Source organism: Bos mutus, chromosome 7 (genome assembly GCF_027580195.1).
Source record: "Bos mutus isolate GX-2022 chromosome 7, NWIPB_WYAK_1.1, whole genome shotgun sequence".
NCBI lineage: Eukaryota > Metazoa > Chordata > Mammalia > Artiodactyla > Bovidae > Bos > Bos mutus.
Genome location: NC_091623.1, coordinates 98,528,465 through 98,816,822, shown reverse-complemented (window position 1 = coordinate 98,816,822; position 288,358 = coordinate 98,528,465). Strand labels below are relative to the sequence as shown.

Sequence of the window (288,358 nt, the reverse complement as noted above, 5' to 3'; positions counted from 1 at the left end):
TGTTACAAATACTAAGATTTCTAAAATTATAGGAGTTCAAGATTTTGGTAGAGAATAAGAGAGAAAGAGAGCTAGTCAAGGATCAGATTTGATTTTCAAAAATTCATCATGTATACATGGTTTGGATATATGAATATATGTCTTATTTATCCTTTGAGCATTTATTTTTGTAATTAAGAGGAATATAAATAAACACTTTTATTACCTTTATTTCACACCCAAATGATGATATGCATCTCTTTTTCCCTCTACTTGTAGCAATATAACCTAGAAGTTTTTTCTAAATATGCAGCATTTCTCCATTATTCTTTTTTCAGTTGTATGTATTTCCAATATGATAATACATTGATGTTTAATTATTAAGGGCCAGATTTTGAATTTTGAATGTCTTAATAGGAAATTCACATAGTTTTCCTAGAGGAAATAAGGGGCAAGGATTTAGATGTAAATGGTATGATGAGAACCATGTTTGTAGAAAATTGACTCTAGCAACAATGTGACCTGCAGCGGGGTGGGGTGAATTTGTGCTGGTGGTTAGAGAAACCATAAGAATACACAGCACTATAGGAAAAATGTTCATGATTTCTATCTTAGTATTCCTCTGAGTCAGGAATTGGATGATTTGGGAATTGTGCACTCATGAGGCAGTCTGATGTAGAAAGAACTCAGGAAACAGGGCATATGCCTTTTAATCCCTACTCTGCTTCACAGTGGCTGGGTAAACTTTGCCAAGGCATTCTTTCTGAGCAGAGGGTTTTAAATGAAGTCTTCTGTGTTTGATGATCCCAAGTCTCCTTCCAGCTCTAACAGTCTACATATCTACAGTGGTACCTGCCTACCCTGACCCAGCACTCCTTCTGAATTGTTCCTTTGGGATCAAGAAGATTGGAGGTCTCTCAAAAGAGCGAGTGGTGTCTGAGAAGGCAGAGAGCCAAAAGCCACTGAAGCCTTGTGACAAGTAATTGCTGATTTCTAAGTTCCTATCAGCTTTTTTCTAGTTACTTCCTCCAAGATCAGCTGCCCTGCTCAAATCTTCCCCAGTGAGACTTGCTATTTCAGACAGCAAGGCTGACATGCCTATAGGATTTCTAGAAAAAAATTTTCCTAATTCAACAAGAGCAGCTAGGCTAGTCCCTAAACAATCACAGTTGCTCAGAATTCACCAACTACTCAAATTTCCTTGTGGCAATATATACATAACATAAAACTTATCATTTTTAAGTATATAGTTCAGTGGCATTAAGTACACATACACTGCTGGGTAAATATCATAACCATCTGCCGGGGACCAGCCCCGGCTGATCCAGGGTATTCGAAGGAGAGACGGCATAGGCGAGGATCAGGATACGATAGCTTCAATTAGATATTAATTAAAGATATAAAGAGTAATAGAATAAGGATAGCTCAGTAGGAAAATTCAGTGGAGAAAAGAGGCTGAGTAGCTTGGTTTACGCGGGAGACCAATAAAACTTCAAGACAAGAAGTTTGCACCACTTACGTAGGCCGCAGGCGTCCTTCCGTTCTCCCGAAGGAGAGGAGACACTGAGGCCTCCCCGGTCGGATCTTAGAAGCCCAGGCATAATTAGTAAGCATGGTGGGTTCCGCGGCCCAGATGGAGACTCAGCCAGAGTGAGAGAGAGAGCGACATGGGGAGACCAGTATTTCGAGAAACTGATCCCAATTCTTTATTTTCCATGGTCTACTTTTATACACTGAGATGTTATGCAAAAAGTCACGCTGGGGTCAGCAGTCCTGACTTTTATCAAAGTCAGGTGCTTCATACAAATGTATACAGAGGTCTTAGGGGTGTTACATCATCTTCTGGCCAGGGGGCCTGCTGACAATTCTGACCCTCTCCTTGTGACAGTGGTCAGTCAATCAGGACACTTATTTCTCCAGGGCTGATTATTCTCAAAACAGACGCCACCCAAATAAAGTTACATTCCTACAGGGTGAGGGTGTAGTGGGTTTTAGTTAAGGAAAGAATTTACTTAGCCTAAGGTCTAACGTGATTAATATCAAAGGTTAATTCTATATATTCATTAATGTGTGTAAGGGCAGGGGATATGGAGACTTAGCAACAAACATTGGCTCAACAAATGAAAAACCCTTCACCAACACAATTTCTAATTAGCCCATTATACTTATACTAATAGTTTTCTAACTTTTCTAAGGAACCTGTTTTTAGAAGGTTTAAAGCATCTTGTGCCTCTCACGGTTGGGAGGCTGTGAGCAATCACATGTGGCTGGACGAGCCTGTCAGGCAGGCTAGAGAACCTTCAGAGGAGTTTGTAGGTTAAAACACTCTTATCACGCCCAGGAATTATTATAAACTGGAGCTCTAAGTTAACTCCTTCTCCGAAAGAGGTGGTGGGGGACAGCCCCCCGTAAAGTCAGAGATGTAGGTGAGAGCACAAAGTAGTAAAGTAGGCAGGCTCTGGTTATGGGGGTAGACGCTCGAGGAGTTCCAGGGGGACTCCTGAGGCTCGATCCCGCCTTTGCGTATGTCGAGCCTCCTTCCTCATGACCTTTGTCACGGGCAGAGTACCTCACTCTGGCCCCCAACAACCATCCACTCCAGAACTTTTTAATCTTCCCAAATTGAAACTTGTTCCCACGAAGTAATTCCCCAATTGCTCGTCCCCCGACCCAGCCCATTGCAACCACTATGCTACTTCCTGACTCTATGAATTTGACTACTCTAAGTTCAGTTCACTTTAGTGACTCAGTCATGTTCAACTCTTTGCGACCCCATGGACTGCAGCACGCCAGGCTTCCCCGTCCATCACCACCCCCGGAATTTACTCAAACTCATGTTCAACAAGTCAGTAATGCCATCCAACCATCTCATCCTCTGTCAACCCCTTCTCCTCCTGCCTTCAATCTTTCCCAGCATCAGAGTCTTTTCAAATGAGTCAGTTCTTCACATCAGGTGACCAAAGCATTGGAGTTTCACATTCAGCTTCAGTCCTTCCAATGAATATTCAGGACTGATTTCCTTTGGGATGGACTGGCTAGATCTCCTTGCAGTCCAAGGGACTCTCAAGAGTCTTCTCCAGCACCACAGTTCAAAAGCCTCAATTGTTCAGTGCTCACCTTTCTTTATAGTCCAACTCTCACATCCATGCATGACTACTGGAAAAACCATAGCTTTGACTAGATGGATCTTTGTTGGCAAAGTAATACCTCGCTTCTTAATATGCTGTCTAGGTTGATCATGGCTTTTCTTCGAAGGAGCAAGCGTCTTTTAATTTCATGGCTGCAGTCACCATCTGCAGCGATTTTGGAGCCCCCCAAAATAAAGTTTCTCACTGTTTCTATTGTTTCCCCATCTACTTGTTATGAAGTGATGGGACCAGATGCCATGATCTTAGTTTTCTGAATGTTGAGTTTTAAGCCAAATTTTTAACTCTCCTCTTTCACTTTCATCAAGAGGCCCTTTAGTTCTTCTTTGCTTTCTGCCATAAGAGTGATGTCATCTGCGTATCTGAGTATCTGTGTATCTGACACTCTGCTGCTGCTGCTAAGTCACCTCAGTCGTGTCCGACTCTGTGTGACCCCATAGACAGCAGCCCACCAGGCTTCCCCGTCCCTGGGATTCTCCAGGCAAGAACACTGGAGTGGGTTGCCATTTCCTTCTCCAATGCATGAAAGTGAAAAGTGAAAGTAAAGTCGCTCAGTCGTGTCCGCCTCTTAGCGACCCCATGGACTGCAGCCCACCAGGCTCCTCCGTCCATGGGATTTTCCAGGGAAGACTACTGGAGTGGGGTGATCTGACACTCTAGGTTCATGCAAATGGAAAATCATATGCAAATGGCAAATCATATGCAAATCTGACACTCTAGGTTCATGCAAATGGCAAATTCTATGATTCTATGCAAATCATAGAATATCCTTTTGTGACTGGTTTATTTCACTTAGCATAATGCCTTCAAGGTTCATTCATATTTTATCTATGAATTCTAATACATTAGAATTATTAGAATTTCCTTCCTCTTTAAGGCCAAATAATATTCTATTGAATATACATACTACCTTCTGCTTATTCGTTCACTTTTCAATGGACATTTAGGTTCTTTTCATCTTTTTGCTACTGTAAATAATGCTGCTATGATTCACAATACAAATATGTATTAGGTGTATGTACATCTGAGCCCTCACTTTCAGTTCTTTTTCTTTTATTAGAGTATAATTGCTTTACAATGTTGTGTTAGTTTCTGCTGTACAATGAAGTGAAGCAGCCATATGTATACATAAACCAAGCTGGAATCAAGATAGCCAGGAGAAATATTAATAACATTAGGTGTGCAAATGACACCACCCTTATGGCAGAAAGGGAAGGGTAACTAAAGAGCTTCTTGATGAAGGTGAAAGAGGAGAGTGAAAAAGCTGGCTTAAAACTCAGCATTCAAAAAACTAAGATCATGGCATCCAGTCCCATCACTTCATGGCAAATAGATGGAAAAACAATGGAAACAGTGACACACTCTATTTTCTTGGGCTCTGAAATCATGGCAGACAGTGACCACCGACATAAAATTAAAAGATGCTTGCTCCTTGGAAGAAAAGCTATGACAAACCTAGAAAGCATATTAAAAAAGCAGAGACATTATTTTGCTGACCAAAGTCCATATAGTCCAAGCTATGATTTTTCTAGTAGTCATGTACAGATGTAAGAGTTGGACCATAAAGAAGTTTGAGGGCCAAAGAATTGATGCTTTTGAACTGTGGTGTTGGAGAAGACTTGTGAGAGTCCCTTGGACCACAAGGAGATCCTACCAGTAAATCCTAAAGGAAATCAATCCTGAATATTCACCAGAAAGACTGACACTGAAGCTGAAGCTCCAATACTTTGGCCATCTGATGCAGAGCCAACTCATTGGAAAATACTTTGATGCTGGAAAAGATTGAGGGCAGGTGGAGAAAGGGGCGCCAGAGGATGAAATGGTTGGATAGCATCATGGACTCAATGGACATGAGTTTGAGCAAACTCTGGGAGATAGTGAAGGACAAGGAAGCCTGGTGTGCTTCAACTCATGGGGTTCCAAAGAGTCAGACACAACTGAGTGATTAAACAACAATACATATATCCCCTCCCTCTTGAGCCTCTTTCCTACCCCTCATCCCACCCATCTAGGTTACCACAGAGCATTGAGCCGAGCTTCCTGTGCCTTCTTTTGAGTATTACCCAGAAGTAAAATTGTTGTATCATATAGTAATTCTAGGCTTAATTATTTTGAAGAGACTTCACACTGTCTTCCACAGAGCCTGCACCCTTTTACACTTCCATCAGTAATGAGCAAGGGTACCAATCCTTGCACATCCTGGCCAATACTTGTTATTTTATTCCTTTTTAAAAAAAAAAAAATAGCCCTCCCAGTAGGTGTGAAGTCTGAATTTCCTTTTTATCTCTAACTTGTATTCAACACCTCTATTAATAGAACAGAGTAGATGCTCTCAAAGGCCAACACCATCATCACCATCCTCATAATCAGTATCATGGATTAGGTTTTATAGATTACAAAGTACTTTTTGTAAACTATAAAGCATATATATTTGAAACAAATACATAATTTCATGTAAATCCACAAAATATAGGAATTTGGCAAGTATTAATATTTCTATTACACAGAAAAATTTACAGGTTTGAGTTTATTTGAAATGGTCCCAATGTCATGCCATGAGCTGTTAATTAGGATTAGAATCCAGATCATCTGCATCTTACTCTAAATCTTCCCCTGCTACCCACTGAGCCAAACTCAGGGCTCATCATGTGGCTGTTTGATCATCCTCAAATGTGTGAGCTACATAGCTGTAGGTGTTTGATCAGATCTGTCAAATCACAATGATATTCAAGGAGGTACCCACGGCCCTGATCCAGCCTTGTAAATGATTGGATTTATTCCCAACCTCTTCCAGGAAAATCAAAACATTATGAGGTTCCAGATAACTATGAAGATAAATACAATTACATTCTCCTGTCACCTGGTCCCTTGTATCAATAAGCATTGATACAACTGCTTATCAATGGGAGACTCAGATAAAGTCACTTGTATACAACAGCGATTCTGAAAGTATACCTCAGATTAATATCAAGGGCCTCTCCTAGAAACCTGTCAACCAATTCTCTGACTCGCTGTTAAACCCACTGCATTAGAAACTTTGGGGCTATAGCCCAACAACGTGCAGTTTAACAAGCCCTCCAAGGAATTCTGATGTATGTCAGACTTTGAGACAAAGTCTGATGTATGTCAAAATTCTGAGGTATGTCAAAGTTTGAGAACCTCTGATATAGAAGAGAGAACACTTGTCTTAAGATCAAATAGACCATAATGCTAGACAACTCTTGTTAATAATGATGGCTTGGGGCCTGATACTTCATTTTTGCTGCTTTTTATTCTCTAAAATGGGGAAAGTAGAGCCTTGCTGTATTGGTGAGTATTACACGAATAATGTGGGTTACATGAGGACATTTTGTACTTAAATATCTTTTTTTTTTTGCTAAGTCACGTCAGTCGTGTCCAACTCTGTGCGACCCCATGGACTGCAGCCTACCAGGCTCCTCCATCCATGGGATTCTCCAGGCAAGAGTACTGGAGTGGGGTGCCATTGCCTTCTCCGTAAATATCTTTAAGGCAATGTAAGGGTTGTGATTCCGCTGGATAGGCTGACTCTCAGGATGCCTTCCTTGCTGACAGAAGGAAGCTGCCTCTCCCATAGCCCCTATTTGCCAGATAGCCATGAAGTTTACCACAAGGCCCAAATACAGAGGCTCTAATGGGTTTTTCCAGGGACCAAGCACCTAGCTCCAAAGGAGAAAGCTACAAGCTGGATTGAGGATTATGAGCTATGGTATAGCCTGGTATGCTGTAGAAGGCAATGGCAACCCACTCCAGTACTCTTGCCTGGAGAATCCCATGGACAGAGGAGCCTGGTAGGCTGCAGTCCATGGGGTCGCAAAGAGTCGGACACGACTGAAGCGACTTAGCAGCAGCAGCAGCAGCATAGCCTGGTATGTACACAAACACATACACACACACACTGAGCTAGGTCAGAATTTGCATTTTAGAAACAAAAAGTGTTAATGCAAGAAAACGAAGTAGGAGATGGTAGACGCTGAAGCCTAAAGACTGCTTTGAGTCAAGAGGGGTCATGGCAAGGTGAAATCATAAGGAAGCAGAAACTTTGAGAAAGTAAAAGATAGAGAAGTTGCTATCGAGAGGGAATAGAGCAGAGAGGAAGCAAGAATTACCTTAAAGGATGGCAACCTGTGACCCACAAGAGGGGAAAGAGAATCTGACCCCTAAAGCAATTGCAGCTTCTGATAGCTTTCTAGCACCAATTTGAATCTCTTCTAATGAATGACCTTTTCTCTTGAGTGGGTCCCTGTTCCTTTAAAGCCAAAATGCTCAACTCAACACATTTTCTTTATTACCACACTTAGACTGTAGAAAGAAGATCCAGCCTGGCAGGAGGGTAGGAGAGCGTAACTGGATATGACAACCTAGTTACATGATGGGCTATCACAAAGAAAAATAGGGAAACTGGATCATATGTCTCCAAAAGCCTGTGTCAGAACAAATACATGGAAGCTATATGACCCACGACGGCTTAAGAAGGAGGTCTTTTCTAACAACAAAATTTCCTTTTATACTGCTTTTTTTCTTTTTTCTTTTTATTGCTTATTGATTATTTTCATTAACAACTGAGTATATATATTTGTATACTGTTCACTCTATTTCTTACTCTTTTCACTCCTGCTATGTATTTTATTGGAGTGTAATTGATTTACAATGTTGTGTTAGTTTCTGCTATACAAAGAAGTAAATCAGTCATATGTATACATATATCTCCTCCCTTTTGGACCCCCTCCCATCCCATCCCTCTAGGTCATCACAGAGCACCGAACTGAGCTCTCTGGGTTATACCGTAACTTCCTACTTGCTACCTATTTTACACATGGCAGTATATATGTCGACCCTAATCTCCCAGTTCATCCCACTGTCCCCTTTCCCCCACTTCCACACGTCCATTCTCTACATCTGCATCTCTATTCCTTCCCTGCAAATAGGTTCATCTTTACCATTTTTCTATACTCCACATATATGCATTAATATGCAATATTTATTCTTTTCTTTCTGACTTACTTTACTACCTATGACAGACTCCAGGTCCATCCACATCTCTACAAATGACCAAATTTCATTCCTTTTTGTGGCTGAGTAATTGTGTATGTGTACCACATCGTCTTTATCCACTTATCTGTCAACGGACATTTGGTTGCTTCCACGCCCTGGTTATTGTAAATAGTGCTGCAATGAACATTGGGGTACATGTGTCTTTTTGAATTATGGTTTTTCAGGGTATATGCTTTTCTTTTACCAAAGTTTATCATGAGCATGTTTCACAGTTTAAAATTAAAACCTATTTTTTTAAATGTTTTTAAACATTGGGTCTTTCCTGTGAACTTTAGAAAAAAAAAATGTCCTTTGGTAAACAATGTATTAGGGCTTTCCAAGTGGTGCAGTGGTAGAGAATCTGCCCACAGTGCAGGAGACATAGGAGAACTGGGTTCAATCCTTGAGTTAGAGAGGTTCCCTGGAGTAGGAAATGGCAACCCATTCCAGTATTCTTGCCTGGAAAATTCCATGGACAGAGGAGCCTGGTGGGCTACAGTCCATGGGGTCGCAAAGAGTCAGAAACAACTGAGTGATACACATTGTATTAGCAGTCAGTGTTTGTTAAAAGTCTTAATGTACAGTTCACCAGATGACTTACAGGATTTTAAGATTCTTAATTGCCACAATCTCTGTCTGAACTGAATGGACAATGTAGTGTTTCATAACTTCCTTGAGTGCTCAAATTCCAACCTGCAACTCAACATACTGTTCTTTGGCGATTTCCTCTTTGCTGCTGCTACTGCTGCTAAGTCACTTCAGTCGTGTCCAACTCTGTGTGACCCCATAGACAGCAGCCCATCAGGCTCCACCGTCCTTGGGATTCTCCAGGCAAGAACACTGGAGTGGGTTGCTATTTCCTTCTCCAATGCATGAAAGTGAAAAGTGAACGTGAAGCCACTCAGTCGTGTCCGACTCTTAGCGACCCCATGGACTGCAGCCTACCAGGCTCTTCCATCCATGGGATTTTCCAGGCAAGAGTACTGGAGTGGGGTGCCATTGCGTTCTCTGAATTTCCTCTTTAATCCCTTCTAATACAAAAAAGGAATGACTTGCTCACATGTTTAAGGCATAACCTACTTTCCAGAGGCACACAAATATTTCTTCTGCACCAGCTTCTTTAATGGAGTATGTAGGTGTAGAAGAGGGTTTCTAATGTGTGTAAAAACATGATGTGGATTCACTAGGATCTGCTTTTAGCTGCCACTCCTGACAGTGTGGCCTCTAGCATGGCAAGCAGGATTCTTAACCCACATAAACTTAGATTTCTTGTCTGTTAAATGTCTGTTAAACAGGCCCTAGTGTGTTTTAAAATATCAAAGGAGTTTAGCGAACATGGCATAGTTCTTGGTATGTAATGAGTTCTTTTCATTATGTATATCTTTTTATTATTTATCATAGATTTTTATTGCTACTGGTGCTTTCATTAATAATTATTGGTTTTGCTATTACTATTGACTAAAGAAGAGTTACTTTTGGCTTTGAAAGAATTGCCAGTAATGCAAGTTGCCTTTTCAGTCCTTCTACCTACCAAACACACCTATGGAGGCAGACATTTTTAAACTCATTACATGTGATGATTAAATTTTGATAATACCTGAGTCGGCACTTTACCAGCTTCAGAGACCACCAGTGCCTGAGCACCATTCTCCCCTCAACTCTGATAAAGCCCAAATTTAGGGGAGAAGCTAATTAAGAACCAAGGTTAAACACATATAAAGAAACTCCAAAACCTTTCAAGTCTTACATTTCAACAAGGATTTACTGTATAGCACAGGGAACTCTACTCAATACTCTATAATAACCTATATGGGAAAAGAATCTGAAAAAGAGTAGAGATGTGTATAAATAAGACACCTTGCTGTACACCTGAAACTAACACAATACTGTATATCAATTATACTCCAATATAAAATAATTTTTTAATGCAAAAATTTTTTTATTTTTACATTTCTAGGTACATCCTTTCCTCTGCATGTTTCCACAGTTCACAAGGGAAATATTCTGTTGGAAAGAGTCTAAAGCCCCAGAACTTCCCTGGTGGTACAGTGGTTAAGAATACATCTTCCAATTCAGGGGACATGGGTTCAATTCCTGGTTGGGGAACTAAAACCCCACATGATGCAGGGCAACTAAGGTCATATGCTACAATTAGAGAAAGCCTGTGCTTCTCAGTGAAGAGCCCGTGCACTGCAATGAAGATTATATGCAGCCAAAACAAAATAAACAAACAAAATCAGTGGTTAAGGAAACTTATGACTTAATCCGATGTCCCATTCCTCTGTAAAATTATTTTTGTCCTGTGGCCACCCATCCCCTCTCAATATCTCAGGCGGTTCACTATACGTTTGGACAATACTAACTAATGACAAGAAATTTTAAATATTTGCCTAATAATCTGTGTTCTTTTGGAGAAGGAAATGGCAACCCTCTCCAGTGTTCTTGCCTGGAGAATCCCAGGGACGGGGGAGCCTGGTGGGCTGCTGTCTCTGGGGTCTCACAGAGTCAGACACGACTGAAGCGACTTAGTAGCGGCAGCAGCAGCTGTGTTCTTTTACTTACTGCTTCTGTTTCTACCTTCGGGTGCCATAAAGAAAAATGGTTTCCCATTTTACTCAACAACACTTCAGATATATCTTATATCCTTTCATATCTTTCCTTCATATCATATATTTTAAATTCCTAGAGAAGGAAATGGCAACCCACTTCAGTATTCTTGCCTGGGAAATCCCATGGACAGAGGAGCCTGGTGAGCTACAGTCTTGGGATCACAAGAGTCAGACATGACTTAGAGACTAAACCACCATCAGCATCATGTCTTAAGTTATTACTTATTATTCAATTCATTCAGAAAAGAAATTTTACTTATTACCCTACCAGAAGCTGTACTTGGCACTAGGGGAATACAACAGGAAAGAAAATGATGCAGTCCTTAACCTTTTGATACTTATGTTACCATTAAGTGTTTTTTCCAGGTCAAAATTTCTCCTAACAGCTTTTTTTTCAACTGAATAGTGAAAAGCTAACAACGCAACTAAAAAATGAGCAAAGTATCTGAGTAGACATTGTTCCCAAGAAGACATCCAGATGATCAACAGTTGCATGAAAAGGTTCTCAACATTAATAATCATCAGGGAAATGCAAACAAAATCACAATGAGATATGACCTCATACTCGTTAGAATGGCTGTGATCAAAAGGACAAGAGATAACAAGTGTTGGCAAGGACAGGGAAATAAGAGAAGTCTGGTGACTGGTTGGTGGGAATGTAAATTGGTGCAGCCACTATGGAGAACAGTATGGAGATTTTTCAAAAATTGAAAAATAGAACCACCATATGATCCAGCAATCCCACTTCTGGATATATATCCAAAGGAAATGAAAAATTGAATCTTGAGGAGATGTCTATATACCCAAGTTAAATTCCATGTCATTCACAATAGCCAAGACATGGAAACAACCTAAGCACCCATCAATAATAAATGAATGGATATTATCCATGGATAAATAATGGATAGATATTATTCAGCCATGAGCAAGAAGGAAATTCTGCCATTTGTGACAACATAGACACAAATGATGGAAGTTTACTGAACATCTAGATCATTACCAAACAAAATAAGATACTGAAACATTACTGAAAATAGGCTTCTTTTGACAGGAAAACTAAAAATTTCTAGGACTATTAATAATAAATATGTTTGGTGCCACAATGAGACATTTTCTATAAAAAAGCACACGTTTGTAGAAACTATAGATAGTATTTATAAGATTGTCATTCTACAAAATGCTAATACAAAGGGTAGTTTATAGTTGTTTACTTCTTGGTTTTTATTAGAAGTTAAGATTTTTAAAGGTTAAGAATTCTAATTAAAATATGAAATTAAAACTACTAAAAATAGGGAAACATCATTGTATGCAAAAGAAAGAAGGTATAAGGAATAGAAGTGCATTTGTTAAGGGAAGATAATAATATTATACTAAAAAGAGGTTAAAAGAGAGAAAAGGAAGGACTCTGAAGGTGAAGAGAGAATCTGTAGAAGTTTTGTGGAAAAGAAACCCTGAGATAGGAGTTTTACATGTGATCAGAACTGGCATAGCTGGGAATGAATTTTAATATTAAAGGTAAGGTGGTACAAAATTAGAATTTGGTTTTCTCTCTGTTAAGAGGACAAAGTGTTCTTGGACTATTGGGTTTTGTTTTTTTTTTTTTACTTTTTATTGACGTATAGTTGATTTACAATGTTGTCTTAGTGATCCGCTTTTGAGAACAGGTTATAAAATCTGTTTATCTTTTAGGTAATCTTTTGCAACTCTCTGTATGTGCCTTTGAAATCTTTTATTGTCACTAGGCTGAATGAATACGTATTGTTTCACAGTGACCTATGATCCTGTTTGATCAAGTGTTTTATAACCATTTGATATCCGATAAATATCCTTAAATCAAATAAATTAAGTTCTTTTGACCTGTAGCTAACTTTGGCATGCTTCAGAAGGCCCTGGAACATCCCAGACAGATATTAACCTAATTAGGCTTATTTAATACGTTAAATTACATGGGAAACATTGTCAAATCAGTAATATAAATGTTCTAGAAACTATATGGAATTTCTAATAATTGAATATATACTGGTATAATGTTATCAATCATAATTCTAGTTAATATTTCAATAATGTATGTTACCAAAATAACCAAAAGTCTTTGACAATTACATTGTAATCAGGCCTTTAACTGTGACTTTTTGAGTCTCATATCAATTGTAGACAGTTATTCTTTCACTATGATGCTTTTACAAAAAAACCCTCATCTTCAAGAAGAACCATAGAAAGAACTTTTTGACAAGCACAGGTTTCTGATAACTTTCAGATCATACCAATGAACTGAGTAATAAAGAATTCTAATAGAAAACCTGATGACTTCATAAAACTGTTAACAGAAGATCAAGATCAACAAGAATTAGTTACATAGGGCCAAATGATAATTTTTATGACTTTTTTCTTAAAATATTACTGGCTTTAATATTTGTTTTCCAGATACAAGGAAATCTTTCTCCTTAAGCTAATTATGGTTTATAGCAATTTGATAAATTATACCTCTGTGAGCAGAACTAAAACATTTATCTTTTCTCTCTGATTCCTCCAGAATCTAGAAATTCTTAGTGACATTCTTATTTTCATGACAATATAATTATTTGCATAAGTTTAATGAGAATCTGTTTTTCTTGTAACAGGGCATAATTAGAAATTCTGGTCGTATTACCATGACTTTGACTGGAATATCATTTTTGACAATGCACATAGAATCAGATAAGACCAGAAAGCTTTAAAGAACCAAGGTGGACTTTATGTGTGTTAGTTGCTCAGTCGTGTCTGACTCTTTGTGACCCACCAGGCTCCTCTGACCATGAGATTCTCCAGGCAAGAATACTGGAATGGGTTGCCATTCCCTTCTTCAGGGGATCTTCCCTACCCAGGGCTCGAACCCAGGTCTCCTGCATTGCAGTTGTACTCTACTGCCTAACCTTTATGAAGCCATAAAGGCCCTTGGAAAAACAACCTGGTACCTTGCTTACAGGGTTCCCAGAACCTGAGTGATAAATTATGTAATGATTGAAGTAAATAATGAAGGTCACTTTCTGGCAAGTACAGAAACCTCATAATAGTTTGAGAACCCCAAGAAGAGATGAACTGATCACAAATCTGTGGATATTGTAGGTGAAATCTGATGACAAGTCCTTGATATGCTTCTCCATACCTTGAGAGATCTTTTAAATGTTCAGTCTGAAATATCTTATGAAAAGTTCCAGCAAAGTCAATTTAAAAGAGCCTATATTGAGACTTCCATCACAGTCCAGTGGTTAAGACTCTGTCAAAAACAAAACAAAAAGCAAAACACAAACAAAAATGAATAAAAGAGCCTATGTGATCACTTACATATATCATCAGGCCAAGTTTATTAAAAGCTAGAATTATTTTGCAAACAAATGAGTCTTTAATTGGCTATATTTGGTAGAAATGATGGTGGTAATTTAAGAGAGAAAAATTTTACATTTTGTATTTATTCTACGCTTCACTTTCTATTAATAGATGGGTCCTTGTTACTATGTTGCATTATTACAAAGCTTAATTAAAATTTTAAAAGATACCCTAAGCTTCTTCCTGAAGCTTATCACACTAATATATTTTTGAATGAAGATCAGATGCTCCATGACCTGAAACCAGGAGATTACGTGCACTGGAAAAAGCATCACTTAAAGGACTGTCTTCCAACTATTAACAGACAGTTGACTCCTTATCAGGTACTCTTAACTAGCTCATGAGTAACAAAACTGAAGGGAATTAACTCACAAATTCATATTCTTCACTTAAAAAGGACTCCTACATTGGACTGCTCTATGGAGAGAACTGCTGATCTTGAACTCATCTTAATACTCAGAGGAGAAATGACATCAACATCAGCATGAGAAGAAGATGATATTAGAAGGAGACAGCTATCCCAAGATGCCAGACATGACCAGTAATTATTCAGAATGTTTTCTTTATTTCATGGACTTCTGCATATGAATAAAAATGTTTTTCTATCATGAATATAATCCCATGCAAATTTGAGAAATCAATTCAAATGTCAGGTTTGTAGTTAATTACTTACATCCAGTACTTCTGGTTTACCCTGGTGGATTTTTTTTTATTGACAAAGCTCTGATTGGATGACCCTTAGAAAATTTATTTTAGAAGAAAGAAATTGTAGTTTTGTTCAGGCTGCTATTGATATTGCTAAATGGGATTCCCTCATTTGTCCAATCAACCATACTTGCTCTAACCCTGTCCATAAATAATAATTTTTTTTCAAGTTATTCAAGCTCAATCAGAGCAACCAGCTAATTTCAGTCAAAGAGTATAACTAACCAATTATCAGGAGGGACCCACCCTCAGTTATGGGATGGATTTATATGGCTAACATCAAGCTATAGTCAGTTAAGTTTAAGGTTCCCCTATGTTGGGAACAATTCAATCATACTGAGATACCCAGCATAATAAAACTAGAAAACTAGGCTATGTGCCTTATGAAAAATGCCAACATGTTTCCCCTAAAGAGAGAGACTGATATGGAACAAACTGGGTCTGGCAACCAGAAATATACTAGGTCACACCTAATGGAACTCACGGAGAAGGCAATGGCACCCCACTCCAGTACTCCTGCCTGGAAAATCCCAAGGACGGAGGAGCCTGGTAAGGCTGCAGTCCATGGGGTCGTTAAGAGTCGGACACAACTGAGCGACTTCACTTTCACTTTTCACTTTCATGCATTGGAGAAGGAAATGGCAACCCACTCCAGTGTTCTTGCCTGGAGAATCCCAGGGACGGGGGAACCTGGTGGGCTGCCGTCTCTGGGGTCGCACAGAGTCGGACACGACTGAAGCGACTTAGCAGCAGCAATAGCAGCAATGCAACTCAATGGCTTTCAGCATCAATCTGTGGCCCTAGCTTCCTCCAAGATGGAAAGTAAAATATACCCTAGGATTCCTTTTGTCTCAAGGCCACAAAAGTGCCAATTCAGATATAACTCTGGTGTAGTGGTAAAGAATCTGCTTGCCAGTGCAGAGGACACAGGAGATGTGGGTTAGATCCCTAGGTTGGGAAGATCCCCTGGAGAAGGGAATGGCTAACCACTCCAGTATTCTTGCCTGGAGAATGCCATGGACAGAGGAGACTGGTGGGCTACAGTCCATGGGGTCACAAAGAGTCAGACACGACTGAAGTGACTGAATTCATACTGGGAAATATACCATTAAGTCATACCATTGATATGGCCATTTAGCACCTGTTTTTGTGCCTTCGGTAAGATTGGAAGATGTAATTGCCCACGTTGAAGCCTTTACAAAATTCACCCAACAGGCCTTAAATAGTGATCAGGCTATCAGCCTACTGAATTCTGAGGTCACTTTGACAATAAAAGTGGTCTTACAAGATCATACAGCCCTCAATATCCTTCTAGCATCTCAATGAGACACCTGCACCATAATTCAAAGTGAATACTGTGTTTTTACATCAGATGAATCTTCTAATATAAAACATTTTATGACCCATATGAAAAATCAGATTTCTGCTTTAAGTGATCCACTTCCTAATATTGGTCATCTTTTAAAAAATTTGTTTAATTCTGGAAGCTCATGGCTTAAATCCCTACTTATGACCTTATTAATGCTATTAGATACATTACTCATAATCCTATCTATTTTATAAGATTGTCATTTTTTGCATATGTTAACTAAGACTCTGACAAAATTAATGATCACTAAATATCTTAAGGCAATTGATCACATATATAGCTCTGCTACTGCTACTGCTAAGTCGATTCAGTCGTGTCCGACTCTGTGCGACCCCATAGACGGCAGCCCACCAGGCCCCCCATCCCTGGGATTCTCCAGGCAAGAACACTGGAGTGGGTTGCCATTTCCTTCTCCAATGCATGAAAGTGAAAAGTGAAAGTGAAGTCTCTCAGTCGTGTCCGACTCTGTGCAACCCCATGGACTGCAGCCCTCCAGGTTCCTCCGTCCATGGGATTTTCCAGGCAAAAGTACTGGAGTGGGGTGCCATTGCCTTCTCTGATATATAGCTCTACATAAAATTAATTGTACTGGGGACTTCCCCGGGCAGTAGAGTGGTTAAGACTCTGTGTTCTACTGCAGAAAGAAGTTCAATCTCTGGTTAGGAAACTAAGATTCCACATGCCATGTAGTGCAGTGAAAAAGAAAAAGAAAATAAATTCTACGATGTAGCTCTAGATACAGGAAGAAGCAATAAGGAAAACATTTTCTGGATCATATAAACTAGTAAGACATATGATTTTTCCAGTGGTCATGTATGGATGTGAGAGTTGGACTATAAAGAAAACTGAGTGCCGAAGAATTGATGCTTTTGAACTGTGGTGTTGGAGAAGACTCTTGAGAGTCCCTTCGACTGCAAGGAGATCCAACCAGTCCATCCTAAAGGAGACCAGTCCTGGGTGTTCACTGAAAGGACTGATGCTGAAGCTGAAACTCCAGTACTTTGGACACCTGATGCAAAGAGCTGACTCATTGGAAAAGACTCTGATGCTGGGAAAGATTGAGGGCAGGAGGAGAAGGAACAACAGAGGATGAGATGATTGGATGGCATCACCAACTCAATGCATGGGTTTGGGTGGACTCTGGGAGTTGGTGATGGACAGGGAGGCCTGGTGTGCTGCGGTTCATGGGGTCACAAAGAGTCAGACATGACTGAGCGACTGAACTGAAGACATATGATCCAGAGAATTTACAAGTTATTAACAAAGCCTAATCTAGATATAGGGGCTTTCCCAATGGCTCAGCAGGTAAAGAACCTTCCTGCAATGCAGGAGGCACAGGAGATGCAGGTTTGATCCCTGGATCAGGAAGATCCCCTGGAGAAGGAAATGGCAACCTACTCCAGTATTCTTGCCTGAGAAATCCCATGAACAGAGAAGCATGGTAGGCTATGGTCCGTGGGGTCACAAAGAGTTGGATATGACTGAGCATCTGAACACATACACACAATCTAGATATAGTACATGAATAGCCTATTGACAAAATCATCACCTGAACTGGAATGAGCCTTCAGAGTGAAAGTTGTTCAGTTTGTCTGACTTTTTACGATCCCATGGACTGTAGCCTGCGAGTCTCCTCTGCTCATGGGATTCTCCAAGCAAGAATACTGGAGTGGGTAGCTGTTCCCTTCTCCAGGGGATCTTCCAGACCTAGGGATCGAACCCAGGTTTCCTGCAGGCAGATTCTTTATCATATTGTGGAACAAACCAATTATAAAATGTATACCAAACCTTAGTAGAATTTATGACCAAAAGATAACAAGCTCTAAACAAAAAGAACAAAGAATGTCCTCATCATCTCCTTATACAAAGGGGTTTTTCATAACCCACTGCACTCACCGACCAACACTGATTGCACTCTGAGGGGAATTCAGGATGAAAAAACAGGAAGCTTTCTGTGCTTTGGATACAGGGCCCCTAGATACTTAAGATGCATAGCTAAGAAAGAATTTCAATGACCTCAGATTGTTGCATCTTACTGGACATAGAAAGGCACTAAAATCATTAACTGGCGATGTCTGTTTTAATGATTAATAGTAATCCTTTGATGTTCAACTACATTTTTTCCAGCAAAAACTGCTATATTTCCTAGTTCCTCAGAGCTATCTAAGAGCCTGTCTTTCAGGCTATATTTCTCAGTAAGACCCCTGAATAAAACTGAAACTCACAGTCTCACATAGTGCTTTTTTATTTCAGTCAACACTCTCCTATTTAAATACCTTTAATATATCCACATTAAAACACAAACTTTTGACCAGATAGCCAAGTAATATCCTTTCCAATCTGGGCTCTAGGATTTTGTTTTAGTTTTTACTAAAGGATTGTATATGTTCCATTTAAGCAGCAAAACTTGGTGAAAGGTATGTCTCATTCATTTTCACATTCTCTCCATCCTCAGTAGATGTTCAAATGAGGGAAAAGCAAATGTTTGGTAAAGAAACACTTACTGGAACATGCAGAGACAAAGGGACACAAAGAAATTTTAACAAAGACTTTGCTAGGTTTCTCCTCATTTACACACATAATTCCTAGCATAGTTACCTATGGTGAGAGCTCCCTTGCTGAAACGGATCCTCCATCTATATCCTTTAGGCAGTTATCAGAGAGATCAAAGTGTCTTCCTGAGTCTTTTGAGCCTTGAAAATAATCAGCCTAAATTAACTCTCATGTTAAAGAGACACAGTTTGGGGGAGCATATTTTGCTCCCATCAGTTCAGTTCAGTTCAGTTCAGTCGCTCAGCCGTGTCCGACTCTTTGCAACCCCATGAATCGCAGCACGCCAGGCCTCCCTGTCCATCACAAACTCCCGGAGTTCACTCAGACTCACATCCATTGAGTCAGTGATGCCATCCAGCCATCTCATCCTCTGTTATCCCCTTCTCTTCCCCCCAATCCCTCCAAGTATCAGAGTCTTTTCCCATGAGTCAACTCTTCACATGAGGTGGCCAAAGTACTGGAATTTCAGCCTTAGCATCATTCCTTCCAAAGAAATCCCAGGGCTGATCTCCTTCAGAATGGACTGGTTGGATCTCCTTGCAGTCCAAGGGACTCTGCAGAGTCTTCTCCAACACCACAGTTCAAAAGCATCAATTCTTCGGCACTCAGTTTTCTTCACAGTCCAACTCTCACATCCATACATGACCACAGGAAAAACCATAGCTTTGACTAGACGGACCTTTGTTGGCAAAGTAATATCTCTGCTTTTGAATATGCTATCTAGGTTGGTCATAACTTTCCTTCCAAGGAATAAGTGTCTTTTAATTTCATGGCTGCAGTCACCATCTGCAGTGATTTTGGAGCCCCAAAAAATAAAGTCTGATACTGTTTCCACTGTTTCCCCATCTATTTCCCATGAAGTGATGGGACCGGATGCCATGATCTTCATTTTCTGAATGTTGAGCTTTAAGCCAACTTTTTCACTCTCCACTTTCACTTTCATCAAGAGGCTTTTTAGTTCCTCTTCACTTTCTGCCATAAGGGTGGCATCATCTGCATATCCGAGGTTATTGATATTTCTCTTGATTCCAGCTTATGCTTCTTCCAGCCCAGCATTTCTCATGATGTACTCTGCATATAAGTTAAATAAGCAGGTGACAATGTACAGCCTTGATGAACTCCTTTTCCTATTTGGAACCAGTCTGTTGTTCCATGTCCAGTTCTAACTGTTGCTTCCTGACCTGCATACAGGTTCTCAAGAGGCAGGTCAGGTGGTCTGGCATTCCCATCTCTTGAAGAATTTTCCACAGTTTATTGTGATCCACACACACACTATTAAATATTTGTTTGATTTTCTCCTGAAAATCTCTCCTACATGCTATTAAATATCTGTTCGATTTTCTCCTGTAACTTAATTCTCAGACCGGACAGAAGAATTCAAAAGGGCAGAAGTATACACAAACTTATTTACAAAGCAGAAATAGAGACACAGATGTAGAGAACAAATGTATGGAGACCAAGGGGGAAAGGAGGATATGGGATGAATTGGAAGATTGGAATTGACATATATACACTATTGATGCTGTGTATAAAATAAATAACGAATAAGAACCTACTGTATAGCACAGAGAACTCTACTCAATGCTTTGCATGACCTGAATAGGAAGGAAATCCAAACGAGGGGATATATGTGTACATATAGCTGATTGACTTTGCTATATGGTAAAAACTAGCACAACAGTGTAAAGCAACTATATTCCAATAAAAAATTTTTTAATAAAAAACAGAAGAGGAAAAATTTTTACCTCCTCCAACAAAAAGCTTTCTTTTGAATAAGATTAAGGACTCTCCACAGTTTCTATTAACCCATATCACACTCTGAATATGGATGTGCACTTTTCACAACAGTAAAAGAAGCTGTTTTTTTTGACAAGAGGCTAGTCAAGTTTTCCTGTGTAACCAGAGCCTGGTAATACAAGGCATTACTAATAAAAGTTTGAGAAAGGGTACGTGCAATACCTGTCAAGTTTTGTCAAACAACACACTCAAATGGTCACATCCCAGGCAGCCTTAATAATAAGATTGAACTGAAGTTTCCTCCTTCCTCTGTAATCCAAATCTTAAGTGCCTTTCAAGGCTTACCTCAAAAACTTTTTTAATGATGTCTCAAAAAAAAAAAAAAGAAACTCTGGCAAGCATTAATTTCTACACTGTGCTGATCATTCATACGAGCTAATAGCTATCTTATTCAACACAGTTCTTCATTTTCTTCTAACATATCATTTCTGGGTCTAAATCTTATATGACTTTATCTACCCTGAAGATCCATGAATATGGTTTCATAGCAAGTGATTTGTATGTTTTCCAACATAACGACTCAGTCCACGTTTGATTTCAATATGAACACTGCAACGACCAGTTTTGTGCACACTGACATCTCACCTTAGAACAATATTGTGCCTCTCGGTCTTTTGGCCTCAGAATCTTTTCCTTCCTCTAAGGAGCTTAAAAGCCAAGGCAGGAAAGTCCACTCTTCTGGAACCAACTCTTTAGCAATGGGAGTCAGAGTTCCATAGATAAATACTCTGGCTTCTGATTTTATATATGTTCTCCGAGACCTTTCAGTGGGGATTGAGCACCGATTGCCCTCTATGGTAATCAGGCCAATAATGTATCCCTTTTCTACTTTTTTTGTCTTACACATTCAGTTCCTTTCCTCCTGCTTCCACCAAGTAAACTTCTTGTCTTAGAATCTGTATTGTCAGGGGGAGGGGAGGGTTTCGAGGATAGAAGTTTCATTATTTAATTCTTTATCCCTATTTTCTAGCCTAATTCATATCTGTAAGTTGATTAAAACTCACATAAAATTTTCATAAACTTATTTCACTACATTCAAACTAATAATGAGAAGCCAGCCTGCCCATTTTTCAAATGAGAACACAGTGGTTTGTTGCTATTATAAAGATTACAGTATTACTCATTCAACACAGTTTATTCACAGCCTCTCACTATACAGTCAGAGCACTAAGAAAGCACACAGAAAAGTTTTCTAAATCCATGTTTGGGGAGAGGGGCACTGATGAAGAATGGTTTCCCAGAAGAAGCGAAATCTAAACTGAGATGTGGGTGAATTTGGTCCACAAAAGCAGGACAAGTCCTAAAGGACTGATTATGCCATGTTGAGGAATTTTCATTTTATCGTAATTGTGAAAATGGAGTCAATGAAAAATTTTAATTGAGGGAGTTACATTATCATTCTGCTTCCAAGCAAAGAATAGATTAGATGACTTAAAAACTGGCAGGAGAAAAATAATTGATTCTAGGACTGAGGCAGGAAAAATGCAAGGTAGGTTTCAAGCATTTTGTAGTGACTGAAATTAAGTAAATACTCAAAAAAAAGAAAAGAAAAAGAACATGCCCAGGTGGCTCAGTGGTAAAGACTCTGCCTGCCAATGCAGGAGATGCAGGAGATGCAGGTTTGATCCCTGGATAGGAAGATCTTCTGGAGAAGGAAATGGCAACCCACTCCAGTATTCTTGCCTGGGAAATCCCATGGACATAGGAGCCTGGCGGGCTCTAGTCCTGAGGTCGCAAAAAGGTGGACACGACTGAGCATGCAGGCATATACGTAGGGCTATAGGAACCAAGTGGAAATTACTCCCGATGGCAAAGCTGGAAGGGTTTTTGACCCACAAAATAAATTGCATAGTATTGGCTTATTTTAAACATAAATATTCATATTTAAATGAATATTCATTCATGTTCATTCATTAGACTTTGTACTTACTTATGTCAAAATCTAAACTGTTGGGGTTCAGGTGACCAATCACATTGCTTATTTTGAATTAAAGTGACTTAAGAAATGCCCAGTGTAGCAGGGATACGTTGATCCTCCTCTCTGTCTCCCTGAAAGTAGGAAATAAACCTCCCATGTGAAATTTCCCTCTCTGCATCTGAAAACGTAAGGACACCCATATGGCCTTATCACCGGAGACAGAGAATTGGCACCAAACTGCCTGTATAAATAAAACTTGTCACCTCTTTAATTTACTACCCAAAGCCCAGACTCTCTTTAGAAGATTCACTAATTGAGCACCCAAAACCTAAGTTTCTTTGTCTTGTCAATTGCTCATAAATTTATTGTTTCTTTGTTTAAAAAATATAAAAGTTTCTTGCTTTGGCCACATTTTAGGCTCCACTTCTATGAGAACTTCATGCACACAAATTAAACCTGTTTCCTTTTCTCCCGTCTATCAGTCTTCTGTTAAATTTATTACTGGTCCAATCAAAAGAACTCAAGAAGGGTAGAGGGGGAAATTTCTCCCTCCCTGAGAATACTGATATAAATTAATTATTGGACACAAAAACAAACAAATAAGGGAAAAGAGACAAGTATCTCTTGCTGCTGCTGCTGCTGCTAAGTCGCTTCAGTCGTGTCCGACTCTGTGCGACCCCATAGACGGCAGCCCACCAGGTTCCCCCATCCCTGGGATTCTCCAGGCAAGAACACTGGAGTGGGTTACCATTTCCTTCTACAATGCATGAAAGTGAAAGTGAAGTCTCTCAGTCGTGTCCGACTCAGCGACCCCATGGATAGCAGCCTACCAGGCTCCTCCATCCATGGGATTTTCCAGGCCAGAGTACTGGTGTGGGTTGCCATTGCCTTCTCTGTAATAGACTGTTAAAAGGGAGGTAAAACGTAACTTTGTAGTTGAGGAAACTGGCCTACACTACTTGAACCAGGTGACCAAGTTTAACATCATCAGTGGCAAGTCATGTTAACAGCATGTTTCCGTGACATCCGATGAAAAGAGTATCTCATCATCTCTGTGATGTTTTTCCCCAAATCCATAACCCCAGTCTGATCATGAGAAAAACAAAAAACACAAACAAACCTAAATTGAGGGACATGCTAAAAAACACGTGATTAGTACTTTACAAAACTCAGGTATAGGAACAAGGGATATCCCTGAGGAGCCATCTCAGGTCAGAGGAGACTAACGAAACATGACTACTAAATGTGATGTCATATCCTGGATGAGATTCTGGGACCAAAAAAAAACTCGGCAGCAGTGGGAAAAGTAGCAAAATCTGAATAAAATCTGAAGTTCAGTTAATAGAAATATTCCAGTGTTGGTTCCTTAGTTTTGACAAAGCTACCAAGATAATGTAACAATATGGAAAACGAGGTGGGGGGTATACACAGACTCTGTACTATCTTTTCAATATTTCTATAAATCTAAAACTATCCTAAAATAAGAAGTGCACTGGGACGACCCAGAGGGATGGTATGGGGAGGGAGGAGGGAGGAGGGTTCAGGATGGGGAACACATGTATACCTGTGGTGGATTCATTTTGATATTTGGCAAAACTAATACAATTATGTAAAGTTTAAAAATAAAATAAAATTAAAAAAAAAAAAAAGAAGCTCCCTTAAAGAAACAGCAGGATGTATTGAGAACAGTTTAGAGACTCTTTCAATGACTTGATAAGAGTCTGAATTAGAGAGACACTGTGTCAGCAGAGAAGAGAGTCAGGATTTTTAAAGCAGGTTGAACATGACTTGGTAACTGTGTTAGGGAAAAAAGGAATCTGGTGTATAGAGATAGAGGACAGAGAGAACCTTTTTGGTGAGTGGATGAGCCAAGTCATAAATCCAGGTCCTCTGCCCCTTTAAAACCATTAGAAAACCCTAAAGAATCCACCAGAAAATTACTAGAAATAATCAATGACTACAGTAAAGTTGCAGGATATAAAATCAACACACAGAAATCCCTTGCATTCCTATACACTAATAATGAGAAAACAGAAAGAGAAATTAAGGAAACAATTCCATTCACCATTGCAATGGAAAGAATAAAATACTTAGGAATATATCTACCTAAAGAAACTAAAGACCTATATATAGAAAACTATAAAACACTGGTGAAAGAAATCAAAGAGGACACTAATAGATGGAGAAATATACCATGTTCATGGATTGGAAGAATCAATATAGTGAAAATGAGTATACTACCCAAAGCAATTTATAGATTCAACGCAATCCCTATCAAGCTACCAACAGTATTCTTCACAGAGCTAGAACAAATAATTTCACAATTTGTATGGAAATACAAAAACCTCGAATAGCCAAAGCGATCTTGAGAAAGAAGAATGGAACTGGAGGAATCAACCTACCTGACTTCAGGCTCTACTACAAAGCCACAGTTATCAAGACAGTATGGTACTGGCACAAAGACAGAAATATTGATCAATGGAATAAAATAGAAAGCCCAGAGATAAATCCACGCACATATGGACACCTTATCTTCGACAAAGGAGGCAAGAATATACAATGGATTAAAGACAATCTCTTTAACAAATGGTGCTGGGAAATCTGGTCAACCACTTGTAAAAAGAATGAAACTGGACCACTTTCTAACACCATACACAAAAATAAACTCAAAATGGATTAAAGATCTAAACGTAAGACCAGAAACTATAAAACTCCTAGAGGAGAACATAGGCAAAACACTCTCCGACATACATCACAGCAGGATCCTCTATGACCCACCTCCCAGAATATTGGAAATAAAAGCAAAAATAAACAAATGGGACCTAATTAACCTTAAAAGCTTCTGCACATCAAAGGAAACTATTAGCAAGGTGAAAAGACAGCCTTCAGAATGGGAGAAAATAATAGCAAATGAAGCAACCGACAAACAACTAATCTCAAAAATATACAAGCAACTCCTACAGCTCAACTCCAGAAAAATAAACGACCCAATCAAAAAATGGGCCAAAGAACTAAATAGACATTTCTCCAAAAAGACATACAGATGGCTAACAAACACATGAAAAGATGCTCAACATCACTCATTATCAGAGAAATGCAAATCAAAACCACTATGAGGTACCATTTCACACCAGTCAGAATGGCTGCAATCCAAAAGTCTACAAATAATAAATGCTGGAGAGGGTGTGGAGAAAAGGGAACCCTCTTACACTGTTGGTGGGAATGCAAACTAGTACAGCCACTATGGAGAACAGTGTGGAGATTCCTTAAAAACTGGAAATAGAACTGCCTTATGATCCAGCAACCCCACTGCTGGGCATACACACTGAGGAAACCAGAAGGGAAAGAGACACGTGTACCCCAATGTTCATCGCAGCACTGTTTATAATAGCCAAGACATGGAAGCAACCTAGATGTCCATCAGCAGATGAATGGATAAGGAAGCTGTGGTACATATACACAATGGAGTATTACTCAGCCATTAAAAAGAATACATTTGAATCAGTTCTAATGAGGTGGATGAAACTGGAGCCTATTATACAGAGTGAAGTAAGCCAGAAGGAAAACATAAATACAGTATACTAACGCATATATATGGAATTTAGAAACATGGTAACAATAACCTGGTGTACGAGACAGCAAAAGAGACACCGATGTATAGAACAGTCTTATGGAGTCAGTGGGAGAGGGAGAGGGTGGGAAGATTTGGGAGAATGGCAATGAAACATGTAAAATATCATGTAGAAAACGAGTTGCCAGTCCAGGTTCGATGCATGATGCTGGATGCTTGGGGCTGGTGCACTGGGACGGCTCAGAGGGATGGTATGGGGGAGGGAGGAGGGAGGAGGGTTCTGGATGGGGAACACATGTATACCTGTGGCGGATTCATTTTGATATTTGGCAAAACTAATACAATTATGTAAAGTTTAAAAATAAAATAAAATTAGAGAAAAAAAATTAAATAGACTAAAAAAATAAAAAATAAAAAAAATAAAACCATTAGATGCATAGCATATAGTATATAGGAGAGCCCACCTGAACATAGGGCACTAATCCATGCATGGAGCAGAGTGATAGGATGAGACTAGAAAGAAGGATGTGGATAAAAGATGAACTAGGAACATTGCAGTTGATTAGACTGAGTACCATGGATAAATAAGGACCAAAGATGGCTTTCAGCCTAAGATCTGAAATGAGGATGACACTCTCAAGAGAATAAGAAAAGTTTAGAAAAGGAGGACTGACAAGAAAGATTATCATATTTGTTTGGTACAGTGTTTGGCAGAAAGCAAAGAGGAACTAAAAAGACTCTTAATGAAGGTGAAAGAGGAGAGTGAAAAAACTGACTTAAAACTCAATTTAAGAAACAAAGATCATAGCATCCAGTTCCATCACTTCATGGCAAATATATGGGGAAACAATGGAAACAGTGACAGACTTTTTCTTGGGCTCTGAAATCACTGTGGATGGTGACTGGAACCATGAAATTAAAAGACGCTTGCTCCTTGGAAGAAAAGTTATGACAAACCTAGACAGCATATTAAAAAGCAGAGACATCACTTTGCCAACAAAGATCCATATAGTCAAAGCTATGGCTTTTCCAGTAGTCATGCATGGACGTGAGAGTTGGACTATAAAGAAGACTGAGTGCCGAAGAATTGATGCTTTTGAACTGTGGTGCTAGAGAAGACTCTTGAGAGTCCCTTGGACTGCAAGGACATCAAACCAGTCAATCCTAAAGGAAATCAACACTGAATATTCATTGGAAAGACTGATGCTGAAGCTGAAACTCCAATACTTTGGCCACATGATGCAAAGAAGTGAGTCCCTGGAAAAGACTCTGATGCTGGGAAAGATTGAAGGGAGGAGGAGAAGGGGAAGATAGAGGATGAGATGGTTGGATGGTGTCATTGACTCAAAGAACATGAGTCTGAGCAAACTCTGGGAGATAGTGATGGACAGGAAAGCCTGGTGTGTTGCATTCCACGAGATCACAAAGAGTTGAACATGACTAAGTGACTGAACAACAACAAAAGTGTTTGAAAATGATGTCAGGGCATCAATGGAAATTCTCCAGAGTAGAATGAAGCCACATAGAGTCTGGAGACATAAACCATAAATCTAGAGATGTGAGAAAGACTAACAAAAGATCATTTGAATTGGCAAGAATTCATTATTAAAATGCAAGAGGTTAGTTTAACAGAAGTAGAACTAGAAGCCAGAATCTACTCCAATTGTTTTCATTTTCTTCACATTCTCTCTCTTGCTGTGCTTGTTCCACACCCATCTACATTTCCTTATTTGAAATATGGTTAGTCATCTATTGATCTTTCAACCTTAAATATACGCTTCTACCTTTAGCAATGGAATTTTTCTTGGTTTCCTTACACCATAAAACCATTTTGTTTTCTTCCAGTAAACATTTACATGTCTCAACTAGACTGTTTCCTTCTCCCCTATTTGAGCATTTAGTTAATCATTGCTGGAGAGGAATCACTGCCAGGTTGGGAAAGGAGCAAAGCTGCTGAAAATGAGGCTCAGGTCTCTGTCAACAAGGAAAGACAGAAGGGGTAATCTCCAACACTGATGGCTTGCCCCCTTTTTTATATATAATTTTTTATTTGGCTTGGGACACAAGAACCATCCCCCCCCCACCTTTAAAAAAAATTAATGCAAGAGCAGTTCAGAAGTTTCCTATTAATTAGATATACAGTGAAGAAAGATTTTACCAATCAGAGAAAAGAGAAAGGGCAGGAGGTTGATCCCAAATTTATCATAAGCTATAGTGTGTCAGTAGTAGTAATAGTAACCATGTACTAAGCCCTTAGTGCCATGGGCTGAGCCATGAGCTTTACGTGCATCATCTTCTTTATTTCTCATGACAACTCCATGAAGTAGGTGTAAGTCCACAGTCCCTAATTCATAATACCAAACCATGCAGACTTCTGAAAACCAGAAATTTCTGTTGTTTTATTTTGTAACTCATTAAACAGAAAAATCTGTCAAGAGATCATGTAAGGCTATTTATTTTCTTTACATGTTTTGCTGCAGAATTACTAGTGCAGAATTACTAGAATTACTAGTCTAGGAAGTTGCTAAGAGCATAAATCTTTTTTTTTAATTTAAATTTATTTATTTTAATTAGAGGCTAATTACTTTGCAATATTGTATTGGTTTTGCCATACATCAACATGAATCTGCCACGAGTGTACACGTGTTCCCCATCCTGAACCCCCCTCCCGCCTCCCTCGCCATACCATCCCTCTGGGTCATCCCAGTGCACCAGCCCCAAGCATGCTGTATCCTGCATTGAACCTGGACTAGCGATTCATTTCTTATATGATATTATACATGTTTCACTGCCATTCTCCCAAATCATCCCCCCACCTCCCTCTCCCACAGAGTCCAAAAGACTGTTCTCTATATCTGTGTCTCTTTTGCTGTCTCTCATACAGGGTTATCGTTACCATCTTTCTAAATTCCATATATATGCGTTAGTATACTGTATTGGTATTTTTCTTTCTGGCTTACTTCACTCTGTATAATTGGCTCCAGTTTCATCCACCTCATTAGAACTGATTCAAATGTATTCTTTTTAATGGCTGAGTAATACTCCATTGTGTATATGTACCACAGCTTTCTTATCCATTCATCTGCTGATGGACATCTAGGTTGCTTCCATGTCCTGGCTATTATAAACAGTGCTGTGATGAACATTGGGGTACACATGTCTCTTTCCCTTCTGGTTTCCTCAGTGTGTATGCCCAGCAGTGGGATTGCTGGATCATAAGGCAGTTCTATTTCCAGTTTTTTAAGGAATCTCCACACTGTTCTCCATAGTGGCTGTACTAGTTTGCATTCCCACCAACAGTGTAAGAGGGTTCCCTTTTCTCCACACCCTCTCCAGCATTTATTGCTTGTAGACTTTTGGATCTAAGAGCATAAATCTTTAAAAGTTCTATTACAAAGAAAAATATGTGCAACTTTGTCTGGTGACACATGGTAACCAGACTCACTGCAGTGATCATTTTGCAACATATAAAATGTCAAATCACTAAGTTCTACACCTGAAACCAATATAATGTTGTATGCCAATTATACTTCAGTAGAAAAAAATCATCTCGATTGATAACAATACAATAATTTTCCTTTATTACCCCAACGGCAAATACTTATCACTTGCCTTTCATGCATTGAATACAGAAAGGCTCTATAGAGGGTTTATGACATTATTTTCTTGCTACTCTGGTAAATGATTAAAAGAACTAGGAATTTTGAGTTTGCAGAAATTAGTATTTAAGAAATAGACTCACAGATATAGAAAACAAACTTAGGGTTACCAAAGAGGATAGCAGAGTGGAGAGGGGAGAAATAAATTAGGAGTTTGGGATTAAATATATACAAATATTTGCACACTACCATATATAAAATAAACAACAAACTACTGTATAGCACAGGGAACTATACTCAATATCTTGTAAAATGGAGAAGAATCTGAAAGAGAATAAACATTTAAATGTATAACTGAATCACTTTGCTGTCCACCTAAACCTCAGTACTGTAATTTAACTGTCCTTCAATTTAAAAAGAAAAGAGTGTGTAGATTGAGCCTGATAGTTGTCTTCAAAAGTCTATATTTGAAGCACATTATTTCCAATCTTAAGACCCTTTTTGAACTCATGTCTACTTTCAGGAACCTATTCCCTACTCTCTTTAGAGCAAAAGTTCTTCAAATGTATGTCATTCTCTTCATTTCCATTTTCTCACATTCTCTTCACTTTCTAACTTACTTTGAATGTAATTTATATAATCCCTTCTACCAGCACCTAACACATAATAAGTCTGCATAAGTATTTGGTGAATTAAAAAGTACATCAGTTGTAAAACTTCAATGTACTAAGGAAGTGGTGAGGTTGAGGCACTTCCCCATCTGGTTCACCCCACATGAACTGATACACTGAGTGTCAGCTAAAGGACAGGTACAGCAAACTGATCCGGTTTACATACAGTGACTTGCATGCTAAGTCACTTCAGTCATGTCTGACTCTTTGCAACTCTACAGACTGTAACCCACCAGGCTACGCTATCCATGGGGTTCTCCAGGCAAGAATACTGGAGTTGGTTGCCATGCCCTCCTCCAAGGGATCTTCCCGACCTAGGGATCAAACTTGGGTCTCTTAGGTCTCCTGCATTGGCAGGCAGGTTCTTTACCACTAGTGCTATCTGGGAAGCCCCAGTTATACATATACATGTATCTATTCTTTTTTCAGATTCTTTTTCCACATGGGTTATTATAGGACACTGAGTAGAATTCCTTGTGCTGTATAGCAGGTTCTCATGAGTTATCTCTTTTATATATAGTAGTATGTATCCATTAATCCCAAACTTCTAAGTTATCCCTCCCCCTACATTTCCTCTTCAGTAATAGGTTTGTTTTCTAAGTGTGTGAGTAAGTATGTGTGTGAGTGTGTAAGTGCGTGTGTAAGTTTTCTAAGTGTGTAAGTGTGAGGACAGAGTTTTTTTTTAAAGAAACTTTGGAATATCTCATGATGGGGGGTAAGACAGGTAAATTTTGTGTAGCAGAGTAAGTAAGAGTATAACTTTGAGTTGGAAGATAATTAACAAGATTTTAGACATGATTATTAGAATTTAACACATGGAGTGAGAGAAAGGTAACGATCCTCTAGTCCACTGAAGTGGTTAAACATCCTGCAGTAGCATTCCAGATAATTCCCTTTAAAAAGCACAAAGACAAAATGGAACCACCCTGAGGAAGAAAAACTTGAAGCAATATCAAGTGCGAATAGTTGACAGACTGGGTTGGCTCACAGAAGAGGACATTCAAAGTGAACAATAGTCATTATTAACAAACATTTGGAGGATCAGGATGTGGCAAAACAGAACTGACCTGAGGTCAAGCAGTAGGATAAATAGATGGAAATTCCAGAAAAGGTTTCAACTCCATAGAAGAAACTGCCAGTCCCTGTCACCTGAAGTGTTTAAACATTGGCACATGCCCACTGTCAGACAGATGAGATTTAAACATCAGATAAAGAGTTAGAACAGATGATTCGTGTCTTCCCCAATCCCGTGGAGAACATGATTATTCTAGAGAACAGTGACAAACCCTGGAAAGTCATGTTGCGATAGCTAGCTGACATTTAGTTTGCCCTACAACTGTACTGTTACAAAACAGCATTCAGGTTCCCTACTTTTAACTATGAGACTTTTATGATGTGGATCTGCTGATGATGTTAAAACAACCAGTTGATTGGAATTCTGAGGAATATGTGAGCTCAGTACCGTGTTGACACCTATAAAACAAGGGTGCAACCCCACTGCCTTCAACATTCTTTGACACAAAAAAAGAAACCCAAGAAAGAGAAGAATATTTTAACTCCAGTTATATTCTTAGTGGTAACAGATAAAGACCTATTTCAGTGAGACCAAAGTAATTGGAGAAATAGCTCAGGGTGGATTTTCCATGGCCACAGGATGGGCCTGTACAAAGTCACGAAACATTAGGCAATAGGAGAGATAAGAGGGGAAGGCTGCCATCTACTGCCCACCACAGTGGACAAAGGTGTGCATCTGTGAGGGGCAAGCAGGTATTGTAGAGAGAGAAGAACACATTAGATAAAAAATTCAGTATGGTATCTAAGCAAGAACAGACAGAAGATAATAGGGACCAGAAACTTAGCCACAGTGGTTTCTGGGCAATCGTTTGCAACATGGGTGATACGGCATGTGATAGGGGAAAGTGCTGGTTTCAGTAATTGAAAACGATTGATTATCCACAAATCTATGTTAAAAAAGACTGAATCTTGACATCTATCTACATCATCTATAAAAATTAATTACAGTAGACTGTAGAACTTCTAGAATTATATAGAGTATCTTCATAATTTTTCAGCAGGCAAAACTTTCTTAAACAGGAGACTCTCCCCCAAAAAAGAACACTAATGATAAAGGAAAAGATTGCTAAGTTGGAACCTGTTAAGATTAAGGACCTTTGTTCATCAAAAGATATCACTGAAAAGATGAAAATGTAAGCCACTCAATAGAAGAACATATTTGTAATACATGGATCAAAAGGAAACCGAAGCTGAAGGAGTAAAGAAACTTGAGCGGTTGTCAGTGGCAATATTAAATTAGGAACCCAGGCCTCCTAAAGTTTAAGCTAGTGCTAACCATGTCACTATACTCAAATGCTGAAGCAACTGTTTCAAAGTGAAAAGTGGTGGGACATAAAAAAGTGCATTAGGAAGAACAAACAGGAGATTTGAAGTCATTTGTCAGATATACACTGCGTGTGTGCTCAGTCGCTCAGTGTCCAACTCTTTGCAACCCCATGGACTGTAGCCTGCCAGACTCCTCTGTCCATAGAATACTGGAGTGGGTTGCCATTTGCTCCTCCAAGGGATCTTCCCAACCCAGGAATCAAACCCCATTTCCTGCATTGCAGGTGGATGCTTTACCACTGAACCACTGGGGAAGCTCCAGATATATATTATATAAATATACATATGTATACATACACACATAGATATATAAATGTATGTACACATACACACGTGTATATATATCAGTTCAGTCACTCAGTTGTGTCTGACTCTTTGTGACCCCGTGGACTGATGCGTGCCAGGCCTCCCTGTCCAGCACCAACTCCCAGAGCTTGCTCAAACCCATGTCCATCGAGTTGGTGATGCCATCCAGCCATCTCATCCTCTGTTACCCCCTTCTCCTCCTGCCTTCATTCTTTCCCAGCATCAGGGTCTTTCCCAAAGAGTCAGTTCTTTGCATCAGGTGGCCAAAGTATTGGAGCTTCAGCTGCAGCATCAGTCCTTCCAATGAATATTCAGGGTTGATTTCCTTTAGGGTTGACTGGTTTGATCGCCTTGCAGTCCAAGGAACTCTCAAGCGTCTTCAGAACCACAATTCAAAAGCATCAATTTTTTGGTGCTCAGCCTTCCTTATGGTCCAATTCTCACATCCATACATGACTACAGGAAATATGTGTATGTTAGTATTTGATCTCTGTGGTCAGAAACATGATAATTGAAATCTTTGTGCCTTAGTTTCCTTACTTGTAAAATGGAAATAATAATGCTATAGGGTCTTTAAATGATGGAAATAAAGTACCACAGTGCCTGGCATAAAGATTTGAAATTTTTTAGCCACAATGATTATAATTATAGTAATGATGATGATCTAATTTTTTTTAACTATTAAGTGATAGGTTTATGAACTTCTATGAGAGATTAAAGAGGAGGGGGAATCATAACTAATTGAATCAAGGACCATAGATATTTTAGCCAAGCTTTAGAGGATGGGTACAAAATCATTGGTACCTTTTAAGAGAGTAAGCAGTATAAAGAAAAGAAGAGATCATTTAAGAAAAATCAGAAAGGTCCATGAGTTGTGAAAAATGAGATTTAACAGTTAAGATGCAGCTAAGTCAAAGAAGTCTTCAAGTGTCAGGTTAAATATATGAAGCTGAGTCTCTCCAATTTCTGTAATTTTTATACCAGTCAAACCTTGAGAACAGGATGTGAAAATTAACAGGTGCTCAACCAACATCCCCATTCCAGCCAATACTCTCAGCACCCATTACAACAGTTCTTTTAAGGTTTGTCATCGTTCTTTATTCAGGTGCATAATTAGTCCTTGACACAAAGGACAGTAGGTCATAGTACATTTGATTGAGTTCCTGATAATATACTGATGGATATGTACACAGAGAAGTAAAGTGAAGGAGGGACTGACACAAGGCTAGGCCATGTAAACACATTAAATATGACTAACAGTCTAGAACAGTAGCAGAATTGTTCCAACCAGTGCTCATCCCATCCTTTAGGGCACATAGTATTTATTCTAACAGTATTTATTCTGTCAAAACATTGATCATAAGAAGCTTAAATGTTTTACCATTATTCCAATCCATGGAAAAAGAGTGATATTATTACCAGTTAGCAATTATTATTCCAAGGGAGATGAAAGAATATTTTTGCACAATATTTATTTTTCTAGGTTTATTTTTACTCAAACCAAATATCTTATGAAATATATTTTTGTAGTTAAAGAAAATAATTTCCCCAGAGTTCTATCACAGTTGAAACAGCAGTGTTGTAATTAGAGCCAGGTTTGTCTCTTCATGTCCTCTTCGATTTGTGCCTCCAAAGAACCATCTCCTATCATAATTTAGGGCAGTTTCTAACTAGAATTTGACCCAGGTTCTTTTTTTTTTTTTTAATTTAAATTTATTTATTTTAATTAGAGGCTAATTACTTTATAATATTGTATTGGTTTTGCCATACATCAACATGAATCCGCCACGTGAATTAGAAAACAAGATTGAATGGAGTCCATGGGATTTCATTGTAGTAAAATGTTTTTCAAATTGCAAGTCAGGACTGGTGAACTATGAGATAGGACAGAATAAAATGTACCAAGAACCATTGTGTATCATAAGATTATGTTTTATTTCTTAACAGTCTTACTTGTCTATGACATACATGTGTGTGTATGTATATACTAGGCCATAACACAAAATCTGTGTTTTACTTTGGGTCCAGAGTCAAAATGTCTATTAATCAGTGTTTTGGAAAGAGCCTGGGCTTTGGCATCAGATGGTTCTAAATCTGAATGTTTTACTACTGCTATTATTATCTAAAGAGTTTCTGTCCCAGGGCGATCAGGGTTGATGCACTGGATGACCCTGAGGGACGGGATGGGGAGGAAGGTGGGAGGGAGGGTCAAGATGAGGAACACATGTACACCCATGGTAATTCATATGAATGTATGGCAAAAAACACCACAACATTGTAAAGTAATTAGTCTCCAATTAAAATAAATTTTTAAAAAAGAAAAAAAGAGTTCCTGTCCCAAGTCAATCCTCTGTCCTCAGACTACTTGTGAAACCAAAGAAAAATTCCTTTTCTATTAAAATTCAAATATTAACAGCCCCAACCCTTTATGGTGGCTATTGGAAACTTCTTATTAACAATAAAACTAATGTTTAAATTATGATTTGAAATGAACAAAACTTTACTCATTCAGATGATATTTATAAATGCTTAGCCTAAACTCCATGAGAGCAGAAATCATATGGATTTCCTTTGCACTCAAGCCAGACTTTTTAAATAGCAAGGCTCTATGAATATTCAATTATAATAATGGCTGAGCAAATAAAAGACTAAAGAAGCCAGTGAAGGACTACTCTATTGCAGACACTGGAGTAAAAATGAACAAGGCATAAAACTGAGTCTTTAGGAAAATCAGATATATACATGTACTACTCAACTTACGTTTTCAGTAAATATTTATTTAGAACCTACTCTTTTCCAGGTACTTTGCTTGCTACTACAGTAAACAAAACAACAAAATTTGCTCCCTAAAGGTGAAGAGATACTACATAATAATCATAAAAACAGCTATAGAATGGAAGTTAAGTGCTATGCAGGGTATCAGGAAATAATAAAATAACAAAAGTTAATATAGACACAGAAGAGAATTAGGGAATGCTCAGAAAAGCAGCTCCATGAGAAAATGTAGCCTGAATCTGAAGCTTAAAAGCTAGATGCTCCCCCACGCCGCCCCCCTTCAAGAGAGAACAAAGAAAAGACCAATGTAGACTGAGAGACTGAACTAGCAGGAAACTGATGGGAATAAAGTAAGAGATGTAGACAGGAGCCAAGCCATTCACATCAACCTTTCCTAGGATGCTGAACCATGGGGAACTGGAGCACCGCATGATCACGCATACACTCTATAAAGATCACTGAATTATCCTATGGAGGGTAGCTTGGAAGATGAAATAACAGATGTTGTTGGGAAACTACCTGAAAGAAATTTCAGAATGTCAAGGTGGAAATGATTGCATCATCTTAGATAGGACCGTGTAAGGGAATGAGAAGTGTCCAGAATTGAGGTTATTTTGGACACAAAGTCAAGAAGAGACCTTGGAAATGAATTAAGAGTGGAAGATGGCACATCAGGTGAAGGTGGAGGAAGGCATCAAGAAGAACACTTAGGTCTTGACCAAACAACTGGAGGAAAGAGAAGCAATTGGGAGGCTGAAGAGACAAATATCTGTGGTAAATGATTAAAACAGTAGTATAACATTAAATTTGAAGTGTCTATAGGATGTTCAAAATTTTCAGGAAGGCACTTAATATCTGGTATGAAGATCAGAGGAGAGATCTAGCAAAGAGATACATATATGAGAAATATATACAATTTTACATATGCAATTTAAATAAGGTAGATAAATGTGCTCACCTCAGTTCAGTTCAGTTCAGTCACTCAGTCATGTCTGACTGACTGCAGCATGCCAGGCCTCCCTGTCCATCACCAACATCCAGAGCTTACTCAAACTCATGTCCATCAAGCTGGTGATGCCATCCAACCATCTCATCCTCTGTTGTCCCCTTCTCCTCCTGTCTTCAATCTTTTCCAGCATCAGGGTCTTTTCAAAGGAGTAAGTTCTTTGCATCAGGTGGCCAAAGTATTGGAGTTTCAGCTTCAGCATCAGTCTTTCCAATGAATATTCAGGACTGATTTCCTTTAGGATAGACTGATTGGATCTCCTTGTAGTTCAAAGGACTCTCAAGAGTGTTCTCCAACACCACAGTTCAAAAGCATCAATTCTTCAGTGTTCAGCTTTCTTTATAATCCAGCTCTCACATCCATACATGACTACTGAAAAAACTGTACCTTTGACTAGATGGATCTTTGTTGGCAAAGTAATGTGTCTGCTTTTTAATATGCTGTCTAGACTGATCATAGCTTTCCTTTCAAGGAGCAAGCATCTTTTAATTTAATGGCTGCAGTCACCATCTGCAGTGATTTTGGAGCCCCCCAAATAAAGTCTCTCACTGTTTCCTTTGTTTCCCCACGTATTTGCCATGAAATAATTGGACTGGATGCCATGATCTTCGTTTTCTGAATGTTGAGTTTTAAGCCAACTTTTTCACTCTCCTCTTTCACTTTCATCAAGAGGCTCTTTAGTTCTTCTTCACTTTCTGCCATAAGGGTGGTGTCATCTGCATATCTGAGGTTATTGATATTTCTCCTGGCAATCTTGATTCCAGCTTGTGCTTCTTCAAGCTCAGCATTTTTCATGATGTACTCTGTATACAAGTTAAATAAGCAGGGTGACAATATACAGCCTTGACGTACTCCTTTCCCGATTTGGAACCAGTCCATTGTTCCATGTCCAGTTCTAACTGTTGCTTCTTGACCTACATACAGATTCTCAGGAGGCAGGTCAGGTGGTCTGGTATTTCCATCTCTTGAAGCATTTTCCACAGTTTGTTGTGATCCACATAGTCAAAGGCTTTGGTGTAGTCGATAAAGTAGAAATAGATGTTTTTCTGGAACTCTCTTGCTTTTTCAATGATCCAGCGAATGTTGGCAATTTGATCTCTGGTTCCTCTGCCTTTTCTAAAACCAGCTTGAACATCTGGAAGTTCACGGTTCATGTACTGTTGGAGCCTCGCTTGGAGAATTTTGAGCATTACTTTACTAGCATGTGAGATGAGTGCAATTGTGCAGTAATTTGAACATTCTTTGGCATTGCCTTTCTTTGGGATTGGAATGAAAACTGACCTTTTCCATTCCTGTGGCCACTGCTGAGTTTTCCAAATTTGCTGGTATATTGAGTGCAGCACTTTCATAGCATTATCTTTTAGGATTTGAAATAGCTCAACTGGAATTCCCTCACCTCCACTAGCTTTGTTCATAGTGACGCTTCCTAAGGCCCACTTGACTTCACATTCCAGGATGTCTGGCTCTAGGTGAGTGATCACACCATCATGGTTATCTGGGTCATGAAGATCTTTTTTGTATAGTTCTTCTGTGTATTCTTGCCATCTCTTCTTAATATTTTCTGCTTCCTCATGCCACCTCTGCTTAATATCTTCTTTTTCTCCATAACGTTTAGTATAATCTGATATACTTTGTAATTATTTGATTACTTTTTTATTCCCTATCTCTCTCAAACTAAAATGTCATGGAAGCTTCATGAGAACAGTGATCCATCACCATAGATTAGTACAGTTCTTTTTTTTCTTTTGAATACAGTTAACATACATCATTACCTGGGAGGGTTTAAGATTTCACCCTGGTTGGAAGCTGACACGTTATTCTGCCACAGTTAAAGGCAGTCTGACAGAAGACACAGACTCCTGACTCAGAGAAAAGAGATGTAATTACTCAATAGCAATAGCCAGAGTCCCAGTGTTTGCTCTGGTTCCCCAGGCCCAGCCTCCATAGCGTGACACGAAGAGGGCCAAGGAAACATACAGAGAAAGCACAATGTGCTACAAGGGAAGGATGCCCAGCTTTTAAAAATCCCTAAATTTTTTCAAGGGCACTATGCCTGGAAATTCCCTGGTGGTCCAACAGTTAGGACTTGGTGCTCTCACTGCCATGGCCCAGGTTCAATCCCTGCTTGGGGAACTAAGATACCACAAACCATGTGATGCAGATACACAAAAAAAGCATTATACGTGCCTAAACTTTGCCCTAGTGAGAGATACTATCTTATACCCAATGGCAAACAAACCTGTCCTTTACACCAGAGAGAGAGACTATTCTACATTCCAAGGCTATTTCCTGTAGAAACACTCTTGAAAAGATTGTTTGAAACACACGCAGTCGATGTCTCTACCCATAAGACATGCAGAAAGATGAGAAAGAATTGAGAATTATCTCCCCAAACCACAAATCGTTCCAAAATATACACAAGGCATATTTTGGAATGAAAGATCAATTCTTTGAGGTAGGTACTGTTATTATTTCCATCCCCAGGTGAACTACTTGTCCAAGGACATAGAGCTGGTAAGAGTCTCTGGTGAGCCCACTCTACCTTGGAGTACACACACACCTTAGGAAAGAGAGTCCTCCTTACCTCTAACCTGGCCCTCTGTCAGCTACTTTAGGCTTTGTGAATGGGTGGCAGAAAAAGACAGAAAACAGAGAAAGAATTTTAAAAGCTGAAGAAAAAGAAGCAAGAATGGAATTTTTTTAGATATTCATACCTTTTATACACCTAGAATTACAGAGGACAAGAACTTTTGAGTTCACCTTACAGATGAGAAAACCAGAACTTGACCATGGGCTTTCTCTCCATAGTCAGAGGAAGTTAGGGCAAGAACCAAGTAACCACTAGTAATCTCTTCCTGACAGTCTTTACCTTGCACTTTTACCTAGGAAGGCCTAGGGCATTCCTCTCCTACACCTTTCTTACACTGGTGGTGTGCCCCAAACCTGGAGGACAGGCTATACTACGGAGTCAATCAATAACCAAGGAGATCTGTGACGCAGAGCAGGAGGTGGAGACTGGAAGCCCACGCACACTATATGACCCTTCCAGTCCCAGGGTTCCAGAGCGAAGTGTAAGTTCAGTGCAGTTTTCGACTGAGCTCTAGAACCAGCATTTCAGCCATGAAGGTGGCAAGCATCTTTCTCCTCACTGCCTTGGTTCTGATGAGTTTATCTGGTAGGTGTCGTTGCTTATTTTTCTGATTTGAGTAAAACCTTTTTGACTTGTTGCCTTATTGAGCACATTACTTTCAAGACTTAGAGTCTACTCTTGGACAGATCTTTTGGTTCTAGGGAGGTGAAATAAGATCAGTAGATGAGAATTATATATCGAAAGAGGGATTTTAACGTAACACAGGAAAACAATTTTACTAGTGCTCAGACATGAAATTTTTTTTTTCAGGTAATGAAGCTGACTCTTCAAGAGATATGGTAGAAAAATGAAGGGATCATTTCAACATCAAGTACCCTTCTAACTCTGTACATGTTTAAGGTCAATTTACAAATTTTATGTTCTCATGGAATTGTAGAAATAGGTTACAATGGTTTCCAGTTATTCAGTGTACAGGGCAGAGTTTAAGAATTTGACTTTTGACCTACAGAATAATTTTAGAAAAAATATTCTTTTTGAATAGATGGTATGTGTATATCTTCAAACTGTCTTGATAATGCTGAGAGATGATTTGAACCCCCAGAATCGGCATCAGCTTCCTTTTTGTCTTTGGAAATGGATAACGTGTTAAATTTTTTATCAGATCTAGCAAAGAAACTAAATCAACACTTTATGAAAAAAGGAACAATGCTGTTTGTTGTATTTGCTAAATATTTATGGGAGTGGTGGTCCCTTTTCCATTTCTCATGCATATCAATTAATACAGATAGATGCCTGTGTGGCGATCACCTGCTCATTAAATCTTAGACTCAACTAGATTCTAAAATCCAGTGGGATTCTCACCACATCAGGTTCTGACTATTCCAGGGACCTTCTTTTCCAGGCCTGTGAGTGTCTTATGCCTTTTCAAAACATTTAGCTCAGGAAAACTACCTCCTTACCTAGTTGACCTCAGAGATTGTTAATAACAAAATCAAATCTGACCAACATTTCTTCCTTTAGAAGAAGTGACTAATACTATCAAATTAGTCCATCTTCCCTACAATGAGCTCACCCAGAGTCACCAAATCCTACATAAACGTGATGTCATCAAGACCTGCTATTTTCTGGAAAATGCAGCATGACAATTTTAAGTATCTACCTGTAGATTCAAAAAATGTGAATTAAACTAATAGCACAATGCAGTGGACGAAAAGAGGTCTTTGGGAACCAAAGTTTGAGTTGTCAGAAGATTCCACTTTTTTTAGTATCACTTACAAAAGAAGACTTACGTATAAATATAAAAGTTAGTTTTGCATCATAAGACCTGGTAATTGCTAGTGTTAACTGTTTTACTGGTTATAGAAACTCTCCATATCTTTATCTATAAACTTAAGATAGATACTTACATTTCCTACATCAATAAACAAGTTGCTAACTAGAATGTCAGTGAGTATTCAGAAGGTATTTGCTCTGTGCCTGAGACATCTGAAGCAGTAAGTACATCGTTTTTATTTTCAAGGAAACAAGTCAACTTGTCTTAAATATACAAAACTTTTGTCCTAATCAAATTTTTGCTTAATTTTTTTGAGGTTTCAGAAGGCAGGCTGTGAGTGAACAGCAGTGAGATGTCCTTGAGGAAAAAAGATGGAAATAAGAAGGGCTAGGTGGTGAAAGAGGCCAGCAGAGAAGACATAGACTTAAGTGGAAGCAGAAATTTCTGAATGAGAATACATCTGTCCTCTCCCATTCAAGACTCAACTTCACATGTCTGATTTATGTTTTCCAGGTAACAGTGGAGCTAACATCCTGGGAAGAGAGGTAGAGACAATTTTGTAATTTTTTTTACCTCCGGGGCTAGAAGTGTTTGTTCCAACCAAAGCGTAGTCTAACTCACCTTTCAATTTAGCCTCAAGTTAATACAAGGAGTTTGAACACTGGCAAGGCTTAACCTACTAAACATGGGTAGTGATTGTAGTTCCCCACAGGTGCTTATGTTGAGGGATAAATTCTCAGATACACAGGCAATTTCTGTGTAGTCGTATTATGTTTGCTGTAAAGGGGTTTTTATATATAGTGGGGCTATCTTGTAGGACACGAATTTTAAGTGGAGACCAGCAGAAGAAGTGTCCTCTTTTCATTACATTTATACGTAGTGAGAAGGCCAATGACAAACCAAAAGTGCATGAGTAAATAAATTACTACATCTCTGATGTATTATAAAGAAGTTCTGATTCCATTAGCAACTTACCCTAGAGTTTCCGTGGTGGCTCAGTGATAAAGAATCCTCCTACCAGTGCAAGAGACCTGGGTTTGATCCACGGTTGGGGAGGATCCCACAAGCCGCGGAGCAAAAAACATGTTTGCCAAAACCATTGGCAAATGGGTTTCATGCTCTAGAGCCCAGCAACCGCAACTACTGAGCCCTCAAGCTGCCACTCCTGAAGCCCATGGGTCCCTAGACTCATGCTCCGCTACAGGAGAAGCCACTGCAATGAGAAGCCCACACCCGGTAACTAGAGAGTAGCCTGTGCTCACTGCAACTAGACAAAGTCTGTGCAGCAACAAAGACCCAGAGCAGCCAAAAATAAATAAATATTAGAGTCAAGTGGTGAAGAGCTAAAGTTCAGGACCTGGATTGACAGGGTTTAAATCCAGGAACCAGTAATTATTAGGTGTGTGACCTGGGATGATTTACTCCCTTTGTACTTCATTATCCTTACTAGAAGGAAAGTATGATAAAAAAAGTTCATAGGCTAGTTGTGAAGTTTAAATATAATAATACATAAAAAGCATTTTGGACAGTGTCTGCCCTGTGAAAGTCATTTCATAATTACTAGTTCTTACTGATGGTAGAGAAAACAGGCTGTGCAAAAACTCCAAAGGTGGAAGGCACTGCACGTCTTTAAGTGACTTGGATAAGACCAAGGGAATAGGACTACTGTGTGCAAGAAAGAACATGCTTCAAGGTATGGCTGACCTGAGAGAAGCTGGCACTTGTAGTGACTGTAAACTTGAACATTCTCTCACTCACCCTATTCAAACCTCACAACACCACGATGAGACAGGTAGGAAAAAGGACAACATCATTCTTGTTTGGCAAATGAAGTGACTGTGGTTCAGAGACACCAAGAGATTTCCCAATGTCACACAGCCTGTAAGTAGCAGAGGCATTACTTAAAACCAGGTTTTCTGAACACAAATTTTGGATTCTTCCCTTTAGAACACTTAGTATCAGCCTTCCAATCCATTTTTAAGGTGATCAACTCAGGGAGATTTTAGAGACTGTGCTATAAATTCAAAGAATGAAAAATGATGGGAAATGATTCTGTTTCATTCCATTTATAGGCCAAGTGCACAAATGAAGTGAACGGATGTCCCAGGATCTATAACCCTGTCTGTGGGACAGATGGAGTTACTTATTCTAATGAATGCTTGTTATGTATGGAAAATAAGTGAGTACAAGCTTGAATTTCTTTTAAAATATATATTTTAAGCTAGATGTCTTCAGATTTTTATATATCTAAGACTCAGTGAATATGCCAATAACATGAATTTCACCATGTGAAAAACAAAATACCTAGTTTTCCCTCAAATATTCTTGATCTTTTTCTCATTATATATCTGTAAAGATTATATAGAAGTGTGTGTGCATTATGATAGAAGAGTATACATTGTGTCAAGCATTGTGCAAGGTATTTAATATTCATAATGACTCTATGAGGTAAATAATACTAAGCTTATTATGTCCAGGAGAAAATTGAGATTTAGTTAGTTTAAATAATGCTTAGCAATGAGTGACAGATCTGGTACGAAATCCTTGCTCTTTCCATGATAAAGTCAGGTACCAGCCTAAGTACATGTGAGATACAGAAGAAAATCCTCCAGGTTTTGTCTCCCAGTTTGCTTACGCTCAATGCTAACACAGTGGGGTCAGTGGTCGTGTAAGCAAAGTGCTCTGAGAGCACAAAATCAAAAAGAATTAATTATGCCTGCTAGGATTTTGAGAAGTTTGGAGGCTTTCTCTAGGACATTCTAAAGAAAGAGAGAGAAGTATTCCAATATGAAGAAAAAACTGAACAAAAGCCAGAAAGTAAGTAATAATATGGTGCAGTATAAAAGGTGTTTAAGAAATTACCAAGCAATAGAGGAGGTGAATGGCACCCCACTCCAGTACTCTTGCCTGGAAACTCTCATGGATGGAGGAGCCTGGTGGGCTGCAGTCCATGGGGTCGCTGGGAGTTAGACACGACTGAGCGACTTCACTTTCAGTTTTCACTTTCATGCATTGGAGAAGGAAATGGCAACCCACTCCAGTGTTCTTGCCTGGAGAATCCCAGGGACCTGGGAGCCTGGTGGGCTGCCGGCTATGGGGTCGCACAGAGTCGGACACGACTGAAGCGACTTAGCAGCAGCAGCAGCAGCAGAGGAGGTGAAGTGTTTGAATGCTTCTTTCAATTATTTTTTTAAAAAGTCAGTTCTATGATAAAAAAACTCCAAGGTTTTTTAGCAAACGAGATAGTATGGATTTTTTAAAGCTCACAATGTACCCCAAATTCCCTTATACTTAAAAAAAAAACATTCTTTGCAATAGTAATCATCGTATTTACTAAAGTCCTAAAATATGCAAAGGTGAATTATATTGATTAGGTGACCAAAAACATATTTTGATAACACTTTTTTTAATGGATGTGAGAACCAGCCTCAGTGGAGTTTCTGAACTGACTGTAGGTGGCTAGTGATGGGAATCAGACTCACGAGCTCAGAGAAATAAATTTGCCACAGATATTCTGTCTTTGCTACTGAACACTTTCTGCCAAGCATTGTGCTAGTCTCCTCCACTTGTGAATATAACTAAGAGAAAATAGCACAAATAAGGTAATTTCTTGTAACTTGTGACAAATGCCGTTACATGGGTGTTAGCAATGTGCTATAGGAATGAAGGAGAGAGACAGATTGCTTCTTACTGAAAGGGTCAAGAAAGGATTCATGAAAAGGAAGTCATTTAAACAGTGGTCTGTTTTCATAGTATCACAAAAGCCTTCCAGGTTAAATAAAGATGTAGAATGGTCAAACAAAAGAGATTCCGCAAGGAACCTAGAAAATTCTGCTATTTTGGAACTGATGTGGTGTTAAGACTTTGATTTAGGCTCAAATGACTGCATGCACTTCCATCATTCCACTGCTCTAATTCACTGTATCATGAACCCTCTCTTTGATCTGCTTTAAATCATTTCAGAAAATTCTTGGTATTTAACAAGGATTGTGGAAATAGGTTCCCAGGGAGAAATATTTAATATCCTAAAGTTGTAGGCTGAAAACATTAGATTCTCTGCTTTTAAAAAAATCCCACGCTAAAAACTTATAAAAGAAAGTTGAAACCACCTGTTAATTTTCTCAAGGCCTATGCTATTGATGTTAAAGTCAAACATCATATTTCTGTCCAAGGGGAGGGGAAAGCAGTACAACAGCCTTGAGACTTGGGCGACTTCCAAGTGCCAAGATCAAACGGCCTAATATTTAGAGTGAAACACTGGAAAAATATGAGCATAGGGCTGGGACGCCCTGTTTCTTTAGATTTTAAAAATCTATCAGTCCTACCTGCTTTTTCTATTCTTTTAAAAATATGTAAATAAGGGGGCAATATTTGAATGCCCAAAAAAGTACTTTCTATTCCTATATTTCTCTAAGAAAGCAAGAGAGAGAAATGTGGCTTTTTGAAAAGTACCATTTTTTAAAAAATATTTTTAGCTGGAGGATAGTTGTTTCACAATGTTTATACAAGAGTGTGAATCAGCCGTAAGTATACATGTCTCCTCCCTCTTGAACTGCCCCCACCTAGTCCCACCCCTCCAGGCTGTCACAGAGGACTGCGTTGAACTCCCTGTGTTGTTTAGCAACTTTCTATTAGATATCTATTTTACATGTGGTAATATATATGCTTCAATGCTACTCATGTATCATTTTGCTTTTCTTTCTACTGCCCATCAAAACCGCCAAAAAAGTGTTAATATATTGTATGGTTAACTAGATCCAGGTTCTGACCCTAGTTGTTGAGTTTTGCAATGAGTAGAAGAACAAGGGCTTGCATCTCCTTGATCACTGTGCTCCTGGCAGATATATTCAGTAAGAACTTTTTTTCTAATTACTCTGTATCTTCTCAGGCAACCTACACTGGCAAATTCTTTTCTATAAACTAGCATTCTCCTGCAAGAACTTTTTGCAATGACGGAAATGCTGTCCAATATGGAGGCCTCTAGTCATGGCACCAGCACTTAAAACATGGCTACCATAACCAAAAAGCTGGACTTTTAACATTATTAAACTGATTTAAATTTAAGCAGCTATATGAGATCATGTCAGCTGTCATGGACAGCATAGCTATGGAAAATAAGTCCAACCATGGGCTCTGTCTAGATGCTAAATAAAGCAACTATCCTACGAGATAAGGATATGATTTCCCTTTGCAAAATCTCACAGATGGGAATCCCCAGAGTCCTAAGGCAAAGATCCGAAAGTAGCCTGGGCACCTGCTAAGCTGGAAATCTGGTGGCTAGGACAATGACGGCAGCAGGAAAAGCAACAATGGATTAAAGATTAATTCCAAGGCTTTTAATGATGCCCTGCTAGATCTGTCAACTCTATAAGGATGAACATTTTTCCCTTCTGTTGTATTCTCAATATAGGTAGTAGTTCTCAATCAGTATTTGATGACTTAATAAGTGAATGAATATATGAATAAGAGAAACAGAAATGGAAGGAAATCTCAAACCTCTCATTTTAAATAAAGCTGAATTTTTTCCTTGTTTTCCCCCCATAGTCACATTTTCTCAGCAAAGTTTAAACTAATTTTTTTTCCCCCAATCTCTTCTACAGGGAACGTCAGACTCCTGTCCTCATTCAAAAATCTGGGCCTTGCTGAGAACCAAAGTTCTGAAATCCCATAAGTACACTACAATGCATGGCTGGCCTGATTGCTGAATAAAATGCATCTAAATACGTCCTGTTGCTCCTATATGCTTTTTCCTCAAAGGCATGTTTGATTATACCAAGAACGGAGGCTGGAGGCAAACTCAAAATAAACCGAGTTTTACAAAATACAGCAATCCTATAATTTTGGACAGGGTTTCTTTCAGGATGCTTTTCCCTTCCCCATCCTCCTCACATTCTGAGGACTCTGTCTCAGGAAATGTGACTGCAGACATTAAATGACAGGATGCAGTCGATCACAAATATCGTAATCCCATGGGGATTAGACTAGCATTTTAAGAAACAATTGGAAAGCTCTCAGTCCAGAAACATGTTGCCTCACACCATTCACTGACTGAAATAATTTCTTTAGGGTTCCTTGGAATTTAACTGAGCATCTGTTGTACCTGGCACTGGTCTAGGCACAGAGGCATACGATTCTGAAATGCTGCCTGTCCAGTGGAATAGAGTTTAGTCTTAAGATTTTCCATATATCTCACAGTAGATTTGAGGTGAGGCACGACTTTCTCAAAGAGGCTCTAAATCATTGAGGAAACCAAAAGAGTTACATTTTCTCAGCTGTGTGATGGAGGAGCCTTTGCATTCAGCCTTAATTCTCCCCCAGCAGAGGCTATTCCCCACTAGTTACTGAGATGAGTGGCAGTGATGGAGACCTCCCCATTTTCTCTGGCAGCCCGAGGACTCTATCTCTGGCTTGACTTGGAGATTTGCTTTTTTGGGTCTCACGGGTTTGCGCTGAGATGAACAAAGAGGAACTAAGACCTGATTCTGATTTAACTTTTGCCACCAAAGCACTCCCAAGAGATGATCTGCTGTGAAAAATAGGGACTTCAGACCTACAAGACTACAGATGAAATGGTCATGAGGCCTCTGTGTGGTTCACTTTGCTTTACCTATGAGCCACAATAACCCTGTGTAGTTAACCTTATCTCGTGAGTAAACTTAGCAAAGTTAGATAACCTGACTAATATCACCACCAAATAAGGTGGCAAAATTGGGCTTGTAATTCAGGACAGACTCCAAATCTAATGCATTTTAGTCGAAACCACAATCACCCCAGGTAGACTATCCCTTCCTGATTTCTACAGGAACTTTAGGTAACATGCTCACATTAAATGGCATATGTAGAAATAAGAAGTGCCTCAAAAGGAAAAAGATATCTATAATCACAAAAATAGAGAAGGAAAAGCAGTTTGAATTCCTAAGCTCAGACAAAGAAGTAGCCCAGAATGGAGAAGTAGATAGAGGGTAAGATGACCCTGAGATGCATCAGGTTCCCTGATAAATAATGGAGAATTCATCACCCATTGAACCAAGAGTAGCCAATAAAATCTGTCCCACACTTGCAAAACACAGTTGCATGACACTTAAGGTTTAGGTTAATTTCTTGTGATATTCAGAATATACATGGCTTGAGGTTTAAATCTGACCACTAGGGGATGCTGTGGTCTACTAAGTGACTCAGGCAAACACACCTCACAGCTCACCAGGTTAAATTATGGATGCAAGATGGCTTCCAGCATCTTGTCTGTGATGCTAGAGGACATTTGAAGGGCAATGCTAAGCGTAAGGAACTTTGCTCTAGTAAACAGATTTAAACATTGAATGCTAGAAATTGTCACGGTCTGGAGAGAAGAGATTTGAAGATTACAGGCAGAGGCAATAAATAAACCTAGATTGTCTACATTTAATGGTTCTGCTCACTTTCTGACTTGTTAAAAAATAAATTTAGGCAACCCACCTTTCTGTCTGGCCATATTTTTGAGACCTCCAACCTAACTGTTGCTAGGCCAAATTCTTGGGACACAAGACACAGGAGGAAACAGCTGCCCCTGGAAAGAAAGGAAGGGCAACTAATGGCACCTGAAAGCAAATTTATGAGTCACATGATTCAAGGATCTGAAACAGAGGGATTCTGGAGGGCCCTCCTGGGTAGGAATCCTTTCCCTGTCCCATATTTCTCATTTGCAGAAAAAGGGCTTCAGCCTCCTAGGCCTTCCCTGAATTCCAAATAGCACATTCAATCAGGAAAGTAAGAGAATGCAGAAACAAAGGAAGAATGATCAAGAAACTATAATTCAGTGATTTAAGCCGAGTCCTGGTTCCTCCTCAAGGGGTGTTGTTGCTGTTCAGTTGCTAAGTCGTGTCTGTGACCCCGTGGACTGCAGCACGCCAGGCTTCCCTGTCCTTCACTATCTCCTGGAGCTTGCTCAAACTCATGTCCATTGACTTGTTGATGCTATCCAACCATCTCATCACCCACTTCTCCTCTTGCCCTCAATCTTTCCCAGCATCAGGGTCTTTTCCAAGGGATACACTTAATGATATCTTTGAGTTCTTCTGAAGGAACTAAGGCCCACATCGCGTGGAGGATGGTAACTTCAGGCTGAGCACAAAGTTCCCGGAACCACTCTGTTATCTCACCCACCAACCAATCAGAAGAGAATCACACACACTATAGCCCTCACCCCAAATTTTACCTATAAAAATTTCTCCCTAAATGGCATCAGAGAATTGGGGGTTTTGAGCATAAGCCACCTCATGCCTGTTGCTTGGTCCTCCAGTAAGTTTCTGCTCCACACTCTGATGTTTTGGTTGTTTGGCCTCACTGTGCAATGGGGACATGACCTTATCTTCAGTAACAGACTGATTTCTTACAAATGATTTTTTCCTGCCAATCTGGATTTGGAAAGGAAAGGACAAAATGAAACCTACCTTCCTATCTGGAGCAGCCACCACAGATAGAAACAGTGATGAGCCAGCTGACTTTGGTGTCAACTACAAATTGGCGCTTGCCATCTACCTATCTACTGCTGCAAGGATTAAGTTATATGCTGCTACGGGTGCTGACCTTCAACATCCCCTGAAAGGAATTCAGGGTGAAGATCAGAAATGAAGCACTCAATTGCAAGGGTGGGGGATGGCAGGACAGGTCTTTCAGATAGATGATTTCAGGAGCCCAGTTCTTGTATCTCCCCATACCTAGAAAAGCACTAAAATCCTTCATGGTAATGACTGTTCCCTGTAATTAGCAAAGGCTTCACGAGACTAGTAGAAACTTTCTGGAAAAATATGTGCTTGATTGCATGTATTCCCCCTTCACCAAAAATCATGTATATACTGACCATTCCCCCCACCAACTCTTTGGAACAGTTTCTCAGAGCTATCTGAGGTGCTGTTTCCTGGGCTGCAGTTTTCACTCTGCCCCAAATAAAACTGAATTAGCAATTCTCACATCATGCCTTTTTTTTTAAGTCCACGTAACTATTCTTACAGGTTTCCCATGCTGCTAGTGGTAAAAACAAACAAACAAACAAACAAAAACCCATCTGCCAATGCAGGAGACGGACAGGGGTTTGAGATCTGATTCAGGAAGATCCCCTGGGGGGAGGGCATGGCAACTCACTCCAGTATTCTTGCCTGGAGAATCCCATAGACAGAAGAGCCTGGTGGGCTATATAGTCCATAGGATTGCAAAGAGTTGGACATGACTGAAGCAACTTAGCACCACACAAGTATTCTCATCTTTGGCCGGCTCCTGCCAGATTTCCCTGGATCCTCTCTGCAGGTTCTGGAGAGAGTAGTGTGTCCCATTGGCCACCAGGAACTTTAAAGAAGGAAAAAGAATTTTGCTTCTATCCTTTATGGTGAGCGCTGGCTGAGAAAACCCCATTTTCTTCAGGACACATCTTCTCAAAGGCATGTCATACATGGATAAGCTTATCTAGCTTAAAAGTTCTCCACAGTGGCCATTGTAATTCATAATTATCTTTGGGAAGCTTAACTTGCTTGTTCAGCCTTCAAACAAAATTTTACTTGCTGGAGGCCTTACTCTGGACCTAATCCAGCGTAAATTGGACCTGGTCTGATCCTCCACCAGGTCTGGTTTAGGGGTTGGACCAGGTCTGTCACTGGAAACAGTTCTATATCTGTGTCCCATGCCACCCAACTCAGGCCAGTTTGGGGATCCAGGCAGTGGGAAAAAAAAAAATGCTCAAAACGCAAAAAATGCTCAAAGCAGTGAACACTCCTAACACACAATCTATGGATGGAGGATTAGAGGAAACTTACCCACCACCTCCAGAGGCAGTGAGGAAGCAGCAACTCAAGGGACTCCTCAGGTACCTTCGCTGCTGTTGCTCGCTGCCGCTGAGAGCCGTCAAATGTCTCCTTGTTTCTCTGTTCAGTCACCAAACCTGTGTTAAGATAAACTGAGGCATATTAAAAATCCTGTTTGAGCAAAAATGGATTCAAATTGTGCAGCATCCAAATTAGCAGTTAAGAAGGAGCCCCAAGGGTCAGTGCAAAGTGGTATTTGCATTCAGAAAGGACAAGAAGTTACTAGACAAAAAGCAGATTGAGTACTGTAGGGTCACTTTTCTTTAGGGGATGGTGGGGGGTCTATCAGGCAGATTACTTAACTGATGCTGATTAGGCAATTTCTGATCACTAGTTTAAGATTCTATTTCTGGGAATGGAAACTAAAATTAAGTTAATTCAGTTGATGACATGGGTCTTAGCCTAAGAAACTCCATTTGAGGCAGGTTGCCTTATTTTTAACAGACCCATCAGAAAGCATGTGGATTGCTATTTGATTTGCTGTTTCATGTCTGGTTGGTTCAGCAGCTCACGGGGGGAGACTCAAGAAGGAGGAGATATATGTATACATTTGGCTGATTCACAGTTGTCCTATAGCAGAAACTGACACAACATTGTAAAGCAATTATATGCTAATTAAAAAAAGAAATTTACAACTGAAATGTGTTTAGAGGAGAGAGGCTACCATGATAGGGAAGAATTTGCAACTTTGTGCTATGACAGATGGTTGAAAGAATAGGAAACTTTGGTCTGAGGAAAGGCAAACCTTTAGAAATCTGGTGGCTGTTTTCAAACAATTTAAGGGAGAGAGTGTTAACACCATGAAAGCAGAAACTCTCTTCTCAGTGCTGTATTACAGGCTGCAAGACAGTATCTATCATCTAGAAGGTGCCTGATTAATATTCTTTTTCTTACAAACAAATGAATGAAGAAGAGAAATTAACATGCTCTTTTTGGCCCCAAAGGGTAGAATTTAGACTAATTGAGTAGGGATTAAAGGGAGGTTGATTTGCATTCAGTAGAAAATCAAATAGTATAATGGTTAAAATCAAGGACTCTGGGTTAGAGTCCTGGGCTGGAATCTAGTTTTACCACTGTTTAACCATGTGTCCTGGAAAAAGGCAGAGAATTATGTCTCAATTCCTTAATCTCTTATATAGGGTTAAAAATAACAATAACAAGTACCTCTTAGGGCAGTCAGCACAATGCCTACCTTATAGTTAGGTGTTCAAGAAGGATTAACTATTGTTGTTGTTGTTGTTATTCATCTCATAACCCTTTGAGCTCACTAAAGAGGTCTCCTGGTACATGATAGGAGGAGAAACAATTCACTACATCATTAAATTGTTATCTTACAGAAGAGATTCTTTAACTGGATACAAGGTCAGACTAAAATCTCTCTGCTTTTAACTGTAGAAAAATTCCAGAACTATAAACCACACCCCCAAAACAAGAACTCTAGAGTAGTGGCTGGGAATAAGTGTTGCGGAAGGAGAAGGTTTTTTTGGCCCTCAGAAAAGATAAGGTAATAAACCCAACTTCCACTGTTATAACGTTCCCCTTCTCTGGAGAAATAAGGCATGCAGGACGGTTTCCCTTCGTATTTGAAATTTAAAGCTATCAGACAAAAACAGTATACAAAAAAAATTTTTGTCCATTGGAGAAGTAAACTTGTTTGAAATTAAACTTTTTTTGAGTATTTTTTTTATAGTCAATGATTTCTTATAGTTTATGGAGCCTCCTGAAGAATAGGAACATGAAAAACATTGAACATTTTATTTCCATTTCTCTTGCCCAGTTTAGCCCCTAAAAACCTTTGCTTATTCCAACTAAGTTAAAATAAAACGCATTTGCATAATAAAGGAGGCAATTACATAAAAATGTCCTAAGCTCTACACTGCCAACAATTTCCTTTGTTTTCATTCATTATGTAAGCAGTACCTAACTTTAAGCTAAAAATGTGAAAAATGGAGGTAATAAAATGATGTTCATGAAAAAGGAGTAATACAGATTTTTGCTTTTCAACAAATAGACACTCACTGGAAAGCCAACAAACATCAAAAATAAAAATGGCTATTTGGAGATCAGGTCAAAAAACAGTTTGGAGGAGCTCCATTTGTGGCCATGCATTTTTTAAAAAGATGATAATATTATATGTTGCAGGGACAGGGACCCCTTCCAGGGCCCAGAACTGGGCTCTTGTCTAACACTCGGAAATGAATTGTCCAAGGAGACACATGTGCTGACAAAGCAAGAGACTTTATTGGAAAAGGGCACCCGGGTGGAGAGCAGTAGGGGTAAGGGAACCCAGGAGAACAGCTCTGCCACGTGGCTTGCAGTCTTGGGTTTTATGGTGATGGGATTCGTTTCCGGGTTGTCTTTAGCCAATCATTCTGACTCAGTGGGCTGGAGAGAATAGCTGCTGCGCTGGATTCCCCTGTGGGACATCCCTGGTGGCTCAGACGGTAAGGAGTCTGCCTGTAACGCGGGAGACCCTGGTTCAATCCCTGGGTTGGGAAGATCCTCTGGAGAAGGAAATGGCAACCCATTCCAATATTCTCGCCTGGAAAATCCAATGGGTGGAGGAGCCTGGCAGGCTACTGTCCATGGGGGTTGCAGAGTCGGACATGACTGAGTGACTTCACTTCTTCTTTTGACTCAGAGTCCTTCCTGGTGGTACACGCCTTATTCAACCAAGATGGATGCCAGAGAGGATTCTGGGAGGTGGCTGGACATGTGGTGTCTCCTTTTGACGTTTCCTGAACTCTTCCGGTTGATGGTGGCTGATTAGTTCCGTGTTCCTTACTCGGACCGCCTGTCGTAAAACAACGCATGCAAATGGTTACTATGGTGCCTGGCCAGGATGGGAAGTTTCACTCAGTGTGTTTCCCCTAACATTATAGATGACTGTTCTACTTATTGCATGTGTAGTCATGAATAAGGCATGTAAAATAAATTTAATACTATTTGGGGGGCTTTTTATTGTTCCCTGTTGAAGGAAGAAAAAGACTAACAGAAAGTGGCAGATTAGGAATCTAGTTGTGTTGTCAAACAGTTGTGTTAGAAACAGAAAAATAAACACAAAGAAAACAAGCGGGAAAATAAGAAAAATGCATACCTGTGGAAATTAGAGGAGCAAAAAGCAGAGGAAACATGTGTAGTATAAAAACAATAATAATAATAATAAAGATAAGCACCTAAATAGAAAGAGAATGAGAAGCAGAGAGAAAGACAGTGAAAATTTAGGAAGTTTCATAGTGAATGTAATTCTTTAAAGCTATATTCAGAGTAAGTTATTATATTTTGAACTGCTTATGCTAAATATCAGGGCTTTTTAAAACTCTTATTTACTGAGATATATGTGTTTTTCTTTAAACTTACAGCTATATGTTTGAAATAAATTTTTTTGGTTTCTGAAGAACTTTAAAATACTCAAAAAATGGCTGAATAGAAATCAACTTTCAAATCTTAACAATGTAAATTAGCCCTTAATGTCTTGTAAAGTTAATGAAAATTAATAAAGATAACAGGAGCTAACTTGCACTGAGTAATAATCATATGTCCCAGACCCTATGTTAAATGCTTCCCTTGCATTGTCCCATTGAATTCTCACAAGAACCACCCCCAACCCCCCAACCCACCCCCAGAGCCTCATTTTAGGAATGAGAAAACTGAGATTCTCATTCACTCAGGGTTATAACTAGTAAAACTGCAGAGTTCCTTGGCTTATCTGTCATGTTACACTCTATCCATCTCTCACTTATAACTGCTACTGCCTTGATCTATATCAGCATTTATAGCCTTCCCTTCTTTAAAAGTAATTACTCCAGGTTCCCTGAACCTACCATGCTCTCTGGCCTCTGCATTACATCTCTGAATTATCATTATTGCTCAACTCCCCACCACCACCACCACCATTCTATTTCTCTCTCTCTCACACACACATATTATTCCCACACCTCCATCTGTCTCATTTTTTTCTTGGCTTATCAGATGAAGGTATGACCTCTGAGAATTCTTTCTTCATACAACTCTTCTTAAGTGTCCCCTCTTTTTGTTCCTTTTATGTGCTTGCCAATTTCTCAAACATTTTTTCAAGATCTCTGCCACTGCAGAAGCCCTGGTCTCTCCAAAGTCTTCTAACCTTTCCTCTTTTCTTGATTTTCTAGGCATCTAAAGCACTCTCAGGTATTTGAGTCAGGTCAGTAAATCCATTTCATAGCCAAACACACATCTCCTTCCCCAGTGCATGCTCACCAAGAAAATCAGTGGTATCTAGTAGAGGTAAAACGTGAGGACCAACAAAATTTTCCATAGAATTTGGACAATGGAATCCATCCCTAAAACACTCTCTCAAGTCTAACCCCTCTTCTCCATTTCCTCAAATACCACCCTCTCGAAGCCCAGCATTACTGCTGATATGACTGAATATAACTCACTAGGGGCTCTACCTGCCCAAGGTTATTCAGCCTGTCTTCCTTCCAATATATCCTCCTACTCTGTACACTTAATGCAAACATATGTGCTTAGTTGTTTCAGTCGTGTCCTACTCTTTACAATCTCATGGACTGTAGCCCACCAGGCTCCTCTGTCCATGGGATTTTCCTGGCAAGAATACCGGAGTGGGTTGCCATTTCCTCCTCCAGGGAATCTTCCCAACCAAGGGACTGACTGAACTTGTGTCTCCTGCATCTCCTTCATTGGCAGGCAGATTCTTTACCACTGCGCCACCCGGGAACCCTCGCTTCTACACCACAAAATAATTAAAGTAGTCCTTTAATGAAAAAGCTGTAATGGCTACACATTGTCTACTAAAGAAGGTCCCAATTTAGCCTGGTGGTTATAAGCCCTTAATGTCTTTCTGCATTCCTTTTTTATCTGTCACTTTTACCTATTTAATAAACATCACTTAAGATATTGGTTCTCAAATTTTAGACTCAATGAGAATCCCCTGGAGAGTTTCTTTACAATTTCAGTGGCCTAACCTCACCTTGCAGATATTTCAAATCAGTGGAGTTGGGGGTGGATCCCCCAAATTCCTCATTTACCTCAGTTTTTAAGCTTCCCATGAATTTTTTCCTGCTCTCCCAAACTGTTATCTTCCAATTTCCCATAAAAATATGTTGCTTCCTTTCTTATAACCACAGTCAATCTTGAATTATAAGAAAGTGTGCTAATCTTCATGTGTTTGTTGGAGTTTCCTAGGGGGAGTAATTGAGGCCTAAGTATTTCTGTATTCTGTATTACATAAACACAGCACTTTCTCTAATAAATGAAAGTTAATTTATATCAAGAATGTTGTGGTGGCCAACATTTTTAAAGAGTTGGGGTTCCTGCTTTCATATTATATGAAAATTGAGATTTAAAAATTGACGTGTGGAGAAAGACAACTTTTCTTTATCCAATTATGTTCAGTAACTGGAGTCTACAAATTAAACTGATCTATAATGGCACCCCACTCCAGCACTCTTAAGAGTCGGACACGACTTCACTTTCACTTTCACTTTTCACTTGCCTGCATTGGAGAAGGAAATGGCAACCCACTCCAGTGTTCTTGCCTGGAGAATCCCAGGGATGGGGGAGCCTGGTGGGCTGCCGTCTATGGGGTCGCACAGAGTCGGACACGACTGATGCGACTTAGCAGCAGCAGCAGCATAACAGATTGACAGGAGAAAAATGACTGATTCATATCCATATAAAAGCTAACAAAAAAGTCACAAGCTTATTAAATGGTTAAACTTAGAGGTGTATATGCTTAACTTAGTAGGGGAAAAGGAGGAAGAAGAAAAGGGATCTATGGGAAGAACAAAGAGATACAAATGGGTTTTTAGGAGAGCTGCTGTTGCTGCTAAGTCACTTCAGTCGTGTCCGACTCTGTGCGACCCCATAGACGGCAGCCCACCAGGCTCCCCCGTCCCTGGGATTCTCCAGGCAAGGATACTGGAGTGCAAAAGATGAAAAAGTGCGTGATGTTTGTTTATGCTGGTGGGAATGGTCCTTCTCTCTTCTTCAGTGACTTACTTTCATTTACTATAGGTTTACTCTTCTTTCTGTTCCCTGTAGAGCTGCCCCAGAGAGGGAATGACAGCAGTCTTATCTCCCAGAAGTTGCCTGAATCTCTGGATGAGCTGTTGCTTCTGTTCAGTAGATAAAATCCTGCACATTTAGGATGGGAGAAAGGGCCACTATCCATGGAAAAAAGAAAGCCAGACCTTCGGAAGGTAAGACTAAAGGACTGGGGGTTTTATGCCTGCTGCCCTCCTCTCTCTGCTTCCAGTGTAGGAAGCAGTGAGAACAAGGCTTCTTAGGGGTGAGAGGAAAGGAAATTGAAGCACAGGAAGATGGACCTAAGCATCAAGGAGGGTTATCTTCAAGGAAAAGATGATCACTGCTCTCGAGAGTGTCATCCCCAAGCTTGATTTGCCACTTGTTTCACACCAACATTCTCCCAAACCCCTGCCCAGTGTAAATGATGCTCTCATGTCTTGTTCCTGCCTTTACCTATCTTGACCACATTTAGTTCTAGTTCTATTGGAAGACAGTGAAGTGTATCATGCTTACAAATTGTGTCTATGGGAACAAAAGTGGGCATTTTGCACACCTAACTAGGAAGAAGGAGCTGTACTAATTGATAATTTTGGAAAGCGAGACAGAGTTTTCCTCTCAGACATTCAAAAACTCAAAGCCAAAAGTTACTTACCTGATAAAAAGTACTTTCAAGCAAACATCATTGAGAGAGACTGGTATCAATGATGTTAAGTTCTGAAAGAGAGAAGAGGGATAATTTGATTTGTTCTAAGGAATCTGGTGAAATACTCTATTTGAATGTTACTGGAGCAGAAAGAAAATGAAGCTGGGACAGAGCAAAGTCCCCTAACACCCTGCATCTGCTACCTCAAGACAGCATTGGCTGGAAGTCAGTTTCAAGTGGTAGGCAAGGAACTAAAACTTACCACTGTGAGAAAACTCACCACTGTAACAGGACCCTTTTAGCAGTGAGAGATCTGCGCTTTGGTCCCAGGAGAGGAAATTGTGAACTTCCCTAGAAGGGATAGAAGGAGAAAGCAGGAGCAGGTAGCTCTGCCCTCTGCACTCTGATCTGTGTGTCCTTGACAGTCCTGTACTGTCAACACATCTGCACTGAAGTGATGTTCCTCTTAGAACCCAGGATACTGAGGCGGGAAGACCTCGGCTAGGTATGATTCCCAGTGTGGCCCTGACACTTGCCAACGAAGTTGCTGTGTAGTTATCCACCCATCCTTTCAGAACAAAGGGAATTTCAGGGGTCACTTTCAGAGGTCATTCCTTAAAAAGGAAAACAGTGGGTTGTGCATCAGACGGAGACATCTGCCTCTGTATGCCTTGATTTCTGATTGCTACCATTAGTCATCAAATTCCCCACCTAAAATTCCCTTTTAAAAACACAGAGTAGAGATGGTGTATATGTCGGTATCCCCTCTATAATGCATCCATGCCACAGAAGCCACTGAAGTGTGCTCTACGACAACCATTTGAAATTAGTTGTGAGTGAGCAAGGTTTGCAAGAGTAAGTTGTTCCCCTGAGCTGGTAGAGCACATTAAATGTAAAAGAAGGGGGAAAACAGCTATAAGGGACATTGAGGACAAGATCGGTCAAATTGTATAAAGTAAGGAACAGAGTGAAACCAAATCAGGCATTAGAATAGGATTTCCCAGGGCTCAAATTATGCCTATATCATATTAATATTCAAATGATTTTTAGGGCTCCTTTCCCTTCATCCCTGGATTTCCCTGGTGGCTCAGAGGGTAAAGCATCTGCCTGCAATGCAGGAGACCCAGGTTCAATCCCTGGGTTGGGAAGATCCCCTGGAAAAGAAATGGCAACCCACTCCAGTATTCTTGCCTGGAGAGAGTTGGACACGACTGAGCAATTTCACTTCACTTCCCTTCATCCCAGCTAAGGTTTTCGGTTCTCTCTGCCAAGTCTCAGGTAGACCTAGGCCATCACCTGACCCAGCTTCTAAATCTTAATCTTCACCTGTTCATCCTACTGTTCTCGCCTGGTTGTATCTGCTGCCCAGGGCAGGCTCGGTGTAAGTCATGTCCATCAGTCTCCAGAGATCAACTTAATTTAAATGAGCATATCCTTGTTGTTGCAAACAAGAGGGGGTTTTGTTGATGTTTCTGGAAAACTGGGAAGGAGTCATTCTCCTACGAAAGAAGTACTGCCTTTATTTACTCAAAGCCACTGGAAAAAAAAGATTGATGGGCCAAGGTTTGCATTATACCATATGTGTAACACAAAGAGTCTGTATTCAGTGTTGCTATGTCTTGATGTGTTCAGTTCCGTTCAGTTCAGTCACTCAGTCATGTCCGACTCTTTGCGACCCCATGAATTGCAGCACACCAGGCCACCCTGTCCATCACCAACTCCCGGAGTTCACTCAAACTCACGTCCATCGAGTCGGTGATGCCATCCAGCCATCTCATCCTCTGTCGTCCCTTCTCCTCCTGCCCCTAATCCTTCCCAGCATCAGAGTCTTTTCCAATAAGTCAATTCTTCATATCAGGTGGCCAAAGTATTGGAGTTTCAGCTTTAGCATCAGTCCTTCCAAAGAACACCCAGGGCCGATCTCCTTTAGAATGGACTGGTTGGATCTCCTTGCAGTCCAAGGGACTCTCAAAAGTCTTCTCCAATACCACAGTTCAAAAGCATCAATTCTTTGGTGCTCAGCTTTCTTCATAGTCCAACTCTCACATCCATAAATGACCACTGGAAAAACCATAGCCTTGACTAGATGGACCTTTATTGGCAAAGTAATGTCTCTGCTTTTCAATATGCTATCTAGGTTGGTCATAACTTTTCTTCCAAGGAGTAAGCATATTTTAATTTCATGGCTGCAGTCACCATCTGCAGTGATTTTGGAGCACCCCCCCCCAAAAGTCTGACACTGTTTCCCCATCTATTTCCCATGAAGTGATGGGACCAGATGCCATGATCTTCATTTTCTGAATGTTGAGCTTTAAGCCAACTTTTTCACTCTCCTCTTTCAGTTTCATCAAGAGGCTTTTTAGTTCCTCTTCACTTTCAGAGAAGACAATGGCAACCCACTCCAGTACTCTTGCCTGGAAAATCCCATGGATGGAGGAGCCTGGTAGGCTGCAGTCCATGAGGTCACTAAGAGTTGGACACGACTGAGGGACTTCACTTTCACTTTTCACTTTCATGCACTGGAGAAGGAAATGGCAACCCACTCCAGTGTTCTTGCCTGGAGAATCCCAGGGACGGGGGAGTCTGGTGGGCTGCTGTCTATGGGGTCGCACAGAGTCAGACATGACTGAAGTGACTTAGCAGCAGCAGCAGCATACTGATTCGCTGGCCTATAAGACTATTATAAATGCTAATGGGAGATTCAAACTAAAGGGCTTCTTTCCAAAGATTCTTATGGCATTTGCGTATGATTACCCAGATTTTGCAACAAATGTACCCTCATGTTTAATTTGCTCTTGTCATCTCTGCTTACCTTTTCACCTGGGGTTCTCTTCCCAAATGCTTAACTGCAAGGAACCCTTTCCTATTCCAGAGAATATATTTCTAATGTGCTTTATTGCACCATACTTGGGGCATTTCCTTTTATTTTAGACTGGCAGAAAATTACATCAATGCCAATGCAGTGAGGTTTGGGGGCAAGGAGGCTGGAGTTTGGCTGTTTTTAAACTCTCTTACCTAAGTAGGTTCTGCAGAGTGTTTGAACTGTACTTCCTTGAAGAATAATTTTGTTTATTGTAAAATTGGTTAACAATGAAAATTGTTACTAGACCATGTACAGGCTAAGACCATCATTTAGCCATTCAAAATCTCAGGGAGCACTCCTGTCAAGGAGAGCCATAGAGCAAGACCTCAGGAGTCAGAGGGAGGTGACAGAAGGAAGGCTCTCTTTCATTTCCTACCTCTTCTAACTTCTGCTTTACTCATTTGCTATAAATGAAGTGTGCATTTCCTATATTCACTCACTTGTTCTTTGGCATCATTATCTTCACTTCAGTTCAGTCTCTCAGTCGTGTCTGACCCTTTTCGATCCCATGAACTGCAGCACACCAGGCCACCCTGTCCATCACCAACTTCCCAGAGTTCACTCAGACTCACGTCCATCGAGTCAGCGATGCCATCCAGCCATCTCATCCTCTGTCGTCCCCTTCTCCTCCTGCCCTCAATCCCTCCCAGCATCAGAGTCTTTTCCAATGAGTCAACTCTTCACATGAGGTGGCCAAAGTACTGGAGTTTCAGCTTTAGCATCATTCCTTCCAAAGAAATTCCAGGGCTGATCTCCTTCAGAATGGACTGGTTGGATCTCCTTGCAGTCCAAGGGACTCTCAAGAGTCTTCTCCAATACCACAGTTCAAAAGCATCAATTCTTCAGTGCTCAGCTTTCTTCACAGTCCAACTCTCACATCCATACATGACCACTGGAAAAACCATAGCCTTGACTAGATGGACCTTTGTTGGCAAAGTCATGTCTCTGCTTTTCAATATGCTATCTAGGTTGGTCATAACTTTCCTTCCAAGGAGTAAGCGTTTTTAATTTCATGGCTGCAATCACCATCTGCATTGATTTTGGAGCCCCAAAAAATAAAGTCTGACACTGTTTCCACTGTTTCCCCATCTATTTCCCATGAAGTGATGGGACCGGATGCCATGATTTTTGTTTTCTGAATGTTGAGTTTTAAGCCAACTTTTTCACTCTGCACTTTCACCTTCATCAAAAGGCTTTTTAGTTCCTCTTCACTTTCTGCCATAAGGGAGGTGTCATCTGCATATCTGAGGTTATTGATATTTCTCCCAGAAATCTTGATTCCAGCTTGTGCTTCCTCCAGTCCAGCATTTCTCATGATGTATTCTGCATATAAGTTAAATAAACAGGGTGACAATATACAGCCTTGACATACTCCTTTTCCTCTTTGGAACCAGTCTGTTGTTCCATGTCCAGTTCTAACTGTTGCTTCCTGACCTGCATACAAATTTCTCAAGAGGCAGGTCAGGTGGTCTGGTATTCCATCTCTTTCAGAATTTTCCACAGTTCATTGTGATCCACACAGTCAAAGGCTTTGGCATAGTCAATAAAGCAGAAATAGATGTTTTTCTGGAACTCTCTTGCTTTTTTGATGATCCAGCAGATGTTGGCAATTTGGTCTCTGGTTCCTCTGCCTTTTCTAAAACCAGCTTGAACATCTGGAAGTTCACGGTTCATGTATTGCTGAAGCCTGGCTTGGAGAATTTTGAGCATTACTTTACTAGCGTGTGAGATGAGTGCAATTGTGCAGTAGTTTGAGCATTCTTTGGCATTGCCTTTCTTTGGGATTGGAATGAAAACTGAACTTTTCCAGTCCTGTGGCCACTGCTGAGTTTTCCAAATTTGCTGGCATATTGAGTGCAGCACTTTCACAGCATCATCTCTCAGGATTTGAAATAGCTCAACTGGAATTCCGTCACCTCCACTAGCTTTGTTGGTAGTGATGCTTTCTAAGGCCCACTTGACTTCACATTCCAGGATGTCTGGCTCTAGGTCAGTGGTCACACCATCGTGATTATCTGCGTCGTGAAGATCTTTTTTGTACAGTTCTTCTGTGTATTCTTGCTATCTCTTCTTAATATCTTCTGCTTCTGTTAGGTCCATACCATTTCTGTCCTTTATCGAGCCCATCTTTGCATGAAATGTTCCCTTGGTTATCTCTAATTTTCTTGAAGAGATCTCTAGTCTTTCCCATTCTGTTGTTTTCCTCTATTTCTTTGCATTGATTGCTGAGGAAGGCTTTCTTATCTCTCCTTGCTATTCTTTGGAACTCTGCATTCAAATGGGTATCTTTCCTTTTCTCCTTTGCTTTTCGCTTCTCTTCTTTTCACAGCTATTTGTAAGGCCTCCCCAGACAGCTATTTTGCTTTTTTGCATTTCTTTTCCATGGGGTTGGTCTTGATCCCTGTCTCCTGTATAATGTCACGAACCTCAGTCCATAGTTCATCAGGCACTCTATGTATCAGATCTAGTCCCTTAAATCTATTTCTCACTTCCACTGTATAATCTTAAGATATTTGATTTGGGTCATACCTGAATGGTCAGGTGGTTTTCCCTACTTTCTTCAATTTATGTCTGAATTTGGCAATAAGGAGTTCACGATCTGAGCCACAGTCAGCTCCTGGTCTTGTTTTTGCTGACTCTATAGAGCTTCTCCATCTTTGGCTGCAAAGAATATAATCAATCTGATTTCAGTGTTGACCATCTGGTGATGTCCATGTGTAGAGTCTTCTCTTGTGCTGTTGGAAGACGGTGTTTGCTATGACCAGTGTATTTTCTTGGCAAAACTCTATTAGTCTTTGCCCTGCTTCATTCCGTATTCCAAGGCCAAATTTGCCTGTTACTCCAGGTGTTTCTTGACTTCCTACTTTTGCATTCCAGTCCCCTATAATGAAAAGGACATCTTTTTGGAGTGTTAGTTCTTAAAGGTCTTGTAGGTCTTCATAGAACTGTTCAACTTCAGCTTCTTCAGCGTTACTGGTTGGGGCATAGACTTGGATTACTGTGATATTGAATGGTTTGTCTTGGAAATGAACAGAGATCATTCTGTCGTTTTGAGATTGCATCCAAGTAGTGCATTTCAGACTCTTTTGTTGACCATGATGGCCATTCCATTTCTTCTGAGGGATTCCTGCCCACAGTAGTAAATATAATGGTCATCTGAGTTAAATTTACCCATTCCAGTCCATTTTAGTTCGCTGATTCCTAGAATGTTGATGTTCACTCTTGCCATCTCTTGTTTGACCACTTCCAATTTGCCTTGATTCATGGACCTGACATTCCAGGTTCCTATGCAATATTGCTCTTTACAGCATCAGACCTTGCTTCTATCACCAGTCACATCCACAACTGGGTATTGTTTTTGCTTTGGCTCCATCCCTTCATTCTTTCTGGAGTTATTTCTCCACTGATCTCCAGTAGCATGTTGGGCACCTACTGACCTGGGGAGTTCCTCTTTCAGTATCCTATCATTTTGCCTTTTCATACTGTTCATGGGGTTCTCAAGGCAAGAATACTGAAGTGGTTTGCCATTCCCTTCTCCAGTGGACCACATTCTGTCAGACCTCTCCACCATGACCCGCCCATCTTGGGTGGCCCCACCAGCATGGCTTAATTTCATTGAGTTAGACAAGGCTGTGGTCCTAGTGTGACTAGATTGACTAGTTTTCTGTGAGTATGGTTTCAGTGTGTCTGCCCTCTGATGCCCTCTTACAACACCTACAGTGTTACTTGGGTTTCTCTTACCTTGGACGTGGGCTATCTCTTCACGACTGCTCCAGCAAAGCGCAGCTGCTGCTCCTTACCTTGGACGAGGGGTATCTCTTCACTGCCACCCCTTCTGACCTGGAACATGGAATAGCTCCTGTGGGGCCTCCTGCGCCCGCACAGCCACGGCTCCTTGGAGGTGGGGTTGCTCCTCCCGGCTGCCGCCCCTGACCTCGGACATGGGGTAGTTCTTCTCGGCTGTTCCTGCACCGTTGCAGCCTGGCACTCTTGGCCGCTGCCCCTGAACTCGGACATAGGGTAACTCCTCTTGGCCGCCTCCTCTCGGGCATGGGGTCCTCCCGGCTTCTGCCCCTGACCTCAGACATGGGGTAGCCGCCTGTGCTAAATGTGCTGGTCACAGCCACCCGCGCTTAGGGAACTCAATCAATTAGAGGAAAGAAACACTGAAAGAAAAGGGACAGTTCATTGATATTTTGGAACCTCTTTAATCCAGAACCTTGAGAGGCAAAGAAAAGAGAGCAAGGCAGCTCTTTGAAAGGTGGATTTTGATTTACTTAAGAGGACTGGAGGCAGAGCCCAAGAACACTGTTGTAAACCTCTTGCTGGGACAGTCATTAACTCTGGACTTAAGTATAAAAGACACTTCGAGCAGTTCAGCTCTGAAGACTAAGGAGAAAAAGATAGTCAATAATTGCAACTGATTATAGGGACTCAGCTTGAATTTTAGGTGTACATTGTTTGGTTTGTTTTACATCTCAGTTACCTGACACACTATTACCCCCACCCGCCTCTGCACCCCCCCACCCCCCCACCCCCCCCACACACACAAATTAATGAAGAAATAACTGTAAGATGTGTTCCTTGAAGGAACACTAGAGACGTATCCAGAGAGGGACACAGAGTGAGTGTCTCATTGGACTCAAGTCCCACCATCAGCCTTGATTTCTCAGATAGGCTCTGGGCCCCAAAGACAATGCCTGGGCCATGTGGGGAACTCCAGAGAGGCTTCACAAAGTATCTCCTTTCACTGTCTTTCAATGCCCACCTACACCAAGTCCCTATAACAAAGAAAGGGTCTGAAATAAAACCCAGCCTTCTGGTATACCTGTCTGTGACTCCATACATGCTGGGACTGAGAGCTACAGGAGAAGAGAACAAGTACTGGAGGTGCCTAGGAGACCACATGCCTTCTGATTCTACTTGAGTTGACTTGTTGCCCTTGGGAGCCTGTGATCTACAGTCACTGTTCAGTAGCTGAGGTGCTTATGAGAGACAGTAGAGCAGAGACCATAGAGGGCTCACATACTTCTGGGTACAGGAAAATGAAGATCTCTCTTCAGAATTATTTTTTTTTTTCCTCTGGATCAAAAAGACTATTCTTAGACAATTCTTGGGGAATAAGAAAAGACTGCTTAAAATTGTCATTTGATGGCATCTTCTCATGCTTATCTATGGTCCTCTGCCATGAAACCAAAGAACAGGAAACTTTGAAAAGAGAGAATGCTCCTTCCTTTGGTTCTTTCTTTTTCACTGTGTCCCATGACTTGAACTTGAGTGAGTAGTCTGAAGAAGGTAGAATAGTTTAGGATATACATCTTGAATTTTCATTTCTCCTTATTTCAGCTAATCTTTTCCCATCATGCTGACTGTTAAAGCATCTCCAAGGTTTTCATTGAAAAGACCTTGCATTCATGCTAAGACGTTAGAACTAGCCCACCCAGGAGGAAAGGATAAAATTATTCATGCTCTAAGTGTCCATATGTAACTGAGGAGGCTCTGACTTGCCATGGCCACCCATACCACAGTGGTGACGTCTGAGTGAAAATTTGGCAGATAATGACAACCACAGTGATGGTGCCTGAGGCCCAGGGGTCTGACAGGACAATTTGCCTCCTTTAATTTAGCAGTGGGAAACTTGGATGCATATAGCTTCTTAAAGTATTCTTCACAAATGGTCTCTCGTGCTAAGAACTGATTCATGAAGACTCTCATAGATAGCTCTGATGGGCTTAGAGGAGCCTGTAAGAAGCAAGCCTTTCCCTGCCTCATGACTCTGCCTTTAAGCATGAGTGTAAAGTAGACAAGAATCTCAAGGAATGAGGACATTAGTTGAGGCACAGAATCCTGTTTTGTTTTGTTTTGTTTTGTTTTTCCCTTGAGGGTCTTCTCTATATGTCAGGGCTTAAAATAATGGAGAACAAAACCTGGGAATTCAGGAGGCATAATAGAAGATGCAGTTTAAAGTTTTACTCCTCCTAATTTTGCAACAATGAATTTGTCCCCAAACTCTAGCTATAAAAGCCCACTCCCAGAGTTCCTTTGTGGTCTGTCCAGTGGTTAGAACTCAGCACTTTCACTGCCATGGCCCAGGTTTGATTTCTGATTGGGGAACTAAGATCCCACAAGCTGCATGTGGTGTAGCCAAAAATAACTAAATAACTAATTTTTTTAAAAGCCCACCCCAGTTCTATGGTACTAAACATAAAGCATATCACACAGTTTACTGATCTAAAATTTGATGGTATTCTTCCAGAAGGCAGATTTTTAAAAATAAGTAAATAAACATAGCCTGAAGGTCAAATTTAGAGAGATCTGGTTATGCTCTTGGGTGGGAAAGATGCTCATTATGCAATGTAGGGATCTTACATCTCATTAAGGCTGGAAGAGAGAGGTAGATTGTCTATAAATGTTCTTTCCTGGAGAGGGAGCTCATAATAATTGATTCTCACTGAAGATCCTAACACTAGTGAAAAATTTGCTGAGAATTTTATAGAAACTTCTGACCACAAGAATAAAGCATATAGCTTACTTCCTATGGAATAAAAGTGCCCCCTTTAAGAAAATGACACCAGGAGACATGAACACTCATGAGTCAGCATCCTGCCCACCTAAGAGGCAACATGAAGTTTCCTCTCCAGTGCTGAGTCTCTTATCCTGAAGCATGTCATGAAAGCATCTCCTAGAAAGCTCTGAAGGGTTGAGAGACAAGGGAGCATTGTCTCTCAGCTTCCTTTTCACCCTTCACTACTTTGTTTTGTGTTATTAGGGCTGGGACTATGCAAACTCCACTGCTACTTGGCCAGTAAACTCTGCCAGTAGCCAGTGCCAAAGGGAGACTGGAAGATCGTCATAAGAAGGGACTGGTTCTCTCCCATTTGCACCCTGTGTACTTGAGGTTCCTGTGAGCATCATTGCAGCAATCTGGGAGGAGCAGGGAGGACAGGGGAGAAAGAAAGAAATGAGGGGAAAGATGGGAGGAAAAAGAGAACTTACAGAGAAAAACTTAGACATTATGTTTGTTCATCTAAGTACCATGTATATTTTCTAAAAGCAAGGATAATTTCTTTCACAAGGATTCAATTCTCAAAATCAAGAAATTAACAATGATAAATTCTAATCTATATACTTCATTCAAATATTGCTAATTATCTTCTTAATGTCCTTCATGGCAAGTTGCTTTATTTTGTTTTGATTCCCCAGGACCCAATCCAAGATTCCAAAGCATTTAGTAATCATGTTTTTAGTCTTCTCTAATCTAGAAGATTTTCTCAGTCTTTGTCTTTTATTACCTTGACATTTTTGAAGCATGTAAGCCTCATTTTACAGAAGATCCCTCAATTTGAGTTTTTTCACTTGTTTCCTCAAAGATTAAAATTGCTATAATCCCATGGACCGAGGAGCCTGGTAGGCTGCAGTCCATGACGTCGCTAAGAGTCGGACATGACTGAGCAACTTCACTTTCGCTTTTCACTTTCATGCATTGGAGAAGGAAATGGAAACCCACTCCAGTGTGCTTGCCTGGAGAATCCCAGGGATGGGAGAGCCTGGTGGGCTGCCGTCTATGGGGTCGCACAGAGTCGGACACGACTGAAGCGACTTAGTGGTGGCAGCAGCATCATGTGTCTGGCAGAGATTTCTTGGAAGAGATGTTGTGATCTTTTCAGTTCATCATGTTAAGGAGGCATGTGAGACCTATTTGTCCTGTTCTCAGTGCTGTAATCACTTGGTTAGAGTTATCTACCAACTTTCATCACTATAAAGTTATTATTTTTGTCTTTGTAATTAAAGAGGGACCTTGTGGTGAAACAGTTTGAGGTTCTGTAAATGTCCTCTTCCTCATCAAACTTTTACTCATTACTTTCAGCATCCATTGATGATTCACACCTAAAAATATTGCTATGATGTTGACTAAATGATGGTTTGCCAAGTGATAGGTGATTCCTTTTACAGTTATTAACTGGCATCCTACTATAGAAGGGAACTTTCCCTTCTCCCCTATTTATTCCATTTTATTTATTTGTTTATTCATGATGGCATGGACTCATGGGATTCTAATTTTATTCTGTATATTATATTCCATTACTACAATTATTCATTTTTATGCTGAAACTTTCCCAGATTTTGCTAGTGGGAGTTCTTTCAAGTTGGCTCCTTTGACTTTCTAAGTATCTCCATCATTCTTTGAATACTTCTTTATTCTCAATTAAGAGTAGAAAGGAGTATTGGGGAGATAAGTATAAGACAGGAAGCAAAGCATTCCATGACTGCTGTTTGGCCTGCTCTCAGTGCTAACATTCTTGGCCATGATAGAAGGTGACTGAAAACAGGAATAGGATAAAATAGTTAGCATGAATCTCTGTCCCAGTTGATTCTCCTATAGCAAATTTGTTCACCAAAGTATACATGTGAAAACCAGTCTCAGGCTGTTTAATAACATAAGACATAGGATATACCCATGACTGCCCTACAGTTTAGATGAGGTCCTGACAAAAGGCATAACTAGAAAGATCTTGATCTTGGTGATTAGACTCAACAATTTCTGGGGATGGTCCTGGGAGGAGTGAGAGTCAGTGTTCTTTTTTTTTTTTTTTTTAGGGTTTAGTTGTTTTCACTTTTTTTTTTGTTTGTTTGTTTATTAAATTTTTAAAAGAAAATCCATCCTGAACCCTTCTCCCTCCTCCCTCCCCATACCATCCCTCTGGGTCGTCCCAGTGCACTGGTCCCAAGCATCCAGCATCGTGCATTGAACCTGGACTGGCATCTCGTTTCATACATGACATTTCACATGTTTCAATGCCATTCTCCCAAATCTTGCCACCCTTTCCCTCTCCCACAGAGTCCATAAGCCTGTTCTATACATCAGTGTCTCTTTTGCTGTCTCCTATACAGGGTTATCGTTACCATCTTTCTAAATTCCATATATATGGCGTTAGTATACTGTATTGGTGTTTGTCCTTCTGGCTTACTTCACTCTGTATAATAGGCTCCAGTTTCATCCACCTCATTAGAACTGATTCAAATGTATTCTTTTTAATGGCTGAGTAATACTCCATTGTGTATATGTACCACAGCTTTCTTATCCATTCATCTGCTGATGGACATCTAGGTTGCTTCCATGTCCTGGCTATTATAAACAGTGCTGCGATGAACATTGGGGTACACGTGTCTCTTTCCCTTCCGGTTTCCTCAGTGTGTATGCCCAGCAGTGGGATTGCTGGATCATAAGGCAGTTCTATTTCCAGTTTTTTAAGGAATCTCCACACTGTTCTCCATAGTGGCTGTACTAGTTTGCATTCCCACCAACAGTGTAAGAGGGTTCCCTTTTCTCCACACCCTCTCCAGCATTTATTATTTGTAGACTTTTGGATCGCAGCCATTCTGACTGGTGTGAAATGGTATCTCATAGTGGTTTTGATTTGCATTTCTCTGATACTGAGTGATGTTGAGCATCTTTTCATGTGTTTGTTGGCCATCTGTATGTCTTCTTTGGAGAAATGTCTATTTAGATCTTTGGCCCATTTTTTGATTGGGTCATTTATTTTTCTGGAGTTGAGCTGGAGGAGTTGCTTGTATATTTTTGAGATTAGTTGTTTGTCGGTTGCTTCATTTGCTATTATTTTCTCCCATTCTGAAGGCTGTCTTTTCACCTTGCTAATAGTTTCCTTTGATGTGCAGAAGCTTTTAAGTTTAATTAGGTCCCATTTGTTTATTTTTGCTTTTATTTCCAATATTCTGGGAGGTGGGTCATAGAGGATCCTGCTGTGATGTATGTCAGAGAGTGTTTTGCCTATGTTCTCCTCTAGGAGTTTTATAGTTTCTGGTCTTACTTTGAGATCTTTAATCCATTTTGAGTTTATTTTTGTGTATGGTGTTAGAAAGTGTTCTAGTTTCATTCTTTTACAAGTGGTTGACCAGATTTCCCAGCACCACTTCTTAAAGAGATTGTCTTTAATCCATTGTATATTCTTGGCTCCTTTGTCAAAGATAAGTCCATATGTGCGTGGATTTATCTCTGGGCTTTCTATTTTGTTCCATTGATCTATATTTCTGTCTTTGTACCAGTACCATACTGTCTTGATAACTGTGGATTTGTAATAGAGCCTGAAGTCAGGTAGGTTGATTCCTCCAGTTCCATTCTTCTTTCTCAAGATTGCTTTGGCTATTCGAGGTTTTTGTATTTCCATACAAATTGTGAAATTATTTGTTCTAGCTCTGTGAAGAATACTCTTGGTAGCTTGATAGGGATTGCATTGAATCTATAAATTGCTTTGGGTAGTATACTCATTTTCACTATATTGATTCTTCCAATCCATGAACATGGTATATTTCTCCATCTATTAGTGTCCTCTTTGATTTCTTTCACCAGTGTTTTATAGTTTTCTATATATAGGTCTTTAGTTTCTTTAGGTAGATATATTCCTAAGTATTTTATTCTTTTCGTTGCAATGGTGAATGGAATTGTTTCCTTAATTTCTCTTTCTGTTTTCTCATTATTAGTGTATAGGAATGCAAGGGATTTCTGTGTGTTGATTGTATATCCTGCAACTTTACTATAATCATTGATTAATTCTAGTAATTTTCTGGTGGAGTCTTTAGGGTTTTCTATGTAGAGGATCATGTCATCTGCAAATAGTGAGAGTTTTACTTCTTCTTTTCCAATTTGATTCCTTTTATTTCTTTTTCTGCTCTGATTGCTGTGGCCAAAACTTCCAAAACTATGTTGAATAGTAATGGTGAAAGTGGGCACCCTTGTCTTGTTCCTGACTTTAGAGGAAATGCTTTCAATTTTCACCATTGAGGATAATGTTTGCTGTGGGTTTGTCATATATAGCTTTTATTATGTTGAGGTATGTTCCTTCTATTCCTGCTTTCTGGAGAGTTTTTATCATAAATGGGTGTTGAATTTTGTCAAAGGCTTTCTCTGCATCTATTGAGATAATCATATGGTTTTTGTTTTTCAATTTGTTAATGTGGTGTATTACATTGATTGATTTGTGGATATTGAAGAATCCTTGCATCCCTGGGATAAAGCCCACTTGGTCATGGTGTATGATCTTTTTAATATGTTGTTGGATTCTGATTGCTAGAATTTTGTTTAGGATATTTGCATCTATGTTCATCAGTGATATTGGCCTGTAGTTTTTTTTTTTTGTGGGATCTTTGTCAGGTTTTGGTATTAGGGTGATGGTGGTCTCAATGAATGAGTTTGGAAGTTTACCTTCCTCTGCAATTTTCTGGAAGAGTTTGAGCAGGATAGGTGTTAGCTCTTCTCTAAATTTTTGGTAGAATTCAGCTGTGAAGCTGTCTGGACCTGGGCTTTTGTTTGCTGGAAGATTTTTGATTACAGTTTCAATTTCCGTGCTTGTGATGGGTCTGTTAAGGTTTTCTATTTCTTCCCGGTCGAGTTTTGGAAAGTTGTACTTTTCTAAGAATTTGTCCATTTCTTCCTCGTTGTCCATTTTATTGGCATATAATTGTTGATAATAGTCTCTTATGATCCTTTGTATTTCTGTGTTGTCTGTTGTGATCTCTCCATTTTCGTTTCTAATTTTATTGATTTGATTTTTCTCCTTTGTTTCTTGATGAGTCTGGCTAATGGTTTATCAATTTTATTTATCCTTTCAAAGAACCAGCTTTTGGCTGTGTTGATTTTGCTATGGTCTCTTTTGTTTCTTTTGCATTTATTTCTGCTCTAATTTTTAAGATTTCTTTCCTTCTACTAACCCTGGGGTTCTTCATTTCTTCCTTTTCTAGTTGCTTTAGGTGTAGAGTTAGGTTATTTATTTGACTTTTTCTTGTTTCTTGAGGTGTGCCTGTATTGCTATGAACTTTCCCCTTAGGACTGCTTTTACTGTGTCCCACAGGTTTTGGGTTGTTGTGTTTTTTCATTTTCATTCGTTTCTATGCAAATTTTGATTTCTTTTTGATTTCTTCTGTGATTTGTTGGTTATTCAGCAGGGTGTTGTTCAGCCTCCATATGTTGGAATTTTTAATAGTTTTTCTCCTGTAATTGAGATCTAATCTTACTGCGTTGTGGTCAGAAAAGATGCTTGGGATGATTTCTATTTTTTGAATTTACCAAGGCTAGCTTTATGGCCCAGGATGTGATCTATCCTGGAGAAGGTTCCGTGTGCGCTTGAGAAAAAGGTGAAATTCATTGTTTTGGGATGAAATGTCCTATAGATATCAATTAGGTCTAACTGGTCTATTGTATCGTTTAAAGTTTGTGTTTCCTTGTTAATTTTCTGTTTAGTTGATCTATCCATAGGTGTGAGTGGGGTATTAAAGTCTCCCACTATTATTGTGTTATTGTTAATTTCTCCTTTCATACTTGTTAGCATTTGTCTTACATGCTGCGGTGCTCCCATGTTGGGTGCATATATATTTATAATTGTTATATCTTCTTCTTGGATTGATCCTTTGATCATTATGTAGTGACCTTCTTTGTCTCTTTTCACAGCCTTTGTTTTAAAGTCTATTTTATCTGATATGAGTATTGCTACTCCTGCTTTCTTTTGGTCCCTATTTGCATGGAAAATCTTTTTCCAGCCCTTCACTTTCAGTCTGTATGTGTCCCCTGTTTTGAGGTGGGTCTCCTGTAGACAACATATGTAGGGGTCTTGTTTTTGTATCCATTCAGCCAGTCTTTGTCTTTTGGTTGGGGCATTCAACCCATTTACATTTAAGGTAATTACTGATAAGTATGATCCCGTTGCCATTTACTTTATTGTTTGGGGTTCGAATTTATACACCATTTTTGTGTTTCCTGTCTAGAGAATATCCTTTAGTATTTGTTGAGAGCTGGTTTGGTGGTGCAGAATTCTCTCAGCTTTTGCTTGTCTGAGAAGCTTTTGATTTCTCCTTCATACTTGAATGAAATCCTTGCTGGGTACAATAATCTGGGCTGTAGGTTATTTTCTTTCATCATTTTAAGTATGTCTTGCCATTCCCTCCTGGCTTGAAGAGTTTCTATTGAAAGATCAGCTGTTATCCTTATGGGAATTCCCTTGTGTGTTATTTGTTGTTTTTCCCTTGCTGCTTTTAATATTTGTTCTTTGTGTTTGATCTTTGTTAATTTGATTAATATGTGTCTTGGGGTGTTTTGCCTTGGGTTTATCCTGTTTGGGATTCTCTGGGTTTCTTGGACTTGGGTGATTATTTCCTTCCCCAGTTTAGGGAAGTTTTCAACTATTATCTCCTCAAGTATTTTCTCATGGTCTTTCTTTTTGTCTTCTTCTTCTGGGACCCCTATGATTCGAATGTTGTAGCATTTAATATTGTCCTGGAGGTCTCTGAGATTGTCCTCATTTCTTTTAATTCGTTTTTTCTTTTATTCTCTCTGATTCATTTATTTCTACCATTCTATCTTCTAATTCACTAATCCTATCTTCTGCCTCTGTTATTCTACTGTTTATTTGCCTCCAGAGTGTTTTTAATTTCATTTATTGCATTATTCATTATATATTGACTCTTTTTATTTCTTCTAGGTCCTTGTTAAACCTTTCTTGCATCTTCTCAATCCTTGTCTCCAAGCTATTTATCTGTGATTCCATTTTAATTTCAAGATTTTGGATCAATTTCACTATCATTATTCGGAATTTTTTATCAGGTAGATTCCCTATCTCTTCCTCTTTTGTTTGGTTTGGTGGGCATTTATCCTGTTCCTTTATCTGCTGGCTATTCCTCTGTCTCTTCATCTTGTTTAAACTGCTGAGTTTGGGGTGTCCTTTCTGTATTCTGGCAGTTTGTGGAGTTCTCTTTATTGTGGCTTTTCCTCGCTGTGTGTGGGTTTGTACAGGTGGCTTGTCAAGGTTTCCTGGTTAGGGAAGCTTGTGTCGGTGTTCTGATGGGTGGAGCTGTATTTCTTCTCTTTGTTCAGTCGCGTTGTGGGGAGGGAGGGAGGGATGCTGCAAACAAATAACACTGGCGTGCGCTCGCAGCGCCTCAGCCACACTGGGTCTGCCCCCGCTCACGGCGCGTGTAGCCTCCCTGCCCACACTGCTCGGACTCTAGGTTGTTCTGCCGGGAACAATCTGAGGCTGGCCCTGGGTTGCATGTACCTCCCAGGTCCAAGCCGCTCAGGTTCAGGCACTCGGGTAGTCCTCAGAGGCGCAGACTCAGTTGGGCCTGAGTTTTGTGCTCTTCCCAGGTCCGAGCAGCTCAAGTGATGAGGTGTTTGGCGAGCGCCAATGCTGCAACTTATCGCCTCCCCGCCACTCGGTTATCTGGGTGTAAAACCGGCGCACCTTCTCAGGCAGATGTTAACCGTCCAGACCCCCAAAAAGTTTTAGTTAGCAAAGAAGCCTGCTTACAGTTTTATAGATAATGTCTCTCTGGGGCTGCGATTGCCCCCTTCCGGCTCTGGCTGCCTGTCACCGGAGGGGGAAGGTCTGCAGCCAGCTATCTCTGATCAATTCTTTGTTCCGTGCGCGGGCCTGGCGGTGTCTTAGGTTGGGGCTGACTTTTCGCGTGGTAGATATCCCACAGTCTGGTTTGCTATCCCAAATTATTTCGCTCAGATAGTGCTCAGGGTATTCAGGCCAGATTCTTACTCTAAGCGATGCAGCCCGCGCTGCGCCTCCCTACCCAGCCCCCGCTTGCTAATGGCGCGTGCAGGCATCTGCGCTGCGTCTCCGCTGGGGGAGTTACCGTAGGACTCGCAATGTTCGAGTTTTAATTGTTTATTTATTTTTTCTTCCTGTTATGTTGCCCTCTGTGCTTCCAAAGCTCGGCACAGATTCGGCAGTGAGAAGGTTTCCTGGTGTTTGGAAACTTCTCTCTTTTTAAGACTCCCTTCCCGGGACGGAACTCCGTCCCTCCCTCTTTTGTCTCTTTTTTTGTCTTTTATATTTTTTCCTACCTCCTTTTGAAGAGTTGGATTGCTTTTCTGTGTGCCTGATTTCCTCTTCCGGCATTCAGAAGTTGTTTTGTGGAATTTACTCGACGTTTAAATGCTCTTTTAATGAATTTGTGGGGGAGAAAGTGTTCTCCCCGTCCTACTCCTCCGCCATCTTGGCTCCTGCTCCGAGAGTCAGTGTTCTATTGATGAATTTTTAATCAAACCAAGACTGGAGGAAAAGTGAAGTGAGATGTATTCTAAAGGCCTTTCACTGGAGAACAAAAGTCCAGTGCTAGTTTCCAATTGTAGCTCCTATGCACAGTTACAAAGACTGAGGATTTTGCAGGGACAATCACGGAATCACTCCTCTACTAAGAGGTGAAGGTAGAGGGGAAATGTCCATATTAAAAGGACACTAGCAATGCTGGTGACATGTCACTCAAATATTTGTTAAAGGAAATGAAAAGAAACAATATCAGGATTCCTCTTCACATTTTGGTCTCTCAGACTAGACTCTGAACTAAGAAAAAACCATATCATGTACTTAGAACTGGGCTTTCCTGGTAGCTCAGTGGTAAAGAAACTGCCTGCAGTGCAGGAGACACAGGAGACCTGGCTTGGAATCCTGGGTTGAGAAGATCCCCTGGAGGAGGGCATAGCAACCCACTCCAATATTCTTACCTGCAGAATCCCTGGACAGCAAGCCTGGTGGGCTATAGTCCATAGGGTCGCCAAGAGTCAGAAATGACTGAAGCAACTTAGCATGCATGCATGTACTTAGAATTATTAGTTTCAATCCTCTTCATTTTTTCATCCTCTATTTTATACATGAATGTGTCTGACTTGAAAACAGGGTGCCAAATGGAGGAAAATATGAGGACTGAGGATATTGCTTCATTCAGTTTTGTGGTATATTAGCTAAAGTTTAGACTAAAGAAACCTGGAAATCCCAGGAGATGTTGGTAGCCAAAGTATAAAGCTCCTTTTTCTTTATCTCATACCATCTGCTTCTAAAATCCTATTTATAGAGCCTTACCCACATTGATCTGAGAAACTGAGGCTCAGAGACTAAATTTAATATCTGTTACAAGCTTTGGTTTAAGAGGTAAAAAGGATTGTCATTATCACCTATAAGAGACCAGGACTTTGATTTCGTCTGATTTAGGTCACAGAAGCCACCGTAAGGCCTAAGTGTTCTTTCTGGGCTTGATATCTCATCCTGAGGTTTGGTACATGAAATAAACCTACTCTTGTTCTGTAATATCTGCATTTACCAGTCTCTATATAATGTCAGACCCAGGACATTTTCCAGAGGAAATGAGGACATTGCATGATCCAAAGCACTTGGCTCTTCCTCCTTGACATCCTCACGCTGCCGTGTGTCATCCTTCAGTCACTTAGTTGTGTCCAACTCTTCATGGCACCATGGGCTGCAGCACGCCAGGCTCCACCGCCCTCCACTGTCTCCTAGAGATTGCTCACATTTATGTCTGGTGCTATTGTGTTTTAGAGCCAAAATAGAAATGATGGAGGAAATGGAGGAAATATTAGAGACTCCATCACCTCTGATTCACTTAGGCTCTTTAATCCTACTAATTTTCTTAAAATATGATAGTCAATAGTCACTCCATGTATCAAAAAAAAAAGATCTTCTCTCAATTATGAAAAAAGATCTTCTCTCAAAAATTCAGTTAGTAGGAATTATGAATTCCTACTAATTTTCTTAAAATCAGATAGTCAATAGACATTCCATGTAAAAAAAAAAAAAAAAAGAAAGAAAGAAATCTGAAGAATTACAGAGGAATGTGCATGAAGCACAATATGCAACTTCTCCTTTTGCATTTGTGTGTAAAAATTATTCCTGGTTACAGAGGCTGGGAATCTAGGGACATAATCACAAAGCAATGTGACCTACTCCTCCTGTCTGAGTGTCCAGTTATAGAGTGACTAAAGATTAAAAAAAAAAAAAAAGAAGGCTTGGAAGCTGAGATGTTTGGAGACAGAAAGAATGGACATTTTTTCTCAGTGTTTATTTGCTCCTGATGCAATGACTTGTAAAGCCTCCCCTAGGGCAATAGAGTAGCCTGAAAGTAGAGGTTAAGTTCCATACTCAAGGCATTCTTGTGTATCAGACCTTTCAGGAGATAAGAGGATGATCTAGTAAAAGAACAGTCTTGAATTCTACCACTGATACTCTGCTCTCATATTGAAGGCAAAACACCCCAAACTCTGGATAAGTTCCTGGCCCAGTTTCCCTTACTATAACATAAAATCTAAATCTGCCTGGGGTTGGCATGATGTAAGTGACCCCTAAGGAGACCTCTGTGGTGTAAAATTCATTGACTCTCTGCATTGCCCAGAAGCACAGCTATAACTCTATAGGGAATTGTGGCTACATGGTGTTAAGCTTTCTAAGAGGAGCTTTCTTTTGAAAGGGAGGCTAAAGAAGTAAGGTCCACAGAGTTTATACTTCTATTGAAAAGCAGAGGCATGAAGTCCTTCCCCCAGGCTGGATTTCTCATACTGACTCCGAGCCAGGAAGGCCTCTGCCAGACATTCTAAATAAATCAAGGGAAAGTAGTGAAACAAAATTTCCTCTCTTCTTGTGCCCTTCAGGAAACTCTCTTTTATGAAGACAAACAGTGAGATTAATGGGAATTTGGGGCATGAAAAAAATTACACAAGTCAAAATGTCTGTGTTTTCTACTGCTGCCCTACTCTAATGTGGAGACCGTGACGCATGAAAAGCCAGACAGATGACAGGGTGCAGCATGTGGCTGCACTGCATTTCTGCAGCTCACTCTCAGTTTACCCAACTGAAAAGGGATGTGAGAGATTGGAGAAGGAACCTAAAAATAACTATTTGTTGCATAACCAAATTATCCTGACCTCTGATTTGCCTGGGTGAGTGAATGAGCCCCAACCTACTCACCCTGAAAGGTCACATTCCTGCCAAAAGCTCTCAAAGAGATTATTATATGAGCTCAAGAATTGGTGCCGCAGCCTCTGGTCTTTGCTTCTCAGGACCAGGTCTTCATCAGAGCCCATGAAGATGGAGACCCTGCTGCTTCCAGATGTCCTGCACACATGGTCTGTTAGGCTTCTACCACCCTGCACAGGTCTCTTCTCCTCCACACATAGTGGTTGCCTAAAGATGCCCTGGATCCTTGTCAGGCAGAAATGTTTAGCACCTTTCAAGGTAAGGAAAATTCACTCTCACCTCTACCTTTTAGGGAAGGAAAAAGCTCTTTCCCTTTATACAAAGATTTTTTAGTGAGTTGAGAACAATTCTCTCTGCTTTTCACAAAAGTGTTGTTCAGGCAGGAATACCTGGGCCCCAGTGTGTGAAAGTGTGAGTAGGAGGGATCTTTCAGTTTCCACACAGAGCACATCACCCCCGTGATAGGTCAAGACCGGTTCAAGCACCTGTGCCACGTTCTACCTGGAAACATTGCTGTCATCCATTCTTCTTTTTCATTCTTTATTTCAGTTACTTACCTCTCTGCCATAAATAGAGTTGTAAAATGGGAGGATATTGTGAGAGACAAAGACATTGCATGAAGCGAGAACCCCCAGATTTAACTCTGGGTGTGTTGTGAGTCAGTGGATGAGGCTAAAAAATTATCTGGCAACACCAAGAAATGTTAGGAAGAAAGATATGAAATTCCATTTTTCCAAGTTCAGTTTCAGACCATTGCACCCTTATCCTGTGTGAGGTTTCTCCCATGAACAAGAGATTAATATTCATTCCATCTGTTGATTCGGGTGATACACGGGTTGGCTATTAAGACAGACAAAAAAACTAACCACTAGCTTAGTTTATTCAAGGTCATAAAAATCACTCCTGTGCATAAAATGTGCATCTCAACAGATGCTTCTGCTGACAGCATAATAAAAACTACTCTTTTCCTTTAATTTGTATATTCCCTATAAATATTTAGCTTCTCAAATGCTCTTTGGGCCAGTTTTAGCATATTACAGGGTCTCTGATTTAATAAATAATAAACACATGAAATCACTGATGTGTACATTTTGCATTTGCCTAAGGATCTTGATTTTACCATTATCAAAATTATACTTCAGTAAGAGATAAGAGTTTACAGATTTATTTTAGAGCTTGATTGGGATTTTGTTAAGATCTGAGTAATATATCAGAAGAGAAATAGATGCTGAGAAAAGAGAAGGAATTTGGACTTAGGGCAAAAGAAAAGAGGTTTTAGTAGAGTTAAATAGAGAAAAGCTGTTTTCTTGAACTTTAACTCCCCTCTCTGGGTTTGGTCCTGCCTTAGTTTTGCCATCTCCATTCAGAATCAAACCCATTTGGTTCCCAAAAGGAAAGACCCTTCAGCTTGTCACAGGTGCTAGAGCCAGGGACACATTAAAGAAGAGTACTACGTTGCCAGGGGGGCAGGGGTGCAGGGATCAGGTGTAAGCAATCTCAATGATTTCCTGCAAAATCTCATCCTTGGTGTGGGGAGGAAAAATCCCATGAAACTCAGATTTCTTCACTGTGCATTTCTCTAGCATGGAAGTGTTAGCAAGCTTCAAGTTTCCAATTTCACACTTCAGATCAGCTATAAGAAACAAATCAAAAAGTAATAAGATGTAAACACAAGGTGTAAATATTTAAAGAAAGTTGGCTCATAAATACGTGAGACAGAGCATGAATGCTATAAGTTTCATTTTTACAGACTTTTTCTCCTTTTGGTCCCTCTGCCCCCTGCCCTGTCAGTGGAAAATAAGTACTTGGCCATTTAAGGGATATAAGGAATAGTACGGGGGTCAGGAGGTGGGAAGCATTAGAGAAATTGTCCAAGAATTTGGGGGCTGGGAGGAAAAGATTGGGGCTTTAATAAGAAAGGTTCAGGTGTGGAGGAGGAGATAATATAATAGAACAACTGGGACTTGTAGAGATCTTTCTATCTGTCAGGCACGGGCTAAGGTTTTTACAAACATAATTCATATGACCTTCATTCAGTAAGTCAGTAGGTTCAGTCACTCAGTCATGTCTGACTCTTTGCAACCCCATGAACTGCAGCACTCCAGGCTTCCCTGTCCATTGCCAATTCCTGGAGCTTAGTCAAACTCATGTCCATTGAGTCAGTAATGCTATCCAACCATCTCATCCTCTTTCATCCTCCTTTCCACCTGCCTTCAATCTTTCCCAGCATAAGGGTCTGTTCCAATGAGTCTGTTCTTCCCATCAGGTGGCCCAAATATTGGAGCTTCAGCTTCAGCATCAATCTTTCCAATGAATATTCAGGACTGAGTTCCTTTAGGATTGACAGGTTTGATCTCCTTGCAGTCCAAGGGGCTCTCAAGAGTCTTCTCCAGCACCACAATTCAAAAGCATCAATTCTTTGGCAGTCAGCTTTCTTAATGGGCCAAGTCTCACATCCACACATGACTACTGGAAAAACTATAGCTTTGACTAGACGGACCTTTGTTGGGAAAGTAATGTCTCCGCTTTTTAATGTGCTGTCTGGGTTGGTCATAGTTTTTCTTCCAAGGAGCAAGCCATCTTTCATGGCTGCAGTCACCATCTGCAGTGATTTTGGAGCTGAAGAAACTATTTGAAATAGCTCAACTGGAATTTCATCACCTTCACTAGCTTTGTTCGTACTGATGCTTCCTAAGGCCCACTGGACTTTGCATTCCAGGATGTCTGGCTCTAGGTGAGTGATCACATCATCATGGTTATCTGGTTCTTTAAGATCTTTTTTGTATAGTTCTTCAGTGTATTCTTGCCACCTCTTCTTAATATCTTCTGCTCCTGTTAGATCCATACCATTTCTGTCCTTTATTGTGCCCATCTTCTCATGAAATATTCCCTTGGTATCTTTAATTTTCTTGAAGAGATCTCTAGTTTTTCCTATTCTGTTGTTTTCCTCTATTTCTTTGCATTCAGTAAGCAAGGGCGGTTTTCACCCTGGCTTTGTGTATGAGGCAATGGAACTAAGAGACGATATGATTTCCAGGTCTCATGATTAGAAGGTGTCAGGAAGGAGTCAGCTGTTGTGGAAGAGAATGTAGTTTGGGAGGCTCAGAGTAGAGGAAGGCCATTTCTTATTGGCAATCTGCTTCTCAAGGTTTGAGGATTATCTGAGTTAGAATCGTTGCTTCTTCCAGGCCTCATCTATCCTATTCCAGCTAGACTGCTTCCACTAGAGTTGTCTAAGCTCAGTGATGATTTACCCAACATACCACCTGGTCGTTAACGCCTAATTCTCAAGGACATCAAGCCTGAGGATGGAGGGAGGAGGGACCCCTGGCAGTCAGGCACTCAGAACCCCTTTAAGTTTCCCCACACTTTTTCAGAGCCAGAGCCTTGAGGCCTTTCCCCACCACAGAAGGTAAAAACCAAACCTCTTCCATTTCTTCAAAATGGGGACTTTGTTGTCTACTTAGATGTTATTTGATATTCACCTCTTCTTCAGCCTCAGCTTCCAGAGCATCTGCAAGTCTTTGCAATGCCATCTCTAAAATGTACTTGTTTGATATAGTCCAATTTTCTCCATATCCACTGTGCTGTGCTTGTGCTTGTGGTGTTCTCAGTCACTCAGTCGTGTCTGACTCTGCGACCTCATGGACTGTAGCCCTCCAGGCTCCTCTGCCCATGGGGATTCTCCAGGCAAGAATACTGGAGTGGGTTACCATGCCCTCCTTCAGGTGATCTTCCAAACCCAGGGGTTGAACCCAGGTATCCTGCACTGCAGGCAGATTCTTTACTGTCTGAACCACCAGGAAAGCCCATGAATACTGGATTGGGTAGCCTATTTCTTCTCCAGGGGATCTTTCATACCCAGAAATTGAATCAAGGTTTCCTGCATTGCAGGTGGATTCTTTTCCAGCTGAGTTACCAGGGAAACCCATATCTACTACCACCACTCTAATCTAACTGCTCTCATGTTCAGCCTAGATGACCACAGCATCATAACTACATCCTAACTACACTGTTGCCCAGAAAAATGTCACTTCCCACAGTGCTTCAAACCAAATTTAAAGTCTTCAATGATTCTTTCTTGCATTTAAGAAAAACTCCAATTGCCTGACAGGGGGTAACTGCTGTTACCCCCTGTCAGGCAATGACAGGGGATGCTGCATACATTGGTTCCTCTCTGCCTTTCCAACTTCCCCTCATGGCACATTCCCTCAGGGTCACCATATCCAGCTATGCATGCTTGTGAGTGCTCAGTCATATCCGACTCTTTGCAACCCCATGGACTACAGCCCATCAGACTCCTCTGTCCATGGGATTTCCCCAGCAAGGATACTATAGTAGATTGCCATTTCCTTCTCCATGGGATCTTCCTGGCCCAGGGATTGAACCTGTGTCTTCTGGGTCACCTGCATTGGCAGACAGATTCTTTACCACTGAGCCACCTGGGAAGCCCATCCAACTATGGTGACCATCAAACATATTTCTCCTCTGTGCTTTTCCTCTCGAAAAGAGCTCATCTTTCCATTGGAAACTCTCTTTTCTTAGCTTTTACTGGGCTGGTAGAATCCATACTTCATTTCTAAGTTTAAATGTCATCCCATAGTGAGTTATTCCCACTCTCTACTTCTCCATCCTTATCTTCCCCCAAGTCGTTCATTGCTTCATAGCACTTGTGAAATTTTGCTGTTTGTTTAGTGGTTGGTTTTCTTATTCTTTGGCTGCACCACCTATCGGACTCTTAAGTTCTACCAGAACAGGAACTAAGACTGTTTTGTTCACAGTGGGGTACAGGTACTTATTGTACTACTTGGCTAAAGTCCTCTCAGCGCAGTAAGTAATGACATTTTGAGTTCCTAAGCACTGTAGAAATTCTGACAATTATGGTGCCTCCCATAGTAAAAATTAAAATAAAACTGTACATATACTGAAATGAAACTTGTAAATTTTTTTTTTTATTTTTATTTTTATTGGGGTACTATGCTAGGTACTCACATAGAACAAAAACTGAGTAACATGCTGTGTTCTTTCACACCTCAGGACCAGCATGCACTTCCTTTTGTCTGAAGCCACCTGCCTCCAGTATACTCCACAATTCCTCCAGGAATGTCTTTTCAAGGCTCTCAAACACGTTTATGTTTGGTTATGTTCTCCCTTTATATGCCATCAGAGTTTCTTGTAGTTCTCTTGTTTTAGCCCTCAATATCATTTATTTTTTTAAAAATTTGTAGTCTTTTTTTCTTTTTGGAGCAGAGAAAGGCTTATTACAAGGCCATGCAAGGAGAGAGGTGGCTTAAGCCCTGAAAAGCCTCAATCTCCCTGAAGCATTTTGGCAAAGCATTTTTAATATGTTGGTTGGGGGCAGGGGTTTCAGGGTACTTGATCAGCTTATGCACATTCTTTGAATGACACTACACTTCATGACAAATAGATGGGGAAACAATGGAAACAGTGACAGACTTTATTTTCTTGGGTTCCAAAATCACTGCAAATGGTGACTGCAGCCATGACATTAAAAGATGCTTGCTTCTTAGAAGAAAAGCTATGACAAACCTAGACAGCATATTAAAAAGCAGAGACATTACTTTGCCAACAAAGGTCCATCTAGTCAAAGCTATGGTTTTTCCATGTAGTCATGTATGGATGTGAGAGTTGGACCATAAAGAAAGCTGAGTGCTGAAGAATTGATGCTTTTGAACTGTGGTGCTGGAGAAGACTCTTGAGAGCCCCTTGGACAGTAAGAGGATCCAACCAGTCAATCCTAAAGGAAATCAATCCTGAATATTCATTGGAAGGACTGATGCTGAAGCTGAAACTCCAATACTTTGGCCACCAGATGGGAAGAACTGACTTATTGGAAAAGACCCGGATGCTGGGAAAGACTGAAGGAGGGAGGAAAAGGGGACGACAGAGGGTGAGATGGTTGGATAGCATCACTGACTTGATGGACACAAGTTTGGGTAAGCTCCGGTATTGGTGATGGACAGGGAAGCCTGGCGTGCTGCAGTCCATGGGGTCGCAAAGAGTCAGACATGACTGAGAGACTGAACTGAACCGAACTGAACCCTGAGGCAGCAGAGTGGCATCACAGGGGGTTAACATTATCAGTCCTTAGTCTCCAGGAGGCCTGGGGCTATGTGCTCATGGTCATCAATTAGTTCTTTCATTTGTGTGCGGTTGTGGGGAGGATTCTCATCTGCTAAAACAACTCCTATGGCCAACCACCTTATGGGTGAGTCTACACTGCAGGTGGGTGGCCATAGGAAATTTGCATCCAATACTGTTGTTATTGTCTGCTCAAAATTCTCCAAGCCAGCCTTCAGCAATATGTGAACCGTGAACTTCCTGATGTTCAAGCTGGTTTTAGAAAAGGAAGAGGAACCAGAGATCAAATTGCCAACATCTGCTGGATCATGGAAAAAGCAAGAGAGTTCCAGAAAAACATCTATTTCTGCTTTATTGACTATGCCAAAGCCTTTGACTGTGTGGATCACAATCAACTGTGGGAAATTCTGAAAGAGATGGGAATACCAGACCACCTGACCTGCCTCTTGAGAAATTTGTATGCAGGTCAGGAAGCAACAGTTAGAACTGGACATGGAACAACAGACTGGTTCCAAATAGGAAAAGGAGTTCGTCAAGGCTGTATATTGTCACCCTGCTTATTTAACTTATATGCAGAGTACATCATGAGAAACGCTGGACTGGAAGAAACACAAGCTGGAATCAAGATTGCGGGGAGAAATATCAATAACCTCAGATATGCAGATGATACCACCCTTATGGCACGAAGTGAAGAGGAACTAAAAAGCCTCTTGATGAAAGTGAAAGTGGAGAGTGAAAAAGTTGGCTTAAAGCTCAACATTCAGAAAACGAAGATCATGGCATCCAGTCCCATCACTTCATGGGAAATAGATGGGGAAACAGTGGAAACAGTGTCCGACTTTATTTTTCTGGGCTCCAAAATCACTGCAGATGGTGACTGCAGCCATGACATTACAAGACACTTACTCCTTGGAAGGAAAGTTATGACCAACCTAGATAGCATATTCAAAAGCAGAGACATTACTTTGCCAACAAAGGTCCGTCTAGTCAAGGCTATGGTTTTTCCTGTGGTCATGTATGGATGTGAGAGTTGGACTGTGAAGAAGGCTGAGCGCCAAAGAATTGATGCTTTTGAACTGTGGTGTTGGAGAAGACTCTGGAGAGTCCCTTGGACTGCAAGGAGATCCAACCAGTCCATTCTGAAGGAGATCAGCCCTGGGATTTCTTTGGAAGGAATGATGCTAAAGCTGAAACTCCAGTACTTTGGCCACCTCATGCGACGAGTTGACTCATTGGAAAAGACTCTGATGCTGGGAGGGATTGGGGGCAGGAGGAGAAGGGGACGACAGAGGATGAGATGGCTGGATGGCATCACTGACTCGATGGACGTGAGTCTGAGTGAACTCCAGGAGTTGGTGATGGACAGGGAGGCCTGGCGTGCTGCGATTCATAGGGTCGCAAAGAGTCGGACACGACTGAGAGACTGATCTGATCTGATCTGACCCTGAGGCAGCAGAGTGGCGTCACAGGGGGTTAACATTATCAGTCCTTAGTCTCCAGGAGGCCTGTGGATATGTGCTCATGGTCATCAATTAGTTCTTTCATTTGTGTGTGTGTGTGTGTGTGTGTGGTTGTGGGGAGGATTCACATCTGCTAAACAACTCCTATGGTCTTACTCCTATGGCCATCCACCTTATGGGTGAGTCTACACTGCAGGTGGGTGGCCATAGGAAATTTGCATCCAATACTGTTGTTATTGTCGTTGTTCAGTCGCTTGGTCCTGTCCAGCTCTTCATGACCCCATGGACTGCAGCATGCCAGGTATCCCTGTCCTTCACCGTCTCATGGAATTGGCTCACACTCATGTCCATTGAGTCAGTGATGCCATCCAACCATCTCATCCTCTGTTGTCCCCTTCTCCTCCTTCTTTTAATCTTTCCCAGCATCAGAGTCTTCAGAGAGGAGCTAAAGCAGAGAACATAAAGTTCTTTGAAAAGTGTGCATAGCTGTGTTCTTGGTACGTAGTACATCATTAATGTATCAGTAAATGAATGAATGAGCAGTATTTCTGACCTCAAAATGCTTACAATCAAATAGAAAAGACTAAGAAATATTTGTGGTTCAACATCATTACCTCCCTGTGCACGCATGCTCAGTTGTGTTGGACTCTGTGACCCTTTGGACTACAGCCTACCAGGCTTCTCTGTCCATGGGATTTTTCAGTTAAGACTGAAGTGGGTTGCCATGCACTCCTCCAGGGGATCTTCTTGACCCAGGGATCAAACCCCTGTCTCCTGTGTTTCCTGCATTGCAGGTGGATCCTTTACCCAACATCATTAGCATATTAATAAAGATGTGACAAGGGACTGCAGGAATCTCATTTCTAATGCTAATCTCATGCTAATCCTAGTATCAGTGAAGAGTCCCTGAAGGAGGTGATGGATAAATCTTGAAGGCTGAAGAATTAGGGTAGAGAAGGGACTTTCAGAGGTTATAGGGTGAGCAAAGGCAGAGTGTAGAGTCATCCACAAGGTGGTTGGCCATAGGAGTGAGGAGTTCATGGGAGAGTGCTTCTGATATACTTGCTTGCTGGTGGTGTTGATAAAGGACATGCAGTGAGATCAGAATGATACCTTAATGACCTCAAGAAGATCCTGGATGCTTCTGTTAGGTAGGTAGAATAGGGAAAAGGAGTCCAAAATGGCGGTGGCTAAAAGACAAGGAAGGTCCGAGGACCAGAGTGAAGACTTCAGGCAGAACAAACAGAACAAACAGCACTCCTGGCTAAGCCCAATTTGTATAGGGCAGGCCCAGGTGGAGGAAAAACATATAAAAGGAGGAGCCAAAGCACTTTCTCACGGACTCTCTCCCGCGTGCGTGTGCGCGTGCTCTCTCTCCCTCTCTCTCTCTCTCTCTCCCCCCCCCGCCCCCACGCACTCCTCCACTCTCTTCTCTTTGAGTCTTGGATTCTCCTGCTATCTTCTAAATAAAACGGAGCTGTAACACTGATTTGCCTAAGAGCTGTAACACAGTTTGTCCAAGACCCGAGAGCTGTGATGTGCCGAGGGCTTTAATTTCCGTTGCTCCAAATCTTTGTTGTGACGAGACGAAGAACCGAGGAACATACACTCGCGTGACACTTCCATTTAATGTTCTCTGTAAACACACAATATGCTAAGAATCTCCTACAGAATAGACAGGGAATAAACAGCAGTCACATCTATGATCCCTAGCTTGTTGCCCCTTCTGCCGGGGCGGCGGGAGGGGGTGGAATCAGGACATTGGCCTGTCTCTGAGATAAACATCTCCAGAATGCCTCATAGTCTGCTGGCAGTTGATCTGCACTCATAACGGCAAGTTCTTAGAATAGCCTGGAGTGATCTGAGTGTTCTGTAAACACCTAGAAAAATGTGCTGTGTATAACCATAGTTATTAAAAATTATATTAATAATAATATTAGATAACATTACTTATTTATTACATGCCAAATACATGTTGGCTCTTGGCACACATGAACTTTGATTTTCAAAAGAAACTGAGGCACAGAGAAATTAAGCAAATTGCCCAAGGTCACTCAGAAAAGAATATAGTGAAGTGTGGACTCGGTCCAGGTAGTCTGTCTCCTGAGCTCAAACTTTGCAGCTTCCTCCCATAATGCTGTGGTTTCTCCTGAAAATTTAATGCTGCTTTTGGAGCCAAGACCCACACACGCCATCTACTTTTTCAGACATTCACACCATCTTTTTTCCAGACATAGAATTCAGAGTCAAACTTAGAGAGGTCTAAGGAGAGGTAGACAGTCTGGTCACCTTTAGTACTTCTGGAAAAGATGTTCTTAGAACAAAACAAGTGTTTCCCAAAGACCGCCAGCAATATGCTAGATGACTCTGAATTTGCGTGGGCCAACATTTCCATTTTAATAGATATATACTTTAAAAATATGCATTAGATACACATTATGCTGATATGCATGTATACTAAAAGGATAATTACTGTAATTACTTTTTAATTTTTAGAAATATCAAAAATATTTAACTGGACAAATAATGTTATAATAACTTATTTATCCATAATTCAATGCAGAATTTTGATAGTTCATTTATTTACTGGCTTGTTCATTCAACAAATATTTATTGAGCATATAATATGGGTCAGGTGCTATTCACAAATAAACTAACAAATATCACTGCTATTTCATAGCTAGCATTCTAGTGGGGAGAAACAGATGAAAATTTTAAAACCCAAATAAATAACATAGTATATTAAAAGATGATAGATACCATGGGATAGAACACGGTAACAGAGGAAATGCCAATAGAGAGAAGGAATGAAATTTAAAATTTTTTTGTTTTAACTAAAAATTCTTACAAATGAAGCTGAAATCTCTGTTTTATAAAAATATTGTTTTACATTACATGCCATTCTCTGGGAACATTCTCTTTACTATGCCTAATTTTATTAATGTTCTGCTGAAGCCAGAGACAAATTTTCTTTTAAAGTAAATAAATAACAAATAATTAAAGTTAACAAAAATAAATATCACATAAACATCTAAAGAAAACTATTATTAAATAATGGTAACACTATAGCATGGATACGGCAAAAAAAAAAAAAAAAAGAAGAATACTATTTGAGTGGGCTTCCCTGGTGGCTCAGTGGAAAAGAATCCATTTGCCAGTGCAGTACATGTGTGTTCCATCTCTGGTTTGGGAAGATCCCCTGGAAAATGAAATGGCAACTCACTCCAGTATTCTGGCCTGGGAAAAGTATTCTGGCCTGGGAAATCCATGGACAGAGGAGCCTGGCAGGCTACAGTCCAAGGGGTCTCAAAAGAGTTGGACACAACTAAACAAAAACTGCTTGAGTCATTAAATTACGGACTTATTCAAATAGGGAACACCAAACACGTTTCCCCTCCAATTGACTATATGTTGATAGGAAGAGAGAAAACTAGAGTTACTCACCACACCCAAGTCAGCTCTTGATACTCAAGATGAAATGCTTTCTCACAAGGCCTATGCGGAAGATTTCATCACCTAAACACATCTGAGCTTCTACAGTCTGCAGCTTTTTTCTCTGCTTACTTACATGATCATTTCTGTGGAGACAGCAGATAAAATACAGAGAAGAATAAAAAAGCTAGACTATAACAACCCATTATTTTATGCTATACAACTATACCTACGTGATGCTGATGTCCAAGTGTGTGTAGACTGTGCGATTGTCGAGGCTCTGATGGGAGCAGGATGCCAGCGTTCCCTCGAGGGGAAGGCAATGCCAAGTGTTGAGGATGAGTTGCAAGCCTTTCCTCAACCACCTAATTACCGTCAAGTCAGCTGTTAGAATAAGGCCCTGATATTAAGTGTGAACCCAAGCAGGAAAAAGTCCTCTCCTATTTTAACATTACTTAAGAATGAGCAACAAATCATCATAGCTAACATTTATTGAACATTTACTATGTGCTAGATATGTGCTAATGCTCCACATGCATCACCCTATTGGATTCCCATGACGAGGTTCTATGATGATTTCCATCTCACAGGTGAAGAAACATAGGTTCAGGGAGGTTAATTAACATGTTCCAAATTATATCAAAAGTCAGTCAAGCCCAGATTGTCTGACTGAAATTTGTGCTAATCCTATGTGAATCTGTAAATAACCCTACAGGTTAAGAACAAAGGGTATCTCCAGGGTTCCCTGGTAGCTCAGTGGTAAAGAACCGTTTGCCAGTGCAGGAGACACGGGTTCGATCCCTGATCCGGGAAGATCCCACATGCCATGGAGCAATTAAGCCTGTGTACCACAACTATTGAATCTGTGCTCTAGAGCCTGGGAGCTGCAACCACTGAACGAAGCCTGTGCACCCTAGAGCCCGTGCTCCACAACAAGAGAAGGCACAGCAGTGAGAAGCCCGTGCTTCCCAACTAGAGAGTAGCCCCCACTCACCACAACGAGAGAAAAGCCTACGCAGCCACGTAGATCCAGCACGGCCAAAAAATAAAAACAATTTAAAAAACTTAAAAAAGAGTACCTCTATTCCATGGAGAAGTGGCAGAAAACGTAATGGTTGAGAGAGCAAATGCTAGTGATAGAAGTGTCAGAGTTTTAATTCTGGCTCTGCTGTGCATTAGCCATGTGGATTTGGGAAATTTATTTAACTCTTTTAAGACTTACAACATCCTAACTTGTCACGTTTTAGAGAACTTTGAATCTCTCAGAGCCTTACTGTTTTTGCCCTCGTCGTCACCATAACCATCATCATCAACATCACAGTTATCACACATTGTTTTCTCGCCTTAATTTTTTCCCATTCTGAGATTGTCCTGCTATTCCTTCAATCTCTTGGATCAAGGAGTGGCTACAATGTTCTACCACCACTACTAATAATAGTAATAAGAGTAAACATTTATTGTACGCTTACTACATGCCCAGTGCTTTAGTGCATTATCTCATTCGATCTTTACAAGTACTGCCCGAGATAAATACTAGTGTCATTTATAATTTATAGTTAGAATTCATCTAGAACACAGCACTGCTGCTTTCACGTCCTTTCTACCAACCGACCACCCAGACCACCAGCTGGCGTGGGACCTCCAAAAGGGCATACTTGAAATAGCATGGAATTTCCTGCAGGAAATTGAACACTTCAGGAGTCTGACACTAAAAGGGTTTGGAACTATCCACTGACTGACAGCCGTGGTTGCTCAAGGAATTTCTGTTTCCTCTGTTCTAACTTCCTTTGCCACAGGGGCATGCCAAACACCTCCAGTTCCTCTTAAGAGAGGGAGTTGGAAAAATAGTAAGACCAGTGACTCACTAGAGAAGAACAAGCAGAGAGCAGTGACAAGGAATCAGACTCTTAAACACTGCAAATTCCAGTCACTCGTTTTCCTTGTTAACAATCTTGAGTGCCTTTGAGTAAAAGATGCTATAAAAGACAAACGTATTTGGAGTGATAATAATCTCCTATTACATAATATAACTTTCTCCATATTTGCTATTATTTATTCAATGGCAAATTTAATAACATTTATTGGAAAACCATAGAAAATGAAAAAAACAGTTAAGCTGTCTTGTATGATTCATTCTACATTTCGATTAAATTTAAATTATTCTCTTCCCATGGCTATACACCCTTGCCCCATTTTTAAAAACCTGAAGTCCACGGTAGGAGAGACCAAGAGCATCCCAGAGGGCAGCAGCACGAATTCACTCCCCTCCAGCCCCCGCAACTCCTTTCGCCCATCTCCCCTCCCCCTTAGCCTGGTCGCTTGCCATTGGTGGTTGCCATGACAACCGGCAGCTGCCAGGGCAGGCAGCCTCTACCGCAGCAGGGGTGGGGTTTCGGAGGAGGGGGCAGGAGAGGAGGAGCCAGAGGAGGTGTCTGCTGCAAGTTCCTGGCTGCTTCTGAGCTCACCCCATCCTCCGAGAGGGAGGAGGCCAAGTGGTGATGCTGCTGCTTCTGCCGCTTCGACTGCTGATACTCCAGTGAGGGCTGGAAGGGTGGTTCCTATTAGCACCGTCGCCAACCAGAGAGGGAGGGGAAGAAATCCCGGCAGCCGCTGCTGATGTTGGGTTCGGAGGCTGCATCCGACTCGGTCACAAGGAAAATGGATTCAGTTTGCATCTCTCCTTCCTTTCAACAGCTTCTCCGGATCTCAGCATGGTAAGTAGCAGGGAGCGAGGTTCGCTTCTTGATTTAGCTGACTATTAAATAACCTGTGTATACATTTGTGGCCTTCATTGAACAATGACTCCCTCAGTGATGGGGAGGAAGATGTGGAGACAGTGATGGGGCTGGGAAGAGAGGAAGGTTGCCAGGGAGAGAGAAGTGAGGAGGCATCTGCTTGTGTTTAAAAAAATGTATATATGGTGTTCTGATTTTATCTTGAACTGGCTCAGAATGCAGACTGAGCCACTTGGTTCCTTTCCTTCCAAGCTTAGCAACAGAATCAGGGGGTGGAAAAAGAGCTCCCAAGAAATAGATGTTATTGAAAGGAATCATTTCATTTGCAGCTCTCACATATAGGGTCGGGCCTTCCTTCAAAAACACATTTGGTGCCTCCTAAGCCTGCAGGCCCAATTATAAGGTGATTTTGTTTATTTCCTTCATTGCTAAGAAAAGGTAGCCCCAGAATTTAGCCTTTTATTTCATATTCTGGTGTGCTCTTGCTGAGAAACAATTTGCCAGATAGAATTTCATTTTTAATGTACAGATTTGATTGTGATCACACAAATGGATACCCTGTGGATATGCATATCATCTATACACATGTTACTTAGCATTTATGAAACATATTTATATGCAGAGTGTGCTTTGCAATGATTTTTATGGGTTTTAAATGCCCTTGCATGCTTGGAGATAATTGCATATTTTTGAAACTATGCTTCTGGTTTGTATTATTATTCATTGACTTCATTTGGATTAATGCAAGATTTATTCTTGTTATTGTCCCTTAGTTTCATTGTGACCACTTAGGACAATCTGTATTATAGGCTGCCTTTTTCCTTTATTTTTAATTGGGGTTTGTGGGGGGTGATTTGAGAGCCCCGAATTTACACTGATGGGAAAGGGAGGTGGCTTGTGGTATTATTTTGTGTCCAGCATCTTGCCAAGTGAATGTTGAAAGACATCAGTTTTCTTGAAATTCTACCCCAACCCTTTCATGTTTATGTGTTGTGTCCCAGGAAGCACAGATGAGCTGGAAGGTGAAATGCATTCATTTTATTTACTAGTGCTGCTATTTGCTGTTCATTCCTTCAGTATCCAGGCACCATTTTACAGTTCCCTCAAGTGTTGTATTATGGATCTACTTCTTTGGGTGGTCAAGTAAGAAAGTGGGATGGTTTTGAACATCTAGGTGTTCCCAAGTAACCTAGCCATTTCCAAATTAGCCTGCTTGTACAACGAAATGAAACAAGCGAATGAGCAAAGCTCAGCTTGAGAGTGTGTGGCTTGTAGGCAAAATGGGGGGCTATTGTAGTTTACAAATGCTTAGTGGGATCTGCTTGATATTTTACTGTATCACAGCTTTAAGGCAGCTCAGGATACTAAAGATGCCTGAGATGAGTAAAGTACAAAGCTCCATTACCACCCAGGATAATGGATTTTGTTGAATTAAAGCCAGAAAAATCCTTGCAGGTAAAACTACATTAGTAACATTACATTTAGCATGTGGCCTATTTTTTATCCATCTCCCTCTTCTCTAACAATATCATTGTCAGTGCAAACATTTTTTACAATGTAAAAAAACACTTGTTTTAACCCTGCATTTTATTTTACACACTGCTCGACTTCATTTACAATTTTTACATGCATTTGAATCAGGTTTATAGTTTAATTTCTCTGAGAATAAATGTCCTGTTTGGTTTATATAGTGGAAGGCTCTTCAGCAACTTAATGGGAAGAATAGATTTAATATGCTCATGGCATGTGATATATAGATTCACACCTGCATCAAGTCGTGCTACCGTGGGCCTTATCACAACTACATAAAGTAGAGCAGGGAAAGAGCGGCTGGACTTGTATGTCATAACAAAAATGGCATAACACGCTGCATCCTGAATCTTTAATGATAACTTTTGACTTGTAAGAAAATTTCAGCAAGCTTTAAAAAAAATTAAGACATGTTGTAGTTGACCCTGTTTCATGCAATGAAAACAGTTATCTTGGGCATTGTTTTATTTCCTTTGTTTTGAATTTTCATTGGGATGTGGTTTTATAGGTGAAGTTGGCACAGTTTGAGCAGAAGCAAATCACTGTAAGTCATGGACGGAGCTGTCAGCAGTGTTTCAGCTGTGTGGTCAGACCTCATGGGAACACATGTGTAGATTGGATCCTACAACCTTGGATGATTATATGACCTTTGCTGAGGGCCACAGAAAAGTGAACTATTTTTAGTTTAGTGGGGTCTAGATACAAAATAATTCAAGAATCAATTTGATGTCAGAAAATACAAAATATATGGAACATATATACATGTTATTATTTAAATGTGCTGTTTATTTAGCAAGCAAAGTTAATTACCTTTTTCTCAAATACTGTCTTGAAAATGCCATTCTTGTAATGTTAAATATCTTGACTGGTATTTAAACTTTCATAAAGCTTGCTTTGTTTGGGATAAACACATATTATCTAATTTCTCACTTTGGGATAGGATATTCCTTGTTTCTTCAAGTGGCCTCAGAACATATTTCAGTTTTACATGCATGCTTCAAGTTCCATCGGGGTACTTAGAAAATATCTGGAGAGTCAAAACTGTTTTCTACATTTCTCACGCATTCATAGAAAAATTATTACAATGTTTTTCATAGTGTTGGTACCTAAAATAAAACAGAATTTATCTTGGAAGTTTTAACATAAATCACTCAGTTGGTTTTTACTGGAATAAGTAAACTAGATGTATACTTGGGTGTTACTCTGAGAGGTCAGTTATAATTCCCTGTGTTTGCACATCCCAACTAATATCTTACCACGTGAAAATGTTCTTCCAAACATGATGAAGTAATCAATTGAAAAACAACTGTTTGTAGAGCTCTTATATGACTAGCACAATTTTCATATTCTAGCAATATAGAATTTCCTTACTGGCTATATAAGCTGTGCTGCTGCTAAGTCGCTTCAGTCGTGTCCGACTCTGTGCGACCCCATAGACGGCAGCCCACCAGGCTCCCCCCTCCCTGGGATTCTCCAGGCAAGAACACTGGGGTGGGTTGCCATTTCCTTCTCCAGTGCATGAAAGTGAAAAGTGAAAGTGAAGTCTCTCAGTCGTGTCCGACTCCCAGCAACCCCATGGACTGCAGCCTACCAGGCTCTCCTGTCCATGGGATTTTCCAGGCAAGAGGACTGGAGTGGGGTGCCATTGCCTTCTCCCATATAAGCTGTACACACATGAAATTAGTTAATGATGAAAACAATAGAGTTATAATTAACACCATCATTACACCTGTTCTTAATATACTCTTTTATAATTCTTAAAGACATTTTACATTCTTTATCTGTCATCTTATATCCCCCCAAATTCTATCATGTGAGTACAGGTAGTGCCATAATAATTATTTTACATAAGAGGAAAGAGGCTTGGGCGATTAGGCTTGTTCAGTTTTGGGTTTGGTAAACAGTCTAATTGGGCCCAAATTTTATTTGAATATTTGGGGGGCCATGATATGTTCTTTGGTCACATTGAATTTCCAGATAGACTAAGTGCATTCTTTAGACATCAGCCAAAAAAAAAAAGGGTCGAAACAGAAATTATTTTGGAGAAAACCTGGGAATCACGATATTTCATAAAACATAGAAACATCTGTCTGGGAAAAAATTAGAACTTTGTTGGACTGATGTGGACTTATTTTATGGCTGAGTATTGTTTTTATTTTTAATGACATGCAGTTGAGGGGAGTAACAATTTCTTGCTGTGCTGTGTGTGTGCTTAGTTGCTCAGTCACGTCTGACTCTTTGTGACCCCATGGACTGTAGCCCACCAGGTTCCTCTGTCCACAGGATTTTTCAGGCAAGGATACTGGAGTGTGTTGCCATCTTCCTCCTCCAGGGGATCTTCCTGACCCAGTGACTGAACCTATGTCTCCTGTGTCTCTTGCAGTGCAAGTGGAATGCGATGGCTTTCCCCACTGAGCCATCAAGGAAGTCTTTTTCTGTGCTTAGGACCAAATTAATTTCCTATAGAAATTAATCTGAAGAAACTTAGCTACACCTCCTACCTATATGTCCATGTATCTATGTTAAGCATCTCTCAACCTCCATGTTCTTAAAAATTAAAATGATATTAAATCATAAATAAGTGTACATAAGTTTAACAACCTTATGATATTTTCTGGACATTCATGTTTATGCTTTTCTGAGCCATCAAAAATTAAATACTTTTCTCCAGAATATTCTAATTATTTGCTATCTCCCTTTCTTTGCTACCATTGTAGGGGCGTACTTTGTCTGACTGTTTAGTAATTCAGTGCTGGCCAAAGAACAAAATATGCCATCTGAACTGTCATTCTACAATTGCGAAACATCCTTTATAATTAATTAGCTTGCAGTACAAGTGAGATCTATCATATTAAAGGCATTCTGCTTTAAATCAGTATTCACCAATACAGTTAAATGTCCTTTTAAAGACTTTTTTCCTTACATTTTAAACATAATATCCTCATTGTTAGAATAAAAAAAGATAAGGCAGAAATGTGTAAGAAAATCACCCATAATCTACTATCAAAAAGTAATTACTGTTAGTACTTTGAAATACTTCCTTCTAGATTTTTTTTCTATATGCCATTTCAGGTGGCATATAGATTTTTTTCTATAAACACACTCAGGTATATAATTTCGTAAATGGGGCCATATTCTGAGCACTGTTTTATAATTTTTTTTTTAATTTTAAGTGGCCATCTTTCCATGTTAATGAAATATGCCTCTAGTAAATTTTTAATCTCTGTGTGCATTTATCTTGATGACTCAAGTTATTTTCCTCCACTTTGGGGTCTTCATTCTTTGCTTTTAATACAGGCAGCTCCTACTTCATTTACAGCAGCTGTGCTTCAAGCATTGTTTTTCACGAAATATGAGATCTGTTATTCTGACTTGCCATTGCATCTCACAGTGGATATTAAATTGACCTTGGTCTTCTTTTGTCTGCTGCTAAAGAATAAGTTTTGGGCCCAAGTCAGAGAAATCCCGGTTTGAATTGCTAAGAATTTCACCAGGTGCATGCATTAGCAATAACTACAGAAACAAATATCTCTTCCAGATTTGTGTTACTTTTCCTCAGTATGGTAGGCGCACCCTATAGTCCTAACCTCTGTGACCAACTTAAATCCTTCATAAAAATCATTTAAACAACATACATAGCTATCACCTGACTTAGACTAAACTCAGATGTATTTTTGGCACCTGTATTTTTCTTAAACCTATATACAGTTTTTAAATGAAAGCCCAGTCTTCTGGCTCTTCCCCTTTTAAAATATGAATGGTGGTTGGATTATTATTATACTTTAAGTTTGAGCTTTAAATGTAACTATTGGGGACTTCCCTGGTGGTCCAATGGTTAAGACTTCGCCTTCAAATTCAGGGTGAGGGTTCAGTCTCTGGTCAGGGAGCTAAGATCTCACATGCCTCACAGCCAAAAAACCAACATAAAACAAAAGCAGTATTGAAACAAATTTGATAAAGACTTAAAAAAATGGTCCACATTAAAAAATTTTTTTCTTAAAAAAAGATTAAAAAAATGTAATTCCTTGGAGGGGTTTCCTTTAGTTTATCTTAAATCTCTGCTATTACTGTTGTACCCTCTCTGTTTCCTTTATAGCATTTATCAAAGTTGTAAAGATAGAGCTACAGTGAAACCTAAGTATGAGGAAAAAGTCTTTGTTCCCTTTCTTTGTTTGGCATCGAAATTAAGATCATTTACTTCAGTGCATTAATTCTGGAGTCAACTGCAATTAAAACAGAGATGGAAAACCAAATGTGACTAGGTTTATTTGACAGTGTCTGTTTAGAAAACTATTCACTGGTATTATTTTCAAGAAGGAAATTTTGCTGAGATCATTATGACTCTGAAAAAGCCTTGTGAGCTTGTGCTTCAGAAAAGAGGGTGATATTGTCATCATGCCTTCTGATCCAAACTGGAAATGTTCCCTTGGAAAATGCTACCCAGCATAACCACAGTGAAAATGTAAACCAAGCAAGTGTTTCTCACCCACATCCCTTATCTGGCTCTTCCTTGTGCAGCATTTCATGGAGAGAGATACCTTCTAAAAATAAACATTTCATGGAGAGGTACTTTCCATGAAAGTACTGACCCATATATTTAAGGCCTGTAAACTATTCACAGGTCAGATATACCTAACTTTAGTATATTTTCCAAAACAAAAACTGTTTTTTTTTAATGCAATAATACTAATGAAAACAGCTAGATGGAATATTTTAAACGAGTCCCGTTCTGTAAAATCTAGAGTATTGTGTCATTCTACCAATAAAAGAATAGCAAGCCAATAATTTTATATAAAAGACAATTGTTGTTCAGTCACTCAGTCTGTTGTTAAGTCGCTCAGTCGTGTCCAACTCTTTGCGACCCTATGGACTGCAGCACACCAGGTTTCCCTGTCCTTCACCATCTCCTGGAGCTTGCTCAAACTCATGTCCATTGAGCTGGTAATTTTATATAAAACAGTACCAATCTGGAGAGTTTGTATTAAAAACCAACATTCTGAATTCACATGAGAATCCACATGATGGTAATTCTGCTAGAGGAGACGGAGAGAGGAACTTAGGTGTTTTGAAGATGTTATAGATGCCAGACTTGTATTCTTATGAATTTCTTAGATAATTCAGTTTGTAAAAATGGGAACTCTGGAATTACTGGAGTTTCTTCTCCGTCATCTGCTCCCTCGGGTTACCTAGACCTGGAGGAAGAAATTCCTCCTATTCCACTGGTTAGTCTTTGTCTCCTGCATCTCTTAAGTAGGAATTTGAGTGGTTGTTAACTAACAACAAAGTGAGGACGAAATCTTAATTTCAGAGAGTGTATGATTTTTTTTTGTATTAATGAAGACATTTGAATTATGACTAAGTTTTATTTTAAAAGCACTTCATTTAATAAAGGTATCTATAAAGTTTAGAATTTACAGTATTTTGAGCCAGATGCCTGAGACATAATTAGCAGTCATTAAAAATAAACCATAGCTTTAAAAAAAATGAAGTAAAAAGGACTCCTTATTTGAACTGTGGTGTTGGAGAAGACTCTTGAGAGTCCCTTGGACTGCAAGGAGATCCAACCAGTCCATTCTGAAGGAGATCAGCCCTGGGATTTCTTTGGAAGGAATGATGCTAAAGCTGAAACTCCAGTACTTTGGCCACCTCATGCGACGAGTTGACTCATTGGAAAAGACTGTGATGCTGGGAAGGATTGGGGGCAGGAGGAGAAGGGGACAACAGAGGATGAGATGGCTGGATGGCATCACTGACTCAATGGACGTGAGTCTCAGTGAACTCCAGGAGTTGGTGATGGACAGGGAGGCCTGGTGTGCTGCGATTCATGGGGTTGCAAAGAGTCGGATATGACTGAGTGACTGAACTGAACTGAACTGACCCCTAGTTAATTTTGCATGGAAGGAGCATTTGAGCCAAGGCAATGGCACCCCACTCCAGTACTCTTGCCTGGAAAATCCCATGGACGGAGGAGCCTAGTAGGCTGCAGTCCATGGGGTGGCTAAGAGTCAGACACGACTGAACGACTTCACTTTCACTTTTCACTTTCATGCATTGGAGAAGGAAATGGCAACCCACTCCAGTGTTCTTGCCTGGAGAATCCCAGGGACGGGGGAGCCTGGTGGGCTGCCGTCTATGGGGTCGCACAGAGTCGGACACGACTGAAATGACTTAGCAGCAGTAGCTCTCTTCTTAGCTAGACTGTCCACATTTGAGGCTCCTCAGGGTGCAGTGCCACACTCTGAAACAAGAGAGGAAAATAGCCTGCTACAAGGGAAATTGATTCTTCCACCACTGTGCAACCTTCCGGTTTTTACTCTATGGATTGAAAAGAGCTCAGTCTCAAAAAGCATGCTTAAACATGCCTGATTCACATGAATGCTCTTATCTGGACGGGTGTAGCTACACACATTGTCCAATCTTCTTTTTTTTTAATTTTATTTATTTTTGGTGTGCAGGGTCTTTGCCAGGGGGACATTTTTTCCTAGTTATGAAGAGTAGGGGCTACTCTCTAGTTGCAGTGAGCAGGTTTCTCACTGTGGTGGCTTCTCTTGTGGATGACAGGGTCTAGGGATCGTGTGCTTACGTAGTTGTGGCATGTGGGCTCAGTAGCACAGGCTCAATAGTTGTGGTGCACTGGCTTAGCTGTTCCGTCGCACGTGGGATCTTACCTGACCAGGGATGGAACTTGTGTCTCCTACATTGGCAGGCAGGTTCTTTACCACTGAGCCACCAGAGAAGCCAGTGTCCAGTCTTTTTTAAGTATGGTGTGTGATTTTATATTTTAACATTTTTCACTCTGTTTACATTTTTTGAAATCAAACCTAAATGACTTAGCCAAGACCACCTAATGGTAGTAAAGAGACAAAATTAATATTTCTAGCTCAGTTCAGTTCAGTCACTCAGTCATGTCTGCCTTTTTGCGACCCCATGGACTGCAACACAGGCTTACTTGTCCATCACCAACTCCTGGAGCTTGCTCAAACTCATGTCCGTGGAGGTGGTGATGCCATCCAACCATCTCATTCTCTGTCATCCCCTTCTCCTCCTGCCTTCTATCATTCACAGCATCAGAGTATTTTCCAATGAGTTGGCTCTTCTCATCAGGTAGCCAAAGTATTGGAGTTTCAGCTTCAGCGTCAGTCCCTCCAGTGAATATTCAGGATTGATTTCCTTTAGAACTGACTGGTTTGATCTTCTTGCAGTCCAAGGGCCTCTCAAGAGTCTTCTCCAACATCACAGTTCAAAAGCATCAATTCTTCAGCACTCAGCTTTCTTTGTGGTTCAACTCTCGCAACCATACTAGACTACTGGAAAAACCAAAACTTTGACTATACAGACCTTTGTCAGCAAAGTAATGTCTCTGCTTTTTAATATGCTGTCTAGGTTGGTCATAGCTTTTCTTCCAAGGAGCAAGTGTCTTTTAATTTCATGGCTGAAGTCACCATTTGCAGTGATTTTGGAGCCTCCCAAAATAAAGTCTGTCATTGTTTCCATTGTTTCCCCATCTATTTGCCATGAAATGATGGGACCGGATACATTAATCTTCATTTTATGAATGTTGAGTTTTAACCTGACTTTTTCACTCTTCTCTTTCACTTTCATCAAGAGGCTCTTTACTTCTTTGCATTCTGCCATAAAGGTGGTGTCATCTTCATATCTGAGGTTATTGATATTTCTCCCAGCAATCTTGATTCCAGCTTGTGCTTCATCCAGCCCGGCATTTCGCATAATGCATTCTGCATATAAGTTAAAGAAGCAAGGTGACAATATACAGCCTTGACACACTCCTGTCCCAATTTGGAACCAGTCTGTTGTTACATGCCCAATTCTAACTGTTGCTTTTTGACCCTCATATACATGTCTCAGTAGGCAGGTAGGGTGGTCTGCTAGTCACTGGCCATTTGCTTACTGTACTTCCACGGACATTTGTATGGTTTGAAAACATTAACTGTCCAAATTTATTTTATATCATCCACTTGCTTTGAAACATTGATCTTTGACTGTATGGTCAACTGTAATGTAAGTGGCATTGATCCATTCCTGGTTCACATAGTGCCATCGCTAACCACATTCTTGATGTCCTCAAATGTTGTTTTCCTAACAAGAGGATCTTTATGACAGAGAATAGCTGATGAAATAGTAGAAAAGCATTTTGTTTAGGAGATAGTCATTTTGCAAAAGAGCACTTTCCGTTGGGTCAATCTGAATTTTTTTTCAGACTCGATGCTGACTCAGTTCTGTTCTTTAAAAGAATTGAGGACATCCGTCGTTATCGAGTTTCCTTTATAATTCAAGTAAACCAGTTTATTCCAGCAACAAATGGAATAGTCTTTACCCTCTTAAAACAAAAATATCTAAAATGGTCAGGATATAAAAGTATAAAAAGAAAACTTACTTTTACAACTTACTTTTCAAAATTATCCAGAAAAGAACTAAATTCTTTGAGTACCTACTATGTATTTATTATGGGCTTCCCTGGTATCTCAGATGGTAAAGAATCCACCTGCAATGCAGGAGACCCTGGTTCAATTCCTCAGATTGGAAGATCCCCTGGAGAAGGGATGGGGTACCCACTCAAATATTCTTGGGATTTCTTGGTGGCTCAGATGGCAAAGAATCTATCTGCAATGCGGGAGACCTGGGTTTGATACCTGGGTTGGAGAGATCCCCTGGAGGAGGGCATGGCAACCCATTCCAGTATTCTTGCCTGGAGAATCCCATGGACAGAGGAGCCTGGTGAGTTATAGTCCCTTTGTATAGGAGATGATAAGGACATTCTTTGTTCTTTTTGTTTCAGTTCAGTTCAGTGGCTCAGTCCTGTCTGACTCTTTGTGACCCCATGAACCGCAGCACGCCAGGCCTCCTTGTCCATCACCTACTCCTGAAGTTCACCCAAACCCATGTCCATGGGTCGGTGATGCCATCCAACTATCTCATCCTCTGTCATCCCCTTCTCCTCCTGCCCTCAATCTTTCCCAGCATCAGGGTCTTTTCAAATGAGTCAGCTCTTCTCATCAGGTGGCCAAAGTATTGGAGTTTCAGCTTCAACATCAGTCCTTCCAATGAACACCCAGGACTGATCTCCTTTAGGATGGACTGGTTGGATCTCCTTGTAGCCCAAAGGACTCTCAAGAGTCTTCCCCAACACCACAGTTCAAAAGCATCAGTTCTTCTGTGCTCAGCTTTCTTTATAGTCCAACTCTCACATCCATACATGACTACTGGAAAAACCATAAACTTGACTAGATGGGCCTTTGTTGGCAAAGTAATGACTCTGCTTTTGAATATGCTATCTAGGTTGGTCATAACTCTCCTTCCAAGGAGTAAGTGTCTTTTTATTTCATGGCTGCAGTCACCATCTGCAGTGATTTTGGAGCCCAGAAAAATAAAGTCTGACACTGTTTCCACTGTTTCCCCATCTATTTCCCATGAAGTGATGGGACCAGATGCCATGATCTTAGTTTTCTGAATGTTGGGCTTTAAGCCAACTTATTCACTCTCCTCTTTCACTTTCATCAAGAAGTTCTTTAGTTCTTCTTCACCTTCTGCCATAAGGGTGGTGTCATCTGCATATCTGAGGTTATTGATATTTCTCCCAGCAATCTTGATTCCAGCTTGTGCGTCCTCCAGCCCAGTGTTTCTCATGATGTATTCTGCATAGAAGTTAAATAAGCAGGGTGACAATATACACCCTTGATGTACTCCTTTTCCTGTTTGGAAGCAGTCTGTTGTTCCATGTCCAGTTCTAACTGTTGCTTCCTGACCTGCATACAGGTTTCTCAAGAGGCAGGTCAGGTGGTCTGGTATTCCATCTCTTTCAGAATTTTCCACAGTTGATTGTGATCCACACAGTCAAAGGGTTTGGCATAGTCAGTAAAGCAGAAATAAATGTTTTTCTGGAACTCTCTTGCTTTTTCCATGATCCAGGGGATGTTGACAATTTGATCTCTGATTCCTCTGCCTTTTCTACAACCAGCTTGAACATCTGGAAGTTCACAGTTCATGTATTGCTGAAGCCAGGCTTGGAGAATTTTAAGCATCACTTTACTAGCGTGTGAGATGAGTGCAATTGTGCAGTACTTTAAGCATTCTTTGTCATTGCCTTTCTTTGGGATTGGAATGAAAACTGACTTTTTCCAGTCCTATGGCCACTGCTGAGTTTTCCAAATTTGCTGGCATATTGAGTGCAACACTTTCATAGCATCATCTTTCAGGATTTGAAATAGCTCAACTGGAATTCTATCACCTCCACTAGCTTTGTTCATAGTGATGCTTCCTAAGGCCCACTTGACTTCACATTCCAGGATGTCTGGTTCTAGGTGAGAGATCATTGTGAGAGATAATCTAGGTGAGAGATAATCACCATCATGATTATATGGGTCATGAAGCTCTTTTTTGTACAATTCTTCTGTGTATTCTTGCCACCTCTTCTTAATATCTTCTGCTTCTGTTAGGTCCATACCATTTCTGTCCTTTATTGTTCCCACCTTTACATGAAATGTTCCCTTGGTATCTCTAATTTTCTTGAAGAGATCTCTAGTCTTTCCCATTCTATTGTTTTCCTCTATTTCTTTGCACTAATCTCTGAGGAAGGCTTTCTTATCTCTCCTTGCTATTCTTTGGAACTCTGCATTCAGATGCTTATATCTTTCCTTTTCTCCTTTGCTTTTCACTTCTCTTCTTTTCACAGCTATTTGTAAAGCCTCCTCAGACAGCCATTTTGCTTTTTTGCATATCTTTTTCTTGGGGATGGTCTTGATTCCTGTCTCCTGTACAATGTCACGAACTTCCATCCATAGTTCATCAGGCACTCTATGTATCAGATCTAGTCCCTTAAATCTATTTCTCACTTCCACTGTATAGTCATAAGGTATTTGATTTAGTTCATACCTGAATGGTCTAGTGGTTTTCTCCACTGTCTTCAATTTCAGTCTGAATTTGCTAATAAGAAGTTCATGATCCAAGCCACAGTCAACTCCTGGTCTTGTTTTTGCTGACTGTATAGAGCTTCTCCATCTTTGGCTGCAAAGAATATAATCAATCTGATTTCGGTGTTGACCATCTGGTGATGTCCATGTGTAGAGTCTTCTCTTGTGTTGTTGGAAGAGGGTGTTTGCTATGACCAGTGCGTTCTCTTGTCAGAACTCTGTTATCCTTTGCCCTGCTTCATTTTGTACTCCAAGGCCAAATTTGCCTCTTACTCCAGATGTTTCTTGACTACTTTTGCATTCCAGTCCACTGTAATGAAAAGAACATTTTTTTGGGGTGTAAGTTCTAGAAGGTTCTTGTAGATCTTCATAGAACTGTTCAACTTCAGCTTCTTCAGTGTTACTGGTCAGGGCATAGACTTGGATTACCGTGATATTGAATGGTTTGCCTTGGAAACAAACAGAGATCATTGTGTTGTTTTTGAGATTGCATCCAAGTACTGCATTTTGGACTCTTGTTGACTGTGATGGCTACTCCATTTCTTCTAAGGGATTCCTGCCCACAGTAGTAGATATAATGGTCATCTGAGTTAAATTCACCCATTCCAGTCCATCTTAGTTCACTGATTCCTAGAATGTCAATGTTCACTCTTGTCATCTCCTGTTTGACCACTTCCAATTTGTGTTGATTCATGAACCTATCATTCTAGGTTACTATGCAAAATTGCATAGTAATATATTACTATATTACTACATAATATTGCATAGTAACCTAGAATGATAGGTCCATGAATCAAGCACAATTGCACTCATCTCACACGCTAGTAAAGTAATGCTCAAAATTCTCCAAGCCAGCCTTCAGCAATATGTGAACCGTGAACTTCCTAATGTTCAAGATGGTTTTAGAAAAGGCAGAGGAACCAGAGATCAAATTGCCAACATCCGCTGGATCATGGAAAAAGCAAGAGAGTTCCAGAAAAACATCTATTTCTGCTTTATTGACTATGCCAAAGCCTTTGACTGTGTGGATCACAATCAACTGTGGAAAATTCTGAAAGGGATGGGAATACCAGACCACTTGATCTGCCTCTTGAGAAATTTGTATGCAGGTCAGGAAGCAACAGTTAGAACTGGACATGGAACAACAGACTGGTTCCAAATAGGAAAAGGAGTTCATCAAGGCTGTATATTGTCACCCTGTTTATTTAACTTATATGCAGAGTACATCATGAGAAATGCTGGGCTGGAAGAAACACAATGTGGAATCAAGATTGCTGGGAGAAATATCAATAACCTCAGATATGCAGATGACACCACCCTTATGGCAGAAAGTGAAGAGGAACTAAAAAGCCTCTTGATGAAAGTGAAAGTGGAGAGTGAAAAAGTTGGCTTAAAGCTCAACATTCAGAAAATGAAGATCATGGCATCTGGTCCCATCACTTCATGGGAAATAGATGGGGAAACAGTGGAAACAGTGTCAGACTTTACTTTTTGGGGCTCCAAAATCACTGCAGATGGTGACTGCAGCCATGACATTACAAGACACTTACTCCTTGGAAGGAAAGTTATGACCAACCTAGATAGCATATTCAAAAGCAGAGACATTACTTTGCCAACAAAGGTTCGTCTAGTCAAGGCTATGGTTTTTCCTGTGGTCATGTATGGATGTGAGAGTTGGACTGTGAAGAAGGCTGAGCTCCGAAGAATTGATGCATTTGAACTGTGGTGTTGGAGAAGACTCTTGAGAGTCCGTTGGACTGCAAGGAGATCCAACCAGTCCATTCTGAAGGAGATCAGTCCTTGTATTTCTTTGGAAGGAATGATGCTAAAGCTGAAACTCCAGTACTTTGGCCACCTCATGCGAAGAGTTGACTCATTGGAAAAGACTCTGATGCTGGGAGGGATTGGGGGCAGGAGGAGAAGGGAACGACAGAGGATGAGATGGCTGGATGGCATCACTGACTCAATGGACGTGAGTCTCAGTGAACTCCGGGAGTTGGTGATGGACAGGGTGGCCTGGCGTGCTGAGATTCATGGGGTCACAAAGAGTCAGACACAACTGAGCGACTGATCTGATCTGATGCAATATTGCTCTTTACAGCATCAAACCCTACTTCCATCACCAGTCCCATTCCCAGCTGGGTGTTGTTTTTCCTTTGGCTCCATCCCTTCATTCTTTCTGGAGTTATTTGTCCACTGATCTCTAGTAGCATGTTGGGCACCTACCGTCCTGGGGAGTTCATCTTTCAGTGTCCTATCTTTTTGCCTTTTCATACTGTTCATGGGGTTCTCAAGGCAAGAATACTGAAGTGATTTGCCATTCCCTTCTCCAGTGGACCACATTCTGTCAGATCTCATTGTTAGTTTCATTGAGTTAGACAAGGCTGTGGTCTGTCTTTTTGTTTAGATCTTGTTATCTTTTGGTCATAAATTCTACTAAGGTTTGGTAGACACATAGTGTTTGGTTTGTTCCACAATATGGTAAAAATTCTGCCTGCAATCTGCCTGCAGGAGACCTGGGTTCGATGCCTAGATTGGGAAGATCCCCTGGAGAAAGGAACAGCTACCCACTCCAGTATTCTTGCTTGGAGAATCCCATGAACAGAGGAGACTGGTAGGCTACAAACCATGGGGTCGCAAAGAGTCGGACACAACTGAGCCACTTTCCCTTTCACTATGAAGGCTCATTCCTACTTCAGGTGAGGATTATGTACTAAATCTAGATTGTGTGTGCATGCTCAGGTGCTCCGTCATGTCCAACTCTTTGTGACCCCGTGGACTGTAGCCTGCCAGGCTTCTCTGTCCATGGGATTTCTCAGGCCAAAATACTGGCGTGGGTTGCCACTCCCTTCTCCAGGGGATCTTCTTGACCCAGGAATCAAACCTGCGTCTCCTGCATTGGCAGGCAGATAGATTCTTTACCACTGTGCCAACTTGAGAAGCGGCTTTCATTCCACTACACTAGTTTCATTCCACTAGTTGTTTCCCAGTTAACTTTTGTTTTTGTTCTTTAGAGAAACATCCAGTTTTCATTAATATGGAAGCTGAAATGAGTTTAACCCAGTAGGTGAGCATTTGCTAAAAATGAACTATCTATATGAAATCTAATGCTGTTTATCTGGTTTGGGGGCAGTCACAGTGACATTTCAACCGGACAGTTTGTAGCTTAAAGTGTTTCCTCCCTGCTCCGTCAATTATTTGCTTTATCTCTTACATAATTAGTAAGCAAAGGCATTTTCACAATAACTAATATGTATTTAACACTTTATTTTATAAGTTACAAAGGACTTTTCATGCTTTAAATTTTCACAAGCATGTAAGATAGTAAGAGAAGATAGTATATATTATGTTACATTGTATTATATTATGTTACATTATTTTATGTTATATCATTTATAATCATTGTCAGGATAAAGTTCAGATTGTCTACCTGTGTCCAGCCTAACCTCACCACTGAGAGAAGCTATGAGATGCAAATCCAGATTTCCTTTCTTCAGAATTCTTTTGTTGTATGAGATGTGGCCCCACAGAACCAAAGGATCCATCAGTAATGTGAATCAGAGCCCAAGAACTATGACATGATCTGACCTGCACTCTAAGTCCTAACTCAGGTGCTAAGGAAATATAGGCCACTTGGTTATCCTCACTGGGTCCTTCCTTTCATATATAGTCAGTGGGTGTGTCTCTGTATATGGAAGGAACTTTGGGCAGGGTTTTTAGAGGGATGGGGGATGAAAAGTTTCCACATGTGTATCATTACCATCATCACCAATGCCACAAAAGCCTATTTGAAGGTCCCCAAAATAGAAAGCATTCATAGACTTCCAATTGTTATCCCTGGTCCCTGTCCAAAAGTAAAACTTCTGTTTTTTATAAGGAAAAGGGGCCAAATTTAATAGAATATTAGCACATGTAACACTTAGATGGAATTCATAAATAGCACTGCTGTTTTCAGCACAAGTCTTTGTTTTTGTGAAGTAACCACAGCGGCTTCTAGCTAATTGGCCTGAATTGTTAACACACATGTTGATGAGGATGGTTTTGAATCCTCATAGTATTCAATCCTATCTTTCTTCTCTGAAGATAAATGTTTCATTTGCTAAGCCAAATATAGTGTTTAGCTTAATAAATAGAGGTTATGAGGCACATTAATCTACTTTATGAACAAAATTCAGGTTAAAAAAAAACACTAAGAAATTGCTTTCCAAACACAATTGACTTTAATGTTAGTTGTTGTTGCCTTGTTGGTTTGTGTTTGTTTTATTGCACTTCCTAGATGCCAAGCATTGCCCCAAAGTTGTTGCATGCATACAAAAACACGCTTTGGAGAAGGTAATAGTATCCCTATTTTATTCATCCCTCAACTAAGGTTTATTGATGTAAAGTAATTTAATACTGAAGATTAACTAATAACAGATGGAGCTAGATTCTGAACTCAAGTCTTCCTGACTCCAATGTCATATTACCTAATGAGCTAAACCTCTTCCTTCTTGCAGTGGAAACTCGATTGTGCTCCTGAAAACTAAATAAAGAAAGGCCAAATATATTTTAATGTTATTATTATTGTTAAATATTAATCGAGACCCAATTCTTGCAAAGTAAGGATAGTAACACTCTGTTAAAATTGACACTCGAGAACAAAGTCCACATAACCATAGTTTCTTCAGTGAGGAATGAAAACAAAAGGTTGAATGAACACCAGTCCTAAAACCATTTGGAGTTTTTGTTTTAATAACTCTTAGGAGATCATTTGTGAGTTACGTGTATTTGACAACATAATCTGGGATTCTCTCTTTAAAACAAATACCTGAATAGGTATTAAATATATTTTAATAAAAGAATATTCTCTAGTTTTCCTTTCTACTTTTTTGGAGCAATAAAAACCCCAGAAAACCTTGTATGCTATGTTTTTCACAATTCTGTAAACTGTGAAATTTTCTTTTTCTCTAAAGAGATTCAGAGAGCAGTTTTACAAGAATTTCATTTCTGGAAAAAATCCTCAAATGTGAAAAGGACTGAGCAGTACAAATTCCAGAATTTAATACTATGAAGAGCATATTCCTGTGCTCTTATAGTTTCCACGGTTCTAAATTCATGCAACTTAAAACTTCTTTTGTTTCAGTTTTTTGCTTGTACTGAATAGTTGGAGTTTTGAAAAGAGTAAGTTTGGATGAAAAAAGGTTGAAACCTTGATTTGCCTGTCCCTGTATATAGATGAGATATATTTGATAAATTATTTGTGGCCTTTGCCAACTGTTGAATGTAATGAAACTCTCTAAGCAATATGTTGTAGGAAAAGGTTCAGTGACTTAGGAAAACATGTAAGATACCTCTTTTAAATTAGAAGAAAAAAAGAGTTCAAAAATCAAAAGATGGAATTTAACATCAGTTTTGTGAAAAGAAAAAAAATTCCATAAACATGTATATATTTTGTAAGTGCAAATCAAAATAGTAACAGGAATTAGATTTCGGTAGTAACTTTGGGGCTTCCCAGGAGGCGCTAGTGGTAAAGAGTCTGCCTGCGAATGCAAGAGACATAAAGAGGTGTGGGTTAGATCCCTGGGTTGGGAAGATCCCCTGGAGGTGGGCATGGCAACCCACTCCAGTATTCTTGCCTAGGAAATCTTCTGTGGACAGACGAGCTTAGCAGGCACAGCCCATAGACTTGCAAAAAGTCTGACCACCCAGCTGAATCAACTTAGCACACTAGTAACTGCAGATGGTGATTGCAGCCATGAAATTAAAAGACACTTGCTCCTTAGAAGAAAAGTTATAACCAACCTAGACAGCATATTAAAAAGCAGAGACATTACTTTGTGAACAAAGGTTCGTCTAGTCAAAGCTATGGTCTTTCCAGTAGTCATGTATAGATGTGAGAGTTGGACTATAAAGAAAGCTGAGCGCCGAAGAATTGATGCTTTTGAACTGTGATGTTGAAGACTCTTGAGAATCCCTTAGACTGCAAGGAAACCCAACCAGTCAATCCTAAAGGAAATCAGTCCTGAATATTCATTGGAAGGACTGATGGTGAAGCTGAAACACCAATACTTTGGCCACCTGATGTGAAGAACTGACTCATTTGAAAAGACCCTGATGCTGAGAAAGATTGAGGGCAGGAGGAGAAGGGGACAACAGAGGATGAAATGATTGGATGGCATTACCAACTCGATGGATATGAGTTTGAGTAAGCTCTGGCAGTTAGTGATGGACAGGGAGGCCTGGCGTGCTGCAGTCCATGTGGTCGCAAAGAGCCAGACACGACTGAGCAACTGAACTGAACTTTATGAGAAATTTCTTTGTTGGTTTTTTATGATTTCCAAATTTACTAAAATAAAATTTACTTATTTATCTAGTAAACTGTGGTGAATATTTTTAAAAGAAAAATTTGGTCATCCAAATTTCTAAATCATCCACAAATCCAAATAATTAACTGTCCAGAGTGACTTTACAGGGCTTCTGAAAGATAGAAGTTCTGCTCTCTCGGGATCAGAGGCTCCAAATTGGCTTCTATGGACAACCACAATGACCCTGGTGAGCCAGAGACATAAAGGAAAGGCTGGGAGGATGGGGTCGTTCTGGCTTTCTAAGCACACACTCATACACACACAAACACAGATACCCACTGAATGTCATCCTAAAGTTTTGAGAAAAAGATCCTTTCACAAAATTGTTTGAGAACCCAATGATCTAATTAATATTATGTGTGCCCAAATATCTAATTTCTTTAAAAATTAATTTTTTAAAATTTTCACTTGGATATTCATCATCTTACTTTCATCAGCCTCTAGTGGTTTTAGTTCACAGTGTTTATTTGAATTAGACAAAACTCCAAGCTTAACACCATGTGATTCATTTTCACTGAAGAGCTCAAATAAGGTTTATATGATGAGAGAGCATGCTGCTGCTGCTGCTAAGTCACTTCAGTCATGTCCGACTCTATGTGACCCCATAGAGGGCAGCCCACCAGGCTCCCCCGTCCCTGGGATTCTCCAGGCAAGAACACTGGAGTGGGTTGCCGTTTCCTTCTCCAGTGCATGAAAGTGGAAAGTGAAGTCGCTCAGTCGTGTCCGACTTTGAGTTGTGAAGGGGAGCAGTACTGAATGAGCACCTGTTGTGTGCCCTGTGAGGTTCTGAACACTTTGCAAATATAACACCTCGGCTGTGGGTACTGTTGTACCCCTTTCCTACTCCTGTAGTTGAGGAAACTAAGACAGAAAAATGTTCAACCAGCTAACAAATGATTTTCTGAATGGTTCCTAAGTATTTGTCTTTATACTAGGTATATGGGATAAAGATTGGGTTCTTATTCTCAAAAGGCTTATAAAGTACTTAAGGAGATAGATCTATAAACAAGAGTTATCAGTAAAATAAGAGTTAACAGTTGTAATGGGATGGCTTTCCTATTCAGCCACCAAAGGACATAGCCTCCAAAAAAAAGAAAGGAATACCTTAACCTTTGTCATCAAGATACAGAGTCTTATTTTAACTGAACTGTATTTGATCTTTACTAAAGAAATAAAAACAGAATTTCAAAGACTTTTTAGTGACTATTTCCTGTTGCTTTGTGTTACACCTAGTAATACTTACCTTTGATCATATATTTTAACACTACCTGACCAAACCCATCTAATTGATATCTTAAGCTAACTTAAGATCTTATTTCTTATGTAAGTTACTAACCAGAATTAAAGTTTTCTCTTCATGAAATCATCTGGTTAACCTGTGTAATTAGAAAGTAGGGATGTATTAGAACATTTTGAATTAAAACAGAACTTTAATATACTCTTCAAACCAAATGCAAATGAGTATTCTTTGAATTTACAGCCATAATTTTAATACAAAGGAAAATCATGTTTAAAAATAAATCTGACACCTACGATGTATTCTTCTAATGTATATTTGTGGAGGAGTAAAGAGTGGGGAACATAGAACGATAAGTAAGACTGAATCCCAAACGTACGCAGTAAGCATTTAGGCACTAAAATTATGCTGAGAGACTCAGAGCCTTTATCAGAACATAAGAACATTTGAAACTGGATATCAAACATGTGAAAATCTATACAAGGAAATTGAGAAACATCTGTCAAGGAACATAAATGAAGGAAATGAGTAAATTCATGATGATTAAAGATTGAATTTATTCATCTGAAAGTGGAGGAGAGGCATTGTAACCTGCCTTTTCAAAAGGAATGTCATAGTGACATGGAATATCACTATATATATGGTGACCCCTTTACATGGAATATCTATATATATAGTGATATAGTGCAGACTATGAATTTTTAAAATAAAGCAAAACAAAATCAAATAATCACTTTGCAGCATGAATAATTTGCTGTGTTTTGAATTTTAATATACTAACTTTATCACTTGGGATGTATTAGAAAACAGTGTAAGACTGAGGTAAGAATGACTGTTAAATCCTGAAGAGAAAATTATGAATGGCTTCCTACAGTTTTTTTTCCCCTTTGAACCTTTCCTGGCGTGTGAATATAATGAGGCCACATACATGCACAGTAAGTATTGGAAAACATGTTAGATACATTGATTTCAGCTACAGTCAAGGAACTCTTTCCTGATTATTCTTTCTGTATTTAATACAGAAAAACATCACTGAGAAAGTGAGGGAAAACATAAATCCAGAGGGGAAAGGTAACTGAGTATTTAATGAGAGTATTGATCCTGATCCACCTGTCTTTGGTGTTTTTCCTTCTTTGAGCTGTGATTATCAGTACTCCAACCTCTGTATTAAATAATCTGTAAACTCTCTCTCTCTCTCTATGTAGTCAAATGCCACTGAGGCAGAGACCTATAAGAGCCTAGCAAATCTCTTAAACTTTATTTCTTTTTAAGTAAAAGGAAAGTCTTGGTGCTAGTTTATCTATAAGAATGACCCTTCCAGTTGTAATATGTTTATGACCCTCTGAGTGTCCTTCACATTTGCCATCCATCCTGTGTCGTAATAAATGCTTCCCAAAGTAATAAAACAATATTGGCTTTTTGTTATTTTTCTATTTCACTGTGTATGTGTGTGTATGTGATGTTGCCATTCAGTTTAGCAAAAAGGTCATTAAATACAAGTCATACAAATAAAAAGGCATACAGCATAGTATATGCAGGACTAATTAGATAGTCCAATGAATAAAAGTATTGACTTTACTTTTTCTTGGCTTCAGCCCAGAGTCTGTATCCTCCATAAGTGCTGATGTTCAAGCACAAGGTGAGTAATTGACAGACAGAGGTATTATTAAGAGGTTTCCTAGGTTTTATAAGGGGCTGTATTAGATTATATTCAAGGATTCTTCCCACTCAACATTTTGAACCTATCGAAGTAGACCCTCAGGGCAGGAGCATTCTCTTTCCTACAGAATATTTACTCTTGTGCCTTCAGGAAGTCACTTTCTAGAGTTCCCCTTGGGGAAGCCAGTTTGCCATGTGTGTGATGTTTTAATCAAAGTATGAATGTAGCTGGGACTTCCCAGATGGCGCTAGTGGTAAAGAACATGCCTGCCAATGCAGGAGACATAAGAGACATGGGTTTGATCCCGGGTCGAGAAGATCCCCTGGAAGAGGACATGGCAGCCCACTCCAGTATTTTACCTGGAGTATCCCATGGACAGAGGAGCCTGGCGGACTACAGTCTATAGGGTCGAGAAGAGTCAGACACAACCGAAGCAACTATGACACATGCACACATGGACATAGCTCTGCTTGATCGAAAAACATTAAATGAATGGATGCAGGATTGTCCTTTTCATTCCCTCCCATTTCTCAGAACAGATTTTACTGTTGTATATCAGGTCAGTAGAATTCCTCACAAAATCAGAGAATTCTTTCACTTGAAAAGTACTCTCTTCTTACAGTCTTTGTCTTAATACAAAGTTCACATATCCCAGCTACAATTTTTTTTAGAGTAGGGCTGTGTGCCACAGTGTGAAAACACAAAACTGGGATTCAAAAATCCTGGGTTTAATCTTTGTTCAGCCACCAACCAGCTGTATGACATGAGCAGGCATCCTGTCCATTCTTGATTTTTGTTTTTTCAACTGTGAAAAGAGAAAAAAATATTGCCTCTTATTTTCAGAAGGGTCTTTGCCTTCAGATGTGTAGGCATATTTGCAAGCTGATGAAGGAATTCTCTTTTGAAATCCAGAGTCCTTTTATTTGCCTGTGGTAGTGATTACAGTTATTTATGGACCTGGCTTTTTTTCCCTTTAGCCTCCAAGGAGACAAAGGAAGACAAGGGAAGTGAAGTAAGAAGGGGAGAAAAAGAGGGAGAAATAAAATCTAAGAAAAGGAATAGAATTGCAGATGGCTCCAAAATGCATATTAACATAATATTTAAATTTATAACATACAGCTATAAAAAGTAAAGCTGCATAAAATTGCCTTGACTGGTTGGAATATAGTGAAAATACGGGGAAAGAAATTACAGAAGGCCTGTGCTATAAACATTTTCAACAACATTATAGATAAAAAATTTTAATGATGTGGAAATATATTTAGAGTGTATTTAGTGAAAATCTAGATTTAAAAACACTGTGTTGAAAATATATTCACATATGCATAGGAAAAGAGACATGAAGGAAATATAAAAATGCAAAATGTGTTTAGGTGGTAGAAGTGTAAATGAATTTTATTTGTGAATTTTTGTTGATAAGGTTTCCTAGGTTTTTTTCCAATGAATATGTATTGCTTGGCTAATAAGACAAGAAGCAAACAAAAATAACGTTTTTGTTTTTGTTTTGTGTTCTTTGGTTTTATTTGTTTTGCTTTTCCTAGTTTCCTAGTGTGAAAGCTCCAGTGACAGACTCAGGACCTTTCTCTTTTATTGAGATATGGTTGATTTATAATGTTGTGTTAGTTTCAGGTATACAGCCAAGTGATTCAGTTATGTATGTATATGTATCTGTGTGTGTGTGTGTGTGCATGCTCAGTCGCTCAGGGCCTAGCTATAGTAATGTGTGTGTGCGTGCCAAGTCGCTTCACTCATCTCCAACTCTTTGAGACCCCATGGACTGTAACCCACCAGGCTCCTCTGTCCACGGGATTCTCCAGGCAAGAATACTGGAGTGGGTTGCCATTTCCTCTTCCAGGGATCTTCCCCCTCAGGGATCGAATCTGTGTCTCTTACATCTCCTGCACTGGCAAGTGGGTTCTTTGCCACTAGAGAAGCCTCTTTTATATAGTAGTTTCTATCTGTTAATACGATACTCCTAGTTTATCCCTGCCTCCTGCCTTCCGCTTTTGGTAACCATAAGTTTGTTTTCTGTGTTTTTCAGTATGTTTTTATTTTGTGTATAAATTCATTTGTATTTTTTTGATTCCACATATAAGTGATATAATTATTTACCTTTCTCTGTCTTACTTCACTGAGAGTAATATTCTCTAGGTCCAGCCATGATGCTGCCAATGGCAGTGTTTCTTTTATGGCTAATATTCCATTGTGTGTGTGTGTGTGTATATATATACATATATGCAATATTTTCTTAAGTCAGTCATCTATCAGTGGGCACTTGGGTTGTTTCCATGTCTTGGGTATTGTAAATAGTGCTGCTGTAAACAATCAGATGTATGTATCTTTTTGAATTAGAGTTCATCTTTTCCAGATATAAACCCAGGAATGGGATTGTTATATCATATAATAGTTCTATTTTTAGATTTTTAAGGAACCTCCATAGAGTTCTCCATAGTGGTTGTACCAGTTAACATTCCTACCAACGATACAGGAAGCTTCCCTTTTTCCCACACCTTCTCCAGCATTTATTGTTCGTAGATTTTTTGATGATGGCCATTCTAACCGGCGTGAGGTAATAACTCATTGTAGTTTTGATTTTCGTTCCCAAATAATTCGTGATGTTGAGCATCTTTTCATGTGCCTGTCAGTCATCTGTGTCTTCTTTGGAAAAATGTCTATTAAATCTTCTGCATTGGGTTGTTTGTTTTCTGATATTGTGGCTGTATGAGTTGCACCCCTTGAGTTGCATCATTTCCAAATATTTATCCCGTTACATAGGCTGCTTTTTCATTTTATTTATGATTTCCTTTGCTGTGCAAAAGCTTTTAATTTTAGTTAGGTCCCATTTGTTTATTTTTGTTCTTATTTCTTTTGCCTTGGTGGACTGTTCTAGGAAAATTTGGCCACCTGATGTGAAGAGCTGACTCATTTGAAAAGACCTTGATGCTGGGAAAGATTGAGGGCAGGAGGAGAAAGGGACGACAGAGGATGAGATGGTTGGATGGCATCACCGACTCAATGGACATGGGTTTGGGTAGACTCCGGGAGTTGGTGATGGACAGGGAGGCCTGGCGTGCTGCGGTTCATGGGGTCGCAAACAGTCAGACACGACTGAGTGAGTGAACTGAACTGATGTCAGAGAATGTTTTGCCTGTGTTCTCTTCTAGGAGTTCTAGGGTGTCATGTCTTATATTTAGGTCTTTAAGCCATTTTGAGTTTATTTTTGTATATGATATGAGAGAGTGTTCTAACTTCATTGATTTACATATAACTATCTAGCTAGATGAAGAAACTGTCTTTTCTCCATTATATATTTATAGATTAATTGACCATAAATGTGTGGATTTATTTCTGGGCTCTCTATTCTGTTCCATTGCTCTATATGTCTCTTTTAATGCCAGTCTCACACTGTTTCGATTATTGTAGCTTTATAGTACAATCTGAAGTCTGTAAGGGTTATGCCTGTTATGCCTCCAGCTTTGTCTTCCAGAAAGGACTTTTTAAGTTGCCTCTACCTGAACATTTTAGAAAGTTTCTGATGGGTATTATAATATTATAATCTCATATTCTCATATTCTTTACCACTAAAATAAATTATTTCATTGTTTTCTTTCTTTAAAAAAATGAATTAAAATAATTATCAGTCATAAGTATAGGTAGGAAATGAAAGCCGTAGAATTTAGACAAGCCAAATGAAGACCAGCAATGCTCTCCTGCCAGTTGTTAGCTGTTGCAATACTGAAGGGAAAGTCATAAGATCAGGTTAAGCAAACCGGAGTGATTATAATACCATCACCTAATAGTTGTGCAAATTAATAATGGGGGTCATTTCTTTTTTGGAAAATAGGACCAATTGGTTTTTATTCATGGATCTTTTTCTTAATTTGCAAAATGAATTATAACAAACCAGTACTATTAACTATTAGTATTTATTCAGTAGATACTCATTGTATAATCCTTCTTAGTCATCCTAGCTATATTTTAATGTATCTATTATGAGAATGAATTGCTTTTTACATAAAATGTAGGTCAAGTGAAGGGTTTTATTTGTCACTTTTGCTTAAAAGTGAAAGTGTTAGTCTTTTAGTTGTGTCTGACTCTTTGCGGCCTCATGGACTGTAGCCTGCCAGGCTCCTCTGTTCATGGAATTCTCCAGGCAAGAATACTGGAGGGGTTAGCCATTCCATTCTCCAGGGGATCTTCCCAACCCAGGGATCGAACCCAGGTCTCCCACATTGCAAGCAGATTTTTTACTGTCTGAGCCACCAGAGAAGCCCACTTTTGCTTAATTTTATTCTGTACCCCTACCATTTTATTGTGTCTGCTCGAGCATCCCCTAACCCAGACACCCCCTTTCAACATCTTTCCTCAGTTAGCTTCTCTGTTACTTATCCCAGATACCTAGTATGTAAGACCCAGCAATTTGACGAATCTTTCACTGGCAGAGTAGTTTGGTACTCTCAATTCTCCCTTTGTCTGAATTTCTATCAGACTTGTGATTACTACCACACTGTTTAGTGCATAACTGTTCTCTTTGTTTAAATGTTCTCATTTTGTCTCCATATCTATATTGAAAAGCTCTTGAAGAATTTATAGTCCTCCTCCATTTTCCAGAAGTGGAAGGAAGCCTCTGTTTTATGAGTGCATTCTCTATGCTGTGTACTATGCTGAGTATTTTGCTTGTCATCTCACTTAAGCCTGTTAACTCTTCTGTTAACTTGGTATTAATATCCTCATAAGTCCTGGAAGGAGACTAAACTCCTAGAGGTTGCATACTTTCCTGAGACCACACAGCTGGTTAGTGTCCCAGCTGTCTTAATCTGGGTCTCTAAAGGTTTTCCATTCCACTTTATTGTCTTACTAGTTGATAATATGTCGCTTTCGCATGATAGCTCATTGATCATGTTATTTAATTTTCTACTTTTCCATATTCTTGCTGTGTGTCTGACTTAATTGAGGTAAAATGTCATGGTAGAAACACTAAATAATATCAACTCTTGGTGATTTGCTTTTAAATGCTCTCCCCCTATTCATGCCAAGTCTTTCTTCCTCTCTTGATGTCTTCCCCATTATGATGTTTCCACTCACCAAAACTGCATTAAAAACTTCAAGGTGCCTGATTTCATTGAACTGCTCCTCTAGTCCACAAACAATATTAGAGACATGAATACATGGATTGGCTCTATTCCCTGCAGGAAAGAAGCCACCTTCTCTGTATTTCAGTTTGAGATTCCTCCCCTCCTGTAAATTATTCTCCCAATAGTAGAGTCAGCACACTTGAGACAAAAGGCAATGAAGAGGAAGTAGTGATTCTGAACTTAATTCCCTGCAGTGTCTGTAGGATATTCAAAAGCCTGCAGTTACCTGACCTCTGCAGGAGACAGCAGAAGGGAATATTTACAGAGACAGTGCTGAGTAGGAAAAGGCTCCTTTCAAGTGTGTTAACTTACAGCAAGCTAGGAAAGACAGGCTCAGAGCCTTCCCCAAAGTAACCAGTATGTGCCTGCAGTCTTTTTGTCCCACCATTTTTCTGTTTGTCAGAGAGGCCTGGGTTTTATCTTCTCAATGCAATGTGTAGAACTAAAAAGAGTAGTTTAAAATAGAGCCAACAGAGATGCTATAGGAAACTCTTTGAATGTATCAACCCAGGCTCTTCTGACTCTTTGTCTTTCTAATGAAGTTCTCTCCAGATTTCAGATGGGACTGAAACTGTTATAATCTGGGGCCACACATCCCATATCATAGACAGTCAAGAGAATATTACACATGTATATTGTTCTTTAAAATGGCTGTGCTTTCATTCTCATTGTCTACTGGCAGAAGTTCGAAAGAAAAGAAGTTGTTTCCAGAAAACAGCTTGGCAATTCATACCAAAAGCCTTAAAATGACAGACTGTTTGACCTAGCAATTATGCTATTAGGATTATATCCTAGGGGAAGAATGATTGAATAAAAATCACTGTATCATTCGTCATCAATATGATTTGTACTACTAAAAAATTGGAAACAACCTGCAATGGTCTGCATTGTTTCCCCCACAAATTCATATGTTGAAACCCTAATCCCCATTGTGACTGTATTTGGAGATAGGGCCTTTAAGGAGGTAATTGAGGTTAAATGAGGTCATAAGAGTGTGTCCCCTAATTCGGTATGACTGGTGTCCTTAGAAGAAGAAGAAAAAGGTTATTCCAGGAATGTGCTGGGTCTTACATACTTGTCTGTAAAGCCTATTTTTTCCAATTAACATAGAAGAGAAAAGGCCTTCTAAGGACAAAATGAGAAGGCAGTTATCTGTAAGCCATGAGGAAAGGTCTCACCAGAAACCAGCTTTGCTAGCACCTTGATCTTGGACTGCCAGCCATCAGAACTATGAGAAAATAAAGTTGTGTTGTTTAAGCCACTCAGCCTCTGGTGTTTTGTTATGACACCCCTATCAAACTAATATATAACCTAATCATCCAGTAATAGAAGAAGACTACACAAATTAGAGTACAATCCCAACAATAGAATATGACACAATCATAAAAATAATAATTAATACCTGCTTATTAGGTGGTGCAGTGGTAAAGAATTTGCCTGTCAAGCAGGAGACACAAGAGACATGGGTTTGATCTCTAGGTTGGGAAGATCCCCTGAAGAAGGGAATGACAACCCATTCCAGTATTCTTGCCTGGAAAGTCACATGGACAGTGGAACCTGGTGGGCTATAGTCCAGGGAGTCACAAAGAGTCAGACACAACTGAGCAACTGAGTATACAGGCATATTGATAAAGACTGTTCTCCCAGTATGGTTTTAGTTAGAAAAGGAGGTAACAGGAAAAAAAACAAAAGACAAAAACATAGTATGATACCATTTATATAAAAATGTATTTATCTGTATATGTGTGTCTAGAATTACATGCAACAAACCCTCATATCCTTTCCAGATATGGTTTTCTTCCTCCTTCCCTCTCACCCTCTTTTCCCTCCCTTTTTTCCTCTTTTGCTTGTCTGTAAAGCCCATTTTTTCCAATTAACATGAATAATTTTTAACAATATGTATTCCTATGTACATTTCTATATATGTAACTTAGATATATGTTTTTTATCCCTGTCCATACCAAGTCTTAAAAATGGCTTTTATATGGAATAAATTATGTCCAAGTTGTACAGTTCTTGAGCTCAGCAACTGTCTTATAAATCAAGGCATATAATATCATTAAATAATTATCTTCATCATTCAATCTGTTCCATTATCTTGATTAAAAAATTTCCTTTCTATACCGCTTATCATATTTATTCAGCATTTTTGAGTGTTAAGACATGTAAACTTTTTACCTTTTCTGTTTCTAAAACCTGTATAGTATTAAGTGCTGAGAAAGAAAGATCCAGGTACAGCCACTTAAACAATATAATCCTGAGAAAGTTATCTAACTTTCAAAGTCTCACCTTTCTTCTCTGTTCAGTATATAATAATATATTTCTCTTAAAATTTGTTAAGATGAAGTGAGATAGCATTCAAAACACAGCAGAGAGGTTCAGGGCAAGGATTCTGGTATCAGAGTGCTGGAGTTTGAATCTCAGCTCCCCAACTTTTTAGCTCTATGATTCTGGACAAGAATCTCTCTGTACTGCAGACTCCTCCTATGGGAAAAATGATGCTACCTACATAATAAATATTGAGTATTAGATGTGTTGATATTTATAAAGTTCTTAAAACAGTATGACACATAGTAAAACTACATGGGCATTTATTAACTCTATGAAGAATTAATATAGGGTTATATATAGTATTTACCATCAAAAGCACTGCATTGTCAAAAATAATAGTCCAGGTGTCTTTAATGTATCAAAACAACTGTATATTTGTCAACTCTTTTCTTGCTGTATAACTTTGTGAGGACACCTTGAGTAAAGAGCCTTTTTGAGGATTTGTTACTTTTAAAAATTTCTGTTTATTATGAAAACAGGTATTAAAGGATATAAGAAGAGGAAAATCCACTTAGTATCCTCATTTAACTCTTCAAACACTCCTATTTCCTTCTAACCTGGCTAATATGTATATGAGATTGTAGTTATAATTAGAGTGTTTATTTTTGCCCATGGATCTCATGCATTTCTCAGTGGAAGAGACTCCCTAAACCTGTCAAGGTAAAAGAGGAGCGTGTTAGTTTTGGATCTTATCCCCTCTCACCTGGACACCTGGATATTTTCTTCTGCAGTCATACTCTTTCCTGAATCATCCATTTTTCCCTCTCAGTTCTATTTCTTGCATCTTCAGTTCAGTTCAGTTCAGTTGCTCAGTTGTGTCTGACTCTTTGCAACCCCATGAACTCAGAAAACTAAGATCATGGCATCTGGTCCCATCACTTCATGGGAAATAGGTGGGGAAATAGTGGAAACAATGTCAGACTTTATTTTTTTGGGCTCCAAAATCACTGCAGATGGTGATTGCAGCCATGAAATTAAATGACGCTTACTCCTTGGAAGGAGAGTTATGACCAACCTAGACAGCATATTCAAAAGCAGAGACATTACTTTGCCAACAAAGGTCCATCTAATCAAGGCTATGGTTTTTCCAGTAGTCATGTATGGATGTGAGAGTTGGACTGTGAAGAAAGCTGAGTGCCGAAGAATTAATGCTTTTGAACTGTGGTGTTGGAGAAGACTCTTGAGAGTCCCTTGGACTGCAAGGAGATCCAACCAGTCCATTCTGAAGGAGATCAGCCCTGGGATTTCTTTGGAAGGAATGATGCTAAAGCTGAAACTCCAGTACTTTGGCCACCTCATGCGAAGAGTTGACTCATTGGAAAAGACTCTGATGCTGGGAGGGATTGGGTGCAGGAGGAGAAGGGGACAACAGAGGATGAGATGGCTGGATGGCATCACTGACTCGATGGACGTGAGTCTGAGTGAACTCCGGGAGTTGATGATGGACAGGGAGGCCTGGCGTGCTGCGATTCATGGGGTTGCAAAGAGTCGGACACGACTGAGCGACTGAACTGAACTGAACTGAACTGAAGAGAGAGTAAGGGCTTCCCAGGTAGCTCAGCTGGTAAAGAATCCACCTGCAATTCAGGAGACCCTGTTCAATCCATAGGGAAGTTCCCCATGGAGAAAGGATATGCTACCCACTCCAGTATTCTTGGGTTTCCCCGGTGGCTCAGACAGTAAAGAATTGGCCTGCAATGTGGGATACCTGGGTTTGATCCCTGGGTTGAGAAGATCCCCTGAAGGAGGGCATGACAACCCACTCCAGAATTCTTGCCTAGAGAATCCCCATATACAGAGGAATCTGTATATGGGGCTACAGTCCATGGGGTTGAAATGAGTTGGACACGACTGAGCAACTAAACACACACACACACACACACAGAGTAAAAAAATGTCTCCCTAATGCCCCATCACAGTCTCTGATCTGTTAACAAAGTAAAACCTCAGGCAGAGACTTCATTTGTGAGGAGTTCTCTGCTAGAGAGAAGATGGTGGATAATTTGTATTCTTTGTCCCAATGGCGACTTCCATCCCTTGCTCCTTGGATTCTTCAATTTTGGTAGTAGTGTTATGTGTGAATGGAATGGGTCATACCTGGTGCAATCACTAAGCAGAGCATACAAGCTGACGTTGACCGAGCTCTGCACCAGTCCTTTCCTTCATGCTTCTGCACTGTGATACATAAATTGGCTTGTTTCATGACCGGCAGTTTTAATTCACAGGGATTCTTTTGTTTCCTTTAATCAGATAGCATAAATTATGTGAAAGGCAAGAAGCTAAATATTTATTGAGTGCTTACTGGAAATGTGACAGCATCTAACAGTTTCTTAAACACAAAAAGCACCTGGAATTGTTCATTTTTCTTGACTTCCTTCTTTTATCTCCTACCCTCTGGACTTCTGGTGTTTTGTTTGCTGTTGCTTACCTTGTGTTAACAGATGGCAAACTCTAGAAACAGCAGCTACCAGCTGGGAAGGGTAAAGCACTAACTGTTTAGCTAGACAAGGCCAGTCGGAGGACAAATGTATGCAACCCTGAACTTCTTTGGTGACTTTAGATGACAGAGGGTGTCTGTCTGCCCTTCTTTTCTCTCAGCCTCTCTTCTCCCCTTACCTGTCCCCAGTCTCCATTGAATGGGGAAGAGTTCCCACAAAACAGCTGTCTTCAAGAGATTCATTAGGTCTTATTCGTAAAGCTTTTTCAATTCCTCAAACAAAAAGAAATGTAATACAGCACAGCACAGAAGAACAAGTTTGTGTGTTTTTTTTTTGCTTAGTGTTTTATAACCGTGAGAACTTTTCATGAACAAAGCCTTTCTGAATAGCTGGGAAGGTGGAGTATGTAGTAATTCTAAGGCTAAATAGTTAGACTGTTCTAACCTCTGCATGTACCAGGGTAAGGAGAGAGGGCAAGAGCCTCCTTGTTGGATTCTGTTGACCTTCACTGATAAATTATTTCTCCTATAGAGACAAAATGAATGCAAATTGTCTTTGATAGAGTGCTTTGTTCTAACGCTTTCGTCCCTACCTAGAAATATAAAATGCTTTGAAAAGTAATTCTTTCAAAGCATTGTACTTTCTTTTAGTCCATTACAATTGGAACATTAGTAATCACAGTAACTTCTTTCTTAAAAAACGTTTAAATATTTATGTTGGACCTTTCTTTTTGCACTGATCTGTTTATGATACTTTTATATGAGTTACATGAATATAAGTAAGTTGTGTTCCTTTCTATTAAGGCCCTATAGGATATACACACCTATGTAGATTAAAGTAAATTATCTCAATTATCATTATGGATCCCCAACTGTAATATGTCCAGTTCTCTGATAGCCTGGTACTAGTGAATGCTCTGACCCACTAACCATTAAATACTTATATCTGTAAAAAGGAAAGAGAAGTTACTGTACCTTGGTTAATTTTAAACGATTAACTAAAATTGCAGAGGGACTGGAAAGATTTGTGCTTAGTATCAGGTTAAACCTTGTTCTTAACATTCTTGTGTAACTGTTACTGGTGTTGCTGTTGTGTCTCAGGTCTTCATTTCCTCTCATTTCCATACTTTGCCTGGGTGTAGATGATATCCCCCTTTTTTGTGGTTCCTAAATCTATATTTTCAAGACAAATTTCCATATTCCCAGTTATTTCTTAGAGTTATCAATTTGAACATCCCTAGACCTTTCTCTTATGCTCTACCTTTCACATCAACATCTACTCAATTATTCAAGCCAGAATCCCTAGCATCACCAGTGATACCTCTCCTCGTCCCTTCCATAAATTCATTCTGAAATCATGTTGATATTTCCCTCCACAACGTCATTTTATATCCTTATCTTTTTTGTCCTTACCGCCAGTCCCTGAGCTTGGACCATCATTGTCTTTTGTCTGCATTATTTCAATAATCTGTTAGCAGGTTTTCTAGCGTTTGATTTCTCCAGAGCTGCTTCAAAGCCCCTGAATTTATCTAATGAGCTCATTCTTGGTCATGAATTTTACAATCATCCAAAGAATCCTTGATGTCTATGAAGTAAAGCTTCAACTCTGCAGGCTTAAAATATGGATCCCATTTACAAGTCTTACATCAGAATATTCACAGTTGATCCCTACCTGTACCGTCTATTGCAGCACACATCAATGCAAGTTACCTTTATTCATAATAGACTAATCTCTAACCCTCAAACCAAAGTAGTATATATCTACATCCTTCTTATCCTACCTGGTGATATAGTGTTTAATAGCCCAAGCTTTGGAATAAAATACATATTTTGCTAATGACCAGCTATAAAGCCCTGGATAAATTACTTAACCTTTGTGGGCCTCTATTTCTTAATCTGGAAGATGGTCATTTTTAGATATGTTAGTTCACTAGATTGTTATGAAGAATGGAGTATAAGTCCTAAATACAGTATCTTACTCATAGTACATTTCTTATTCATAGATAATTGCTTGTGTTACCCAGAATGCACCTCGTCTTACACCTGAATTCTGAAACTCCAGCCATCCTTAAAGTTAGAGCTAAGTTGTAACCTTTCCTGTAGAGCATTCCTTGACCTAAACTTCTCCCAGCCCTGCCCACATGAAATCACTATTAGTCATCCTTTTATCTAAGTTCCCAGAGCCTTTTGTAATCCTTCTATTACAGCATGGATCTCAATCTATTATTATTTATTGATCTGTTTCCCCCACTGGAACTGGAGTGCAGGACAATGGCTTATTCATTTTGTATCCTGGGACCTAGCACAGATCCTGGGATATAATAGAACTCAGTAATTTTTTACCAAATTCAATTTATTAAATACTTTCAGCATCGTACTTCCCTCCTTATTACACTTTTTAGTGGTAGTTGTTGCTTAAAATGGAAAAGATAAGCCAGCGATAGCATTTCTAATCTTTTTTTACGAAATTAATTTAAGTTGAAACCACCAATATAATATCCAGTCTCTAAAAAACAGATTTAATAACAAGAAGTGAATATTTTTTTAAAAAGGAAGAATTTGAAATCTTTAAACATCTTACAATCCTAAAACTGTAGGAATTGTTGGCACAGTAAGGTCAGCATGTTGCATCATCGCATTAGAAGGACTACACGAATTCATTAGCCACTCAGACAGTATGATGGGGGGTTTCACTCTAGGCATCAGGCAGATGTTCAAACCTCAGAGAATGGTTACAGTGTTCTAGACACAAAAGGCAAGTGCCTAGCAAAACCCTTAGCCATTGTAAGAAGCATCTTTAACAAAAAGTACGTTTGACTGAACACACAGGGACAGTGTGTTACACCAGATTCACCAGTAACATTTACTAAGGATTAGCTTTTCTCCTCACTAGAAAGGCAGTTAGTACACAGAGAAAAGTATGAGAGGTGCCTGCCAGGATTGGAATCTCTACTGATTGCTCTAGGACAATGTCTTTTTTTTTAATTGAGAGTTTTCACATTTATTTAAAGATGGATTTTTAGCTTCGATTGGAAAGTCAGACCTAGTAATATTGCTTTTTCATAGGACAAGCTTCAGTAGCAGCCAAGAAGCAACTGCCCACTTAAGGAAGGCAGTTATCTTACAGTACTTTTGACTGCTACATCCCATTAGTTGATACCTGCCTCCTCTTTACCCATTTCTATCTGACTCAGATCTGTAGGGCAGGCAGTTGTGCTTTTGATCCCTTGCTCTAAACCTCATCTCCAAATCTGTACAATTGGTATAGCAGCAACTAGCTTGCAGGATTTTTCTAAGGACTAAATAATGTAATTTATGTACAATACCTCACTGAGTTCCTAATGTCATAATAAGTTCACTGTGAATGGTTACTATTTCTTCAGTTCCCTTTCAAACCTTTATTTATGGAGCTTATTCTCCATATCAGTGCTGGGCTGGCCGTGGAGATATAATGGGGTGCAGTGCAGGCATGGCTCCTGCCTTCAGCATGTTTATGGTTTAGTGTCCAGGGGAGTGTCAAGTACCATTCTACTGGCCACATGGGTTTTGTTGTGTTATGCACCAAAGAGGGAAAAGAAGTCATTGGGTTGCTTTGGGAATCACTGCACTGTGACCAAAAAAAAAAAACCAAAACAAAACAGAGAGGCTTTAGAAAAAGGCATTTCAAATTGAACATTTCTAACAGCTCTTCATTCTTACTGTTTCCACAAAGCTGCTCCTCTCTAAGAATTCCCTGTCTCAGTACAGAACTTTGTTTATCTACTCAGTTGCTCAAGGCAAAATGCTAGAAATATTTTGATTCCTCTTTACCTCTCCTCTCCCCCACCATATTGAAAAACTTCAAGATATTGTGCCAGCTCTTCTTGCAAAGCATGCTCTAGTTCACCTGCTGGCATCTGTACTGCTATCAAGCACTCTAGTCCAAGTCACCCTCATCTTTCCATTGGATGACCGCAGAGACTCATGATTAACCCCGCCCCCGCCACCCCCCACCCACCACTTCCCTTCCAGCAAACTCTTTCTACAAAGGGCCAGTTAGTCAGTATTTTAGGTCTTGTGGGCCATATAGTCTGTCACAAGTGCTCAGTTCTGCCCTTGTAGCACAAAAGGAGCCATAGACAATAAGAAGCTTCCCAGGTGGCTCAGAGGTAAAGAATCCACCTGCCAATGCAGGAGACACAGGAGACAAGACTTCAATCACAGGGTCAGGAAGATCCCCTGGAGGAGGAAATGGCAACCCATTCCAGTATTCCTTTGAGAATAATCCAGTGGACAGAGGAGCCTGGCGGGCTACAATCCATGGGGTTGCCAAGTTGGACATGACTAAAGTGACTGAGCACACACATATGCAGAGACAATAATTACATGACTGGGCTTGACTGTGCCCCAATCAAACTTTATTTACAAAACAGAGTGTAGGCTGGTTTGGCCTGTAGATCACTGTAGTTAGATTCACTTAGCTTAAACCCCTAACAGTTGGTCAAAGCTCAAAGAATCCCCAGCTCTCCTGATCATGTTCCACGTGGCCCTCTTGGCTTTCGTCTCCCTCTTTAGCCCAGTCATGCCATCCTTTATTCTGATTTTCAGACACCCTAAGTTGGTTCCTGCCACAGGGCCTTTACACTAATTGCCCTGATATCTGTCCCCGCCATGTTAGTGTGGTCTGACCATAGTTCAGACTCTATCCAAATTATAATGTAAAGTTATCCATTACTCTCTTTTATGATCTTTTCTGTACTTATTATGATCAGAAAATATTTTCTTTATTAATATGGTTAATTGCATATAGTGGTCTATACTTAACTACTCTTTTGAGGCTGAAGGCAGACACTCAGGCTGTTGATTCTCTGCGCTAACCACAGAGCCTCAAAAGTGTTAGCTGCTCAGTTGTGTCCGACTCTTTGCAACCCCATGGACTGTAGCCCATCAGGCCCCTCTGTCCATGGAATTCCCCAGGCAACAGAGCAGATCTCAAAAAATACTTCTGGAAGAAAAGTAAGAAAATGACCAGCCTTGATCAGTTTAAACAACAGTACCACTAAGCCTACAGAGCCTTATCAATCAGTGCTGGCCAAGGTTTTATTCTGCCCTCTTGACCAACAATCCATCAAGCATGGCTGGCCCCAAAAATGGAATTTTAGCATCCCTTTCAACCAGAAAGAATTTAAATTTCAGAAGGGCAATGAGTTAAGTCCATGTAACAAAGAACCCATATCATTGCTAAGTTTATGCTGTTCCTGCAGTGTGGCTGATCTTTGTCTTCCCATGGCCCTTTGCCCATGCTTGATGTTGGCAGGGAGGTACTTAGAGTAGACATCCCTAATAAAAAGATACTTTATAAAACAAGTGTTATGTGGGAGGATGTTAATATTTTTTTCTTTTTGTCTGAAGTATGAAAACCAGGAGATCCAAACTCCATTTCCCAATGGACTCCTTAACTTTACATTTTTGGACTCCAAAGTCCTTTGTCCAATAAGCCATCCTGATTCTTTGTTGGAAAAATATAACTGGATTGTTATGGGAAGGCAGGAAATAATTTAATACAAATATTAGTCAGTGTATTAGTCAGTTCCAGCTGTCCTATTGGAATACCACAGACTAAAAGGCTTAATAGAATGGGAGAGACTAGAGATCTCTTCAAGAAAATCAGAGATACCAAGGGAACATTTCATGCAAAGATGGGCTCAATAAAGGACAGAAATGGTATGGTCCTAACAGAAGCAGAAGCTATTAATAAGAGGTGGCAAGAATACACAGAAGAATAATACAAAAATGATCTTCATGATGGAGATAACCACAATGGTGTGATCACCCACCTAGAGCAAGACATCCTGAAAGAAAATATGAAGTCAAGTGGGCCTTAAGAAGCATCACTACGAACAAAGCTAGTGGAAGTGATGGAATTCCAGCTGAGCTATTTCAAATCCAAAAAAGATGATACTGTGAACTGCTGCACTCAATATGCCAGCAAATTTGGAAAACTCGGCTGTGGCCATAGGACTGAAAAAGGTCAGTTTTCATTCCAATTCCAAAGAAAGGCAATGCCAAAGAATGTTTAAACTACCACATAATCACAGTCATCTCACATGCTAGCAAAGTAATTGCTCAAAATTCTCCAAGCCAGGCTTCAACAGTACGTGAACCATGAACTTCCAGACGTTCAAGCTGGATTTAGAAAAGGCAGAGGAACCAGACATCAAATTGCCAACATCCATTGGATCATCAAAAAAGCAAGAGAGTTCCAGAAAAAAACATCTACTTCTGCTGTATTGACTGTGCCAAAGCCTTTGATCATGTGAATCACACAAACTGTGGAAAATTCTTCAAGAGATGGGAATTCCAGACCACCTGACCTTCCACTTGAGAAATCTGTATGCAGGCCAAAAAGCAACAGTTAGAACTGGACGTGAAACAAAGACTGGTTCCAAATCAGGAAAGGAGTATTGTCAAGGCTGCATATTGTCACCCTGTTTACTTAACTTATATGCAGAATACATCATGCGAAATGCCGGGCTGGATGAAGCACAAGCTGGAATCAAGATTGCCAGGAGAAATATCAATAACCTCAGATATGCAGTGAAGAGGAACTAAAGAGCCTCTTGATAAAAGTGAAAGAGGAAAGTGAAGAAGTTGGCTTAAAGCTCAACATTCAGAAAACAAATATCATAGCATCTGGTCCCATCGCTTCATGGGAAATAGGTGGGGAAACAGTGGAAACAGTGAAAGACTTTACATTTTGAACTCCAAAATCACTGCAGATAGTGACTGCAGTCATGAAATTAAAAGATGCTTGCTCCTTGGAAGATAAGCTATGACCAACCTAAACAGCATATTAAAAAGCAGAGACATTCCTTTGTCGACAAACGTCCATCTAGTCAAAGCTATGTTTTTTTCAGTAGTCATGTATGGATGTGAGAGTTTGATTATAAAGAAAGCTGAGCGCCAAAGAATTGTTGCTTTTGAACTGTGGTGTGGTGTGGACTCTAGAGAGTCCCTTGGACTGCAAAGAGATCTATCCATTCAATCCTAGAGGAAATCAGTCCTGAATATTCATTGGAAGGACTGATGCTGAAGCTGAAGCTCCAGTACTTTGGCTCCCTGACTCATTAGAAAAGACCCTGATGCTGGGAAAGATTGAAGGCAGGAGGAGAAGGGGGTGACAGAGGATGAGACAGTTGGATGGTGTCACCGACTCGATGGACATGAGTTTGAGTAAGCTCCAGGAGTTGCTGAATGACAGGTAATCCTGGCGTGCTGCAGTCCATGGGATTGCAAAGAGTCGGGCATGGCTGAGTGACTGAATTGAACTGAACTGAAGAGGCTTAAATAACAGAAAAATCACTTTCTCATGGTTCTGGAGGCTGGTAGTCCAAAATCAAGGTGCCGGCAGAGTTGAGAACTTTCTCTCTGGCCTGTAAAAGCGTACCTTCTCACTTTGGTCTCCCATCGTCTTTCCTCTGTGCATGTGCATCTGATGTGTCCTCTCCAGATAAGGCCATGAGTCCTATCAGACCAAGGCTCCATTTTTATAATCTAACTTATAATTAGCTGCTCAGTTGGTAAAGAATCCACCTGCAATGCCGGAGACCCCGATTCAACTGCTGGGTGGGGAAAATCCGCTGGAGAGAGGATAGGCTACCCACTCCAGTATTCTTGGGCTTCCCTTGTGGCTCAGCTGATAATCAGCCTGCAATGCAGGAGACCTGGGTTCGATCCCTGGATAGTAGAGATCCCCTGGAGAAGGGAAAGGCTGCCCACTCCAGTATTCTGTCCTGGAGAATTCCATGGACTGTATAGTCCATGGGGTCACAAAGAGCCACACTCGAGCAGCTTTCACAACTCCTTACAAGCTGTATCTCCAATATAGTCACGCTGGGCTTAGAGCTTCAACATATGAATTGAAGAGCACATAATTCAGTCTGTAATAGTCAGGAACCTTCAAGTGCTGCAATTTCATGGATGTAGATTTCTTTTTTGATTAATTGTTAAATATATATATATATATACACACAGTATTTGGTGGAAATCTGAGTAATATATTCCTTGGGACATTTATGTGCTCACTCTATTTTATCAACTGTAATATTTTACACCCAGTCTTAATTTTGCAACTCTTAATATATTAGGCATCCGAATTTCCTAATAAATGAGTTCTACATGTGAAATTCACTCTCTCAGTGAGACTGGAGAATAAAGGAAAACCTTCTCTGTAGGGCGTTTATCACACGTAACAGCACAAAGGCACCAGTGGGGACTTTGTCCCTTGGGTTAAGAATGGAGCTGTTAACCACAAAATGGTCCCCTTTCCTGCTAGTTCTCACATTCTTGGCCCTTTCAGGGCAGTTCTCCCTAAAGAGTTATTTATTTTTTGTTCATTCATCTTTGCTCAAATTTATTTCACAATAATTGGGGTCTTTCTGCAGAAAGATTGTAGATCTGGACAAAAGAAGTTGCTTGAATGATCAAGGAACTATTCTTTAATTTTTTTGACTTTTAAAAATATGGTAAGTTTTTATTTATGAAGCAAACTTTGCCGAGTGCTTACCATGTCTGAGTCACAATGCTAAGCAGCTTTATGAATATTTATATTGAATCCTATAAAAAAAAAACTCTAAGAGGCAGTATTATTCTTGTCTTTTATTTGTATCTGAAGAAACTGAGATTTAGAATGGATAAATAAAATTAACAAAAATGTCAGTAAGCTTGGGTCTTGATTCCAGATCAGCCCAATTTCCAGGATGAGCCTCTTAACTAATGTGAAAGATATTTCTTATTCATTAGCCATTCTTAGAAGAACTGGACTCAAGCCCTTTGTCGTTATAACTCAGTGTCAGTGTATATGCAAAACGTTTTCTATGCAACATTTGATTGTTCATGATCCAGCTTCCAATATGAAATTCAATTCAGTCCAAGATTTATTAGGCATCTACTACTTGGAAGACACTGGTAGGTAAGCAATATGAATGGGACAGAGTTCTGCTTTTCCAGTGATTGACAGGTTGGCAGTGGTGTCTGACAGAAGCACAGCTAACAAAGTGCCCAGTGACATAGAACTAGCTTTTGCTAAGAGAGCTGGAGGAACAGAAGAATAAGATAATAAATTTAGCTAAAAGTAAGGCAAGATACCACCATTTCAGATATGAATCTGGGTTTGAGTCCTAGTTCTGTCACTTATAAGTGGTGTGACTGAGTAAGTTTCTCTAAAGTAGTTTCCTCCTGTATAAAATGAGATAACGGTGGTCCTCAGTTATTACATCTGCTGTGCGGATTAATAAGATAATGCATGGATGGTGTTCAGTACCATACCTGGCACAGAGTAAGTATTCAACAAATATTAGCACATATGGTTGTTGTTGTTATTATTTACCCTCAGGAAAATCACTAAATTGGAAACAAAGACCACTAGTCTACCCTTATTACAGAAAATAAAATTATAGCTTTTAGTTCAGTTCAGTTCAGTTACTCAGTCGTGTCCGACTCTTTGTGACCCCATGAATCGCAGCACGCCAGGCCTCCCTGTCCATCACCAACTCCTGGAGTTCACTCAGACTCACGTCCATCGAGTCAGTGATGCCATCCAGCCATCTCATCCTCTGTTGTCCCCTTCTCCTCCTGCCCCCAATCCTTCCCAGCATCACAGTCTTTTCCAATGAATCAACTCTTCGCATCAGGTGGCCAAAGTACTGGAGTTTCAGCTTTAGCATCAGTCCTTCCAAAGAAATCCCAGGGCTGGTCTCCTTCAGAATGGACTGGTTGGATCTCCTTGCAGTCTAAGGGACTCTCAAGAGTCTTCTCCAACACCACAGTTCAAAAGCATCAATTCTTCGGCGCTCAGCCTTCCTCACAGTCCAACTCTCACATCCATACATGACTAGACGGACCTTTGTTGGCAAAGTAATGTCTCTACTTTTCAATATGCTATCTAGGTTAGAGTTGATAGATTTATGTGTTTGTTCTAGATCTGGCACATATTTGCCCCATAACTTTGGACGTATTTTCAACTTTTCTAAGTCTCAGTTTCTTCATCTCGTAAATGGGAATAATGAGGACATAAACCTTGTAGCATATAGGGAAGTATAATAGTAGCAGCAGCTGATACATTTATTGTAATTACAATGTGCCAGGAATTGTTCTAAGGGTTTTATGTATATTATTTCACATAATCCCTACAATAACTCTGTTAAGTCTTAGCTGTATTATAACTGTGCCCATTTTACATATAATGGTACTGAACACACAGAAGGTAAATATGCTGCTGCTGCTAAGTCACTTTAGTCGTGTCCGACTCTGTGTGACCCCATAGACAGCAGCCCACCAGGCTCCTCTGTCCCTGGGGTTCTCCAGGCAAGAATACTGGAGTGGGTTGCCATGCCCTCCTCCAGGGGATCTGCCCGACTCAGGGATCAAACCCAGGTCTCCCACATTGCAGGCAGATTCTTTACTTTCTGAGCCACCAGGGAAGCCTGTGAATACTGGAGTGGGTAGCCTATCCCTTCTCCAGAGGATCTTCCTGACCCAGGAATCAAGCTGGGGTCTCTTGCATTGCAGGCAGATTCTTTACCAGCTGATCTACCAGGGAATCCCTATACTTGTTCCTATTGTTGTTATTCAGTTGCTCAGTCATGTCTGACTCTTTGCAACCCCATGGAATGCAGTACACCAGGCTTCCCTGTTCTTCACCATCTCCCAGAGCTTGTTCAAATTTATGTCCATCAAGTTGGTGATGCCATTCAACCATCTCATCCTCTGTCGTCCCCTTCTCCTCCTGTCTTCAGTCTTTTCCAGCATCAGAGTCTTTTCTAATGAGTCAGCTCTTTGCATCAGGTGGCCAAAGTATTGGAGTTTCAGCTTCAGCATCAGTTCCCCCATAAATATTCAGGATTGACTTCCTTTAGGATTGACTGGCTTGATCTCCTTGCAGTCCAAGGGACTCTCAAGAGTCTTCTCTGGCACCACAGTTCAAAAGCATCAATCTTTTGGCATTCAGCCATCTTTGTGGTCCACATTTCATATCCATACATGACTACTGAAAAAACCATAGCTTTGACTAGATGGACCTTTTTTGACAAAGTAATGTTTCTGCTTTTTAACATGTTGTCTAGGTTGGTCATAGCTTTTCTTCCAAGGAGCAAACGTCTTTTAATTTCATGGCTGCAGTCACCATCTGCAGTGATTTTGGAGCCTAAAAAAAATAAAGTCTTTCACTGTTTCCATGTTTCCCTATCTATTTGCCATGAAGTGATGGATGCCATGATCTTTGTTTTTTGAATGTTGGGTTTTAAGGCAGCTTTTTCACTCTCCTCTTTCATTTTCATCAAGAGGCTCTTTAGTTCTTCTTCACTTTCTGCCATAAGGGTGGTGTCATCTGCATATCTGAGATCATTGATATTTCTCCCGGAAATCATGTTCTAAGATCTTGCTAAAACAAACCAGTGGACTACCAGGTTACCAGTTATTAAGTTTATGTGAATAGCAGTAGTGCTTAAAATGTATGTAACTGAGAATTTCTGAGTAAGCATCATTTTTAGTAAACCCCAAAGTGTATATTTTTAACTAATGGATGGACAAATCAAGATGTATGTATAAAAATAGAGAAATATATAGAGTTATATAATTGACTGGTTTTCTGGCAGGTATTTAATGCTGCAGTAATGGAATTAGGTAATTCTTGAGTACTTTACATGTTTTGGACTTCATGATAATACTTTGCATATATATATTAAAATTATATACAGTATAAATTTATAAATGATATGTTTATTTAATACATTTATCATATGTTTCCTATATTTATTTGACTTATACATATTTAAATATTTATTAATAGTTTATAAGGTATAAGCACACCTAAACTCTTAGGAGAGCAATGGACTCCAGAAAATTGTTCTGACAGACTAGAGATCTATCTTGTGTTAATTCTACTACTATTTATTTTATCCATGGATACAACTTAGGTCTTCAGGCTTTTTCTAGGGAGGATTAGATGAGGAAATACCTCTATGAAGGACTTGTGAATGGCAGGCTATTAAGCAGTGCTTGGAGCTTGGTGAAACCCTGCATGACTTGGACACTCCAGAGAATCCTGAGAAGGTTATCTCTTCCCTATGGCCGAGTGTGATGCATGCAAAAGTCCATGTCTTTCTAACCCTGTATTTACTTTGGATTTTCTCAGCTTGGATTCTATATTCTCTGAATTTAAAAATTTTATTTTATCTCCCCAGCATTCATCTTTCTATAACCCTCATTTGTCTTTGACACAATAATCAGAAACAATGACTATAAATGCTTGTCTATATTATAAGCACATAACATTTTTTATTACACTATAATTTTATGGATGATGAATCTGAGGCTTAGAAAGTCTCCAAACAAGCAAAAGAAGAAAAATAAATTCACAAAAGTTCAGGTACTAAAGTTTATGACTTGTATCTTGAATTCATAATAATATCACCCCAAGGCTGTTTGTGTTTTTATTTTGGTTTTAAACACAGACCACAGAGTTGGTTCTTTAAGCTCTTCGGAAAACAAAAAATATAGGTCAGAGGAGAGTTTATTGTTTGCAGGCTCAGTAGCAGATGACAAATATAATTATTACCAATAAAAGGGCCACAAAAATCAGACCTAAGAGACAAAACCTCGGTCTGGAGTGATGAGGCAAAAGTGTGTATTCTTGTCCTCCTGGGTGGATGCTAAGAGAATAACATGGCCACAGCAAAGACAGTCACTAATCATTGCAATGATAATGCAAAGACTACAAGCCAAGACTTTGTTAATCTTGGGAGTCTCTGTTAAATTAAGCAAGGGGTGGTTGATCAAGCAGAATCTAACAAAATCCAAAACTTTGGAATGCTAAGAAAGTAGGTCTTGGATTGTCCAAATCATTACAAAACAGTTTTAGTCTTCATTTTCCTGCACTAGTAAATATATCGCTGATGTGCAGCCCTCAGGTCACTGGTCAGTTTGTTAGTGTGCATCTATGTTTGACCCTCCAGGTTTGTCTGCCTGTGCTTTCCATAGACTAGGTTGTTCAGAGAGCACTCAGTGGGTCTATAGTAGGGGCTAAGGGTAGAACTCATTTCCAAAGGAGCCTCACATTTAAACTTTGATGCTGTGTCCTCTTGAGAATCTGTGTGCACAGAGCTACATTGACAGGTTTCAAAAGTGGCCCATCATAAAATCTAAAATTTTTGTCGAATTGCAAGACCTTACAGCCTTTAGTGAGCTATAATTTATTTTATATAATAAATGCTGTGATTATTTTTGTGAGGAACACAGTTATAATACTTTGTATATTTTGCTTTAAAACAGTATTGATAGGTTTAATATATGCAACAACTTTTGAAGAATTGTCTTGGACTTTTTTTTTTTTTTAATACAGCTGGCCTTTGAGAGTCTTTGGTAATTTATTTGTAATCATAGAATGTTTCTCTAGTACACTTTTTTAAAGAATTTTGAAAGTGAAAGTGTTAGTTGCCCAGACGTGTCTGGCTCTTTGTGACCCTGTGAACTATAGCCTATCAGGCTCCTCTGTCCCTGGAGTTCTCCAGGCACGATACTGGAATGGGTAGTCATTCCCTTCTTCAGGGGTCTTCCTGACCCAGGGGTTGAACCCAGGTCTCTTGCATTGCAGGAGGATTCTTTACTATCTGAGCCACCTTAGGTTCTTAATAATGTCATAGAAAAGGTCAAGTTGGAACCTGATGGCTCCTATTGTAGACATAATGTCATCACAAAATATGACTTGACAAGCTAGAGAAGACTTGTTTTCCTTTTCTAAGAGTAATTGGGAAAAATTTCATTAACCATTCTAGGTCCTTGATATCTCCAGCTATCTTTTGGAGACAGGCCAACTGCCTGTATTGGCTTATTTGTTTTTTTTTTTTTTTCTTCTAAAAACAAAAGAGGCAACTTGCAGAGAGAAAGAAAGGAAGAAAGGTGAAAGCAAGGAAGGAAAGAAAGGAAGGAAGAAAGAAAAAAGGAAGGAAGGAAGGAAGCAAGGGAAAAGGGCTAGGCAGTAGAGGGAAGGGATATTAAAGTCAGTCTTTGATTAATCTTTGAAAAAGAAGAGTATACACGTTTGTTCTCTTTTGCAAAGCCGAGTCTTTGGGGAAAAACATCACTATGAGGTTAAAGACTTCAAAGGCCTTCTGCTAACTCTGGAGAATTCGCAAGGAAATTGGAGCCAACTTAGAGGTTAGCTAGACCAAAAACAGAAGAAGGAAAGCACGTCCTATAGACAGCCTCTCTACATTCAGTACGATAATAGGTGCTATAGAACATTCTCAGATAAACACTGAGAGTAGCTTTGGACTGTCCAACGAGGTAGCTCATCCAAGAATTATTTTCTCAGATCATGGAATGACATTAAGGATAATCTACTAATTCTGGTTTGTTTTGCCCAGCTTCAACTCATAAGTGAATAGAAGAGACTTTTAAATTATCTGGGATGTAAGTTTGCTTTGAGATAAAGTCTGATGCCTACATTTTATTGTGAGGAATACACAGATTCCAGTTAGAAAGCTTTCCTCTTCCACATACATACCCACTCAAGTAGTAATATTTGATAAGTGATTTTTGTACTTTGATTAACCAACCTTCTACATGAAAGCTATTTTAAAATTAAGTGGATAATGTAAGTACATCATGCAAAATGCTGGACTGGATGAAGCACAGGCTAGAATCAAAATTGCCAGGAGAAATATCAATAACCTCAGATATGCAGAAGACACTACCCTTACGACAGAAAGCAAAGAGGAACTAAAGAGCTTCTTGGTGAATATGAAAGAGAGTGAAAAAGCTGACTTAAAAGTCAACATACAAAAAACAAAGATCATGGCATCCAGTCCCATCACTTCATGGCATATAGATGGGGAAACAATGGAAACAGTGACAGACTATTTTCTTGGGCTCCAAAACCACTGCAGATGGTGACTGCAACAATGAAATTAAAAGACACTTACTCCATGAAAGAAAAACTATGACAAACCTAGACAGCATATTAAACAGTAGAGACATTACTTTGTCGACAAAGGTCCATCTAGTCAAAGCTATAGTTTTTCCTGTAGTCATGTATGGATGTGAGAGCTGAACCATAAAGAAAGCTGAGTACCAAAGAATTGATGCTTTTAAACTGTGGTGTTGGAGAAGACTCTTGAGAGTCCCTTGGACTGCAAGGAGATTAAACCAGGCATTCCTAAATGAAATCAGTTCTGAGTATTCATTGGGGGGACTGATGCTGAAGATGAATCTCCAATATTTTGGTCACCTGATATGAAGAACTGACTCGTTAGAAAAAACCCTGATGCTGGGCAAGATTGAAGGCAGAAGGAGAAGAGGACAACAGAGGATGAGATGGTTGGATGGCATCACCGACTCAATGGACGTGAGTTTGAGCAAGCTCTCACAGTTGGTGATGGACAGGGAATACTGGTGTACTGCAGTCCATGGGGTTGCAAAGAGTCAAACACAACCGAGCAACTGAACTGAGCTATATTATCTATGTGTGTGAGAGTAATGACAAACACTGATCAGCTCAAATCAGATAACCTTGGCTCCAAGCATGTCCTACCTCCTATAAGCTGTGTGATGCAGAGCAGTCATGTAACCTCTCTGAGCATGTTTCCTTTCATTGCAGGAAGGCTTAATGAGTACTTTCCTTTTAGTGTGGGTATAGAGATTTACAAAATAATCATCCAGTCAGTTAACACAGCAACACATTTATTTGTCACAGCAAGCACTCAATAAAGTGGATTATGATTTTGGTTATTAATTGAAAGTTTTCTCACAAAGGGAAAGCCAAACACTGAGGACCAGGATAATGTGTGGAACTCTAAGAGGGTCAAAACTAGTTCTGTTTAAGGTTTTCAGTGCTGTAAGTCAACAAGCTTTGTAATACACCAACTCTGTGCCAAGTATTGTGCTAAACATTTTTCTAAGCCATTAATATCCGTTGTTGTTGTTCAGTTGCTAAGTCTTGGTGACCCTGTGGACTGCAGCACACCAGCTTCCCCTGTCCTTCACTGTCTCCTGGAGTTTGCTCAGATTCATGTTCATAGAATTGATGATGCTATCTAACCATCTCATCCTCTGCCACCCCCTTCTCCTTCTGCCTTCAGTCTTTCTCAGCATCAGAATCTTTTCCAAGGAGTCAGCTACTTGCATCAGGTTGGCCAAAGTATTGGAGCTTCAGCTTCAGTGTCAGTCCTTCCAGTGAATATTCAGTGTTGGTTTCCTTTAGGATGGACTGGTTGGATCTCCTTGTAGTCTAAGGGACTCTGAAGAGTCTTCTCCAGCACCACAGTTCAAAAGTATCAATTCTTCTCACTCAGTTTTCTTTATGGTCCAACTCTGACATCTATACATGACTACTGGAAAAACCATAGCTTTGACTCAAGGGACCTTTGTCTACAAAGTAATGTCTCTGCTTTTTAATATGCTCTCTAGGTTAGTCATAGCTTTTCTTCCAAGGAGCAAGATTCTTTTAATTTCATGGCTGCAGTCACCATCTGCAGTGATTTTGGAGTCCAAGAAAATAAAGTCTGTCACTGTTTCCAATGTTTGCCCATTTACTTGCCATGAAATAATGGGATCGAATGCCATGATCTTAGTTTTCTGAATGTTGAGTTTTAAGCCAACTCTTTCATTCTCCTCTTTCACTTTCATCAAGAGGCTCTTTAGTTCTTCTTTGCTTTCTGCCATAAGGGTGGTGTCTTCTGCATATCTGAGGTTGTTGATATTTCTGGCAATCTTGATTCCAGCTTGTGCTTCATCCAGCCCAGCATTTTGCATGATGTACTATTAATATAAGTTAAATAAGCAGGGTGACAATATACAGCCTTGATGTACTCCTTTCCCGATTTGGAACCAGTCTGTTGTTCCATGTCCAGTTCTCACTGTTTCTTCTTGACCTGCATATAGTTTTCTCAAGAGACAGGTAAGGTTCTTTGGTATTCCCATCTCTAAAAATTCTCCAAAGTTTGTTGTGATTCATACAGTCTAAGGCTTTAGCATAGTCAAAAGCAGAAGTAGATGTTTTTCTGAAATTCCCTTGCTTTCTTTATGATCCAACAAATGTCAGCTGATCTTTGGTCTTTTTGCCTTTTCGAAACCCACCTTGTACATTTGGAAGTACTCGGTTCAAGTAGTGCTGAAGCCTAGCTTGAAGAATTTTGAGCATTACCTTGCTAGTATGTGAAATGAGTGCAATTGTATGGTAGTTTGAACATTCTTTGGCATTGCCCTTCTTTGGGATTGGAATGAAAACTGACATTTTTCCAGTCCTGTGGCCACTGCTGAGTTTTCCAAATTTGCTGACATACTGAGTTCAACACTTCAACAATGTCATCTTTTAGGATTTGAAATAGCTCAGTTGGAATTCTGTCACTTCCACTAGCTTTGTTTGTAGTAATGCTTCCTACGGCCCACTTGACTTCACACTCCAGGATATCTGACTCTAGGTGAGTGACCACACTATCATGGTTACCCAGGCTGTACTTTAGTAATTAATTTGCTCCTAACACAAAAACAGGGTAGGGATGATTATCAACTCAATAAATTAAAAAGGAAATGCATGGGGTATGGATGGGTAACAGAGTTAAGTACAGGCCATTATTTCTTGATGACCAGCTGGCTGAGCAAACGTAGGGTTGTGCATAGCTGTGTTCCTCACCTGCTGAAAAAGCATTTCCTGAGTGCCACCAATGCACTTTCCTGATAATGCGATGTGAGCAAACCCCATCTCTCCCTCACTTACCCTTCTTTATTTTGTCCTCTTAGTGCTTATCATCACCTGCCATACGGCATACTTGTTTTTGTTTGGTTATTGTCTGTCTTCCGTTTTAAGGCTATAAGTTCCATAAAAGTCAAACTTCAGTGGTTGTTTCCCCTACCCCTGGCACATAGTAAGTTCTCAATCAGTATTTCTTGAATAAATGAAGGAACAAATGAATGAAAACAAACTTGCTGCTCGACACAGAGTAGCTCAAGAATGAGCTGACTTATGAAGACAGCAAGATCTCAAAGGGCATAAGTGCAGGAGGCTAGAGTTCACAAGGGGCTTCTTATTGTGTTTGCCAAAAAGTTTGTTCAGGAGAAAACCTAAATGAAATTTTTGTCAAACTCAATACATACTGCTGAGATAGTAGTTCAGCACTTACTAGCCCTGCTTTTGAGACAGCTTAGGATGTTTCTAATTACCTTAAGGAACATGTTGCAATCCTACCAGAGTCTTGCAAAAAATCCACTAAAATATACAATAGTGTAAAAATACGCATGATACACTTGGCTTGTGGGGAACCAAGAAACAGTTACAGATAAGGCAATATTAAAGTCACAGGCTACAGTTTGATATTGCAGTTTGATAGTGGAAGAGCTGTAGTCTTTTAATATTCTGTGCCTGTGTATGTGTGCGTTCAAATGAAACCTTAATCTGAGCCTTATAATTTGATCATCATTCATGGAATTGTCACCTTGATTGTTATAGTTAGGTGACCTGGAACCACAGCAGAAGTTCATCTTGAGTGTTGTTTCTTTTCAACAGTTTTGCTGATGCTGTCATTCAGGCTCAGGTGTTGATTGTACTGACCATTGATTCTACACCAGTAACGTTAATTCAATACTTAATTACAGCTCACAGGCTTTCCCTGAAGGTAGGAAGAAAACACTTGCATGTGCATTGCTGAAATTATTTTCCTACAGTTAAAATCTAGAGTGAGTACTGCCCACCTCTATCAGTTTTCCATATATGTATTTTCTTTCATGGAGTAACATGTATTATCAAACTCTACAGACGATTGTCAAGTAAAACAAAGATTTCTTAATCTTCTGGTGAAAGAAGTGAGCAAAAGTCCTTGCTTCTAGAAAAAAGGTATATATGTATATTTATAACTTTTACTTTCTTATGTATTAAATTATATGTGTTCATTTTAGAAAATTTATAAAACTAAATAATAAAATTCAGAGGACTAGACACATAATAAGTGCCACTCACAGTTATATTTCCTAAGAAATAGCATTTTGGCAGTCACATGCTGAAGCCGGAAAATGTGTATATATATATATATATATATATATATATATATATATATATGTAATTTTGGCTGCACTGGGTCTTCATTGCCTTCTCTAGTTGTGAGTGTGGCTACACTTCCTTGCAGTGCATGGGCTACTCACTCAATCAATTTACGATTTTATTCCAGTGCTTCTCTTATGAGAAGGAGTCACAGCTCATTCTGGAGACAGTGTTCCTGTTCACCAGCCTTATATGTGACATTTGCTCTTCAGGATGGATTGCAGTCATGCTAACAAGCACTTTATTTTCCACCTGTCATTTATCGAGCACATCCTGAGTTTCATTCACTGAGCTAAGCTCTGGTTGTGGAGACAAAGCCTACTATCACAGCTTTGACTCTAGCCTGTTCATTATGCCATGTGATTCCTGGAAGGTGAGAGAAGACTCTGCAAGACAAGATTTCAAGATTATTATTACCACCCCATACTGCTTCTGAATTGTCCAAAAGTTTTTGGAAATGCAGATGTGTTGAGCATTGGTGGGGAAAGAGTTGGCATTGAAGGGAAGGGTCATTGAAACAAAGCCTGGGTTCTTGCCTGGGAAAGGCTTTCAGTCAACTGAGAGTGGCTTATCCTTTAGGAACAAGACTATGACCAGACCTATTTGTCCCAGCTGCCACGATTAGCTCTGTAACCCCCAGCAAGGTGCAGTCTGGCTTCAGAGCGCTCTGACTATACGTTTACATATGTCATGGTGATCAGTCTTTAATTTCCTCTCTATATCTGAGTGATTAATATGTGTCTTCCATTCTGATTCTATAATTAGGCATTGGATCTTAGTGATACCTTACATTTTATTTGCCCTTATGTGATCTTGTGTAGGAGTATGTGTAAGAACACCTTCTGCATGGCGGCCTTTGGCCAAAGCCAGTATAGCCAGTTAAGAGTGTGACTAAAGAGAAAGCGCCATGTGATTGCATGGATAAGGGTCTAGTGTTCAGGAAATAAGGTTTTCCAGTTGTTTAAAAGAGAGAGAGAGCTATTTATACCCTTAATCAGTTGTACTTTGAACAAGCATGGCTCATGGAACACATTCAAAACACTATATTCTTATTTTCCATTGCGCCCTTTAAAACTTACATTCTAGGCTCTATCTTTCTGTGACTGTGAGTGGAAAATGGGCAGGGCTGTGATTTTTCTGCTCACTGTTATGTAACAGAAAGTCCTGTGATCTCTTTAAATCACACATTCTTATTTTAGAAATTAGACTGTCTAGTCCCAGAGGGTGATCACAACTCTGAACTTGATATGATGGTAGATTTTCTCTGACCAATATTGGAAGCAAGCGTCTTGCAGTGTGTGTGTATGTGTGTGAGATGTGTGGTGGGGTATCTCTGTGGTGGGCTGGGTGTGTGTGTGTGTGTGTGTGTGTGTGTGTGTGTGTGTGTGTGTGTGTGTGTGGTGGGCTGTGTGTATATGTGGTGGGATGTGTGTGGTGGGGTTTAGGTGTATGTGGTGGGGTGAACGTGTGTGTGTGTGGTGGGGGTGTGTGTGCCTGTGTGTGTGGTGGTGTTGGGGATATGTGTGGAGGGAGGTGTCCTTGTCTTTTTCTCGCTCTCCAGGGTGTTTGGAACATTGAGGAAAGGAAGGGCAAGGGAGCATGTGGAAGCTTAAGTTAGTACTGTTTCAAGATGTTTCTCTTTCACTGTGGACTTTCTTTTTTCTTTTTCCTCCACAAGAGAAGAGTTCAAAGCTGTTTCTTGTGGACATTTTATTTTATTTTATTTTTAATTTATTTTATTTTAAAGCGTTCTTCAGAGGCTATTCTGTGGTCCCTGGAGCTGTTACTGTCATGAACCAGGCAGTGTTGCCCCTCTGGCTGGCTACCCATTCATTGCACTGCCAGTTCTCTGGAGGACACTCCAAATGGACTCTCATGGATAAAATCCCATTGCCCCTTCCAGGTGGCACTCTTGGGCATAATGAAACACTCCAAGGCCAGCTTCTTCTCTAATGTGGCTTAAATTTGAGGGTAAACTTACATATTCTTTTATCTACTATTGGAAGGAATACAGTTGCAGGAGGAACTCTTTTTTTCTGTCCCAGTAAAGCAACTTACCAGCCTCTCTGCTGCCTTCCAAATTTCCTTGGAAAGTCAATTTCCAAACTTGACTCCATTGCCTTTGAGAGTCCTGGAGAGCCATATCAGGCCTTCTAGTGGGCACATGAAAGCCCCTCACTAGGTTTCAGTGGTGGGGATGGGTACTCACATCCTTTCCCGTTCGGGAAGGTTAACGAGCAGATGTGACATACCATCCTCTGAAGCCTCTTTTCCAAAATCAGTAAACAAAGCCCTCCTCTTTCCTACCCTCCAACATTTTATATCCTACATTTTGTTTTAAGATACTTGGGTGAAGACCCAAGGACCATGGAACTGGTTCTCAGGACATAACACTGAAAGTGTACTGTATTTTGAACTGTAGCTTTCTTTGGCTTGCAACACCTATTATATCTTCAGCCTTTGTCAATATGTTAACGTTAATGTTCTTCTCCTCATGGTCATCTCGTGATGTTATTAAATCCCAGTAACAGTCATGTGAGGTGGCTGGTATTCTTTTTCTTTTTTTCCATTTTAAAGATTAAAACTTATTAATAGAAAAGTACCTGCCTCAAGGTCACACACCTGGTAAGTGGCAGAACCAGTAATTGATCCGAAGTTTTTCTCACTACAAAGCCAAGCTGTTAATCATCAACTTCATGTTGATTAACACACTTATTATAAATCTAATGGTTCTGTAAAGGAAGTGCTAAAATAGTGTTTTCAGTGCTAAATAATCACCTGACCTATACATTGATTTTCCATACAATGAATTTTCTTATAAAACACTTAACCTAAAATTCTCATCTTCAAGGCATTGCTATTTAAGCCCATCATATTAACATTTTAAAAATTGAGTATGTATGTGTATATATGTATATACATTCCATCACTTGTGTTAACTGAGACGTTTAAGTCACTCAGCTTAATCAAGGAGAATCTTGACTGCCTTTAATGAGAATGTTATTTTCCAGTGGAAGAATGAGCATATTTCATGAGTGGAATCTTAAAACCAAGCAGCAGCTGTTGGAATCAATTCCTGTATAATCTTTAGAAAGCTAAAATTGGAGATCTATCACAGCTTAAATATATTCTTGGTCAGAATGTTTGCCCTAAAGATGACTTACTTTACTTTTGTAAAAGTAGGAGAATTGTGGAAAGAGCTTGTTCAGAGTGACATTTCTCACCTCCGATGGCTTCACTTCTAAATTTGTATCATTACCATCTCCGTTAAGGGAAATTAAAATCTCAGTGCTGTTTATTATTAATAGTAAGTACTTTCTTCTTTATTTCTCCCTATCTCCAGAAAAGAATACTTGAATGTCTTGATCTAAAAATGAAAAGATAAAATGTTACAACCTTCTTTATTTATAGTCCTGATTTATAACACCAGAAGAGCAAACAGCACAAGGAAAAGACTTGGTGATAATCATATGCCTTCTGCTCTATAATTAATTTTATTAGGAGATGTTTTGACATTAAAGTGGGAAGTATTTTTATTTTGCAAAATCAGACAATACTTAAATCTAAGAAATTAAAGTTAAACACAGCATTCCAAATGTCTGTTATTATAATACGTATTTCTGGAAATATTCTGGCTTTTCCCCTAAATCTGTGTTCTTTAGCAGAGATTACTGGGCCTGCCTTCAGGTAATTGGCAAATCTTACCTAAAAGGGCAAATGCTCATCCCAGTAGTAAGAAAGGCAAATTAACACCTGTAAGGTCTTAGAAATCATGTATCTTGTCAATGGGGAAAAAAATGCACGACCTGAAAGTTGAGAATTATGTTTTATTTAATACAGCAGACGAAAGTGCGGATTTAAGGCCAGGGCACAGCATCTCAGATAACTCTGAGAAGCTGCTCCAAAGAGACAAGGGAGGAGCCAGGATATACAGGAGTTTTTATAACAAAGGCAAGGTGGTCCAAACATCAAAATATTATTGTTTACTAAAGAAAGCCAGACACCTCAGTTAAGGCATTTAGCGCTTTTCTGTCTATGGGAAGACCCAGAAGTCTGGGCTCACTGAAGTCACTTCTTTGATATGTGCCTCAGCTGTCTGGGGCCAGTATACAGTGCTTCTCATCTGGAGTCTCCTCAGGGGGCTTCATTGAGGGGTGACTGCTGAGGCTGATGACAAGGGCAGGCAGACTTTTTCTATCCTGCGTTCCCTCAGGGCTCACTGTTGGGGCAGCCATAATGTGACGGCTTGATGGCTGCAACATCCTTTTTTTTACTGATATGGCATGATAGGATGTGATATTTCATTCACAATCTCGTGTGATAATAGTAACTATGGACACCTCAAATCTCCCTCGGGCTCAGTGTCTCTTCTAGTCAACTTCTTTCTTCCCTTGGAACTCAGCTGAGGAATAGTAATTCTCAGCAGATGTATGTGAAGACTTGACCTTGAATGTTTTAAATTGTTGACAGTTACCAGAATCTCTTCAAAATTTTAACACTGAAACAATAGAGGGCTTACATGGATCTCTGTAAAAGATCCATATAAAGACTCAATATCAAAAACCTTTAAAATCTAGGGTTTTGATGAAATGAACTTTAAGATACGCCTTAATAGCTAAATGCTCTTTAAATCAAATGGATTAATCTTCCTAGAATGTTCTTGGTGATAACTGAAACAAAATTTTAATTTTAATTAATCAGGAAATTAAATGAACTAGAAGATCACATCTGTTAAAAATGGTAGATGAGAAGCAGTTTACTATGTTTCTTTCTTAAATCAAGATAAGGAATAGGAGGTGGAAAAAAGCATTAGTTTATAGGAACTGCCTCATTTAATCTGCCCTGAGGCTCAGAGAGAATGACTTGCCCAGAGCGGTAATACGCTGGACTGCAAACTGAGACCAGAACCATCAGACTCTTTACTTCTTAACCAGTGCTCATTCTAGTTCACTGTTGTGACTTTATTTCACACAAGTGGTACCCGAGTTACCAACAACAGTGTTTCCTAGAAAGTATGATAGCTAGAAACATTTAGTACCATGCTTAACGAATGGAATTTTGAGATAGCCAGTTATTATCTAATGCTTATCATTAACAAATATAAGCATTCAATTTGTGAAAATACTTGGGAGATGATTCCTGAAATAATAACAAGCAACACTCGAAGTGGGCTTTAGTGTTTGAAAATTACTTTCATATTCTGTAATCATATGTTATGATTTGAGTTTCTTATTATCCATTTTTTTCAGACAATGGAACTAAGACACTCTTGGTAATTTGACCGTGGTGACATTGTTGGCAGAGCTAGCCTTCAAACTGAGGTCTGGCAGGTGAAAAACACATCGAAATAGATACACCTGAATAGCAAGGATCTCCCGAGAGCCAACACCAGCATATGCAGATCCACGAGAGTCCATTTTCAGAGGACTTCCACTCTGACCCTCTGCACTGAACCTTGAAAAACTGGTAGGAAGTCCGCCTGGGAGAAGGCTGTTTGCTGTTTCTTGTAATAGAGCATTGCCGTCTTGTACAGACGTCTGCAAGGGCCCTCGGGGTACCCCCCAACACCTCATCCTCTTACACAGAGGATAAATCAGACTCTGTTCACGCTCATTAGGAACAGAAAGCAGTTTATTAGCAGTTTGTTATGATCTGCATGTAGTTTGTAAATCTTAACCCCAAATCAATTTCTGTTGTTCTTCTTGGAAAGCAATCTGTTTTGTCAATAACCTTACTTACAAAGATGCTGAAACAGCAACAGCAAATGGAAGGATGGAAAGCATATCAAGAATAAATAGGAAAACAAAAGGGCATGGAGATCAAAATGGAAAATACCAACACAAAAGGATAGTAATTAGAAAAGGCAAGAATAAGGTTGTACGGTAACAGCATAAACATAGAGACAGACTTTCTCCTTTGTTTCTTCCTCCCCTTGTCAGACAGAGTCTAGCATGGACTGCAACAGCAAATTAGTTTTTCTATACAGAGATGCTCTTACAGTCACAGTGAGTGATATTATCATGAGTAAGGTTTTTTCTTTATAATTCACATTTATTCAATAAGCATTACCTGGTAACAACTACCTGTCAAGTACTATGCTCCTCAGTGGGGATGAAGTGATTGATAGCATCTCTCCCCTTAAGAACCTCAGTTTAATGGATTAAAACAAATTCTCGCCTCAACCATGGTTTAATTATGAGTAATCTCTTATCAATTTTAAATTCTGTAAGCATCATAAAGATTTTAATTTTAGATATTTCCTTGAAGGTGCTGGGAAGACAGAAGAATTCAAATGTAATATTGTAAGATCAAATGACAGGATGGTGTTAGGTGTGTCAGAAGTTCATATTATAAAAGAAATATCCTAGCATGAGATTAAGAGCAAATTCAAAGCTCAGGCAGATCTGAGTTTAAATCCCCAGCTTATGAAAAAAAACCAGCTGTGTGACACTGGCGAGCTACTTAACCTATCTAAGCCTTAGTTTCCTTACTCAATAGGACTAGACGGGTGAACACAGTGGGGGAAGGAGAGGGGGCAAATTGAGGGAGCAGCACTGAAACACGAAAATTTACACTGAAAATGTAAAATTTGACATATTTACCATATGTTAAATAGATAGCTAGTGGAAAGTTGTTGTATAACACTGGGAGCTCAACTCTGTACTCTGTGACAACCTAGAGTGGTGGGATGGAGGCGGTAGGAAAGAGGTGCAAGAGAGAGGGGATACATGTGTACTTACGGCTGATTCACGTTGATGTACAGCAAAAACCAAGACAACATTGTAAAGCAATTATCCTTCAATTAAAAAAAAAACACAAGACTGATAGTGTTTACCTCTTCAGCTTTTTGTGAGGATCACTGACACGATGCAAGTAAGATCGTTGGCACCTAGTATATGTTCAATACACAGTTGCTAGTAGCAGTGGTAGCAGCAGTAATAACAGTATCACTCATTATTTTTGAAAAATAACATTAAACCCTATGTTTTCTCCTATATCCACCGTGGAGGCAGATAGGGAGAAACAGCCATATTTAAATTCTAACACACTCTACTTTTTATAAGAAATGGAGCCATCTCTTTTTTCTGTGATGATAATAGCAGCTTAGAATAGAACTCTGGAAGCCCCACAAACACATGGTAAAAGAGAAGGATGTTAAGAACTACACCAGCAAAATAGGGAAGGACATAAAAATGGCAATGATTCCAAATGAAGCCACTAATCTTTTTTATAGTTCTGTTGGGTGTTATGGGAACTACATGGAGTCACATGACCTATTCTCTTAGCTGCATTTAATCAAGCTGTATACAGAGTCAATTAAATGTGCTGAAAATAACATACTAAATATGGACTAGAAAGCTAAGGTGATTGGAATTTGGAGATGCAAATCAAGAGTCTATATTAATCACCTTTCTTAGAACAGCTCAGGGACAAGGAAGGAGGTTGTCCATGCAGAATATCACCTAACTTGCAGCTGCGCAGCAGCATTTAGGTTTTAAAACTCACATATTCCAACATGTTCCAAGATTTTCTGTAGTGATGCTTTGTCTGCACGACACACTGATCCTAATTGAAATGCTGAGTAGTTTGTTTCTCCGAGGTTCAAATTCTTGATACATCTTCTGAATATCAAATACCCAGAATGATATTGCAACACTGGCAGATGTGCAGACAAATGTGTCATGTCAGGTTTCAGCCATGATACCAAGAATGGCTCATTTCAAAACCATCCCAGATGGCTCGAAACAAAGTAGTTTTAAAATTTAGGTGACCTATTTTTCAAAACTATTGTTGTGATTATCTTGAAGCAAAATAATCTAGATAAAAGGATGAGGGAAGCACTGCTGTGTTCTCTGAGGCTTTAACTAGTTAGTTAGTTAACTAGTTAGTTAATTCTAACTCAGAGACTCTTTTTCCTGGGTAAGCATGAGCATAAATTTAAGAGATGATACAAAACCTCTAACATACAGCATGCTATTCAAGGATCTGCTGTTTTCCCAACTCCTGTGAAAACCTCACCCAGAATCCTTCTAAATAAGCCCCAGTAATGTCAGGCCTCAGAAGTGTGTCAGGCCTTCAGAAGGGGAAAGCGGGTATAATTCCTTGTCCAGACCTGGATGCTTTTAGAGTGCTGTTAATAGTTACACCAGAGAGCAGCTATGAAGCAGGTCTGTCTCAGGCAAACTGGAATATTATCATTGCTTCACTCAGAAGTTAAAATTATCTCACATACCCAAAGGACTTCTTTTATCTTTAATGATTTCTTTCCCCCTAAAAATTTCAAGCAATGCCCTTTGCTGCCAAACTAGATCTTTGTGGCTTTATTGACATCTCTCCCCCAGATCATTCAGAATGAAACTGATACAGTTCTTGTTTCTGCATCACATTGCCCTGTGCATCTGGTCTGAAACCTTTACCTTCCTTTCCTGTTCATTCACTTTGTTCCAGTCTAACAAACGCGCCTCTGTTCTTCCCAGCATCTCTCTCTGCTTGCGTTTTCTATTAACTTAAAATGACCTGAAATCACTCAGGCTTGGCCCACAGTTAGGAAAATAAACACAAGCGTATTGGTAGGAAATCACCCAAGCTACCACTCTGCAGAGACCATTTATTGAGCATTTTCTATGTGCCAGGCTCACTGCCAAACACAATGCCATATGTTATACATACATTACTTGTATTAATTTTTGCAACCATATTTTCAGGCAGCTGTTATTATGTTATTATGGCTATTTAATTAATTTATTTTAATATTTATTTATGTATTTGTATGAGGTCTTAGTTGTGGCATGCAGGATGTTTCCTTGCGGCATGTGAGAACTAGTTCCCTGACCAGGGAGCAAACCTGGGCCCCCTGCATTGGGAGAACGGAGTCTTAGCCAGTGGACTACCAGGGAAGCCCCTAAAATGGCTATTTTATAGACAAGAAAGTGAGGCTTAGGGAAGTTAAACAACTTCGACAGTCTTGTAGATGATAAAATGGCCAAACCCATTTCAAACCACATATGTGCATGTGTGCTCAGTCAGTAAATCATGTCCAACTCTTTTGTGACCCCATGGACTGTAGCCTACCAGGTTCCTCTGTTCATGGGATCCTCCAGGCAAGAATACTAGAGTGGGTTGCCATTTCCTCCTTCAGGAGATATTCTCTACCCAGGGATCAAACGCGTGTCTCCATTGTCAGGTGGATTCTTTACCACTAAGCCACCTGGGAAGCCCCCAGCCATGTACAGCTGACCCAAATTCCCCTTCCCTAACCCTTGAAATTGCTGCTTCCTCACTAAGGAAAAATTCTTGTGTTTCTGTCTCTGCTGGGAAGGTTTTTCAGGGAATAAACATTCCACAGAACAAAGCTTTTTATTTGACAGCATCCAGCCCTGCCTTAGCCTTTTGACATTATAACACTTTAGAGGGGTAAACCTTGCTGATTTGGGCGGGGTGGGGGGCGGTTATTGATGATACTTGAGCATATCCTTTTGGTTTCCAAAGTGCTGTCTCAAAACATTCTCTCACTTTATCTTCCTGAAAGTGAGGAGGTAAGCTAGGCAGGATGGAATTAAGACATTATAGATGAGCAAGCAAATGTAGACCTGCTAAATACCTTGTCAAGGTCATGCATCTGTGAGTAAAACTTATGTTGACCAACTCTTAATTCAGGGATACCCTTTGTTATCACGTAGGAGTGCAATTATCTATCTAGACAGTGATTTAAAAAGAAAAACTGCTGATCCAGCTCTTTTACAAATCAGTTTAAAATGCTTCAGTTTGTGAAAACATCATGAAGATAGAGTGGCACCAGAAAATCTTCCTTCTTTATCACTATTTCATGTAGCAGAGCTGAGTTTGAGTTTGAGCTGAGCTTCTTATTACCTGGTTAACTCAAGGGATTTAGGAAATCACCCTGAATCTCATTTCTTCTCATTAAATTCAAATGATGAACCTAATAAGAGTTTTCCAGATGGATTTAAAGCAATGATGCCTATACAGCATATACGCAGTACCAGGCACACAGTAAGGACACAGTACATTAGATAATTTTCTTTTTATTGTTGTTATTGTCACTGAAAAGCAAGAAGGACATTAAAAATACTTGTCTGTAACACCTTGTCTCATTATATTAAGCAGCAGGTGTGGTAACAAATAAGAGGAAGACGGCAAAAATAACATTGCTAGAAAATACATATCTGACATGTTTACAGTGGGCCTTCATTTATGAGCATATGGTACATTAGATGGTAAAAGGAAACTGCCTTGCATTGTAAGTATTCTAGAATTTGTAAAACATGCAAATTGAGGTCAAGTGTCTTGTATTCTCAGGACTTAGCTCAATGCTTGACAAATAGTGTTTTTTAAAAATGTAGAATTATGAATAAAGGGATAGTTTGTTTAATTAACTTCTCATTTGTTTTTTAACCCTATTATCTTCCAACAAGCCTGCTACAAAATCAGGTTTTAATTAAGTATCGTAAAATGGATTGTTCTTTATAATAAATAACATCTTCTATTATTATATGTCAGATCAAATTTGATTGAAGCCCCTTTGGAAAAATGAAAATACCTTCCCACAGGTAGTGGGAAATTATATGATCATTTTAACACAGCATCTCCCAGGTATGTTATGCATCTTCTTTGGGATTTAGACCATTCATCACATGTTTTAAAGAGTTAATGTGAGACAGCCATAGCTCGTGGATAAGATAGAATGAGCACGTTTTAAGCCATGTGCTCTTCTTTTCTGTAATGTCTAATGATGGTTTATACAGACTGCATAATGAATGAGACACAGGCAGAGCTGTAATTGCTAAAAATAACTACAGCAAAGGGTGTAGAAGAGTAATAGAGAATCATCTTGTGAATATTAAGGAGTATCAACTTTTTACTATATTTGAATTAATAATTACCTATTTTATAAAAATTCTCTATGATTGAATACCCAACATTGAGAGAAAACAAATTTTGTTTTATTTTGAAAGCAGTGGCCAAACTTCATCCCATGACACTGCCCAAAATTAATATTAATAATCCAAAGGGGTAGTTTGTAAGAGACCATACTACCTAGAATATATAAAGTCATTGTGTTAAATTCTTCCCCTATTCGGTTGATAATTTTTTTTTTTAAAAATCACACCCATGTTTCCTACTTTTGGAAGAGCTATTTTACATGGTCTCTATATTCCAGTTAGCATATGTGAGAGTCTGCTAATTTGTTCAATTTAATTGTATTTTATTCCCTAAAATGAGATCTTCTGTCGCAAATTAAGTACAGATATGGAACTGTTTTATTTCTTCAAGATTTATGTAAGCTAGAAAGTGGGTATTAAAATCACAGTATTATATGCTGGCTTATAGAATGTTTAGTTAGGATACTCAGTGTCATATAATTCAGTGTATAAAATACACATATTTCTGTATGTGATTATGTGATATGTATATTTTTCTCTATGTATAATATTAAAGTGGCAGTAACATAATGCTGGAGAGGGTTTGGAGAAAAGGGAACCCTTCTACATTGGTGGGAATGTAAACTGGTGCAGCCACTGTGGAAAACAATATGGACATTCTTTAAAAAACTAAAAATAGAGTTGCCATATGATCGAGCAGTCCACTCCTGGGCATGTATCTGGATAAAACTAATTCAAAAAGATACACGTACCCCAGTGTTCATAGCAGCAATACTTAATAATAGCCAAGATGTGGAAGCAACCTAAATGTCCATCAATAGATGAATGGATAAAGAAGTTGAGGTATATACATATATAATGGGATACCACTCAACCATGAAGAACAATGAAATAATGCCATTTGCAGTCACATGGATGGTCCTAGAGATTCCTATACTAAGTGAAATAAGTCAAAACAGAGAAAGGTACTACATGATATCACTTGTATGGAGAATCTAAAATATAATACAAATGAACTGATTTACAAAACAGAGACAGACTGATAGACATAGAAAACAAACTTAGGGATACCAAGGGGGAAGGGAGGTCAGGGAGGGACAAATTAGGAGTTTGGGATTAGCAGATACAAACATCTGTATATAAAAATAAACAGGGTCCACTTTATAGCACAGGGAAGTATAGTCAGGACTTTGTAATAAACCATAATGGAAAAAAGAATATATATATATATATATATATATATGTATTAAATACATCCGAGACACTTTGCTGTACAAAAGAAACTAACACAACATTATAAATCAACTACTTCAGTCAAAAAAAAAACCAAAATGGAAGTAACAAGGCATAAAACCTGAGTAGCTTAGAAAAGTCAACCCTATTGAATTATAAAATTTGTGGAGTGTAAATTCCCACTATTTTCTGTAGATTCAATACTATGCTAGTGATGCATGATTAAATTTTTCAAAATTCAAAATTAGTCACATAATATTCATATTTTTCCTCTCCCAGAAATGCTTTGCTGATGCTGTGTAACTAAGTATGCTAGCACTGTGAAAGTAATGCATTCTCTCCTACAATAACAACATGAAATGAGATTGCAGGGTAAAGAAGAGTACAAATGGAAATGAACCATATTTTCTACTTTTAATATTTCAAAGTAGATAATTCTTTGAGAAAATTAGCTATTGTGGCATTAAAGAACCATAAGTTACAGCTAGATTTATCAGACAAAATGACAAACTTGGTATCTTCAGCATCAGATGATTTTGTTTCTTATTTATTTCACTTCTAATCTAGCCTAAATATTGTCACCATTCTCCTATTACTAAGATGTTACCCTTTCATTAGCTATACTTTGCTGGGGCTGGTAACATACTTAAAAAAAAAAACACCTCAGATCAAATTCTCTTTATTCTATGAGATAAAAAAGAAATAAGAAATTTCCTTCTGTGATATTCTGGAGCTTACTGGTGTAAATCCTCAAGGATTTAGAAATTTGGGAAATCATAAAGAGGAATGTTCCAGGAGCAGCCTCTCCTTACTCAAAGAACCTGCCATATGCAAAGCACATAATCAAAAACAAAGAAAAAAATAAATGAGGGAGAGGTAGGAGAAAAAGGGAGAGAGAAGAGAAGAAAGAGAAAGAAAAAGGTGAGAGAGACAACTAAAGAGAGCAAGGAGGCAACCCCGAAATATGTGGCAGCAAGTTATAACAGCATCCTTGAAAGATTGCACAGATATATTCAGTTCAGTGTGATAACGTCAACAAACAGCAAAATACTAAGATTAGTCATTTGCAGCAAAGTTGGATAGAGAGTAAAAGTAGCAGTTAGCAATAAAATGTTAAGCAATGGAGGACCCTTTAGAAGTCATTTAGTTCATTGGCTTTAAACTATTGCACCTTTACATGATGTTGATTGGGTGGCGCTAGTGATAGGAGAAGGCAATGGCACCCCACTCCAGTACTCTTGCCTGGAAAATCCCATGGACAGAGGAGCCTGGTAGGCCGCAGTCCATGGGGTCGCAAAGAGTCAGACACGACTGAGCGACTTCACTTTCACTTTTCACTTTCATGCATTGGAGAAGGAAATGGCAACCCACTCCAGTGTTCTTGCCTGGAGAATCCCAGGGACGGGGGAGCCTGGTGGGCTGCCATCTATGGGGTTGCACAGAGTCGGACATGACTGAAGCAACTTACCAGTGATAAAGAACTCCCTGCCAATGCAGGAGACGTAAGAGACCTGGATTCTATTCCTGGGTCCGCAAGATCCCCTGGAGGAGGGCATGGTAACCCACTGCAGTATTCTTGCTTGGAGAATCCCATGGACAGAGGAGCCTGGCGGGCTACAGTTCATAGGGTCACAACGAATCAGACACCACAGAAGTGACTTAGCACAGCACATTCTTCAATTTTAAAAAAGAAAGATCTAAAAAAAGGTAGCTTTGAGAGACTTGGCAATCTATGATCATTCTAAATCTGATTTTGTTGATTTGCATATTCAAATAAATGCAGATACTTTCAACGTTTTTTTTAAAAATGATGCACTCTCATATATTTTGGTATTGTAAACTATTTATGAATACCTAGGATAAATAGGACCCATTGAAAGTATGGTAAAACATGATGTTACATAATGACAAATACCTATCATTTGTCATAATACCTCTAGGGGAGGTATTAATCATTTGACAAATACCTCTATGGGAACTCCTTCCTAGAGGTACGAGCCATGGGGAAAAATAAGCAAAGTGACATCCATTTCCTCCCACACTTTAGTATGGAAGAAATAGGATTTAAAAATTGTATCACTATTATTTTTGCCTTGAAGGGGCTATCTTTTACTTGGAGAGGAATATTTTAAAAAGGGAAAAAAAGACTGCCAGTGTGATTTGGTATTTTCCATTTCTCTTTATACTTTAGTCAAATTTTGCTTTGTGCTTTTTTGAGGCTATGTAGATACATACACACAAATGTAGGGTTGTTAAATCTTCCTGGGGAATTTGAATTTTATCATTAAAAATGTACCCTACTCATCTCTAGTAAAATGTATTTTTCTAGTGTGAATATAGCCACCACAACTTTTTCTATTTTGTTTTTATCTTACATAAAATAAATTCACATAAATATACAATTTTTAAAGACTATTTTACTTTCTTATAGATAGGAATCTTTAAATTCACATATGATTTTGGATTTTTTGTTTGTTTGTTTTTCCCAGTGTGCTAATTTTATCTTTTAATTGACATATTTTATTCGTCCAAATTTAATGTTTACTGATATTTGGATTTATATCTCTTCCTTCATTAAATCTTTTGTGTTTGCACCAGGAATTCTGTATTATTTTTTTCCTGCTCTATTTTTAACTTCTTTTGTATTGATAGGAAGTTTTGTGATCATTGACTTTCTTCTTATTAATTTAGAAGTTACAGATTGTTTATTCTGTTCTTTTAGTTCTAATCCTAGTAATTATAACATATTTTTGACTTACCAAAGTCTAATTTTAATCTGTATATCTTATCCTCCTTCTCATCCTTAAAACTGTACTTACTGTTCTTGAATTATAGAATTATATGCTTTTTTGTGAATTATAATTATATAGATTTATCATAAACATATTCATATTTTAAAGTAATCAGTGTTCATTTAGAATTTGCCTAGGCTTTTATCAGTTTTTCTGTTCCTTATTCCTTCTTGTGTCATTTTCATTTTGCCTGTAGAAAACTCTTTGAAATTTTCTTTGGTGGTGGTAGTGGTGTAGTTGCTAAGTGGTGTCCAACTTTTTTTTGCCACTTTATTTTTTTAATTGAAGGATACTTGCTTTACAGAATTTTGTGGTTTTCTCTCATACATCAATAAGAATTAGCCGTAGGTACACCCATGTCCACTCCCTCTCAAACCTCCCTCCCATCTCCTTCCCCATCCCACCCTTCTAGATGATCACAGAGTCCCTGTTTGAGTTCCCTGACTCATACAACAAATTCCCATTGGCTATCTATTTTATATATGGTATTATAAATTTCTATGTTACTTTCTCCATCCATCTCACCCTCTCCCTTCTCCTCTTCCCCTGTGTCCTTAGATCTGCTCTCTATGCCTGTTTCTCCATTGCTGCCCTGAAAATAAATTCATCATGACCATTTTTCTAGATTCCTCACATATGCACCAGTAGATATTTTGAAATCTGGTCCCATCACTTCACAGCAAATAGATGGGGAAACAGTGACAGACTTTATATTTTTGGGCTCCAGAATCACTGCAGATGGTGACTGCAGCCATGAAATTAAAAGACACTTGCTCCTTGGAAGAAAAGTTATGACCAACCTAGACAGCATATTAAAAAGCAGAGACATTACCTTGCCTACAAAGGTCCCATCTAGTCAAAGCTATGATTTTTCCGGTAATCATGTATGGATGTACGAGTTGGACTATAAAGAAAGCTGAGCACCAAAGAATTGATGCTTTTGAACTGTGGTTTTGGAGAAGACTCTTGAGAGTCCCTTGGACTGCAAGGAGATCCAACCAGTGCATCCTAAAGGAAACCGGTCCTGAATATTCATTGGAAGGACTGATGCTGAAGCTGAAACTCCAATACTTTGGCCACCTGATGCGAAGAGCTGACTCATTTGAAAAGACCCTGGTGCTGGGAAAAATTGAAGGCAGGAGGAGAAGGGGATGACAGAGGATGAGATGGCTGGATGGCATCACTGACTCAATGGGCATGAGTTTGAGTAAACTCCTGGAGTTGGTGATAGATAGGGAGGCCTGGCATGCTGTAGTTCATGGGATCACAGAGTCGGACATGACTGAGCGACTGAACTGAACTGATATGATATTTATATTTCTCTTTCTGACTTGCTTCACTCTGTATAATAGGCTTTAGGTTCATTCATGTCCAACTCTTTGCGACCCCATGGCCTGCAGCCCTCCAGGCTCCTCCCTCCATGGGATTTCCCAGGCAAGAATACTGGAGTGGGTTGCCATTTCTTTTTCCAGGAGATCTTCTGGACCTGGGCATCGAACCCATGTCTCCTACATTGCAGGCAGATTCTTTACCATTGAGCCTCCATGGAAGTCTTGAAATTTTTTTTAGTATGCACCAAAAATGTCTTTATTTTACCTTTATTCTTAAAGGATATTTTCAGTGGATACAGTGTTCTCATTTGGCACTCTGCTTCACCTTATTGAAAATATCATTCTACTGTCTTCTGCTTTCCATGCTACTGTTGAGAAGTTAGCTGTCTGGACCACTGTTCCTCCATTTCTCTTTTTTTCCAACAGCTTTTAAGATTTCCTCTTTATCTTTGATTTTTGTTGGTAATTATTGAGTCTGTGGATTGGTATGTTTCAACAGTTCTGGAAAAAACTTAGCCATCATCTCTTTTAATGTTACCTCTGTCCCATTCTGTCTTTTGGATCTTTCCACGACTCTGTTGAATGTGCCCAGACTTTTGCTCAAAATCCTGTGTCTTCTTTTATCTCTTGAGTCATTTTCCATCTTTCGATCTCTCAGTGCTTTTGACCTACCTTTCATTTACTCATTCTCTCTTCTGTTGTACCTAAAATGTTAGTGGGCTTATCCACTGGTTTCTTAATTTTGATTGTTCTTTTTTCAGTTTTAATGCTTTCTAGTTTATTCTTCCCCAGATCTCCTATATCACTTTTTATAATTTCAGGTTGCCTTTCAAAATTTTTAAAATCGATTTTTATCTCCTTGAATTAAGTATGCATAGTTGTTTTACAGCGCCTTTCTAATAATATCACCATATTTGAAGTCTTCATGTGTTTCTGTTGTCTCTTACATATGCTATTTTGTCTCCTAATATGTTTGGTCACCTATGATCGTATGTTGAGCATGGTATTTCAATAATTGTTAATAGAAATTATTTGAGCTTTTGAAGTCAGTTTCCCTTTGCCTTTCCCAAATTCCTGAGGATAATGGCAATTTGGGCTTACCAAATCTGTATTTGGGGTTTGAGATTTTCTAGATCATCCAGATGACTCACAGCCAGCCTGGAGTCTTTGTGAGTACTCAATTGCTTGCATTTCATCTTTTCTTTTAGTGTGCAGCACTCTGAGGTCTCAACCCAAAGCACAGACGGTTTACCTGGACTCCAGATTTTTCCCTCTAGACTTGATAGTATATCAAAAACTCAGTTCAGCCTCTTAGCCATTCTCTCCTGAATCAACAAATATAGTCAGACCAAAAGCCCCAGGGTACTGTATGTTCTTTTCTCTGAGTGCTATTTCTCCTCAGATTTCAGACCACTAATTCTTTTAACTCTTACTTGTTTTTTAATGCTTTTTAAAAATTGGGATTTTCCCCAGCCTTTTAAATTGTGTTTATTGGTTGAGAGTTGGTCAGAATTATCCAGTCTGGCATTAATTAAGTAGAATCTAAAAGGTACTTATAAATTTACCATTTTTCCTATGATTAATTTCCTCAGACACTTCCCATTCTCCCTCTTAAGTCAAAGCTTAAGCAGTAACTCCTTTGAGAAAACAAAGGATTGAAATAGTCTTTGTTATGCTGAGTTCATAAATCCAAGTAATTCTAGTTAGGCAGGACTCCTTTAAGGAATGTGGCTAACAATTTAGGTATGTGTACAAGGAGGGGAGAATAGTGAGAGGAAAGGAAACTGTCAAAACTGGCAATCAAAATACAAAAGGAGTTCCCTGCTCCTTTAAAGCGTTTTAAGTGAATTGATGCATGTAATGCCCCCAGAATAATATATGGTACTCAGTGAACATTCAGTAAAATTTAGCTTATATTGTTTTCCCTAACATTATTGCTGTTTGTTAAAAATATCTCATGTGAAAAATGAAAACCTGATATTAAGGAAGGCTCACATTTGCAAAAAGACATAGTCAACTGTCAAAAAATTAAATGAATGTTAAGCAGTTTTTATTAGTATAATAAAGACATACTAATTCTACAATCTACAGTCCTTGAAGTGAAAACAAATCTGAAATACATAGCCAGGGATATAAAATGCAATAAATTAAATTTATACAGTGGATTGTTAATCTTTAGGATGTGGTTTATCTTTGGGGATTGCCAGTTTTGACAGTTTCCTTTACTCTAACTCTTCTCCCCTTCTTGTTCACATATCTAAATTGTTAGCCACATTCCTGGAAGGAGCCCTGCCTAACTAGAATTACTCAGACTTATGAACTCAGCATAGTAAAGACTATTTATTTCAACCCTTCGCTTTCTCAAAGGAGTTACTGCTTAAGCTTTGACTTAAGAAGGCGAATGGAAAGTGTCTGTGTTTGAAGCTGAAATGTGTGCCCTTCCATTCTTGCTCTTAAACATTCATAGGCATGGCCACTATTGCCATCAGAGGGGAAGCAGTGGGTGCTGGGTGCTGTGTGGTCATGATGTCTAAATTAAGATGGATGAGGGAGCAACTGCGTGAAACACCCAATTCCTAGCTTTCGAATGTCCCATCACCCCCTCCACTAACTGATATTGGCAGAGCAATTTTATAATGTGAGAAAGCCACACAAAGAGAGGAGAAGAAAGCCCTGTGTAAGCATTATTAGTGGAAAGACACTCCAAAATTTTCCTCCCTGCTTGTGTGTTCCTACTGTTTCAGTAGATTTCATAGGATTTTACAAAGGACTCTATGCAAAATATGATCATTTTCACAACAAAATAAAAAAAAAGAAACAGAAATTTATAAAATGATGGATACAAAGGCATTTTCTAGTCAAATCTTGTCATTTAACAACATGTACAAAATGAGACCTAGGGAGCATAATTTTCTTTATTACAAATAAAATTGGCTAAATACCTTTGTCAGGATGGGGCAAACCCGGTGGGACTCTTGATCTGATGAGTAGGTGGAAAACATGGCTTCTGTAGCTGAGTGTGGATTATGGCCAAGAAGGAAAGCCCAGAATAGGAAGAGCAGTTTCAAACATAGGTCTCAAGGTAGGTGTGACGTTAGAGACCTAAAACAAAGCCAAAGGTCAGAACTCAGAAAATTGGATCAGAAAACTGAGTTGCAAGTGCAACATGGCATACATTTTAGAGATCTGAATTATAGATGAAACAAGATTCTTTGTAGGTTCTAACATGGCATAAATAAAGAATGTTCAACTGGTCTACCGTGTAGTAAGAATTTACTGTGTATTACACACTATGATTTATCTCCATTGTTCCAATTAATCTTCTAAAATATTTATGACATCAGTGATAGCACTATTCCATTTTTATCCATGAGGATACTAAGACTTACCAAAAACTAATGTTGTTGTTCAGTTGCTAAGTCATGTCTGACTCTGTGACCCCACTGACTTTAGCACACCAGGCTTCCCTGTCCTTCACTATCTCCAGGAGTTTGCTCAAATTCCTGTCCATTGAGTCAGTGCTGCCATCCAACCACCTCCTCCTTTGTAGCCCCCTTCTCCTCCTGCCCTCAATCTTTCTCAGCATTAGAGTCTTTTCTGATAAGTTGGCTCTTCACATCAGGTGGCCCAAATACTGGAGTTTCAGCTTCAGCATCAGTTCTTCCAATGAACATTTGAGGTTAATTTCCTTTAGGATTGACTGGTTGACTGCCATAAGTATCTCTCTCTTTAAGCTGTCTGCCTTCTCACCAACATGCTGCCCTGGTCCATGTTCTTTAAACATTTGTTTACTCTGCCTGATTGAAAAGTCTGGGAAGGAAAGAAACCTATCCTTTTTATTTACTACTGAGTCTCTACATCTAAGCTCAGTACTCAGAGCAAAATAAATACTTGTTGAGTGAACTAATAAGTGAGTAAATGATAGAATATATATCATTTTATCATCACTCTAGGAACTACATCAGACTAGGAACTACCTCATTATGATTCTAGGAAACTGCAGCTCTGGGTTTGATGTATGCTTCTCCTTATAATAGGCACAGACATCTGTTTCTTAGCAGTAATAGTCATATTCTCTTTTGCCATGAAGCCCGTGTTCTCAAAGTCTCTCTGAAAATAAAAGTAAAAAAAAGATATTTTTAAAGGTAGACCCATGTATGTCTCTGCTGTCACAGCATGTCATTTAATATGTTATCTTTTCAACATTAGGGACTAATTTTCAGAAAGACTTAAGAACATGATTAAGAGTTTTTAAGAAAGAGTATAAAGATTTCTATTCCTCTCTGTTCAGATACATTAATTTGTTACTTAGACATTTACTACTTGAAATGTATCCCTCTAACTGATTCAGAAATCTGCATCAAGATGTAAGATAATAATATTACCTTACATTTGCATAATGTAATTAAGCTTTCAGAGCTGCTTCCCATCACATCTGTCATTTTATTTTATGTTTCTCTTTAGCAGAGCCTTGGTGCATTTTGAATTATTGTGCCATAATAATATATAGCTGAATACCATTAAAACATTGGTATTGAGGGATGAAACAACAGCGTTCGTTTGTACAGCACTTTATAAACTGCTATCACTTATGTTATCTTAATGGACCTCACAACAACCCTAAGAACGAGATAACGTTGGCATCATAATCTTTATTTTACCAGGAAATGGAGCCTCAGAAGTCAATTGACTTGTTTCTGAAGGTCACCCAACTAGTAAATAACAAAACCCAGACTAGATTCTAGGATTTTTGACTTTTAAATGAAATAAACTATTCACAAAATAACACAAATTGTATTTTCTACTTTTCCTTGACACTTCACTGTATGTATAATGCATACCTGTTAGTTTTAGATATTTTCTTTCAATTTTCTTTTGTTGATAGCTAATATATTTAATTGCCAACAAAGGTCTGTCTAGTCAAAGCTATGATTTTTCCAGTAGTCATGTATGGATGTGAGAGTTGGACTATAAAGAAAGTTGAATGCCAAAGAATTGATTCTTTTGAACTGTGGTGTTGGAGAGGACTCTTGAGAGTCTCTTGGACTGCAAGGAGATCAAACCAGTCAATCCTAAATGAAATGAGTCCTGAATATTCACTGGAAGGACTGATGCTGAAGCTGAAACTCCAAAACTTTGGCCACCTGATTGTGAAGAACTGACTCATTTGAAAAGACCCCGATGCCGGGAAAGACTGAAGGCAGGAGGAGAAGGGGATGACAGAGGATGAGATGGTTGGATAGCATTACCCACTCGATGGACATGAGTTTGAGCAAGTTCCAGGAGTTGCTGATGGACAGGGAGGCCTGGCGTGCTGCAGTCAATGGGGTTGCAAAGAGTCAGACATGACTGAGTGACTGAACTGATTTGAAATGAATATATATAATGGAACAAATGATAGTGTGTCACAGCAGAATCTATATATCTCCATAGTGTTTTGGAACACTATTTTTAAAGTAAATATAAATATTTATTTATATTTTTGAAAACTACAAATATGCCAAACAAAAAATCTCTAAGATCCCTTGGAGGCTAACTAAGCCAATTCTGTAACTTAAGGGTGAATAAACTAGGTTCCAAGGAAATTAAATGACTTGCTCAAGATTAAGGAGGTAATTAATAAAAGAGCTCAGAATGGCGCTCGTGTTTCCTGACTCATCTATTCATTTAGTACTTCTTCTGATTTTATTAAGCCTCTGTTATATGCAGTTCACTCTATTAGCTCCTGGAGTATTCAAAGATTTGTAGAATTTAGATTATTTGCAGTCCAATGGAGAGCAGAGGCAGGCATGTTGATAAAGTGCAAAGCAGAGTATGATTTGTTCTTAAGAAAAAAATGCAAACAGGAGAATAAGAAATGAAAGACTAGAATAATATTTTCACCTCCTATTTACTTTTATTGATTTCAGAGTAAGTCATTAATAGGTGACTTGCTCATTTAAGATAGACTACAGAAAATATTTAATTGCATTTTTAAAATATCTTATAATGTGTACTGTATACATCAGTATATAGAACATATTTATGTAGAGATACTTATATAGATCCATGTGCATATGTATAGAAATATTTATATATGTGTAATTGGGCTTCTCTGGTGGCTCAGATGGTAAAGAATCTGCCTGCAATGCAGGAGACCTGGGTTCAGTCCCTGGGTTGGGAAGACCCCCTGGGAGAGGAGGGCATGGCAACCCTCTCTAGTATTCTTTCCTCGAGAATCCCTGTGAAATCCCTGTGAACAGAGGAGCCTGGCGGGCTACAGTCCATGGAGTTGCAAAGAGTCGGACACAACTGAGCAACTAAGCACACCACAGCACAGCAATTGCAGGCGTGTTTGTATATATAATCAAAGCTGTGTACATAAACATTTGAGGGGTTGTTTACATGTACATTTTCTTCTGTGTACAATTTAAATTTTCCTGTCTTATAGAGATAGAATTGACATGTAACATTATATAAGTTTAAGGTGAACAACGTGATTTGATATGTGCATGTATTGCAAAATAATTATCACATTAACTTTAGTCAGATTCCATCACCTCACAGAGTTACAAGTTTTTTCCTTGTGATGAGAACTTTTACGATCTATTCTCTTGGCAGCATCCAAATATGCATTACAGTCTTGTTAACTATAGTCAACACGCTGTATATTGTATTTTATATCTGAAGATCTGTTCCTTTTGGCCACCGTCACCTGTTCTGTCCACCCTCCATCCTCCACGCCCCTCACCACACGCCCCTCATTGTGATCTCTGTTTCTGTGAGTTTGGGTTTTATAGAGTTCCGAAAAGTAAGGTCATAACAGTATTTGTCTTTCTTTTGTCTCTTGTATTTTCAGAGACAAATGTATTTTCGTACACAAATATATACATGCAAGTACATATAACAGTTTCATTATGTATGTCCTTAACATTCTCAGAGAAAAGCTAAAATCATCTCAATGCTCCTAAGATAATTAAATTTTCATAACACAGTCTTAAAATGTCATTTAAACATTGAACAACTCCATGAGTCTAAACTATTTATATCATTCAGTTGGTAGATCTTATTTGCTGCCACAGTTAAGCTCCTCAATTTTTTCAAAATACCTCTTTTTAGATTCAAATATTATTCTTGGACCTTTCTGCATCCATCACCAATACCAACCATTGGCAGTATTTGGAGGCTGATTTTCATAAGGAAGCAAAGTGGGCTATTTTTGGAGTGCTCATGGGCTTCATCACTTTAGAAGAAGCACTGCGTTGCTAAAGAATGCAGTTGTGATCTTAGGCAGTTGCCTGGGTCACCAATCACCAGTCACCTTGGCTACACTCTGCTTTCAAGATACTCACAGTTCAAATCCAGAATCCACAACACCGCGGATGGCCTCTGATGTGGACCTTTGAGGTCACTGCAAATGTTTAATCAGATGTTTCATCGAATGTCCTTTGATTAAGATACAGTTCACTGTATTATGTGACATTGATCTTTTTATGAAAAAAATGTCAGTTGTAAGAAGTATCTGAGTTTCAGCAACATAGTAATGTGAGAGTAGGGGGAGTTCATATTAGAATGGAAGGAACAGGAGTTAAAAGTTTGAATGACAATAAGTTTCAAGAGCAATTTATTCTGCAGATTGGTTACTAAACTGATGATAATTAATCTGTGTGTTGGTAATCATAATTCTGGCTTGTCCCACCTCGCACGTAACTAGCTCTTGGTTAAGTCAGAGTTTTGGAATGAACTGCATATCTGAACCACCTGAGAGCTCACTGAAGATAAGACTCCCCGATCTCACCGGAGAGCTCCTACTTCAGAATTTATAGTGATGGAACCTAACTTCTGAATGTTCAGCCACCCCCAAGAAGACACTCATTCTTTTCAAGTTTTGAGAATCAGTGTCTAAAACCAAGCGTTGAGAGAAATGTGACTCTTTCTTTGGTCCACATTCCTTATTTTATGTTTTATTTATTTATGTTTGTTTCTTTGTTTTATTGTTTTCAAATTGACAGCATCCTTCCATTGTCACTTGAACCCTCGTTTGTTGCTGGGCTCCACTTGCTATTATAGACACACATTTCACCATGTGTACTTAAATGTGTAAAATATTTTCATATTTTTGACTCAATAATTACACACTCCCAAAAATGTCTCCTAAAGGAAATATTTCTTGATATGTGTATAATAATATATGGGCTTCCCAGGTAGCGCCAGGTAAAGAACCTGCCTGCCAATGCGGGAGATATAAGAGATGCAGGGTGGATCTCTGTGTCAGGGAGATCTCCTGGAGGAGGTCATGGTAACCCACTCCAGTATTCTTGCTTGGAAAATCCCATGGACAGAGGAGCCTGTTGGGCTACAGTCCATAGGATCACAAAGAGTTCAACACAACTGATGAGACTTAGCACACATTCATAAAATATATATTTAAATCTCCCTTCTCTCTGACTTAGTGTCTTAGGAAACCTTACTCGGAAATCATCCATAAAAAGCTTAAGCTTTGTTCTGACTTTCCTCAGACCAGTCAATGTAGCCTACATCAGAACAGCCAAAGTTCTGTTCTGTGGGAGCATTTGGTGCAGATAACAGCTCCTTGCCAGCAACATCTTGATCCAATTCCATTTTTCTAAAGCAGACTCTTACTATTTCTCACCTGATTTTCATATCAAACATTGACTCACCACAGATTCAGTATCACAAACCCACTGTTACATATCACATCAACAGGCTGAGTCGAACATTTAAAGGAGAGTGCGTGATGGAGCATGTAAATGTCTGTCTATTTTGGAGTGGAATATGTCACCAGGGAATATGCACCATTGCTAGCCAAACCCTAATAGCTACATATTGCATTTCTATGAGCAACAGCATCATGAAATTGACTGAGAGAATTTCATGGAGCAAAGGAGGGACCCTGTCACTCTGCCTTAATCTAGCATTAATCCAGTCATTCCCAAAGTGTATGGTTAGATGAGACATGCATTGATTTTTTTTTTTTTGTAAGCAATGTATTTACTGTTGTTGTTGTTATTGCTGTTTAGTTGCTAAGTTGTGTTCCATTCTTTTGTGAATCCATGGAATGTAGGCCACCAGGCATGTCTGTCCATGGGGTTTTCCCTGAAAAAATATGGGAGTGGGTTGCCACTTCCTTTTCCAGGGGATCTTCCTGACTCAGAGATCAAACACATATCTGCATTGGTAGGTGGGTTCTTTACTACTGAGCCACCTGAGAAAGCCTGTAGTTATTGTTCAGTTCAGCACAGTTCAGTTGCTCAGTCGTGTTGAACTCTTTGCAACCCCATGGACTGCAGCACGCCTGGCCTCCCTATCCATCAGCAACTCCCAGAGTTTACCCAAACTCATGTCCATTGAATTGGTTATACCATCCAACCATCTCATCCTCTGTTGTTCCCTTCTCCTCCTGCCCTCAATCTTTCCCAGCATCAGGGTCTTTTCCAATGAGTCAGCTCTTCACAACAGGTGGCTAAAGTACTGGACTTTCAGCTTTAGCATCATTCCTTCCAAAGAAATCCCAGGGCTGATCTCCTTCAGAATGGACTGGTTGGATCTCCTTGCAGTCCAAGGGACTCTCAAGAGTCTTCTCCAACACCACAGTTCAAAAGCATCAATTCTTCAGCACTCAGCCTTCTTCACAGTCCAACTCTCACATCCATACATGAACACAGGAAAAATCATAGCCTTGACTAGATGAACCTTTGTTGGCAAAGTAATGTCTCTGCTTTTGAATATGCTATCTAGGTTGGTCATAACTTTCCTTCCAAGGAGTAAGCATATTTTAATTTCATGGCTGCAGTCACCATCTGCAGTGATTTTGGAGCCCAGAAAAATAAAAGTCTGACACTGTTTCCACTGTTTCCCCATCTATTTCCCATGAAGTGATGGGACCGGATGCCATGATCTTCATTTTCTGAATGTTGAGCTTTAAGCCAACTTTTTCACTCTCCACTTTCACTTTCATCAAGAGGTTTTTGAGTTCCTCTTCACTTTCTGCCATAAGGGTGGTGTCATCTGCATATCTGAGATTATTGATATTTCTCCCGGCAATCTTGATTCCAGCTTGTGTTTCTTCCAATCCAGCATTTCTCATGATGTACTCTGCATATAAGTTAAATAAACAGGATGACAATATACAGCCTTGATGTACTCCTTTTCCTATTTGGAAGCAGTCTGTTGTTCCATGTCCAGTTCTAACTGTTGCTTCCTGACCTGCATACAAATTTCTCAAGAGGCAGATCAAGTGGTCTGGTATTCCCATCTCTTTCAGAATTTTTCACAGTTTATTGTGATCCACACAGTCAAAGGCTTTGGCATAGTCAATAAAGCAGAAATAGATGTTTTTCTGGAATGCTCTTGCTTTTTTGATGATCCAGGGGATGTTGGCAGTTTGATCTCTGGTTCCTCTGCCTTTTCTAAAACCGGCTTGAACATCTGGAAGTTCACGGTTCACGTATTACTGAAGCCTGGCTTGGAGAATTTTGAGCATTACTTTACTAGCGTGTGAGATGAGTGCAACTGTGCAGTAGTTTGAGCATTCTTTGGCATTGCCTTTCTTTGGGATTGGAATGAAAACTGAACTTTTCCAGTCCTGTGGCCACTGCTGAGTTTTTCAAATTTGCTGGCATATTGAGTGCAGCACTTTCACAGCGTCATCTTTCAGGATTTGAAATAGCTCAACTGGAAATCCATCACCTCCACTAGCTTTGTTTGTAGTGATGCTTTCTAAGGCCCACTTGACTTCACATTCCAGGATGTCTGGCTCTAGGTCAGTGATCACACCATTGTGATTATCTGGGCCATGAAGATCTTTTTTGTATAGTTCTTCTGTATATTCTTGCCACCTCTTCTTAATATCTTCTGCTTCTGTTAGGTCCCTACCATTTCTGTCCTTTATTGAGCCCATCTTTGCATGAAATATTCCCTTGGTATCTCTAATTTTCTTGAAGAGATCTCTAGTCTTTCCCATTCTGTTGTTTTCCTCTATTTCTTTGCATTGATTGCTGAGGAAGGCTTTCTTATCTCTCTTTGCTATTCTTTGGAACTCTGCATTCAAATGGGTATATCTTTCCTTTTCTCCTTTGCTTTTTGCTTCTCTTCTTTTCACAGCTATTTGTAAGGCCTCCCCAGACAGCCATTTTGCTCTTTTGCATTTCGTCTTCTTGGGGATGGCCTTGATCCCTGTCTCCTGTACAATGTCACGAACCTCCATCCATAGTTCATCAGGCACTCTGGCTATCAGATCTAGTCCCTTAAGTCTATTTCTCACTTCCACTGTATAATCATAAGGGATTTGATTTAGATCATACCTGAATGGTCTAGTGTTTTTCCCCATTTTCTTCAATTTCAGTCTGAATTTGGCAATAAGGAGTTCATGATCTGAGCCACAGTTAGCTTCTGGTCTTGTTTTTGCTGACTGTATATTGTAGCATACACTAAAAACTATTACCAGCATACTACAACTTGGTTTTACTTGGATTGAGGCTAAAATTGTTAGAATTTAAGGGAAAAATGAATTTATTTAAAGAAAAATAATGAAATAATATCATAGTATCCGTGTAGATATAGTGAAAATCATGAGAGAAGAAGAAAATACCTGACATTGGGGAAGCACTGCATTTGTCAATACTAATTTCTTATCTATCAAGGTCAGCCAGCATCGTTTAGAGAATGTGTCCCATTGTGTCGTAAGACTCTATAGCTGGACTGTACTTTCCTGGGACTTAGCACTGTTCATGGGACAGAGGATTAATATAAATTAAATCAGAATGCTTTGTATAAGGACTTTCTAGGTGGTGCTAGTGGTAAAGAACCTGCCTGCCAACGCAGGAGACATAAGAGATGCGGGTTCAATCTCTGGATGAGGAAGATCCCCTAGAGGACAGCATGGCTACCCACTCCCTCCAGTGTTCTTGCCTGGAGAATCTCATGGACGGAGGAGCCAGGCAGGCCACAGTTCATAGGATCACAAAGAGCTGGACATGACTGAAGCAGCTTAGCACTCACACAAGCACACACGCTTTGTATAAACTGTTTCACTTCTTGTATGAAAAACATACACAGGCCCCCAAAGAAGGCCTAGGGGTACAACATATAGGTGAACACGTACATGTAAGCATTCGCAGCAGAATGGATGAAGCACTAATTTCAACCCCTCGCTAACTCATTCTCTGAGTAAATTATTTAAGTAATTGAAGGCTGACTTTTCTCATATGATAAATGAAGAAAAACATTTAGGTAGATTACAGTTTTTTTGATAAATGGTAGGATCTATATAAATTTCCAGTCATACTGCATGGCACATTGTAGGTACTCAATATTATAATTGTTATTATGTTTTTTAAAGAGATTTTATGAAAAAGTTTTATAAATTTTTATTATTTATCAGGTGACTAGAACGTGTTAGGAAAAAATTTGCAAGTATTTCTGATAGAAAATATTAACAGAGACAACACTGGTAGGGGAACAACTGTAAGAAGAGGGGTAACATGGGGGTGACATCATGACTGGATACCTCAGTCAGAGTCCCCAGGTTCCATCCTTGCCAATGCTGACCAAAGAGTTTGCTGCTCAGTTCTTCATTGAAATGTGTTAATGCTTGCCGGCCTTAGAATGATTCCTGATACTCAAGTTTTAAGGAAAATTTAAAAAGCTAGCATCAATTTTGATCTTTTCTTAAATCAGTCAGCTAAGGTCATTCACTTCTGCAAGTCTTTGCTTATTAACATATTTTAAGATTTTTCTTCCAGAGTTACCTTTTATTTGTAAAAGTTGCATGATATTTCACTGTAGATTTTTTCTCATAGATTCTGATATTTAGGTTGTTTCTAGCGTTTTGCTTCTACAAACAAAGCTATAATGATTACCTTCATACAAACATAATTTCACATATGTAAGTACATGTATAGCATAAATTCCTAGAAACAGAATGTCTAAATCAAATGGTGTGTATATTTTCAGTTATTAATTATGTTGCCCTATTGCTCTTCAGAAGGTGCTGGTTTACACCCCTAATACAAACTAGGAGTGTTTCCCCACAGCTGTGTCCAAACAGTACCTTTTAAAAATGTTATCTTCTGACAGGTAAAAAGTGGAATTGTCTTTTTAAATTGCAAGTCCTTAATCATGCGTAAGGTTGAGCTTCTGCTCTCTTCCAGTGCTTTATATCTATCTAACCTAATGACCAACCTCCCAACCACACACTATCCTGAGGTTAGAGTCACATCGTTTCTGCTCTGGAATTGACCGTAGGTTTCACTTAGTCCAGCTCCCTCATTCTACATACCTGAGAGTTGAGGCCCAAAGTGAAGAGGAATCTGCCAAATGTCACATAGTACCTCAAACATGTTCTTACTTACCAAGCGACCACTCATTGTCTCTGAGTCCAATCCTCTCTGAATTCCCTTCTAGATCCAACAATCTACTGTTTACAGTGCAGAAAAGATGTCACATATAGCGAACTCATATAAAACTCTGAGGTTTAAACACAGCTTGAGTAAGACAACCAGTCCATCCTAAAGGAAAGCAGTCCTGAATATTCATTGGAAGGACTGATGCTGAAGCTGAAGCTCCAATACTTTGGCCACCTGATGTAAAGAACTGACTCATTTGAAAAGACCCTGATGCTGAGAAAGATTGAGGGCAGGAGGAGAAGGGGATGACAGAGGATGAGATGGTTGGATGGCATCACCGACTCAATGGACATGAGTTTGAGTAAACTCTGGGAGTTGGTGATGGGCAGGGAGGCCTGGCTTGCTGCAGTCCATGGGGTCGCAAAGAGTCGGACACGACTGAGCAACTGAACTGAACTGAGCAAGATATGTTTTTCTATACATTCACAATGGACTTAGACATTCCAAGGAATCAAGAAATCAGAGGACAATTATCTTTCAGAGCAAAGCATATTTTCTCTTGCAGCACCAATGAGCCAATTTTAAAGAAATTTCACTCTTTCATCTTGGGCATAGCAGATGATGAGATAAAATTATCCCAGCTGATTTGTGTGTATGCAGATGTTTGATGTTTGCCTGTACCTTGCTTTTCACACTCTGTTATGTTGTTAGTGCTATTTTCTCTCTCTGGTTCTGTCCAATAAATGCTGTGTCTTTTGGAGAAGTGAACAAACAGTTCCGGCGGGCCTCTGACTGCCTGCACACACTATACAGTGAGATGATGATGTTTCTTCAGGGAAGCTTCCTAACTCCACCCCAGAACCTTTCTCCAAAGTCAGGGTCATCAGCAATATCAAGCACAGATGATTATTGATAGCCAAAGATGTTTTGAAGTTAAGGAAGCTAAACCTCTGCCAGGCTGCTTTATTGAGAAATGGCCTTGTTAGTTATCATGGAGAATCCAGTTCATTTTCCATGGAGAAGCTAATGAATTATTAACAGATAATTTAATCCCCAGGGAAGAGTGACTCCTTCCTCCCTGCTTGCCTTTCCTCTTTGTTCCACCGCTGATGTTGGAGACTCTTCCTCTTGTCCTCTCTAGCACCAAAAGCTTGAGTAGAGGGGAGGCAAGGAGAGAGGGGGAAAGTACAACCCCATCTCTTATCTGTTTATGGATTTTGGGTCCTCAGTGCTGTACTCGGGGTTTCTCTAGTTGCAGTGATGGGAGTACCACCCTTCATTGCAGTGCTGGGGCTTCTCATTGTGGTGGCTTCTCTTGTGGAGCATGGACTCTATAATGAGGGCTTCAATAGTAGTGGCACACGGGCCCAGTTGACTGCTGGCATGTGGGATCCTCCCAGACAGGGATCAAATCAGTGTTTCTCATTGCTGTGGCTACTTTGTGGAGCAGAGGCTCTAAGGCACCCAGGCTTAGTTGCCCCACAGTATGTGGAATCTTCCATGTCCAGGGATCAAACCGTGTCCCCAGCATTGGCAGGTGGATTCTTAACCACTGGACCACCAGGGAAGCCCCCATCTCTTCTTAAAAGAAGACAATATGGGAGACATGGATTTTAGTAGTAGATATACCATGAACTGACTACAGAACTTAGAGCAAGGCAAAACATTTTCCTAGGTATCTTCTTTATCTCTGAGGTTCTATACTAGCTTGAGATTCTAAGATTGGCTTTTTTTTAATGCCTTGTAAAGCTCCTATTTTATTGCAAATAAGTTCCATTCATTTCAGATTTCGCCAAGTGCAATGGCACCCCACTCCAGTACTCTTGCTTGGAAAATCCCATGGTCGGAGGAACCTGGTAGGCTGCAGTCCATGGGGTCGCTAAGAGTCGGACACGACTGAGCGACTTCACTTTGACTTTTCACTTTCATGCATTGGAAAAGGAAATGGCAACCCACTCCAGTGTTCTTGCCTGAGAATCCCAGGGACGGGGGAGCCTGGTGGGCTGCTGTCTATGGGGTCACACAGAGTTGGACATGACTGAAGTGACTTAGCATAGCATAGCATGCTTTGACAAGCACCAGAAACACAGGTCAGACTGATGTAAGCAGTAAAGGTGATTCATTATGTCGTGCAAATGGAGAATCTGGAGAGAATTCTACACAGGCATGTTGTTGGTGCTGTTTTCTCTGTGTTCTGTCTTGCTGATTCCCAGTATTCTTCCTCTTGAGTTCTACTGCACTCTGATAACTCTTGTGTTGGCAAGGTAGCCACTACCTGACCCAGACCAACATTCCATCAATTCAAGCAAAATAATTCCATCAAAAGTCCTGGAACTGAGTTTTTGTGTTTATCCTAGAATCAGTTGCTGTGGTCAGTTCTGGGTCATGTACCAATATTTTGCCAGGCAAGTAGAACAGTAGAAGGGAAAAGCAATTGACTCTACTGAAATCACATTAACTGGGGCTGAAAGAGGGATGTTTCCTTCAAGGAGATTCCTGTTATCAGAAGACTGTAGAGATGATGAACAAACAAAATGAGTAGGAGTAGGTTTTAGAATCACTAAAGTTTAACTTTTGCTAACAAGAGGATTCTCTCCTTACTTTTCCAGTAGACTGCTTTTCATCTTACTTGGACTAATCATGAGGCTAACAATAAAGAACTGGTATTCTCTTTATCTTTAAAATACTCTGCCTTTATCACTCAACAAGAAAACAGTGTCTGATGGCAAAGTGAATTAACTTGTTCCTCTGCCTTTGGATCCAAGCTTTCTTGTTCAATATAATCCCAGGATATACTTTCCTTACACCCAGGATCATATTCCTTCTCTGTTTTGGCTCTGTTCTTAGAATTGTTTTCATTCATGATGTTGGTCCTTAACATATTTTGTCCCTATGGTTCTTGTAAAACTGCATCCTTACTATAGCCTACAAGGTTCTACATATTCTCACTCCCAGCACCAACTTCTTTCTCTATTTCTTTAGCTACAGTGGGCCCTTCATAATGCCCTAACCAGCTGAATATGTGTAACTGTGCAAGAAGCCTCCATAATTCTGCCTTCCTGCTAGAATGAAGTAGTTCATGACAGGTTCATACTCCCACTGAAAATAACTGGGAAAGCTGGATATGTTACAGAAGTCACATTTTAAAGGCTCTAGAGAGCTGCATAAACAAGGAAGACTAGAGGAACTAAATTCCACAGAGGTGATCTGAAGATCTGCAGCTGCTTTTTGCCCTTGGAAAATTGCTGATTCTTGATTTTGGCTATAGGCTAAGAATCTCGGTTTGGTCCTGATTAGAGCTTTTAGCAGTGACTCAATGAGGAAACACAAGCACACAGCTAAATTTCCTTCTGGCTAAATTCTCAAATGACCATTGTTTCTTCAAATATTACTTCTCCCCAGATTTGTCTATTTTCTCCTCCTAGAGATATCATGTCTCAGACGGTAAAGCATCTGCCTACAATGTGGGAGACCCAGATTCAATCCCTGGGTTGGGAAGATCTCCTGGAGAAGGAAATGACAACCCACTCTAGTATTCTTGTCTAGAAAATCCCATGGACGGAGAAACCTGGTAGGCTAAAGTCCATGGGGTCGCAAAGAGTCGGACACGACTGAGCGACTTCACTTTGCTTTGGAGATACCATGTAATATATACTAGACTTCCTTACTATAGATTCCATATGTCTTAATCTCATATATGTTTTTTCAATCACTTTTTGTTCATACTACTGAGAACTTTCTTCAATTCTACCTTTCAATTTGCTAAATGTTTCTTCATTTGTATTTAACCTGATATTCACCACCAACTTAGTTTTCAGCTATATTCTTTTCTATGGAAAGGTTTGAGTTATTTTTATTTATAAAAGTTCAATTTTGGAACTTCCCTGGTGGTCCAATGGTTAGGAATCAACCTGCCACTGCAGAGGACATGGGTTTGATCGCTGGTCTGGGAAGTTTCCACATGCTGCTGGGCAGCGAAGCCCCTGTGCCACAGCTACTGAGCCCACGCTCTAGAGCGGCTAGCCACAACTACTGAGCCTATGCGCTGCAAGTATTGAAGCCTGTGCCCCCTGGAGCCTATGCTCTCCAACAACGGGAAGCTTGTGAACTGCAACTAGAGAGTAGCTCCCACTTACTGCAACTAGAGAAAGCCTGTGCACAGCAACAAAGACCCAGCACAGCCAATAAAATATTTTTTTTAATAATTTTTTAAGTTAAATTTTGGTTATTTTATAAATCTTATTTATATGGTTATTTTCATTATTTTACAAAAATTTTGTGTTTTTATAACTAGCACTTCATATTCTTAATCCCTTACCTTATTTTAAAGTATTTTTAGCATACATAATTTATGTAATATGCCTGAGAATTTCATCACTTGAATCTTTGTTCTTCTGATTTTGTTGTCTGTGCCTTCTCAGTAAACTTGGAACTTTATTTGGGGTAATTCTTTGAAGTTTATGTTAAAGGTATGTTTCTCCAAAGTGTTTTTGAGTTTGCTTCTCTCTGCTCACTTCTGGTTTTTCACCCAACATGTTTTTATCTAACACAGGTAGTTAAACAGAGATAGTATACATTCAGGCCACACATCCCCATGGAGGATGACATCTGATTCCATCTCAGGGAATTGTTAAGTTGGAAACAGGTGTGTTTGCCTTTGTGTTCTTCTGATAGAACAGGTTGATTTTTAGTTTTCTTTGGAAATTTTACACAGGCACCTTCATAAAGAGTAAGACCTTACTCGTGGCAAACACTAGGGTTTATTTCTGGTCCCCAGTGCCCACATTTTGGCAGATGTTCCTAGGATAAAGCCATCTGTGGTATTTATTTACATTTCTGGCGTCGCATTTTTATTCTATTGTTGGCTGCTGCTATGGTTGATCTGTAAATTTTAGGTAATTTTTATGTGGGTAAAACTTCCAAGAAAACTAGCTCACTGTATGGATGGAAAAGAAATTCTCCTTAATTTCTGTCTATTACCCAAGCCCCTCAGCCCTATTCCCGCCTCATTGTCTTTCTACCTACTCTCTTTAATCATAGTTTTATTCTTAAAAGACTCTTTCTCTAATTGTCTTTTTACCAATGTAGACATCTTCCTAGAATGTGTCTGTCAATTACCTTTCCTTACCCTGGAAATCTCACTACATCTATTGTTCTCCATATCCAGTGTAACTAGATCCTGATTGTGTCTTATTTAACAATTATAATAATTTTCTTAGCAAACCCATTTGTCTTACTAATATACAACTCTGCTCATATCATGCACCTAATCAAACCGTTAGCAAATCCTACTAAATAAGGCCTTTGGCCTAAATTACCTTTCCAGCTTTATTCTCTTTTAATTTCTTTCACCAATACCCAAACTTGATGTGCCTTAGTGTTTTTCCTACCATATGTCTTAGTTGGGTATGTATGTATTATCCGCTGTATTAGATGGGCATCACACCACCATGAACAAAGACAAGAGGGGCAGGCTAGTTACAGCAAAAGATGAGATGAGTAGCAAATAGGTCTTTTACAGCCACATGTTAGATTACACAGATGGTTATAAATGAGGTTTGGGCTAGTTTGCAAAGAGCTTTTAATGCTGAAATGTAGTCATTATTTTGTGGACCACAATGCACCAATGAAAGACCACACTGCATACATTTTTGTATCACCACTTTGCACAGCGCTGTGCAGATGTCACTGGATGTCACACACCAGTGACATCCCCTGAAGCTATGCAGCATGTCAATCTCAATAAACCTCATTTCATGTAGAAACAAGTCTTAAGTATGGCTGGCATTCATTATCTGCTTACTAAGTTTTGTCCAACTTCCACAGGGATTTGTCTTAACATTGTTTTTGTAATTAACTAACCTTTATTGAGATAAGAATAGTTAAGACAGGTAACAGGCTGTATATTGGGAAGATCGCCATACAATAGTGTTTCACAAAAAAAAAAAAAAAAAAATAGTGTTTCACTTTTGTCTCTCCTTTAAAATGGAAGCAAATTAACATAATATTATATTCAGATTTTAGATACTGGATCCATTGTGGCTTTAAACTGTACAGTATAATTATGTATTATTCAGCATAACTTTTCCAGAGAAATAGTTTTGATTTTATATAATTTATGTCTCAAAGTCTAGTAAGTCCTCAATTCCTATAAATTAGTGTGCATTATATGAGTATAAATGAAGAAAAAAATCCCCTGCACTTTCTCTCTCTTTCTTTCCCCTCCCTCTCCCTCTACCCCTACAAAAATAGACCTTCCACTTCTATAACATAGGGGAAGAGAGAAACAAGCCTTGCTTTGCAGGTCAGAAGCTAGGGAGGAGCATACATACCTGGGCCCAGGCCACAGGCGAGGGCTGCTGCATTTGCTGGTGCTGTTTCCATTCGATGATGCATAGGAGGGGTTCCAGTGCCTCTAGCACTCTAGTCTGGAGAGGAAATACAGGAACTGTTGTAGCCAAACTGCAGACTGTAAGAAACCATCATAAATTTCACCCACCTTGAATCTAAGGGAAAAAGCCTGCATCCTTGAGAGTCTTCTTCCTTGTGGAGTCTTATCAAGTGGGCATCCTGCTGCTCACTGCTTACAAAATCAATTATTAATACATACTCAAAATGTCAATAGAAAGGAAAGGCACTTTAATCAGAATGTCGGCAATCTGGAGAGATGGTGGATTCAGCGTACCCTAAAAATGCTGAAGATCCTGCTCAGCCATGAAACTTTTAAAGGGAAACAGGGAAATAATCTCAGTTAACCGTTGAGATAGTGTGTCACAGTCATCAGCATCCCTCCATTGCCTGCAGGCTTGTCGACATCTTGTGATATTCCCCTAGGTGTTATCTTGCTCACACAGGTTGCTCACACAGTTTGTTCCAGAGATCACTGAAAGGGAAGCTAAGAAAGACATCTGGTCATCTGTTAATTACTTATTCTTCATACCTACTTCTTTGATCTATGGAAAGAACTGACAAGTTAGGCAGATATTGTGTGATTAAAAGATTTGAGAAGTGTGCTTGGCTGGAGATGAGTAGAGCATGGGAGTGCCTGGTTAAAAGTTAGTTACAATATAGCTTTGCTAAGGTGACAAGCAAAGGAGCTTGTTGCTTAACGTAGTTTCCTGCAAAGTGCTGTGTAGAAATCCCCACTTGTCAGAACATCAATCCATTTACATGGAATTAGTGGCAAGGTCCATCTTCTGTAAATTCTTTACACTGACATAGGGCTCTTTATTTTTGGCTGCGCTGGATCTTTAATGCTGTATGCGGGCTTTCTGTAGTTGCAATGAGTGGCAGCTACTTTCAAGTTGAGGTGTTCAGGCCACTAATTGCGATAGCTGCTCTTGTTGCCAGAGAAGGCAATGGCACCCCACTCCAGTGCTCTTGCCTAGAAAATCCCATGGACAGAGGAGCCTGGTGGGCTGCAGTCCATGGGGTCGCTAAGAGTCGGACACAACTGAGCGACTTCACTTTCACTTTTCATTTTCATGCATTGGAGAAGGAAATGGCAACCCACTCCAGTGTTCTTGCCTGGAGAATCCCGGGGATGGGGGAGCCTGGTGGGCTGCCGTCTGTGGGGTCGCACAGAGTCGGACACGACTGAAGCGACTTAGCAGCAGCAGCAGCAGCTCTTGTTGAGGAGCGTGAGTTCTAGGGCCTGCAGACTTCAGTAGTTGCAGCATGCAGGCTTAGTTACCCTGTGGCATGTGGAGTCTTCCTGGACTGGGGATTGAACTTGTTACCTACATTGGCAGGTGGATTCTTAACCACTGGATCACCAGGGAAGCTCAGAGTGGAAGGTGCTGACATGGGTCTGTGACATCTCTTTACTGACCTTTAGTTGCCCACTTACATTATGGGCAGAGCAAGCTGCAATTATTTTGATACCCACAAAGATATAGATTACTGTGAGCAGTGATCTTAATCCTACTCTCTTGAGGCCAGTTCTTAGAATTGTACTAAGGCAATGGCACCCCACTCCAGGACTCTTGCCTGGAAAATCCCATGGACAGAGGAGCCTGGTGGGCTATATAGTCCGTGGGGTCGCTAAGAGTCAGACAGGACTGAGCGACTTCACTTTCACTTTTCACTTTCATGCATTGGAGAAGGAAATGGCAACCCACTCCAGTGTTCTTGCCTGGAGAATCCCAGGGACGGGGGAGCCTGGTGGCCTGCCGTCTATGGGGTCGCACAGAGTCGGACATGACTGCCGCGACTTCACAGCAGCAGCAGCAGCCATAGAATCAGTACTGCACAAGATGGAGCAGCTTATGTCATGGCAGCATCTGGTCATCATGCAGTTAGCTTTTTGTCTGGCAGTAATTATAGTATTTGTAAAACAACTCAAGAGTGTGCACCAGACGCTGAGTGTCTGTCTCTCTTGTCCTAATCATTAACTGCTTGGTGGGGGCCCTGCAGTGTTCTGCTCATTCCATAAATATTGAGAAAACTTGGCAATTGGTGCCATTTTGCTTTTCTTTATTATTCTCTAAAGCAATTGTATAGGCTTTTCTTTGTTTGAAAGTGAAAGTGAAGTTGCTCAGTCATGTCCGACTCTTTGCAACCCCGTGGACTGTAACCCACCAGGCTCCTCCGTCCATGGGATTCTCCAGGCAAGAATACTGGAGTGGGTTGCCATTTCCTTCTGCACGGGATCTTCCCAACCCAGGGATTGAACCCAGGTCTCCCGCATTGCAGGCAGACACTTTAACCTCTGAGCCACCAGGGAAGCTTTCTTTGTTTAAAGCTTGTGTTAGCATTTGATTTAATTGCATTAGTAGCTGTCTATAAACTGGCAAATTTAGTATAAAAATTATATGTGAGTCCAGAGTGCTGATGTGGAGAAAAGAGAACCCTCGTACACTGTTGATGGGAATGCAAATTGGTGCAGCCACAATGGAGAACAGTATGGAAGTTCTTCAGAAAAACTAAATGTAAAGTTACCATATGATCCTGCAATCTTACTCCTGGGCATATACGCAGACAAAACTATAATTTGAAAAACTACATGCACCTCAGTGTTCATAGCAGCATTATTTTTTTAATTTATTTATTTTTAATTGAAGGATAATTGCTTTTCAGTATTGTATTGGTTTCTACCAAACGTCAACATGAATCAGCCATAGGTTTATCCATGTCCCCTCCCACTTGAACATCCCTCCCACCTCCCTCCTTTTTCCCACCCCTCTAGGTTGTCACCACGCCCCAGTTTGAGTTCCCTGAATCATACAGCAAATTCCCATTGGCTAACTATTTTACATGTCATAATGTATGTTTCCATGTTACTCTCTCCATACATCCCACCCTCTCCTTCCTCCCTGCCAAGGCATGTCCATAAGTCTCTTCTCTATGTCTGTGTCTCCATTGCTGCTCTGCAAATAGGTTCATCAGTACTATCCTTCTGGATTCCACATATATATGTTTGGTTCAGTTCAGTTTAGTCACTCAGTCATGTCCAGCTCTTTGCGACCCCATGGACTGCGGCATGCCAGGCCTCCCTGTCCATCACCAACTCCTGGAGTTTACCCAAACTCATGTCCATTGAGTTGGTGATGCCATCCATCCATCTCATCCTCTGTTGTCTCCTTCTGCTCCTGACCTCAATCTTTCCCAGCATCAGAATCTTTTCAAATGAGTCAGCTCTTTGCATCAGGTGGCCAAAGTATTGGAGTTGCAGCTTCAACATCAGTCCTTCCAATGAACACTCAGGACTGATCTCCTTTAGGATGGACTGGTTGGATCTCCTTGCAGTCCAAGGGACTCTCAAGAGTCTTCTCCAACACCACAGTTCAAAAGCATCAATTCTTCGGTGCTCAGCTTTCTTTATAGTCTAACTCTCATATCCATACATGACCACTGGAAAAACCATAGCCTTGACTAGACGGACCTTTATTGACAAAGTAATGTCTCTGCTTTTTAAATATGCTGTCTAGGTTGGTCATAACTTTCCTTCCAAGGAGTAAGCATATTTTAATTTCATGGCTGCAGTCACCATCTGCAGTGATTTTGGAGCCCCAAAAAACAAAGTCAGCCACTATTTCCACATCTGTTTGCCATGAAGTGATGGGACCAGATGCTGCCTTCTTAGTTTTCTGAATGTTGAGCTTTAAGCCAACTTTGTCACTCTCATCTTTCACTTTCATCAAGAGGCTCTTTAGTTCTTCTTCACTTTCTGCCATAAGCGTGGTGTCATCTGCATATCTGAGATTGTTGATATTTTTCCCGGCAATCTTGATTCCAGCTTGTGCTTCATCCAGCCCAGCGTTTCTCATGGTGTACTCTGCATACAAGTTAAATAAGCAGGGTGACAATATACAGCCTTGACGGAATCCTTTTCCTATTTGGAACCAGTCTGTTGTTCCATGTCCAGTTCTAACTGTTGCTTCCTGACCTGCATACAGGTTTCTCAAGAGGCAGGTCAGGTGGCCTGGTATTCCCATCTCTTTCAGAATTTTCCACAGTTGATTGTGATCCACACAGTCAAAGGCTTTGTCATAGTCAATAAAGCAGAAATAGATGTTTTTCTGGAACTCTCTTGCTTTTTTGATCATCCAGCAGATATTGGCAATTTGATCTCTGGTTCCTCTGCCTTTTCTAAAACCAGCTTGAACATCTGGAAGTTCACGGTTCACATATTGCTGAAGCCTGGCTTGGAGAATTTTGAGTTAGTATACAAATATTTTATTCTATGCCTTCAAGTTAGCCTCTGTTGTAGAACCTTAAAAAATACAACATTTGTCATAATTCAATAAGCTCTGAATATATACTTTTCTCCTCTGACTTACTTCACTCTGTATAATAGGCTCTAGGTTCATCTACCTCATTAGCGCTGACTCAAATGCATTCCTTTTTATCGCTGAGTCATATTCCATTGTCTCCTGCATTGTATATATGTACCTCAGCTTCTTTATCCATTCATCTGTCGATGGACATTTAGATTGCTTTCATGTCCTAGCTATTGTAAATAGAGCTCATGACAGCATTTTTTTACAATAGTCAAGATGTGGAAATAATCTATTAACAGATTAATGAATAAAGATGTGATATATATATGTATATACTGATATATATAGCACATATATACATATATTGATATATATAATACATATATATATATATATATATATACACATGCACACATAATGGAATACTGCTCAACCATAAAAAATTAAATAATGCCATTTGCAGCAGCATGAATGGACCTAGAGATTACTGTACTAAGTGAAATAAACCACATACAGACAAATATCATATGATATTACTTACATGTGGAATCTAAAATATAATAGAAATGAATTTATTTATAAAACAGAAACATACAGATAAAAACTAGTGGTTACCAGTGGAGGGAGGAAAGGGGGGGAGCCAGATAGGGTAGGGGATTAAGATGTATAAACTACTATGTGTAAAATAAATTGTACAGCACGGGGAAATATAACCATTATTTTGCAATAACTTGGCATCTAATCTATAAAAATACTGAATCACTATGTTGTACACCTGAAACTAATATTATTTTGTAATGCAACTATAATTTTTAAAAAGAGTTCTGAGTTAATACTGAACATCAGCTTGGTATGATTCTAAACTTGATCGTGAATACTCATCTTTAGTCTGAATTTGAGAATGAGGGGAGAAAATCCTTCTGGTCCTGTATCTAAGAATGGTCACCTAGTGAAACAAATTGGCTTGCTTGCATATACTTCTGTTTTATTCTGTTAGGCCTTCAAGTTAGCCTCTGTGGTAGAACCTTAAACAAACACAAGCTTTGTCATAATTCAATAAGCTCTGAGTCACATATTCATGTATTATTCCAGTCAGAAGGCCAAAAGGACATAAAATTTGACTTCTATGCCTGTCAAAAGAGTTTAGTTCTCTATATTTTATTTTCTTTTATGTATCAGTTGTTTCCATCTTTACTGTATTTTTTCAAAGTTGAACTCTGACTCTCAGCAACAAAGAAGGATGAATCTGAACAATTTCTAAGAGATAAGAAAGGCTTGAGAAAGATGCAGTCTCAAAAGGAGGTGTAACATGAAGGCACATTCAGGGAGGCAGGAGAGACTAAATTACATGTCAGACTGCAAAAGCTGCAGATAGAAGTCGTCAGCCACAAAGAGGGAGGGGGGAGGATGGCAAACAGTGGCTTTGACAAGCGTGGCGTATCCGTTTTCCAGGCAGTGGTGGGATCTGTAGGAATCTTGTTGAGGTGGCTCCTTTTCCTGTGTGGTCTCTCCTTCCCTCAGGAACTTCTGGCCTGAGGTAATGACTACATGTGATGTAGGCAGCCCACCAAGGAGTTGTTTCTATTTCAGTTGCCCATAATCTGAATGTGATCCCCAAATTAACCACAAAGTCAAGATAGGAAGCACCCTAAAAGAAAGCAAGCTGCTGGCATCCCTCTCAAATGAACTTCATCTTCTCTAGCCAAAATGGAACTTTAAAGGAATTTTTTAAAGCTCAGTATTTTTCCAGTATGGTTTTAGCAACTGCCAGCAGACAACTCAACATTAAATCTGAGATCAAATGAGAGTGATCCTAATTTGACACCAGGAGAAAAGCTAAGTTCTAATGTGGCTATTCTGATTATCAGTTTAAATATATTAAATAATTGGCCATAAAATCCTTTAATAAACTAGTTATTGAAAATGTTGTTAGAAGACAGTATTTCTTTGAGAAGGAATGAACACCACAGATACGCTTGATGGACTTGATTTTGTACTGAAATCTGATTTGTGTGAAATTAATTATAATTCTGAGTCTTTAAACCATTTAAATCATTCTGCTAACCTGAGTTTTTAACAGTCCTTTGAAATTTTGCCTTGACAGGCTAAGACTAAAGTGCAAAAATTTGAACTTAAAAATTACCGTCAAAATAAATTAATGTCTTTAAAAGAATGCAAATAGGGCATATTAATTTTAGTTCCATTTCTTTGACGTTTTATGTCCCTAACCCCCTCACCAAAATAAAAAGATTAATTAAGCTTTCAGCGCTTCTTATTACAAAGAAATGTGTTTGCAAAATCTCTTTGCCATCCCTAACCCCACGCATCATTCACCAGTCTATTTTATTCATTGCTTTTTAATTCTGGAAGATGAATAAGAAAAATGATTTGTAATTTGTAGCTATGACATAAATAGATGAGATTATTTCAGTGACTACTTTCCATGGTCTCATCAACTGTCAGATGTCTAATAGTAATAATAATGCTAAAATGTATTGAGTTTTACTATATGCCAATTACTATTTTATGTTTTTGCATATATTAGCTTATTTCATCTATGCAACAGCCCTTTGAGACAGAAATTAAAAGCTGGGAAGTAGAGGAGTTATGTAATGTGTCCTAGGTCACCCACTAAGTGGTTAGAGCTGGTTATCAAGCTTGGAATCTAACTGCAGAGTTCTTGCCCTTAACCATTATGCAGCATCATTTTCCTGTACTATTTAAGATATATGAGTATGTGATGATGTTTATAAATAGCTAACACTATTTATTCACTAGCTAGGAAAAAATATATATGACTTCTATTTTCATTAAACAAAAATCATCTACCATTTTCAATTGTATACAAAGTTGATGGTACAAATAATTGTTATTGTACTGTTTCATAAGATGGTGAAAGAAAAGCATCCACTCTCTCTAACTTAAAAGAAATCGTTTGTTTTCATTTTTTCACAGTTTTACTGTATTTATCATCAGCGTTGGTGTTGACAGTTTTTCCTGTTATCGTGAACTATTTTGTCAGTCTTATCAGTTCCCACAGACTTTTAAAAAGACAAATGTTGTGAAGCTAACTTGACAAAAGCAAGAAATCAGACCAAGATTGAGAGAGAGAGCAAAATAAGAGAAAGTTAGAGCTTCATTTTGTTTTCAGATGGATGCTTTTTCCGTAGTCCCAGGCCAAAAAACTGCAAGTGCCGTTCTCTCTTCTAGTCGACCCTCAATCCATTCAGCCTTTCATTTAAAAAATATTCATTGTATACTGTGCTGTTTTTATGCTAGTCACTACTGGCTTTTTTTTTTTTCTCACTAGTGATCAAAACCCAACACTATCCATTTTCATAAGGCTTCCATTTTAGTGAGGTATAAATATTGATCAAAAAACAAACAAATATATAACCACAGGCTGTGATATTATTCTGTTTAGAAGAAAATAGCTGATGCTGTGAAAACCTGTACTGGATGAGCCTGGCCTGTTCCAGAAAACCCAAGACTGCTTCTGTTGTAATTTCCTAAGGCAGCCGTGATGACCACAAACTTGGTGGCAAAGATGACAGACATGTATCCCCCTACAGTTCTAGAGGCCAGCAATCGGAAATCAAATTATTAGTAGAGCTGGTTCTTTCTGGAAGCTCTGTCTCTTCCAGCTTCGGGGGGTTTGCTGCCAATACTTGGTGTTCCTTAGCTTGTAGAGGACTCACGCCAGTCTCAGCTTCCATTGTCCAGGCCTTCTCTCCTTTGTATGCATGTGTGTGTTTGTGGGTAAATTTTTCTTTTCTTGAAAAGGACATTAGTCCTTGAATTGGGCTCACCCTAATCCAGCATGACCTCATTGATTACATCTGCAGTGACGCTATTTCATAAGAAAGGTCACAGTCATAGGTACTGGACATTTGGACTTGACCATATCTTTCTTAGGGAGCACAGTTCAACCTACAGCAGCATCCTTGAGTCACATTTGACTTGATATCATTAGACTCTAAAGAATTAGAGAGGACCTTAACAGAGGGAATGGGGGTGTAAGGGCCCTGAGGCAGGAAGGGGCATTGTATTTGGGGAAAAAGAATTCTACTTGAAAGAAGGACACAGAAACAGATACATGTACAGGGGGTTTGAGGGTGACCAGAGCCTCCTTCTGGCCTCTTTTTCTCTCCCTCCTTTGTCACCATCTTCCAGCCCAGTGTCTCACTTAAGAGGCACAGGTGCACACAGGCTCCCACGTGGAGTCCCCTCCCGCAGGTGTGAACAGTACAAGCAGTTCCAGGGCTCCTTCCCCTGCTCCCTCTTGTTCAATCAGTGCTTCTAGTACCCTTGAGCAGAAAGAGGGAAACACTCCCCTCTTCTGGGAGAGGCTGTAGGAGAGAAAGTCTAGGCTTGGGTTGTGATACATGAACACAGAGTTCAGAAGAGGACAACTTAGGTTACATCCCAGCTCTGTAGCACCAACTTCATGCTTCCTAGCCTCAGTGTTGTCATCTGTAAAGTGGGGAGCGTAGTATCTATCTCAGAGTCTCATTGTGAAGTTAAATGAAATAAAGCATGTTCAAGCACTTTGTAAGCTTATAAACTTGTTTAAAAAATGAGGAAGAAGAAGAAGAGACAGAGAGAGAAAGAATGCTTGGCGGTGCCAGGAACAAGGATGATTAAAAATCCTTGGCCTTTTAAGCCTAGCGCAGTTCATGCAAATATCTTCCCAGTGACAGAATGAGCAGGGCTGGAAAAGGGGGGTTTATTAATAGAATTTCCTAATCTGTATACCTTGGAGGAGGTGAGAAGGTTAATAATAACAGTAACATTTAATCTGTGTACAGTGGAGAAAGTGGAGTTTTTTTTTTAAGTTGAAGGATAATTGCTTTACAGAATTTTGTTGTTTTCTGTCAAACCTCAACATGAATCAACCATAGGTATACATATATCCCCTCCCTTGTGAACCTCCCTACCATCTCCCTCCCCATCCCACCCCTCTAGGTTGATACAGAGCCTCATTTGAGTTTCCTGAGCCATACAGCAAATTCCCATTGGCTATTTTACATATGGTAATATAAGTTTCCATGTTACTCTTTCCATACATCTCACCCTCTCCCCATGTCCACAAGTCTGTTCTGTATGTCTGTTTCTCCATTGCTGCCCTGTCAATAAGTTCTTCAGTACCATTCTTCTTGATTCCATGTATATGTGTTAGAATACGATGTTTATCTTTCTCTTTCTGACTCACTTCACTCTGTATTATAGGTCCTAGGTTCATCCATCTCATCAGAACAGACTCAAGTGCGTTCCTTTTTATGGCTGAGTAATGTTCCATTGTGTATATGTACCACAACTTCTTTATCTATTCATCTGTCAATGGACATCTAGGTTGCTTCCATGTTCCAGCTACTGTAAATAGTGCTGCAGTGAATAATGGGATACGTGTGTCTTTTTCAGTTTTGGTTTCCTCAGGGTATATACCTAGGAGGGGGATTGCTGGGTCATGCTGCTGCTGCTAAGTCATTTCAGTCATGTCCTACTCTGTGCGACCCCATAGACGGCAGCCCACCAGGCTCTGGTGGTTTTATTCCTAGTTTTTTAAGGAATCTCCATACCATCTTCCATAGTGGCTATATAGATTTGCCTTCCCTCCAACAGGAAGAATGTTCCCTTTTCCCCACATCCTCTCCAGCATTTATTGTTTGTAGACGTCTTGACGATGGCCATTCTGACCAGTGTGAGGTGATATCTCATTATAGTTTTGACTTGCATTTCTCTAATAATGAGCAATATTGAGCACCTTTTCATGCGTTTGTTAGCCATCTGTATGTCTTCTTTGGAGAAATGTCTGTTTAGATCTTTTTCCCACTTTCTGATTGGGTTGTTTGTTTTCCTGGCATTGAGTTGTATGAGCTGCTTGTATATTTTGGAAATTAATCCTTTGTCAGTTGTTTCATTTGCTATTATTTTCTCCTATTCTGAGGGTTGTCTTTTCACCTTGCTTATAGTTTCCTTTGCTGTGCAAAAGCTTTTAAGTTTAATCAGGTCCCACTTGTTTACTTTTGTTTTTATTTCCATTACTCTAGAAGGTGGGTCATAGAGGATCTTACTTTGATTTAAGTCATCGAGTGTTCTGCCTATGTTTTCCTCTAGGAGTTTTATAGTTTCTGGTCTTATATTTAGGTCTTTAATCCATTTTGAGTTTATCTTTGTGTATGGTGTTAGGGAGTGTTCTAATTTCATTCTTTTACATGTATCTATCCAGTTTTCCCAGCACCACTTATTGAAGAGGCTGTCTTTGCCCCATTGTATATTCTTGCCTCCTTTGTCAAAAATAAAGTAGCCATAGGTGCATGGGTTTATTTTGGGGCTCTCTATCTTGTTCTCCTGGTCTATATTTCTGTTTTTGTGCCAGTGCCATACTGTCTTGATGACTGTAGCTTTGTAGTATAATCTGAAATCAGGAAGGTTGATTCCTCCAGCTCTATTCTTCTTTCTCAAGACTACTTTGGCTGTCGGGGTCTTTTGTGTTTCCATATGAATTGTGAAAACTTTTGTTCTAGTACTGTGAAAAATGCCATTGGTGATTTGATAGGGATCACATTGAATCTGCAGATTATGTTTAGTAGTAGAGTCATTTTCACAATATTGATTCTTTCTACCCAGGAACATAGAATATCTCTCCATGAGTTTATGTCATCTTTTATTTCTTTCATTACTGTCTTGTAATTTTCTATGTATGGTTCTTTTGTCTCCTTAGGTAGGTTTATTCCTAGATATTTAATTCTTTTGGTTGCAATGGCAAATGGGATTGATTCTTTAATTTCTCTTTCTGATTTTTCATTGTTATTGTATAGAAATGCAAGTGATTTCTGTGTATTGATTTTGTATCCTGCAACTTTGCTAAATTCACTGATTAGTTCTAGTAATTTTCTGATACTATCTTTAGAGTTTTCTATGTACAGTATCATGTCATTTGCAAACAGTCAGAGCTTTACTTCTTTTTTTCCATCTGGATTCCTTTTATTTCTTTTTCTTCTCTGAATGCTGTAGGTAGGACTTCCAGAACTATGTTGACTAATAGTGGTTAAAGTGGACACCCTGTCTTGTTTCTGACCTTAGAGGGAATGCTTTCAGTTTTTCATTATTGAGAATAATGTTTGCTGTAGGCTTATCATATATGGCCTTTACTGTGTTGAGATAGGTTCCTTCTATGCCCGTTTTTTTGAAGAGTTTTAATCATAAATGGCTGCTGAATTTTGTCAAAGGCTTTTTCTGCATCTATTGAGATTATCACATGGTTTTTATCTTTCAATGTGTTAATATGGTGTATCACATTGATTGATTTGCATATATTAAAGAAGCCTTGCATCCCTGGAATAAACCCAACTTGATCATGGTGTATGAGCTTTTTGATGTGTTGCTGAATTCTGTTTGCTAAAATTTTGTTGAGGATTTTTGCATCCAGGTTCATCAGTGATATTGGCCTGTAGTTGTCTTTTTGTGTGTTGTCTTTGTCTGGTTTTGGTATCAGGGTGATGGTAGCTTTATAGAATGAGTTTGGAAATATTCCTTCTTCTGCAGTTTTTTTAAAGAGTTTTAGAAGGATAGGCATTAGCTTTTTTCTAGATGTTTGACAGAAGTCTCCTGTGACGCTATTTGGTCCTGGGCTTTTGTTTTTTGGGAGATTCTTGATCACAGCTTCAATTTCAGTACTTGTAATTGGGTTCTTCATAATTTCTATTTCTTCTTGGTTCAGTCTTGGAAGATTAAACTTTTCTAAGAATCTGTCCATTTCTTCCAGGTTATCCATTTTATTGCCATATAGTTGTTCATAATAGTCTCTTATAATCCTTTGTATTTCTGCATTGTCTGTTGTAACCTCTCGTTTTTCATTTCTAATTTTGTTGATTTGATTCTTCTTTTTTTCTTGATGAGTCTAGCTCAAGGTTTGTCAATTCTTTTTATCTTCTCAAAGAACCAGCTTTTAGTTTTATTAATCTCTACTATTGTTTCTTTCATTTCTTTTTCATTTATTTCTTTATGATTTATTTCCTTCTACTAATTTTGGGGGGTTGTTCTTCCTTTTCCAGTTTTTTTAGGTGTAAAGTTAGGTTGTCTATTCGATGCTTTTCTTGTTTCTTGAGGTAGGATTGTATTGCTATAAATTTCCCTCTTAGAACTGCTTTTGCTGCATCCCATAGGTTTTGAGTTGTCATGTTTTCATTGTCATTTGTTTCTAGAAAAGTTTTGATTTCCCTTTTGATTTCTTCAGTAACCTGTTGGTTATTTATAAGTGTGTTGTTTAATCTCCATGTGTTTGTATTTCTTACAGTTTTTTCTTGTAATTGATAACTGGTCTCATGGTGTTGTGGTTGAAGAAGATGCTTGATATGATTTCAATTTTCTTAAATTTACTGAGGTTTGATTTGTGGCACAAGACGTGGTCTATCCTGGAGAATGTTCCATGTGCACTTGAGAAGAAGGTACCTTCTTCTGCATTTGGATGCAATGTCCTGAAGATATCAATGAGATCCATCTCATCTGGTGTATCATTTAAGACTTGTGTTTCCTTATTAATTTTCTGTTTTGATGATCTGTCCATTGGTGTGAGTGGGATATTAAAGTGTCCTACTATTACTGTATTACTGTCAATTTCTCCTTTTATGTCTGTTAGTGTTTGTCTTATGTATTGAGGTGCTCCTCTGTTGGGTGCATAAATATTTACAATTATTATGTCTTCCTCTTGGATTGATCCCTTGATCATGATGTAGTGTCCTCCCTTATCTCTTATAATTTTCTTTAAGATCTATTTTGTCTGATATAAGGATTGCTACTCCAGCTTTCTTTTGCTTCCCAGTTGCATGGAATATATTTTTCCATTCTCTCACTTTTAGCCTATATGTGTTGAGGTCTGAGGTGGGTTTCTTGTAGACAGCATATGTATGGGTCTTGTTTTTGTATCTATTCAGCTAGTCTGTGTCTTTTGGTTGGAGCATTTAATCCATTTACATTTAAATTAATTATTGATATGTATGTTACTATTGCCCTTTTCTTAATTGTTTGGGGTTGATTTTGTAGCTCTTTTTCCTTCTCTTGTATTTCTTGACTATATAAGTCCCTTTAACATTTGTTGTAAAGCTGGTTTGGTGGTACTCACTTCTCTTAACTTTTGCTTTTCTGAAAAGCTTTTGATTTCTCCATCAATTTTGAATGAGATGCTTGCCAGGTATAATGATCTTGGTTATAGATTTTCCCCTTTCAGTACTTTAAATATATCCTGCCATTCCCTTCTGGCCTGCAGAGTTTCTGCTGAACAATCAGCTCTTATGCATATGGGGTTTCCCTTATATGTTACTTGTTGTTTTTCCCTTGCTGCTTTTAATATTTTTCTTTGTGTTTAGTCTTTGTTAGTTTGATTAGTATGTGTCTTGGTGTGTTTCTCCTTGGGTCTATCCTGTATGCGACTCTTTGTGCCTCTTGGACTTGATTGATTATTTCCTTTTCCATGTTGGGGAAATTTTCAGCTATTATCTCTTCAAAAATTTTCTCATACCCTTTCTTTTTCTCTTTTTCTTCTTCTGCTGCTGCTGCTAAATCACTTCAGTCATTTCCGACTCTGTGCAACCCCATAGATGGCAGCCCACCAGGCTCCCCCGTCCCAGGCAAGAACACTGGAGTGGGTTGCTATTTCCTTCTCCAATGCATGAAACTGAAGTCGCTCCATCGTGTCCTTCTCTTAGCGACCCCATGGACTGGGATCCCTATAATATGAATGTTAGTGCATTTGGTATTGTCCCAGAAGTCTCTGAGACTATCCTCAGTTCTTTTCATGCTTTTTACTTTATTCTGCTCTTCAGAATGCCACCATTTTATCTTCCAGCTCACTGATTCATTCTTCTGCTTCAGATATTCTGCTATTGATTCCTTCTAGAGTATTTTTAATTTCAGTAATCGTGTTGTTTGTCTCTTTATGTTTATTCTTTAATTCCTCTAGGTCTTTGTTAACTGATTCTTGCATTTTCTCCATTCTGTTTTCAAGGGTTTTGATCATCTTTACTATCATTATTCTGAATTCTTTTTCAGGTAGTTTGCCTATTTCCTCTTCATTTATTTGGACTTCTGTGTTTCTAGTTTGTTCCTTCATTTGTGTAGTATTTCTCTGCCTTTTCATTTTTTTTTTTTTAACTTATCGTGTTTGAGGTCTCTTTCTCCCAGGCTTCAAGGTTGAATTCTTTCTTTCTTTTGGTTTCTGCCCTCCTAAGATTGGTCCAGTGGTTTGTGTAAGCATCATATAGGGTGAGATTTGTGCTGAGTTTTTGTTTGTTTTTCCTCTGATGGGCAAGGCTGAGTGAGGTGGTAATCCTGTCTGCTGATGATTGAGTTTGTATTTTTGTTTTGTTTATTACTTATATGAGGCATCCTGCACAGGGTGCTACTGGTGGTTGGGTGATGTGGAGTCTTCTCTTGAAGTGTTTTCCTTTGTGTGAGTTCTCACTATTTGATACTCCCTAGGGTTAGTTCTCTGGTGGTCTAGGGTCTTGGAGTCAGTGCTCCCACTCCAAAGGTTCAAGGCTTGATCTCTAGTCAGGAATGAAGATTCAACAAGTAGTTTGTTATGGCATTAAGTGAGATTAAAACAAATATCCAAAAATGAGAAACCAAAGATGAACCCCAAACAAATGGCAGTTACATCAGGCAAATAATAATAAAAATAATAGAATGTACACATATACATATACACCCATAAGCAAAATCAGAACAGTGCAACAAAAATAAAGTACAGTAGATCGACCTGGTGTACAAAGGAAACCAAAAATTACATCTATCAGAACAAAACTAACTAAAGCACAAACTGGAAAACAAAACTAAGCAAGGTGCCAATTGGGGAATAAAGCAATGAAAATAAAACTAACAAATATGTTAAGGGGAAAGGAAAGAAAGAATAGATATGCAAAGTTAAATAAAGATAGATAAAGACTTATATACATTAAAGATTAACTGCAAGGGGGAAAGAACAGTAGGAAAAGCAAACAAAGGAATAAACAAGAGTTAATACTAATCATTTTGATAACTGAGTTTATGTACAGGGGTTTATGGGTAATACTAGTTTTCTCCTATAAAATCTCCCTCAATGCTTACATCTCCTAAACCCCTTTTCAAAATAAAACTCATGTATCAGGGGGTGGGAGCACCTGTAAACACAAACTATCTGCTAGCATGTTGGCAGGAGTGATTTATCATGTTTACGCTTCTTTGGAAGGCTGAGTGGAGTGAAGCACTGGGCCAGAAGATGGTGACAAAGGAGTATGAGAAAAGAGGCCAGAAGGAGGCTTCAGTCACCCTCAACCCCCCAGGAAAATCCTAGGAGACAGGAAAGAAACAGAAGAGATTTTTTTTCACCCAGGATTGACCTGTCCACTCTGAGGGTCTCAGCTTTCCCAGAGACAGATTAAAGCATGTCACTGTCGGAGCTGTCGTCAGGGTGGGGCTTATCACACAGAGGATGACACAGTGTTTCTTGCAATGGCCACACTGCCACACAGCTCTGGAGAATGGCCTGCAGACTAACCCACATTTGAGAGGGGAGGGGTTGAGTGATCTTCCCCAGAGGGTTTGGAGTAAATAATAGGAAGCATGTAGGACACCTTTTTGTTTTTGTTTGTTGTTTTTGTGGGGGTTGGCCAGACCATGTGGCTTGTGGGATTTTAGTTCCCCAACCAGGGATTAAACCCAGGCTCTCAGCAGTGAGAGCACACAGTCCTAAACATTGGATTGCCAAGGAATTCTGTAGGAAGCCCTTTTGATTCCTGAACAAGGTGGAACCCTTCACCCATATCTTTCCAAAATGTATTGTGATTTCATATACATACATGTCCACATAAAGTATGTGTGTGTTTATTAAAAATTACACTTTGTGTTTCCTTCATCTTGCTTTTTTGACTCAATGATACATCTTGAAGTGCAGCTAGTCTCATTGGTCATTATATCTAGGTATGTGTGTTATAACTATTGCATGCATACGAGCTTATAGACTGGATACATTGTTGTTGTTTAGTCACTGAGTCATGTCTGTCTCTTGTGACCCCATAGACTGCAGCACGCCAGTCTCCTCCGTCCTTCACTATCTCCCAGAGTTTGCTCAAATTCATATCCATTGAGTTGGTGATGCTGTCTAACCATCTCACACTCTGCTGCCTTCTTCTCCCGCCTGCAATCTTTCCCAGCATCAGGGTCTTTTCCAATGAGTCAGCTCTTCCCATCAGGTGGCCAAAGTATTAGAGCTTCGATTTAAGCATCAGTCCTTCCAGTGAACATTCAGGGTTGATTTTCTTTAGGATTGACTGGTTTGATCTACTTGCAGTCCAAGGACTCTCAAGAGTCTTTTCCAGCACCACAATTTGAAAGCATTAATTCTTCGGCACTCAGCCTTCTTTGTGATCCAGTCCTTACATCCGTACATGACTACTGGAAGAACCATAGCTTTGACTATGTGGACCTTTGTCAGCCAAGCGAGATCTCTGCTTTTTTATTATGCTATCTAGGTTTGTCATAACTTCCTTTCCAAAGAGCAAGCACCTTTTAATTTCATGGCTGCAGTCACTGTCCACAGTGATTTGGAGCTCAAGAAAATAAAATCTGTCCCTGCTTCCACTTTATAGCTGTGGTGTACTGTCCTCTTAGATTTAAGCTCTCCAAGTGGTGGGGATAGCTGCAGTGCCTAGCACAATGCCTTTCTTAGGGTGTTTTCTCAGTCACTTCAGATTCCTTGCAACCCCATGGACTATAGCTCACCAGGCTCCTCTGTCCATGGAATTTTCCAGGCAAGAATACTGGAGTGAGTTACCATTTCCTTCTCCAGGGGATCTTCCCAGTCCAGTGGGAGCTTAATAAATTTCACAGACAAATAGTATAGTGAACTCTTTAATACTTGAGTCAACCTTATGTGACTTTGCATCTCAGCTTAGCAACTGATTGGTTGTAATTTTGACCAAACACCAATTTAGAAAGGATTAACAGCAGTTTACATCTGGTCCCTCTTACTAACTCTACATTTCCCACCCTGACCTAAATCACCACCATCTTTAAGCTGGATTTTTGCAGAGGCTTCCAAGGCAGTCTCCTTACTATCCCTCTTATGCAAATTCTTCTACTCTAACCACTGGAGTCAGTGAGATGCTAAAACTGAAGCCAGATGAGGGCACCCCTCCCGTCAAATCCTACAGTGGGACCTCACTCTGAGTAAAAGCCCAAGTCGATGTAAAACGGCCTAAAAAGTGCAGTGTGGTTTGCACACACTGCCCTCCCATCAATGCCTGCCCTCAGCTTGGCTGCTGTCCTAATTTGCTTATTCCCTCCAGCCTGGCTGGCCTCCTGCCGTTCCTGGAACTTGGATGTCTGTACCCACTGCAGAGCTCCTGTACTTGCCCAGCACTCCTGGAACACTTCTGCCCAGGCGTCTGAGTGGCTCACCCCGTCCAGTCTTCAGCCAGATAGCACATGCTTGTCTAGGCTTTCTGTTATCTAAAATCAGAACCCGCATGAACACTTCCCATCACCTTCCGTGCTTTTATTGTTTCCCATAAAACTTTGTCATAATCTAGCAGAGTACTTACTTATTATGCTTATTGTGTGCCTCTCCCAACTAATACATTATCTCCATGAGCTGGAGACATATGTCTGTTTTCATTTATTTACTCAGTGCCAAGACCAGTGTTCAGCAGCTATTACGTGTTCAATAGACATTTGTTGAATAAACCAACATTTTAAAAAAGCTCTTACTTGATGCATACATTGCTAAACACTTCACCTGCATTATTCTGTGGACTTTTCACTACCACCCTCCAAGGGAGGCCTGAATGACAGAATGAAGACATGGGCTCTACAGTCAAACATCTTGGAATAAATCTTCCCCCATCAGTACTTGCCAGCTCAGAGCCGAATAAAGGTCAGTCATTCATCTTCACTAAGTCACCGATAGTCCATCTGAATGAATACAAAGGAAATATTACTGATTACTTATCATTGGTTGTTTTTTGTCAGACTGTCTGAAGCAATCAGATCAACATTATAAGAAGTTTTTCAACCACAGCCCCAGATTCAGGCTTCCAGTACCATCTTATTTAATTATCTATCTCATGTGATCATTTAAGACTTAATAGCTATTTTGTGTGCACTGTTTTGCAGGAGTAAAGCACTCCCTTGTCTTACCCTATTTCACACAGGAAAAACGTTAACTGCTAGGTTATAAGCACCCTGAAAAATGGGATTTATCTGTGAAATGCCCTAAGTGACTACTTCAGTCAGGGCTCAGTGCGTTGCTACAATAATGATACACAACCTTGTGTTAAATCTTTTAAATGCTCTGGATAAGAAATGTGTTTGCAACCTTATGCTTTGATTTCTATAGAGCAGGACTTGTTTTTGATTCATCTGAGAATTTTAAAGCTAATAATAGTTATAGAACAGGAAAAAAAAAAAAGATATTCCCTTTCTGATTCTAAAGGAAAGACAAGTGCTGTGTATTAGTTAAAATGAATGTTGTTGAATCAGGCTGACCTGATGTTAAATTCTGTCAGACACATTGTAGGTTCTAGAGAAACAACTGAGTCAATGAATGGCATAGACATACACTTTGTACAGTTGCACAAATTTTCAGTTTTTAATTTCTTCTCTTGTGCAATGGGAAAATTATATCAACATCATGAGTGTGTTTTAGAGAGAGACTATATGTGCAGTGGTTAATACTGTGCTTGACCTGTAGAAAAATTTCAATAGAATTATTGTTAAACAGGTTTTCAGTCTATAGCTTAGCATGTGGAACCCTTCTCCCCAAAATTTAGTGTTTTAATGAGGTGTAAGAATAGAGACAAGCTCAGTAAAGATACAAAAATGAGCCCTTTCAAAATTCTCTTTCTCCTCCATCCTCCCCCTAACTCCAGTTAAGCAATATTCTTGGCATATCTGTAATTCTTACTAAATCTTCTCATATGACATTTATTCAGCTCTTCCTCATTTCTTCAACCACATGACAAATCCTCTGTCATCTTTCCAGACTCTGCTCAGCCATCCCTTCTGTTAGCAGTGCTGGCCCTCCCCAGGGAATTAGATCTCCTTCTCTGTGCTCTGGTAGTGTGTGGCTTGCTTTCTTCCTACAGCACTCATTACATTTTCAAGCCTGCAGTTCATTATCCACATGGCAGTCCCTCCAGTGGGGAGAGTTGTAAGGAGGATTCATAAGTCACAGGTTTGAGGCTGGGCTAGATGACTTGTACACCCACCTCAGAGCATTAAAAATAAAATGCATGTAAATAGCTTAGCACAGTGGCCAGCCTAGTTAAACGGTCAGCAATAATGAGGAGAAAGATAGTTAGTAGTCTTAGTAGTACTCATCTGTCACAGTATGAGGTGAGTAGGTGGATGAACTATAATAATTATCTGTACAAAATCTATGATGACCTAGAATATTATAGGCCAGCACTCCAAGGATTTAAAATATCACAGATTGCTTACCATACAGAGAGGAATACTGTATCTCAGAACCTTCCTTGTGGGTCTGTGTGCAGAAAAACAATTTGCACATTTGAGCTTGCTTTTCCTAACAAAGTTGTATATTGAAATACTTTGAAATGTTAAGTGAGAAATTGTAGCTCCTTTCTGTGCCATGGGGTAGGTAGTAAGCCAAAGAAAATACTGGGAAAAAGTGTGTTTCTCAGATGTAAATTGCTTACACGTGAAATTATCTTGCTTAAATTTCTAAGTACTTAGATACTGTTAATATATGTTGCAGAGTTTAATATGGGGTAAAAATAACATTGTTATTAAGTCAATGATAAATTACACTTCCTCCAATAGTAGTTCATATTTTGGAAGAATAACATTAAGACTTTGTGAGTTTAAAGAGTTCTTCACAAGAAGGGACCCTACATACAGTTTTTTCCCCTTCTGTTTGATTACCATTGTCAGGATTTGCGGAGTGGAAAATTGTGCTGTGACTCTCAGTGCCCAATGGCTGGTTCTCTCTTCAGTGGAGAGGAGAGGCGTTTGAGTCTGAAGCATTTCAGATTTAGAAATGAGATCTCTATGCTTGAATTAATTCCAGCTTTTCATGATGTGTGTTGAAAGCATGACAATGGATTCCAGCTTCACCCCTAGCTTCAGCTGGTTATTTACCCTTGATTTCTCTTTGCTCCACTTTCCTCACTGAATTCTTCTTTTTTTTCCTCAGGAATATTATTTCATTTGGATTATATTAAGTATGCAATAAATATTATATTGTGTAATTTAACATACAACTGATTGTATATTAAAGCAAATAATAATAATAAGAAGAAAAGCCATACTTAAGTTTAAATTAAGACCTCTTACCATGTACCACACAAAGAGAACTATTGCTATTTGAACATCAGTCTCTATGTATGTGTACATCATTACTATTTACTTAAACTATTGCCTTTTGAGCACCTATCTTTATGTATGCGTATGCAAGTGGCTCAGATAGTAAAGAGTCCGCCTGCAATGCAGGAGACCCTGTTCAATCTCTGGGTCAGGAAGATCCCTTGGAGAAGGGAATGGCCACCCACTCCAGTCTTCTTGCCTAGAGAATCCCATGGACAGAGGAGCCTGGCAGGCTACAGTCCATGGGATCGCAAGGAGTCTGATACCACTAAGTGACTAACACTTTCACACAAGTACTATTCACTTAATTTTAAATGTCTTAAATCTTATTTTGTTGAAGTCTATTATTTCTATAAAGTGCTTAGAAATTGTTTTCAAAGAGGTTGTGTAGTAAATTTTAAAGATAGATAAACCAATCAGTAATGAAAAGACGGTACTGCTGTCCTTCAAGTGTGATTTCTCTAAAAACAAACTGGAGTGTTTCTGCTACAGAATCATTACTGGATTTATAGACTTTGGGATATGACTGTCTGTGTTATGTCCTAACTTGCCTTTTTACTACTTATATAATATTATACAATTCATAGTTCTTTTCTGAGACTCTTTTTCCTTTTCTGTAATACTTATAATGTTGTGGTTTAAACAAGAAAATGAGAATCATTAAGCATAATTCCTGGGTTATACCAAGGACCTGAAAATATTAGCTCTTGTTATATTTAAGCACAGGGCTTACCAGGTGGCACTAGTGGTAAAGAGCCCACCTGTCGATGCAGGAAGCATAAGAGATGCGGGTTCAATCCTTGAGTCAGGAAGATCCCCTGGAAGAGGGCATGGCAATCCATTCCAGTATTCTTGCCTGGAGGATCCCATGGACAGAGGAGATTGACAGGCTACTTACTGTCCAGGGGGCTGCAAAGAGTTGGACACAACTGACACGACTTAGCACAGCACACCTGTGTGTCTGGGTGCACATATGATTCCTTTCATTCCAATGAGTTTGTTGATACTGACATTCTTCCAACATCCCATGCACCCAAGGATTGGGTGTCATCTTCAACCTTCCCTTCTCTCTCTCACTGCTTCCCAACAATCAGCACTTGTGGGGACTCTTCAAACATCACAGATCAGCTGGAGAGAAGTGTAGTGGTTTCAGTCCATAAGAAACTTCAGGCTCAAATACATCTTGACCATGTCACCTACCTAGCTCTGTGACTTTGAGTGAGAAGCTTGACCTCCTATCACCTCAATTCTCTCATCTATAAAAAGGAATAATAAACACGTATATCTCATAGTCTTGTTTTAAGTCTGAAATGGAAGGATGCATGTAAAACGCTGCATTGTAAACCACTTTAAAAAGTGAAAGTGTTAGTCACTCAGTTGTGTCCAACTCTTTGCAACCCTATGGACTGTAGCCCTCCAGGCTCCTCTGTCCATGGGATTCTCCAGGCAAGAATATTGGAGTGGGTTGCTGTTCTCTTCTCCAGGGGATCTACCTGACCCAGGGATTGAACTTGGGTGATGATGATGAAAATGATGATGGGGAAGAATTTTTCCCATCTTTCCTTTCTTTGACTAGGAGAGAAAAAGGCACTTCTATTTTTCCATCCTAATCCAAACTTCTTCTCTTTGTATCTGAACATTGATAATGGATCCATATCTGGACCTCTAACCTCTAGTTTCTTTACTTCATTCTGCTTTACATATAATGACAAGATTAATCTTTTTTTAAAAAAAATTGCATCATGCCTCTTCTCTTAAAAATATTTCTCAGATTCTCAGTAAGTTTTTAACAAAATGTAAAATCAGTATCTAGGCAGTCAAGACATCATAATTTACCATCCCTTTGCATTGGTTTGTTCCCCAGGATAAACCTTCCACACCAGATATTGTAGTCTGCAATTTATTCCTTCGCTTGTCCTACCTTTCTGCCTTTTCTTAATCCCTTCTAGTCATCCTTCATGTTCCAGCCTTATCATAAAGCCTTTTCTTCTGGTGAAGTCATTTATTTAATTAGAAATATTTATTCAGAGTCTATTTTGTGCCTGGCCCCACTGTACTAGGCACTGAGATTCAACAAGGAGCCAGACAGACATAGTCCTTGCCCTCGTGCTACCGTCCCTTTGATTCTCCTGCATGTGTGTGTGTGTGTTTCCTCCTTTGGCACATGGCATATGCAGCCTTGTTTGACAGATACATGTTGTACTATCTTCAATGTTAACACAATAGCTTGCACATGATTATGGTTCAAGAAGTAGTTGCTGATCTGTGATTTTACAGTGATTTACCTATAGCATATGGCTACACATTGGGGCTAGATTGACTAATTTCCATTAGCCAACCTCACTATCTTGCTTCCAAGATCTTACCAATTTTAAAAATATAGTTAAATATTGACCTCAGGAACAGAACTCAAAATAGGAATCTAAATGATAAAAAAAAATCATTTCTATATTCTGTAATTTATTATACTATTGGTACATGATACCATATTATAACATAGGGAAGATATTATAATAGAACTGTACTGTATATCCAATATTTATTATATGCAAACTTTACATGCTTTTACTCAAGTAATATTAGTCTGTATAAATCTTTATACAGAAATTGTCCTCTTTTTAAATAGCAGGTTATTCATTTCTTATCCTATATACAGAAATTTCTGCTCATGTTTGACACTTTGCACATGTGCTTTTATGATAGTTTTTTTAAAATGTGTGGCCTTTGAGAGCAGTCACCAAGGAAACGATAGCATAAGGTATATGTGTTTCACATATGCCTAAAATAGAAAGGCTTGCTCTCAGTTATAAATACATTTTCTCTGAAGCTCACTCCCTCTAGTGATCTGGGTATTTTTCTTTAATTTTACATACCAGTTTTTTTTTTTTTTTTTTAATACTGTACAGATGAAGCAAGTGCCTACTTTAGGCAGAGGTTTCTCTGTCTGACCTTGAAAACTCAGTGATTTCCTGCTAGTTTGATATTTCTCCCCCATGTCCAATGACATTGGTACTCCTCATTCTACAGTAGCTGTAAAATACTTTCAATCCAGAAAGAAAGAACACTGCATTTAAGACTGTATAGCACTGAGTAACTTACTTTGCTGAACTCATCCTTCAAAGTCCTCTAAATCCAGTCATAGTAGTACAATGCAAGATAACTTACTCAGTGCCGAATGAAATTAAACTCGATTTTATTTGAATATGATGAATAGCAGCAAGGGTCATGAAATCTCAGAACACGGCTTAAATGAAAACTTACTTAACTTTATTGTTTACTTAACTGTTACACCAAACTTTTACTTTTGCCTGAAATCAAAACAGTCATTCAGGCGCTTTCACAAAGCAAAATAAATTTTCCATAAGAACTCTTATTATAAATCATCTTCGTTGAAATTGTGAAATATGTTCCTCGTTCTCAGTGTTTTCCTTGGATCTGGGCCAGTGTTAATGAAACTGAGCTTCGTGGTGGTCCTTGTGACAGGTACTGTGAGTGCAAAGATGAATGAGACAGTTTTACCCTCACGTGGGCTCAGTCACCTGAAGAATAACTACGCTATAAATGGATCATGGCCATCGCCTGCTGAATGTTCTTGCACTGTCTGTGTTTACCCCTCTAGTCCGTTTCATTCTCAATTGCCAAAGGACTGTTTGCTGCTCAATCGCTCAGTCGTATCTGACTCTTCGCAACCCCCTGGACTGCAAGCAGGCCAGACTTCCCTGTCCTTCACTATCTCTCAGAGTTTTCTCAAACTCATGTCCACTGAGTCGATGATGCCATCCAAGCATCTCATCCTCTGTCGCTAAAACCAAAATGTGATAAGTCACTCCCTTGTATGAAACTCTGGTGACTACACATTACTGTGGGGATGAAGTCCGAACCCTTTAACATAATCTATACTGTTTTCTACTAACTGTTCCCTGTCAACCTCTCTAAGTTCATCTTTGAAGTTTTCCCATATTTTTCACCAAGATCTTGTCTATGTTTTTCTCCAGAGCATCATTTATATTCTTTTTTACCCCTGGACCTTCCTATTCAGTACTCCCTCTACCTAGAACATGGTTTTTCTTGTACTCTCTTAGCTAGCTGATTCTTTCACATCTTACAGATCTTTGTTACAGATCACTTTTCCTAAATCTTTCCTGATTCCCATCTCTTATTATGTGTGCCGTTATCAGACTGCATGAAATTGCTGATTCCTCCTCTGGGAAGAACAGGGACCCTGTCTCTGCATCCTCCCTCCAGATGTTTCATAAATACTTGTGAATTGATGAATCATTAAATTAAGGGAAGAGTGATGAATGCTATAAGAAGTGTCTTTAAAGTGCAAATAGAAACCCGAGAGGGAGTAATTTATGCCACCCAGGGAATGGTGCAGAGGTGTGAGGGAAAGTGATATGTGATGATCCTGGATCTGACCCCTAAAAGATGAGTAGGATGGAGTTCACCAGAGAGTTGAGGAGGAGAAAGGAAGCCAAACAAGGAACTGTATTAGTGGAGTTTGCAGAGTAGTTTAGTTCTGGAAGGATCCTCCCACCTGCTTTGCCTTAATTTTAGACGTCACTTCTACCAAGCCTTCCTGACAACCCCTCTGAAAGAGGTTACACATCTATTGTATGTGTGCTGAGAATGATTTTACTGCGTTTCAGGGGGTATATTTCTAATATGAAGATTTAAACCTGAGATATAAACAACAAATGCATCAGGAACAATAGGTTTTTGGTTGTATTCAGGTCCGTTCAGTCACTCAGTTGTGTCCGACTCTTTGCTACCCCATGAACTGCAGCACTGCAGGCCTCCCTGTCCATCACCAGCTGCTGGAGTCCACCCAAACCATGTCCATTGAGTCAATGATGCCATCCAACCATCTCATCCTCTGTCGTCCCCTTCTCCTCCTGCCCTCAATCTTTCCCAGCATCAGGGTCTTTTCAAATGAGTCAGCTCTTCGCATCAGATGGCCAAAGTATTGGTTGTATTACATTCTTTCATATGAAAAATTTATGTGTTAACTAAATAATTTGTAGTAATAAAATAATTGCTATTATTATATGCGATAAAGAGGAAGAACAGGAGAGAGAAAAAATAACACAAAGAACCATACAAGCCTGACACCTTGCAGTCCTAAAGATGCTTAGCTGATACTATGTTGAATGCTAGCATTTTAGATTCATTTTCTTCTAATAGATGTATAAAGGGTTAAAATCTTTGGACCCAATAGCCACACCACCACATTCCCTTTATATAGGAAACTAGAACTCCAGGTTTGGACTAACTTAAATAGCAGTCCCCCTTCTTTTAAAAAAACTGTTTATTTTATATTGGACATAGCCAATAAACAATGTTGTGATAGTTTTCAGGTGGAGAGCAAAGGGACTCAGCCATTCATGTACCTCCTCCCATCCAGGCTGCCACATAACAACATTGAGCAGAGTTACCTGTGTGGTACAGTCGGTCCTTGTTGATTATCGTTTTAACTATAGCAGTTCCCCTCCTTTATATTAAATTTCTGTGTTAGGTTCATGAGTGCACAGTTCACGAATGTATTTTCCTACATAAACAAGGGATTGGAGAAGGCAATGGCACCCCAATCCAGTACTCTTGCCTGGAAAATCCCATGGGTGGAGGAGCCTGGTAGGCTGCAGTCCATGGGGTCCTTAAGAGTCAGACACGACTGAGCGACTTCACTTTCACTTTTCATTTTCATGCATTGGATAAGGAAATGGCAACCCACTCCAATGTTCTTGCCTGGAGAATCCCAGGGACGGGGGAGCCTGGTGGGCTGCCGTCTATGGGGTCACACAGAGTCGGACACAACTGAAGCGACTTAGCAGCAGCAGCAGCAGCATGTCTCTGCAGGTCACTGGGAATAGAATCTGTTAGTTTAATTCATCCGTTTTAAACACTAACAACATCTAATTCTAAAACATCATCTTTGGAAAAGAAGTGGGGGAAGGGCTTAGCCAAACCAGCAAGGCTTTGGTGCAGTGGATGTATCAAAGTGTTAATTATGGAGAAGTGTTGCATACACATGAACTCTAGTTAATTTTATATTACAGTTGCTTTTCAAATCATAACTCAGAGGCAACAGCCTTATTGGAAACTCTTAAGATTAATAACAACCTTATTCAGTTTATAGCTTAGGGCAGAACCATCTGCAAAGCCGAGACTCCTGGGAATACTGACCTTGCCAGTGCAGATCTTATTTTGCCAAAAGCATAAGCAAGAATTGCTTTAGTCTTTTCAGGGATCTCTGTGCCTTTCCTGGTCTGTCTCTTTTAGCACAAAGGAATGATAAATTGTTTCTTCTTCCCTTGAAATCTAAGCTGGCTTTTCTTGGATAGTTCAGTCCTGGAAAAAAATGATAACAATGATAATAATTTCTAATCATTTTACACACTTTAGTTTATTTATCCTTGCAAGAGCTCAGTGAGGTAGATATATTTGTGTCCTCATTTTACAGTAACAGAAGTTTAGAGAGTTTAATTTCTCAAGAATAGACATCCAGGAAGTGTGGCTCAAAACCAGTTTGTGTGATTTCAGATCCCAAGCTCCTAACCACCACATCCCACAGTTCTGTTTTGTAAGTGCCCACTGATATGTTCATGCCTTTGCCGTCTCTTGAGCCTACTCACGACCAGAGCGGAAGAATCCAGCCCTTTCTTCAAGTATGTATTATAATAGCTAAGAGGCTCTGGAGACTGACAGATGTGTGTTTGACTTGCAGCTCTGGCATTTCATTAGGTGTGTTAATTTTTCTCAAGTTAATTAACTTCTCTGAGCCTCAGTTTTCTTACCTAAAAAACATAATAAGAATAAATATCTGAAGGGGTTGACTGGGATAAATTCCTGTACCTAAGATGAATGTACCTTAGCCCAGCGCCCGGCCCAGAGGCAGAACTCAGGAAATTAGGTAGCACATTCAGCATCAGCATCATTCAGGCTCAGCTCACCTCCTCTGTTGTCTTCATGCATTTGCAGTCTGCTCTTAGCTACTCCCATAGCATTTGCCAACTGTATCATTCACTGCTTTCTAGAATTTGTTTCCTCTTGACAGATGTTTGCCTCCCCTTACCATCCAGAAGCCACTGGCAGGTGGGAATGAATGATGCTTGCAATTGTTTGCATCTATGAAAAACCAAGAACAGTGCTCCATAAATAGTGGCCATGCCTTCTTGACCACATTTCTGATAAAGACTTTTAGGTATTTTAGGATGTGAGAGAAAATAGAAAATGTAGTTGGACATCATATTGGGATTTCTAGGATATTTTTACTTTCCTGGACAGACTGTGTAACCAGAATTATAACCAAAGAGCAATAGCACAGATTCAACATATTTAAATATCAATGAACTGATTTAATATCAATAAATGTTTCCAATTTCTTGATTTTAATCTTGAAATGTGTGTTTTTAAAATCAACGATGCTCCAAATAGAAATTTTTAAAAATCCATTTTTATTGAAATATAGTTGATTTACAATGTTGTGTTAATTTCTGTTGTACAGCAGAGGGATTCAGTTATACATTATTATTTTCCATTATGGTTTATCACAGGATATTGAATATATTTCCCTGTGCTATAAAGTGGGACCTTGTCATTTATGCATTTTATATACGTGCTCAGTTGCTCAGTCATGTCCGACTCTTTGAGACCTCATGGACTGTAGCCCACCAGGCTCCTCTGTCCATGGAATTTTCCAGGCCAGAATACTGGAGTGGGTTGCCATTTCCTCCTCCATCCATTTTATATATAATAGCTTGCATATGCTAATTCCAAACTCTCAATCCATCTCTCCCTACCCCTCCCCTTGGCAATTACAAATCTGTTCTCTATGTCTGTGAGTCTGTTTTTGTCATTTTAGATCTGATATACAAGTGGTATCATAATGGTATTGGCCTTTCTCTTTCTGACTTACTTTACTTGTGATAATCTCCAGGTCCATCCATGTTGCTGTAATGGCATCATTTCATTCTCTTTATGGCTGAGTAGTATTCCATTGTTTATATGTACTACATCTTCCCTATTCAGCTGAATGGACATTTTAAAATCTGGACATCTTGTTATAAAAAATAGATATTGAGGTTCCCTAGTGGAGAGTGCAGTCCACGGGGTCGCTGAGAGTTGGACACGACTGAACCACTTCACTTTCACTTTTCACTTTCATGCATTGGAGAAGGAAATGGCAACCCACTCCAGTGTTCTTGCCTGGAGAATCCCAGGGACAGGGGAGCCTGGTGGGCTGCCGTCTATGGGGTCGCACAGAGTCGGACACGACTGAAGTGACTTAGCAGCAGCAGCCGCAGCAGTGGAGAGTGAAAAAGTTGGCTTAAAGCTCAACATTCAGAAAACGAAGATCATGGCATCTGGTCCCATCACTTCATGGGAAATAGATGGGGAAACAGTGGAAACAATGTCAGACTTTATTTTTTTAGGCTCCAAAATCACTGCAGATGGTGACTGCAGCCATGAAATTAAAAGTTGCTTACTCCTTGGAAGGAAAGTTATGACCAACCTAGATAGCATAATCAAAAGCAGAGACATTACTTTGCCAACAAAGGTCCGTCTAGTCAAGGCTATGGTTTTTCCAGTGGTCATGTATGGATGTGAGACTTGGACTATAAAAAAGCTGAGTGCTGAAGAATTGATGCTTTTGAACTGTGGTGTTGGAGAAGACTCTTGAGAGTCCCTTGGACTGCAAGGAGATCCAACCAGTCCATTCTGAAGGAGATCAGCCCTGGGATTTCTTTGGAAGGAATGATGCTAAAGCTGAAAGTCCAGTACTTTGGCCACCTCATGCGAAGAGTTGACTCCTTGGAAAAGACTCTGATGCTGGGAGGGATTGGGGGCAAGAGGAGAAGGGGACGACAGAGGATGAGACGGCTGGATGGCATCACTGACTCGATGGACGTGAGTCTGAGTGAACTCCGGGAGTTGGTGATGGACAGAGAGGCCTGGCGTGCTGCGATTCATGGGGTCGCAAAGAGTCGGACACGACTGAGCGACTGAACTGAACTGAACTGAACTGAAACTCTAAAAGACATAAAAAGGCTAAAGCTGGGAGCAGATGATCCCAAGATTATTTCAAATGCAGCACCCCACTTTTACTCTCCAGAAGTGGTACCTGAGGGAAAACCATGGTGAGGGAAGAAAAAGTGTCATCTACTCATATTATTGTCACTCTCCCCCTCTCTGTGGTTTCTCTCTCAGGGGTTTGTACCAATGCCTAAATAAGTCTGTAGAGGATCAAGAATAAGAATGGCTTTTTAATATTTGAGGCCTTCCATAAGTGTGGCACTTGAATTATCATTATTTGTAATATCCCCTGTCATTTTAATTCAAATTAAGCATCTTGAGAAAAGCACCTATTGCCTAGTTTGTTTCCACCACCTTAGCCAGTAGTTGAAAATGAAAACACTCAATAAATGTTACCTCTCCTGCATCATGAGCTGTGTGAGAGCATCTTTTACATTCTTTCATGTAACTGTCAAACAATCCAGTGCCATAGTTATACGTATTCCTGCACCTCTCGCCCCCATTTTGGAGATGAAGGGTATTGAGAACCCGAGAACTAATGATTTATCCAAGATCCACATCTACTAAACACACAGGTGAAATTGAAAATTAAGTCTGTCTGACTCCATAGTCCATACTCTTCCCCAGGAGTTCTCAAAGATGCCTGTGCATCAGAATCACCCAGCAACTACTCTATCAGTATCTCCAGAGTGGAGGTCCAATCACTAAAGCTGTCTTACAGATTTTAATAAAACCAGACCAAAAATTGGGGAAGCTTTACTCTCAAACACTACACTGTATTTCCTCCTCAATAAATGTCTATGGAGTGAATGAATGAATGATGGCCGAAACTCTTCCACTGATAATATATTCCTTCATTAAGATTTGCTCTCAAGCAGTGATCCGTATTTTAAAATGCAACTGCTCATAAGAGCCTGTCTCTAAATTTTCTGATATCTTTATCTAAAACTTGGTTGCAAGGAAACTCAGCCTTGGTGGCTGTGGGAGGTGCCTGATTAATGACAGGATAGGACCAGAGGATAAGCTAAAATTCTCACCTTTAATACCTCCCAGTGATCCCTGGGGTCAGCACTGCCATCAGCAGCTGAAAGCTGGAAACCTAGGGCTCATTTAAAATGCCTTCACATAGTTTGAAGTGGAGAAGCCATCACGCCCTCCTTCCTGATAGATTGGCCCATTGTTGAAAGATACTTCTGTCCCTCCTCCAGGTCTTCTGTTGCATCAGGTGTTATCAATGACAGAGGCTCTGAGGGTGGTCCAGAAACATCCCATGCATCTGCAGAGATGTCTTAGAGCTCTCCCTTATGCTCTGGAGCACACTCCTTTGAGGGGCCGTGTCTCTCTGCATGTGGCAGCCTCTCTAGAAGGTTGACCTCAAACTGCTTAAGCAAAGGCAGCACAAGTCCCCATCAACTGACAGAGGAATAAATAAAATCTAGTTTTAGTTATGCAATGGAATATTATTCAGCAATAAGAAGAAATAAAATATTGATACAGGCTATATTATGGATGACTCTTTTAAAGTAGAAGAAGCCAGTTACTAAAAATAAATCCACATATTTTATGATTCTGCTTACACAAATATCCAGAATAGACAAATCTATAGAGACAAAAAGTAGGTTAATGATTGCCTGGGCTGGGAGAGTTTGGTGGAAATGGGAAATGACTGCTAATAAGTATGGGCTTTCTCTTTGGTATGATAAAAAGTTCTAAAATCAGTTGTAGTATTGGTTGTACAGCCTTGTGAATATGCTAAAAAACAGATGAATTTTATGATATGTGAATTATATCTCATAAAACTGTCCAAAAAGGGGAAGGGAGAGCACAAAGCAACAGAAACATTTTAGTGAAATTACATATGAGAATCACAAGATTTCTAGGCACCCATCACAACTGGAAAAGACTTTGGAAAATTGCCCTCCAATAGAGGGTTATATGGGCTTCCCTGGTAGCTCAGACGGTAAAACGTCTACCTGCAGTGCAGGAGACCTGGATTCGATCCCTGGGCAGGAAGATCCCCTGGAGAAGGAAATGCACCCCACTCCAGTATTCGTGCCTGGAAAATCCCATGGACCGAGGAGCCTGGTGGGCTACAGTCCATGGGGTGGCAAAGAGTCGGACACGACTGAGCGACTTCACTTCACTTCAGAGGGTTATATAGGGCCATACTTATATGAGCTGTTTACAGTAAGGTAGGTGTCTATAAGTTGATCCCATCCTCAACTTCCTTTCATATTTTTTTCTCTCTGAACATGTCTAATTTATTAATCCTATTCTTTTATCTGGCTCTTATGGGACTTAAGTTCACAATAATTTCCAGACTAAAAATGTGTTAAGTCAGGCACATATGTTATATTTTGGGGAAAGGATTGTAAATTAAAATGTAAAATATGGCTGTCGCTTCTCACATTTTTGCTGCAAGCAGTGACAGAGTGCTGGTCCTCGTTATTTACAACAGGAGAGAAGAATGTAATGTTTAAAGGTAGGATGTGGTTCCATCAACATCTCCAGTGTCAGAGTTGCCGCTTCCTTTTTCATCCCCATGGCTGGCCCCATTTAGAACTGCATTATCTGTCGCCTGGACCACTGAAGCAGACTCACTGATTTCCTGCTTCCAGTCTCTCCCTCCTTAGTAACTCATCCTCCATCACACTGCCAGAGTTACCTCTCTAAAATGCAAACATGAGGCAGAGTAGCCCAGGGTAGACACCTTGAGTCTCAGTTTCAAACTGCCTGGATTTGAATTTCAGCCCCACCGGCTATCCACTCAGTCATCCTAGGCAAGTTACTTAATCTTTCTGTGAATAGTTTTATTCCCCACTGCATCTTTAGTGCACATTAGATTTGAGCAGTATTTTAAGTGCTGAATTCAATGATGGGCTTATAGCGATTGGTCAGTATAACTTATTATTATTATTACATTTACATTCACATACTGCCATGTTTCTCTGTTTCTGCATAATGAAATCATTTTAAATTAAATTTAATCATCGATTGTGCAAGAGCCTGTGCAATCTAACCCTGGAGTTTTTCCTCCTAGTTTTATAACCTTCTCTACATACATCAATTGTGTGACTCCAGAGTTTCTCTCAAGCTTCTGCCTCTGTCATTTGAGTATGTTGTTATTGTTTTTTTAGTCGCTTAGTCGTGTCCAACTCTTTGTGACCCCGTGGGCCGTAGCCTGCCAGGCTCCTCTATCCATGGAGTTTTCCAGGCAAGAATACTGGAGTGAGTTGTCACTTCCCCCTCCAGGGGATCTTCCTGACCCAGGAATTGAACCCACATCTCCTGAGGCTCCTGTGTTGTCAGGTGGATTCTTTACAACTGAGCCACCTGGGTAGCCCCCATTTGAGTATCTCCAATTGGAAAAGCCCATTCTTGGCTCAGGGAATCTGGAGGGGTGATCATCTGGCTTCCAAAAGTTGGGACATCTACTGGGCTAAGGCATAGCTGAAGAGGGCTAGCTCTAAAGAGAAGAGTCCCAAGCCCACACAATATACATTCACTCCAACACATACCATGGAGTCGACCACGGTGGAAAGTACTGGAAGACCCATCGCAGTGATGTCTGCAGGTAGCACAATAGTGAGAGGAAATTAAGGATCATTGAGGTCAGAATTCTTGAGGTTATGTTGAAAAGGTTAACAGAGTATGATTTCATTCAGGCACAAGGGAGAGACCCCTCCAACTGATGATGGTAAACAAACTAACCGATAAATCTCAATCACTTTAAGCTTCAAGACAAGACATGTTTGTGGGACGTACCTGTATTTCACTTACCCTTTTAACCTACATAAAGCCATTTTGAAATGGCTCATTCCTTTTAAAGTTGATATATACCTCCACAGCCCTTATAGGCTTCCTTAGCTTTGCTCATCCTTTGGTAGATAGTCCCATTATTAAATTCTCAGTTGAACAGGACTACCTTTTTCTGCTGCAGCTCTAACTAATGGAGCCAATCAACTGTGAGCTCCTCCAGGGCTATATGATATATCTCTGAGCCCTCAGGACTGTTTACTGTAGCAGGTAAATTGTAGATGCTAATAAAGGTTTGTTTGCATTGGGGAAAAAAGAGAAAATGAAAAGCCTATTCTTCATTCAAGACAACAATATGGTTAGGAAGCTTTTCCCAAATGGCTTTTCCCTGTGTTGTGACAGCACTATAAAGGTCTGATAGAAGTTGACTATAAAGTGAGTCATATTTTATAGGTAAAACAAACCAGACTTCCTAGTGGACTGGATAGGGTATATAGAGGATAAAAAAAGAAAGGATGACTTCTAAGCTAAGATCTGTAACAACTGGGCATGTGATTGTGCCATTTATTGATATGGGAAAACTTGGGGAGGATAAGGTTTTTGAGGGACTAGTTAAAAAAAGACATCTGTATTTGTTTGGTTAGGTTTGAGATACCAATAGGATATCCAGGTGGATTTGGTAGAAGGAGTTGAATATATAAGTCTGGGGTTTGGGGAATGGTCAGGGCTATGAATATAACACAGGGGGTCATAAAACCTATAGGTGGGACCAGTAGAGATAACCTGGACAAAGCCTGGGGGACCAGCAACATCTAGAGAACAAACTAGAGGAGATACCTGTTAACTGTATATATGGGAGTTTTCTCACCCAAAACCTGCTTGGAGTTAAGTACTATCTTACTTATCTTTGTGCCTAGTGGTATTTGTCATACAAATTTTCAATAAATGCTTGTTGAATTCATTTCAATTCTAGAAACAAAGAATTGTAACCACTTAGAAGTCTCTCAGCCATAAACTTTAATGATTTTGCAACATTTGCAAAATAAGCATGAAGGAGCACTCCAACATCTAGCCTAGATGTTGGAGTGGTGGACAATATGGTGGACAGTTCCATGACTGCTGGCAACAGACTGATCTAACTTCCTAACCTTTCCCTATCCCCTTTCCCTAGAGACAGTCTCTAAAAGACATGGCCCCAGTGGTCATGGGTGGATGGCAGAAAGCCCAGGATCCCAGCACGGTCCTCAAGGCTGAATAGCAGGGGTCTCAACAGAGCAGCAGCTACTGGAACATATGGATCATCAGTAGGAATTCCGCTTAGTTCTAGAGATACAAAACTCTCAATTTTCTGAAAGGTTGCATGGGAAACTCTCTATCATCTTCTTTATCTAGTCATGATTTTTGCACTGACTTTAACAGTTTAGGATTTATATTTTTCTTACCTCCTTGTTCCTATGACACATTTAAAGATTTGTAAATCAAGAGACATCTTTTTTTTTTTTTTTTTTTTTTTTTGTCTTCTCACTGCTGTTCTGATTGGGTCTACATCATCCTTCACCTTGGAAGTTTAGTGGCCTCCCTTCCTCATTCTCTCCCTACTATGCCACCAGAACAACCACACCAAAGCACTGCTCTGTTAGGGCACCTACCTGCCAAGAGCTTCAATAGCCAGCTTCCTTGTTACCTACTGAGGGAAAAATAATTCCAAAATTCTAAGGATGGCATCCCAGATCATCACATAGGGGACTTCCTTTCACAAAACTGAATTAAATAGCTAATATGTCCAGTCCCTGAGATGCATTCTGAGAAGCAAGTTGTAAATATGAACAACACATTCCTGCCCTCACAAAGCTTACAGACTCATGGAGGTGACCACACTTAAAAAACAGGGATCTGTATTTACCTGGAGTGGGGTGGGTTGGGGTGGGGGCTTCCAGGAGGAACTGACTTACCAGCTAAGACCTGAGGGTTGGTCAGACTAAACTGTGTGGCAGCATGTGAGGCTGAGGACCGTGTGAGGAGGCAGGGCAGAGATGGGGGGAAATGAAAAGTCCTTATGGGAAGAGAGAAAGAATCAGAAAATTAAAAGACACTCTCTATGCCCAGGATATGTGAGTGATGTGGAGGAAGTAAGGCTAGGAGAATGGGCAGGTTCGGGTGTAAAGAGCGCTCTGAGATGTGAAAGATACACTTGTGTATGGACTCATAGGTCTTTGAAGGATTTTAAGCAGGGCACTGACATGACCAGACTAGCCCATTGGGAAGACAGCCCTAAATTCATGTGCCAAGTGGTCGGCAGCCCTTAGGAGGGGGCTCTCGCAGGCAGCTCAGGCTGAGTGCCTGACGGGTACGCGGCCAGGTCTCGGTCGTGGCAGTAACTACTGTCTCTGCCTCCCCAGGGCTTCCAGGGCAGTGGCTGAGGAGACCTTCCCGAGGGGCAACACGCAGTAGCTGCTGAGCCATCGCACCCAGGAGAAGCCGCAGGAACATGGCAGCCCCTGCTTGAGAGGAATTCAACACCAACAGACTCCATTCAGAAAGGAATAATGTCCAAGAAAGGGCGAAATAAGGGCGAGAAGCCCGAGGCGCTCATTGTCGCCCTTCAAGCTGCCAACGAAGACCTCAGGACCAAGCTCACAGACATCCAGATAGAGCTGCATCAGGAGAAGTCCAAGGTGAGTGGGGTTTCCTGAGGCCCGCCTGCCGCCCTGCCTCAGTGGGCTCTTGTCTGCTGGTTGCCAGAGGGGGCAACAACCCCTGCACTTGGGGAGATTCCCTGTGTGTGGCAGAAGGGATTGAGCACAGGATACACACAAAATGAGAAAACCCTGCTCATGAGCTCTGCCTGCCCAGGAAGCCAGATGTAAAAATTGAGAGCATACTCCCCACCACCACCACCTCTGGACAAATGAATAAGCATGTGGCCTTGATGGGTCCCACCCTTGCCTTCTGTAGTCATTCCCCCGAGGCATTTAGAGATATCTTTGTAAAGCATGTCCATCATGTCATTCCACTGCTCAGAACCCTGCAAGGCTGCCCACCTCTCTCAGTCACAGGACTTCCCCCACCACGTCAGGACCTCCCCGCTCCAGCTCTCCATCATCTGACTCATCTCCCACCACTGCTGTCCCCAGATCACTCTGCTCCAGCCTCTTCACTGAACCAGGGGACACACGCCCATCACATTTGGGCCTTTGCCCTTCTTCTTCTCCAGCCAGCGGCATGCTCCTTCCACACTTCCTGCAAGTGTCTTCTCTAGTCAAGCATCTGACTACAATCTCCAAAACAGAGCACTTCCTGGGTCCACACACTCCCTAAAGCCTGCCTTTTCCTGGTTCATCTCAGCGCAGTTTTTGTATTTATATGTTGACTTGTTTAATGCTTCTCTCCCCCAAGTCAAGTGTAATCTCTGTGACAGCAGTCTCACTTACCTCTCTATCAGTGGAGCTTAAATAAATGTCCAGGACTGAAAAGCTCAACATATATTTGTTGAATGAGTAGATGAATGACTGAAATGTGATTTCTATCCTTATACCTTACTATTATCCTGTAGAGCTGGGAGGAGGTTTAAATTAGACACGTACATAAAGGAGTGATGAGGAGTATATGAGAAAATTCATGTCAGATGCTCAGAGAGCTGCCTGGTACATAATAAATTATGAAAAAAAATTCATAGTAATATCCCTTCCATATCTGGTATGCTTGAGTCAGTTGCTAATTAGACTTAGGGAAGTTTCTTTGCTTCTGAGTCTCATCCATTAAGTGAATATGCTAATGCTTCTCTTATTAGAGCGGTATTGATATCAAACAGAGTCATGGACAGGAAATCATTTTGAAATACGTGACAGGCGTAAGACATTTTGCAAAGTAGAGACAATCATGTCAGTGTAAAATTGCCTTAAAGAGATAACTGTGTGCAGTAAGGAAATGTTCTTAATCAAGTCACAAACAACATATATCCTTACTCTTTTTTACTGCCTCTTCTTCCTTGACTTTACCATTACATTTTAATTAGTTCTTTTCTCCCAGATGTATTTCTCCTGGTTTGAACAATAATAAAGCTTGGATTGGCCAAAGCTCCTGGCCCCCTGTCTCAGTTAAGCCTTGACCTTGGATAAGCAGGCCCCAGTGTAAAGTTTATGAAGGGTATTTTTCACTTTCCATAAAGTTAACAAGAAGGTGGTGTCATAAAACAAAACAAAAACAAAGTCAAAAATGTTTGTGTAAGAGTCAGAAAAGCAGAATATTGCCTTTCTGTCTCCCCAGGGACAAATTTTAATTTCTCAGTGTGTCGATCTGTAATTCAGATGACTGAGTCTGTTTCTCCATATCCTTGTCTCTCAAGCATCACTGGAAATTAGAATAACCGGAGGGAACTTATTAAAAATTGAGATCCCTGGGCCCAGAGTCCAAAGATTCTGATAAAGTAGGAGTGATGAGGCTCAGGACTGCAATTCCAGCACACGGTCCAGACAGTCCCCGTGGAGGTGGTTCTTTGACTTTGTGTTAACGAACACTCCACCCCGCAATTCCTTCCAGGTCGACAAGCTATGAACATTTCATTGGTTTTAACTTTCCCTGGGGCAACGTAGCATTTCAAGGGAGGCAGGCTGCTTCAATTGTAGTAACAGCAGGATGACAAACTACCTTCATGGGAAGAAGGCTCTCCGTCTGGGTACTGGGAACCATAACCTGCCCCTGGTTTGCAGAGAGCAAGCTCATGAGATTTTAAAGAGGCGGAGGCCCTGCAGATCCCAACCCTGCCATTTCCCATATGTGCTAGCCTTTTAAAAGGGGTAACTCTTGACTGTGGACAGAGCTGTTTATCTTGCCTGTTTATCCAGGGCTGGGCACTGGTGTCTAAGCCAGCAGTCAGGGGTCATCTCTCTTTCTGACAAGAGACCAGAAGCCAGGCTCTGAAATGAAAGCACTGCCCTTGTCGTCCACCCTCTGCCCCTCCCCCAGACTCCCTCTCCATGACAGTTAATTAGAATCCTAGCACAGGGGCGACAGCAAAGCCTCACCGCCTGTCAGCAGCATTCCCCAAAGAGCAAAGGGAATTTAGAGGGCAAACAAGTCATAAAGCAGTTTTATTAAAATAAATACCAAAGATTGTGTTACCAAAGGCCCAGGCTCTGAGAGAGAGAACATGAACAATGCCGACATGTGAATTCACAGTCTCAGTTTGACTGCAAGGCTAGGATAACAATTTAACCTCAGGGGAAAGGACTAGTTAAAGAGTGGAAACCTTTGGAGTGATGGGATATTATTCATTTTTCCAGAAAGACAAATCATCCCATTGATATTTGCAGAGAATATTGCAGATAGAGCAGGGTCACAAATGCTGGACTCTATTGACTGTTTACCACCTGTCACACATGGTAAAAACTGCGTTTCCTCCTCACATAATCCCAGCTCTTTCCCTTAGCACCTGAGTGACCCTGTGCAGGTTATGAAATACCTGTGTATTCCTTTGTCACATGGGGTAATAGTCGTGTTTACTTCCTAAGTTATGTGTGTGTGTTTTTTGAGCAGATATTATCAGATACGTTGTGTTATAATTCACTTATCACATTTCACCCTCACTACCATTCTCTGAGGTGGGCACCGTCATTATCCACATTTTACAAATGCAGAAACCGAGGCTCAGTGAGATAAAGCAGGTCACTCAGAGCCACATGCTTGTTGGTGACGGGGCTGGGTCTTCAACTCCCCTCCCCTCTCCTCCCACGTCTGTGCTCTTTTTCCAAATGTTTTCCCCAGTCTTACTGAGATGTAATTGATGTACAATATTGTGTTCATTTTATGTTTGCAACATAATGATTTGATATATGTATAAATTGTGAAATGATTGTCACAATAAGTTTAGTCAATAGCCATCACCTCACAGAGTTGCAAAGTTTTTGTTCTTGTGATGGAAGTGAAAGTGACAGACTCTCAGTCGTGTCCGACTCTTTGTGACCCCGTGGACTACACAGTCCATGGAATTCTCCAGGCCAGAATACTGGAGTGGGTAGCCTTTCCCTTCACCAGGGGATCTTCCCAAGCCAGGGATTGAACCCAGGTCTCCCGCTTTGCGGGCAGATTCTTTACCAGCTGAGCCATAAGGGAAGCCCTGAAGATGGAGATACTGGGGATTGAACCCAGGGTCTCGTGCATGGTAAGCATGTGCTCTGCCACTGAGCTATACCCCCAGCTGCTGTGATGAGAACTGTTAAGATATACTCTTTTTGCAATCTTCAAATATTGTTAAGAGGACTGTTAACTGTAATCATCATGCTGTATATTACATCCTCAGAACTTACCGTGTAACTGGAAGTTTGTACCTTTTAACTGCCTTAACCATCTCCTAACCATTCTGCCTCTGGTAACCACCAATCCATTCCCTATATCTATGAGCTCTACTTTTTTTTTTTTTTAATTCCGCATATAAGTGTGATCATACAGTGTTTGTCTTTATCTGGCTTATTTCACTTGGCATAATGTTGCAAATGACAGAATTTCCTTCCTTTCTATGGCTGAATATTTCACTGTGTGTGCATAGGAGGTGATAGATCACATTTTCTGTATCCATTTATTCATCAGTGGGCATTTAGGTTGTTTACATGTTTTGCAGAGCCAGTGCTATACTTAAAACATGTGAATGTCTGGAAAATACTGAAAACCATAGGCAGAGGAAGAGACAATGTCAGAACTTTTCTTTATACTATTATGCAAATTTCAAATGGAGAAATGAAGTGTGTGTGTGTGTGTTGGGGGAGGGGGCGGATATGCCCCTCTCCTTCTCCCATAGATGCCTGCATTTCCACTGCAGGGAAATGAAACTAAAATATTAGACACGGCCAACTTCTGGTGAGTAGAAATTATCTGAAAGATTTGTAATGCACTGATAGGAAAAAACATGGAGATATGTAGGTCATTTTGACTGGACTCTGATCATAGGGGCCAAAAGGATGTAACTATGGGGCCTGTGGTGGAGAGGAAAGAACACAGGTGGGGTCTCTCTGCTGGATGACCCTTCTTGGCCTGCATTTGTGCATCTGTAAAATGAGCAGATTATGGATAACATAAAAGAGCTAAGGTCCTTTCAAAATAGTCGAGATTAGTCAGGAAAGGAATCTGCTCTAGCTCTTCAGGGCCCTTCCCTGATCACCAAGTTACATGACACTGTCCCTTCATTCCATGTACTCTATCTAGCACATCGCCCTGTGGCGCTTTAATCACAGGACTCTGTACTTATGAAGAAAGTGAAAGTCTGAAACTTACGTCTGCAGTTACTTTATTTGCTTGTTTCTTGCCTGCTATGCGTGCTCTAATGAAATCTATGCTTCCATGTCTGCTTCAGGGACCCCTAAGTAAGGGATCCCCAGTGTTCACAGTGCTGCCCGACATGTAGGAGACATGTCCTACTTGTTGAGTGAATTATCATGATTGTTTTTAAAACATTCCCCAAAACCCCATGGCATAAGTACAATATAGTATTGATTGAGGCGGGCCACCCCAGGCTTGGGTGGAGGAAATATTTCCACCAGGTCTGTCTTTCTTGGACCAGCACTGAGCCATTAAGCCATGGTATTTTCCTGTGTGTCTCCTCCGTGGACACTGATCTGCTGCCCGGGGTGTGTAAGCACACCAGGGATTGCTGTGAGATGTGAAATCCACCCACCCAGTTCCCCAGGGTTTCATTCTGTCCCGCAGAGGCAGACTACAGCTACAGTGAAGCCCACAGGCACAGAGGGGATGAAGCAGGAGCAGAGGATAGGCCTCTAAGGGTCAAGTCTGCAGGGTGGCAGGCCTGGGATGCTTGCTTTGGGCAGAGTCAGCTCCAGAAAGGAGTTTCCACCCTTAGAACAGCCCTTTAGACTGCAAAGCAGTCCTCACTGAGAGCCTGGGACAAAGGCAGCATCTGATTACTTTCTGATTTCACTGAGAAAGAACACAAGTTCTATGTAATTCCTTTGCTCCCAGTGACACAGCTAGAGGAGGAGCCAAAACGGGAATTCCCATCTTCTCTAAGGCTGTGGTCAAGGTGGTGCTTTCTTACTCCACTGCCCTCTGTTGCCTCCAGGGTGCTCTCCAAAAACCAGCCAACCTTCTCTCTCCTCAGGCTAGTACTCTAGAGTTTGCAGGTTCAGGGCCCACACTGGGCATCCAGTACTTCTTGCTTTCTGCAAATTTAGTTTTGTTTTCAGGAAACCTAAGTAACTAAAAGCAGCAAATGAAAAGAGAGAAGCTTTTATTACTTCCCCAGGTTGTATAAAATCTCCCTTATGCTGTGTTGTGCTTAGTTGCTCGGTTGTATCCAACTCTTTGCGATCCCATGGATTGCAGCCCGCCAGGCTCCTCTGTCCTTCAGGATTCTCCAGGCAAGAATACTGGAATAGGTTGCCATGCACTCCTACAGGGGATCTTCCCAACCCAGGGATCGAACCCAGGTCTCCCACATTGCATGCGGATCCTACCAACTGAGCCACCATAGAGCCCAAGGATACTGGTGTGGGTAGCCTATCCCTTCTCCAGGGGATCTTCCCAACCCAGGAATCAAACTGGGAACTCCTGCATTGCAGGAGGATTCTTTACCAGCTGAGCTACCAGAGAAGCCCTTATGAGCCCCATTCCTATGGAGGCAGCCTTTCCCTCTTCCCATCTCCTTTTGGAGAATTACTTAGTGCCCATGAAAACCCCTGCCAGCCCTGTGCGTTTAGATCTCTGGCTACATCTGATGCAGATAATCCAAGCTGAACCTTTTCCTGGCTTGTCTTTTCTTGATAACCTCTCAACCCTCCTTACCCTTAATAGGCAAGTCCAATGTTTAATCCTAGATTTCTAAGATCACATTAAAGCTCAAACATCACCCTCTTAACAGAATTTACAGTGGCATTTTTCAAAGGCAAAACTAGAATTAGGACAAAAGAAGAAAATATTATGGGAAGCCTGGGAAGCTAGTCATGAATTTTCTTCCTTCTATCATAGCAGAAGCAGGATTAAATTGTCCTAATGATTTTTTTTTTTTTAACCTCTGGGGTAAAAGGGATATAGGAAGTCTTTTATTCAAATCTCTGTTCAGTGCTCACCCTCTGGCCCTGTCCCACCCTACCCCCTATAACTTCTTTGTATACATTAAGCAGTGTCTTCCAAGTTAAGATGAGATGTCACCAAGAAACTCAGGACATCTTGAGGAAACCCAATTTTATCTTTGAACATCTCTATTAGGAACATAGTTACTAAGGTCTTATAATGTAATAATAGTAGCGCTCATCTTACCACCATAATATGGGTATTTAGGTTTATGTTCTTCCTGGTATTAGTATACATTGCATGATAAAATATTAATGTGCAATAATGCTCATCAAATTAATATTTAATATCTACCATGTATTCAGTTCAGTTCAGTTCAGTCACTCAGTCGTGCCCAACTCTTTGCGACCCCATGAATCGCAGCACGCCTGGCCTCCATGTCCATCACCAACTCCCTGAGTTCACTGAGACTCATGTCCATTGAGTCAGTGATGCCAGCCAGCCATCTTATCCTCTGTCGTCCCCTTCTCGTCCTGCCCCCAATCCCTCCCAGCATCAGAGTCTTTTCCAATGAGTCAACTCTTTGCATGAGGTGGCCAAAGTACTGGACTTTCAGCTTTAGCATCATTCCTTCCAAAGAAATCCCAGGGCTGATCTCCTTCAGAATGGACTGGTTGGATCTCCTTGCAGTCCAAGGGACTCTCAAGAGTCTTCTCCAACACTACAGTTCAAAAGCATCAATTCTTCAGCTCTCAGCTTTCTTCACAGTCCAACTCTCACATCCATACATGACCACTGGAAAAACCATAGCCTTGACTAGACGGACCTTTGTTGGCAAAGTAATTTCTCTGCTTTTGAATATGCTATCTAGGTTGGTCATAATTTTTCTTCCAAGGAGTAAGCATATTAATAATTATTAATTGCCCATGTGTTCTAGCCTATCCAAAGGACTTTGCTGGATTATGGAAGTCAGTCCTTTCAACAATCAAATGAGAAAGATATCGCCAATCCTAGTTAACACATGAGTAAACAGAGGCTGAGTCTGGGGCCCCAGCTTGCCAAAGCTTTCAGAGCAAACTAGGAGATCTGAGATCTACCCTGACCTGGCTCCTGGCCCACCTGGACCCTGATCAGCCTTCTTTATGTTGTGTGTTGATAGGTGTAAAGCCTTTAAAAAAGTGCCTAATTAATACATAGTAAGTTAAGCCCCCGATAAATGCCTACTATTTTTTGTGATGGAGCTGAAATTTTTGTCCATATAACATTTCCACAAGTAAAAATTCATTATCCCTTCAATCAACTAATTAATTTTTACCTTTCAAAATATTATCTTCACATTTTTTCATATTACTCAGAGGTAGTTCTTCATTTTTTAGTATACTCATTTTCATAATTTACATTAAGTTTTTTTTTACATTAAAATATTAAAATCTATTTCTTAGTGGTACAATCTAAGCTATAAATAATTTTCAGAAAATGTTTTTACTACAAAATTTTTATTGGCTCTTTTTTCCTTCCAGATGTCAGTCACATTCTTTGTATCTCCTTCATAGTGAAACTCTTTTCAAGTTAAAAAAAAAAACAAAACACCATACCTAGAAATACTGCCAAAAACGACAGTTTCCATGACAACCAAATAAATAGACATTAAAAAGTGCCAAAAATAATTCAATATCTTTTCTTTTTTTCGAATTCTGTGCTTTCCTTTAAGTGATGGACGAAAATGCCAGTGTGTGTTCCTATTTGTTTTGTCTTCATGCTGGAGTATATTTTCCATACACCTGTATTTTCACTTTTTTTTTTTCTTTTTCATTCATCTCTTCTCCAGTCTACACATAAAAGATTAGTGTTATAACTTGAGAGAAATTACAGAATCACAAACTTGTACAATCTAATACACCTGCAGAGAACTTCACATAAATAATTTCAGATCATGAGTATTTCCTCTTATATCCAATATAATATTACCTTACAGTTTACAGTACTTTACAATTTAAGCTACTTTCCCATTCATTATCTAATTTAATCCTAAAAATATCTCTTTTACAGGTATTTTTTAAAGTGTAATCAAAGATCCTCAGGATAAAGCAACTTTCTTAAAGACAGTTGATGGTGAAATCAAAATACAAACCCAGAATTCATCACCCTTTATCCATTTTTACTACAGCTTTTCATTGTTTTAGGAAGAGCTGCTAAAATTCCCCTAGTAACTCATTACCTATCTGCTCTTATGGTCATGATACTGTTCCAAATGCCTAAGGAACGTAAATACATCCTGCTGAAATTGAAGATGATCAATTTCATCTTCAATTGAAGATGATAATTTCCTATCACTTGAGTTAATTTCCCCAAGGTAAATTAGATGGAAGGTAAATTATCAGAGATTCTAACTCAGTGAAAAATAAGGCCCCTCTTTTCAAAAATTACATTATATAAAAGAAGAATCAGCAAACATTTCTGTGAAGTACAGAATAGTAAATGTTTTAGGTTTTGTGGGCCAGAGAGGTTCTGTGAAACTACTCAGCTTCATTATAGCATGAAAGCAGCCATAGGCAACATGGAAATGGATGGGCCTGGCTGTGTGCCAATAAAACTTTATTCACAAAGGGGGAGGGGGCGGGAAAGATTTGGCTCATGGGGTACTGTTTGCTCACTCATAGTCTAGAAAGTCCTTCAGTTCATGTAAAAAAAAAAATGGAAGTAAGATTTAGGCTGCCATTACTGAACATTGGGAGAAATATCAAACAGAACACAGGCAGACATTATATGTTGGGGGTATTTTTCTTTTATTGTTTTATACAGGGAAGGGATGGATGAGGGCTACCCTGGGTAACAGTGCAAGCCCATGTTCTCTAAAATGTGTGACAGGATATATTATTCCTGCCTCTGGTTACGAGGCCAGCCAGGGAAACATACCGGCTTACATTCTTTAATTTCACACATGTTCTTTGTCTTCTGTGTTGTGCTGACAACCACTGGGTAGACAGATGAACAAGGCTCACTGGCAGCCTTCTAGGAGTTTCCAATTGAGGTGGGGTAGGAGAGGAGATGGTGAGGACAGACAAGTGCGCAAAAAAAAAAAACCAGCATAAAGAAAAATGTGGAAGAGACTGGCAAGGAGGTGTCAGCAAACTGCACTGAGAAGACAAATGCAGGAGAGATGAGCTTGGTCCTGGGTGATCAGGGTGATATGACCAGAGAGGGTAGCATCTAGCTGGGTCAGGAGGAATGAGAGGACCCCAAAAGGAACTGAGTGAAGGGCAGATCAGGAAGAAGAAACTTAGGCAGGCACAGAGGTGTAGAGATTCAGGGTGTGTGCAGAAAATAGAATACTGCCCTATGCCTGAGATGGCGAATGAGGAGTTCAAATGGGGCTGAAAGTCCAACCAAGTCATCTGAGAGCTGAAAGGGGCAGCTGAAGTGTTGGGATTCTATTCCCCAACAGGAAGAAGCCCTGGCACATAGATCATAACAGGATTTTGCTAAGACAATGTCAGCAGCAGTGTGACGAAAGCTCTATTCGTTAAATGAACCTCCAAGAACTCTGAAGTAATGCTATCCAAAAGAAATATAATGCAAGCCACAAATCCAAGCCACATATGTGATTTTAAAACTTCTTGTAACTACAATTTTAAAAAGTAAAAATAAGCCAAATTAATTGTAATAGTATACTTTATTTTACCTAATTTATCCAAAATACTATATATAGTTTTGGACTTTCCTGGCAGTCCATTGTTTAAGACTCCACACTTCCAATGCAGGGAGCATGGGTTTGATCCCTGCTTGAGGAAGATCCCACATGCCACAAGGCCAAAAAACTTCAAAATATTATAGTTTCAACCAATATAAAAATTATTAATGATATATTATTATTTACCTCATACTAAGTCTTAGAAATGGGATGAGTATTTTATACCTGGGGCCAGGCTCAGTTTAGACTTTGCAGTATCACAAGTGCTCGCTGTGGCTAGTGGCCACCATGTGGGATAGCGCTGCTCTAGAATGTATCCGCTAACAGACACTTGGGAGGGGACCTGGGCTGGGCTGGAGGCAAGACCCGAGAATAGTTGTTTGGGGGTGCTTGGCTGTTTATTTCGCCAAATCTCCTTGTGTCCTGAGTCCTTTTAGAATAACCTACATGGGAATAATTGTTGTACCTTTAAAATCAAATATTCATAGAATGCCATGTGGACTTAGAAAATCCTGTTCTAGCTAAAGGTAGGTAAACCATTAAGGTAAGTAAAATCTCAGACACTTTACGTCATAATTACAATTGTTTCAATAAAGAATTTGGATCTTACAATTTTTCAGCTGGAAAGGCTCAGCAATTATTTTACAAAATGGTCTAATTTTACAAATGGCAAAGACTCAGTATCACTCACCTAGATATTACTCCTGGGGCTGCCCAATTTTTCCCTTTTTCTAGGTTACTGCCTGTGTGTATATGTGTGCAAAAGACTGAGACAGAGGAACAAAGACAGGCAGCAGCAATGACAGTAGGAGGAGGACAGTACAGGAGCCTAGTGAGGTTTTTTTAAGTTACAGATACCAGGCCACACTCTTATCTACTAAATCAGGGACAAACTCACAGCCAAATTAAGGCAGTGCTATTGCTTATCTATAAAGACCTGTATTACCATTGGAAATAGTACAAAACACAGGAGAATTTTTTTTTCTCCTTGCAAGTAAAATGATTAGAAGCAATACTTTATTAAATTCCTCAGAGTGTTGACACAGATGGGGGAGAGAGGGAGATAAGAGTGCAGGTAGTGAAGAATGCAGACAGACACCCATGTAGCCGAAATAACAGCCACTGACCTCCTGTAGCAGAGAGGTCCTTGTACTGCAGGGGTTTTTGCTGGTGTGTGTGTATCTGTAAAAATTTGGGGTGGGGGGGTGAAACCAAGTTGCTGTAGTAAGGAAGGTGAAGTTGAGGACATATCAACCATCTTCATTCCTCACTTCCCCTTTAGCAGCAGTTAACTTCTCTTCAAAAAAAAGAAGAAAAAGGGAAATGTTTTATGCTATCACTTTAGGCACCAGTTTTTCAGTCTGATCAAAATGTTGAACTATGGACTGTCCTGGGCGTCCTGGGACATGCACAGTTAACAGTTTAGACCTCACTAGGGATGTGTAGTCTAGAATGATCTCAAGATGATCTATTTTGAACTCCTCACCAAGATGAAAAACATTAGAGCACAATTTCCTAATTTTAATGTGTATGTCAGTTACCTGGGGATAGGTTAAACTGCAGGTTCTCATTCACAGATCTGGGATGGATCCCTGCATTTCTTATAAGCCTCTGGGTGATGCCTGTGCTGCTTGCCTGAAGACCACACAAAATAGTAAAGCCCCAGAACATCAAACATTTGTCTGAACAAAGTATTGGAAGCATCCTTGGGTATTTCCTCCTTTCACATAATGTGAAAGTTAAAGTGGCACAGACTTGTCCGACTCTTTCTGCCCCATGGACTGTACAGTCCATGGAATTCTCCAGGCCAGAATACTGGAGTGGGTAGCCTTTCCCTTCTCCAGGGGATCGTCCCAACCCTGGGATCAAACCCAGGTCTCCCGCATTGCCTGCAAAGTCTTTATCAGCTGAGCCACAGGGGAAGCCCAAGAATACTGGAGTGGGTAGCCTATCCCTTCTCCAAGGGATCTTCCCGACCCAGGAATCAAACCGGGGTCTCCTGCAGTGCAGGCAGATTCTTTACCAACTGAGCTATCATGGAAGCCCTCACATGCTGTCCTCCCTGCATAAAAAGGCCTGTGGTTTTCCGCGGGCACCCTCCCTCCTTCCACTGCGGGCTAGAATTTGAAAAGAGATGAGGCATTAGGAGATCGCAGGGATCTGAGCTGCTAATCATGCCTAGGAGCACATCTTTCTGATGAGGCTCACCTCTCTTCCTCCTTTCGCCTCTCAGGTATCTAAACTCGAGCGAGAGAAGACTCAAGAAGCCAAGAGGATCCGCGAGCTGGAGCAACGCAAGCACACGGTCCTGGTGACGGAACTCAAAGCCAAGCTCCACGAGGAGAAGATGAAGGAGCTGCAGGCCGTGCGGGAGAATCTCATCAAGCAGCATGAGCAGGAAATGGCCCGGACAGTGAAGGTGCGGGATGGCGAGATCCAGAGGCTCAAGTCAGCGCTGTGCGCGCTCCGGGACGGCAGCAGCGACAAAGTAAGGACAGCGCTCACCATCGAGGCCCGTGAGGAGGCCCGGAAACTGTTCGATGCCGAGCGCCTTAAGCTCTTACAGGAGATTGCGGACCTGAAAACGGCCAAGAAGCAGGTGGACGAGGCGCTGAGCAACATGATCCAAGCGGATAAAATCAAGGCTGGGGACCTCAGGAGTGAGCATCAGTCCCACCAGGAAGCCATCTCCAAGATCAAGTGGGAGTCGGAGCGGGATATTCGGAGGCTGGTTAGTAACCCAGGGCAGAACCGTTCTCTTTCCAGGCTTCAGGCAGCCGTGGGGCTTGCTTTTCCAGGTGTTTTTTCGTGAGTGGATTGCTAACAGTGCCCTCCTGTCTCGTGCTGTTCAAAATATAAGATAAGTCGATAGGTAAATAGGTGCGCCCAGGCCAAAATTGGCATTGTAAAAGGTAGAAGATTTTGAAGTCATCTTTCTCATAAAGATTGAATATTTCTAGCCTCACACGTATGGAGAGTTATCTATTTAATGGCTCTTGTTTCCTTGGGTGTATATGAAAATTTTCTGAATGATATACTCTAACAACATCGGCATGTTTTGTAGGCTTTCCATTTATAAAATGTTTTTACAGGGGCGGGGGGATTTTCTTTGGCTTTCAAGGTATCTGAAAATGGCAGCCACTGGGAACATACTGAGGGATTCACGTGTTTTCTCCCCAGGAACCGTGTCTGAAAGCAAGAAGCAGGGCTATAAAACCCCTGGTCATTTTACAAATAGATCTTCTTCCCCAGAGTAAATGGAGGCAATTCAAAATAAGGACCATTATAATTCTTAAATTGGTTGTCATTCCTACCTAGCTTACTTGCTATTACCAATTTCTAAGACTTACTTCAACCCCTACTGAGTTGAAGCTTTTTTTTTAATATGTATGACCAAAAGCCACATCAGTCTTTTCACTATGCTTAAAAGTAAATAGAATTACTGTGTGAAAGCTATAATGTTGCAGATTGACCTTGTCTTAGAAGAAGTGTTTATTTGCATCTGTATTCAGAATGTTTAGCATCAGTTATAGCTGGGTTATATATTATCAAATTATCACCTGTTCAAGTGTACTTTGTGCTTCTCTAAAAATATTTTCTTAGAAAAGAACTTAAAAAACACTTTCCTTCTTGTATCTGTTGATTCTAACCATTTATATTCTGAGAATTCTAATTATGTCCCTTGGACGATATCTCTAGGATTTCAATTTTATGTAAAAAGTGGTTATCAGAGGACATATTAGACAAAATTAAATATGTGATGTTCTTTGTACTGCAATACAGTGTGACTGTAAATGTTGCCTTTGCCAAACTTTGCAATTTTTTTATCCGCAATTCATGGTATTGTATTGGTTGACAATAAAGACCAAACGCAGTGCAGAAATATTGGTCCCTGCCCTGCCTTTGGTTTTTAAAACACCAGTGGCTGTTGAAGAAAGAATCAGGATGTGAACTCTGGAGTCAGCAGGTAGGTAAATGAAAAGGAAGCTTTACATTAAATGTTTTTGTTTGTCAATGGTTTCAATGTAAGTCTACAGATATATCCACCCATCCATGGGTATAATTTTTTTCATAACTTCTTTTCACTGGCACATTGCAGAGACAGACATGCTATCTCTCTGAGTAACAGTGTAAAATCTAGTTTCTCTGAATATTGGTTCAAAAATTCAGTGCAAACAGAAAAACAGGAAACTTTTTCAGTAATGCAGATGTACTTGTCTTCGTTTTTTCCTTCTAATCTTGTTCTTACGCCAACACCCAGTTCCATCTGTGGAACAGAAAGGAAGAGAAATGGGAGTGACCCTGTGTAGAAAATTTCCCCGGGGAATTCTGATATGTACCCTCTCCCTACTTAAGAACCAGGAATTTGGAAGATTTTCAGTATTCTGAAACCAGAGTCCATGATTCTAACCAGTGTGCAACTGAGACTCCTTGACACTAGTTACTTGATAGTCTACAGAAAACCACTTTGAGAAAATGCTGGAAGGATAATCTTGGCATAAGTATAGCACAGTGCCTAATAGCATGGGCCCGAGGGTCATAAGTCTGTATTTTAAATCAGGCTTCATCATTTATTAGCCATATGACCATGATCAAGCTCTTTACCCTTTGGGTCCTCAGTCATCACCTGAGAAGCGATGATAACAGAATTACATAATAGGATTGTTTTAAAATGAGATAAGATATGTAAGACCCTGAATGCATTGAATGTATTAAAAGATCAATAAATTTCAGTTATGATGATGAGAATGATTATATGGGTGTGATGAGGTGATTTCCCAGCAGGTTTATTTATGTAGAGTACATCAAAACCAACTAGGAACATGCAGATCTAGAGCTCTGGTAAACTGTAAATAAACCATGGATAACAGATCTAACAAATGAACATGCTACTTAGATAAGAATAACACTGATAAGAGTAACACTAGACTTGTCTCCTACAAGGAGATAAAAATAAAGACAATGCCTTTACTCCCAAATTAACAGGACAGTGTTTGATTACTTGCCAAGTTATCAGATGATATCCCAGGACCATGACCTCCCCAAAATGATCTAAAATTTAATCATGTGACTTGGAGGCAGTAGCTCACAAATAGTTACATGTGGGGAAATGTGATTGTATAACACAATTTCTGTCCCAAATATGTTCAAAAATGCATTTTGGTCTTAGGAACACAGCAAAGAAATATTTATACAAAGTGATTTGTTATGTGTAAGGAGACATTCTTATAAAGAGGAGAACAGCATAATATTATTTATATTAAATGTGTCTACTTGCCTACTCTATTTCCATTTTTAATATTCTCATAGAATATAATGAAATGAGAAGAAAGGCTTTACCCAAAGGCTATGCTTTCTTCAAAGATTGTTTATAGACAATAATTTCACTAGCCCTCACCCAGGGATGGCAGAAAGTTTTTGATCTGGTGGAAATCTGATCAACGGGTACTAAATACTTTTGGCCTTTAGTTGAGAAGTTTATCTGAGACCATGCTCAGACTTAACAATAAATATATCCCACAGATACAGGTGGGAAAACAGTGGCTAATATTGCTAGGTGTTTTCCATTCCTGTTCTTGTCCCAACCATGATTTTCTGATGGTAGTAATAAAATGGTTGCTAAGAACTAGCTGCTCTGGAAAATGGATAGGAATGAAAGGAGCTATATAATATGAACCATGGAAGGACAAATTCACCACCTGAATGCAAACATACTGGCCTTAGAAAATGATGAGGCTACTAGAAATACTGAAGCTTCTTCAGTTACAAATGAGCTGTTCATTGTTGTTACTGCTTTTTAAAAGGAATTCAAAGATCGTTCCCCCAAATAGGAAGTAACATCACACATTGTCCTGGGAGACATTGTAGTAGAATATTTAGTATCTGTCTTTAATTAACACTAATAATCTGTCTTTGAGTTAACTTTTGCTTTCTATAACCAACCAACCCAGACTATTTCAAACAATATACTGAATCACAGCATCTACACAGGATATACTAGAGAGAAAAAAATTACCCTCCTTGACACCAGTTTTACCTTATTCCTGAATTAAATATACTTGTCGTATTCATGATTCTTTTTTCCTGTTTCAATGAGCAGAAAGAAGTTAAGCTCATACCATTGTGAAGATGCATTTCTTTGCAGCATTGTTAAATAAAATGTCCTGGGTGTCATTTAATTCAGATGGATGAGATCAAAGCCAAGGACAGGATCATCTTTTCTCTGGAAAAGGAACTGGAGACCCAAACAGGCTATGTACAGAAGCTCCAGCTCCAGAAGGAGGCTTTGGATGAACAGCTCTTTCTGGTCAAGGAGGCTGAATGTAACATGAGCAGTCCGAAACGAGAAATACCAGGAAGGGCAGGAGACGGCTCTGAACACTGCAGCAGTCCAGTAAGTCTATTCAAGTTGAAGTTAAAGACTCAGGAGTCATCTTTTATTTAGTACCTAAGTTTTACTTTTCACTTAAGCTCTTTTCCTGTTTACTACAGAGAAATCAATTCTATCTCCTGCTATAAAACCAGGGAGTATCTTGGGAGCAGGGTTTTCTATCCTCATAGACAACAAAATGATCTGAACTGCTATTAGCTGATCACAAGAGAATTACAGATCTTTTAAAATTATTCATAGAATTTTACTAGCCAAATGATACCAGTCCATACATCAGTATTTTAAGAATCATCAATTAGATGAAAATACTTTGTTTCTTGCCAAGACTGGAATTTTCCCTTGTATGAACAATTGAGTTGGAAACTGGTAAAAATGGTTATCATGTACAGGGGTCAAAATGTATAACTGTGTAAAAGACTAAACCATTTGTAACCATCATCTGAAAACTTCAAGTCTGGTTGAGTTTGACACTTATTTTCCTGTATTTTCATCATTTTATATGAGAAATTATTTTTAGAAATTTAGTGATAGAAATCAGCTTGTATATAGTTTACTTTCATATCTTTTATCTCTCAAAGTATTTATCTGCTAAAAAGATAGCAATGTATTATTTAGGAACAAAGATAGATATTTCAAAGTATTGCTAATACTTAGAACTCAGTAATGAATAATTTATGGATATATATCCTAGTAGGTGGGAGAAAGAATACTGAACTAGATTTTAGCAGATGTAAGTTTTAGTTCTATCACTGACACTTACCTGCAGTATAGCAAAATTGTCAAGAGAATATGTTCTGAAGTCATACCCTTTAGTTTAAATTCTGGATCTGCCGTTTGTTGTGTGACTTTAGCAGATCCTTTGACAGCTCAGAGTTCCCTCATCTGTAAAACAGAGGCAATAGTGGTACTCTGCAGAGCTAGTCTGAGGTTAGGAGAAAAGATATGCAAAATGTTAAGCATAGTGTCTGGTGCATAGCATCTAATATATGCTAGTTATTGAGCTACTGATAGAGAACTTGAACAACTTAGACCTCCCTAAATCTTCTCAGTTCTGCAAAATCTTCCAGGATACTATGAATCTAGAGATATAATGTGTGTGGAACTGCTTTGTCAACAGTAGAGCACTATCAACATGTAAGATGATAATGGACATGTAAGTGTGTAATGGTCCTGTGGACTCTAGAGCACAGAATTAATCTATGATTGCTATGTGTGAAGTGATTCCATGTCTGTCACACCAGTGTGGAAGCCAGCTGATCTGGGCAAAATCTACCAGCAAAGTCTGTCCATTAATCTACTGTGTCTCATATATGGAGGTAATGCACTAGCCTTCTGAATCTGACCTTTTTCTCCAAAGGTACGCAGGAATTTGCAGATCCCATCCCTACCTCCTATTCTATACTCTCTTTGGCTAAATGTAATAACAGGACACCTATCTAACCTGTGGGAAGCACTGTGCAGCCATGACATAAGGGATGCTCCTTGAACCTCATGTAATCACAGCATGACCCTTATCTCACAGCTCACGGGTCTCATAAACTGATCCAGCTTTCTACCACTTTCTTTGTCAGGAGTCAGGGCCCCAGGGAGTATGTGCCACATAGAATTCATTTGCAGTTTCAACCAGGCGTGATCTTAAACCCAAGCAGTTAATTTGGGGGTTTGGAATAAGGTAAATATTTACTCTCTTCTGAGTAAGAGGACATTTTACTCTCAACTCATAAGCCAGATGAAAGGAACTAAGCCTATTACTTTTAAGAGCAGTATTCTAAAACTTTGTGAAAAGTTTTATTGAAGAAATTCCCATTTTAATTTTCTCGTGTAGGATTTGCGAAGAAATCAAAAGAGAATAGCTGAGTTGAATGCAACAATAAGAAAATTAGAAGACAGGAATACCTTGCTTGGAGATGAACGAAATGAATTGGTGAGTTCTAAGCAGAATTTTTACAAATTTTATTATTTTTTAGGCATTTTGTTATAGTAGTATGTCCACGTTCATTCGCTCAGTCATGTCCAACTCTTTGCAACCCCATAGCCTATAGCCCACCAGGTTGCTCTGTCCATAGAATTGTCCAGGCAAGAAGTCTGGAGTGGGTTGTCATTTCCTACTCCAGGGGATCTTCCTGACCCAGGGATCAAATCCTTGTCTCCTGCACCGGCAGGTGGATTCTTTACCACTGAGTCACCTGGAAAGCCCCTATAGTGGTATATGTGATGTTATAGTACAGAATAGTAAAGAAAAGTGCACAAATAATAAAGGTACAATTCAATAACTATGCCCAATGTGTAGTACTCATATAACTACTAGCCAGATGAATAAGTGGAAGACTACCAGCATCTCCAAACTTCCCCCTTCTTGAGACCTCTCTCAATCACCATCCTTCTAAAGTTAACCATGGTACTGAATTCTCTTACTATAGATGTCTATCGCCATTTTGTGTGTGTGTGTGTGTGTGTGTAATAAAGTTTTATTAAAGTATAAAGGAGATAGAGAAAGCTTCTGACATAGGCATCAGAAGGGGGCAGAAAGAATACCCACTTGCTAGTGTTAACAATGAAGTTATATAATCCAAAGAATATCTGGAGGTTGTAAAGACCTCATCAGACCTACTCCCGTAATTTACATTTTAAGATAACACTGTCCTCAGGCAAGATACATCCTTGTAAAGACCAGGTCTACTCCCATAATTAACATTTTAAGATAACAGAAGGTTGAATCCAAAGACTGTCCTTAGGCAGGATACATTATTGTTATATAATCCTAAGGAATGTGGAGAAAGAAAAAAAGTTTGTCCTTTCTTCCTCCTTGAGAATTCCAGACCCCTATCTCCTTGGGGACCCCTAGACTCCCTATCAACCTGCCTAGGAACTGACTCTCTCATTCCCCCCTTTTCTTTTAGGAGAATTATGTTGCCTAGGGAAAAGGGGCGTTGTTCTCATTCCATAACTATTTCCGAGCTGACAAGGGGCATTGTCCCCTAAATTGGTGAGGCAACATATTCTCCTAATCCTCATATTGAGGATATCTGATCCAGGGGCCCCAAATAGTAGCTGGAGGAAGCTACAGCAGTAGCAGGAGTTTGAGCAACCATTTGTAACTTAAAAGCTTTCATGCGGCTAGAAACAAATCCAGTTATACAGTTACAGATGCAGGGAGCAAACAGCAAGAACAAAACTATAAGAATTATTGTAATTAAGTTGTTGGCTAACTTTTGGGGACGGCCCTGTTTGTTCCCAGCATATAGAGGCAGTAGATATTAAACGTCCTTTTTCAGGAGTTAGCCATGTAACCTCATCCCATATTTGGTAAACGTCAGGTAAAAAACCATTTTAAAAATGTGTTGTAGGGAATTCCCTGGAGTTCCAATGCTTAGGACTCAGTGCTTTTATGGCCAGGGCCCAATTTCAATCTCTGATCAGGGAACTAAGATACCACAAGCTGTGCAGTGTGTCCAATAACCACCAAAAAAATGTGTTATAAATGGAATCATACAATAATTATCCTTGTGTGTCTGGCTTTTTGCTCAGTGTTACATTGATGAGAGTCATTCATTGTGGTGCATATAGAATTCATTCATGTTCACAACTCTATCCTATTTGATTATATGATTATTATATATTTATTATAAAAGTCTATGGTATATATATATTATTATAAAAATATATGGCACAATATGTATATACAATTATATGTGATGAGTATATGTAAATATTTATTCATCTATTGTTAATGGACATATCTGTTGTTCCATGATAGTTTAAAGTTGTTAATGGTTCTATTACGTCATGTCCTGGTGAGAAAATATATTCATGTCTGGGGGGACTATACCAAGGAGCAGAATTACGGGATCATAGAGTATGCATGCAGTCGATTTCAGCACTTATTACCAAACAGTTTTCCACAGTTGTTATGACAATTAAACTCCCTCAAATAATATATGAATTGCATTTTCTCCTTGTCTTTATAAACATGTAAAGATAATATTATAGATCATTTTAGTCATTTGGTGGGTGTGAGGTATATTCTTATTATAGAATTTTCATATTTATTTTCCGTCTTACTAATGAGTCAGAGTAACTTTCCAAATATCTAGCGGCCTTTTTGATCTCCTGTGTACTTTGCCCTTTGTCTTTTGCCCATTTTCTTTTGTGCTGCTTTCATTTGCTTTTTAGTAGTAGGAATTTTTTACATAATTTTTAGATGTTTATGTTTAAAATAGCCTGTCATATAGTTTACACTTTTTTTGGTGGCTGTTGCTATAATGCGGTTATTTTCAGACTCTAAACAGAAGGGACACATTGTCTTATGTCTTCCCAGTTAAAGCGTGTGCGGGAAACCGAAAAACAATGTAAACCTCTTCTGGAAAGGAATAAGTGCCTCGCCAAGAGAAATGATGAACTGATGGTGTCTTTGCAGCGCATGGAAGAGAAACTAAAAGCCGTTACCAAGGAAAATTCAGAAATGGTATGTATCACACACTCTGCAAAAGTGCAGCTTCCTTGTTTTTATTATGCCACTAACCTGACTTCTTGGTCTTTCCCAGTTTATTTTTAAAATATTATATAGTGCTATCTGTGAAGGTTTAGATTTTTCCCTTATGTAAGCAAGGAAGAACCCATAAGGAAGAAATCAAGAGAAGGCTGCTGGCTCTGAATTTTATGGAGTTTCTAAATTTTGCAGAACGATAGGAGTACTTCCAGGAATCTGCACACTCTCCAAAAGCTCCAAAATAGAGAAGCAGAGTTCCAACCTGTCTCCTCAGCCATGAAAGCCTGATTCCAGGACGAACAACAAGGCCCTACTACAGCACAGGGGCCTGTATTCAATATCCTGTGATATTACAATTATCCTGTGATAAACCAGAATGGAAAAGAATATAAGAAAAGAATGCATATGTATACATATGTATAACTGAGTGACTTTGCTCTACAGAAGAAATTAACACATCATTAATCAAATATAATTCACTAAAATTTTTTAAAAATAAAGTGTTTTAAAAAGAGACCCCCCTTCCAAGAGTTTTACTAATGTTTTCTTTATAGAACAATATAGTAAGTACCCACATCTTCTAAGATCTTGCATAATAACTGGAAATAGATGCCATCATTTGCCTTATATAGAGAGGTGATGTGCTAATGTACTCTGACAAACTTCTAGTCCAGCTGTAGAGATCTTCAGACATTCCCAATGATTTCCACCTACTATAGCAGACAAAATATACGTGAAGATGTTAGTTGGTGTGTGTGTCTATGTATTGAAGCTAGGCAGTTTTCACATTTATCTGGAACCTCATAAAATTTCTACAGACATTTTATATTAACCACTGAAGTTTGGGATTTTTAGTCTCCACCTATACTTTCTTTTTTTTTTTTTTCTCAACTCAGAGAGAAAAAATCACATCCCATCCACCCTTGAAGAAATTAAAATCTCTAAATGACCTCGATCAAGCTAATGAAGAACAAGAGACAGAGTTTCTAAAACTTCAGGTCATTGAGCAACAAAACATTATTGATGAGCTCACAAGGGTAGGTCTTGGTTAATCTGTAAACTCTAAGCTGTTTTCAAGGACGAGTAAGCAAGAAATCAACATACACTAGAAGCACTTAATAATTTTGAATTAGCCCTAAAGGTCCAAGTTCATGTGATCAATATGTAAATAGGTTCAAGAGACTATTCCAAAACTCCTTTATATTCTTTAACTGTTTTCTATCTTTTCAGTTATAATCCTTTGTTAACTAATTTGGTAACTCAAATAATAGCTACAGAGCACATTAAAAGAATTTCCAAATGTATTATATATGAGTAGGTTGATGGCGTGATGTATCTTGTAATTACCTTCTAGTATCAAGATTCTGAGGCTCGGAGATTAAATATTTTGCCTATAATAACAGGACTATAGGCCTCTTATTTCCCAACACCTGATTCAGTGTCTGGTAGTTTAATAAATATTTGTCGCATGAACAGCAATGTCACAATGACATGACAGCTGAAATTCCAGTCCAGATGTTCTGAGGACTTTAGTACCTGCTGAAGTAGGTCAAGCAGTTGTTACTCTCATCTGCATCTGGCTGAGACCTATGTTACGTGAAAGTCACTCAGTCGTGTCCAGCTCTTTGAGACCCCATGGACTATACAGTCCATGGAATTCTTCAGGCTAGAATAGTGAAGTGGGTAGACTTTCCCTTCTCCAGGGGGGTCTTCCCAACCTAGGGATTGAACCCAGGTCTGCCGCATTGCAGGCAGATTCTTTACCAGCTGAGTCACAAGGGAAGTCTGTGTTACCAACAGCTTTGGACTAAGACCTGTATCTGCATTTGGGTTTTCCCCTTTGCCTCTATGTCTTTATTCTGCAAGTGACATCTGTGATCACTCTAACTTCACGACCAAGCCAAGGCTTACAGAGGTGAACTAGTGATGGGAGAACTTCAGACAGTATTCTCCAGAATAGGGTGAACAACTTGATTTACTGCTATTGAGGACAAAAAGGATTATAAATTCTGCTTATAATTATTTATGGTTCACCCTTTAAATGTTTTCTATATTGAGTGTATGTTATAATGCATATGCCACATTAAGGAGAGTCATCTAAGTATAAATTTTTAAAGTTTTGAATATATTGAGATTGGATGATCAAATTATTTTTGTTTATAAAGGTGGGGAAAAATTAATACCACTGGCTTAATCTAGGTTATTTGTTAAACATGCCCTTCAAATTTATATACCCCTCACTTCAGTTCCACATCCTTAATAACTAACTCATAAATCTCACAGATTCACTAGTCTAAGAATTTGCTTGACTTTGAGTATCCTCAGTTTAAACCAAGTTTCTTACAGAATTTTGAGATGTTGAGGCATTTCTACCAGACTTTCAGACAGACATAAGTGTTACTTATTTCTTCCACTTTTGAATTTGTACGATAACCATATGGAATACTTAGAAGGTGAACATCAAATTCCCAGAGTATCTCCTTTCGCAAAAAGAATGAATTAAGAAATCAGTCATTATATCTGGGCTTCCCTGATAGCTCAGTTGGTAAAGAATCCACCTGTAATGCAGGAGACCCCATTCAATTCCTGGTTCAGGAAGATCTGTTGGAGAAGGAATAGGCTAACCACTCCAGTATTCTTGGGTTTCCCTTGTGGCTCAGCTGGTAAAGAATCCACCCGCAATGCGGGAGAACTGGGTTCTTCCTGGGTTGGGAAGATCCTTTAGAGGAAGGCAAGGCTACCCACTCTAGTATTCTAGCCTGGAGGGATCTGAGGAAACTGAAGAATCCTACTTTAGGAGAACAATGAATAGCTATTTTATACTTCATTTCAAGTATAAAACAAAGGATGCCAATTAGGAGCACAGTGTACTTCCTGACTCTGAGGCTCTCAGATCCATACAGATTATCATGAAAAGTTGTAAAATATTCTTCCTTTGAAAATACTTAAGTATCAAATCCAAAGTTGCCAAATTTTACAAAACATAATCTTATTTTAAATAGAAATATGTCATGCCTCAGGGAAAAAACAACTCTGTCTTTCAAAACAAACAAACAAAAAAAACCTATAGGGAAATATGTACCAACTCAAGATCTGAAAAGCCTTTCATCTGTTTTCCAGGACCGGGAAAAGCTCATTCGTAGAAGAAAGCATAGAAGAAGTTCCAAGCCAATTAAGGTAATGAGGAAACTAGGTTATCAGGCTTTGGCCACACACAAGCACAGCCAGAGGAGTGAGGCTTGCCAAGGCATCTTCCTGCAAAGACATGATAAATCAGATGTTCCTGAACTGCAGCAGAGCATGGGGTTTATTTGCCAGAAGAAAATCTTTCCTCTTGACAGTTCTTAGAAGTCCAAAAATGATTGTGTTGTTGAAAAAAATAATTGTGTTGTGGATTTTAAGCTGAAAGTGTTTGCCTTAATACAGGTTTTCTGAGTGAAGAACCCACTAGATTTGATGTAGAAAGGGTTATCTGTTATCTGACAAGGTGGAGAGTCATGCTTCAAGAACATGCAAAACATATGATTTGGTATCTCCCATGAATAATATTAGCATCTGATACCCATCCTATAATTGATTAAATTATATTTTCATTATTCACTTGGGAAATATTATTGATAATGCCAATTCTACTATCTGTATAGCCTCTTAAAATCCACAAAGTTTTGCTATTTAATTTGTCAATTTGTTTGATTTTTTTTAAACAATTGCCTCATTTGATAACGCACATTGAGGTACAAAAAAATGGGGGCTGAAATCTACTACCAGTGAAATGTACAAATGTTTCCTACTTTCTAGAAAGATAGAATGACAAGATGTATCCAAAGCCCAAATACATGTTTATTGTTTTAATCATAAAGTCTTCTAAGAAAATTAATTATAGACTTTGCAAAATATATGTAGTAGATATGAATCACATTATTTATACTTTAAAAATAGTAATTAAGTAAAAATTATAAAGCCACTTAAAATGATGCCATTGAATAATGAAGATATGGGAAAATGTTTATAATATTTAAAAACACAAAAAACAGTTGCCTCATTTGATTTGAATGTGGAATTAGATGATAGGATTTGATAATCCCCTTCTCATAGATACCTGAACTTTCAGAATTTCTTGGTTATAGCTTAAATACCCAACAGAAGAAATCACATAAAATCAGCATGATATAAAATGTAACATAAGAGAGGATCCAAGGTTTTTATGAAGAGAGCCAAATATGAATGAATCTTCCTCCAAAGTATCAAAGTGAAATAACACAGAAGAAGCATTTATTGGAATTATGGTGTTCATGCTTAATATGTTTATTTTATCAAAGAAGCATTGAAGGAGCTGTGTGTTCTCTGTTCATTGCATGTCTGCAGTTGACAGCGTGTTGGTAATGTGCTGACTTTCCCCACTTAGTTCTTCTGGTAAATGTGTACTGTCCCTCCATTAGAGGCCTGTTTTGGACCCATTTATTGGCTATGATGAGGACTCCATGGATTCAGAAACATCATCCATGGCCTCATTTAGAACAGACCGAACACCAGCTACTCCTGATGATGACTTGGATGAGGTAGGTTTTTTTACTTTTCTCATCTTTTCTGATATTGTCACATCTTTCCTTGAAGGGAGGGAAAAAGCATTTCACTTTTTATCTCTTTTATGAAAAGCACATACTCTCATAACAGTGACCAGTTTTGAGATCTTGCCTGGCTTTGTTACCTCTTGGAAAAGAGCTTCACCTATGTTATGTAGCCCTTGTAGAAACTTCTCTGAAGTTCAGCTCTGTAGTTTGAAGACTTTTTCAAGATATATATAATTACTCTTCTAAATTCTTCATCCAGAGAAAGTGTGAACCAAATGACAAGCTTAGAAGAACAAGCTTTTTTTTTCTGATTTGTTTTTATTTATTTATTTTTACTTAAACTTTTTATTTTATATTGGGATATAGCTCATTAATAATGTTGTAATAGTTTTAGGTGGACAGCAAAGGGACTCAGCCATATATATATATATATGTACCTGTTCTCCCCCAAACTCCTCTTCCATCCAGGCAAAGTTCTGTGTGCTATATGGTAGGTCCTTGTTGGTTATCCATTTAAAATAGAGCAGTGTGTCATGAACATCCCAAACTCCATAACTATTCCCTTCCCTCTCCCTTCCCTCCAACAACCATTAGAAGAACAAACTTTTAAATTTAAGTCTAAGACAGTGTTTAGCAAAGTTTGCTTGCTAGGCCACCTTCATCAGAACTATCTAGGGTGTTCAGTTACTGTGAAAGTTCCTGGACCACACAACTCCTGACTTAGGATCTTGAGGGTGGAATCCCTAAACCTCTCTGATGATTGTGTTACATTCTCAAGTTTGAGACCTAAAGCTTTAAAACTATGTTTTGTGATTTACCTGGGGAAGAAGTTGTTAGATATGAATATATTGCAAGGAACTGAGACTAAAATTCTGATTATCATCTCCTCAAATTTGCATCCAAAATCTGGGTATAAGTTTTTTTATCATTTGAGTCCAAAATTTTCTGTAATCCAATCCCAAATGGGCAATAATCAGAAATATATAAATAAGTAAATGCTTCTTTTATTCATAAATACTTAAATATTTCTGCAATTTGCATCTTAAAAGTGTTATAGTGTTTGTGCCTGTAACATCCTTTAAAATTAAGAATAAAATTACATAGAATCCAAAATCATGCAAACTTTTATTTCTCTTTAAACAATTTACATGGACACAGGAAGTGAACGTAACATAATTATTTTTTGGCTTTTTTTTATAACCTCAAGAGTTTGGCAGCTGAAGAATCTGAGCTGAGATTCCGACAATTAACAAAAGAATACCAGGCTCTCCAAAGAGCATATGCCCTCCTGCAGGAGCAGACTGGAGGCATCATTGATGCTGAAAGAGAAGCCAAGGTTAGTGTACATCTGCGAGAGTGCCCTGAATGGGCTTGCAAGAGCCACAGCATAAAAGTACCACAGACATAAAAGTATCAGTAGGATAGCTTTCCTTGTACCCTTCTCTCCAACGCAGCTTTTGAACTGCTTTATCTTTTATGTCAACAAACGTTGGACTAGAGACATTAGAGCCAGCTTAGATCAATGCTTTTGTTCCTTTAAAGACAGTTGAGTGCCTAGTTTTCATTTATGCTATTTGAAACCTTATACTTTCAAAGTTAGACAATGCTGAATTTTTATAATCCTTTTTTTTTTTTTAGTTTCTTGTTTGAAAAAAAAAAAAAAAAACTCATCTTTCAAAAGCAATGGTTAGCCAGTTCCTTTTCTTAGTTCATAAGTGCCCAGCATTACATTGACAGCCTACTGAGAATTATCACTGATAATATCTCACTTAACCCCTGTGCCAGCCCTCTAAGGTAGGTATTTTATAAAAGAGGAATTTGAGGCTCAGAGAGGTTAATTGAATTGCTCAAGATCACACAGCTAATAAATGGAAAACTGTTGATTCCGAGTCATATTTTACTAGGTCAGTTATTTTTTTCCATTATCTTGCAACTGCCTCACATAAATCTATTTTTTTAAAAAAACCACACACAGTACTAATACTTGACATTTACTGAGTCCTTGCTGTATTTCAAGCATTGTTCTGAGTATTTTATACACATTATCTTATATAATCCTAAAACAACTGTATGTTAGATGCTATTATTAACTTCTTTCTAGAGGGGAGGAAATAGTAGCTTAGTAGAAGTTAAATGTAGCTTGGTTATGTTAAAGCCAGGATATGTAGCTTATAGGAAAGCTAGGATACGAACCTTAGAGAAAGCAATGGCACCCCACTCCAGTATTCTTGCCTGGAAAATCCCATGGATGGAGGAGCCTGGTAGGCTGCAGTCCATGAGGTCGCTAAGAGTCGGACACGACTGAGTGACTTCACTTTCGCTTTTCTCTTTCATGCATTGGAGAAGGAAATGGCAACCCACTCCAGTGTTCTTGCCTGGAGAATCCTGGGGACAGTAGCCTGGTGGGCTTCTGTCTGTGGGCTTCCATCTATGGGATCTCACAGAGTCGGACACGACTGAAGCAACTTAGCAGCAGCAGCAGCAGCAGCAGGATACGAACCTAGTCCTCCTGAGTTCAGTCATCACCAGCATGCCATAACTGCCTCATATGCTAGTTTACATGGGTCAAAAATGAATGTGACTATCCAGTGATTTTATCTTACTTCCTTATTAGAAGGTCTACAGTGTACTGAGAAGTGCTGTAGGAACTATGTTAAGTTGGTTAGTGGAAAAGGATAGATATTATAACTATATATGTTTAAATGGTAGCATTCATACATACATACATGCACATACACATACCTAAAAGAGCAAACTTTTTTTTTTTAACCCATGGTGAACTGAAATAAACAGATCAGTAGTCATTAGGAAAGGGGGTGTGTGTGCTTTCATGTCTATGCCCTAATACTGTAAGAGTTGTGGATTCTTCTATCAGTATTTACTACCCATTCTTATGAGCATAGGACTGGTCAATGAAAATAATAGCATATGCCTTGTTTTTTGGAGAGGTGATGATATAGAAACCAGTTCTCCCTTTAGTCTCACTCTCCCATCAAAATACAGGTTTAGAAATGTTTATGGCCATTAGAGTAAGAAAACTTACTATTCTGAGCAAAATAGTCTAAAACAAATCAACATGTGGGAAAAAGAGTAATAAATTCAAAGAAAATAGAAATACAAAAATAGTCAATATAGATGAAAAAGTTATCAGTGAAAACAGAAGACAGTCGTTTCAATACAAGAAATAAATAGGTTAAAGTTAACATAATTATTAGTTAAAATAATTCATTCAAAGTTAAAATAATTCTTAGCAAGCTAAGTTTCAAATTTTTAACCTGATAAAGGTAAATATAATATTTAACAGTTCAAAGAAATATTCTCCTCACAGTGAACAATAAGAAAATAATCCTTACCATCGCTGATTTTGTTCAACTTTGTACCAAAGGACCTATCCAGATCATAAGACAACGAAAAAAAAAATATGTGTATGGCCAGAAAATAAAAACAGATAATAGGATCATATAGAGAGAGAATAGAAGAGAATCTAAAAAATAACTATACTAAATGAAATAAGGTCATTCCATACAAATCAGTGTCCCAAACTGCTGATGTGCATGCATATGCACACACATATCACACACACATCACACACACACATCGCACACACACATACACACACACAAAGCACATGATAGATACATACATAAATAAATACTTACACAGATTTGGATTTAGACTTACATATAAGGCACAAAATTGGCTTTGAAAGGTTTTGGAGAGGCAAACGGGAGAAGACTTTCCAGAAGGGCCCTTGTTCAAAGAAAGAAAGAAATGGAGAGGTTCAAGGCATATTTAGGAAACAAGGAGATCACTAGGCGGTAAGGAGTGGACCCTGCACTGATGAATGGTGGGGAAAGATTGGAAATAGAAGACCAGTTCTCGAATCCCAAACTAAAGTTTGAATTTTAACCTGATGGTAAAGGGAGCCACTGAAAGTTATATGCAGAGAATTTAGAATGTAAAAAGAGATTTTAAAGTTTCTTCAATGGTAGAAAATTATTTTTTCTTCTCTCTCACTTGTTGAGTTCTAATCAGGGAACATGACGGGAAGAAAAAATGTAGAACTACCATTTTACTTACTGAGTTCTGGAATTTTGATTTCGCTAGGCTCAAGAACAACTCCAGGCCGAAGTGCTAAGGTATAAAGCCAAAATAGAAGATCTGGAAGCGACTCTGGCTCAGAAAGGGCAGGTAGGCATTTGGTTGCTCGCACTTCTGCAGATGCAGACGATTCAATCTGACCTTCCACTAGATCACCCTGTGCCCATTCAGGACACGGCTTGGCTCTCCACAGTGATCTTCTCAAACTGTGTCCAAATGTTGAGCTCTCTGTTTCTGTCCCTGGTGTTTTGCTGGCCAGAGTGTGAACCCAGCTACGAGAGCGAATGAGGCTGGGCAAGAGAGAGAATGCCCAAGGAAGAGGAGCACTGCACACTTAGCCTAGAGTGATCATGAACTGCTAAGACCAAGACCCACCCCTCAAGCTGCATTCTTTGCCTCTATGCTACATTGATGGTTCTGCATTTTAATGTTTTCCATCCATATGTATCTAGCCTGTGTGCATTCTGACCCCTTTCACTTTTTGCCTGTGTGGTCACTTCTGAGTCCCCAGAAGGCTGGTCCTGGATTATTCAGACTGAAAAAGATAGGGTTAGCGAGTGACAGTGTAAAGGGGGTTAAATTTTCCTGGCAACTTTGGCCCCAACATCTTAGAATGAGGAGCTGGCTGGGGTGAGTGACATTTACCAGTCGCTGGCAGGCAAACAAACCGGGTGGAGAGAAGACAGCTCTGGCAAAGTGGTTTGACGACACATGCTCTTTCGTGCCACTCTGAAATGCTGACTGCGCGATATTCTTTGTCAAACAGGATTCACACTGGGTAGAAGATAAACAACTTTTCATTAAGAGAAACCAGGAGCTTTTAGAAAAGGTATGTGGGGCGCAACACCCTAATGGGGCAGAGGAGAGACTGATGAGAGATCCAGGAGCAGCAGGGGGTCCTCTCAGGAGTGGCACAGGGGCTAGGGGACGGGGAGGCTTTTCCGGCTGTGCTCCCCTCTGCTGCGTGCCCAACCGCATCTCTGTCACTGCCATCACCATCAGTTGAGTGGCCCGTGGTGTGCATGGCTCTGTGCTGGGCATTGTGCCGACTTGAAAGATGTGATCCCTGAAACCTATTGATTTGTTGCATATATATATACTGTATATTTACTGTACATATATATATAGCCATACGCACACACATCCTATGTGGTTGTCCATCTACAAGAACACTTATGAAAAGGACTGATGATTTTGTACAAGGAAGTGACTCCAAGACATGCTACAGCCTACCATTGACTGGGTTCTCACTGTTAATTTTTTGCCAATCTTGGCTGCTTATTTATGTATTTATTTTATGAAAGAACGTTTCAAAAGATACATCCAAAGCACAAAGGAGCATGTCCCGGAGGTTGTTCAACAAATCAAGTTACAGAGGCATGGTTTTGGCCCAATAGATAGAATTAATTTGGGTTAGCTGAATGTAGGCTTTTGATTTGGGGCAGTGAAATACAACAGAGATCATTTTCCATTCAAACATGGCTTTTCCTTTGGTATTAACATTTGCCTTTAATTACATGAAATGATTACAAAATAATCTTATATTATTCTTGACAAAAAGAGAAAGACCATGTGAGTAAGGGAAGTAATTCTGAAGGGGGACGCAGAGTTATGTAAAAATTATTTTAGAATTGTTTCTACCAATATTCACTGGCCTTGACAAGTAATAAAAATGAACTGCAACACCCTGGTAAGCATGGAAAGGGAAAGACGATGGTTGTCCTTCCTTCCCGCTGGTCGTGTCTCACTTTCTGCATGATGAGAGACAGAGCTGATGTATAGAAGCAGGGTAGGTATTCCAGGATTGAGGATTGGTACTCTCAGAAAGGTTAATGATCCCTGAAAAGAAACTTTATGGACACTGGCCCTAGTTTCTGAATTGCATGCGGCCACCTGTGAACCATTAACATGATGACTGGTGCTACGCACCAGATCCAGGAATTTCCCCAAATATCCCATCTCTGATCTCAATCCAAGGCTCTAGGAAACAGTCGACTTATAAAAACTTTCAAACATTTACTAAACCACAAAAATCTAGTGTAAAAAACTTGGTTGACTACATAAATTAATGTCATATAGTATCTCACCTCCCCCTATATTTATTTTTCTATATCAGGAGGCTAAGTGAAAAGAGAATTTTAGTAGTCTCTGAGATGCCCAGTAGTAAGTGTTATCACACTGTTTATCATCTAAAAAAAATAACTCCCATTATGTCTGTCTGATTTCCTTTAGTCTATAAAGGAAATTTTTGAGCCCAGCCTTCTAAGAGTATAAGAAAACCAAAGCGACAATAAAACTAAACACTCTACTTCAGGTGTTTACACTTGAGAAAGTAAGATTTACTCTAGGTTAAAAAGCCCTTGATTTTTTATTTCCAAATTCAAAATTTTAAACAGTTAGTGTACAGAAAGCCCACTCACACAGCTAATATTGAAGGCAGCGCCAAACCGATTGCAGACCATGGCAGTGTTCTGATGCCTTGTGGACATGGGTTCTGTGTATATATACAGTATATATACAGGGCAAGGCAGCTTTGTACACAACAAAGTGAATGGCATACTTCATCAGGTTATACTAGACACCCTACAGGAAAACCCTATGGGAAAACAGAACGGAGAGGTGTCATTTTGGATTGAGGAGCCAGGGGAAGCCTCTTATGGTAGGAGATGTCATGGAAGTATAGGATTTCCTCACATAGAAAAGGAAATGGGAGAGCCCTTTTCAGGCTGAGATGAGCCGACAGAGCTCCTGGAGTAATCAGAATATAGGGTAGATCTGGGTTTCTAGATCCAAGTGCGTGTAATCACATGTGAGTGAGTGTGTGTATGTATGTAGACATGACAGTGATAACACCTAAATATGATGAGCAGATTATTAAAGTTTTTATTTCCATATTGAGACTTTGGCTTTATTCTGAAGGTAACTAGAATTCAACAAAGTTTTGTGTAGGATCAGAGCTGTCTTATAAAAAATATTTCTTCAGCAACTTGTAACTCCAGAAATAAGAGGTGTCAGTCTCCATTGTTTGCACCATGTAATCTAGTTCTTGGACACTGTCCCTGACCACGTGGGACAGATACGTTTTTCACAGGGTCCCTAGACTTGATCTCAACGAGTGGAGTATCCTCCAGCATTTTCCTTTATGACCCAAACAGTTCAACCAAAGGATAACTAGAAGGAAAGCCAAAGATTTATTTTATTCATATGTACTTGGGATTTTTTCTTCATGATTTAGATGATTTATTCACTGAGTAAATGAATGCTGTCCATGCTTGCTTTGCAAAGTTGTAGATGCTTTTTTGCAATGTCCACCTAACTTGAGGATTTACTTTATTAGATAGAAAAACAAGAGGCAGAAAATCACCGGCTCCAACAGGAACTACAGGATGCCAGAGACCAGAATGAGCTGCTGGAGTTTCGAAACCTAGAACTAGAAGTAAGGAAATGATGATGATGATAAAAATAATCATAACAATTAACATACACTGATCCCACTCTATGTGTGAGGTGCCGAATTAAGCATTTCAGATACATACACTCACTGGACCTCACAGCCACAACCAAGATTTGACTGAGGAGGCAACTGAGGTTAAGTAACTTGTCCAACTCCTGTGACTAGTCAGTGGTGAAACATTGATGCAACTCAGAATTGTCTGCCCAGATACTGTACTTTACAACATGGTTGCCTTTATGAATAAGACTAACGAATAATTTTTAAATAGTCTAAGTAGATTTCAAACTTTGTAAATATTTCATTTCTTTTACATAATCATTTCCATCCTCCATTGAATCCTGACTCAGAAAATTTTCTTTTATATATTTCAAATTAAATTTCAAAATGTACTATATACAAAAGTATTTTATTGTTAGACTCTTGAATTTGTAAGTAAACTTTTTATTCTGTAATGCATTATGCAAAAGGCTAGGAAGCAAGGTAATTTCTTTTAGGAAATACTCTGGTTAACCTAAGTTTCAGAGTCTATATTTTTAAAGTAAAACATAATCAAATCAGATTCTGATTGTATCATGCAGAATCTGGCTTAGGGTCTGGTTGAAGTATGCTGATATGTAAAGGATAAGAAAATTTCCCATTTGATTTCTTTGTTATTTTGCCAGCAATTTTTTCTTGAAGATATTTCACATTAGGTTTGAATAATATCAAACATTAGGTTTGAATAGAGTTTGCAGTTGGTATGCTTCAGTGAAGAAGTCATTTTGGTAGCCCACTTATCTTACTCATCAACCTTAAGTGAACTGAATATGCAAAAGGACCCTGAGCTGCCATAAAGCTTCATGGTCAGAAGAAGATTCTTTGTGACACCTGAAAGCTCTAAATATTCATACAGTTTAAAATGGAACTCTACTTCCCACATTTCCCTGATCAAAAAATTTGCAAACCTGGATGACACGGTGATAAATTCTTCTCCTATAACTCTCCATTGACTAATCAGTTCTTTTCCATTACATTCAAGCATGAACATCTTGAGTTCAATTTCCTATTTTTTATTTTTTTGCCAAATGGCATATTGATAAACTGCTGAATTAGCGTAGAGAACACAGACAACTGGTTTAGTGATTAATCAGTTGTTGCTTTTTTTTTTTTTTCAATTCCTATATATTCTTCACTGTATTTCAAGGAAAGAGAGAGACGATCCCCTCCATTTAATCTGCAAATTCACCCATTCTCAGATGGTGTGAGTGCTCTCCAGATCTACTGTATGAAGGAAGGTGTCAAGGTAGGCAGATGTTTCCTTGTGTGTGTTGTAGACAGTAGACGATCTGGGAACTGGAAAAGGGGAGGTTGCTGGTCACCGTTTGGTCTTTCAGTCACTGGGTGTCATTTTGATACAAACCATGTAGGAACTGAAAATAGTCACATCTGTGGGAGAATTAACAGAATGTACACAAATAAATGTGTGACAGATATATGAACAGTAACAGCAAAAAAAAAAAAAAAAATAGGAAGCAATGATTATTTTAAAAAGAGTGATATAGAATCAAAATATGTGTAAAGATAATTACCCTTGATTATCTAGAGGAAATATTAAATAAATTTCAGTGCTTGAAGAAACATATTTCAAGGATGCCAGATAAAAAGGTATTTGTTGTGCTGTTCTGATGGCTGTGGAATTCATTATCTTGGAATTTCAGTATTAGAAGAAATCTAGAAATCATCTCACCACCGTCTCTTTTGCTGTGAGTGTTTTAGGTAGGATTTCCCTTTTGGGTTTCCCTGGTGGTTCAGACAGTAAAGAATGTGCCTGCAATGCAGGAAACCCAGGTTTGATCCCTGGGTGGGAAGATCCCTCAGAGAAGGGAATGACTACCCACTCCAGTATTCTTGCCTGGGAAATCCCACTGACAGAGGAGCCTGGCAGGCTACAATCCATGGGGGGTCACAAAGAGTCAGACACAACTGAGCAACTGACACACTCCCTTTTGGAAGGCTTTAGGGATTATAACATGCTGTTCACTTAGACATAGTATATAATTTTATTTTTAGTGATATTGGAATACATTTTAAATGTTAAGGTCTAGCGGAAGTGGCTCCGTCTCCTGGAAAATATATTGTCCTTGCATGTGACAAAATCACGTAGCAGCTGTCTGTTCCAGATGTAAGGCTAGGAATCCTCCTGCTCGTGCCTTCTGCATGGCCCCTCCTGCTCCCACTCTGACTGCCAAATATACCTGCTTTAGTTGCCTTCTTTTTACCTCTGAGACTGAGCTAGACTTTTGTATTTCTGTGGATAGGGATCTGATATACTGTTATCTATGGGCTTCCCAGGTGGGGCTAGTAGTAAAGAACCCACCTGCCAATGCAGGAGACTTTAAGAGACTTGGATTTGATCCCTAGGTTGGGAAGATCCCCTGGAGGAGGGCATGGCAACCCACTCCAGTACTCTTGCCTGGAGAATCCATGCACAGAGGAGCCTGGAAGCCTTCTGTCTAAGGGTCGCAAAGAGTCGGACACAACTGAAGTGACTTAGCACACACACACACATGCTGTTATCTGAACATAAGTGAGAGGAGAAAGTGGTACTAATGGAGAAATCGGGTAGAAAATTGTGCTTCCTTGACTTCCATCGTAAACCATTCTCATGTTGTTTAAACTTCTGGCCTTCCTGGGCTACATGAAGATTTGTAAACCAAAGCAGTTTTTTGATTCAACTCTAAATGAGAAGCACTTCACCTGTCTTTTCCTTAGATGTTTTGTTTTTAAATAAATCACAGACAACCTAATCCAACGTATGTAATTTATACCCAACAGCACTTTAAATGGTGCAGTTGCTTCAAACTGACTGGGGTGAAGCGATATAATAAAAATAAGCTGTTTCCCATAAATGGAGTCAATACTAAATACCCCAAAAATGAAACTGCACTATAGTTTTCTATGCAGCTGTCAAAATCTCAAGCAGGTCAGATCCCATGAATTAGAGTGAAATTGGCTGGTTATTTAAATTTATTACTGTTACTTTTCTTTATACTTGAAATCTATCAGAGTTGGAACAAATTTTCAATAATCATGAGAAAAAAATTTACTGAGAAAATTTGGAGTTCTTATATATCCTAGACCCTTTTATATACAGTCTCTTTATCCTCAAATCAGCCTGTGAAGGAGGAATTTATTATCTCCATTTTGCAATGGGCGGAATTGAAAATGCATTGTTAAGTTTTGCCAGGTTCACACAGCTCATAAGAAGCAGAGTGGAAATGTAAAACCAGTTGTGACTGATTGAAAACAGCTCAAGGAGGTACAGGTCTTAAAATGTCCTCTCTCCTTTAAGGTTAGGGCACTGATAGAATGGTTAAGCCACTGTTGCACCTTTGACTTGAATGCAGCTCCTTGATTTTGCAGGATGTGAATATCCCTGATCTCATAAAGCAGCTTGATATCTTGGGTGATAATGGGGTAAGTAATGAATAAAGTGCAGTAGAAATATGAATTTGTCTAAAGAGAAGCAAGAAATACTTGCCAATGCATCATGTGTAAAATAAGAGCAAGTGAAGAGAACTCTACTCGGTAATTTGTAATAACCTAAAAGGGAAAAGAATCTGAAAAAGAATATATATGTGTATAACTAAATCACTGTACTGTGGACCTGAAACTAACACAACATTGTAAATTGACTATACCTGAAACACATACATACTTACATATGTACCTAAATTGAAACAAACTTAAAAAAAAAATGACAAATGAGACTCCAGGTTCGCTTAAGCTTACGCATTCCGGAAGAGAATCAACAATTTATCAGATCACTCAGTTTAAGGATTATAAGGGTCTCTGCAAGGTAGTGGCAGAAGTGGGAACGCAGAAGGTGCTTTTCTTGGGCAGGTTTCAGGTTGGCATGCTGACAACATCAGTGGTGATTAAAGCTAATTACCTTCTAACTGTTGCTGGGAGGCATCCGGCATAAAATTAATCAGTCATGCAGTTGCAAATACTGCTAAATAGTAGGGTTGGTGGCAGACCCATAAAAATGGACCAGGAAACTATAATCCTTTCTCTTTCTGAAACACCTTCCTGACAGGGTCAAGGCATATTAATTCAGTGGGAGGACCATTCATTGAAATACTCAATGAATGACACATGCAGGTTGAAATAGTCATGCTATTTTTTTCCCTTGAAAAATTATCAAAGCAGAGAACAAAATCAATTAAATCATATCAAACTGCTCTGAAGAGATTACTTTTTATTTCATTTTGGTTTCTGCTTTTCTTATGACTGTTAATGAAGTATGTTTACAGTGAAACATAAAATCAAATCAGGACTAGAGAGATATAAAAGCATCACATTTAATGTACTTTTTACAGGTTTTGAATGAACTCTTTGTTAGGAATTATTACTAAATAGAATAGACTGTTTGTGAATGTTCCATGCATCCATATGTGGCAGGCAAGTTAGGTAGTATTTTCTAACAGTGTAAATGTCAAAAGTGTCTTCAGCTTATTTTCTTTCTCTCCCCTTCACCCCGCACAGAATTTAAGAAATGAAGAGCAAGTGGCTATAATTCAGGCCAGCACTGTGCTGTCCCTGGCAGAAAAGGTAATAAATAGTACTAACATTCAAATCATCTCAATGTCTGACTTAAAACCTGGGGTTGAAGGACATTCTCTTTGCCCCTGATTTTGCATTATTGAATACCTAATAAATATTATATTCTTAACCCAGCTAGAATGAGAATAAACAAAATAAGAGTCTACACACTGATTTGGGGTGGGTACTTTGAAGCCTCTTAAAAATATGTGAAAATGCAAAACCTGATTTACATTACTGAAGCCACTGTTTTACCAAGCTGGGAAACCAATAATGAAGAAGTTTTTGTTAAGAGGTGGAAGATTGGAGTAGCGTGGCTCTTTCTACGGGTTTTTCCTTGGATGTGTACATAACCATTTCCAACTGATTTTGTAACTTGGTGGTGGCTCCCTGCAGCCTCATTCAGAAAACGTTAACTTGGGGACTGTCAGAAGGGCAACCCTGAGCGTTCTCTCGCCCCCTTGTGTTTAAATCTGGTAAATGCAAGGGAGAGAAAAAGGAAAGAGCCAAGTGAAGAAGCCTGGTAATTGGCTGTACTCGGGGTGCCTTGAAAATTGGCACATAGTTAACTGGTGCACACAGCTGGATAAAGTGAGAACTGTCATATAAGTTCCTTGAGATTTTTTTTTTTAATTTCATAAATGCATAAAAATCATGTTGTAAATTAAATGAAACCATGAGCAAGCATTCACCTTGCTCCAATCTAGTTACTCAAACAAAATAATGACATCAAGAAAAAAATGGCAGAGGTAGAAAGATTTCTATAACATAAAAAGATACTTAAGAAATATTGAAACGATCCTTTTTTACATCTTGATTCAAGCAAACCAAGTGTGAAAAAAGCAACATTTTGCTGAAAACTAGGGAAGTTTTAATATGGACCAGGTATCAGATGATAAAAGGAATTAACGTTAAGTTTGCAGTGTGGAAATGGCCTTGTGGTTGTATTCTTTTTTAAGACCTGAAGTGTTTGGAATACATCCTGAAGTATTTCATGGGAAATATCTGGAATTTGTTCTTTAACTCTGTCTACCTATACATATTTCTACCCCTTGGTCCTTTCCACGATTGGTTTTGTCAAGCTTTCCCTTCTTCCCTTTTTTACCTTTGTCTGGCTAAATATTAATCATCAGACCCTCCCATACATGGGGAAGCCTTCCTACTCACCCAAGTCTAGTTAGGTCTTCTTTCTCTGTGTTCCTACAGTGACCTGTGCTTCTGTTACCCTAGATTTTAACAACTATAACACAAACACCTTTTTCCTTTTTATTTTAACTTATGCTGTTGTTCACTAGATTATGAGTTCCATGAGGGCAACTCTGGATTCTGTTTTCCACTCTTTGTTTTCCTGGTTTTCCAGCCCAGCATATTTAGTAAGAGATCAATCAGCATTTACTGAATGAGTGAATTCATGAAGACACTGTTCCAGTGATACAATAATAAAGAAAACACAGTCTTACCACCAGTTCTGCTACATTTATTTGGCAGTGATAGCCAGAGCATTTCATCCAGTTGGGGTTGTAAAGGGCTTTTCTTTATTGAAAGAAAAGTCACTTTAGGACTGCAAAGAAAACTTGGGGAAGTTTCTATGAAAGGCAGAGACTTCTTCATTTGACAGTTCTCTTAAAAACATGATGTACAAGAGAATTTGTTTCTCAATGGTAAGTGGGCAGCAAGCCAGAGGGAGCATTTTAATAAAACTAGGTGGTACACAATTGCAATATGAGGCTGTGTACAAGGAACCCATGACTTTGGACTGAAATTTGTTTCATGAGGGAAGTTCTGCATATGTTGAAGAGCTGAGAGACTAGCATCTCTCCAGTCTCCATGTCTTTTTGTATTTCCCCATGTTCCTTACAGCCAAACAGCTGTTAGTGGTAGCCCTTGTGAATATCAAGGCTTTAATATATAGAAAAATGTTCAGTACACCGCATAATTTATCACAAATAAACCAAGAAAAATAGCGAGTAGTGACGCAAATTTCTAACAGTACAGAAGTACAAAAATGAATGTTAACAAAAAAAAACTAGAATCCTGTTGAGTACCTAGTAGATGCAATACACTGTGAATAGGGCCTTAGGTTAATTACCTTCTTTACTCTTCACATTCTTATTAATCCCATTTCACAGATAAGAAAGTTGAGACTAAGAGTAACCAGGTAATGTTTCAAGCCCACACAGCTGTGAAAAGCTAAGATTGGGATTAGACCCAAGGTAGCTGGGAAAGATTTGAAGGCAGGAGGAGAAGGGGATGACAGAGAATGAGATGGTTAGATGGCATCACCAACTCAATGGACATGAGTTTGAACAAACTCCCGGGAGATGGTAAAGGACAGAGAGGCCGACAGGGAGGCCCAGCAGTTCATGGGGTTGACTGAGCAACAACAAAGTTGATCTCTAGGACCCACACACTTAACTATTTTGCCTGGTTGCCTCCCGGGGGGATAAGCTGTTGGTTAACTTCGTGAAGACCCATTATAATAATTTATTCTCTGAAACCATATATGTGGTAGGCTCACACTATATTATTCGAAGTCTGAATTTATTCAGGGTGTTGATCAGTGCTAATATTAATGCCATCTAATGTTTATGTTCTAATACTTAGAACAATATATTCTAAGTATTAAGAAAGTAAATTCTCTGTGTGATTTAAAATGTGTCTCTACTCAACAAAATGATTCTTCAACCTGTAGCTGTGATCAGTTTCATACACTGAAAAACTGCCATTTCTCCATCTCACCTGTTGTTCTTTCTTTCCTTGTGCTCCCTCCAGTCATGGAGAATTAGACGTACCTTCAGCTTGGAACTTGCCCCTCACTTTTGCCTGGTCATCTCTGACTCATTTTTTACACTTCAGTGCAATGTCACTTCCAAGAAAGCCTCTCATGGCAATCTCCCATGAGGGCAGATTCTGTGTTTCTTATTCACCCTCACATCCCTGGTACCTAGCGCACTGCCTGACACATGGTGGATAACAATGAAGGCATTTGTTGAATGAATAGTGAATTAATGAATGAGGGGAAAATTATAACTTGCTTCTGAGCTAAGAGATAAAATGCACCAAGATAAAATGCATTTAGTAGATAGACTAAGAACTTCAGTTCTGAGTCTACTTTCTGAGATAGCAGAAAAAACAGCAGCTCAGGAGATAGTACCATCTAGACCACATCAAGCAGTCATGTCAAACCCTGTGTCTGCTTCACTCCATAGTGGATCCAGCAAATTGAAGGAGCAGAGGCTGCCCTGCACCAGAAAATGATGGAATTGGAAAGTGACATGGTAAGTAAAGATGAGGTATCATAAAAACAAAGAATAATTGAAATACCCCTCAATTTCAAGCTATGTTCTCTAAAAATGTCACATTGTAATTTTGTAGTATTTCCAAAACTAATGCTGAAGAAAATCCAGTTAGATGTTTTTTTCCTTAGGCTAAATAATTTTTCTACCATATATAATTATAGTAAACATTACAGAAATTATGGGTATGACTTTGGTATTAAAAATCTCCAAGCCATCTCGCTCCCGTTAAGATGGCTGCTACTAAAAACAAAACAAAATGGTAACATACAATGATGAAGATGTGGAGAAATTGGAACCCTATGCAATATTGCTGGGAGTATAAAATGGTACAGCTGCTATGAAAAGCAGTATGCTTAGTGATTGCTCAAAAAATTCAAAATGGAATTACCATGTGACACAGCAACACCACTTCTGGGTATATACCCATAATAATTGAAAGTGGGCTCTTGAAGAAATTTTTGTGTTCAAAAGCAGCATTATTCGCTATAACTTAAACATGGAAGCAACCCAAGTGTCTGTATCAGTGGATGAAGGGATAAGCAAAATGTGGTATATACATCCATGGGATATTATTCAGCCTTTAAAAAGGAAGGACATTCTCCTACATGCTACACCATGACTGAACTTTGAGGACATATGCTAAGTGAAATAAGTCAATCACACAAAGACAGATGCTGTGTGATTCTACTTACATAAGGTACCTGGAGTAGTCTAATTCATAGAAACAGAAGACACAATAATGGTTGTCAGGAACTAAGAGGGAGAAATGGGCACTTGTTTAATAGGTACAGAGTTTCAATTTTGCAGATAAAACGAATCCTGGAGATTGGTCTCATAACCTTGTGAATATACTTAACACTACTGAACTGCACACCAAAATGGTTATGATTATAGACTTTATATTATATGTATTTTGCCACAGTTAACTTTTGTTTAAATCACCCAGCCTGGGAATTGGTCCTTATTAACATAGAGCAACGCATAGAATTTTATAATAGTACCGTCATTACTGCTGTCACTATTACTAAAAAACAGGCAGCGATTCCTGTTAGGTTGGAAGATCTTATAGTAAAAACAACTTGAATTTCTATAGCATGTGACAGCTTGCAAATTTGTAAAATTTGCTGATATTTTACACAGAACTTACATTTTACCAACCAGTTAGGCTCTAAAGTCTAAAGATTTAACAAGCACTGTCTATATTCAAAATACCCTTGAACACTTTAAATACAAAAATTTTAATTAGGCAATCAGATTGTTACAGGCACTGTTCTAGGCACTGGAGCTCAGATGTAATCAGCTGGAAGTCAACAGCAAAACTGCATGCAGACATATGCTCTCTCGAAATCAATGCAGAACTTCTGTGGTGGTGCAGTGGATAAGAATCCCTGCCAATGCAGAGGACCCAGGTTTGATCCCTGGTCCAGGAACACTACACATACTGCTGAGCAAGTAAGCCCATGTGCCACAACTACTGAGCCTGTGCTCTGGAGTCCAAGAGCCGCAGCTGCTGAAGCCCGTGTGCCCTAGAGCCTATGCTCCGCAACAAGAGAAGCCACCTCAATGAGAAGCCCATGTACCACAACGAAGAGTAGCCCCCGCTCACCGCAACTAGAGAAAGTCAAGGTGACCCAGCAACAAAGACCCAGCACACCCAAAAATAAAAAATAAAAACAGGAAAAAAAAAGTTGGTGCAGTCAAGTTTACCTTCAGCATTGGAAGAGACCCTTGTTCCTTGTTAAGCATACAAAGAAAGAATTAACTTGTGCTTAGGGCTATGTTCTGTACAAGGATATATTTTTTAATGCAAATGACAGGATACTTGAAATATGAGAACCACACAGAAACTGAGGACAAGCAAGGTAACATCACTTTACATCTCCTGGATCACCCTGGCTTTATAGCAAGAGCAGACACTCACTCATTAAGTAGCAGTGTGGGAGGAATCGCTCCCACTCTCTGAATTACTATCTAGCTTTGCGTTTGCTAATGATAGTTGAGTTTGAATAAATTAAGTTTCTTATTATACAACTCTGCTCTATTACATTTCATAACATTCTTTTAAAAATATACTATCATAGTATATTTACACAGATATGCTTATCAGTTAGCATCTATAGCATTTATCTTGGAGAAGGCAATAGCAATCCACTCCAGTACTCTTGCCTAGAAAATCCCATAGGCGGAGGAGCCTGGTAGGCTGCAGTCCATAGGGTTGAGAAGAGTTGGAGACGACTGAGCGACTTCCCTTTCCCTTTTCCCTTTCATGCATTGGAGAAGGAAATGGCAAGCCACTCCAGTGTTCTTGCCTGGAGAATCCCAGGGACGGGGAAGCCTGGTGGGCTGCCGTCTATGGAGTCACACAGAGTCAGACACGACTGAAGTGACTTAGCAGCATCAGCAGCATAGCATTTATCTTGTCAAAAATCTATCCTTAGGGACTTCCCTGGCAGTCCATTGTTTAAGACTCTACTTCCACTGCAAGGGTCTCCTGTTCGATCCCTGGTCAGGGAAACAAGATCCTACATGTCACGCAGTGAAGCCATAACAAACAAAAAAAATCTATCCTTAGTGGCATACTCTTAAATTGATATGAAAATTCTTTGAGACATTCCATGTGGATTGTCATTTTATGCTTCTTTCCACTGATTTTTACATCCCCTGTGTGAAATTGTAAAAGTTGAAGTATTTCCCTGAAAGACAAGATCTCTGACCCTACAAAGACTAGTGATTTGTCTTACAGTGGAATTAGAGAAAACGTTAATCAATACAATTTAGATATCACTTTCTTGTTAACTAAGCTGACTCTATCTACTAATGTGGACATTTTTTCTAGGAACAATTCTGCAAAATCAAAGGCTATCTGGAGGAGGAGCTAGACTACAGGAAACAAGCCCTTGACCAAGCATATATGGTAGGTACAAGAGACATTCCAGATACCCTGAGTGTGGATGGTTATATGCTCTGTAGTAAAGCATCCTGTGTAATTTGTCATGTCATGTATGTGAATAGACCGCAACATGCAGCTCGCTTATCCAGTGGTTTCCAGTTCTCATTTTAGACCAAATGTACATCTCTAGCTGTTTGCTGTTATAATACTATTATAATAGTTAATAAATATTTCATTGTAACTCATTTTTCAAACAGTTTAATTATGTTGTTAAATAATATTTAAATGAAAGACAGACTGGACAACAGTGTTGATTACAGAGAAATTTTATTAAATCTGATTGTTGGGGATCCTAATCTAGGGGTAGAATAATAATGTATGTAACATGATACATATTTTCAATTCATTTATTTCTTACAACAACCCTATGAGGTATAGGGAATATTATTATTTCTATATTGCATATGAGAAAATGAAGGCTTAGAGAGAGGAACACCCTGGCCCAGCTTGGAAAGTGAGTAGGTAGTGCTTAGGTTTGACTCCAGACATTGTGGCCATAACTACCAGAATCCAGCCACAGTGAGTAAGGCTATATGGGGGAAATGGGCTGTACCTTTCTCTCTCCTCCAGATTATGCTGACTCAGGAGCACATTTGATCCACTCCCCTGTACCAAATTCATAAAGCATCATTCTTAATGCTGGACTGCAGCTTGGATTTCTTCTCTCTGGGTGGGTACCACCCCACCCCCCACCGTAACACAGTGTAATGACTCAAGACAAAAAGAGGAAACTTAAAAGTTTTTATAATGCTTTCCTGGAAGCAACCTGAATTGCTCTTGGGAAAAGAGTGAAGCACTTAGCCCCTGATGATAACAAAGATGAGTTGGTACTCCCCCTCTAAGTTGAGTAAGAGATTCTGAGTGCTGTGTGATGGGGAAGGGGAGTTGCCCTCTGCTTAGAGAATAAAGAAGGAGGTGATTTTTCCCTCCCTTCCTACCCTTTCAACCTTGCCTCCTCTACCTACACATGATAACCTTAGACCATGTGGGTGTGTCCCAGGACTGAAGACTTTAACTTTTAAAAGGTAAGGCAACCTACTTAGTCCAGGACAGGAGCCTGGAGGACATCCCTTTCCAGGCAATGTCCTTTCACCTCTGTCAGAGTCGAGGGGATAAGATTATAGATTGTGGTAACTGTATCTGAAGCATGTGAAAGAAAAGAAAACTGGGCTGTACAAAGCTGTAGACTCTTCATCTAAAAAAGAAAAGCCTCGAGGAGGCATTTTACAGCTAGCTGCTGCCGCTGCTAAGTCGCTTCAGTCGTGTCCAACTCTGTGCGACCACATAGACAGCAGTCCACCAGGCTCTTCTGTCCCTGGGATTCTCCAGGCAAGAACACCGGAGTGGGTTGCCATTTCCTTCTCCAATCAATGAAAGTGAAAAGTGAAAGTGAGGTCGTTCAGTCATGTCCGACTCTTAGTGGCCCCATGGACTGCAGCCCACCAGGCTCCTCCATCCATGGGATTTTCCAGGCAGGAGTACTGGGGTGGGTCGCCAGTGCCTTCTCCAGCTAGAGCAACTACAAATCTCAGAGTATTAAAAAACAGACCAATTCCAAAGGGTCTTAGGCTCTGTTTCCCAATTTTTAAGAAAAAAATGGAGACGCTAAAGCCATCTTCAGAGGTGTGTCATTTGGAGAGAGGTGGCACTGTGTATGTGAGTGTGGAATACTTCCAATTTCAAGTATTCTAACATGGACCACTTTGCAGTGTTTATTTCTAAATAATATACTGCCACAATAGATATCTCTAAATATCTGTCAAATGAAAGAGAGAACAAATTTATTCTCAGCTACCTTTGAGAATAGAAGGACATACGGTTATAACAAGGTAAGGACTTCCTGAAAAGGAAAAGTATGTGAAATAGACAGGATCCAGAAAAAAGAACAAATTCCCCTCCATCAGGGAAGTTTACATATTGGCTGCTGCTGCTGCTAAGTCACTTCAGTCGTGTCCGACTCTACGACCCCATAGACGGCAGCCCACCAGGCTCCCCCGTCCCTGGGATTCTCCAGGCAAGGACACTGGAGTGGCTTGCCATTTCCTTCTCCAATGCATGAAAGGGAAGAGGGGAAGGGAAGTCACTCAGTCGTGTCTGACTTGTAGCGACCCCATGGACTGCATCCCACCAGGCTCCTCCGTCCATGGGATTTTCCAGGCAAGAGGACTGGAGTGGGGTGCCATTGCCTTCTCCGTACATTTTGGCTAGCTGACCCTTATTGCATCTTATAAAGGGACTCAACAAAAGGATATTTAAGCTGGATAAGCTTTGACATTCATTTTGTTGCTATGGTCATGTGAGAGTAAAATAATATATCCCTCCCCATATACACACGTGTATGTTTATACACCACATGTAAGATACTAAACTCCAAAGTTTTCTATTTTCCAGAGAATCCAGGAACTAGAAGCAACTTTGTACAATGCTCTGCAGCAAGAAACTGTTATTAAATTTGGTGAATTATTAAGTGAAAAGCAGCAGGAGGAGCTGAGGACAGCAGTGGAAAAGTTACGGCGGCAGATGCTGAGGAAGAGCAGAGAGTACGACTGTCAGATTCTTCAGGAGAGAATGGAGCTCTTACAGCAGGCCCATCAGGTGAGGATGGAGTTACTACATCTGTGTTGGATGGTGCTAAGCACATGGGACCTAGTTCTTAGTACAGAGTGTTGATGTGGGTATGAAGAATCCTGAGAGCTAGAAGCTGTTTTCAGAGAGTAAAACAAATAGCTGCTGTTTTATACCTACACTCAGAAACAGGGTGATGAGTTCTTAATGAATTAATCTGAAGAAAATTGGCAGTTCAGAAGCACTGTGTCATGCTACTGTTTTTGCAACAACTTTGCCATGAAATAATACCCTTTGAATTTCATGGAACCTGATCATGTCCCTTTTCCTGGGAAGGGACTCTTCGGGATTTTTTCCAGGACAGAGATCATGCTGTTTTTCACCCCAGTCCATAACCAAACCTGATGGAATCATCAGAAGAGGGTGAAAGGGAACAAGGGCCTTTCTCTTTATTCCCAGAATAAACAGCAGCAGCAACAATAAAGCCTGGAAGCCACCTCTGATTTACTGGCATTTGCTGTAGGTCAGAAACTAAATTAAGGGCTCTCCTTCCATCATTTTATTTAATCCTCACAACAGCCCACAACTGTAAGTATTCTTATTATTACAATGTAAAGAGATCATGGTACTGAAGAAAAAAGTGCTTAAGTCATTGCCCAAGATGACAGATAGCAAGCCACAGAGCAAGAATTACAACCCAGATCAACCTACGTGCAAGGCTAGTGCACATAAACGTTGCACTGTACTGTCCACAGCTTGAGTCACATCATTTATACGACTTTTCTAGACCAGCAAGGCTCAAAATAAACACCCAGTATTAACTTATAGCCAGCATTCTTAATTTCAACTATTTGTTCATATCAGACCTTGGCAGGCAAAGACTAGGGTCCTGGTCAAAAAGCAGATTCTGTAATAATTCCAGAATTGAAAGTTCCAGGCTAGTGTACTTGGTACTCATAAGCTGTAATAAGCAACTGGTATGAAATCCAGATGGGCTATACAAGAGGTGAGAATCATGTGGTCATTAGAGATCAAGGTGAGTAGAAAAGGAACAGGGGTTATTTTATGACACCAGTAAGAACAGTTTATGAGGAACATGACATTTATCACACTTCAGTTGTAGCCAGGAATTTTGTGGATCTTTATAGGCTAATAAATTTCCCAAGTGAACAGGAAACTCTGAAGCCATTTTGTTCCAAAGATAATAAACACGTGCATTGGTTTCTTGAGATTCCATCATAAAGTTTTGGATTTCAACTCTGAAGAGAGTTTTTAAAGCATTTAATAATAGACTCAATAGAATCATTGCTTCTCTAAGGGAATGAACTTATCCTCTAAATAAATATTTCTTTGAATGCAATAGCATTTAATTAATTTCAGCAAAGTGGGAGGTGTGTCATAGAACTGTAGAAGTGTTTATTTTTAAGATGGACAAATAGTTATCTAGATGTATTTATGATTAAAACTTTGTCAATGCTTTTAAGTGTCTCTTCAATCAGCTAAAGTACTTTACTCCCAAAAGAGAAGGTTCCATTTAAGTTAATCTGGTCTGAGCTGTTAGGTGCATTATAATTTTAAGTTTCTGTTGCCTTTTACCAAGGAGAAAAGGAAAGATATATCCATCTGAATGCAGAGTTCTAAAGAATAGCAAGGAGAGATAAGAACGCCTTCCTAAGTGAACAGTGCAAAGAAATAGAGGAAAACAATAGAAGGGGAAAGACTAGAGATTTCTTCAGGAAAATTAGAGATACCAAGGGAACATTTCATGCACAGATGGACACAATAAAGGACAGAAATGGTCTGGACCTAAAGAAGCAGAAGATATCAAGAAGAGGTGGTAAGAATACACAGAAGAACTATACAAAAAAGATCTTGATGACCCAGATAACCACAATGGTGTGATCAGTCACCTAGAGCTAGACATCTTGGAGTGTGAAGTCAAATGGACCTTAGAAAGTATCATCACGAACAAAGCTAGTGGAGGTGATGGAATTCCAGCTGAGCTATTTCAAATCCTAAAAGATGGTGCTGTTAAAGTGGTGCACTCAGTATGCCAACAAATTTGGAAAACTCAGTGGTAGCCACAGGACTGGAAAAGCTCAGTTTTCATTCCGGTCCAAAAGAAGGGTATTGCCAAAGAATGTTCAAACTACTGCACAATTGTACTCATTTCACATGCTAGCAAAGTAATGCTCAAAATCCTCCAAGCTAGGCTTCAATAGTACGTGAACCAAGAACTTCCATAGGTACAAGCTGGATTTAGAAAAGGCAGAAGAAACAGAGATCAAATTGCCAACTTCCATTGGACCGTAGCACTTCCCTGGTGGCTCAGATGGTTAAGACTCTGCCTGCAATGCAGGAGACCCAGGTTCCATCCCTGGGTCGGAAAGATCCTCTGGAGAAGGAAATGGCAACCCACTCCAATATTCTTGCCTGGAAAATTGCATGGACAGAGGAGCAGTCCATGCAGTCTCAAAGAGTTGGACATGACTGAGCAACTTTCACTTTCACTGGATCATAGAAAAGCCAAGAGAATTCCAGGTAGACATCTACTTCTGCTTCATTGACTACACTAAAGCCTTTGACTGTGTAGGTCACCTCAAACTGTGGAAAATTCTTAAAGAAATGGAAGTACCAGACCACCTTACCTGCCTCCTGAGAAACTTGTATGCAGATAAAGAAGCAACAGTTAGAACTGAACATGGAAAAACAGACTGGTTCATAATTGGAAAGGGAGTGCGTCAAGGTTGTATATTGTCATCCTGCTTATTTAACTTATATGCAGAGTACATCATGTGAAATGCCAGACTGGGTGAATCATAAGCTAGAATCAAGATTGCCAAGAGAAATGTCAATAACCTCAGATATACAGATGCCACCACCCTTATGGCAGAAAGTGAAGAGGAACAAAAGAGCCTCTTGATGAAAGTGAAAGAGGAGAGTGAAAAAGCTGGCTTAAAACTCAACATTCAAAAAACAAAGATCATGGCATCTTGTCCCATCACTTCATGGCATATAGATGGGGAAGCAATGGAAACAATGACAGACTTTATTTTCTTGGGCTACAGTATCAGATGGTGTTCAAAGATGGTAATCAAAGTCAGATGGTGACTTCAGCTGTGGAATTGAAAGATGCTTGCTTCTTGGAAGAAAAGCTATTACAAACTTACGGTATTAAAAAGCAGAGACATTACTTTGCTGACAAAGATCTGTATATTCATAGCAGTGGTTTTCCAGTAGTCATGTATGGACCATAGAGAAGGCTGAACACTGAAGAATTGATGCTTTTGAACTGTGTGGTGTTGGAGAAGACTCTTGAGAGACCCTTGGACTGCAAGGAGATCCAACCAGTCAATCCTAAAGGAAATAAGTCCTGAATATTCATTGGAAAGACTGATGCTGAAGCTGAAGCTTCAATACTTAGGCCACCTGATGCAAAGAACTGACTCATTTGAAAAGACCCTGATGCTGGGAAAGATAGAAGGCAGGAGGAGAAGGAGACAACAGTGGACAAAATGTTTGGAAGGCATCACCAACTCAATGAACTTGAGTTAGAGCAAACTCCAGGAGATGGTGAAGCACAGGGAAGCCTGGCATGCTGCAGTCCAGGGGGTCACAAAGAGTCAGACACATCAGAGCAACTGAACAACAACAACAAATTTTTAAGTCTCATAATTTCATTGACATTTTCTGTCTCCCCAACAGATATTCATTAGAATATGCCTTTCCAGTTATTTATTACTCTTTTTTCCCTTTCAATCAGTAGCTTTGATTTGAGAGAGTTATTCCAGCAGACATTGGACAGGATTTGTCATACATAAATTTGCAAGGCAGTCTAAATTATACAACCTATCACTCACCACTTACTAGACATTTCTGTTTGAATGTTTCAAAGTGAACTCATGCGAAACATACCTGAACACGCGTTCTTATCTTTGCTTCTCTCTTCTCTCCCCATCTGCCTGTCTTGTTTAGTGGAACTACCATATCTCAAAGCACTCAGGCTGAAAACGCTGGGGTTTTCTTTGTCCTTCTCACCTTTTCTGATGGTACCTTCTTCCTCAAAAGCTTCCATGATCCCACTTTCCAGTTGAGTCTAGTCATGCAGAAATCTCTAGGTCCTTCAGTAGCTGGCTGCTGCTGCTGCTGCTGCTAAGTCACTTCAGTCGTGTCCGACTCTGTGCGACCCCATAGACGGCAGCCCACCAGGCTCCCCCGTCCCTGGGATTCTCCAGGCAAGAACACTGGAGTGGGTTGCCATTTCTTTCTCCAATGCATGAAAATGAAAAGTGAAAGTGAAGTCGCTCAGTCGTGTCCGACTCTTAGCGACCCCATGGACTGCAGCCTACCAGGCTCCTCCGTCCATGAGATTTTCCAGGCAAGAGTACTGGAGTGGGTTGTCATTGTCTTCTCCGAGGGGGTGGTCAGTAGCTGGCTACCCCTCCCCTAAAAACTGGATTTAAGATGATCTCCAGAGCTTACGTTCCTCTATTTGTGCAGAACTCTTCCTTTACCCTTGAGGCTATGATTTTCCACTTCTAAGCCTTCATTTGCCTGACTACTGACCCCCAAATGCCCTTCAAAGTCGGCTGCATTTATCCAAATGTTCTCATTTTTCTAATCCCAGTGTAAGGTCTATCTCCTGCAGGATGCTCTCCCAGATGAAAACAATGAATCACTTATTACTGGAAAAATATATATATCCCATACCCTTTTATACACTCGTTCAAGACCAGTTACTGAGGGCCTGCCTGTGCTGGGTGCTTGGGAATGTGATGTCGGACAAAGACATAAAGGTCACTTCTCTCACGTGTCCTGCAGGTGAAGAGAGACAGAGTGACAAGGCAAACAAGCACCGGCCAAGGCAGTTTCAGAGAGTGCTCTGAAGACATATGCATGCGTCTCTGTGTGTGTGCTCTGTGTGAGAGAGCGAGCTTGGGAGTAGGATTAACCACTCTAAACTGGCTGGTCTGAAGATGTTGAAATCCCAAAGAGTCAGCCACACAGAGATCTTGGCAAGGTGGCCAGAATTTAGGATCAGCAGGAGCTAAGTCTCTATTGTGGGAATGTTTGGGATATTCAAGGAGCAGAGAGAAGGCCAATATGGCAGGAGGTCGTGGAGCTGAAGAAAGGTGACTGTGAGGTGAATCTGTAGAGGTAAGACAGGGCTAGATCGAGCTGGGCCTGACGAAGTTCGGGTTTTATTCTAAGAGCAACTTGGCTGACTCTACCTTCTTCCTCTTCCTTGCCCCTTAAAACTCAAGGACTGCTGTGATCATTTCACATTCTTTATTTTGTGTGTGTGTGATATTTTTTTGGCTGTGGCACGTGGCATATGGGATCTTAGTTCTTGACCAGGGATCGAACCCACACCCTTTGCATTGGAAGCACAGAATCTTAACCACTGGACTGCCAAGGAAGCCTACCATTTCACGTTCTAAGAGTTTATACTGGCTGCTGTAGATGGGTGTAGGATGCAGAAGATCAGAAGCAGGAAGAGCAGGCAGTAACCTCTCACAGTTCTGATGGGGGACTTGGTATACTTCAGAGCAGTAGAAGGTTTCCTACTTGGTAGAAAAGAGATCTGTTTTGGACTCTACAGGGTTTGCTCTTAGATCAGATGGCAGTCTGGGAAAAGTTGGGAAGGAAAAAGAAATAAAGTCCACAGCACACAATGGAGCAAACCTAACTCATTTAATACATATGTATAGGCAGCTCCTTTGTGCAACTAAGCACTGTACAAGGTATTAGAGATTGGTGATGAAATTATGCTTAGTTTTGCCCTGTTTTCCCTTTCTACATAATCTGTTTTTTCCTGTGTTTTCCATTTTTATCTCCCCATCTGGATGTGATGGTTCTTTGAGATCAGGAACTACGTGACACCTTGCTTGTGTTCTCCATTACATCCAACACAGTCCTGAACATTTAAGCAGGTGCCCAGCAAGCACAGACTTGGAGGCTGAGTAGAGACTACACTAATCTCTCATGCCCATGATTTAATTGATGTACGGCTTGCCTCCACATCCAATAGACTATATCAAGAAAATACTTGCACGCTCAAGGTAGAAATATCTAACAAGTTTATTCTTTCACTGTGTAGCTTTGGAGCATAAGCAGCACTGTGGAAATACATACAAACACACACATCACACACATTTATTTGTCATTCATTGTCACACACATCAGCATTCATTGTCACATAATTTCACAGTCCTTCTAAAAAAACACACCCTCCTCTCCTGCAGAAACCTCACCCCCTTTCGTTTAAAGCAGGATTTCTCAATCTCAGCCTGACTGACATTTTGGGTCTGATGATTCCTCTTGGTGGAAGTTGGCAGGGAGTGATCTGTGTACTGCAGGATATTTAGAGCATTCCTGGCCTCTGCCCCTTAGATGCTGGTTGTCACTGGTGATCACATGTGATTTGAAACTGTCTGGATAATTATTGGTGATGGTTGCACAACTTTGTGAATATACTAAAATCACTTTAACTAACTTAAAAATGTCCAGATATTGCCAAATGTCACCTGGGGTGCAAAATCACCCCTAGTTGAGAACCACTGTTCAGAGAGAGAGGATATAGTTTCCGAGTTCAACTGTTCTTTGTTCCAGCTTACGTTTTTGTCTCCCCACGTTGCGCTGTAAAAACTGGTCTTTCTATGTTATCACATCATTTAGCTTCCATTGTTTTCTTCTTGGACTCCAGTTCTCCATTTTCTAATTATTCCCAAAAGAGGCACTAAATTATAAGCCTACACTGTGTAACCCTATGCTATGAATGTATTCAGTTCAGTTTAGTCGCTCAGTCGTGTCCGACTCCTTGCGACCCCATGAATCACAGCACGAAGGCCTTTAATTTGCCAGAAGGAAATTTGAAAACTTTTATTCACTTACAAATTCAGTTCAGTTCAGTTCAGTTCAGTCGCTCAGTCGTGTCCTACTCTTTGCAACCCCAGGGACTGCAGCACGCCAGGCCTCCCTGTCCATCACCAACTCCCGGAGTTTACTCAAACTCAGGTCCGTTGAGTCAGTGATGCCATCCCATCATCTTATCCTCTGTCATCCCCTTCTCCTCTTGCCCTCAATATTTCCCAGCATCAGGGTCTTTTCCAGTGAGTCAGCTCTTTGCATCATGTGGCCAAAGTATTGGAGTTTGAGCTTCAACATCAGTCCTTCCAATGAAGATTCAGGACTGATCTCCTTTAGGATGAACTGGTTGGATCTCCTTGCAGTCCAAGGGACTCTCAAGAGTCTTCTCCAACACCACAGTTCAAAAGCATCGATTCTTCGGCGCTCAGCTTTTTTATAGTCCAACTCTCACATCCATACATGACCACTGGGAAAACCATAGCCTTGACTAGACAGACCTTTGTTGGCAACGTAAAGTCTCTGCTTTTTAATATGCTGTCTATGTTGGTCATAACTTTTCTTCCAAGGAGTAAGCGTCTTTCTATTTCATGGCTGCAGTCACCATCTGCAGTGATTTTGGGGCCCAAAAATATTAAGTCTGTCACTGTTTCCACTGTTTCCCCATCTATTTGCCATGAAGTGATGGGACCGGATGCCATGATCTTTGTTTTCTGAATATTGAGCTTTAAGCCAACATTTTCATTCTCCTCTGTCACTTTCAAATTAGTGTCTATGTAATGTTGATTTCAAATCTGTGCTATTCAAATTACTGAAATTTTGTTATAGTTTACTGTAATTTCAAAGACATTTCTGAGCATTTTTTATCTTCAGGATTGCTTGTGCTATTCTTGTAATGTTTGTTTTTTCCCCTAAGTTATCAGTTCCTTCTTTGGATTTTTTTTTTTTGAAGTGTAGTCTCTAATTTTGTTTTATGAAAATTGATCAGTTTGGTTTTATGAGAAGATCGTACCCTGAAACAAATTTGAAATAAGGTTGAAAAAAAAGTAGAACAGCAACTAATGGCATTTGTGTGAGCCACTTTTAGCCATTTTTAAATGAGGCAATAAACAATCAAAAACCTTAATCCAAATGGTTTACAACAAAGTGTCTTTCTTTCTCTGTAGCTCTGGGACACACAGCTGTCTCCACAAAGAGGTGACTTTCCCACATCTCATTCCCAACTCATGTTCCACTGGCCAAAACAGGTCTACTGACCAAGCTCAAGGACAGTGGGGTGAGAACCATACCTCTGTCACAGGGAAGAGGTCTGCAGAGATAGATTGACCCAGAGGAAAAAGGATAGCAAATATTTTTAAAATACAGTCAATGACAATCATTTTCAATATGAGTATAGGCAATTTTTGAAATATGCAATAACCCACTGGGTATAGAAAAATGTATACATGACATTTCCAGATGCTAATGTTTTTATGGGAAGTTCTGTGTTTTAGGTTGATGAATGGTCTTGTTTAACTTAACACCGTTTAAAGCATTCGGGTTTTTTCCCCCTTTTTGCAGAGAATTCGTGACTTAGAAGATAAAACAGACATCCAGAAAAGACAGATAAAGGACCTAGAAGAAAAGGTATGTGTGAACGTCAGTGTGTATTTCAATCTTTATTTTTTAGATCAGACAGTAGTCTTGGTTTCATTCGCTGTGTTTTCCTTCTTCTCAGCTATTGTGTGTTGTGTGTAGGCAGGTATAGTTAAGCTCTGCCTGTAGTCAGGCACCAGGGTTCTGGCAAAACATCTGCTTTCAGTTATACATTTTTGTCTTTTGTTTTGATTCCTGTTCTTTTCTGTAAGTGTTTTCTTTCCTCAGTTTTCCCTTTCCCATCTTCACATCTTTTCCAAAAGTTTCTTCTAGTTTTATTACTCTGCTTTCCCCTTCCTTTTTGAAATAATGTGTTCAGAAATTTAGATTGACACATGAAAATTTTGCCGTCATGTCATTTCCCCAGTGGTCCTAAAGAAGAACTGCTTCTTCCTAGTCAGCCAACACTCCTGGGGAGTAAAGATGGCATTTGGAAATGTGTGTGCTCTGGAGGAAGAGAGAGGACTAGCGCAGGGGTGCTGCTTGGCTGCAGTGAGTTTGCCAGTCTTGCATAATTAACACAAAATTGTCCTGCCTCAGATGCCAGGAGCCCCCTGGGCCTGAGAAGGGACACAGCAGAGATGGCAAGAGGCATTCTCTGGAGTTCTGATCTCATTGACTGGAAGTAGCTGCCTGAACCCCTGTGTTGCAAAAAATCATGGTTGTTTTGCAGTATCTTCCATGGGCACCCAAGGAGCAAATAGTAAACCACCCTCCATTTCCAAGATAATGATTCGAATTTGGTTCATCCCAAATTGCTTTCATAGTTGTCCTTCTCAGAGGAAGTTGGTAAGGTCCAGTAGCCAAACAATCAGACCCCTAGATTCTTATGTAGGCTGAGTCTTCATGTATTTATTTAAGCTTGGGTAAGTGACTTTACCCACCATGTGTAAGCTGTATCTACAATATAGGGGTGGTAACACTCTCCCTCATCTCCTCTCATCTGTTCCATGAGGGAAAAAATGAAGTCACTTACATGAAACTTAGGAAACGCTAAGAAAGTATAAGTCAAATTAAAGTATAATTTTTAAAATTTCTAAATGTGGAGTGCATATCTTATGTAAGCTTGTAAGTTTGAATTTTCCTCATTTCTGAACTGTGCTATTTAGTTCTGTGGGATTAAATGAGGCAAAGGCAAAGTGTAATAAGCTAAAAGCTGAGTCTGGTTTCCTACTGTTTGGCAGAAAGACCCAAAGAAGGCAGGGATTATCCACAGTTTCCATGGCTGTCAAAGGACACCACTGATGCCTTCCATTTCCCATGTGTTTGAATGGCTACCCTTGTCCTAGTCACTCAGTCCTGGAGTGGCTCCGGGAGGAAATTGCAGAGAAGACAGCTCTGCCCCAGTAACTTCACTCAGTTCAGTCCCATATAACTTACGGAAAACAGAAAAAGGAATTATTTTTATATCTACTTATGTCGCCACCCTAGCTGAAGTAGGTGAACTTTTCATTCTACAGGTCTGAACTTCCTAAATATTTATAATAGGTTAATGTACTTAACAGAAAATGAGGATTATTTAGCTATTAAATCAGCAAATTCCATATGTAGTACTAAACTAAGCCATTTCAAAGGCAATCCAGTTGGTTTCTGATTAGAGGTTTGAATGAGAGATGAGGTTGTTAAAGCGACTTCTATTCACTTGACCTCAATTCTGCTTATCCACAAGCATAGTAAAAAGGCTAACGATCACTTATGTCAGAGATAGTCTTCATTCTTTCCTGTGGGGTACGTGACCACCCCCTCAGGACACATACAATATTCCTTCTTAGTCCTCAATTCGCACGCACACAGCTAAATTGCTTCCTACATGCTGCTCTTCACTTTTTCCAAGGCACTGCCAAATTCATCATCTCATTTGATTCTCCTGATTATTGAGACAGACACATCAGATATTATGTTCCCTTTTTATACAGATAATGAAAAAATGGCTTGGAGACATTAAACAACTTTACAAAATCATATAATCCATCCATGGCAACTCAAAAGCAGAGGTCAGGTGTCTGACCCTGAGGCCCACAGCCTGCCCACCATGTGGCATAGAATTTAGACTCTTATCATAAATCAAGTGATAAGCATCCCTTATGCCCAGAAAGGTAGCCCTGATACCTGACCATCTCATGGAAATTGTGAAAGCCTTCCATTCCCTCCTTCATCCACTCTCACTACAGGTGACATCCTGTCACTACACATCTTCAAGGAATGGGAAAAAGAAAAGAGAGTGTCTGCTCCTCATTCTATTAGACTGGTCACTAATACATAGCTCTTCAACCATGTTTATAACTTGTTCATGCAATTTTGCCACCATGAAGCAAGAGCCTTGTGAGCAAGCCATTAAAGGAAGTAGGCAAATAATATGCCCAATATGAGACTGCCATACAGGACCTATTCAAAACTATCATGTCCAACAGAATGCTTCTGAAGGGTTATAACAAGCCAAGAGACTTCATGACTCTGTAAGAGTAAATCCCCAAGGAAATCAGTATTTGAGAACACTGATCTGACCTATAAGATTTTATTATACAGTTGGTTTTCTACCAGTGCTACACAAAGCATGTTTTCCATCCAAGTTTTTGCTTCTCTGGTGAAGGTTCTTGGTGGAGAGAGACAGCTCGGACTCTGTTTAACTTCTATGAGTCAAATAAGGAGATATCTATCTCAGAAGCATGACAAGCTGGAACAACAGCATACGTTCACTGTCTGAAGCTATCTCTGATATAGAAGTGTAGTTCATACCAGTGGGAGGACCACATACCCTCACTCACCCAGGACAGACCCAGGTTATGCCTGGTACCCCAATGTAATTACTAATACTGTTCCATTTCCCTCCTAGGAGTGCCCACCGTGGATAAGCAATCCTATGTTTACCCCGCAAAGTAATATTCTTCCTGCTCTGCCATAGTAACCAAATAGTGATAGTGTTGAGTAATAAAGCATACACTTTGATCACTTTTAATTACACTCTCACACATTAAAAATAGAGATAATAACACAAAGCAGAGTAGGACTCGGGAGGTCTAAGCTCTAGGCTTCACAGTACCATCAAATTGTATGCAATTAGTCTGTTGATTAACTGCTCTCTGTTTATTTTCCTCACTTATAAAATTCGGAGCTTAGACCAATTACCTGTAAGACCCTCTCAGAATTCTAAAATGTATCAGTCGATGTTAGCGAAACACCAGTTATTCATTGTATTGCTTTACCAGTGAAGAAATAAAAGGTATGGTTTTTGTAAATAAAAGGTACTTTGTGTGTATGTGAGAAATGATCAGATTTGAGCAATATGGAAAAGCTGAGGTTTTATACAACCTGAATTGCACTACAGAAATTCAGATTTACATAATCCTCTTCTTTTTCTTCTGCAGTTTCTGTTTCTATTCTTGTTCTTCTCTCTTGCCTTTATTCTATGGCCTTGATGTCAAGGTGCCTCTTACAGGTAAGACTCCATTTAATTCTCAAAATGTGCTTCTAAGACTTATTTGATAAGAAGAATGCTAGCATGTTAGTATGCTCATGTTAAAAAAAAACCAAATACATTTGGTATTTAAATGCCAATCTTAAATGCCATAAAATGAGAAATCAATCCAGTCCATTTGGGTGATTATTAAAGAAATGAAGCATGGTGAAAGTCAAGAATCTTTTCCTAGCTAAGTGTCTTGCTTTGGAAAGTCGTGATGTCTGTGAATCTCGGAATTCTCATTGTAGCCTCTCATTACACTCAAAGAGTCACTTCTGTATCTACAAAGTGAAAAAACAGGAGTAGGTTTTCAGTGTCTCCTCCAGCTTGAAAGTTGTGCTCCTATAAATCTAACAAGTTAAAATGACTGATTTTTTTTAACCCTTTCTCCTAGTTCATTTTCATCAGAATTCAGGAAAACAGGATATTTAGGAAAATTGGATCTTGTTTTCAAATAAGATAGCTTTCAATGTCAATGTAGAAAAAAAAAATGAAGACTCACTATTATTATATTATCAAATCCATTTCTTATAAGTGGATGTAAGTAAAAAGAATCTTAGACAGTGATTCCCAATTCTTGTAAAAATAAAGAATTCAAAGCCTTACTACCAGTTTAATGAAACAGATTACCAGACATGGAGATGAGACAGAGGATGAGAGAAGTGGAGAATAAGATTGATCTATATTTTTAAGAAGCTAACCAGATGATTCTAATGTCTACCCAGGTAGAGAAAGCACAAACCTTAACACCATTACTTAAAAATAAAGAAGGGCTACCTGCTGTTCTAAGTCCATTTACCATGGTCTGTGTCTACTTTGGTTATCTTATTAAGTTATATTATGCAAGGACCTTTTCCCACCCCATGTTACTTAACATTCTATAACAAGTTGAAAAATGGAAGAGAGATGCTTTCTGTCTCTGTGGGTATCAGCTTTGTTACCTGGATGTTGAACAGGAAAGCATGACCTGCCCATCAAGTGGTATCCTTATAGGACCAATTCCCTGGCTTTATTCCTTACTCCAAAAGATATTCTTTTAAGACTGAAAATTATCCTTTATCTGACAAGAAGAGTAGTAGCCTTGCAGCGCATAAAAAAGAGCACTTAGTCTCTTAAACTGAATGAGAATATCTAAAGAAAAATGGGCAAGGTTCTCTAGAAAAGGATCAAAATGGCCAGAGCATCAGAAAACAAGCAGTTCCCACCCCCAAATAACAATCAATCAACGAGGCAAATAAAGTTCAGTGAGGCACAAGTACTACATGGGGGTGTAGGGAAGAAAAATCAAACCTCGTAAACTCGTAAATACTAGCTAGAAAAGGAGTAAGTTTGAACATTAATATCAATAATGACTAACAGCTACGTGCTAGATGCTGTTCTAAGTAATAGATACATTAATCCTCACAAACCCCTCTAGCCAGTAGGTATTGCTTTTATTTCTTTTTTTTTTTTTTTTTTTTTTTTTTTTGCAATTGGAGAAACTACAGCATGTGACTTTCCTAGGACCACATAGCTACAGCGGACAGGTGTAGGAGTTCTACCCAGGCAGCCGCATGCCAGAGTCCACTTTTAACCCCGTTGTGCCTCACACATGGAAGAGGGCTTTCTCTCACATTCTGAGCATCACTTACGTGTATATTTATATCAGCATTCAGAGGTGTCTTCTATGATCTGTATACTACTACATAGCTCTTGGGATTTAAAATTGCTGTATGCTCATCCCCCATACCTTTTCCCCATTTTTTTGAGGGATATATAAAATTTGATTTGCTTTTCCTCTAGAGTAGCTCATAATTGACACTTTGGAGTGGTCAAATGAAAAAAATATAATTAATAGTAATTATATAACAAATTCCTGGTACCGTGAATCTGGATAATATAAAATGTATACAGGAAAAAGTCTGAGTAGTTTAACATGTATGGCTTTGAAGTTAAATATACTGTTAAGTTTTAATCCTGCCATATACTAGTGTGTCATGGTAGGTTTAGACCAAAATTAGATTTCCTGTTCCATAAAATGATTGTGACTATATTAACTACATCATGGTATTGTGTTGAAAGAATTAAATAAGATTATGCTTATAAAGAATTTGCCACATTGACTGGCACATGGTTCAGTAATCAGCAACTCTTAGCTATTATTATGAAAAAAAAGTTGGCTATCACTGTACTGAGTTTGCAAATATACAAGTTTGAAAATAAAACCTCTAGTACTGCCAAGTACAATAGTTTAAGAACTAAACCAAAGTGAGTAGTTACCTTTTCATCCCTTCTCTTCAGATAATAATCTGGATTTAAATAATACAAGTGAGTAAGGCATTACTGGCAGCTGATTATTTCTACTTATATGCCCAAAGCAAGTGAGACAGAGGAAGGAGGAAGTAAGGAAGAAAAGGGCTTCACTTATTAGCAGGTAGCAAAAGCATACTGTAAATAACCATACAAATATTTGTCCTATTAATGATTTATATTCTATTCTGTTCTTAAACCAAAGACTAACTTAAATTACATATAAAGATAGCTACCTTAAAATGAAATGACTTATGCTTCTTTCCTTTTAGCAATTACCTAAGTCATTTTTGTCAAGGATGATCTAGAAGCTGTTGCAGGCTCCCAAGAAGGTACTTCACTGAAGGTGCTTTCAGTGGTTGCTGACTAAATAGCTCAGTCCCATGCATTAGACTGGGACTTTTACCTTAAAGGATTCCCTGGTAGCTCAGGTGGTAAAGAATCCACCTGCAGTGCAGGAGACCCCGGTTCGATTTCTGGATCAGGAAGTTCCCCTGGAGAAGGGATAGGCTACCCACTCCAGTATTCTTGGGCTTCCCTGGTAGCTCAGTTGGTAAAGAATTTGCCTGCAATGAGGGAGACCTGGGTTCAATCCCTGGGTTAGGAAGATCCCCTGGAGGAGGGCATGGCAACTCACTGCAGTATTCTTGCCTGGAGAACTCCTTTGGACAGAGGAGCCTGGTGGGCTACAGTCCATGAGGTCGCAAAGAGTCGGACATGACTGAGTGACTAAGCACAGCAAAGGGGAACCCCACATAGTTTCAGGAGATACCATGTGCTTCATGCATTCATTTTTTCCTTTCAGTTTTATTGTGATATAATTGACATACAGCACTGTATAAGTTTAAGGTATATGGTGTAATGATTTGATTTACATACATTGTGAAATAACTACCACAGTAAATTTACTGAAGATCTTCAAAATTAAAGAAATAGAAAGTGTTTTTATTGCAATGAGTATTCTTAGGATTTGCTCTCTTAACAACTTTCATATATAATGTATAATCACATAAATTATATTTGTCGTGTTGTTCATAATATCCGTAGTACTTATTTATCTTATGACTGGTAGTCTGTATAACAGCTTTTGACTACTCATCCAGTGTCCCTTCCCTCTACTCCTCACCTCGGGTAACCACAAATCCAATCTCTTTCTCTATGAGTTTGTTTGATCTTGACACATAATGCTGAGCGTCTTCTGTGCAACAGACAAGGCGGCAGATACTTGGATACTAGAGTCCTAAGTCAGCAGTGACATAACTGTATTTGCTGACTTAGCATGTCATAAACTCAAAGCTCAGCACGTGTACCCCAATGTTCATCGCAGCACTGTTTATAATAGCCAAGACATGGAAGCAACCTAGATGTCCATCAGCAGATGAGTGGATAAGAAAGCTGTGGTACATATACACAATGGAGTGTTACTCAGCCATTAAAAAGAATACATTTGAATCAGTTCTAATGAGGTGGATGAAACTGGAGCCTATTATACAGAGTGAAGTAAGCCAGAAGGAAAAACATAAATACAGTATTCTAACGCATATATATGGAATTTAGAAAGATGGTAACAATAACCCGGTGTATGAGACAGCAAAAGAGACACTGATGTATAGAACAGTCTTATGGACTCTGCGGGAGAGGGAGAGGGTGGGAAGATTTGGGAGAATGGCAATGAAACATGTAAAATATCATGTAGGAAACGAGTTGCCAGTCCAGGTTCGATGCATGATGCTGGATGCTTGGGGCTGGTGCACTGGGACGGCCCAGAGGGATGGTATGGGGAGGGAGGAGGGAGGAGGGTTCGGGATGGGGAACACATGTATACCTGTGGCGGATTCATTTTGATATTTGGCAAAACTAATACAATTATGTAAAGTTTAAAAAATAAAATAAAATTGGAAGAATAAAAATCAAAAAAAAAAAAAAGCTCAGCTCTACAGGGCAACACATTCAAAAGAATCTCTGAGGCTCTGTGATATCCAGAAGTGGCTTCTGAATCAAAGGTGAATTTGTGTTCTCTACAGTTTTAGTTATAGAATACTGACCCTTAACTCACTGAAAACTGCTCATCTATACTGACCTATTAGATAATACTTCAGTTATTCATAATGCCAGTTTGAATAAACCTAGCTTTGCTGTAGAATTCATAGTTCCTTTTACAGATACTCAATTTACAGAAATGTAACATTCTGGGAGATTGCCTATAAGTCCATTTGCTTTTTAAAGCCAACATGATTTTCCTCAAATGATGGGCTTTACTTTAGTTGTGATGGGAAGAAATGGTGCATATGTGCTTTGAAACAGAATTTAAGATTTATTTCTGAGGTTGACTTAGATAATTGCTAAAAGCAAAGAAGCATAAATCACTTCATTTTAAGGTTCAGTTCAGTTCAGTTCAGTTGCCTAGTCATGTCCGACTCTTTGCGACCCCATGAATCGCAGCATGCCAGGCCTCCCTGTCCATCACCAACTCCCGGAGTCCACATTTTAAGGTAGCTATCTTTATGTATAATTTAAGTTAGTCTTTGGTTTAAGAACAGAATATAAATCACATAGGAAAAATATTTGTATGGTTATTTGCAGTATGCTTTTGTTACATACTTATTTTATATAAAATACACTATATGTGTGTATACATATACAGAGAAGAGAGAGATGCACACACCTAATGCATCTTTATACACACTCAGATTAGTTCTCTTCTTTACTGAGGACCATGGGAATACTATAGGGCTGAACTGGTGGCTCAGGCAGTAAAGAATCTGCCTGCAGTTTAGGAGATCTGGGTTCAGTCCCTGGTAGGAAAGATCCCCTGGAGCAAGAAATGGAAGCCCACTCCAGGATTCTTGCCTGGGAAATCCCATGGAGAGAGGAACTTGGGGGCTACCAGTCCATGGGGTTGCAAAGAATCGGCCATGACTGAAGCAACTGAGCATGCGCTCCTTTGTGCCAACACCACCAATCTCTACGCCTTTTTGGCACCTATACCTCCCTCCCACAGTATACTCTCATCCCGATCTCTGTACTTCCTTCCTGCTCACTCTTCTGTGACTTGGTCGCTCTTTCATCTCAGTCTGATCTGGCCTTTGGGAATGAACCAGGTGATTCTGCAAATATGAGTTCCAAATACTTGTGACTTGCACCTGTGGCAGAAATTTCTTTGAATCTCTGATTTGCCTCTGTATGTGAACTGGAAGCATCCTTAAGATACTACATGCCTCCTTTTCCACCACTTTGCATCTTTGTCACCATTTCTGGAGTACCATTAAATTCTGCTACAGAATTAGTATCTTTACTTTATAGATGGGGAAATTAAGCCTTGGAGAAGTTAAATGGCTTTTTCATGGAAATTCTATTTTCTCCATCCATGCCATTCAGACTCTAAAGTTCACGTCCTTATGCAGTAAATGATAAAATGTCCTCTGTGCCATTTTCTGGCTTTTATTAGAGGAGTGGATTATGTCCTAAGCTTCTACCCAAGCGAAAACCCAGATACACGGAATTAAAGAGGGACGGGACTAGAAGTATTGACTGGCACAGTCCAGGGAAATGTCTTTTCAGAGATACTCTGGGACCAAACAGGAAACCTGTGTAGCAAAATTCCCAGGGAATCCTCAGATCAGGACTTGGGGATAGAGACCGTCTGCCATTAAACAATGTTGTTGGAGAGAAAATTTGACATACAAGTGAGTCAGTGAACCTGCTTATAAAGTAATATTTCATGTGAGCAACAAGGACTTCATTTCAGTTCAGTCGCTCAGTCGTGTCCGACTCTTTGCGACCCCATGGGCTGCAACATGCCAGGCTTCCCTGTCCATCACCAACTCCTGGAGCTTGCTCAAATTCATGTCCATTGAGTTGGTGATGCCATCCAACCATCTCATCCTCTGTCATCCCCTTCTCCTCCTGCCTTCAGTCTTTCCCAACAAGGGCTTAATTTCCAAAATATACAGAGCTCATACAACTTAACAGCAATAGCCCCTCAAAAAAGAAATTGAAAATGGGCAGAAGATCTGAATAGACATTTCTGCAAAGAAAATGAATTGCAAATAGGCACTTGAAAAGATGCTTAACATTACTAATTATTAGAGAAATGCAAATCAAAACTACAATGGGGTGCCACCTCATACCTATGAGAATGTCCATCATTAAGAAGTCTACAAATAACAAATTTTGGAAAGGATGTGACAAAGAAGGAACCCTCTTATACTTTTCCTGGAGGAGGAAATGGCAACCCACTCCAATATTCCTTCCAGGAAAGTCCCATGGACAGAGGAGCCTGGCGGGCTGCAGTCCATGGGTTCGCAAAGAGTTGGACACAACTTAGCAACTGAGTATGCATGCATGCCTACACTATTAGTGGGGATTTAAATTGGTACAACCACTATGGAAAACAGTAAAAATATTCCTCTAAAAATAGAGTTGTCATATGATCCAACAATCCCACTCCTGGGCATATATCCAGACAAAATTATAAGTCAAAAAGATATATGAACCCCAGTATTGAGAGCAGCACTATTTACAATAGCCAAGATATGGAAGCAATGTAAATGTCCATCAACAGATGAATGGATAAAGAAGATGTGGTATATATACACAATGGAATATTACTCAACCATCAAAAAGAATGAAATAATGCCATTTGCAGCAACATGGATGGACGTAGAGATTCTCATACTAAGCAAAGTAAGTCAGAAAGAAAAAGACAAATACCATATAATGTCACTTATATGTGGATTCTAAAATACAATGCAAATTAACAAAGCTACAGAACAAAAACAGACTCAGAGAGAGAACAGACTTATGGTTGCCCAAGGGGGTTGGTAATTAGGGGAGGGAAGGAATGGGAGTTTGGGATTAGCAGAGGCAAACTATTATATATAAGATGGGTAAACAACAAGGTCCTACTATATAGCATAGCAAACAATATTTAATATCCTGTAACAAAACATAATGGGAAAGAACATAAAATATGTATGTATATATATTATAGATATACATACACATACATCTGAGTCAGTTTGCTGTACAGAATAAATTAATACAACATTGTAAATCAACTATACTTCAAAAAATTTTTTTAAACTTAAAGTAATATCTTAGTTGAACTTCTGAAGGTGTTGGCTTAGAAAGTCCTAGAGAAAAAGACAATATTGATAATAGCTAATATTTTAGGCCACTTAATATGAGACAAGAATTGTTCATTGTTTTACATGCATTACATTGCAGCAACCCTTGAAATAGATACTTCTGTTCTCTCATTTTAAAGAAAAGCAATTAAGCTTAGAGACTTTCTTTACATAACACACACAAGATTATACTGTTTCAAGAGGTGGTAAAGAATAAAAAATGGGGTTTTTTTAATTAAAAAAAAATAATTTGTGCTTTTTTTTTTCCTGTTTCAGCTATTGACTGAAATGATGATTAAAGAATTTCTCCCTCTGTTTTACAGAGAAACCGAAAACACGGATAAGACCGCAGAAAAGCAAATACTTCTAAACCTTCAAAGATGGCAGAAATGTTTACAGCAGTGAAAGAGAGATCAAAAGCTAAGACCCATCCTGTAGCCAGGACTACACCTGTGTATTTTAAAGCCATTATTCAAGGTTTCTTACTTGACAGTTCCTACATGACCCTGTTGAAAATCTACAATATATGCTGCATTTAACGAAACCTGTATATGTCAAACCAGAAGGAAAGAACTATAGACATATATTGTGTGAAAAAAACGATTCAGCAAGGGAAACAGTTTCAGCAGATCAAGCAAAGATGTGTCTTGGGCATGGAACCAAAGTTACAAAGAAACATTCTACCCCTGCTGTGCAGGGGGGGTCATTTTAATGTAACACCACACCCCATGGAAATACTAGTCCTGAAATAAACATCATTTAAAAAAAAAAATCAAAACAAAAAGATAAGGGGGGTGGGGATCGAAGCACGAGGAATACCTATGAGGAGCTGTTTACAATAAAATGTTTGATTTGAAAAGTCTGGTTTCTTACTACAGGGATTTGCTTTTCTGTCTTTATTATTGTTTAAACCTCAGGAACAGAGACATCTGCAATGTGAGTGAGAAGGAAAACAATGTCCGGTTTTTCTGCAAACAGTGGAGCTTGTGGAATGCATTCCACACATGACAGGTGAGAAGCGGATCACAGTGACCCCAACTAAACTGGCAGCCAGTGTGAAGGATCCAGGCGAATGCAACGTAAGATGCATAAAAGCAGATGCTTCCTTGGCCTTCTGTGGTCCTCCAAGAACAACAAACTGATCTCATTCTTACTGAAAATTAAGAAGATGATGCTCTAGATCACAAGCTCCCTGACTTAGTTCTGTCTAAGAATGACACCGACCATAGGGCCAGAGGCATCTCTGAATCTTTCCATTTCCAAAATACTGGTCTTCAAATGGCTGCTTAAAATTGCCTGCAAATAACATGTGATTTGATACAAATAAAGGCGATAAGTAAACTTCTATCAACAAATGAGTTTTCCACAGAGATGTGACTATTAAGTGAAAATATGATTATTTTTAGAAGTATCCTGATATGCTTAGAGCATTCTGACCTCTTGTCATTTAGACGGACAATTTTTTTTTCCCAGAGATATGACAGCAACAAGGTAGCTCTACTTTTTTATATAAAAGTAACATTGTGTTACTGATAAGGTCATTTTCTACCATAGACAATTAGAAGACTGGTACTTTTCCTAAGTTATGTAATACTGAGTCTTGGATTCAGCTCTGAGAGCAAATAAAAGTTCCTGAAAAGCTAATTTTAGCCTCATTTACTGTAGATAACAAAACAGCCTCAATTTTTCAAATTGTCAAGATTTTATTTACAGGGCTAGCATTCCCATGCATTAAGAATGTGTGTAGGGAGCCAGAAACTCTTTCTATGAAATGCTACACAAGTCTTTCCACACGTGGATTCAGTACCTTACTCTTCAGTTTTGGCGCTGACATTTTTAAAGCCAGAACAGTAACTGAAGAAAGTACAATTAAAGCTACAATGCAGGGGTCCCACTTTTTGTTCTTATATTTACTGCTGACCCAGGTATCTTTGGCCCAGTCACTTAACCTCTCTGTGCCTCAGTTTCCTCATCTGCAAAATGAGGTTAAAATGCTTTTTCATAAGGTTTTTCTTTCTTTTTTGCAATTCTGGAACAAGAGGTGCTTCAAGTAGCACAAAGTGCTTTGTAATTATGATGACTGCTATATCTGACTTTCTAGTGTTGTTGAGAAAAAAAGTCCCCTGTGTAATAAAATAGTGCTTCAGTTTCATTCAATCTAAGCACCGCGGTACTGAAGCTTTCCCATCAATTACTAGCAATAAAGATTGAGCGATCCAGAACCAGGAGCTCTAATCACCTATAGTAAATAGATCATTTCATGCTATTTAACAAGATAGAAGAATGTGTCATTTCAACAATAAGCATCTTCTAGCTCTCCTTACTGCATATGCATGCCATAATACAGAAGTCCTCCCTTATCATAAGAGAGTCAGACATGAAATTAAGGTTTGGAGTGAACTGAGAGTATCACATAATTAGTCTGATGGATATCCCTTTCATTTGGGGGGAGGTATTGTAGATGTCCTACTGGGGATGTACAATATAACCATCCTTCTGCTGGATTCTCGGCTCAACAGGTAGTTTCCATATTAAGTATGCTGAGTATGTTCGCTGTGCAAGCAATGTACAAAAGGGTGCTACCACAGTTTGTGACCCAACACTTTCAAATCTCAGAATGTATGGAAGAGAATAAATTACCCTCCCATATTTTAGATGACTTTTCTCTTCCATTGGCCATCCCAGGGCACATCTGAGAAAATTCATACTCCATCTGCTCCACCAAGCCTACTTCCTTCCTCTTCATCTTGCTTTCCCCACCAAGAAACTTGTAGGTTAAGTTTTATATTCAAGCACTGACTATGGTTTGGGTGATGAGAAATATTTATTCAAATAATGTAGCTTAATCAGGTACCTTATCTGCTATAAATTGGATTGTGTCACATACACAAAGTCATACAAGAGCAATCCCCTGGGATGACCATCTAAGCAGCTTTAGATATGTTTAGGGAAAATGCAAGGGAAAAAAAAAGGAATTTTTTCTTTTTGCTTAAGATCAAGGAGGTTAGTAAGTTTCTCTAAGATTTTAAGCTAAAAGATGGTATTTTTACCATACTTTACTCATGATCTTCAAAATTAACAAATCTTTAAAGCTAAGTATTTTGTTATGCATTTCCACGATTATAAAAATCATCAGCAAAATTGTACATGTATTTTTCAGTCACTTGTGGATCCAAGGAAATAACCCATATCCAGATGAATGCTTCCCTTGCATGTCATGATCAGCAAGAGTAAAAAGAGTGTCTCAGCAGTTGAGAGTTTGACTGTGGCTCTACTTCTTACAGAGATCAGATGATCCCCATTCCAATTTTTAATACCTAATTTCTTCATCTTAGCTATCCTGACATGTTTGGCCAATGAATGAGGAACAATCAGAACAGCATTCTTTAGGGTTCATTTTACTTAACTTTTCCTGAAGTCTTCATCTCTTGGAAAATAAACATAACTGAAAACATTAAAAAATAGTTTGAGATAAAATGAAAGCCCCAATTTAGCATAACTATTCAGAACAGGAGAAGTTTCACAAGAAAAGGAAAATAAATTGAAGACTATATTTGACCATAAAACCAGAAAGCATCAACAGATGCTGAATTGGCTGTCTAATTTTTTTTAACACCACCCAAGTTTTGTTTTAGGTAACACTAGAATTTGCTAAAAATAGCTACAAAATCCCTTTTAACTTATGTCATATAAATGAAATTTTTGCCAATAGTGAAGTTTTAGTGGTAGAAGAATAAATCTTGCTTTGTATTTTAAAAAAAGAAAAAAACAACACTGCTCACATAGGTGGCATGGATCTTCAGGAGGACAGAGATGATGGGTCATCACTGAAGTAGAACAAGTATATTCTCCACTAGTAATAGAACAAATAAAGTTTTGCCAAATGATTTTTGCTACAGTATTTTATTTCAACTTACTCTGGTGATTTTCAGTTTAAAGCTCTGGCCAACTTGTTCTTTTTTGCCTATTGATTGTCAACATTTTTTGTAAGCCCATTGTGTGATTCATGTATTCAGTGTCTTCAACTTAATTCATAAGTTCATTGTTTTAAAATGAAGCATGTCTTTTTAACCTTCCTAGGTTTTCATGGAAGTTACAAAAATAATATTCATCAGTTCTGTGCTGATGCAAAATAACTGGATCTTATGTGTTATATTACATCAAAATAGATGCACAGCATAGACATTTTTAAAAAAATATTTAATTGCATTTTTTGATCTGTCAAAATGGGCAACATAGACATTTTGTTTTTTAAATATTTAATTGTATTTCTTGATCTGTCAAAGAATGGCACAGCATATATATATAGTCATATATATGAATGTGTATATATGTACTTATCTACTATACTGAAATGGCTCAGTATAACTTGAGAGATCAGTTATCAGAGCAAGTCTTGGATGACTGTTTGCCGTGAGTTGGTGCTTCCAGGATGGCCCAATCCTCCCCTTAAGTGGACTCCCACTTTCTAAAAGGAAGAAAGTAGGGCACAAGGTCTTAAGTGCCAAACATTTCCATCCTGTTCAGCTGCCTTGTCATTTCTATATAATATACTGTCTTAAGACTGAGCCGCAGGCATTGTGGCAGGAGGATTCAGACATAATACAAGCTGAAATTCATCCTTTATGATCCCATTTCAGTACTGGGCAGAGCAGATTCACATTCCTTTACTGCCTTTTGTTTGGCAGTTTAGTTCTTTCTGAACACGTCTTTTATTATTGAGAGTTTAAGTCCAATAAACTTCAAGGGGCAATGTGGCAAAAATAGGATTATAATTTGCTATATTCAACCTAGTATATCAAGCTCAAAGGTACAGGTGGTTGGTTGGGTGAAGTTCCCTATTTCTGTCTTTGTAGTTTTGCATTGAGGTCTTTCTTCCCATTCTTATATTTCCATCCTTGTGATATCAAAGTTCTGTAGGCTGAGAGTGCTGTAGATGAACAACTTGGAGTCTAAATTTGCCTACAGTCAAGCCTCCATGAACTCACTATAGTGTGGATGAAGCAGTTTTCCAAAACAAGGTCCCCAGCATCCAGTGATAATAGCAGTCACTTGTATTTGATTGATAAGTCACAAAATGTGCCTATTTTCCCCCATTAACCATAACTTCCCACAATGAGGCAGATCACAATCCAAACACTTTTATAAATATGTGATGTAGATATATACACATATATATTCTGTATATAGTATGATGGTGTGAGTGCTTACAGAATGTGTACTTCTGTCCTAGGATTGAGGAATTGGGAAGGGGTTTTCTGAGGCTGCTGGGCAACATGTTTTTGTTCAGCGTCTGATATCTGTGTTCTTCCCCTCCTTGCTTGTCTCTCCTCCCTTTTCTCCACCTTCTGTCCATTTCTACTATTCTCTGTTTCTGACTGAAGCAAAGAACTACTCATTGGTTTTCCAATTACTCAGACCTGCCAACTAGCCTTCTAATAATGCCAGTGGCCTTCTGGAAAGAACAACAGAATCCAGCACAATCTACAGTATTAACATTAGTCCAAAGTCCCATATTTGTATCAGCTAACAATCTCATTCCAAAAGCGGTTCATGCCCACCTGAACCTTCAAGATCCAATTTTGCAGGGACTCAGTAGGACTTAGGTAGTAGAGTATGGTAGAGCCAGTGCACAGGAATACCTAATTCCCCAGGTATCTACTGTGTTAATACAGCCAGGGGAGTCCATTTCTCAGAGCTTTCACTCAGTCATCTACTTCAGTTGGGATTCTTTCTCTCCATCTCATTAGCATGACTCCATTGATTGTTTCAGTGCTTGTTTATTAATGGAAGAAAAATATAAATTGAGTTTCACCAGAACGATCCTTTGAAGTACACTGAACATGTACATGTACTGTATGTATTACCATAGAGACTGGAACAAACTTATTGTATGTAAAGTTTTATGAATGGTTATTTTATAATTTATGTATTTAATATAGGAATCAATAAGCTCTGGTGTTTTAGTTTATACAAAAATAAAAAAACTGCATTTTTAAAAACTTTACCTTCATTGTCCATACGTTTCATTTTATGTGTGTGTGTGTGTGCGCACGCACGCGCTCAGTCATGTCTTACTCTGCCACTCCATGGACTGTGGCCCACCAGACTGCTCTGTCCATGGAATTTCCCAGGCAAGAATACTGAAGCAAATTGCAATTTCTTTGTCTGGGGGATCTTCCCAACCCAGGGATCCAACTTGCCTCTCTTGCATCTCCCGCATTAGCATGTGGGTTCTTAAACTAGTTTTGAAAAACGAGGTGACAGAAATCAGGGTTATCCCTATAAATGTCAGAGAACAAACTCTATATCAAAGATGGTAAATAGATTTCTTCTCATCTATCCACTCTGAACTTTTTATTGTACCTGCCAAGGGGCACCGTGGTGAGGAGTAAAAGGCAGAATAGGCTCCAGTCCATGGGGTCGCTGAGTCAGACACGACTGAGCGACTTCACTTTCACTTTTTACTTTCACGCACTGGAGAAGGAAATGGCAACCCACTCCAGTGTTCTTGCCTGGAGAATCCCAGGGACGGGGGAGCCTGGTGGGCTGCCGTCTATGGGGTCGCACAGAGCCAGACACGACTGAAGCGACTTAGCAGCAGCAGCAGGAGAGGTTTATGGTCATTAGCATACCTGCTCTGAATACAGTTGGGGGAAGAATCCTGCCAGCTATTTGTCATTCTTATCTAGCTATTACTTCTTTTCCTTTATCAACCTTTTTCTCTATCTTGTAGACCCAATAGACATAACAAGTTAACTAGAGTCTGTTATATGAGCATCCCTCATGTTTACACCCCTGTGTTCTGGTATGAATGGTTGACACTCAAAGAGCTTCAGTTTTCGTGAGAAACAACCCATGCATACATGAAACAAACAATAGTGTACAACAGCTACAGTTCAGTTGCTCAGTCGTGTCTGACTCTTTGTGACCCTATGAACCGCAGCACGCCAGGCCTCCATGTCCATCACTAACTCCTGGAGTTCACTCAGACTCACGTCCATCAAGTCAGTGATGCCATCCAACCATCTCATTCTCTGTCGTCCCCTTCTCCTCCTGCCCTCAATCTTTCCCAGCATCAGGGTCTTTTCAAATGAGTCACCTCTTTGCATCAGGTGGCCAAAGTATTGGAGTTTCAGCTTCAACATCAGTCCTTCCAATGAACACCCAGGACTGATCTCCTTTAGGATGAACTGGTTGGATCTCCTTGCAGTCCAAGAGACTCTCAAGAGTCTTCTCCAACACCACAGCTCAAAAGCATCAATTCTTCGGTGCTCAACTTTCTTTATAGTCCAACTTTCACATCCATACATGACCACTGGAAAAACCTTAGCCTTGACTAGACAGACCTTTTTTGGCAAAGTAGAGTCTCTGCTTTTTAATATGCTGTCTAGGTTGGTCATAACTTTCCTTCCAAGGGGCAAGCGTCTTTTAATTTCATGACTGCAGTCACCATCTGCAGTGATTTTGGAGCCCAGAAAAATAAAGTCAGCCACTGTTTCCACTGTTTCCACTGTTTCCCCATCTATTTGCCATGCAGTGATGGGACCGGGGGCCATGGTCTTAGTTTTCTGAATGTTGAGCTTTAAGCCAACTTTCTCACTCTCCTCTTTCACTTTCATCAGGAGAATGAAAAGTTCTTCTTCACTTTCTGCCAT

The 288,358-nt window shown here is 39.6% G+C and overlaps 2 protein-coding genes and 2 non-coding genes across 6 annotated transcripts; 3 read left to right on the top strand and 1 right to left on the bottom strand.

Moving 5' to 3' along the window:
- The first annotated feature begins 39,942 nt into the window (after window positions 1–39,942).
- Window positions 39,943–46,832, top strand: SPINK1 (serine peptidase inhibitor Kazal type 1). Its single transcript, XM_005908389.3, has 4 exons — window positions 39,943–39,997; window positions 41,700–41,731; window positions 43,259–43,365; window positions 46,787–46,832. The coding sequence occupies exons 1-4, from the start codon at window positions 39,943–39,945 to the stop codon at window positions 46,830–46,832; spliced, it is 240 nt and encodes a 79-aa protein (XP_005908451.1).
- Window positions 46,833–58,765: 11,933 nt separating this feature from the next.
- TRNAC-GCA (transfer RNA cysteine (anticodon GCA)) lies at window positions 58,766–58,837 on the top strand. The gene has a single exon. It is a non-coding gene; the product is annotated as a tRNA-Cys (tRNA).
- A 32,958-nt stretch (window positions 58,838–91,795) lies between these two features.
- Window positions 91,796–282,331, top strand: JAKMIP2 (janus kinase and microtubule interacting protein 2). 3 transcript variants are annotated; one of them, XM_070374895.1, is made up of 22 exons: window positions 91,796–92,043; window positions 214,610–214,885; window positions 227,153–227,650; window positions 231,104–231,313; window positions 233,136–233,234; window positions 235,629–235,775; window positions 236,696–236,836; window positions 238,920–238,976; window positions 240,239–240,358; window positions 241,578–241,706; window positions 244,478–244,561; window positions 245,238–245,300; window positions 247,809–247,907; window positions 249,109–249,207; window positions 251,328–251,381; window positions 252,453–252,518; window positions 255,719–255,787; window positions 258,645–258,722; window positions 261,150–261,353; window positions 269,751–269,816; window positions 273,191–273,261; window positions 281,024–282,331. In XM_070374895.1, the coding sequence occupies exons 2-21, from the start codon at window positions 214,757–214,759 to the stop codon at window positions 273,239–273,241; spliced, it is 2,463 nt and encodes an 820-aa protein (XP_070230996.1). In that variant the 5' UTR covers window positions 91,796–92,043; window positions 214,610–214,756; the 3' UTR covers window positions 273,242–273,261; window positions 281,024–282,331. The 3 variants fall into 3 exon arrangements, with proteins under 3 accessions (XP_070230996.1, XP_070230998.1, XP_070230997.1); XM_070374897.1 differs by lacking the exon at window positions 245,238–245,300; XM_070374896.1 differs by lacking the exon at window positions 273,191–273,261 and having other exon boundaries at window positions 281,024–282,330.
- On the bottom strand, window positions 218,333–218,404 carry TRNAG-ACC (transfer RNA glycine (anticodon ACC)). The gene has a single exon. It is a non-coding gene; the product is annotated as a tRNA-Gly (tRNA).
- Window positions 282,332–288,358: the final 6,027 nt, after the last annotated feature.

Excerpts from the sequence above, each read along its gene's own strand:
- SPINK1 (XM_005908389.3), top strand. The coding sequence starts at position 39,943 with ATGAAGGTGGCAAGCATCTTTCTCCTCACTGCCTTGGTTCTGATGAGT. Across the intron at positions 41,732-43,258 it reads CTAACATCCTGGGAAGAGAG|GCCAAGTGCACAAATGAAGT; the intron begins GTAGAGACAATT and ends TTCCATTTATAG. Across the intron at positions 43,366-46,786 it reads TTGTTATGTATGGAAAATAA|GGAACGTCAGACTCCTGTCC; the intron begins GTGAGTACAAGC and ends TCTCTTCTACAG.
- JAKMIP2 (XM_070374895.1), top strand. The coding sequence starts at position 214,757 with ATGTCCAAGAAAGGGCGAAATAAGGGCGAGAAGCCCGAGGCGCTCATT. Across the intron at positions 241,707-244,477 it reads ATGCTGAAAGAGAAGCCAAG|GCTCAAGAACAACTCCAGGC; the intron begins GTTAGTGTACAT and ends TGATTTCGCTAG. Across the intron at positions 258,723-261,149 it reads CCCTTGACCAAGCATATATG|AGAATCCAGGAACTAGAAGC; the intron begins GTAGGTACAAGA and ends TCTATTTTCCAG.